Genomic DNA, 224,169 nt, shown 5'->3' with positions numbered 1-224,169 from the left:
AGATGGTCTATTATGATGGATACAGAATGATGCTGGTGCATAGTAAGGCATGCACCATAGCAGCATCTGAGTCTGTGGTGCTCACATTTGTCAGAGCAGAGTATGAAGCACCTAACAGCTATTAGAATATTTTTCTTTATAAAATACATGTTCACTTTGTGATGGGTTCGGTCACAGAGACCCCCTTGGGACTGTCACCTGAATGCTGGAATTACCTCTGAGCCCTTTTTCCCTGCCAGCTTGGGACTCCAGAACCCTGCCTTGTTGAGCCAGACACACCTGCCGGCTGCAACACAGACCCAGACTTTAACCAAAAACTGCTCAGCAGGTCACCTATCTCCAGCCCCCAGACACCCAGCTCCCAATGGAATCCAAACTCCAAATAAATCCATTTTACTCTGTATCCAGATGAAAGCTTATACAGGGCAAACTCATAAATTGTTCATCCTCTATAACACTGATCGAGAGATATGCACAGCTCTTTGCTCCCCCAGGTATTAATCACTTACTCTGGGTTTACTAATAAACAAAAGTGATTTTATTAGGTATAAAAAGTAGGATTTAAGTGGTTTCAAGTAATAACAGACAGAACAAAGAAAGTTACCAAGCAAAATAAAACAAACCACGCAAGTCTAAGCCTAATACATTAAGAAACTGTTTACAGGTAAATCTCACCCTCAGAAATGTTTCAATAAGCTTCTTTCACAGACTAGACTTCTTCCTAGTCTGGGCCCAATTCTTTCCCTGGTTCAATCCTTGTTAGTTCCAGCAGACATCTTAGGTGGAAAGCAGAGGTGTTCTCATGACTGCGCCCCCCCCCGCCCCGTTCTGTTCCACCCCCTCTTATAGCTTTAGCTCAAGGTGGGAATCTTTTGTCTCTCTGGGTCCCCACCCCTCCTTCTAAATGGAAAAGTACCAGATTTAAGATGGATTCCAGTATCATGTGACCTGGTCACATGTCCTGTGACACCTCATTCTTCATTCTCCAGGTCACATACACAGGAAGGCTTGCAGGTAAATAACCCCATTCACAACCAATTGTTCTAGTCAATGGGAGCCATTAAGATTTTAAGCCACCATTAATGGCCCACACTTTGCATAATTACAATAGGACCTCAGAGTTATATTTCATATTTCTAGTTTTAGATACAAGAATGATACATACATACAAATAGGATGAACACACTCAGAAGATTATAAGCCTTGTAATGATACCTTACAAGAGACCTTTTGCATAAAGCATGTTCCAATTAGCTTATATTCACATTCATAAGCATATTTACATAAAACATTATGGAGTCCAACGTCACACACTTGTCAACAAATAAAAATATTTGTTCGCATTTATTTTAACCCACCATAACAGGAAAATATGCATATATGTATGCATACAAAGGATGTTGCAGTATGAGAAATAATGTTAGGGGAAAATTTCCATTAGCTGCTATGAGAGATGGCCTGAGAAAGGACTGAAAGACTGAGCCCACTATACATACTGAAAATCAAATATGTTGATCCTTGCTTCATGAACTTACTTGAGGATACCTGCAGCAGGAGAGTCTCACAAGACTCAGACTTGGCAAAAGCCTTCACATGCTTCTGCATCATCTTCAGCAGCAAAGCTATAGAAATAACAGAATCACAGAAATGTAAGGCTGGAAGGGACCTTGAGAGGCCATCTAGTCCAAACCCCTATGCTAAGGCAGAATCAAGTAAATCTAGACCATCTCTGACAGAAGTTTCTCTAAATTGTTCTTAAAAACCTCCAGTGATGGGGATTCCACAACCTCCCTTAGAAGCTTGTTCCAGTACTTAGCTATCTTTATATAGTTAGAAAGTTTTTCCTAATATCTAACCTATAACTCCATTGCTGTGGAATAAGCTCATTACTTCTTGTTCTACTTTCAGTATATATGGAGAACAATTGCTCACCGTCGTCTTTAGAACAACCCTTGACAAATTTGAAGTCACTCATCAGGACCACCCCTCAGTTTTCTTTTCTCGAGAATAAGCATACCCCTTTTTTTAACTTTTCCCCAGATCTTTTATCATTTTTGTAACTTTCCTTGGGCCTCTCTCCAATTTGTCCAGATTTTCCTTAATGGGTGGCACCCAAAACAGCAAACAATACTCCAGCTGAGACCTCTCCAATGCTAAGTAGAATGGGACAATTACCTCCCCTGTCTTACGTACAACATCCCTTTACACCCCAGAATGATATTAGCCTTTTTCACATTTGCACCACATTGTTGGCTCATATTCAATTTGTGATTCACTATAACCCCCAGATCCTTTTGAGCAATACTACTCTATAGGAAGTTAAAACCCATTTTTATTAGTGCATTTGATTTGTCCTTAGTAAGTGTAGTAGTGGAGTCCTTTGCACTTCTGTAAGCAGAGTCTGAATGAGCTCTCCCCTGACATCTTGTGGTGAGCTGTGGAAAAAGACTTCAGAAGCTGATCTCGTTTGCATGGACACACCCACCCTGCCTAGGTGCTCAGCATGATGGGATTGCTTGCCCATATGATCACTTGTGGCTGGTGTTGGATCCCCAGTCTCCTTATTATTGGGGCAGAAGTAATAAAGCGTTCTTATCCTTGTTGTGTGAACCAAGGGCAGCAGAACTGTATCTGGCATACCCCCCATGGAGGGACTCACCCTCAACTGAACGGCACCTGTGAGGCAGGGCACATGGGTTCTCAAGCATGATGAGTTGAGAGAGTGTGGGGGACAGGTACTTATACTTGGTGGTGAAGGCCATGTTTAAAAGTCTTAGATGCTATTTGACCCTTCTCTCCATGATATAATAAAAGAGCTAATTTAGACTGAATTGAGAATCTTGTTACATGCTGCAGAACTGAAATCACTGATACCTATGGCTAAGTATTAGACCTACTTTGGGACAGTGTCTCTATTGCAAGAGACTACCCAGTGTGCACCAGCAGTGAGGCTCCCCCACTAACAGCTGAAATCACTGAGAGCTGTGTTAAGTGTGCTTGTGTGTGTGGGGGGGGGACTGAAGACATCTTGGTGAGTGGGCAGCTGGCAGAGAGGTGCAGCTGGCGGAGTCACACACGGCCAGCAGGGAGGGTGGTAGAGAGGCGCAGCAAATGGCCAGAGCAGAGGCATGCAAAAGTGTGGCAATCAGCCGTTGGAGTGATGAGTGAGTGCCCGAGCAGTGCAGCATGTAAGGTGCCTCCTTACCCCCCGTGCCTTCCACACAGGGTGGAAGGTGAACTCTGCAGATGAACCTCTGAACTCTGAGGTTGCACTGGCCAAGGAGTGCACTGTGAGTGGGGTACAGAGAAGGGACGGGCATGTTAAAGGGACTTTTGTGTTGCTGGACTTAAGACCCTGAGGGGAAAAGGACATTGCCCAACTTACTTGGGGGTGGATCTTTTGCTCTTGGTTTGTGTTTATGAACCCTAGTTGTGGTGTTTTCCCAAATTAATGCTGAGTTGACTCCCTCTTTTTATTAAAAGTCTTTGCTACACTCAGACTCAGTGCTTACGAGAGGGGAAGTATTGCCTCTTAGAGGCACTCAGGGGGTTGTGTGTAATTGTCCCAGGTCACTGGTTAGGGGCTCGAGCCAGTTTTGGTTGTATTGTTGAAAAGAAACCCCTAGATACTGAACCCGGCCCTTGTTTCTGCTGGTTCTACCTGGCAGAAAGATTACACTTGTCATAACTGAATTTGATCTTGTTGATTCCTGACCAATTCTCCAATTTCTCAAGGCCATTTGGAATTCTATTCCTCTCTTCCAAAGTGCCTGCAATCTCTCCCAGCTAGATGTCAGCCACAAATTTTATAAGCATACCATCCACTCTATTATCCATGTCATTAACGAAAATGATAAATAGTACCAGGACAGGACAGATCCCTGTGGGACTCCACTAGATATATCCTCCTCATTTGACAGTGAACCACTAATAGAACTACTTTTTAAGTATAGTCTTTCAACCGGTTATGCAGCCACCTTATAAGTAATTTAATCTAGACCACACTTCCCTAGTTTGCTTATGAGAATGTCATGTGAGATTGTATCAAAAGCCTTACTAAAATCAAAATATTTCACAACTACTTCCTCCCCCCCACACACTGATTAGGCCAGTCAACTTGTCAAAGAATTAAATTAGGTTGGTTTGTCATGATTTGTTCTTGACAAATCCATATTGGGTATTACTAGGGGTCTACCAAATTAGTGGCTGTGAAAATCACATCATGGACCGTGAAATCTGGTCTCTTCCATGAGATCTGGTCTCTGACTACCCAGCTCTGAAGGCAGAGTGGAGAGCAGTGGCTACTGGCTGGGCGCCCAGCTCCGAAGGCAGTGCCACTGCCAGCAGTAGCATAGAAGTCAGGGTGGTAATATCATTAATGCACTTTGGTCTAGTCCGTATTGAAACTGAACTAGATCAAAGCGCACTTACCGTTAATGCACATCAGCAGGGTCTGCACAAGCAGTAAATGTGCTGCAGGCTAGTGTTGGGTAGATTCACACCCCAGCTTTCTGTTAAGTAAATTGTCCTGTAGACAAGCCTTAATTTATAAAACTTAAGCACTTAAAATATGGAATTACTAGGCAAAGAAATCATAAAGCTAACACTGCCCACAAAACAAACATAAATTCTTTAACCTGATGCCAAGTAGGTGCTTATGGCCAACAAGGTGTTTAAAAATAAACCGAGTTAACCTCTGCCCTGAAGCATCAGGCTTTATATTCCTTCCAAACGTTTTTCTGTGTGTGTGTTTACAATTATAACTGGATGGCCACATAATCTACATAATGTTCAATCCCTCTTTGAATCCTGCTAAGTTCTAGGCCTCAATGTCATACTATGGCAATACATTCCATAGTCTAAATACTCACTGAGTAGAAAATGTATTTCCTTTTACTGGTTTTCAATTTGCCACCTTTCAGTTTTATTGACCATCCATCCCCTTGTACTTATATTAAGAGAAAGGGTGGACCATAATTCCATATAGAAAGTGGCAAGGTAACAAGGTAATAACCTCACCTGATCCCCCGGGAGACAGTCTTACAGAAGGAATAGCAGACTACTAAACAAAACCCAAGAAGACACTGGCTTCCTGCTTCTTGAGAACATCCAAGTGCTACTGACAATGCTCCTCTGCTGACAGAAGTAACACATCTAGCCACTGTCAATGTGAAACACATCGAGTACATCTACATTTGAACTGGAAGGTGTGATTCATAACTTAAATAGATGTACCCATGCTACCTCAGCTCAAGCTAGAGCCTAAATGTAGCAGCTCGGGCTAGCCAACCCAAGTACATACCCAGAGGATCAGGCAGGAATGCACTTGAAGTGACTAGCCCAAGTGGTTACCCATACCACCACAGACACACTGCTATTTTTAGGCACTAGCTCGAGCACAGCTGGGGGTGAGGTATGCCTCTTCAAGCTGGGAATTACACCCCCAGTTTGAGGTGCAGATGTACCATCAGAACAATAAATAAAGGCACCAGATGGTGGTTCTACCTCAGCAGATGATCACACATTTGCAGAAGCAACGGTTAGGGGCACAAAAGTGGCCATGTGATCAGAAAGCACTTGAGGTTCCAAGGTAGTTATTGAAACCTGTATATATTTAGATGGTTATTTGGCACCCATTGCTATAGTGTCCAGGCATCTTACAATATTTTAATGTATTTATCCTCACAACACCCCTGTGAGGTAGGAAGGTCCTATTATCTCAATTTTATTTATGGGGAACTAAGGTAAAGTGATTTGCCAAAGGTCAGAAAGGAAGTCCATGGCAAAGCAGGAATTTGAATATAGGTCTCCTGAGCCCCAGGCTCAGCGGCTGCTCAAGACAATCTGTTGTGCTCCCCTGTTCCTTGACCCCCATACACACACACACACTTTGTATTTTTTCTGTTCTGCCCCAAATGCTTTCTGTTATCACAGGGGTTCTCAACCCCCTTTGAACCATGCCTCACCTTAGCACCCTGTGACCAGGCACCTCTGGGTACCAAGTGGCTGAAGACACAGAAGGGGTGCATAGGCACTACAGGGATCGCCTGAGTCAGGTACATGCCTCATAATCCACCAACGCGTGGTGTGTGAGGTCTCCACAAAAAGCCAATAGCTCACTGGTCATCATATTTATTATGAAATGTATGGATGGATATTTTTTAAGGAGTTACGTATATATCCTGAAAATTATGTTCTTAACATCTGTGAGTCAGGGCTGGTCACCAGAAGGTGATAAACAGGTTCCTTTCAAGCAGGAGGTAAGAACGCTTATCTCTGTCTGGTCCTGTGTGTATTGTATGTCTCCCAGTGTAAGTCAATTTGTGTATTGAGCTTCCTAGCTAATCAAGTTTACAAAATCCCAAGAGAGGGAAAGTTGCAGGGAAAAAAACAAAACAGCAAGGTGTATCATGTTTACCAGTGAAGACAATAGATTTTAAGTGTGTAACAGGGAATACTCTCCTTCCCTTAGGGGAGAAGCTGCCAGTGTGCATGTCTTATGAACAGAGAATCACAGCCAACCAGGGCTGGTAAGCACTGTGACAAACACTTGGGGGTGAGCTAAACTTTATTAGACAGGAAAGTACCTTGTTAATCAAGTCTAGAACTTAGAATGCATGCTATGGTTTTCTTTTATATGTGACCAATTGTTTCCAATACTTCTACCTACTTCCTATTACTTGAATCTTGATTCTTTGTTAAATAAACACATACGAATTAAGCAGAGACAGTGGTCTGAGATGAAGCTGGTAAACAAGGGGTACTGTTCCTTTGGGAACAGCAGCTCCAGAAATTCTATGAATGTCCAGTGGAACAGGGGCTGGACGCTCCAAGGGGATGCTCGGAGGACTTGGGGGTTGGAGCATTCCTATTGCTAACCTGCAGAGGGACAGTGGAGATTGTATATGCTGAGTGAGGATTGCTTGTGTTGCCCAGGGCTGGTGGAGTCAGGGAGATGACCTAAAGCTTCCTCATGCTAAGGACAGGTGGTAGTGAGGTGCTTCACAATGCTGGGTACCCCCAGGAAATGTCATACACCCCTTTTGCACTGGGAGCCTCCACTACAAAGACACACCCCACTCTTGAGCATTCCAGGTCACAATGCCACCCACTCAAATTTGGCCCTGCTGTCCCCGTCATGATGGAGGGGCATCCAGATCAAATCTGTAAGCTGGTGCTTTGTCTCCTCAGTTATTCCATAACAATCAGAAGCCTCTCTCCCTCGCCACAGCTGGGAACCTCTGTGTTATCAGACATAAGGCTTGTTCACATGGCACTACAGACTAGCCTAGAGGGGTAAGAACTGCAGAGCATTCTAATGTGTAGTGTTCTCATTGCCCCGTGTAAACCCTGCTGATGTGAACTAAAAGGTGCCTAGTGTGTGTTAATGCAGTCCAGATTACACCAACCCAAACTCTTAGTTTGCACCAGCAGGGTCTACATGGGCAGTTAGAGCACTACACATTAGAGCACTCTGCAATTCACATCCCCATAAATAGGTCTGTGGTTCCACGATGACAAAGAGCTTCTCCCAGAAATCTGCTGCCCTAGGCAGCTGCTTAGTTTGCCTCCGGCTACAGTGGGCCCATCCCAGGCTATCACTCTAATCATTGGACCAACCTTCCTCACAGTTGGGAGTCTAAGAGGCACAATAATCCTCTCCTCTGTTCGGGGATTCAGGTTGTCTCCTCTGCCCTCCAGCCTAGGCATCTCCATTTATGTATCTTATTAACTGGCTATATTATTTTGTGGTTGTTGCTTTTAGTTATGTTTTATTTGCATTAATTTTCTGTCAGGTGACCAGGATGAAAGTAGCCTAGCCTAATGGTCAGAGCAGGTGTCATGCCTAGGGTTCAGAGCAGGCGTCTGGAACCAAGCCTCAGAATGAGAAGCCAGAGCCACAGGTCAAGCCAGGTGTCAGGAACTGGAATGAGCAGGGGAGAGAGCCAGGAGTGGTTCATGACAGGGGAAGGTCCAAGGCAGGAGCAGTATGAACAAGGTAACACAGGAGCAATCACAGTGGTGGATGTAAGCATTTATCCCTCCAGTAAGCTGCTGAGGGTTTAAGACTTGGCCTGTTGGCCCCTGCAGCCAATCGGATGGCATGGCCAATCAGTCAATCTGCTTTAGTTGTACTGATGAGGTAGCTTGGAGACTAGCTCTGCTGCAGACTGTGATTCCTGACAAGAGTAGCAAGTGGACTCATTGAGTACTGAGCCTGTCATCTGATGCGGTCACCATTATCCAGAGAAAAAAGAACAGGAGTACTTGTGGCACCCTAGAGACTAACCAATTTATTTGAGCATAAGCTTTCATGAGCTACAGCTCACTTCATCAGATGCATAGCTCACGAAAGCTTATGCTCGAATAAATTGGTTAGTCTCTAAGGTGCCACAAGTATTCCTTTTCTTTTTGCGGATACAGACTAACAGGGCTGCTACTCTGAAACCCATTATCCAGAAATAGCTGAAACCTTTCTTTTTTTAAAAAAAAAACTTTTCTCTACATTTTTCAGGGCAAAACTGGAAGCCCCCAAAACATAAACTGCCTAGTTTTCAGGGCTTTCTTTTTTTCAACAAAACCCAAACAAAACCAGGCCTCGAGGAAGTGGCGAGGCTCGAGGGTTCGGTTTTGTGCCAACAGAAAGTTAAGGGGAGCAGCCTGACCCCCGTCCCCAGGAGTAGGGGGGCCCAGGAAGAAATTTTGCCCAGGGCCCTTACCACAGAGTGGCGGGGCTCAGCGTCCAGTGGCCCTGCCTGTGCCCCGAACGCTTGCGGGTGCTTTGCGATGTGTTCTCTCCTGTCACTCAACAAGCCCCTGGGTTCTGGGAGGCTGCCTGGCCGCGGCCTGCGCCACTGCGCACCAGCGGGACTTGCTGGATGAGCTCCGCGGGGCCGGGGAGACGCCTCTGCCTGAGGCCGCCCCAGGGCCCGGCCGGGCCTGAGCGAGGCGCGAGACGCCTGGTCCCCGCCATACACCCAAAGCCAGAGGCCGGGGCGCGGCTTGTGTTCGTGGTCTGTGCACGGAGCGGCTTGTCTCCGCGGCGCACACGGGGGACGGCCTCGGTCCTGCGCGTACCGCTGGGGGCGGCCACAGGCCGGGGAAGGGCGAGAGCCGGCAGGCTGGGGACGGCCTCAGCGCGGAACTGCTCGGCCCGGGGAGCTGCTTCCTGGCGGGGACGGGTTCAGGGACGCGCCTGCCGCCGCCGCCGGACCCAGAAACCGCCGCCGCCCGGTTCCTCGGCCCGGCCACCCCGGGCGGGGGAGCAGGAGCTGGTCCCGCTTCGGTGCCGCCGCCCGCCGGGAGTCTGGGGCTGAGCCCCCGGGGCGGGGCCATGGCGATCCCAATGGTGCCGATGGAGACCCAGCTGCAGAGCATCTTCGAGGAGGTGGTGGTGAGTCACCGAGCCGGGCCGCCCCCCAGGGGGCCTAGGGGACTGCGGGGGCCTCTGGGGCGTTGGGCGGCGGGTCTGGGTGTTGGAGGGTCTGTGGGATGTGAGGCGCTGGAGGGGGGGTTTGGCCCGAGACTTTTTTACAAATTGGGGAGTGATCCATGCTTGCCTTGTGGCCCTTGCTGATGCTGTCCCCGCAGCGGGGGCCGGGGGGCAGTACGGGCCCCTGTGTGGTGATGTTACGGTAGTAAAGAGCGGGTGTGTCCCGCTCATGAGGGGTTGAAAGAACGAGGCAGCAATGAAGCAGTTTGGTGGAAGAACGTAAGTCCCAGCTCGCTACTTGGCCTAACCGAAGCTAGATTGTGGTGGTTGGTAGATACGGCAGAAGCTGGTTTTAAGGAAGGATTTAAACGGAGGACAGATGGTGGCTTTGACAATTCTGATGGGAAGGGTTTTTTTTTTGTTTGTTTGTTTGTTTTTTTCAAGAATAGGGGGATGACTTGGGAGAAATCATGGAAATACTTGAAAGAGAAGGGGGTGATCAAGGCAGGCATCCTTGGCAGAGCAAAGACAGGGTTGATGGGTCATTCAGTTGTCGAGCTGAGTAGCACAGAACTAAATGATAAAAACACCTGAAAAGCAAAACTGAGGAGTTTGTGTTTGATACGGTGGAGGAGAGGGGAGCCAGTAGAGTACAACGAGTAGGGAGATGTGGTTGAAGCCAGGAAGACAATCCCAGTATTTTTAGTGGACTTAAGGAATGTGATGTGGCAGGTATCAAAGTCAGCGAGGTTGGGTTACAGTAGTCAATGCCTGGGATGACAAGGGCCTCAACGAGAGATCTGGCAGTTGGACAGAAAAGACTGAAACTTAAGCAGAAGCAACAAAACTTGGATAAGGCCTGGATATGTAGGTCTTAAAGTAGTCGTTTTCACAACAAACTCTTGCTGGTGGCCAGTCTGACATGTTTTCCGAAAATACTTAATTAACTTCAGGCAAAACAAATAAATATGTACCTATACATATCCAAATCATCGTAACATATTTAATGTAGGGGTTTTTTTCAGATTCAATAATAAAAATAATATAAAGTTCTCTCTATTCTTTACTGGACCTAAACAGAATAGAAACCCAAATAAAGTGTTTTCCATCTTCTTGTCTTGTGTTGGTTGTTCCTTTTGCTCTTTTGGATGCCTTTTTTGTTAGTAAGTCTGCTTCTGTGAAAAATGATAGTTGCTTGTTAATATCACTTTTCACAGCAAGTCCTGGGACAAATTAAGCCTGGGATAGGGGGGAGGCAGTGGAGGCCAGGAGGACTGGGGGAGAGATGGGAGTTGCGAGGGAGACATGGGGGGGGGAGGGGGTTTGAGCCATGAAGCCCAGCGGACAAAGCCGGAGACCAGTGCCCGAAGCCCCATGGCCGGAGCTGGAGGCCAGAGCCCCGGGGCCAGAGCCTGAAGCTCTGGAGTCACAGCCCAAAATCCTGCCGGCCCACCACCCCAGGGCCGAAGCCCGAAACCTGGAAGATGGGTTCCCGCATTGTGTGTCTCCAGAAGCCGTACAGCACCAACTAGTGCTGGTAGGTACTGGCCTCAGCAACCAATGCCAAGGCGGTGCATCCAGGAACAGTAGGGAGGGGCCAGGCCGCTGCTCCTTTCCTCTCCCCCACCCCCATTACGGCTTAGGGAGGAGGCCGTTGCTTATTTTTTAACAGAAAAATGTATTTAAATTAGGGCTGTCAAGCAGTTAAAAAAATTAATCACTACTAATTGCATGATTAAAAAAATTAATAGCTATTAATTGCACTGTTAAACAATAATGCAATACCATTTATGTAGATATTTTTGGATATTTTCTACATTTTCAAATATATTGATTTCAATTACAACACAGAATTCAAAGTATACAGTTCTCACTTTTTATATTTATTTATTAGAAATATTTGGCACTGTAAAAAAATCAAAAGAAATCGTATTGTTCAGTTCACCTAGTACAAGTACTGTGGCGCAATCTCTTTATCATGAAAATTGATTTTACAAATGTAGAGTTATGTACAAAAAATAACTGCATTCAAAAATAAAACAATGTAAAACTTTAGAGCCTGCAAGTCCACTCAGTCCTACTTCTTGTTCAACCAACTGCTCAGACAGACAAGCTTGTTTACATTTGCAGGAGATAATGGTGCCAGTGTGTTTACAAAAAGAAAAGGAGTACTTGTGGTGCCTTAGAGACTAACCAATTTATTTGAGCATAAGGTTTCGTGAGCTACAGCTCACTTCATCAGATGCATACTGTGGAAAATACAGAAGATGTTTGTTTTCATACACACAAATCATGAAAAAATGGGTGTTTATCACTACAAAAGGTTTTCTCTCCCCCCACCCCACTCTCCTGCTGGTAATAGCTTACGTAAAGTGATCACTCTCTTTACAATGTGTATGATAATCAAGGTGGGCCATTTCCAGCACAAGTCCAGGGTTTAACAAGAACGTCTGAGAAAGGGTGGGGGCAGGTTAGGAAAACAAGGGGAAATAGGTTACCTTGCATAATGACTTAGCCACTCCCGGTCTCTATTCAAGCCTAAGTTAATTGTATCCAATTTGCAAATGAATTCCAATTCAGCAGTCTCTCACTGGAGTCTGGATTGGAAGTTTTTCTGTTGTAATATCGCAACTTTCATGTCTGTAATTGCGTGACCAGAGAGATTGAAGTGTTCTCCGACTGGTTTATGAAGGTTATAATTCTTGACATCTGATTTGTGTCCATTTATTCTTTTACGTAGAGACTGTCCAGTTTGACCAATGTACATGGCAGAGGGGCATTGCTGGCACATGATGGCATATATCACATTGGTAGATGTGCAGGTGAATGAGCCTCTGAGCCTCCCCCCCCCACCCCCCTTCTCAGACGTTCTTGTTAAACCCTGGACTTGTGCTGGAAATGGCCCATCTTGATTATCATACACATTGTAAGGAGAGTGATCACTTTACATAAGCTATTACCAGCAGGAGAGTGGGGTAGGGGGAGAGAAAACCTTTTGTAGTGATAAACACCCATTTTTTCATGGTTTGTGTGTATAAAAACAAACATCTTCTGTATTTTCCACAGTATGCATCCGATGAAGTGATCTGTAGCTCACGAAAGCTTATGCTCAAATTGCTTAGTCTCTAAGGTGCCACAAGTACTCCTTTTCTTTTTGTGAATACAGACTAACACGGCTGTTACTCTGAAACCAGTGTGTTTACAATGTCACCTGAAAATGAGAGCAGGTGTTCACATGGCACTGTTGAAGTCCATGTTACAAGATATTTATGTGCCAGATGCATAAAGATACATATGTCCCTTCATGCTTCGACTACCATTCCAGAGGACATGCATCCATGCTGATGATGGGTTCTGCTCCAAACGATCCAAAGCGATGCGGACCAATGCATGTTCATTTTCATCATCTGAATCAGATGCAGCCAGCAGAAGGTTGATTTTCTTTTTCGGTGGTTCGGGTTCTGTAGTTTCCACATTGGAGTTTTGCTCTTTTAAGACTTCTGAAAACATTCTCCACACCTCATCCCTCTCAGATTGTGGAAGGCACTTAGATTTTTAAACCTTGGATCGAGTGCTGTAGCTATCTTTAGAAATCTCACATTGGTACCTTCTTTGAGTTCTGTCAAATCTGCAGTTAAAGTGTTTTTAAAATGAACAGCATGTGCTGGGTCATCATCTGAGACAGCTGTAACATGAATATATGGCAGAATGCAGGTAAAACAGAGCAGGAGACATACAATTCTCCCCCAAGGAGTTCAGTCACAAATGTAATTAATGCATTATTTTTTTAACGAGCGTAATCAGCATGGAAGCATGTACTCTAGAATTGCGGCCGAAGCATGAAGGTTCATACAAATGGTTAACATATCTGGCATGTAAATACCTTGCAATGCCGGCTACAAAAGTGCCATGCGAACGTCTGTTCTCACTTTCAGGTGATATTGTAAATAAGAAGCTGGCAGCATTATTTCCCTCAGATGTAAACTAACTTGTTTGTCTTAGTGATTGGCTGAACAAGAAATAAGACTGAGTGGATTGTAGGCTCTAAATTTTTACATTGTTTTGTTTTTGAGTGCAGTTAACCAAAAAAAAAATCTGCATATGTAATTTGCACTTTCAGGATAAAGAGATTACTCTATAATACTTGTTATGAGGTGAATTGAAAAATACTATTTCTTTATCATTTTTGCAGAGCAATTGTTTGTAATAAAAAATAATAAAAAGTGAGCACTGTACACTTTGTATTCTGTGTTGTAATTGAAATCAATATATTTGACAATACAGAAAAACATCCAAAAAATGTAATAAATTTCAATTGGTATTCTATTGTTTAACAGTGCAATTAAAACTGTGATTAATTACGATTAATTTTTTCGAGTTAATCGCGTGAGTTAACTGCTATTAATTGACAGCTCTAATTTAAATATCTTTTTATATCCGCCCTGAAGCGACAAAAGAACATCATTAACAAACTTGAAATATTTTTTCTGAGAAGCTTTCTTTTGTCTGCAAAATTGTTTTGGGCTTATGGTTGTGAAGATCATCTGATAATGTGAACTGATCAAATACTGTGTCTGAATGTTAGGACAGACGCTTCCAATGGTTCTATTGTATTCATGGCTTTGCTGACCACTAGAGAAATTAACAAATAGTTGCTTTCAGTGCTGCTATTTGTAACTTTCATTACTCTGTGGATAGCTGTGAAACAGGGTATGTCTACACTGGAAACTTCAAAGTGCTGCTGTGGGAATGAGTGTGGTCACGCATGAGTGCTGGGAGAGAGCTCTCCCAGCACTCCTGGTAATCCACCTCCATCAGGGGATTAGCTCTGAGCCCTGGGAGTGTGGCTCCCTGCCTCTCATGCCTGTCTACACTGGCTCTTTAAAATGCTCAGACTTGCTGTGCTCAGGGGGGGTGATTTTTCACACCCCTGAGCCAGCAAGTTAGAGCACTATAAAATGTAAGTGTAGACAAGCCCTAAGTATCAGAAGGGTAGCCATGTTAGTCTGTATCCACAAAAACAAGGAGGAGTCCGGGGGCACCTTAAAGACTAACAATCTGTTACTGTTAGTCTTTAAGGTGCCCCCGGACTCCTAGCTGTGAAACTGACTTTAGTTTCTGTCAAGAACGTAGGAAAGTCAATTCTTTGCAGGTACTTGGAAAAGCTATAAGCTGCTGTAAGCAGGCAATGCAAGGACTTGCAGGTGAAAAGGACTGTCAAAGGCACCCTCTATTCCTTCACATCCTATTACCAGTAGAAAATAATACTTAAAATATTTAATGTCATTATATGTATACATTGATGTGGTGCCATCATCTTGAATATTGCGTTCAGCACTAGACACCCTATCTAAATATAAAAGAAGTGTGAAAGGACCATACAAGGGCAACAAAAATTATTAGAGGGATGGAAATAATCTCACTTTTCTCCTTTCTGAACAGTCTTTTTTAGTATATCATGTAAGAGGATATGTAGATCATTTTGCCATTAATCACCAAGAGTTGAACTTCAGTCTCTTTCTCTTACAGAAAACAGAAGTTATAGAGGAGGCTTTCCCTGGGTGAGTGTAATGACAATTTATTTGTGGCATGTGATTCATTGTGACTATCTTCTATATCTGCTATTTTAATTGTGCTACCTTTCAAGAACACATTGCAGATAACTAGTGTTCTTATTTGCAATAGCATGTTTATGGACACTCCTGAAGATGAGAGAACCAAATTGATCAGCTGCCTGGGAGCTTTTAGACAGTTCTGGAGCAGTCTTTCCCAGGTAAGCATTTCAGTATTGCTAATGTAGCTATATTTTACAGCACCTGATAGTGTACTAGATACATAGCTAAGGCATGATTCCTGTCCCAGACAGCTCACAGTCTAATTTCAGATGTGGGAAAGAAAAGTTGTAGGGAAATAACAAAACACTATGGTGATCTTAGACAGGAAGGATATTGATGACATCAGTGGAATTACATGATTACTTGGCAAAGGCTGGTGCATAACATGGTATAGTAGTAAAGAGTAACTCCTTTTATAAATATAAATATCAAAAGTACAGGGTCATTTCTGGGGTAAATGGGGTAATTTCTTATAGCTGTTGTGGTTGAAGAGGTTCTGAAGGAGGGGCTTGAATGAAAGGAGGGATATATTTCACGAAAAACATTTATGCATAAAATATTACTATCCCATGACTCGACCATTCTTGCAACACATGGGTCTTTGATATAGGTAGAAAGAAATGCATTATGCATAGGGTTTTCTAAAGCAATCATTGAACTTCTCTGTTTACTTTATGCACTGCAAAAATTCACTCAAATCTCTGTTGATGCATCCTGTGTTCGGCAGCCTATTCCACTCTATTTCAAAGTAATCTGATTAATTGTTCCTGTTCTCAAGTATCATTCCTTACTTTGGTATATCCTCCTATTATAAAATGTTAATATTGGCAAATTAATGGTTTAATTTAATTACATACTGGATATATGAAGTCTTCATTTCAACTCTGTAGTCAGACCAGCAATATACTTTCTTTGTTTCTCTTCACATAGGCTGTTGGGATATAACTTTGTATGTCACTGCTTGGGGAAATTTCTTGAAATAAGATAAAAGTGGATGTTAAAGAAGCAATCTTTGACAGATTAAATACCCAGAAGTTATTATCTCTCATTTATTCCTTTTTCTCATAGTGTAGCAATTTGTGGTTTTAAGAAGAAGTTACTTACATTGCCATAGTAAGTAGTTTCTTTTCCCCTCCACTGTTTTCTAGGAATCTCATGAACAATGTGTCCAGTGGATTGTAAGATTCATCCACAGCCAGCACAGTCCTAAAAGAATTTCTTTCTTGTATGACTGTTTAGCAATGGCAGTCGAGACTGGTCTGTTGCCACCCAGGTATGTCGAGTGTGCGTGAAGCACGAAATGCAATATGCGTAAGTTGTAGTATTGTAGACTAGTTAAAAAAGATTCCTTAAAACTAGTGTTCATTGGAAATCATCTTCTTATTTTTATACATCACTCACTGTTGTGTTCTTTTTTTCCTAGAATGGTGTGTGAATCTCTAATAAACTCGGACACCCTTGAATGGGAAAGGACACAGCTGTGGGCATTAACATTTAAACTGGTCCGGAAAATAATTGGAGGTGTAGACTACAAGGTACTTTTCCTAAGAAAGTTTGGAAACTCTGGTGTTTTTTATAAGTTTACAGTGCGTCTTTCTGGTGTTCCAGAGAAAGTGTTGAACCTGTCTCTGTCAGTTTAGTATTTCGTCATCAATTAAACCAGATATTCTTAACTTGTTTTCCTAGTGCGGACCACATCTTAATTAATATTTTCTGATGTACACCTCACTTCCCAGTCATGGTCACAGAGTCAGCTTACTTTCCATTTTCAATTCTAAACTAAATAATATTCCTAATGCAATTTCAACAATTGTTTTCCTGGAAAAGTATTATTATAAAAGCATTTAGGGTAATATCCTTACCCACATCTCTATGCTGTGTAAAGGGTCAGACTGAGCAGCAATCTGTAGGTGTAAAAGGCACCTAAAAGAAGCACTGTATCTGGTGTGGGAAGATTTTGTCAGTGCAGGCACTGAGGAAGACATTCGTGAATCTGCCTCTTGGGGTATGTCTACACAGCAAAGAAAAACCCTTCGCTGGCCCATGCCAGCTGATTCAGACTCGCGAGGCTTGGGGTGCGGGACAGTTTCATTGCTGTGATGACTTCCAGGCTCAGGCTGGAACCCGGGCAGTGGGTTCTGTACTGTGACTCTTAGAAGCAAAGCACTGAACCTTACCCGTAATATTTTCTGAGCTGTCTTCTGATACACTTTGGCTGCTAGAAATTGAGAATTTTTGTGAACGTTAATTTCTATATGATTTTCTCTCAGGGTGTGCGAGATCTGTTGAAGGTGATCCTGGAGAAAATCCTAACTATTCCTAACACAGTGAGCTCAGCTGTTGTACAGCAGCTCTTAGCAGCAAGAGAGGTAACTCTAAAATGTTATATGATGTCACAATGAAAGAGTTGGTCTCGATCTTTTGTCATGGATTTTCACAGTATTCTAAAGTGGATCTCTTTGGAGCCTTTTAGATCTGATATAAATGAATAGCTAAAGCTGATGATGTGTTTTCTACTGGCTCTTGTGCTAGTGTATTTCAGGGTCATCTAATGGTGAGCCTTCTCGTATTATCTACAACAGTGGTTTTCTACCTGAGGTCCGTGACCCCTGGGGGTCTACAGACTACGTCTAAGATTTCCAAAGGGGTCTGCGCCTCCATTGGAAATTTTTTCAGGGTTCACAAATGAAAAAAGGTTGAAAACCACTGATCTACAACATTGCCATTTCCAGGCTATCTGAGCTCCTGAAATGCCCGGGTATAGTAGAATGCAGTGATGTAACCATGTCGATCCCAGGATATTAGAGACACAAGGTGGTTTACCTCTCCCACCTGGGCATAGTAAAGTCCGTTTAGAATCTCAGCCTTAAAGGGATGCTAAATAAGCTTTATGAAATCAGTATTAATATTTTCATTAAACCAAAAAAAAAGAAAAACAGTTTGGATTTAAATATTTTCCATTGTTGCAACCAGATATTGCAATGTTGTGCTAGCGCATTAGAACCAGAAATTGAATCTCACCACTCTTCTTTCATTGTTCCAACTGAGTAAAATGTAAAAAGCAAACAGCATAAATGGTGAAAAACAAAATACAATTTCATTACAATTTCATTATAATCTAATGTGATACTAGTTAACACAAGTCACAGTTTAGAAAAGTAACTTAATGTCCCTTCAAATCTTATATGTCTAGCTTCTAGAGCTCATTGTAGTTTAAATATTTTGAAATAATTTGTTTATGGTAATTGTCCAAATTGCCTTACATTTTTAAATTTTACTTATTTCTAGGTTGTAGCCTATATTTTGGAAAGAAATGCTTGTTTATTACCTGCCTACTTCGCAGTTACAGAGATAAGAAAACTGTACCCTGAGGGAAAGCTTCCTCATTGGGTAAGGGTTTATTCATTATATTTTATAAAGTGATATGCTCCCCATTCTCTCCATACAAAATATTGGGTGTGATTTTAAAAAAAAAAAAAAGGATGCCTAATGCCTTGTCTATATCTAAAATTTAGGTTGACCTAACTACATCACTCAGGGCTGTGAAAAATTTCATGTCCTGTGCAATATAGTTTGGTCAACCTAACCCACACTGTAGGTGCAGCAAGGTCAACAGAAGAATTCTTCCATCAACCTAGCTGTCATCTCTCAAGGGGTGAATTTACTGGAATAACAGAAAAAACCCTGCCATCGCTGTAGTATTTGTCTGCGCTACAGCGGCATAGCTGCAGCTGTGCTTCTGTAGCACTTGCAAATATACACTTAGTCTCTGTTTGAGCACTAAATGAGGCCCCTATCCTGCAGTTGATTTGCTGGCAGATCCCTGTGCTTGCATGGAGTTAATGGCATGATCTGAGCATAAGTGCCTAACTTTCAAAATCGTTGAGTGCTCAGCAGGTCACATTGATTTAAAATTTGTAAAACTAGGCAACTTACTTAAGTGCCTAAATATGGACTTAAATTAGGCACCTCTTTAAAAACAACAACAAAAATGACACACAAACTTTGGCCATATTGCTTTAGATGTGCATCTGAATGTTATGTTCTTGAATTTTAGCATTTGAGACTAGGTTGAAATTCTTCCTGTGCCTACCAGCTTTATTCACACTCTCCATATGACTCGGAAGATAAGCAAATAGCTTTAATTTTCCAGTATGGCCAGTTTTGTGGCCTGATATTCACCATTACGGAATTATTTGGCATTCTTAAATAATGAAAACAGCCTTCACTTCCATTCAGTACACGTTTCCCTTGTCCTTTTGGTTCTTTTGAAGAACCAGATCTCTGGTTTTGCTTGCACAGAAAGGGGCATGTTTCTTTGATTAGAGGAGATAAGGGGTGAAACTCCCACTGATTTCACTGGGGCCAGGATTTCATCCAAGAAGTGGTAAGTTAAGTGCCTTTGAGGAATTGCTCAGGAGAAGAAAATGGTGTTCTATTGCTAAATAGAATTTTAAACCTGACATGAAAAGCACGAAATAATGTACATTGCAAGAATGTTGTACATATGAAAAGTAGCTATTTCGATTTGCTCTGATTTCTGCCAAAAAGAGCATATATCCTTCAAGTAGCTTACCTGATTTAATGTCTTGTTTTAAATTGAATATTGTGTTAATGTAAATAATTTAGTATTAATAATCTTCTTTCAGTTGCTAGGTAACTTAGTATCAGACTTTGTGGATACCTTCAGACCCACCGCAAGAATAAATTCCATTTGTGGTAAGAAAGCATGAGTGAATTGAATTTTTAGCCAGTAGGCCTAGCTAATTTGGGTTTAGCTTTATATGTTAATCCGTGCAAAATGCTTGAGTGGGTAGCATTTATGTAATACCTATCAATGACTTTTTTTATCCTGCCTCAATTTTTAAAAAGTTTGAAGATTTATTTGGATTAACCAGATTAAAAATACTGCTTTAAGCACAGATAGAAAGTGGAAAATTGCTTCTTTTCACTTGCCCCTCTGCACAAAGTGATATTGTCCTTTCTGTGGTTTTAACCTGGCCTATGAATTTAAGGGTGTGCCTATATTTAATTACCTTTGCACTATGTGTCATAGGTATGCTATGTGTCAGACTTAATGGACATTTTCTGAATCAACATCTAGACTAGGGATTTGCACCATTGCCGAATTCCCTAATTTATGTGAACCTTTAGTCTCCATAAAAAAAGGCTCTTTCATTCAGTTTTACTTTTCTCAAGAAATCTGCAAAAGTTTGATTAGGGTATTTCAGTCCTGTTTAATACTATTTTTGCTCTTTTAGAAGAAGAGGGATGCTTTTTTTCCTGTACATCTTAAGAAAAGTAACTCCTGTATTTACTGCTGTTATTTCATTCGTCTCTGTACAGGAGCTAAAATTCTGAGAGCTTCCATTATCTCCAGTTGATTTCTTTAATACACAAAAGCAACATAGTGGGATTAAGGATGTAATGTCAGCTGTAAACCACTGAGTTCCTTGATTTTTTTTTTTTTGTTTATTTGTTTTTGCAAGAGTATGCACACACTCTTAAGTATATTTTACCAAACACATGGAAAAGATTTATTCATGTGACTCTCAGTCCTGTGTATAGTAATCCAGCTGGTACAGTATAGTGTTATAACTACTGCAGAAGGCAGGAAACCAGAGTGGGTGGACTAACCATCTACAATAACTCCTCACTTAACGTCGCCCCGGTTAACGTTGTTTCGTTGCTGATCAATTAGAGAACATGCTCGTTTAAAGTTGTACAGTGCTCCCTTACAATGTTGTTTGGCAGCCGCCTGCTTTGTCCACTGATTGCAGAAAGAGCAGCCCGTTGGAGATAGCTGGTGGGGGCTTGGAACCAGGGTGGACTGGCAGCCCCTCATCAGCTCCCCTAAGTTCCCTGTGCGGCAGCCGCCCAGCAGGCTATCAATTACCGGGCAGTTCAGCTGTCCCTCTTCCCACTGCCATGTGCTGCTCCTGCCCTCTGCCTTGGAGCTGCTCCTAGAAGCCTCCTGCTTGCTGTGCGGGGGGGAGAGGGAGGAAGGGGGTGCTAATGTCAGGGTGTCTCCTTCCCCCCGCTCCTGCCCCCCATCTCCACAGAGCAGCGGGGGACACCACAGGGCTCAGGACGGAGGGAGCTCGCTGTCAGCAGCTGCTGTCTCAACTTGCTGATCTACTTAAAAAGGCAATGTACTTAGAGTGGAGTCAGCGTACTGAAAGGGGCAGTGCAAGTCTCTCTCTGTGTCTCATACTCACATGGTGTCTCTGTCTCTCTCTGCCATGCTGTCTCCCCTCCCTCCATTCATGCTGCCTTGTAGAGTGTAAGGCTACATTAACAGCAATGTGTTAATCCTTGAGGGCTTAGCTGAGTGCTAGTTCATCATTCAGCAGTAAGGCATTCCCTGGGAAATATCCCACCCTCTTCCACCCTCTGACTTCACCACCTCAACCAAGCTTCACAATCATCATTGCTGTGTACAGTATTACATTCTTTGTTTAAAACTTATACTGTGTGTGTGTGTGTATGTATAGATATAATACTACACACACACATACAGAGAGAGAGTCTTTTGTCTGGTGAAAAAATTTTTCCCTAGAACCAAACCCCCTCCATTTACATTAATTCTTATGGGGAAATTGGATTTGCTTAACATCGTTTCGCTTAAAGAAGTATTTTTCAGGAACATAATTACAACTTTAAGCGAGGAGTTACTGTACTTTAATAGGGTGAATGGGGGAAAATAGTTATCCTTTAATTTCATTTTGTTTGAGGGAAGTTGAAGGCTCAGTGTAGCCAAACTGAATATTATTACATTACTTCTCTTGTGCTTTTGGATGTAATGACAATAAAAGAACTATGACCATCCAGTGAAGAGGCTTGACCCATTTACAGTAAAAGGTCCATAATGGACCATTATGGCTGAAATACAACTCTGCTTTAGTTATAAACATTTACTGGACCAAATAAAAGTTTTATGGTCTGGGCATATGCTGTGAATAGGAAGACTTCTGAGGATAAATAGTATATTTTAGTGTCATATTACAAGTATTTTAATATATCTGGGGATGTCCAAACTGAACAGTTTATAGCAAAACATAATAGTTGAGTTTGCCCTTTAGCTAATGAGTTGAAATTTCTAATGCAAAAGGAATGATTGGTAACATTGGGAGCTTCATGCTAGCCAATTCCTGAGGTGGGAGATAACAGATTTAAATAAATGTAGTGGAAAGGAGTATTGTTAGTAGTTTCCGAGGTGGGTTCTTGACCTTTAATGATTAAGTGCCATAGCCGCTCAACTTCCTTAGCATTTATCCTTTCTCATTCTGTGTAATATGTGCAGGACGTTGTAGTCTTCTTCCTGTGGTAAATAACTCTGGCGCCATGTGTAACTCATGGAAGCTGGATCCTACAACCCTTCGTTTCCCTTTGAAAGGACTCTTGCCATATGATAAGGTATGCATGTGTAAGCCTCTTAGTTATGAAAGCTTTGTGTGTTTAATCTATGAAATTACTATTTATTTGTAGATTAGAGAAAGGAAGAGGGCAATAATTTTGAAAACTTGGGCTATCCCATTTTCAATTAGAACTTCAAAATTAATGAATTTAGTAGTTTACTAACAGATTAAAATCCTCCAAATACATGACACAGCAATGGCAAACCATACACACACCAGGTGGTATGTGATGTTTTTACTGCCTGGCACACTGATGCCCTGAGTTCTGAGAAGCAGTAGGTGTTGCATGCACCTGTTCTGCGTCTGTGTGTGTGTGAGAGAGGAAGATACAGAGGAAATGGAATGTGGAAAAAAAAGAACTGTGTAGTTCATGCCTTGCATAACGGAGCAGGAAACTTGATTTCACATTTTAAATTGGTCTCAGACCCCAGGAGCACTGTGGAGGCAGTGTGCTCAGCCCCTTATTGAGAGGGATCTCGTTGGTCTCCTGAAGGTGCTCTACCCACATTTCAAAGATGTTTTCCAAAAAGTATCCCATCTTCATGTTGTCGAAGAAGGTCCCCCACAATTAGAAGTGTAAAACCAGGAGGAAGACACTCTCTGCTGATACTTACCTTCCTCTTGGGTATTTGAGAACAAAATAGTTCACCACCAAATGGTACATACCTGCAAATATAAACATATTGAAAAGAATGCATTTTTAATTTTGTTACATTTAATTTAATCTTGAGGCAATGTTCGCGTATGTTTGTTTGTTTGTTTGTTTTTAAGGATCTGTTTGAGCCACAGACTGCTTTGTTGAGATATGTGCTGGAACAACCGTATTCCAGGGATATGGTCTGCAATATGCTAGGTCTGAATAAGCAGGTACTGTACTATACTGTGCTGCACAATTTAATTCTGCATAGAATCTGCACTATTCTTTTCTCTTTTCTTTGCTATAGCTAACTGAGCAAAACAGTTTAGGTCCAGACAGTGATTTTTTTTTTTAATATCATATTAGGTAAATTGGATTCTATATTGTACCTATCATTTTTATATTGCTTTAAGGGTGTTTAAATTGAAAAGTAGAGATTTAAAATATTGATTTTTTTTTTTGCATTGCTTTTTTTTCCTATAAGGCCAGCCTCAAATATACCTTTGACAGACTATAACTTACCAAAGACAATTAGTTTTATTTTTAAAAAAAGTTCTTGTTAATGTTCATTTAATTAGTTCCCAGAACTTTGTTGTACCTTGTTACTTTGGCATGTTACAGCATTCAGTCAATGGAGCACTGATTTTATTTTTTTATACCTTTAAGTGGGAGGGCTTGGTCTGACTTGGGATTCCTTGAGGCTGGCCTCATAGTCACTGTTTTGTCTTTTCTTTTTTTCTTCCTTTATTTTTGTTCTGTCCTGTCTTGTCCTGCCCATCCTCCAATGCTCTAGACCTTGAACATTGCTCAGGTATGTTCACAACCTTACTGTTGTATTGTGACTAACGATACGCTGGCCGCTTTGTAGCCACTGATTCCAGTTAGAGAATACATGTACGGTCAGGGCTTGAAATTGGCAGGACCATTAGATGCTAGGACAAGGGCAAATTCTCATTAAAATCTCTTAGGAAATGAGAGATTTATTTAATATGAAAATGTACAGCCCCAGTGGTCCTCTGATCCTAAAATTTTGGTTGGTTTGGACCACCACCACTTCCCCACCTGATCTATAGGCTTTTTCTTGGTTTGCTGGAATTTTCAGATGAAGAGAGATTATTGGTTCAGTCCTTTCTTTCCTTATGTGGATAGAAGAACATTCCTTGAATTCACTTTTAGCACTGTAAATCTGGAGTGGCAAAAACTGCTGAAATGGAGCTTGATGGGGATGTCACATTATCAGGCAGCCTCTGTGACAAATTCCCTTTCCTACATTAACTTTCTAGTGTCCTCCAAGCAGGGTGAACTAAGACAATACAAAGTGCTAGAAAAAATGCTTTTTTAAGCCAAATTTTATAAACCTTCTGTTTTATTTCTTATCCAAATTTACTGTATGGACTTATGCTTGAAATTTTAAATATCGGTCATTACAGCCTTTTTATTCTTTAAATTTTGAATCCTTCTTAGAGTAGTAACCAGATCAACATCTATTTTTTTTAAAAAAAGTAATATCTGAGATATGTAAAATAGCGTTGCTGTTTGCAATACTATGGTGAAGGTTGTGTCAGTGTTTCCATTTATAAAACTTCTTTCAGGGATTTGTATCTTGACTGTAAAATTTGCATGACTCTGAAACCTTGTGTGTAATATCTTCCACTGTAAATAAAAAAACGATCACATTACACAAATTTCTTTATTTTATCAATGTATTTGACAAATAATACTCCATGGCATGTAATTATCCTAAATATTTTAAAACCAAAATCATATAAGGCAGCTGAAATGTTAAAATATGAAAACTAGCCTCTAGATTAATATTTAAATTAATAGGATTTTTTACTGTGTCTAAATTTCTATTTAGACAATAGATTAGGTTGTCACTTTGTGCAGCTTTTCATGGTTTAGTTGGTAAATAGCACAAGACATAGGCTAAAATGTGTACTGAATGTGTTGTATTTAGTTTATTCGTGGTGGTCTGCCCTTTCAGGCCAGAAGATCAAAGTTAGAATGTTAATTTTAACTCTAAGTTTGCTATTCTCTAATTAAAAGATAACTGAAATACTTTTTTTTTTAGTTTAGTTTTTTGAGTTCTAGATGGTAATTTCTACACAGTGTTTCAACCTAGAGTGAATTTTTATGGCTAAGAAACAAACCCTTGAAAAACATGGCTTATAATGGAAATGCTGACAGAACATGAACTGTAGCTGTGCTACCATAATACCAGTATGTGGGCTTTCAGACCATTGTATTTGCCAGTAAAAGTTTTAGCATGAAATAGGGGGTATATCAGGATAGAAGAGAAAATATTAAACTGTACACCTTAAAAATCCTATTTTTCACAGTTTTAAGTAGAATATGAAAGTTTATTCACATTTGGGTGTAGGTTAATTTATTATGACTGCATTGATATTTCCAGTAACTTCAATAAAATGTTATAGCATGCTCTTCAGGAAGTGCTATACTGGTGATGCTACCTATAGTAAAATTCTTAACTATTTTTGTGATGATAATCCATCCAGATCTAATAATAATAATAATAATAATATAAGATCTGAGTTAACCTGTTAAAGGCCAAGTGGTTGTCAGTATAACAGAAACTATTGAAAATGTAAAGAAAATCATTAATAGTGTAAACTTTGTTTTAAAAACTAATTTTGTGCCTTACCAACTCTTAGAAATAAATGCAGAAACAATTAAATCTAGGACCATGATCCTACAGTCATATCTGCCCCTTTTACTTAGCTATGCCTTGCAGACCCTCACTTATCTATCCACACAGATCCAGTTGCAGGATTGGAACCTTCATGTGTACCTGTTAGCTCAGTACAGTAGAAATGTGTTCAGGATAAATGTGATACAGGTAAACAGGACCCTTGACCTGATTATCAAATATTCTTAAAGGTGAACAGCAAAACTGTTAGTATTATTTTTGTTTTTGAACAATGTATAGATTTATTTTAGAAATATTTACTTTGAAAAAGTTCTTTGAGGTACGTGAAAAGTACAAATTAAACTGTTTTTCATATTAACCTTGTAGAGACAAACATCAAGGCAGAGAAAGATACACAATTTTGTACACTGATTCCAGGATTCTCAGTTTTTGTTTAGTCTTTTACGGCTATTTCTATCATATGGCTCTTGATGAAAAATTATAACTTCAGAATATTCTTTTAGTGTGGGGGTTCTGGCAGTTTTCCAATTTCTAGTAATGCACAATTTGGCATGCGAATGTGTGGTACACCATCTTTTAAGTGTTAAAAATCAAATCGTCCTTTAGGATGTACAGTTTGATCTAATTTGTATTTCATCTCCATCAATATATTACTAATTTCTTCCCAATATTTGTTTAACTTTGTACAGTTTTGTAGAATGTTCGTTATAGCAAATACTTGAAATATGATTAGTTATTTTGGATGTCATAAATTTCGGGAAGCCAAATTGCCCTTCAAGGGGCCTCCTTTTCAGAAACTGCTGAACAGTCACCCCTTTATCATGTTTCAGGCTGGCATCCCATATTGGAGTATTACTTTATTTTCTCTGTGACAAATAAACATACATTTAAAACAAATTGAAAACCAGTTCCTCTTTAGCTTAGTTGCTTAGAGTTTGGGTTCCTTGATGGTATCTCTGACCCCTCAAACAGTGGAGTGCTCCAAGCTTTCTTTAACGTGTGATTTCTATCGCTTAGCAAGTGTACATGAAAGATATCTTCAAACATTTTGTTTCTGTACCTGTAATTATTGTCTGCTGTTAATAATTTTGGACCTTGAAACAATTTTACTCATATTAAAATAGAAAGGAACATAAATTCTGGCAAGTCAAGTGTAAAAGTATAATTAGATGGGCCAAAAAAGAATTTGAAGCAAAAGATACACAGACTTAACAACAAACTTTTTTTTTTTATTTAAAAGTACATCAGAAGCAGGAAGCCTGCCAAACAATCAGTAGGGCCACTGAACAATCGAGGTGCTGAAGAAGCTTTCAAAGAAGACAAGGCCATTGTGGAGAAGCTAAATAAATTCTTTGCATCAGTCTTCTCTGCAGAGGATGCTAGGGAGGTTCCCAAACCTGAGCCATTCTTTTAGGTGACAAATCTGAGGAACTGTCCCAGACTGAAGTATCAGTAGAGGAGGCTATGGAACAAACTGATAAAGTAAACAGTAATAAGTCACAGGACCAGATGGTATTTAGTCAAGAGCTCTGAAGGAACTCACTATGAAATTGCAGAACTACTAACTGTGGTATGTAACCTATTGCTTAAATTGACCTCTATACCACCTGACTGGCTGATAGCTAATGTGATGCCGATCTTTAAAAAAGGCTTCAGTGGCAAACCTAGTAATTACAGCCTAACTTCAGCACCAGGCAAGTTGGTTAAAACTATAGTAAAGAACAAAATTATCAGACACATGATATGTTGGGGAAGAGTCAACACGGCTTTTGTAATTGGAAATCATGCCTCACCAATCTATTAGAATTCTTTTATGGGTTCAACATACATGTTGACAAAGGGTCCCTCACCAAAGACTCTTAAGCAAACTAAGCAGTCATGGGATAAGAGGGAAGGTCATATCATGGATCAGTAACTGGTTAAAAGATAGGACACAAAGAATAGGAATAAATGGTCAGTTTTCCGAATGGAGTGGGCGTCCCTTAAGGATCTGCACTGGGAACTGTGCTGGTCAACATATCCATAAATGATCTGGAAAAGGAGGTAAAGAGTGAGGTGGCAAAGTTTGCAGACAATGCAGAATTACTCAAGATGGCTAAACCAAACGCAGATTGAGAAGAGTTACGAGGGGATCTCACAAAACTGGGTGACTGGGCAAGAAATGAAATACAGTGTTGATAAATGCAAAGTAATGCACATTGGAAAACACAATCCCAACTATACAGACAAAACGATGGGGTCTAAATTAGCTGTTACCACGGAAGAAAAAGGTCTCTGAGTCATTATGGATAGTTCTCTGAAAAAGTGCTCAGTGTGCAGCAGCAGTCCAAAAAGCTAACAATGTTAGGAAACCATTAGGAAAGGGTTAGATAATAAGGTAGACAATATTATGATACCTCTCTATAAATCCATGGTATGCCCACACCTTGAATACTGTGTGCAGTTCTGGTAGCCCCCTCTCAAAAAGATATATTAAAAATGAAAAAGGTATAGAGAAGGGCAGCAAAAATGATTAGAGGTATGCAACAGCAAAAATTATTAGGGGTATGAGGAGAGATTAAAAAGACTCAGCTTGGAAAAGAGACCACTAGAAGGCAATATGTTAGAGGTCTATAAAATCATGAATGAGGACGTGTTCACGAAACTTGAACCAGGGGGTCACCTGATGAAATTAATAGGCAGCAGGTTTGAAACAAACAAAAGGAAGTGCTTCTTTGCACAAGGCACAGTCAACCTGCGGAACTCATTGTCAGGATGTTGTGAAGACCAAAAATATAACGGTTCAGAAAAGAACTAGATAAGTTCTCGGAGGATAGGTCCATCAGTGGCTATTAGCCAGCATGGTCAGGGACCATGCTCAAGATGTCCCTAGCCTCTGACAGCTAGAAGCAGGAAAGGGACAACGGGATGGATCACTTGATAAATTGCTCTGTTTTGTTACTCCCTCTGAAGCATTTTGCTCCGGTCACTGAAGACAGAATACTGGGCTTGATGAACTGTTGGTCTGACCTAGGATGGCTGTTCATATGTTCTTAAAATCTTTGCTGTTCACCTTTTCAGCCAGCCGTGATGGTATAAAGGTTAAAGTAGAATATTCTTTTCTATGCCTTCTCCCAAGCCAGGTTGTAGTTTCATCTCTGCCTAAATCCATTTGTGCCAGGTTGTTTGAGAAAGGAGTTGTTGATTTTACCTTTGTCTATTCATCCTGGAAACGGAATTGAAGCATGAAGTGAAAGGAATGACTTAATACAGTATTATTCAGTTGACTTTCCTTTCCTTCTTCTTTTTATCACATTGTCTGTTTGGTACTAGGAATTTGAATTTCCTGGTATTTCACAGTATTAATATAACAAACATTATGGATCCACTGGTGCTAAGGTGTAAAGTAATCCTTTGATATTTTTTCCATTCGTATGGTTGCATGTCAGAAATGACACATACCTCTATTTACTGGGATTGATTCAGCTCCTATTGAAGAAAATGGCAAAATGTTCATTAAGCTGGTAGAAGTAGGATTAGACTCGATACAAATGACTGGTTGGAATTTTAACAAGCTAGTTACGAGCCTGGATAACCACCATATTTGGAAAAGAGGGCAATTTGTACCAGTTTTATCCATAATGTCTAAATCATTTATTAATTGTTCGTCAGATAGCTCAACCATCCATATTTTATAAAATATTTGAGAACTATGAGGACAGTTACATTATTTATTGAATTATTAAAATCGTTTAAAAATGTGTTTTCTCTAAATATTTTTTTTTATTAGAAGCCAGTGGAAGTTTTTACCAGTTAACTATGGCATTCTTCAGGGATTGGTCTTATAAACTTTTTCAGAAAGTCAGAAATGGCCATTGTAGCACTATTCTGATTTTTTTTCATATTTGTTTGTGGTTTAATCACAGTTTCAAATATAAATCCCCATTTTTCAAGCATTTAAAAACTAGTTTCAGGATGAAACTCCAATTACTAGTCTGGCAATCATTTTTTTAAACCAAATTTAAAAAAATTTATTGTAATAAGTGGGTCTTAGAGGAGAAGTCTTAATTGTTCCAGATACTTCTTAAAATTCATGTATAATTCCAAAAATAGTCCTTTAACCCAAAAAAGGCAAATTAGTAACTGCTACTTCTGGTATTTTAAGGAGTTAAACCATGAGGCTATAGCAGAGTGGGGTGGGAGGAGGTATTTTTTCATGCTTTGTGCGTATATAAAAAGATCTTCTACACTTTCCACAGTATGCATCCGATGAAGTGAGCTGTAGCTCACGAAAGCTTATGATCAAATAAATTGGTTAGTCTCTAAGGTGCCACAAGTACTCCTTTTCTTTTTGCGAATACAGACTAACACGGCTGTTACTCTGAAACATGCAATAGACTAGTCCATGGGATATGCCTGTTCTTAATAAATTAAAGCCCCAAACCTGCAAACGTTCACATGTGCATAAATTTACTCATGTGAGTAGTCCAAAGCATGAGGTTTACATGTAAGCTGCTTCAAACCTTTATGTATGGAAAATCATAAAATGCCAGATATTGAGTTAATGCTGAAAGACTGTACTCAAAAACCATTGTTAAGCTTCTTCCCAATACCTTGAAAGTTATTTTAAAGCAATATGAATAGAGGATAAAGTGATCAGCTGTATGTTTGAATTTCCTGGCTCCAAAGTTTGTCCGAACCTTGATATTATTTAAATGTTAAAATATATATTTATTAAGACTTGTTCCTTAATTAAATGTACTGGGGATTTGACTACCGTTTTGTCAATTTTTATTATAAACTATAGAATAAAATGTACATTACTAGTGGAAAATTCCTGCTGGAAATTCTGGCTTTCTTTTTCACGGTCATATTTTCCTGTCTATTGTATAACTTGAATAACTTTTATTTTTTAATATAGGCTAAGGTTGGTGGGCTGTTGGACATTAACCCACTGCCTATCAAGCTAGTGAATTTCAAGCCCTGTACACAGTAGTTTTGCATGCTGGATTATGAAATAGTCTGTAGTGTTGTCTGTTGCACCCTGCTCTGCTTCATAATTAGTTGCATTTGGAAAAAAGTATTCTCAACTGGTGGTGTTAATATTGCTCTTTGTAAACCTGTAATGTGGTTGATATGTGACAATGGCATTGTGTATTTGGAAGAGAAGGTGAAACAGAAATTGATGCTTCCCTTTTTAGTTAGAAGTTTGTGTTAAGCATGCTTCAAGAAAGCACAGCTAAACTTGTAGCTTTCTGCAGTTTTGAGCTGGCAAAGAGCATGTAAAAGAGGGGATGATGTTCACTATGTTTGTCAATTTTTTCCATTCTTGCATTTTATTCTTAATTTGAAGGAAAAAAATCCCTTTTTCATGGCAAAAGACTAATATTGGTTAAAATTAGAATGAGCATCTCCTTTTAGCAATTCTTTCCTTTTTTATTAAAAAGGTTTTTAGGCTGCCTGGCTAGCAAGTCAATGAATTCATTTGTTAAGAAAGCCCTACATGTATTTTGGTAAAAAAAAATTAAACTTCTCTTTTCTTTTAAAATAATAATTTTTTAAAAAGCCTTTTTTGCCTCTAGAAAGGGACACTGTATTTTCATGACTAGTATTTGAGCAGCTCAGTTCCTTCTTTTCTGTCATCATTAAAGTAATACTTTTTTCTTTAATTAAGGTTGCATTATGTTACAGGCATTAGGTGTAAAAATCTAAATGTAACTATTTTTAAACCTAGTCTGTAGAATGACGCAATAGATCTTCAAGCCTTAGCACTGTATGGAATGAGTCAAATTACACTCAGCTTTCCACCCCCTCAATAGCATGTAGGGCTTATCATTCTGTCTGAAGATGTATAAACATAAAGTAATACACAGTTCCTTACAAAAGTGTTTACAATATAAATTATGCACAGAAAATAGTCTAAACTTGTACCAAAAACTTTCGAGTACTGCAGCTATTTTATTTTTCTCTATATATACACACACATATGTACCCACACATAATGAATATATTCTATATTTGGTCATTGTTAAAAGACATCACGGAAGAGAGGTATTTTAAGAGGTGATTTATTTATTTGTGTGTTTAGGGGCCTGGAAATTGCTTATCACACTGTGGAGAAGCTGCAAGCTAAATAATTTTTGTGGTTCTCATCACCGTGGTATATAAACTAGTGCTTCACCATTACTTGGGACACTAATAATGTGTAAGATTATGTCTACAACTTGGAGCTAGTTGTGTGATTCCCAGCTTGAGTAGACATGTGGGATGAAATTCCCAGCTTGAGTAGACATGCTCCCACTAGCTCCAATCAAACTAGCTTGCTAAAAATAGTAGCATAGCTGCAGTATCATAGACAGTGGTGAGCCACAGTGTGCACTAACTGCCCTGAGTACAAAACTCCCTAACCTTAGGGGTATGTACTCAGGGTGGCTAACCTGGGCCACTGCTCTCCACTGCCCTTGCTACTGCAGCTATCCTACTATTTTTAGCACTCTAGCCCTGAAAGGAGGGATCACACCCCAGTTCCAAGTGTAGGAGACCATGATTTATAAAATAAAAATTGTTAGTGTACTGTTCACCTTTAGGATCCTAACCAAAGGCCGTTTCTTGCTGCCATTGAAATCATTGAGATTTCTGCTGTCAACTTTAATTGGAACAGAATTGAACCGGAATTGAAAGCGATCATACATCCCCTTAAGATAGCCTATCTGAATATTTGTTGTCTTTGGAATCCATCCTTTGTTTTTAGTGGTACAATTAGTGTTTTCTCTTCATATACACATAGACTCAGATTTAGAACACTTGGGCTTTGCAGGTGCCTATTAGATTCATGAATACTATGGCAGAAAAATAACATTTTGTACTGAAGAAAACTGTTAAATAATTCTCAGTTGATACTTGGTGTATGCGTGGAGGGGCAGGGAATTAATATATGGTAGAATGTAAAATTATTTGTGACCTGTAACACAGTGCAGCTTTAATACACTGGCTTATCCTTTAACTTCTTAAGTTCAGACTTCATTTCATGCTTCCCAGCCTTCTGTCGAAATACTGTACTGAAATTGTTACCATTGTGTTGAAGTTAATTGAAAAGCTTTTGGAATACTGTATCTGGTCTCTGCCTTGCAGCACAAACAGCGCTGTCCTGTGCTGGAAGACCAGTTGGTGGACCTCGTTGTATATGCCATGGAACGTTCGGAGACTGAGGAGAAGTTTGACGATGGTGGAACCAGCCAGTTGTTGTGGCAGCACCTTTCCAGCCAGCTCATCTTCTTCGTGCTCTTTCAGTTTGCAAGCTTTCCTCACATGGTCCTGTCACTCCATCAAAAGGTACCTTTTCTGTGGCATTCTCTTTTGGTAAGATGTGAAAAAAATCTGTCTCTGTGAGACTGAAACTTGTAATCACACTGGCAGAGATGAAGTATTCATACAACATAAATCATTGTGTTCTTCTTAGCGTATGCACAATGTGCCTCAGGTCTCATGTGACCAGGACTCATCACCAAATTTGGTCTGCTGGTTGGATCATTAGCTTCCCCAGCTTGGGCCGAGTACTGATGGGGAGTGCAACGTGGACACTGATTCATCCCCTGCTCCCTATCATGGCGTTAACTGGTTAGGTCTTTCTCTTCGTTGCATTAGACTACAGGATACCATGCTGTACTTGGATACATTGTAAAATACATCTGCAGCTGGATTTTGAAGGTGGCCTTGTTTTCTTTCAGTTTATACTGTTATACCCTTGTACTCAGACTAAATATTGTAGACCTAGCCTTTATAAAAAGCAGCTGATTTTCAAACCCATGACCCTTTTAGTTTTTGAGACCATTGTGCCCATGTTGTCCCAGTTATGGAAATGCAAATCCAGTGTTTCTAAGAAGTTTTTTTAATGTTCCCCAACAACTTGTGGAAAGCTTAACTATTTTAACTTACTGCTATATATATATATATATATGAATGAATCTTAAGTGTTAATGTGCAAGAACTAGTTGGTTAGAGGCAATTTTTCCTCTGCCTGCAGTGTATCTGTTCCTAAATAAGGTGGGGTTTTTTGTGTTTTTTTTTTTTTAAACAGTTGGCAGGACGAGGTCTTATTAAAGGCAGAGACCATCTGATGTGGGTACTATTGCAATTCATCTCTGGCAGCATTCAAAAAAATGCACTGGCTGACTTCCTCCCAGTTATGAAGCTTTTTGATCTCCTTTACCCTGAAAAAGAAGTGAGTTTTCCATACAAAATTAAAAGCCAGAGTCATAATTGAATGTGTTAATTAAAATGAGCCTTCAGGAGTAATAATAATAATACTAGCTCTTAACGTGTACCTTAATAGTGTGTCACATAATTCCACAGGGAATTACAAAAATAAAGTGAAAACTACCGTAAGCTCAAATTTTATGTGCTGAATTTCTCTAATAATTAAATTTGGGTGGAGGGGGACACATTTGGCACCACAATAAGTTGTAACTAATCTTTTAAGAATTTTTTCTATTCTGTGAAAGTCTCAAGGACTTCTTTTTCTTCTCTATCAATGTTTGGTGGCATTTCTGATACAAAGGGTTTCAATGAGTCTTTCGGTATCTGGGATAATGCAAAATGATGCATTCTCATATTTTTAGTGAACAAGGCATTTTAGGGGTATTGGTTTTAAAAGGTTAACTAACATGATTTGAAGTGATGTTGTATGCAATTGCAAACCCACACTGTGAAGTTACTGTAGGGGTGGAGGTGAGGGGGAGAGTTGTGTGTGTATAAATGGCTAAATAAAGGGCAAAAATAGTAGCAGCCATCAGGTGTCTGACAGCATCTCTTTTTGAGAGATAATGTTGACTGTAACAGTGTCTGCTTTAAGTTTATAATCTGATTTGCAGAGGTGCTGAGTATCCACAGCTCCACTTGCAGGCAAAAAGGACTCTAGATGCTCAGCATTTCTGAAAATCAGACGCACTGATGTTAAATAAGGTACATACTTTACCCTTGATCTTTGTACGATCTTCTAACTGGTATCAGTTAATGTTGCAGACCTGGCCCACAGAAGATGATAATTAAGAGCTCATTTGTGGCTTTGACAGGAACTCTAAGCAAGAGGCAACACATTAGTACCTCAGGAGCGTCCCAGGAAGCAGAACAATCTGCCTCCTAGTTTAACTCTGCTTGATGGGGGAAAGCCCCTGTGGGAGGCCTCCTGTACCTAGTGCTAGGCAATGTGTTGTAGTGGAGGCTGGAGCCTAAGCTCTGCCCACTCCTCACCCTGTCATGTCCCCTTTTGCGGAGGGAGGTATAGCAGCCCTTCAGACAGCACTATTCCTCCTTTCCCTTCTTCCTTCTTTCCCTCCACCTATCCCCAACCACTGCTACCTCTGAGTCACGAAACCAGCGCAATGGAGTAAAGGGGGCACTTTATTCTCCTTGACTCCTTTGCACTGCTGTACACACAGAACCACCATCTGGCCTTAAATATATAATTTGGCTGTCTTCACAGCCTTAGTTTTACACCTGTTTCATGCTGAATGCCTCCCCTGACCTGGTAGTGTGATCTTCAGCACACAGCTATGCTTAACACAACTTTCATTTCAGCACTGCAGTTCTTCTTTTCTCCTTAAGGAAAAATTAATCTTTTCTCAAGTGAGAGAGTGGGTGGAGTTTTTAAAATTATTTCATGCCATAAATAGAGTAAATAAGAAAATATCTTCTTTCAGAAAGGGCTCCCATACGAGAGCACGAACCACAAAAGTGATACTAATTTTGTATTCTGACTGGCAGTGATTTACCACACCGCTTTCCCATCCTGAAATGCACACTGTCCTGATGCGCACACAAATAGTTTCTGTAATGTTTGTGTGCATAGTTCCCATTGCCAGCTGTGAGGTGAGCACTCAGACTTGCAGTCACATATCCTGCACATTGCACCCTGCTTGCAAGTAGCTCCTGTCACTTTGGATTTATGAACAGGCTCTTTGTGCATTTTTGTAGGAGCAAGAACTAAGTTAGAACATTTACTTTTTGATACTTCTCTGTCCTTGGGTTCTCTGGTGTGCATCAGTGTATAAAACCAACTGGATTTTGTCTCTTTCTACAAACCAGTTTTAAATGCAATTTAAGTAAATTGAGCAGATTACATCTTTTTCTTGTGGGATATTTGACTGTCAGATGCAAAGGCATCCTTTTTCCTGATGGGCTGTTAATGGAAGTTTTATAATGACTGTCAAACTAATGTTGTTCTCTGTCTTTCTGTATTTTATCTCTCTTAACCAATCTCTGAAATTTGTCCTATGCAAAACTGAGTCTGCGTCTGAAAGCATTTGGGTGTAACAAAAATAAGTATTTAATTCCCTTGACTCCTATATATTGTAAATGTAAGCATTTATCCACTGAAGTTTTTGAATGATTTATTAGGTTCTCTCTCATTCAGTCCTTGGTTCCTTTTGACTTCAGCTGGAGTTGTATGCACATGTGTGAGACCAAATTTTTTTATGTAAGTGTCAGAGTAGCAGCCATGTTAGTCTGTGTCCGCAAAAAGAAAAGGAGGACTTTTGGCACCTTGGAGACTAACAAATTTATTTGAGCATAAGCTTTCGTGAGCTACAGCTCACTTCGTAGCTCACGAAAGCTTATGCTCAAATAAATTTGTTAGTCTCCAAGGTGCCACAAGTCCTCCTTTTCTTTTTACATAAGTGTGTTGCATATCAGAAAAAGACACTGGATCAGTGAATGTTAGTTTTGTTACAAAAGGTTATACATACAATATGTAATTTGTGTGTTCTTTCTTTAGTGTATTCCTGTACCTGATATTAACAAACCACAGTCAACTCATGCCTTTGCAATGACCTGTATATGGATACACCTGAACCGAAAGGCTCACAGTGACAACTCTAAATTACAGATTCCCATTCCTCATTCTCTTAAGCTTCATCATGAGTAAGCTTGTTTTGTTTCGGTTTTTGGTTGGTTGGTTGGTTTTTGGATTTTTTTTGTTTGGTTTTTAATTCCATATTACTGCTTATTCCTAGTCAGGACCAAAGAAGAAAAAAGAAAGTTCCAAATCCATGTTTAGAATTTGTTTTGTGTGATATGACGCAGTGTCAGTTTTTTCAGTTACTCTTAAAAACATTGAAGGTGAATTATTTTGATCATGTTTTAAAGGACTGTTGTCAGGTAGCTCAAGCCCAAATGAGTGTCACATAAATTAATGTTAAATATTTTCATGGCATTTTTAAGAAGAATCATTTCTCTTTTGACTTTAAACAGGTTTCTGTTTTCCTTACAACTCTACCATTACACTTGTGCTATTTATTGAGTACCAGAAAGTGAAACAGACTATTTTCCTGTTCAAAGTGTGTGAAATGCAAAAAAGTAAACAGTCAATAAATGGTGAATACTAAATTACGTTTTGTTTTCAGTTTTAATAATCTAAAATATAAATAACAAAAATAGGATTATTAAATAACTTTTAGCCTAACACATAACTCCAACAATTCTCCCTTTACCCAAGGCTTATGAAGCTATTCTAATATTTACCTGCCTGGGCACAAAATCCTAATCACCTATTTACCATGATCGTTGAATGATAATGAAAAAACAAAAACTTTACAATGGAGTTACATGAAGGATTAATTTGGCCTCATATTTGCAGTGCAGATAGGTCTTGTTTTTCTTTCTCTTTTTTTCTTTTCTTTCACTTAACATTTAACCTGTCTTGATTATGCAGGTTCCTTCAACAGAGTCTAAGGAATAAAAGTTTACAGATGAATGACTACAAGATCGCCTTATTATGTAATGCGTATTCAACCAATTCAGAATGTTTCACATTGCCTATGGGTGTTCTAGTAGAAACTATTTATGGTAATGGCAACATGAGGATACCTCTTCCAGGAACAAATTGCATGGCTTCCGGATCTATCACCCCATTACCAATGAACCTCTTGGATTCGCTTACAGTTCATGCCAAAATGAGGTACAGTAATATGGTTTTAAAATGTAATCGATTTACTTTTATCTGTGGATCTTAATGTAAATGTAACTGTATAAAGAGGAAAGTTCATTGTTTTGTTTTCTTCAAAATGTATAGAACTTCTATCTGCTTATACAACTAATTTCTTAATAGTTTCAAGTACATACTTTTTTTTATTTTTATTTTTTTCAGTCTTATTCACAGCATAGCTACCAGGGTGATTAAACTGGCCCATGCAAAGTCTAGTCTGGCCTTGGCACCAGCACTTGTGGAGACATACAGTCGCTTATTGGTTTATATGGAAATAGAGTCCTTGGGCATCAAAGGCTTTATCAGTAAGAAAAAATGTTTTATTTAATAATACTTTATATTTCATTAGTACCCAGAAGCTATAATCAAGGTCAGAGCCCCACTGTTCAAGGGGCTGTATAAATACTTAGGAAGAAACAAAGAGTTGCTGCCCCAAAGAGTTCATATTATATAGCCCCAGTCCTGCAATAGATTCTACAGGAGAACACCGCTGTGCCTGCGTGCCATCTATTGTAGGATCAGGGCCTAAGTATTCTGACTGTTGTGCATAAGTATGTTGTTATCGTCTACAGATTCTCTCTTAAGCTTAAATATACTTAATTGGTCAAGCTCAACGTGCAAGTACATTTTCACTTTACTTATTTGTACATCTGCACTATACTGAATTTTTAATTAGTCAGTATGGAATAAATGTAATGCACACATCTGAAGAGAAATAACACTTATTAGAGATGATACTTGTGCGTGTAGTGTTAGAGCTAATTCATTCTTTTAGTAGTTTAGGGCTTGCAATTTAATATAATAACTATGCTTTTACATCAGGTATAGATTTCATTTTCATGTCCGATGTTAAGAGGAGTTGGTGATGCAGTAGTATGTTTTTCTTAGGATAGACTTAAAACGCCTATAACTAGATAAAATATCACTAAAGATTTGCCTGATCTTGTGGTTTAAATGGGAGAGGCATCTAGCTACTCGGTACATATTTTATAAAAGGGTGTATATTTGCACATATGAGTAAAATAGCCTTTTCCAAATGATCTCACTGGAAAATACTTGATACGTTCTCTTCTCTCTTATTAGGTCAGCTGTTGCCAACAGTGTTTAAATCTCATGCTTGGGGAATTTTGCACACGCTGTTGGAGATGTTCAGCTACCGTATGCATCACATCCAGCCTCACTACAGAGTCCAGCTGCTGAGCCATCTTCATTCTTTGGCTGCTGTGCCACAGACCAATCAGAACCAGCTTCATCTCTGGTGAGTGAGGGTAACCATCACTAAACTTTTATCCCCTTCCTTAGTAATTTATTGAAAATCCTGCAGGACCTTTACAAGATAGGTTGTCAGTGTTTGCCTGATACACGCATCCTGCTAGCAGCTGTTGATTCTGCTAGGAAAGTGTTAAATGGGTTCTGCTGAATCTGAAGAAGGTGGCTTCATTGAATGTAATGGAGCAAGATACTATCAGGGTGTGGACTGAACAGTAGGACTAGCCAGAAGACAAGAATTCCATTTCACAACAAATTTCAAGGTTTTAGCATTTGGTTTTGTTCTGCATCATTGCAAGACCTTTAAAAGTGTTCTACGAAAAGCCAAAGAGAGATACTGTCCCACCACAGAGTGGCAAATAACCCAGGAGTTAGGGCACTCTCACTGGGATGTGGGAGACCTGGGTTCAAGTCCTTGCTCTGCCTGATTTGCAGCTGCAACTTGAACTTGTCTCTCCCACATCCCACCTGAGTGCCCTAAACGCAGGGCTATTGAGTTAGTGTCACTCTCTCTGACCCAGTGAATATTTAATTATTAATACAAAGTGGAACCACACCAATTGGAGAGATTGGTGGACACCCCCTGCAGAATACTCACTAACCCAGTGATTAGGGCTTTCATCAAAAAATTCCCTGCCAGCTCCACTGAGAGTCCTGTGATAGAAGCTCGAGGTATAGTCAAGTGTGGGGAAATGGCTTGAGTTGAACTTAATTGTTGAAAGGTCCTTGTTAATAAAACCAAACTCTAGGAAGGGTATGAGCTCTTGAGTGAGTATCAAGCTCCTTTGTCCAGATCAGTTTTCTCAGTTGATACCAAGGAAGTCCTTCTGACTACATTCTGATCTCTTAGCCCAAGTACAACTGTAAGTTGCTTAGTAATTACCCATCTCTGCTGAGAGAGCAGGGAAAAAGTGAGGGGGACAGAAAAGTGGAGGAGTCTGTTGTCATTGATTATGATTATGAACTTTTGCGTGTCTCTTGAAAGATAAGATCGTAGTAGAGACCTGTCAACACGGAATTAGAGGTACACAACTAGAAATGAAACAATTGGACTCTGCATTGTAGGTTTCAGAGTAACAGCCGTGTTAGTCTGTATTCGCAAAAAGAAAAGGAGTACTTGTGGCACCTTAGAGACTAACCAATTTATTTGAGCATGAGCTTTCGTGAGCTACAGCTCACTTCATCGAAAGCTCATGCTCAAATAAATTGGTTAGTCTCTAAGGTGCCACAAGTACTCCTTTTCTTTTTGCATTGTAGGTGTTTAAGTAAATTTAGATGATACAATGTCATTATCTCTTAAATTGCTTCTGACTAGCAAGTGAGAAAACTAGTTGTAATTGGACCAGTGAAGAACTTAAAATAATGCACCTCAAATGAAAAGCAATATTTTATTTCCCTTCTCCACCCCCTCCCCCTTTGATTTTAATTCAAACAGTATAATTACTATCTGGCACTGTAAATGGAGAAGTTAGCTTTGCAACTTCCTGTACCACATTTATCTCTTTAAATAATGACTTCAGATCTTTGGACCGAGATTCTCAAATGTAAAAAAAAAAAAAAAAAAGATTTTTGGGTGCCCCACTGGGGAGTTGTTGCCCCTTTTCAGAAGGTATGTGCTCAGCACTTTCTTAAAACCCAAAGATGGAGGCATCCAAAATCACTAATCACCTAAAATTCTTGGCCCTATCCACCAAGAAGCACAAATACATTGTTCTTTCCCTACTAAAACTGTTTTGAAAACAATTATATACATATTATATGAAGCAAAAAGGTAACAAATGACAAAGAGTTCTAAAGTTTTTCAGTTTTATAGTAGCAGTGTATTTATTTTTATATTTATTTATTATTATAAAAAGCCTAACTTTTTTCCTTCTCTTCTTTAGTGTTGAGAGCACTGCTTTAAGGCTAATCACAGCGTTGGGCAGCTCTGAGGTCCAACCACAATTTACACGTTTCCTTAGTGACCCTAAAACAGTTCTTTCAGCAGAGTCAGAAGAACTCAACAGGGCTCTGATTTTGACTCTAGCAAGAGCAACACATGTGACAGGTAAGAGTGAATTTGTCAAATAAGGGATAATCTATGTGAAAGTGAATTAAATCATCTTCCTCCAAATAGAGAGATACCACTCGGAGGTCAGCAGCTAGCATTAATGCAGTACTAACATTCTGAAATCAAGAATTAAATGTCAGGAATTCTGAAGTTAGTTTATTCTACAAAGTAAAGTCAGTTAAGTTGCACATAGATAGTTTCCATTTTAGTTTTCCTTATTAAATTTAAATGCTCACGTACTAATGCACACCATACATATATATGGAATGTGCAACAGGGCTAAAGTTACTGTTGTGGAAGAAGCCTTCTTAAAGGCGATCTGCAAAGCAAAAGAAAAAGTCCTTTTTTGCCTTTTTATGATTTATAAAGGTCTGATTTATGAAAGGTTTTTTTTTCCTGTTTTTTTTTGTTTTTTTTTTTACTTTGAAATTTCAGATCTAGTCTGGAGACTGACTGGAGAATTAGTACAATTATAATATCAGAAAATCCAAGAGAGTGAAAATTTGAATGGGGAAGGGATTTTTGGCATTTTCTGACTGTTTTGCTTGATTTTTTTGCAACCTTAACATTGCATTATCACTAGCTTTTTACATTGACTAGGTTAGAATGTTTAACAGGATAATGCTTCACATGCATTTCTGTTTGGAAAAGTTGATTTGATTCTTTAAAAATGATTCTTGGAATTCCATGTTTATTGTCTCTCAATGATTTCCATATCATACCTACTCAGTTTACAAGCAAGGTGTGTTTTGCAATTGCCAGTTCAGCAAGCTAAGCCTAGTATCTTAAAATGAAACTGGGTTATTTCTAGCTCATTTGTCAACAACCATAAAGATTCTGCAACTGCAGCATAGGAATTCTGAAACTCTTATCACTTCTTACTTTGCGTCTTCAGCAAGATAGAATCCAGCCCATTCTCCCCACAGGTATGTTGGTTCTACAGAATTAATCAGGAGTGTGAAAAAGGAAAAAAGGGAGGATGGGCAATATAAACATTTTAGACAGACAAATAAGTAAACCTGTCTGTGTTTTCCAAGATTTAAGTCCTACTAATGTAAAAGCCTAAGGAGGAAATGTCAGTTTTATGTGAAGATCCAATTTCACCAATCCGTTGTTTGATTAATGTTGCATATGTGTCCATTTAGACTTTTTCACAGGCTCCGATTCAATTCAGGGAACTTGGTGCAAGGACATATTGCAGACTATCATGAGTTTCACTCCCCATAACTGGGCTTCACACACACTAAGCTGTTTTCCAGCTCCACTGCAGGTAATTGTTTCAACCTAAGTGCTTGAACAGCTGGGAAAATAATTATCTCAGTGAGATCTTTGTTGTCCCCTTCATAGTTAGTTTTCTTCCCTTCTACATTATGCTCAAGTCACATGAGAAATTGTGCATGGTTTTGAAATGGTAGGTGTTTTAGGATAAAATGTTTGAGAAGTGGTTGTTACCAAAAAAAGATAAAGCAGTGTTTGCAGATCTTTGCAAAATTATCCATTTGATGTACATGACAAATGACTTCTTTCACATTGGAAAAGGTTTTCATTCACAGTGGAGATATGTCAGCAGGTTTTGCATCTGTAGTTCTGGCAGGGTGTGCTGCCACTTTGAGGTGTCCTGGTTTGTGGGGAGCTTGCTTTTGATGATGAGATTCGGGGAGGAGCTGTTTGAAGGCCAGAAGGGGGCGGTTCAGAAAAGATTTCTTTAAGGATGGGATCCCCATTGAATGAGTTGTAGTTGTTTGATGATACCCCGGATGGGTTCCAGTGTGGGGTGATAGGTGACAACTAGAGGTGTGTGGTCAGAGGGGGTTTTATTTCTGTATTGAAGCAGCTTCTCTCAGGGTGTTCGGGTGGCTGTGACACTGAGTACATTTCCCAGACCTGAAGAAGAGCTTTGTGTAAACTTGAAAGCTTCTCTCTCTCCAACAGAGGTTGGTCCAATAAAAGATATTAACTTGCCTCTTTAATATTCTGGGACTGACATAGCTACAACAACACAGCTTAAATGTTTCAGACTTGTCAGTTAATAACAAACAAACTTTATTTCAGGCATTTTTCAAACAGAATAATGTTCCCCAAGAAAGCCGTTTTAACCTAAAGAAGAATGTGGAAGAGGAATACCGAAAGTGGAAGTCTATGACCAATGAGAATGATATAATCACCCACTTTTCCATGCAGGGATCCCCTCCCCTATTCCTTTGCCTCCTATGGAAGATGCTGTTAGAGACTGATCACATTAATCAGATTGGTTACAGGTGAGCTTTTAGAAGTGTAACTGCATTCTATACCAGTTATAGCTTAAGGGGGTGGTAAGCTTTCTTAAGTACAGTGGGCACAGTTCTTCTATACTAGGGTAGCAGATTTAGTACATTGTTAGATGGTGGGTTTTGATGTACAGTTAGAAGGATTAACATACTTTAAGGATTGCATAATGTCTAACAGTAGTGCTTACTACTGGTTGGTCCTGTTTTTATCTCCTGATAAAAGTGACAGATGCAGGTGAACGATTCAGCTGTTGAGTTGGAGTTTTCTGGGTGGTGGGGAGAGATGAGCAGTCTACAAAGTCAGAGTTTTATTTATATTGAAGTACTGTTTTGGACAATCTTTCTGTTCATTATTTACTATTTATTTGAAATATTTTAATAACTTTAGTCAAAGGCAAATACTAAAAGCTTTATTGGGTTTGACTGCTCAGAAGGCTTATTTCTGAATTGAAGAAGTCAATCATTTTCATGGCTGTCTAACTCTCATTTCCAGTTTTAGAAAGCTTAACACGTGCTGTACCCACACAAAATCAGTTATCCTCTTTCCTCCCTCACTAGGCCTGTCAGAGCAATTACTAAATATCTGATAAAATGTTTGATAGGCTTCCCTACAGTTAGGAAATGTGACACCTTTGGTACTGTGTGTGTAAAAAATATTACAGAAAAAATTAACTAGTTTTAGCAGCATGTCATATGTCACGTCCTACTGAAGAATTCAGTTCTACAAGACTGATGCATGTATATTTTTAAAGACTTGTGGCCAGAATCTATCCATGAAGCTGAAAACGATTTATTTTTACTGCTAATTAGCAGCTTGTGGCATCCTGACCTTGGAGTGCCCTCACTTCTGGGAGTTGGGTTACGCTTATTAGCATGTTTTGATGTTGTATTTGAATGCATATTTTGTATAAAAACTTGAAACACAATCCTGCAAAACTGGCCAGATAAAAATGTGTCAGGATTTCTATAAATTATGCAGACTGCTTCTGCTCTGTGCATATTACAGTAACAAGATCATTTCTTTTCCTCTGCTTCCTAGAGTTTTAGAGAGAATTGGGGCTAGAGCTCTGGTTGCTCACGTTAGGACATTTGCGGATTTCTTGGTCTATGAGTTCTCCACGTCAGCCGGAGGCCAGCAGCTCAACAAATGTATTGAGATTCTTAATGACATGGTGTGGAAATATAACATTGTAACACTGGACAGGCTGATACTGTGCTTGGTAAGTATGACCTTAGTAGGTTAGGTGCAAGATGTTTCTTTATCCAAAATTTGGCCAATGTCTTCTGATCCACTTCTACAGCAGTCACTTGCATAGGTGTAGTTTGACTTCAGTTTTTGGGCAAGCAGCTCCAGGGCGGCACATAGGGGGCAAATTCCATGCCTGCCTGAGGCTTGCTGTTTGGGAGGCAACACCCTACTGTTCCCCCTGCCCCCTCAAACTATGCCCATTCTTGTGCAAATATATTGAATTGAATAGTGACTAATTACTAGTTCAATAATCAAGTAGTACTATAGAATTACAGATTTTTTTTTCCCCCCTTAGTGAGTGAGTGAAAACTAGGAGTATCACAATTGTCTCATTCTCTGGTGAGAAGAACTCTGTCTAGCTTTATTGATCATATAACAGTGTTGAATGAATTGGAATTGTTAACACCATTGTATGGGGCTGGTTCTCTTCCCTCTTAGCTTTGCAATGACTGTTCATATTTTGAAAGGGAACAAGGTGCATGACTGATGCCATATTGGCAAATAAATGGAAAACCTCATGTGTCCTTTGGACAATGCTATCTTTGTTTCAGGGAGGTTAAAGATCTGCCAGCTGTCTCAAAAGGGTGGGTGCAAGGGATTGTATGCTCTGTCTCCTTTAAGTTCCCTAGCTCTTTTCATTGGTTAGTAATTATCAAACAACACAAGTAGCTAAAATATTGCTTCAGTAGGTACTATCCTTTCACCAGATTTTAAAATGTCTCTTCCTGGTATGGATCTAGTGCTACCAAAAGAAATGTCCAAGATGATACGTTAAAATTCAGTAATGCAGTGTTTGCAGTTTCACAAGTACCTATCCCTGGAATGACTAGAATTTTGAAACTGGCATACCTTTTTTGATGCTATCAGTGTTGGAGGGATGTTCATAAAATGGTTTTGGCAGATGGGTCAAAGCTATGATAGGGGATGCCTCTCACTGAGGAACATGGGAGAATTTGTCCACTGGGAAATGAGTGAGCTGATGAGCACTTATCAATGGGAGGGGATGGTGTCCAGAGTTCAGACCCTTGCTTCCATTCTGTGCCTACACACACAGAATATAGTGAATGGGTGAGTTGGCTGACCAATTATATTAAAATTAAGATGTTTAATCACCCTAAAGTCATTAACGATGAGGATACTTAATCATTGGAACAATTTACCAAGAGTTGCGGTAGATTCTCCATCACTGGCAATTGTTAAATCAAGATTGAATGTTTTTTTCAAAAAGATGTGCTCTAGGAATTATTTTGGGGAAGTTCGATGGCGGGGTGGCCAACCTGAGCTTTAGAAGGAGCCAGATTTGCCAATGTACATTGCCAAAGAGCCACAGTAATACATCAGTCAACCCCCATCAGTTTCGCCCCCGATCAGCTCCCCCCCCTGACTCCCAGCGCCTCCCGGCCACTGGCAGCCTTGCTGATCAGTGCTTCCCCCTCCCTCCACGCACCTCCTGATCAGCTGTTTTGTGGCATGCAGGAGGCTCTGGGAGGGAGGGGAAAGAGTGAGGGCACTGCAGGCTCGGGAGGGGACGGGAAGGGGTAGAGTGAGGGCCAGGCCTGTGGCAGAGCCAGGGGTTGAGCAGTGAGCACCCCCTTGGCACATTGGAAAGTTGGCACCTGTAGCTCCAGTCCCGGAGTCGGTGCCTAGACAAGGAGCCGCATATTAACTTCTGAAGAGCCGCATGTTGCTCCAGAGCCACAGATTGGCCACCCCTGTTCTATGGCCTTTGTTATACAAGAGATCTGACTAGATGATGACAATGGTCCCTTCTGGCCTTGGAATCTATGAATGAAAGCAGACAGTAATTTTACATTGTTCTGCAATCTAATACTTGTGTTGTTTGTTAAAGGCTATGCGCAGCCATGAAGGAAATGAAGCACAGGTCTGCTACTTCATAATTCAGTTACTCTTACTGAAGCCTAATGATTTCAGAAACCGAGTGAGTGATTTTGTGAAGGAGAACTCTCCAGAGCACTGGCTACAGAATGATTGGCATACTAAGCACATGAGTTATCATAAGGTACTATAGATTACACCAGAGGATTGTGCAATGTGTGCTGTGCAGTTGGGATGCTGAAGCTGTCCTTTGTTTTGTGTATTATTTGCATTTTGGTTATATGCCTTGTTCTGCTATTCAGTGTGTCATTTAATACCACAGCAATAACTTTTAAAGATACATTTAACATTAGTAACTTTTGAATATTTGGGTCAATGTAAAATAATTTTATGTTTACAGAATAATGTAAAAAGAAAATGTGCATGTAATACTAAAAGATAGAAGTGACTGAAGAATTAGGAGTCTGCTCATCTGAATATAGTTTAATCCCACATTTAATGCTTAATTTTTCTGGAAGCCAGTCAGAAAGAATAAGGACCCAGTTTCTCCTTTGTGTTTGTGAATTGGGGAAAATATAGATTATTTGTTTTTTCATTAATATGGGTTTAACCATTAGTAATCATTAAGGGGCAGTTTTAACTAGGCTTCTGCAAGCTTCCACAGTATTGAAAATAGAATGTAACACTCACAGGAAGGGAAACATTCCAGATTTTAGTGTTGCCCAAAAAGTGGGAACTGCTGGCTGGGGCAGGGCGGGGCGAGACAGTTGGAATATTATATAAATCTTAAACTGTTCCCCGTCACATGATATAAAGCATAGCAGGATGGTGCTTATATATGTCATGCGTGTGGTTCCTTCTCATTCCTTTCCCCAGGGAGAAATCACATACAAATTATTTTTAATGTATTGATTCAACATATGACAGACCAGTGTTCTCAGACTCCAGGGGAAGCATGTAATGTAAAATAGAGTTGATTTCTCTCTTGATCTTCCTTGGAGTCTTTGACAAGAAGGGTGGATAAGTGATGGTATCATTGCCTGCCTGCTATCAGGATTAATTTCCTTTTAGTACTTTATACCTCCCTGAACCAGTTTTAGTGAATCTGAAACTCTCTCTTTTTTTAAATACTTTTTCAAGAAAAAATGAGTTTATTATATTTTGTCCAATTATATTTAGTTACTGTGTTCATATCTTCTCTTTGCATGTACGTGTATACGTATAATTCCAAATTGTTTGGAGTGTCTACAGAATAGAGTACAATGTAGCTTCAGTACATTTTTAAAGTATTGCAAGTAGTCAGTAATGTTTTCAGTATATTTTTTTAAGAAATCCGTGTTTGATTTCCACAGAAATATCCTGAAAAGCTGTATTTTGAAGGCTTGGCAGAACAAGTCAATCCTCCTGTTCAGATCCAACCCCAGTATCTACCCATCTACTTTGGCAATGTGTGCCTCCGCTTCCTGCCAGTATTTGATATTGTAATCCACAGATTTCTGGAATTGCTTCCAGTGTCCAAATCACTGGAGACTCTACTGGATCATCTAGGAGGCTTATACAAATTCCATGGTAAGCTCTTCAAGCCCATTAGCTCTTTATACTTGTGATACAGTCACTACAGATTCTTCGTCATAGTGCATATCAGTAAAGGCCTGTCCATGATGGGAAACCAAACCTTATTAGCTAACTGTCTGTTCTGAAGAGAAGCTTGGTTTACTAGCAGAACCATAATGGCTGACTCTTTTTGAACACTGATTTAGCTATTTCAGTTGTATGGGCTTTGATACAGTAAACCTTGTTAGCAAAAATCTTGTTCAATGCTACCCACTCTATCCATCCTCTTCCTTCTCAGCAGGGTTCAAACACAGTTTTTTAACTTGGTTTTAACATGATTTTGTAATCATTTTGAGTGTGACGCAAACCATGTTGTAATAATGACACAACAGTGTCAGTCTTGTTCTTTCTACTCCTTGTTTCTTGTCAAGGTCTCCCCATGAGATGCTCTCTAATGCTGTGTATTTAGCTATTTGTAAATAACGTTTTAAGCAATATCACAAACATAGAAATATTGGTTTTGACCCCCTTTCAGGTAAACTTTTTGTCCAGTTTCATTTAACATAGTGGTACAGTAACAATAAAAACATGAGGCATTTCTACTTGGTGTATCTGTTTTTACATCACCCTTAATTTTGCATAAGCTTACTATTACCAATATAAAATTAAGTGCGATGCTACTGTGTTTCTGGGGTTTTTTTGTTGGCAGACCGTCCAGTGACATACCTGTACAATACTCTTCATTACTACGAGAGGCATCTCAGAGAACGCACAAACCTCAAGCGGAAGCTTGTCCATGCCATCATTGGTTCTCTCAAAGATAATCGACCACAAGGCTGGTGTCTAAGTGACACTTACATCAAGTCTGCTATGAATGTACGAGAAGATAATCCGTGGATCCCCGATGACACTTATTATTGCAAACTGATTGGAAGACTAGTAGACAATATCCTTTTTATAATGATTTGTGCTAAAGGAAAATTATCAGTATTGTAGTTTCAGTTCACCAGAGTTTAGTTATGTTCCATACAGTTGAAACACTGTAGGACTGAGGGCTTGTCTCCACTTACTGATCGATCCACCGGCGGTCAATTTAGCGGGTCTAGTGAAGACCTGCTAAATTGATCACCGATCGCTCTCCCGTTGATTCCGGTACTCCACCGGAACGAGAAGCATAAGGTAAGTCGATAGGACCCAGCGTGGTGTAGACACCGCAATAAGTCGACCTAAAGTACTCGACTCCAACTATGTTGTTCACGTAGCTGGAGTTGCATAACTTAAGTCGATTTAGCCCCATAGTGTAGACCTGCTCTGACTCTCCCTGGCCATCCTCTTCCCCTTTTCTCTAATGCTAACCTGCTGGGAAGTTTGCTAGTTCTCTGTGCACCTTTGTTATCTTCCTCCCACAGCTCCACTGTTTCCTCTACTTTGCTGAGATGTCCAACTACAGGGAAGCTGGACTTCTCTCTGATTAAGGGAAACTAAAAGCATATAAACCCCTAGTTTACATAAGTTTTAAGCGTCTAATGATGCCAGTGATTCCACTGTCCTATAAGTAGAAAAAAGCACTTTGTGGTGGTGGTGTTCTGGAATGCCTCTAATTTTCAGTGGCAATCAGATAGTCACTGGTATTTGTTCTTTGTCTATTCAAGACTTCAGTTTTTTTCAATGTTGCCACCTGAAAAATTCTAATACGAGTAGTATGTTTATATTTAACAATATACTTCAAAACAGATTATTAATAGTGTAGAAAATTCTCAGCATTTTTCTAATAAAATATCTTAGGTGTAGAGTAAATGGACTCTGACGTGGCCCAAACACAATGAATCTTCCTGTCAGAAAAGTATCTGTTGTATTGTGTGTATGAGTTTCTATATATACAGATATTTCTCTAGATATTTATTTTAAAAATGCTTTCCAATAACTGACTTATCATCTTAAATATGTGCCTTTGATTGACTGTGGCCATTAGTTTCATTCAGTACTGTCGTGTGTGTGTGTGTTTTATAAAAAATACACACGCACACACACGTATATATTATCAGGAATTTGTGGGACTCTATTGTTTTGTTTGTGTATTAGATATATTTTGTTATAAATACATTGTGTACATGCAGAACTACACTGTTTGCTTCTTACCAGTCCCCATGTGGGAATTTGTTGTTTTCCTTAATCGTTGTTACCTATGGCTGGCAAGTCACCTGGTCCATTTCCAAACTGCGACTGGAGATTCAATGAGTTTCCTAACCCAGCTGCCCATGCTCTTCATGTTACCTGTGTTGAACTCATGGCTTTGGCTGTTCCAGGAAAGGATGTAGGCAATGCACTTCTCAATGTTGTGTTAAAGAGGTACGCTGGACTTACAGAACTGCCCTCAACAAAAAGCAGTACAGTTGTTACAAATTGCTCACTGGTTCTGAAACTTCCTTTTCTTAAATGTTGTTTTATATATTGATATCTCTGGGAGGCGAGCAGTAGTATGGTGTTGGATGCCATTCTAAGAGCCAAGAACAAAAAATGCATGTGGCGAATACCTGTACAATACCTTAGATCCCAGTGCTGGTGTTGACTGAGACTCAGCTTCATGTGGGAGAAATGGAGGAAGTACTGTACATTTGTCAGCAACTTGTCCAGTGTGTTCATAGGCGTTAACAGGAGAGGAAAGGAGTCATGTATAGCACTCCTTGTCCAGAGGGGGAGGGCCATCAGTTGCTGCAACAAAAGATCTTTGACTGCAGGGAGGAAAGCAGAAAAATTGGTAGGATGCTTGAGGTCCAAAAGTGCATCATAGTTTATATTTTTATACGCATTTAATATCTGTTGTTATAATTTTCATTGTTGTCATCTGATATTGGAACTGCATTTTACAGATCTCATTCTGTGTTGCCACATGACACATTTGGCTTGATTCCTAGACTCAGTGACTTGCTTTTTGGGCCAGCAGGAACTGAAAGAGTTGTAAAGAGACGAACCACCTTGCATTTAATTAGTGATTCAGATGGCCATCTCTAAGTGGTAATGATGTGTTGAAAGAAAGGATTCCTTTCCCACCTTACTCAGCCAAGGAAGGTCGCCCTGATGCAGGCTTTGGGACCATGGGGAAATGAGTCATCAAAGGAACTGATATCACTGTGAAGACTTTATTCATACAAATGCCTCTAATAAAAATAACTTAAAAGAAAACCTGCTACAGGAACAAAATTATTTTAAAAATTTTCTATGCAGTGTCAGTGTGGCACTCAACTAACCAGTCATGCATTTGTATATATAGCTTTTTTGTAAGACAAAATGTCTATAATTTCTCTAGGAATATATTTCTGTCATCATAAATACATTAAAAGTCGTGAGAAATTATGTATAACTTCAGAGGTTGTTTTTTTCTCTCCCTATTTGTAGTCAGCCTCTGGTGCCAAGGGAGAATATCACAGCTTGGATGAATGCTATTGGACTGATTATCACAGCCTTACCAGTGAGTTTGTATGTATTTTAAAATTTTCTGAACAGAGAAGAGAATGCATTCTTCCGTAAAAGCTGATGTAGGTGGTAATTTCAGTGAGGGATTAGTGCAACTAGTTTCTTTCCGATGCTCCTGGAGTAGTTCCAAAAGCCACTGGAAAGCTTATGAAACACCTGTGCTTTGTCCTTCATTGTCTGACCAAACCCACTGTGGGATTGGGGGAAGAGGGAGCACAAAAACTGGATTTTTCACAGTCTTGTTTCCTCGGTACCTTGTAGGAAAATAAAGTTGCTATACTTTAACTACAAAAAATTTCTTGTGCAGTGTTTAAGCTTGAGAATGAAGTCAGAAAATTCTCTAAGATAAGAAGTCTGATGGAACATTAACTCTGCACATCCCATATAGCTTTACTGAGCATAATGTAAGAGGAATACATTATAGAAAGGAAGTGTAAAATTTAACAAGGGAAACAAGAATAGAAAATATGTATAATTGAGTTTAAAATGTTTTAGTAGACATTTTCACCTTTTGAAGATGCTGAGTTTTAGTGTTTGATGACTCAGCTTCAACACTGGATGAATATTTTCGATTTAATTTCCTTTTTTCACCCGTTTTCTGCTCCACTTTCCACTTGATCTACCAAAGTTATTTTCACACCCTCGACAGTTACATCATGCATCCCTTTGAAACCCTCTATTGTCTTCCTATTTCTCGTTGTAAAAAATGTAAGCTTCTCATCTTCATCTACAAGTTCCTGCATCTCTGCTTTCTTTGCTCCCTACAGTCTCCTACCTTAACATCTCCCTTTGTATTCTTTTCCCATCCTTGTCCCTAGCCTCTGTTTGCCAGAAGCTGGGAATGGACGACAGGGGATGGATCACTTGATGATTTCCTGTTCTGTTCATTCCCTCTGGAAGCACCTGGCATTGGCCACTGTTGGAAGACAGGATACTGGGCAAGATGGACAATTGGTCTGATCCAGTATGACCGTTCTTATGTTCTTAGCTTGTGTCTTGGATTGTTCCTATGCCTGGAACGGTTCCCCGATCCCCTTCCACCAACTGCCACTCTTTTCTGCTTCAGATCACTCTTTAAATTCCATATTTTCAAACAGTCCCTCCACCCTTCTTTTCATTAACAATCCCCATGCTCCCTCTCTCCTGGACTGGTGGTATGTTGTCTTATTTAGATATTCAGATATTTGTCAGGAAATGGGTAGGTAAAGTATTTGTATAAATTAAGAATGTTATATAAATATTTTTAATAATTTACAGTAATCTGCAGGAGGTGGGGGAGAAAGTATTACCTTTTCGTCTAAAAATTAAAAGAATAAAAATCATTTGGAGTTTTTTGTTTTGCCAGGAGCCATACTGGATTGTCCTCCATGATCGAATTGTCAGTGTTATCAACAGTCCTAGCTTGACTTCAGAGACAGAGTGGGTTGGTTACCCATTCCAGCTCTTTGACTTCACAGCTTGCCATCAGTCTTACTCTGAGATGAGCTGTAGCTACACTTTAGCATTGGCACATGCCGTGTGGCACCATTCTAGCATTGGCCAACTTTCCCTCATTCCAAAGTATGTATAATGAAATTTAACTGATTTTTAAAATTTAACTAATAGTTTAAAGTACACTTTTGACACCCCTTCCATACTGTGTACAGCAAAATAATATGTCCAATATGTACACAAGGAAGTATGTGGCGGAGAGAGAAAGCGAATCAGAACAAGTAATAAAAAAATCCTCTAAAACATGGGTGATGGTAGGGTTTTTTGGTTTTTAAGCTGGTTCTTGTCTCTCTTATCTATATCTTTGGGCTCTCCACCAGTGTGATAACCTCAGGGTATGATAAAGCAGGGATTGGCAACGTTTGGCCCGCGGCCCACCAGGGTAAGGTTTGTTTACCAGCTGCATCCGCAGGTTCAGCCGATCTCTGCTCCCACTGGCCATAGTTCACCGCTCCAGGCCAACAGGGGCTGCGGGAAGCAGCGCGGGCTGAGGGATGTGCTGGCCACTGCTTCCCACAGCCCCCATTGGCCTGGAGCGGTGAACCATGGCCAGTGGGAGCCGCGATCGGCCGAACCTGTGGGCGCGGCAGGTAAAGAAACCGGCCCGGCCCGCCAGCGGGCTTACCCTGGTGGGCAGCGCGCCAAAGATTGCCGATCCCTCATGTAAAGCATATTATATCTCATTTAGCTTGTGTTTGTTTTTTTCTTACTCGTTACAGTTTGGCTGCAGCTTATACTGGCAGTGGCAATACACTTGCTTAATGCCATCCGTTATGATCAACTCTGTGTAATTTTGTCTTCAATCTTCGTATGTAGCATTTGTTGCCAGTGGGGGAACTGCTTTGTAAATTAATAGACATTGCAGTGATACACTAGGAGATGTCCTTAGCAAGCCAGGAAGCTGTAGCATTTCATACCTTGCAGTTTATTAAAAATTTAGTTAAAATGTATTTCCATACTGCCTTATTAATGGGAGCGTTCAGAGCATGTATGGGGGCTTTAACTCAGCTTCCATTTTAGTTTTTCAGTTCACCTTTTAATATTCTTCTCCTGGATTTATCACTGTCTACATAAGTGGGGATGGCATGAAGTACTCATGACAATTAGGTGACCCTATTCAGAGACTTAGTTCCAGTGTCATAACCCAAGGGGCCTGCATTTGACTCTCCCTTTCATTCTCCAGGCTGATCTTGGGTGAGCCTATGCAGCTTCTAGCCCTTGGGACTGTGTGAACCATTCATAGCTCAGTCATGATCCCTATGGCTACTTTTGCTGATAGACTAAGTATGGTTCTATGAGTGTTATTCAGCAAGTGTTCAATCATTTTTTAACATGAACACTCAAGTTTGGGTTCCTCAAGGGGAGGATGAAACACTTTGACTGTATTTCCACCATAGCAAAATGCTGTCACTCCCAACCAGTCTGAGGTAGAGCAAGAAAACCCCAAATGCAGTCATAAATGTCTGAGCTTAATGAGTGACGATAGTATTGAATGTTGAAAAATGGTGTTGATTTTGGTGGCATGACTACTTTAACATAAGATAAATGTACAAAACAGTGATGTGTCCTCTTTGAAATACTGCAGATTCCTCACTGAAGTCTTGATACCCATAGTGAAGACAGAATTCCAGTTACTTTACGTTTACCACCTTGTTGGTCCTTTTCTACAGCGGTTTCAGCAAGAGAGGACACGGTGTATGATAGAGGTAAAATATAGCTCTTGTCCTGGCTTTTATAGTCTAATTCAGCCTGGTCTTTGAAACTCAAAAGCAGGGGGAAATCTTTGAAATTAAAGCCCCAGTCCTGCAATCATAGGTGCTGACTTTTGGTTTTGCCAGTGGGTACCCCATCCTGGCTCCGCTCCCTACCCCAAGGCTCTGCCGTCACTCTGCCCCACTCCACCTCTTCCTGTCCTCGCTCTGCCCCCTCCCCTTAAGTCTTCTCCCCTGAGCATCTCCTGCCCACTGCTCACTCCTTTCTGCTCCCTCCCTCTCACACACACCCGTGAAGGCGAGGTGTGTGTGTTTGGGGGGGTCAGTCTCCCCCGAAAACTGGCAATTTTCAGCATATTTATACACTTCTTTCATATTCTGTAATGGAATGTGTGTCTATCATTGGCATCTTAATGTAATCATTATTAAAATAGTAATATATCATTACATTATCATGAATTACAGTATAGTAAAGTCATTACACTCAGCTACAAGCTGTCTTCACTAACATCCCAGTTTAAAGACATTATGTTCACTCTGGGCTTCACACCTCCTTAGGGCCTGTTTGGGAGCTGAGGCCACTGATGGCTGTGGGAAGAAGGTGGATGGGAGGGACAAGCAGTGGAGAGTCTTTCTCCTCTCCCTTCCTTTCGTTCTCCCTGCCCCTTTCCCTTTCTCTTGTTTCTTCTCTAAGTCCTTGCTCCCCTTCCTGATGTTTCCCACTTCTTGCTTCCCACCCATGTCCCTTTTCCCATCTCTCTCCGCTCCCCACCTCCTGGTGGCTGTCTAGTGCCTGCTCCCACCGCCATCCTTGGGTGGGAAGATTGCGTCGTGGTAAATGCACAGGCCTCGGGCTCAGGTGTTCTGGGTTTGATTCTCTGCTCTGCCACAGATTTCCTGATTAGCCTTGGGAAAGTCACTTCATCTCTGTGTGCCCTAGATCCCACCTGCCAAATGGGGCTAATGCTGACCCTGCCTCCTAGGCTAAATTCATTCATGGCTGTGTGATGATGGGGGAAATGGAGATACCAGTGTGGGTAGCTTTGGGCTGAATTCCTCCACAGCCGGAGAGTGACAGCCAGCTCCACAGGGGGGACGGGAGAGAGAGAAGCTCAGGCCAGCTCCGCACAGAGTGGGGTTGGGGCTTCAGCCCTGCAGCTTCTGCCACTATGGTGGCTGGGGCTCCCGAGCCGGGGACTTCCGCCCCACATCTTCTGCCAGGGTCCAGGGCTTCTCCTCCCCTCCCTTCCCCCCACGACTCCTGGCGGGGTCCGGGGATTCTCCTCTCCTCCCCGCCTGCCCCCCAGCACAGCTCTTGCCGGGGTCCAGACCTTCTCCCCCGAGAGTGCGGCTCCTGATGGGGTCCAGGGCTTCTCCTCCCCCTAATCTACCACTGCAACCAGCCCTAGCCTAGCTGGGCTCCCTTGGGTCACCTGATGCCTGCTGTGGCCAGAGTCGAGCCTGGCTGGCAGGGAGCAACCATACACGTGGCCATTAGCCCAAGAGGTGTGGGGCAGCCCTAGGTGAGCAGGGGCTGGCTGTGCTGCTGCTGATAGCCCAGCACTCCCGCCCACGCCTAACCCTTAGGCTTTTTCTCTTTTGTGAGACTCACTCAGCCCCTGCCAGAGCAGAGAGGTGGGAAACAACTGATCTGAGCCGGCCCGCCAAACAGCTGATCGCAGCTGCGCGCAGGCTGCCCATAGGAAACAGCTCATCTGCTGAGGCGCCCGCAAAACCGTTGATCTCTGGCTGCCAACAGCTGGTCATCCCAGTGGGTGCTGAGCACCCCCTATTTTTTTTCCAGGGGTGCTCCAGCCCCGGAGCACCCACGGAGTTGGCGCCTATGCCTGCAGTGAGCTCTGCGTGAACAGAACCCTGTGCTTTCATGGCGCTCGCTACTTGAAGGGAGCTAACCCACCAGTTTATTGAAAATGTATTACTTTTTAGTATAGAATGAACTTTGCATTTAAAGAAATTAAACATCAGGGTCAAATATATACACACATTTTATCACTGTTGCAGTGTATGCATAATAAATTATAGACAGGACTGGTTGCGCTAGTTAAGCCTTTAGTTAAGGTTGCCCAAAGCTCTCCATTATAAGTAAGGCCCTACCAAATTCATGGTCCATTTTGATCAATTTCACGGTCATAGGATTTTAAAAATCATAAATTTCATGATTTCAGCTATTTCAATCTGAAATTTCACAATGTTGTAATTGTAGGTGTCCTGACCCAAAAAGGAGCTGTTGGGGGGGGGGGTCGCAGAGTTATTGTAGCGGGGATTGTGGTTCTGCTACTCTTACTTCTGCGCAGGTGCTGGCAGGGCACTGCCTTCAGAGCTGGGCACCTGGAGAGCGGTGGCTGCTGGCTGGGAGCCCAGCTCTGAAGGCAGAGTCACCGCCAATAGCAGCACAGAAGGAAGGATGGCATGTTATGGTGTTGCCACCCTTACCTCTAGGCTGCTGCGTGCAGAGCTGGGTCCTCAATCAGCAGCCACCACTCTCCAGGAGCCCAGCTCTGAAGGCAGTAGCGCAGAAGTAAGGGTGGCATGGTATGGTATTGCCACCCTTACTTCTGTGCTGCATCGGTGGGGCGCTGCCTTCAGAGCTGGGTGTCTGGCAAACAGCCGCCACTCTGCAGCTGCCCAGCTCTGAAGGCAGCGCAGAAGTAAGGGTGGCAATACCATGACCCCCCTAAAATAACCTTGTGACCCCCCTTAACTTCCTTTTGGGTTAGGACCCCCAATTTGAGAAACGCTGGTCTCCCCTGTGAAATCTGTATAGTAGAGGTTAAAAGCACACAGAAGACCAGATTTCCCAGAGGGAGACCGGATTTCACGGTCCATGATGCGTTTTTTGTGGCCATGAATTTGGTAGGGACCTAATTATAAGACCCTTTTACAGGTGCGTACAACTTTGCCAAACTTCAGCCATTGAAGTTGAAATTTTTGATGCTGGGTATCTGCCTCAGGTTGAATATTTTTTGTAAAGTTTTCATTAAAATGCTTCCACTGTTTCTGAGCACGTACCCATGATTTTTAAAAAAAATGTATAAATCTTGCAATTGTTTCATTACTTACATGTTTTGGAGTAAATGCTTGAAATTTGGCAGGGGAGTCACCTAAGCGTCATGGATGCATCTTGCCAACCATGTGAAATTTCCCCAAATTTGGCCAAGGTATAAGCCCCTGTAAAGTTCCAGCTTTGACATGCTAAGTAGAGACTTATTAGCGTGTAGCAGCTAAATTCTCTGAAGATTCTCAGTGCTCCCCTTGGTGTACCTCAGTACACCAGCAGCATGGAGGATGAGGAAGATCTATCCTGACTGGATTGCAGGAAGGGTAGGGCAGAGAGAGAGGGAATTGCAGGACCCAGAGGATGGGAGGACAGCAGAAGGGGGTAGGAGCCAGGGGTTGGCGACAGGAGATGGTGGGGTGAATAGCAGCAATGGGGAAGGAGGAGAAAAGAGAGAGGGGGGAGTATACAGACACAAACTGGGGAATGTATAGGAACAGAGGTGGGCCAAACAGCCTGGGGGCACGGGGGAGAGAGGTCTTTAACTACTAGAGAATACTCCTCTCCAGAATTTGGAATTAACTGAGGAATCCTGAGTCTTTACTTTCCTCTGTTGTCAGGAAATAGTATGTATCTTATCTCCCTCTACTGCAGGGATGGACAAACTTTTTGGCCCGAGAGCCACACCGGCGTTGCGAAACTGTATGGAGGGCCGGGTAGGGAAGGCTGTGCCTCCCCAAACAGCCTGGCCCCTGCCCTCTATCTGCCCCCTCCCCCTCAGAACCTCCAACCCATCCAACGCCCCCTTCTCCTTGTCCCCTGACCGCCTCCTCCTGGGACCCCCGCCCCTAACCAACCTCCTGGGACCCCACCCCGCATCCAACCCCCCGCTCCCTGTCCCCTGACTGCCCTGACCCCTATCCACACTCCTGACCCTGACAGTCCTCCCGGGACTCCCACGCCTATCCAACTCACCCTGCTCCCTGTCCCCTGACTGCCCACGGTACCCTCTGCCCCTTATCAAACCCCCACTCTCCCCGCCCCCTTACCATGCTGCTCAGAGCAGCAGGAGCTCATGCAGGAGCTCGCAGCCCCGCCGCCAGTGCTGCCTGACAGGAGCGGCACACCATAGCGCTGGCGGTACAGTGAGCTGAGGCTGTGGGGGAGGGGAGATAGCAGGGGAGGGGCCGGGGACTAGCCTCCTGGGCCGGGAGCGCAGGGGCCGGGCAGGACGGTTCTGCGGGACGTAGTTTGCCCACCTCTGCTCCAGTGGCTGGTCTACATAGAGGCTAGCAACTGACTATGGCTACCAGTTACTCTGTTATCTCAACTGGTAGAGGTCTGTGCTGTGGATCTTAAGATCAAAACCCTGCTGATGATCTAAGTTGGGGGTCAGTATGACTCCACAGAAGGCAACTTCTGGGGTTTTTTGTTTTGTTTTTCAGTTGTCTTTTTTAAAAGACGGAGGGGTTTTTTTTAATGTAATTTCTTATGTTAAAAGAACATTAGGGCTACATGCCCGCAAGGGGGGCAAATTTCCTATCTTAACATGACATTTAGGAGTTCTTGACTATGCAACTTTAATATTCTTTTAATGTTTTTGGATGTAATGTGTGAACATATGATGGAATAGGTGTATATATAGTGTAGCTAAGTAATCATGTAACCTTGTTATTGTATATTTATGACCTTGCTCCTTATTTCTCCCGTTTCTTTGTCACTGTCACCTATTACCTTATGCTGACTCTTGGGTTTAATTTTATTTCTTTAGACTTACAAAACGACAAAAAATGCATATTCTGTGCTTCAGGCATCCCTTAACCCGTCTTTAAATAATAACACATATCACAACAGAAAGACAACACTGCAACAAATTCCATCATACGCCAGCACTAATTTGCTAAACCCTACGGCAAAAAGATTGAAGAATAAAAAAGAGGAAAAATAAACTATTCAGGGCAGGAGGGAGCATCTTTTTATACATTTCTATAAAGTGCAAAGCACGCTTCTGAGTGCTGTATAGTGTAAACAGACACTAAATATTGCCTCCAGTGGCTTCTTTCTTCCCTCAGGAAGAAAATAGATTTTATTTATACCTGTATTCCACATGCAGAGCAAGAGTATAATGCTCTTCTAGAAAAGTAAAGGGAAAAAACTTAAGAATTTCTTAGTCACTTTAGTCCACTGACCACCTCGTTACTTCTCCATAAAATTCACTCTCCTCCAGCAAATCACATAAGCACACGCTTAAAGTCTGTTTCAGTCAATGAGACTTAAGTTTGTGCTTAGAACTTTGCTGAAGAGGAATAGTTTGCTGACTCTGGACATAGTAAAAATCTGATTAAAAGCATTGGGTATCAAACTACATGAATAAAACTACCATAATTCAGATTTTTAGGACGGTTATTAAATTATTGTAATTTCCAAAGTGAGGCACCGTGGGGCTAGTTAGGCTACATGTATGCTATGAGCTAGGAGGTGATTCCCTTGCTCATGTACACATACTTATGCTAGCTCTCATCAAACCAGTACGAGCACAAATAGCAGTGCAGCTGGGGTACCGCAGGTAGGGCAGCGTAGGCTCAGCTGAGCCGGGCCTCATACAAACCCACCTGAAACTGGTTGGTATGTGTTCGGCACAACCGCGCCTCTGCTGCCGCTGCCTGTACTGCCATGGCCACGATGCTGGGTGTACTCGTGCTAGCTCAATGAGCGCCTGCGTGAGCATATGTACATGAGCAGGGGAATCACACTGCCGGGTCATAGTGTAGACATAACCTTAGAGTTGTCGGTCTTCTTTCACAAGAAGCCAGATGTTTACCGGGAAGTTCAGATAAGTAGAAGATGCAAATAATAAATGTTTCTCCTTCACAAAAGAATAAACTTAAAAATATAGCATGTAAATCCAGACAGCAATGTTTTAAACTTTTTATTTTCATTTCATGAAAACAGATTGGGGTGGCGTTTTATGAAATGCTTCTGGATGTGGACCAATGCAGTACACATCTGAACTACATGGATCCCATATGTGATTTCTTGTATCATATGAAGTACATGTTTACTGGGGACAGCGTGAAAGATCAAGTAAGTTAACAATATACCTTGAAGCTAAAAGCAAGGTTACATTTAATATAACAATTTGTACCAGGATCTTTTTGTGTATGATCTTAAATGTAAAAGGATCACAAATCCCTTCACAGTTGATCAGTCTGTCCATTCCCAATCAATTACTGGTATAGTTTTTCATCGTTAAAAGCTGTAGGTCAGATTTTGAGACAAATTTCAGACCACAGGGAAATTGTGACTAGAGTTTGATTTTCTTTATGAGATGGCAATAGGAGTGCTGCTATATAAACGTCATAAGCATTTATGTTTAGATTTTTGTGCTGTTTCAATCCACACCTTCTGAGTTTTACTTTGAGCTTTGGGTTCAAATTAAATAACCAAATTCCATCTGGTTTTGTTGCAAAAGCATAAATCATCCCATGTTCACCAAAAGGATTCCTGAACTTTAATTAATCTTTTACTGAAACCTGATGCAGGTTTCTATTTTGTAACAAAGTGTAAAGTCCAGATAAGTGTTATGTTTCCTGAATGCATTTTGCATGGCTTTGGTTGAGTCCTAGATCGAGGAGGTTTTGGGATGAGAACTGACGAGATTCAGGGATTCATTTAGGTAGCACTTAAGATAAATCTGTCTTGCCGTATTGTTCTAGGGTTCATTCCTCTCTTGCATTAAAAATGTGTCAAATTACTTTGTGTTTTGATAATGCTTTGTCCACGTTTGTGGGTACGTCTAAATGACAGCTGGGAACATACTTCCCAGTGTAGGAAGACGGATGCGCTAACAGTGTAGCCAAGGGAGCACAAGTTGCTGCTCAAGTGAGTTGCCTGAGCACAAACCTGACCAGCTCCCCTGGGAATGTACTTTAGTGGCTAGCCCAAGCCGCTGCCCTTGCTATCTCCCAGCTATATTGCTGTGTTTAGCGCACTAGCTAGAGAAGAGCTAGTGCATGTCTGTTTCCCTGCACTGGGAAGCATGCTCCCAGCTGCAGTGTCGATGTATCCTGAAGGGTCTTTTTTTGTTTCGTGTTTTATAGGTAGAGAAAATTATTTGCAATTTAAGACCGTCTTTGAAACTCCGTCTACGTTTCATAACACATATCAGCAAAATGGAACCAGCTGCTATTCCTCAGCAATCCATCAACAGCGGGTCTCCAGCACCACAGCCTAGCCAAGTGCCTGTTAATGTTGCTTAGCCCGTAACACAACCGAGCAGGACATCATACTGGTGTCTATGTGAAGACTCTTTTCTATTGATCCAGATGAAACACTCTTTGGTCTGAACTTGGTGACATTGTGTAACAAAGGAAGAGAATTATCTCCAGCCTGCTGCTTCATTTTGATTTGTGTGGTGAATCAGTTTGTGCATCATCTGCACTCCATTCTTCCTGTCTATTTGTATCAGAGACTAGATAAGGTATCTGTTGAACTGATCAAAGGTATGTTGCAAACAGTGGCATTTATGGATGTATGATAAGATGACTATTTTGTAAAGCAGCTCCATATCCCTCTTCAAGCCATCTTAGTTTTCCTTATTTCTGTCTGTCTATATTAGCTTTTTTCAGAGGTATCTAGCATGGTGGTATGTAAACACCTAGTTTTCTTTTAAATGAAAATGTTGAACCTAAATGTCAGCCAGATCCTCTCTTCAAACCCTGGGGTCGAATATTAATTCATGGACTAAACATAAAGATGGACACTTCAATTGTAATTCACCAGTACTGTCTACTTAATCACTGGGGGACAGATACTGATGTCCTCCCTCATCTTGAGCACTGCCTTTTTGAAGTCAGTGGGACTACCCATGTAATAAGGTACCATCCGACATGAGTAGAGGCGGCACAGTCAGCTCTTGCGTGCACAAATCCCTTTTACTTTACCTCCTGCTCATGAAGAGGTGGGGGGTGGGGGTGGATTAATGTTCTTGATTTTTGATCATATGAACAAGTTTAGTCCCACAGAGAGGGTGCTTAACTACATGCTTAAGTTCCAGTGGCATAAGTCAACAGGACTTGCATATCAGATTAAAGTTAAGGATGTGTTTAAATGCTTTCTTCAATTGGGGAGTTAGGGCTTGTCTGTACATACCGCACTGCAGGGGCGCAGCTGCAGGAGAGCATCTTCTGTCGGCGTAGAATCCACCTCCATGAGAGGTGGTAGTTATGTCAACAGGAGAAGCTGCTCCCCCCTCCTCCCCCCCGCGTTGACAGCGCTGTATATGCTGCGGGTTAGGTTGGTACGACTACTTTGCTCAGCGGGGTGGATTTTTCACACCATTGAGCAATGTAGTTACACCAATGTAAATTTGTAATGTAGACCTGGCCTCAGTCTCTTTAAAGACTGTGGATGACTCTTGTAAAGTAGGGAACTTACTGATGTCTTCATTAAAGTAAATAGATGAGCAGTGGCTTTGATCTAGCATGAACTAACAGGCTGCTAGATTATTAGCCAAAGACAATCGGAAATGGAACCGTGTTTAAAATCTGTGTATTCAATTAAGATTTGCTGGTTGATTTTTATTTTTTTTCTCCCCTAGTTGGGAAATGGTGTAATTTTTATTAGTCAGTCATGGTTGGATTTTTATCACATCTAAGCTTTATTTTAGGTTTGTATAATCCACTACTTTAATTCCTCAAATTTTATTTGTGTATGTGTACTCTCAGTTGTTTACTAGGTATGACTCAATAACAAAAGTGAAAATAGTCTCAATTAAGATTTGTAAAATATTGATCGTATTTGACATTTTTAAAGACTTTTTTTAATTAAAAAAACCCCTTGAAGTTTATGGTAATACCATTTGCCATCTTACGTCTTATTGTTTATTTGCCATGCTCTTCAGTTTAAAAATAGGGGTTGATTAGATCATCGAAGTCTCTGTGTCCTCCATCTTCAGTTCTACAATAATACCATCTCAGACGATGGTCTCAACAGAACTCACACGTTTAGTAAGGTTAGGCCTCATCAGCACCTCCTGCTAAAAGCCCTGGTGCTATAAAAAATAGCGTTGATTCAGTAGAAAGAATTCTTCATATCAGTCTGCATAGTCTACACCTAGTATAGAGTTAGAAGGCACTGTGTTGTCAAGATGCTATCTTTTAAATCATACATACCCCCTGGGATTCTAACAAGTGGTCCAGTGTGAATAATTATGAACTGCCTTATCTATATTCATCTTACGGTTTGCATAAGGTATGCAACTTCACAGGCAGTTTAGGACAGGAAGAGTAGGACTTCTGCATGCCGTTTAAAAAGCCGTCTTGTTCCATTCCAAAGTTGAGTTAAGTGATTCTTGTTTCTCCCAGACTGGATTTGGTAACACACTGCACCTAGGTGCCCTCCAGAAATCCAGTACACATCTTGGAAGTTTAGTCTGCTTCTCCAGAAGCCTCTCCAAAGGTTATTTTGGGGCAGAGCCAAAGGGTCAGTTGATAGGGTTGGGACACAGAAGGGCTGAGGTCTGTTCCCAGGTCTGCTATATCACTTTGGTCAAATCACTCACCTCTCTGTATTTCAATTTACTTCTCTGTAAAACTGAGGTAATACTTGCTCACCTTTCTAAACAGGTTTAAAATGTATGAATGAAAAATGCAGTGTAAGTATCAAGCTTGATTATTGGTGTGTGCGTGCCCTCTGACCAAACAATAGCAACTTACTCTGTGCACGCACACGACAGAATAGTCCTATACTATGTAGAAATAATTCTTGGGATTGGCCTGGGACTACAGTGTACATCTGCAGTTCTTTGTAGCACCTGTTTACTTGGTCTTGCGTGGAGAGTAACAGAGAATTTGGCCTCCTGCCTTTAGGAGCAAATGTTTAGAGCTATTGGTAACCCGAAAACCTGTGAGGTTTTTCTCACCTTTTAAAATTGGAGCCTGAAATCTTTTGTTTCTTCACTGAGCAAGCTGCAACAATGTAAATTAGGCCTCTCCATCCATCTAGGGTCTACCTGTGTATATAAATGGGTTCAGTAGCTCAGTGTCTAAGCTCCTTCTGTTCCTGGCCTATGCAGAGATGATAAAATGTGAAATTGGGCTGAGGCCATCAAAAGATAATGTTTGGCCACTACCAGCCTGGGTTTGAACCTGTGACCTAAAGCTGAAAGGCTCTCTGTCCCATTAACAGTCTCCTGAGTCATTCTGTCTTTAGCTAGGTGGTAGAATTACTATCCAATGGGTTTAAGTATTTTTTAAATACATAAACGTGTTGGGATAAAGTCTCCTTTTGATGTGTGTGCAAAGCTCATTAGCAGGCTTCCGAGGTTGTCGCTCTAGACCAGTGGTTCTCAACTGATTACACATTGTGGGCCACAGGGGCCAGTTGGCAGGGCAGCGGCAGCCCTGACCCTGTCCCTCGCTGCGCGGGCCACCCAACTGCCCGCCCTGGACCCCACGGGGCTGACTGGCTACCCTGGACCTCAGCACATGGCCCTGGGCCCTGCTGCCCACCCCGGACACCTTTTGAACCACGCCAAGGGAACAACTCTACACGTTCATTCTCCACACATTTCACTTCTTCACCGTTGTGCCCGCCACGATACCAAGTGGCAGGACCTTCTACCACCTGTAGAGGGTGAGGAACCCCAGTGGATCAGTCAATATTGCACCCTATTCCCATGGCCTGTCTGGGATGTTGGTTGGTGGCTCCTCACTAGAGCCGTGAGCACGGGCGTGTACCTGGCGCACTTCACCCCCATCCCCGATGCCTGCCCCTTTTGGTATGTGAGGGTGACCCTGGCGCATGTCTATCTAGAACATGCTAGGTTGCAGCCCCTATTCCGGCTCCTCCAAGACCTCCTGGAGAGGTTCTGGCTGCACTTCTCCCCACACCTTTTCAAATACGCACACCCTGTCCATGGCCCCACGAAGTCACGAGACGTCCTAGTCAACCTCCTCCTGGCCGTGTTGAATTGTTCCCTTGGCATGGTTTGAAAGCGAACTGGCAAGCTCCAAAGTGGCCATATATACAATACCAGGAGGAGGATGCTGGACGGAGAGGTGCGCTGTGACTGTGGCGCCTATTTCCATTCCTCCTTTGTCTCACATATCTGGGTGGCATCTGCTGGCTCCCTAGACAGCTTTGAGGAGTCGTGGAGCTATCTACGGTTCTCTGCTCGGTGTCTCCATCTGGATCCCTAGTTTTGAACCTATGACCCCAACTCCCTGCCCTGTTCTTCCTTAGTTGTCCCTCGTCTTCAGTTGGATCCCGGGTCCAATGGCTCCTCCTGCAAGGCTGGGGGAGGGGCCTTTAGATGTGGCCTGGCTTCTGCCCGCCTGCCTCCTGGGATTTCAATAAGGCCCTGGAGCTCGCAGGACCAGCTGGTTCCCTGGACCCTGCCAGTCCAGCCAGCAGCCCCTGACCCCGCGGGACCGGTCGGCTGCCCCGGAGCACGCGGGGCGGGCTGGCTGCCCTGGACCTGGACCCCAGAGCACGTGGGGCTGGGTAACTGCTCTGGACCCAGACTCTGCTGGAGCCCCTGACCCCACGGGCCTGCTAGCAGCCCCAACCCTGGATTCCCACCATGCAGGGCACGCCAGAAGCCCCGATCCTGTCCCCGCCACCCTAGGCATGCAGGTGGGCCTTTAACACGCATCTGAGCTGGGCTGCAGCTGTGTGTTAATTCCGTGGGCTGCGGGTTGAGAATTGCTGCCCTAGACAGTTGTAATAAGGTACCTGACCAACAGAAACAGATACCAGCATTGTTTGATGTGAAAGTCCTTTAATCTCTTATCTTAATCATCAGTGGTCTAAAAAGAAATGATTGTTTGCCTAATATTGCCTACGTTGGACTGAATATTTTTGGTTAGAAGTTGCGCTTTTTTGCTCATGCTTTAAATTACTATCACAGCAAGCCTAGTTTGGGTACAATTTCAGTCCTACATGTGGGTAGCTGATTGTAGATTTTAAAACGGAAGGTGAGACCCTCAGCTGCCAAGACAATGGCAACATGGGTTAATGTTTGTGGCAAACACAGCAGGTGTGAATAATCAGATTTGTGGGAGGCGATAGAAGGGCCTGATGCGTAAGCATTGAGAGATTGTTCTCTGTGTAGGAGGCAGCATGGAGAATGCAGAGGCATGCACATGGTTGACTATTTTTAACTATCTGGTATTTTCACGGTGACCATATGTCCTGGTTTGGCCAGGACAGTCCCTTTTTTAAGCCCTGTCCCAGCTGTCCTGACATTTTTGGCAAAAGTGGGCAAGTGTCCTGTTTGCTCTTGCCAACTTGATCAATTCGCAAGAGCAAATGGGACAAATGCCCACTTCTGTCAAAGAAGTGAGGTGCAGAGGAATGTGCAGGGGAGTGGGCGAGCGGCGACGCCAGCCCCGTGTGGAGGTGGGGAAGCAGGGGTCAGGTGAGCAGTGGTGGTAGGGGGGGCCCGGGCTACCCCAGGCAGTATTCTGTTTTCCCTTAGGGAAATATGGTCACCCTAGGTATTTTTGTATATAATGTATTTGATCAAAGAAAACTCATCTAGTAAGACTTGAACAACTGTCTGTAATGCCAAAGTCATCTGACTTAACTGAGATCAGTCTCTGAAAGAAGTTCAATTTAGTTATTAGCCACCAGAGGGAGCTTACATGGTGCATTCCCGTTCCATGGTTTCATAGAGCCATAAATTCTGAGGCCAGAAGAGACCACTGTGATCCTCTATTCTGACCGCTTGTAGAACACAGGCAATAGAACTTCCCCAAAATAATGCCTAGAGCACATCTGTATATTAGTCTGTCTGCAAAATTTCAATATAATGTTAATTAATATTTCATTTATAATGAAACCTACATACCCATTATAAAACTATTTCCCAAATCCAGTTATTTGGTATTTTAAAATGTAAATTTCTTTTTAATTTGTAAGATAACATGTTGGATGTGTTGACTCAAGTTTTAGTAATGCAGAAGGTGAGCTAAAGTAATGTTACTTACTACATAGGGGGTTGTTTTTTAAGGAGTATCTAGTACTAACAGTTTGAAATCTCTTCCAGAAAACTTAGTTTAGTGCACAAGAAAAATGTCCACTTTCTTTTTAACGAACCAAGAACTTTATAGAGAGTAACGAAAACAAGGTAAGTAAATAGAGGTAATAATGTGATTTACTGCATAATGGTGGTAATAAATTATTTGACTTGACTTTTAGAATTTGTTATAAAGTAGAAAACAGCATGAGCAAATCTGACACTTTTTACTTCACCAGCCTCCATTAGCATGAGTGACAATTACTGTCTCATTAGTGTCTGAGCTTCAACGAAAAGCTTATTTTTGTGCTTGAGGTTACCAAAGTCATTCAGTAAGCAACAGTCATTAACAAAATATTATACTTTAGGACTGAAAAACTTCTTGGAACATAACTGTATATGTTCAGATGGATTTTTGTGGCTGGGGTATACGGTAACTGGAACTATGAGAACCTTCACGTGCTTTACCAAAACAGGACAAGATAATTGAAACAGCTGTCTTGACCGTTGTGTTAACTTCTTCTTGTGTCTTCCCACGAGCTGGATTGATCTCCATTATATCTACTACCGATAGCAACCCTGCAATAACAAATGACAATTCTACTGAGAAAAATTTCAATTGATACATAATTTTCTTTTCAGGTCAAGAAATTCAAAACTCACTACCACAGAGTTCCAAAGCAGGATGTATTTTTCCCCTTTGGGATTTTGTCTTTGTTCTTTATCAACATTAACAAAGGCTCGTATAAGAAGACAACCAGTAGTGTGCCTTTTCCCAGTGTAGGATGCAGATATTTAGAGTCAGATATTCTACTGTGCTCATCTTTGCTGGACACCACAACAAGGAGCTGATATCAGAGAGCTAATTCTGACTCTAATCCTCAGCCTCAAGCATCATTGGGGGGCTACTCTAATTTGAACCAGGTAGCTTTGTCCCCAAGGGTTCATACACTACCTGAGGCATAGCCAAAGTGCAGAATGTTCTGGATACTCCCCCCTCCCTGCCCAGGACCCATTCAGTCCCACCCCCAATATGTCATCTGAGCCAAAGGGTGTAAAGAAGAAGTCATAGGAGCCAGCTGCATCAGCTCTATGCCTGTTGGGGCTCCCATACTACAAAGTTGCATGTAATTTCTAACCTTCTTTGTGTCCGTTTTTTTACATTTTATCGAACGCCTGCGTTCCAATGAATTGACAAAGCACTTCACAAATTAAATGCTACTAAAAGACAGGTAGCTGTGGTGGTAGCTATGCAGAGACCAGAGTGCTACCCAGTAGGTACAGCATGGAAAATTTAGTCTCTGGACATCAGTAAATCCCTATTCATGCAAAATGTGCTATGAGAGCAGACAGGACCTCAGTTAAAGGTCTTTCCCGAAAGCCCTTCACAGAGAGTAAGCTATATGGTAGTTTATCTCTCTGAAGGAAGGATGAGGAGATGTTGAGGAAATTTGAACCTTTGGTTCCAGAACATCTAGGTCTGCAAAACCTGCTATTTAAGTCGCTACTCTGTCCCCTCCAATTTTAATTTTCATGAGCTCCACTCTTCAGCAATACTTTTGTTTTCTTTTCCTACACTAAGAGGGAGTGATACTTTCTCTGCTTTGATTAAATTTTCAATCCTAATGCTGTTTTAATCTGTAGGCAAAGAGGTGAGGTGATATTACCAGATGTGAGTACACTGGTTTGAGATCATGTGGATTCACTATTTAGAATGCCATGGGCAAAGTATTCCTGAAAGTGTAGATTTGAATGGGCCCTTAGAATATGTGTTAACTACTTATGCTAAACTGTTTGATCTCGTATTTAGCTGTAGTACTTTTCCCAGACCTGAAAAAGAGCTCTGTGTCGCTTGACAGCTTGTATCTCTCACCAACTGAAGTTGGTCCAATAAACAATATTACTCACCCACCTTGTTACGCTAATATCCTGGGACTGACACCGCTACAACAACATTGTGCCTTCCCTATTGTCTTTTTGCCTTCATTTTGGACTGGAATTCCAAGAGGTGGTGATAGTGTACATTGCAAAGCAGTCAAGGGCTGTAAACACTGAATGACTTTCCTCTGGCAATACAATGGGTATGCTAAAGAAGGTGGCAAGCTGCAAGAAACCAGTTTTTCCAGTCTGGACTTTGGTGAGTTGTAACCAAAAAATGGATCACCTAAGCGAGGGCCTTGATCACCTGACGGGGAGACCAGGAGGGTCACATGTCAGAGGGGGCTTGAAGTTATAAATGGACATGACCTGTTCTTAGCAGCTGCCTCTCAGTGACCAGGACAAGAATACAAGACTGAGCAGGAGAAAGGAAGGACTTGGGACACTAAAAGGAGTGACCAAAACCCAAAGGGGCTCCGCCTGGTGAGGACAAAGGAGGGTGAGATATGTTTGTGAAGGCTTTGTTACTTTTGCATGCATCTTAAGTCTCTTATGCTTGCTGAGTGAAGTGTCGGGGGAAGGGTATGTTAAGTTATTGGTGAGACTTGGGGGTGGTAGTTCAGCATTGGTCTTAAGCCTACTGCATTTGGATGATGGGGTCCCACTTACAAAAAGGGGTACCATTCAGGGAGTCTGAAAACTGGAAGAGATCCTGAGAATCCTGTTTCTCAGACTCAGTGGGCTTAATAGCATGCACGATCCAGTACTTGAATTTCAAACATAGGAGTCTAGTGAGTATTCAGCAGTGGGCGCTCTGCCAGATCTGTATCACTACCTATTCCAAGTAAAGCATGGCAAATGGGATTCTTTTTCTTTTCCTTTTCTTTCTCCTACTCAAGAGCCACAAGCTATTGTAGTTTTAATGACAGGTATGGCTGAGGGTTTGTCTACACTTACCAGAGGATTGAAGCTGCAGTGATCGATGCAGTGGCAGTCGATTTATCAGGTCTAGTGAAGACCCGCTAAATCGGACCCGCTAAATTGACTGCCGATTGCTCTCCCATCGACTTCTGTACTCCATCGGATCGAGAAGAGTAAGGGTAGTTGATGGGAGAGTGTCTCCTGTCGACGTCGCGTAGTGTGGATCCATTCACATAACTCATATTGCATAGCTTAGATCAACTTTTCCCTTTAGTGTAGACAAGGCCTTAGGCAATGCTCACCTAGTTTTAACTGTAGACTAAGAACTAAATTGGGCTTTACTCTGGACATCCACAGCTAAACTGTGAGCTCATCAGCCTTCATCCTACATTATTACTATGAAGGAGAGTATTCTTGCAGTACTGAATATCACATTCTCTTATTTGATTTGTGAATTCCTCTTATATTAAAGCAGTGAAAAAATCCAATATGTACCTCAAAGTTAGAAAATCCCTCAGCATAACACTTCAAATGCTGAAGGTAGACATTATAAATGTTAAATCTAAAACTATATTAAGAATTTTCAGATGTTTATTGTACCTGTTCTATAAAGTTCTTCTGCTATATAGATACCCTCCCTCAAAGTCACTCCTCCAGGAACTGGGGTCCCTGTAGCTGATGCCAGAGAGGGATCCAAGCCATCAACATCAAAACTTAAGTGAATTGGTCTCTTCTTACTTTATTGGTGGAAAGCAAGAGAATAAAATTAAACACATATGTTCAGAAAAGCTGTAAAGTGGTCCTATGAAAATGTTCTTCACGAACAATGAAAAAAACTTAAGCCCCCTGATTCAGACTTCTTGTGTCCCACTTAGAAAACGTTTGTGCCACATAACAAAGTTATGGAATGACATTCTGCCTTGGGCGGCATCACAGTTAAGCAAGGAACAGATTGTAAATTGGCTCCATGTTTTTCATGGAAGTCACGGATTTCGTGACCTCTGTGACTTCTGCAGCAGCCAATGCTGGAGCAGTCTCGAGCCCCACCCAGACCCCCAGCAGCAGCAGTTTGGGTGTGGGGAGTCTCAGCGTTGGGGGTTGAGGTGCGTGGAGGTGCTTACCTCGGGGGATGCTCCCCAGAAGGGCAACAGCAACTCCTATCCTTCAGCTCCTAGCTCCACGTGCTGTCTCCACCCGCAGGCACCACCCCAACAGCTCCCATTGGCCACAGTTCCCAGCCAATGGGAGCTGCAGAACCAGGGCTTGGGGCAGAGCGGAGGCAGCACATGGAGCTGGGGGGTCACCACTTCCCAGAAGCTGGGTAGGGATCCTGCCCCAGCCCCACCAAACCTCCCCCGCCCCCCCAGCCTCCATGGTGCCCCCTGGACTACAACTTCCTTCCCCCCGAGCACCATGGCACCCCCTGGGCTGCAACTCCCTGCCCCACCAGCACCTGTGGTGCCCTCCTGAGCAGGCCACCCTCCTCCCCCCCCACAAGTTTTAGTCAGGGGTATATAGTAAATGTCATGGACAGGTCATGGGCCGTGAAGTTTTGTTTACTGCCCATGACCTGTCCATGACTTTTACTAAAAGTACCCATGACTAAAACCTAGCCTTATTTATAAAGCATCTAGTATGTACATTAGGGCTGTAAAACTAGAGATGGGGGAGACCAATAGGGTCTTCTAATCTATCCTGCTAACAGTAAAGGAATGTTCCCTAGAATATATTCACTAGAGTAAAATGAACAAACTTGAGCTAAATTGATGATGCTGTCACCATTTCCCGATGTGAGACTGTTCTAGTCTTACAATCTCCTTGGGACAAAGCTTTCCCTGAATTCCGCCTAAAGTTGTGCTGTTTTTTTTTTTAATTTCATCCTATCACTCCTTCCTGTTACTACTACCCTCTTTTACTACCCCCCATAAGACTGTAGCCCCCAGGATGGAGAGTTCCAACGGTAGCAGCAGGTGGGGGAAGCCCTAGCAGCCTAGCTCTGTTTGATCTGTGGGTGGGAGGAAGAACCTAGAGCCAGTATGGAGGCACTTATTATTACTTGTGTTCCCGTAGCACCTAGGAGCCCCAGTCATGAACCAGAATCCCATAGTGGTAGGCATTGTACAAACACAGAACAAAAAGAGTCCCTGCCATAAAGTACATGGCATGAAGTCACTAGAGGCCTCTGAAATTACCCAGGGGCCTAGAACAGTGCCTGATGACTTCCTTTGTAGTCATCCAGTGCCAAAGAGAGACTTGGACACAGTTGTGAGCAGCCAGTGGGGCTGATTTGAGTATTCACATCAAACTTTAAATTACACCAATTTAAATACCATTAAAATAAACCCTCTGTGTTTTAAATGTACGTCATGCAGGGGAGTTTTGAAGTGATCTTTGACAATATGATCAACAATACTTAGTGGGTCTTCTGTAACTGTCAAGGCACAAATTTTGTTTCTCTGATCTTTGTGTTCAGATTGACAGTACATAAATTGGGCTTGATTTATATGCATGAGTATTTGGCAAAATGTGCCGTGTTCTCTTAGATCTGTTGAACTTTAACACAACCACATAGTCCTATTACATATAGAGGAGCTCTTCTCCCACTGTCCTAGAACAATTTTGCTGTACTGTCCTGGCAGGTATCTATTCAGCATCCCTGGAGTGCGCCAGTGACTGACTGGGATCTCAAAATTCTGGGGTGATTTACCTGATCATTTTTGTGCATGGGTTGCAGTGTAATTTTTATTCTGTTTAAAAAAAAATGAAATAGTTTCTTTACTTACTTGGCCAGCAAATAATTAAGTGTTTCTTCCATCACCTTCCCAATCCCAAGTTGATCTATTTCAGTCATCGAATAGTATTTAATACCCACAGATTTCAGAATACAGCTGAAAGAGACATGGCAGACACATTAACGGCTTATGAATGCAACTAAAAGTACATTGTTTTTTCAGCATTTTGTAAATATACTGACATCTGAAATGTTTATCTTCCATCAGAGAACAAATAGTACAAATATTAAGTAAATTTTACATTTTAATTCTGCTTACAAATTATCAACCAGATGAATGAATTATAAAGGCAAGAGTGGGGGGTAAAGTATTCTGCTTATATTCAAGTGCTTAATTTTTGAACTTGGGTATCTGAGCACATATATAGGCACCTAATCTATATTGGTTATATTTGAAACATGTATTTAGTTAATATGAACTTGGATGCCTTAAGTCACCATTTAGATGCCTACAAATCAATATTTAAGTTCTTAAATTTGGATTTAAAATGTATGTATTTATTATACACATGCTGGTTTAGGCAAACAGGGGAAGGATAGGGAGCAATAGCTGGACAGGCAGGAGCAGTTGATCAAAGATATTTTTTGATTGAAGAAGCAGATGATTGAAGATGAAAGAACCAGATGGGTGGGTGAGGATAAGAGAAGAGGCAAAGAAGAGCAGGGAAAGCTAAGAGATGATGTAGAGAGGTTGGATTGGGTATTAGAGGACAAGGAGGAGACAGACCTGTGAGTCAGACTGGGGTGAAAAAGATGAAATGTACAGAGTAGGGGATGGGCAGGAAGGTGAGAGTTCTTGCTGGATTGCATCTTTTCTCTTTGAAGAAATTGGAGAGACTCCTCAGCACAGGAGAGGAGCAAGCAGCTGGTTTGAGGAGAGAGCCAAAGGTAGAGAAGAGGTGTTGATGGCTGTGGGTGCAGGCTTCATTCAGTCAGCAAAAAGGGGTTGAGCAGTTTGGGAGGAAGTTTTTGCTGTCACTGGATTTTCCCCCCATGTTTCACTCATGAACATGAGTGGAGAAAGCAGATATGAGAGGAGGGGAGGGAAATCACTTCTGGTGAATGTAGCATGACCTTTTGAGGTAAGATGATATTTAAAGATACTGTCTGCTCCCTGCAGTTATTGATTTATATATTGCAGATTTTGTCTGTCTTTGGGGAAGGTGGGCCTATTTTCTGCTTTATTTTCTCCCATCATAGAATCATAGAAATCTAGGGCTGAGGCAGGACCAAGTAAACCTAGACCATTCCTGGTAGGTATTTGTCTAATCTGTCCTTAAAAACCTCCAAAGACAGGGACTCTACAACCTCCCTTGGAAGCCTGTCGTAGTCCTTAACTATCCTTTATACTTAGTTTTCCAAATAACTAACCTAAATCTCCCTTGTTGCAGATTAAGCCCCATTACTTCTTGTCCGACCTTCAGTAGACAGGGAGACCAATAGATCACCATCCTCTTTATAACAGTCATTAACGTATTTGAAGACTGTTATCAGATCCCCCCTCAGTCTTCTTTTCTCAAAGACTAAACAAACACATTTTATTTTTAACATTTCCTTGGAGGCCAGGTTTTCTAACACTTTTCTCATTTCTGTTGCTTTCCTCTGGACACACCCTGATTTAGCCTCATCTTTCCTAAAGTGTGGTGCCCAGAATTGGACACAGTACTCCAGCTGAGGGTTCACCAGGGCCAGGTAGAGCGGGACAATTACCTCCTGTGTTTTACATACAACACTCTGTTAATATACCCCAGAATATTAGACTTTTTCCACAACTGCATCACATTATTGGCTCATATTCAAATTGTGATCCACTATATCCTCCCTCCCCCCCATCCCCCAGTTCTTTTCTGCAGTATTACTGCCTAGCCAGTTACTTCCAAATCACATCACATTAAGCCTCACACTGGTCAAGGAGGCACCTACTCTGCAGTCTGCAACAACACCACACATCATAGAATCATAGAATATCAGGGTTGGAAGGGACCCCAGAAGGTCATCTAGTCCAACCCCCTGCTCAAAGCAGGACCAATTCCCAGTTAAATCATCCCAGCCAGGGCTTTTCCACAACTTTTCCACATCCATTTAGGCAAGGGAAATGTGGCATTTGAGCACTACTGAGAGAGGAACTAGACTCACTGTTCAGCAGTGTCCACATCTCTTAGTCCAATATACACAATGTCTTCAGCAGACAGGCACGGGGTTATCCACGAGAATCCTGGAACATCAGGCATCTCAGAGGATCAAAAGAGGTTTTATTTTTACTAGGTTATCCCCATAACAACCAGCCTCCTCCTCAAAGGGGGAGGGTGAAGAATAAGACTTGACTTCTTAAAAAGCCCAAAATGTGAGTGTAGAAAGGTTGGATGGATTGAGAGCAGGCTGAATTTCAAACCTTGCCCCCAAATCAGAGCCATAGGACACTGGGTCCTTGGAGATCCTCCTTTACCATGGCTCCCGACCAGTGGCAGAGCTTTGAAGCCCCTTGCTAACCCCAAGGGTTCAGGGCAGGGACTACCAGACTTCTTGCCCACAGGAGCCATGGGTGATCCATGGGGAAAAAGGGGTCCCAATATGAGGAAATAGGTGGGCAGGTTCCCTTGCTAATTCTAAATGTTACAATAGTAATAAGGGGGAGAAGAGGATGAGCAAAAACCCACATCTGTTTAGGATGAGTTTCCAAGATAGTTGCAATGTAAAGAGGTGATGGCAATTGTATTACCTTGTCCTTCAATTCCTTTAGAAGGAAAGCCACTGGCTGCCCATGCATGTTCCCAGATGATGATGTCAATGGAGTGTTAATATCAGCATGGGCATCAACCCAAATTACAGCAAGATCTGGGTGAATCTTTGCATGGCCAGATATGCTTCCAATTGCCAAGCTGAATAGACAGAGAGTTGTGTGTAAACACAGGCATTACATGGCACAGCACACAAGATATTTTCCTTCTCACAGCACCATGCTAAACTTATTTGTAAAAGTATTTGTTGTTGGAAAACATTCTCTGACGTTGAAAATCTGCAGCCCACTGTGCAGCCAAGGAAGGCTCATCATGCGCTGGGAATGCTATATTTCTTCTGTGTGGGGAGAAGCCAGGAAGAGGAAGGCTGGAAAAGGAAAGGGTGTGGCTGGCTTCCTGTGTACTATGGAGTTGAGCTCGGGGGTCAACACTCTCTCAGACACACAGGGCAAAATTCTTGAACATTGGCAGGAACATGGCTAGCGAGTTCACATACTACAGAGATGCCCTGGTCCAGAATGGTCATTTGGGCTCTGATCCAGCAAAGCACTCAAGCATGTGTAGAACATGAGTTGTCCCCTTCACTCTGCTGGGTATACTCAAGTGCTTAAAGAGGCACAATTTGAATAGTCCCAATGAAGTGAATGAGACTCTTTGTTGTTGAGACCTGGCCTGAAGTAATTAACATCTGTGTGGAGACCTCATTCTTTGGAATATAGGATTAGGGAGGTAAATGAATCGTCAGGCTGAAAACAGGACATTTGTGCTAAATAAGATAAGTAGATAGGTCAGTAGGCTAAAAAGACAATGAGTGAGTTAGCTAAAATGAGAGGTAGAACACCCAGGGAACTATTTACTATGAACTAGATAACAAGGGACAAAGTAAATTAGGAATGTAGAGAATGAGGGAAAGAGAAAGTCTAAAATGGACAGCATGTGGATAGAACATGTGGTACTGGGATCGGTTCCTACAGATTAACCAATCTGATCCTAAAGTGAGTGATGCAGCGTCCAGTAAATGTAATGCCATGTGTGAATGTGTACAAAGAGAAATAGTTTCTGTATAACTTTGGAGCTGTGATGTTCCCTGATCAACTCAGCGTAGCATTGCTGTATGCCAAATTACGATACCTGAGTGACGAAATCTGGAGTCGAACTGAGTTCTTGGGAAGCTGAATGAAGAGATCTCCAAGGGAATCCCAACACCATTTACATTCTTTAAAGCTATGCTCATGCTTGAGTGCTTTGCTGGATCGGTGCTTTGGTGAACAGCCACGTTAACTACCCACCCCTCCCTTACTGGAACTATTTGCACTGTGTAAAATTATGCACTTGCATAAGTGTTTATAGGATCAGGACCCAAATCTACATAAAACTCCAAGGCTGATTATCTCTTCTACCAATCTTTTTAAAGGGATGTTGGCATGGGAAAAGGCTTTTGATCAGATTTAACTGATAACTGCTAGTATTGAAACTGAACTGAAAGAACTTAGCTAAAAATGAACTGGCTTTTCATTTGGGTAGTCTGTGCAGCTCTGAAAGCCATTCATGCTTTTATACAGACAAGTATAACAAAGGACCTGTGATCACCGCCAACTACCAAACAGGTTCTTCCACTCTTCTTCGCTTCTGCCACAACGCTGGCTAGCTTCTCATTTGCGCTCCCAACACTTCTAGGATTTTTTGCATTATGACATGGTCTGTCATTGGGAATGTCATCAAACTGCAAGGCTCCATAATCTTTAACATCACACCCTGGGGTTAGCACAGTGGAAAAAAGTTAAAGGTCACAAGGAAGTACATTTTTCATTTAAAATTTCCTGTTCAAAACAATTGAACATTATTGTGTAGCAGGTAATACGGAGTAAATCACATGTCATTTGCAAAACTATTTTATGCTTAGGTGTATTTATTGTTTGCAGCTTAATCTATAACTCTGCTTTTCTTCTTTAGCTCCTTATTGAGCAGTTCCTAACCCAACTCACCCATTTGCCTCGGTTACCATTCTGAAAATCCGGAGGCTGGAGCTTATGCTGCTATTACTAGCATGGCTTCCAGAGGTATGTGTAGGAGAGCAAACTTTCACCCCCCAGAATAGCTAAGAGATGGTCAGCAAGGGCAGGTGTGGAAGGAACTAGCTGCTAGCTTAGAGGGAAAGGAGCTCTTGGGGGACAGGGATTGGTGTTTTGTTCTGTGGTTGTACAGCACCTAGCTCAATGGAGTCCTGGTTCTCCTAGGTGCTGCAGTAATACCAATAATAATAATAATTCGTAATGGTGCAGTGGTTACAGTGTTGTCCTAGATTTGCTCCTGTGTCAATTCCCTGCTCTGCTGCAGGCTGCCTGTGTAACCTTAGGCAAGTGACTTTGTTGGTCTGTGCCTGAGTTCCCCTGCTGAAAAATGGGGCTAATAGCACTTCTCTACCTCCCACGTGCTGTGAGCATAAATACATCCAAGACTGTAGAGCACTCGGATACTATGGCAATGGGGGCTATATAAGTACCAAGTAGGCAGCAGTGTACAAGTACAAGGCAGCGCTCTGTCAGATGGGGAGGCAGCAGTTAATTCAACACCAAATAAAGGTTGGGTTCTGCTACTTCTGCAAGGCTTCAGCAGAGTTCTAAGCCTCCCAAGCACCATCGGGGCTGTGACCTAGACAGCTTCCCTCTGCTCCAGAAAAGTTTGAAGAACATCTCTCCAGTGGTTTTGAGCTTGGAGGAGTGGGGATGGGAAACATATTTTCAGCTTAAGCCCGCTTTTTTAATTCACACACATTTGAAAGGCCAGCCTTCGAAAAATATAAAGTTTCACAGTAAGTGATTGGGGGGGAAATCTACCTTTGGACATACGAAGTGAGTATCTGCTAAGATGACATCATCAGAAATCTAAAATAAGTACATGCTTTTTGCTGGCCAAGAGGAGGGGCAGGGTAGAATTGGGGCTTCTGGGTCAATTTGCATGAAGAAGGTAAGAGTCTCAAAACACTTAAGAAATCCTCTCGGGTGACAAAAAATTGTGAGCACAAAACTTGTACAGCTTCTGTGATTTTTAGGTACTTTGCAATTTTCTGCAAATTTTCAAACATAGTGTTTTGGTTTTATTTAAACATTTGTCATTTTTTTTCATTGAAGATGCCAGAGCATTGCTTGCGTACTTGTTGGTGTGTTTATAAAGGATAATGTTAATTGTATTTAAATTTGTGTTTTCCATTTGAAAAATACCTTGGGCTGTTAGTTTATCAATCAGGCCAGCTTCCTTCACCACTGCCGGCCCGTCTTCCACTCCTTCCCGTGCCTATTAATAAGAAATATAATAAGTCAGGCAGATCAAGTACCTGAGTAATTACGTAAGAGAAAAACCTGTTTTGGAGCAGAATTTACATTAAACACTACATTATGTGCAAATGTGCTGCTCTAAAATAATTTGATTGGAAGAAAAACAAGTATATCACCTCGTCTGTTCTGATGTAAGTGCAGGAGGCAAAAATCTATTCAGGAAAGAAATGTGGATCCCTATCCTGTAAGCTGATCCATGTTGAAATGAATCAGGCTCTGCATGGGTCCACCCACACAGACCCAGTTGCAGGATCGGGGCTGTAGTTGAAATAGGGCACAGAAAATAAATTGCTGTAATAGATCCATGGGTGCACATAACTGCACCTTAAGGGAGCCCAGATACTTGAAAACTAGTTTACAAGCATCAAGCAGAATCTATTTCGAAAGAAGAAAATAATTGCCCTGTATTCTAATTTTTCAGGTAATGGTAATTTTCAGCCATTCTCTGTGTTTAAACAGTTCTATCAGCTAACAAAATTGATCTCTTTTTCATATCCAACCTGGCCTAGGAATTCTCAAGCATGACTTCTGGTCATTTCAAACAACTGAAAGCAAAAATCATTGTCGTCTTGTATACGTTTTGTTCGATATGAAATTACTGAAAGCTTCTATCTAAGGATTTGTCTTCATCCCCCACTACATCGGCACTGCTGTGATCGATGCAGCAGCGTTGATTTAGTGGGTCTGATGAGGATGCGATAAGTTGACAGGTGAGCGCCCTCCCATCGACATAATTATTCCACTTGAACAAGAGGCAGAAGTTATGTCAATGGGAGAGCGTGTCCCACCAACATAGCATGGTGTAGACACCGTGTTAAGTGGATGTAAGTTACATCACTCTTTCTTTACACCCCTAAGCAACATAACTTACATTGACGTAAGTGGCAGTATAGACAAGGCGTTAGTTACATGCAAGGAAAAGAACAGTTCTGGATGTAGGGAATGTTAACAATACAGAAACAAACGTTCACTACAGGTTCACCAGAGCATTTTTATCCTTTGTAAGGGTAACGGTTTCTTCTATTGCCTATTAAAGAAAATGATCATGTCCTTTTCAAAGTATCATTTAAAATAATTATTAGCCAGCTCTGAGACTGAAACTGAACTCATTGTGCCATAGAGAGCAGCTGCTGTATTGCGCCCAGTCCATCTGCCTGATACATGTGTAGCTCACACTGACGTTAATGGGAGGTGAGTTGTTTTAAAGGTAAACTGGCTCCTCTTCATATCTATAGATAAAGGTTTGTCAGAGGCCGACTGCTTGGGAAACGTGGCGGCTGGACCGGAGGAGGGACACAGCAGCCTTTGAAGTTTCTCTCCTGGTTCCTCTGAAGTAACCCAGCTTCAGAGGGGAGAATTACATTTCTAGCCAAGCAACAGCACAGAGCTGTGGCTGGGCTATTTTACAGTCTGACTTTTAATTAAAAAGTTGAAATGGGAACTGGCTGACTGGTCCCAAAGTAGTGCTGTAAGTACAAGCTACATTTTAAAGCAGCCCAGCTGTCTTTGAAGTGCACAGCACAGCTGCATGAGGGAGGAGAGACTGCTGGAGGCCTCAAAGGCACAAAACAGCCAGTTTTAAATAGCTCCCGTGTGCCTGGATTCAGCAATGTCCTTTCTGCAGCACTTCGCTGATAACACCACTCCGTTCTTTATTATAGAAATAAGCGAGAAGTTTGACACTCCAGATTCAGGGCACCATTATGCAAGGCTCCACTCATGTTTATGAGCTCTGCTTATCGGAGCTATCCCTTTGAATTCAATGAAACCATGTGTGTGAATGAGAATTACTTGTATGAGCAAGACTTGCAGGACTCAGTTGTTTGCAGTGGAAAATGAGAACGGAACATGCCAGCTAGGATACGAATCATTGTCAGAAGACACCTGGATTCAAGGGAGAAGTCCAGGTAACCTTAATAAAATATATTATTTTAGTTACAGTAGCACCTACAAGCCTCAGCTAAGATTAGTTACTTATATTGTCCACATTACTGCAGTATCTGAGCACCTCACAATCTTTAATGGGCTTATTGTCACAACACCCTGTGAGGAGAAGTGCTATTACCTCCATTTTACAGAGGGGGGTCTGAGAGTCCAAGTGATTTCCCCAAGGTCACACAGTTAGTGGGTGGTGGAGCTGGGGCTTGAACCCAGGATTCCCAAATCCTAGGTTAATGCCCTAATCACACTGGTGCGTCCTTCTATTAGTTGTACGTATATATAGTAAGAGACAGTCTTTGCCCTGAAGAGTTTACAATCTAAATAGATCAAAAAGTGGGAGAAAAGAAGTACTGTCATGTTACAGACAGGGAACTGAGGTTCAGAAAGATTAAATGACTTGCTCAAGGTTACTTAGGAAGTCTGTGGCAGAGCATGACCTGAACCCACGTCTCCTGAGTACCAGTCCAGTGCCAGAAACACAAAACAAAGTCTCCATCGTTTATTCCTCTCTATGTTCTTATCTTTCTACTACAAACTATTTCACAGTGGAAAGAGAAGCTTTATCTAACACTAAAATGAGTTTTTGAAACAAACACATTTAAAATGAAAGAGCTATATTCTAATACCAATAAATTATGTCATAAGAGAAACAGCCATGCTGAATCAGACCAGAGTTCCATCTACTCCCATATTCTGTCTCCATCAATGTCTGGTACCACCTAACTGGGCTAGAAGAGAAATGTAATTTTTCCCCTTTGAAGGTGGAAGAAACCCTAAAATAGGCAAATATGAAATAACTTGCCCCCATAGAGTAAGTTTCTTTTTAAACGCATCAGTTAGTGGCTTCACTTATGCTCAGAAACAAGAGGGTGTATATAACTTGCAAATGTTGAATCTTATCTGATTTTCAAAGGGGTGGAGCACGCACTGGCCCCGTTGCAGTGTAACACTTTGATATTCACACTTGCAAATGTTCGGAATTTCATTCTCAATGTTGCTTAACAGATTCCACTCCACACACACTTTAAATTCCTTGCTTGTTATTCGGGGGGGGTTTTTTGTGTGTGTTTGAGATATGATCATGTCTGAAAGTGATCAGCTGCCACCGTTGGAGCCAGATTTTCAAAAGCACTTGGAACATTGGAGGCTGAGCTCTTTTGAAAATCTGGCCTTACATTATACACATTCATTCTGGGACTTGGGACCCCAGAGGCTGCAACTCCTTACACATCACATATTGTAGGCTAATTAATAGAAAGGGAGAAAGAAAAGCAAGTCCAGCTAACGCCTCTGAGTACAAGCAGCCCAGCCAAAGCAGAACGTTATGTATTACATGTTTGTATCAGTCTAGACATTATAATTTTTTGTGATACTTGGGGTAAGGTTTTCTAAGGAATGGATTGCAGAAATGGAATAACTCTCAAAAAGAATAAATGGGTATGTTACTTTAATTATTAGTGCATGTAGAAGGGGAATGAGCGTCTCCACAGCTAACTACAAGTCATGCCCTCACCCTCAGGTGCACTTTACAGTTTGGAAATGGAGAGCGTAGAAAGAGAGTGTGCTGGTACCAGGAGCAAGCACATTCCAGGTTGGAAAGAGAATCTGTTTCTTTTCCAGTGTGTGTAATTTTGTTTCTGAGACAAAGCTGAACTGGGCTACAGCACAGGGTAATGCGGCTAGCTGAATAAAAAGGGACTGAAGACCATGCCCTTACAGCAGGCTGAAGAAGGCAGGGTTTTTCTTAAGGAAAAGCTCAGCTTGGGGGTGATGCAGTAAGTTTATCTGAAGGAAAGCCTTACAAAAGAGGACCTAATATTTAAAAGTGCTGAACACCTACAACTGCCATTGATTTTTAACTGGAAGGGCAGGTGCTCAGCACCCCTGAAAATAAGGTGACTTAAATTTAGTTTTCTATATAACACTGTTTAGTCATATAGTCATACTGTTTATATCGGAAGGCCACCTAGACAGTGGTCAGCTTTGCCACTGGAATGCTTAAAGCTGATCAAGGTAGGAATTTCTAAACATACTAGGGCTGATTGAAAATTTCCATCAGACCCTGATTTTCAATGGAAATTTGCATTTTAGACTAAACAATTTATTTGTTCAAATTATCTGCCCCACCCCCTCCCCCCGAAAACTGAATACCAAGACATTTCACTCGTGAAGTGCTGCTGTGGTGCCTCGTGCCGCTATTCTCATCTATGGGCCAGGCCCCTGCTGGACTTCATCTTCCGTGATGCACTATGGCCGCTTGATTCCCATGATGCCTCAGCCTCCTACCCCTACAATGCCACTGAGGGGAGACTGTGATACATTATGGGAGGTGTAGTCTGACCAGGGAGCCTGGCTTGTAGAGGAGAACAGGAGCAAGATACACCTGAATTACAACTCACATGAGACACAGTGGCAAAACTTCAGAACTGAAATATTTCAGTTTTTAATTTTTCTCTGAAAACATTTTTTCCTGCAGAAAAACGTTTTCTAACCAGCTCTTTTTTCTTTGTATTAGTTATGTTTTTGAATAGTATTGCATCACAAAAGTTAATGAGCTAATATTTCCATACCAGTATGCTCTCTTTACTTGTGTATTTATTTATTTCCTATGTCACTGCCATGAACCTCATGTCTGTGTGTGTTAGGAGGAGGGGGGAAGTTACCATCTTCATCATTAAAGGACTAAACCTCATTCTTGGAAGCAGATTATTACATATATGATGGTGGAGGGTATAATCTGGAAGCAAGTATAATCACATCAGAGGCATTGTGTATGCTGTGCCTAATTATTGAAATAAGCATGACTGCAGTAATTTCAATGTGCTCGGGCAGGTGTATATCCAGAACTCTCCCTTACAAGATCCCATTAAGATTAGGAGAACTCCCATATTACACAAATAAAGAATGTAAATTGCTAACAATTTTAGTGTAATTATGTTTAACCCTACTCTTTGCTCATCCATGAATGAAAACTATGTTCATGACAAATGGAGAATATTAATAAGGGAGTTTTGAGATCTACAAAGCTGGTGTGGGCAGAGAAGAAGTTCTCTTGTGCTTCAGTTGCTCAAACCAAACAGAATTTAACAGAACTTTTTTGAAATATAACATTTGCACTAAGAACAAAACAATGCTAAGTGTTGCCTTTGGGACTGACATGGGTGAAAGTGCCTTCTCATCCAGAGCTGTGGAAAGCTGTGCTAAACGAGTAGCTTACTCCATATTCTTTATGCCTCCCTTTCTAATAAAGAGAATGAGACAAAGAGAAACCAGGAACAAAAGTCACAGACAGTAGTGGCTTCATAATTTCCAATCTATAACCCCTAAACATAAGTGTTTATAAACACATTTTAGAAAAATTGGAAACACTCTACCTGTCCTTTTGAAAAAGGAGCCCAGATGATTCCAGCTGAGGTCTTCGGTCTTACACTCATTCTGCCACACACCTTGCCCTCTGGGATCTCACCAAAATGGAACAGGTACCTCCCTCTGGAAGGCAGGCTCTCAACCCTCTGACTGGCAGAGGTCAGATTTCTCCCATTTATAACAGAAGGGAAGCTATTTACCATTGTGTGTGGGGTGGGGTCTTTTCCTCCACCCACTGAAAAGAGCAATTGCACAAGCACAGATCAGCAGTTGTCACTTTCCTGTCCTTGAGTCTATGCAACAGAATAACCCCATTAACTGTGTATTTTGTATTCGTTATTGTTTAATTTTACATAACTATGGCAAGCTTGTTAATTCAGAGCCTTTTATGAGTGCCAGACTTCTAGCTTTTTTGCAGGTGTTAAGTGGCACACCCTGCTGTGGTGTGCATTACACGGCAATATGTTCCTTGGGTATATTGTGAAGTAGAAGGCCTCTGTCCTTCAGGAAAGTACACCCTGCTGCAGCCTGTTGCTGTTCTACTATAGCTATAGCTTCTTAATTTTAAATTCAGTGGTTTAAAAGAGACCTTAAAATCCAACTTTTGTGATATTTATGCAACAACCTTCTAAGTGTTAATATATCCTTTTGTAGTAGATGGATGGATACATCTTCATTAAGTGACAGGTTTATAAACACCTCCCCTGTGCTCCAGTAACTATTATTAAAAAGCCTTTTTAGGTTTCCTGAACCCACTCCCTGCCTCATGTCACCCAATCAGTATGATTTGTCCTGTAATAGGAAGGCTCAGGACCTGCACTATCTGGAAGGGACAGACAAAACCAGAACATAGTCATAGCTCACATCTCTGCAGTCCCTTGAAGATACTTTTGTGCATCAGCACTAGATATGCACTCGAATGCACACACAAGAGATAACAAGGGTGTGCCTGCCCACTATGAAATCTAACTCCCCATCTCTGAAAATAGCTACCTGAGTCTGTTCAGGGAGTGGAGTGTATAGTCCAAATACAATTTTGATGATAGGGGATAAAATCTGAAAGAAACAAACTTACTCCTTTTGGGAACTTAACAGCCTTATGTTGCTGTCAACAAGTCTAGCAAGTGTTAAAACACTGTTGAGTCACGCAAGCCAGAACCACAAAATTGAGGGCTTCTGAGCAACAGCCAAGGTTTTCAAGTGACTAGTTATTTTTTGGTGCCTCCATTTTTTGAAGACCCGATCTGAGATACCCGGAAAGAGACTGATTCTTTTAGCACACTTTCTAAAAATCAGAACTCATCAAAGCATGTCAAGTTAGGCATCCATAATCACTAGCCCGCCACTTCTGGAAAACTTGGCAAGCAACCACTAAGATTTCCAGAGGTAAGAGCTATTCACATCTACAAAGTTCTCTTGACAGAATTTGATTTTTTTTTAAATCTCCCTTAGCCCCACAAAGATGCTAAGTATGGGCACAGTCCCGTGAGGATAAAAGGCCAGGTTCTCCTGAACTTTTTTCTCCCCTTGTGTAATTCCTGCTCCCTCTCCACATAACTTTCCCCTGAAAATTCAGACCAAGTTACTTGTGTGGCAGCATACATATAAAAACAGCTCAGATGTATCTGCTGGGCTGCAGTGGAAGCAGTCATAGTAAGTGCTTCCTGCATATTGGGGGAGTACATTAAGAGCCATCATTGCCAGAGCCATTTTACCTACAAGGGCAGCGGGGGAAAATCACTGAGAACCTCCGGAGGTGAGTGGATGCTGTCCAAATAAGAGTCCCATGGAGTATATACTTTGTTCCACTCCTTTCCACCCAAAAGAAGGTTATGTCTTTTGGAGCTTAGGGTTATTAACCTGTCAGATGACGGGGGCATGAACTTTTGCAATCTGACCTACGTCAAGTGAGTGCAGCCAGGAAATAAAGTCCAGCTGCTGGAAGCCCTCCTGTGTGTCACCCATTTGTTACACTAGTGCAGTGATTTTCAACCTGTTGTACACGGACCCCTGGGATTCCTCAGACTATGTCTAAGGGATCCACAAGAGGTTGTCTTTACCATAGAACAGTGGTTTTCAACCTGTATGTCTAAGATTTCCAAAAGGGTCTGCATTTCCATTTGAAATTTTTTAGGCGTCTGCAAATGAAAAAAGGTTGAAAACGAACGCACTAGTGAATCTTGAACTAACTAGATGATTTTTTCATAGTCACCTGACATAGGTCACGGTTGCCAAATGTATTACAGTCACCTCAATGCAATGTCACAATAGAGCCAACCTAGTATGCCTTGTTTTGGGACATTAGACACATCCTTTATAGTAGTCGACAGTGGTAAAATCCAATTACTTTAGCCTACGCTGCTTTTTTTCAGACTTCTTAACAGCTCTCCTGTGTGCCACCCTACTGGCGAAACCAGAACTAGTAAGGTGACTTCAAGGGACCTTGATTGGGATAGTAAGAAGTGAAGGCACATTTTCATGCTTCTCTCAGTTTTCAGGTTTCCATTTCTAGTCACTGGGAGAGGTATGATGAAGGGACTAAAAGTAGAGGGAACAAGCAGAAAAAACGCAAAACATACAAGGAGACCCTTTCCTTGAGGATATCTGTACTTACTGTTCCTTTAAATCTGAAGCAGGGAGCCAGACGGGAAGGTCTAAGCAGAAGCTCTGCATTTAAACAGACTGAGGGACAGAGTAAGTTTAGGAATAATGCTGTTTTCCTTGTTTTAATACAGTTTCTTGTTCAGTGTTACAAGAAAGTTGCTCCTCGGGTGCTTTACTGTTGTTGCATGGCATCCTTCCTTCTTCCTGTGTATATCCTGGTTTGTGGGGGGGAGAAAGACCGAACACTTAAAGATGACATAAGTCAGTTCAATAGAAAGTTTGGCAAAATTGTTTCTCTAGCACTATTGGTATACCTGGTATTACACAACTGGAGAGCTGTGCCAGAGCAACTAGAGGATTCTTGCCCTGATGTCCTTGCATTCTAAGGGCACACACTGGCAGAATACAATACAGGAAAATACAGTGGTGAGTATAAAATCAAATGCTTCATTTTTATCAGAAGATATCAAGAGAACATGACTATGTGGGAACTGAGGGCATGGTGTAACTCCTTGCCAGAGGATGTTGTGAAGGCCAAGATTATAACAGGGTTCAAAAAAGAACTAGATAAATTCATGGAGGATAGGTCTATCAATGGCTATTACCCAGGATGGGCAGGGATTGTGTCCCTAGCTTCTGTTTGTCAGAAGCTGGGAATGGGTGACAGGGGATGGATCACTTGGTTTACCTGTTTTGTTCATTCTTCTGGGCACCTGGCATTGGCCATTGTCAGAAGATAGGATACTGGGCTAGATGGACCTTTGGTCTGACCCAGTATGGTTGGTCTTGGGAGTCCAGTGTTCCTTCATAGGGGAGATGTTGGCTTGGACTAAAACAGGGTTTATGTGTGTCATGCAATGGGATAGTCAATATTTTTAGAATCATACTTCAATAACTACTGCTGGATGTTGAGCTCTTTTCAAAGTCGGGTCATTACTGTATTTGCATGGGTTTTTATCAGCTTGTGCATGTCTGAAGGATATGCAGACAAATGGGCTTGGGCTTGCAAGTGGCTGTGGTGCATATTCATGGATTTGAGAACCTAATTTATGGAACCTACCCCATGGAAAGCTGTTCCATTACTGATTTTTTTCCATATAAATGCATTAAACCTTTGTTCTGCAGTGTCACCATTTTCTACATTGCTGGAAATTGCATCTGCTGGAAAGGATACCATTTTAATGTTGTTATCTGAATAAAACAAAATCCTCCCTGCTTGTTTCCAGTCCATCCCATATTCCCTATCAGCTCTTTTATGATGTGGTTAGAGTTCTCATACTGTGGCATCAAAGCTGTATACAAGTGAACTAGAAAAGACAGCTTTTGAACTTTCAGTAGAACCTAATGGGTCTTTTTGAGAAGACAGTTTGGACAAGAGTATGGGCAAACCCTATAATGAATACTGTACTTACTGTCAAAGTCAGATTCAGGACTCACATAATTTGTCAGACCACTCTGTTTATTAGCAAGCGCTTTGCTAAAGCACCCAGATGTGAGCCCCTCTCTGAGGCTCAAGATAACTTATTTATACAGCTAAGCCAAAGCCAATTTAACATAAGAGACAAAAGAAAGCGGAAACTGACAAATATACATACATATCTTATTTGCATACTAACGTTTACCAATCTCCTAGCTCAGTAGGAGCTCTAAGTTAATTAGTTTGAGGACCCATTGTCTCAAACTCCTTAATGTTTCTCTTCCTGACAACTATATTCAACAAACTCTTCAAGTAGCATTTCTTTAATGAATTATAATTTCAATATAATTCATTCTACTTTCACAATCCCTCCTTTTGGTCAAGCTACACAATGACCAACAATGACTGGGTTCCACATATCAATTGTTCTTTATCTCTTTGTTCATCAGTGATATTTAAAATAATCAAATTAGCACTCTGGTTTGGGGCAGCTATCTGTGTAGCATGCCTGACACAATTTTGGATACAACAGGAAAGTAACTGAAAACATACAAAAATTATTAGGATTCCAAACAGGAGAGTTAGGGCTCCCTGAAACAACCAGTTTCCTATGCCAGAGAAATTGAAAAGGTTACTTAGCCTCCATACAGAACTTGGCTCTTTGTGGGGAAGATATGTGATTTGTTCTAAGTGGCTAGCACAATCTATTACCTCATTGGTGTTGTCTGGTATATACACACAGCAGTCTTTTCCAATGAGAGCACAAGTCCCTCCTTTTGCCGCCAGCACTATGTCCAATGCCTGACAGTTTTGGAGGGCTATCTGTCAGCTTGCCCCTGTTTCTTTGGCCAGGGCTCTTAAACTTTCTTCGGTTTCATTTGCCATTATTTCAACTACTGCTTGTAACCTTAGCAGCCTTTTTGCATTATGTATTACTCCCCCAATGGTATTAAGGAACTGCCAATGGCCTCTTCCCAGGTTAAGGGGCTTATGTTGTTTACATACCATTGGGCATCTGTTAAGTCCCTTCTTTTTTGCCTGAAATTGCAGAGGCGTTCTCGAGGGAAGCTTCCTAGCACTCGGAATTGTGGGAAGAGTCGGGCGGGATAACAGATTCCTGACCAATTAGCTGGTAGTGCGGTATAAGGTCTGGTCCCACACACCCAGTGATGGCCTATTAAGGCCAGGAAGGGTCGGTTGCACCCATTTGTCATATAGGTGTTTGCAAAGGAGGAGTAGTATCCCCCAAAGGGTACAGGGTAATTCTCCTTACTAGGAGTGGTGTTATTTGCATGACGTTGAAAGATTGTATTGATTTCACTAAGGTTACTGTAGGGGGAACATGAGTGATTTCTCTGTTTGATCCCAGGTTGAGAAAAAAATTCATAACTCCCTACCTGGCCCGCCACTTTTTAGTTTTGTTTGAATAATCCCATACATCATTGGCCACAATATGCTGAAGGCAACGGCTTTTCCCCAGATTCAACCCTGTCCCATTACACACCCAACACCGATGACCTTTTCCCTCCACCACACTTATCCACTGAGATGCATTTATTCCCACCGCTTCCCAAGTGTCATTGCTGTTCCATATTTTGTTAAACGGACGAGGCCCTCCAGTGAGGTCTGGGGACTTGAGTGGGATAGCCAGGACAGGAACACCAGTTTGAGAGTGGGCTGGGATGTGGCTGCAGACCCAGCAATTAGAAATATTAAGGGTCTGAGCTATCCACACCTGCTGCTGGATAAAAGAATTGTCATCGTGGTCTCCCCAGACCGTAAGATACCAGCAGCCAAGGAACAGGCAGAGGCGCATGTTGGAGGCAAGGCTCTTCTGGTTCTGACAACCTCAACTGAGGGAACCGCAGTCACAGTTTTATGCCCACCAGGCAGTAGGCTCTAGGCTCGCTACTGCTTTTTTTTTTTTTTTTTTTGTTCGTCGTCTGCTTCTGGCAACCCTTACAAGAGCGTGTGTTAGGATATAGATATTCAGGCCTGTCTGTAAAGGCCTATACTCTAAGAATTTAGGTGTATTCTTATCACTTGGCTAATTATAGAGGTATAAAAGAAAGAATCAAAATCACTATCTGCTGGTGTAAGGGTCTTCTCTTACTGTGACAGTCTGAGGCCCTGTGCTTAGGCTCAGGCCTTTGGCTAAGCAACAGAGGCAGCCATAAGCTGGGAAGCGAACAGTCACATCCTCACATTCCAAACTAGTCACATTGAAATAAAGTGCTATTGGGCTGTTAGGCACTATCAGGACAGGATTGTATTCCTATCACCTCCAGAGAAAGGGAAGTGTCTAGAAAATGTAAAAGGAAACTTAGTTTGATAGCATCCTGTCTGGCAAGAACTCACTTATCAATAGCTGGGATGTGAAATCCTCACGTCTGTATTGTTTTGTCATTATAGTTCCCACTTTGCTATTGTTTGTCTATATAATCTCTCTGGTTCTGTGATTGTTCCTGTCTGCTGTATAATTAATTTTGCTGGGTGTAAACTAATTGAGGTGGTGGGATATAATTGGTTACATAATCATGTTACAATATGTTAGGATTGGTTAGTTAAATTTCAGGAAAATGATTGGTTAAGGTATAGCTAAGCAGAACTCAAGTTTTACTATATAATCTGTAGTCAATGAGGAAGTGGGGGTGGGTGTGTGGGAGATGGGAACAGGGAATGGGGGTAAGGAAATTGCAATCATGTTTTGCTAAAGGGGGAAATGGGAACAGGGAATGGGGGTAAGGAAATTGGAATAATGTTTTGCTAAGGGCAGGAATGGGAACAGGGACACAGGTGTAAGGCTCTGTGGTGTCAGAGCTGGGAAGGAGGACACTAAGGAAGGAAACTGGAATCATGCTTGCTGGAAGTTCACCCCAATAAACATCGAATTGTTTGCACCTTTGGATTTCGGGTATTGTTGCTCTCTGTTCATGCGAGAAGGACCAGGGAAGTAAGTGGGTGAAGGAATAAGCCCCCTAACAGCGTAGATTGTAAGGTATTGCAGACTGTTCCTCTACGTCTTCTTCTGGAGTCAAAATTGACTCTGCGTTGTCCTGAGGTGATGATTGGTTCTCTGGGGATGGTGCCTTCTTACACTGTGAAGCATGTATCCATGCTGCGATGCCAGATAGTTTAACAGCCGTCTGTGTAGTGAGCAGTACCTGATGAGGACCCTTCCACCGGGGCTCCAAGGCATGCTTTCGATGATGGCGCCGTACGTAGACTCAGTCACCTGGCTCGAGGTTGTGGCAAGTGTCGGAGGTGGGTTCCGTGGGCCAGGCTGCTCGAACCTGTGAATGGAAGTGATTTACAGCTTGCATTAGTCCCTTGCAATACTGGGAAGGAGCGCACTGTGAGTCAAGTTCAAATCTGGAACGGGAGTAATGGTAGTCATAGCTCGCATAGGGCGTCCCATAACAATTTCAAAGGGACTTAATTTATGCCTTTGGGATGGAGTGGATCTCAGGTCCATAAGGGCTAATGGTAAGGCTACTGGCCAGCTTAATCCTGTAGAGTCACAAATTTTAGCAAGCGTATTCTTAAGTACACCATTTCGTCTTTCAACTGCACCTGCACTCTGTGGGTGGTAGGGACAGTGCAACAGGGGTTTGATATGTAATACACGGTCCAGGTGTTGAACAAGTTGTCCAGTAAAATGAGTATCCCGATCACTGGACAGAGTAGCAGGAATTCCCTTGGCAGGCATAATATGATTTAACAGACATTTGGCAACAGACAGTGAGTCAGCCTTGCGACAAGGAAAGGCTTCAATCCAACCAGAGAATAAACATACCATAACCAATATAAATTCATATTGTTGACACTTAGGCATTTGTACAAGAACAGTGCTTGAGGCAGGCCCCGGAACCCCTGGGCCACTTTTACAGGTTTACCTGTAAATATTATGGCTTTGGCAAATGGTACAGGCTGCACAGTGGCGGGCTGCAAAAGAGCTAAAATGGGGGGGCCCACCATCCTGTCTTTGTTACAGCAGAGACCATCCCCTCTTTCCAACATGCGAAACACCGTGTAGCAGGGCGGCCAGAGATGGGTAGAGTGAAAAGGGGGCTACAAAGGTGCCAGTAGGCGAGCGCCAAAAGGAATCAGGATGTAGAGAGCAACTCTGGGCAACCCAGGATTCTCTCAGTTTCTGGGGCAGAGTCTTGGAGCAGGGTGAGGTCAGTGAGGGACCAGGAGGGTAAGAGGAGAGCGGAGAACAAGGGAATCGGACATTTGGACTAGGCGCGCTGCAGAAGCCACAGCACGCAGGCAGGGGGGTAAGCCTTGGGCAACAGGGTCAAAAGTGGCAGAGAAATAAGCCATTGGGCGGTTCTTTTCTCCGTGAATCTGAGTGAGAACTCAGAGTGTACACCCAGATTGTTCGTGGCAGAAAAGGGTAAAAGGCATAGCCCTGGTCTACACTAGGACTTTAGGTCGAATTTAGCAGCGTTAAATCGATGTAAACCTGCACCCGTCCACACAATGAAGCCCTTTATTTCGACTTAAAGGGCTCTTAAAATCGATTTCCTTACTCCACCCCGACAAGTGGATTAGCGCTTAAATTGACGTTGCCGGCTCGAATTTGGGGTACTGTGGACACAATTCGATGGTATTGGCCTCCGGGAGCTATCCCAGAGTGCTCCATTATGACCGTTCTGGACAGCACTCTCAACTCAGATGCACTGGCCAGGTAGACAGGAAAAGAACCGCAAACTTTTGAATCTCATTTCCTGTTTGGCCAGCGTGGCAAGCTGCAGATGACCATACAGAGCTCATCAGCACAGGTGACCATGATGGAGTCCCAGAATCGCAAAAGAGCTCCAGCATGGACCGAACGGGAGGTACGGGATCTGATTGCTGTTTGGGGAGAGGAATCCGTGCTATCAGAACTCCATTCCAGTTTTCGAAATGCCAAAACCTTTGTGAAAATCTCCCAAGGCATGAAGGACAGAGGCCATAACAGGGACCCGAAGCAGTGCCGCGTGAAACTGAAGGAGCTGAGGCAAGCCTACCAGAAAACCAGAGAGGCGAACAGCCGCTCTGGGTCAGAGCCCCAAACATGCCGCTTCTATGATGAGCTGCATGCCATTTTAGGGGGTTCAGCCACCACTACCCCAGCCGTGTTGTTTGACTCCTTCAATGGAGATGGAGGCAATACAGAAGCAGGTTTTGGGGACGAAGAAGATGATGATGAGGAGGAGGTTGTAGATAGCTCACAGCAAGCAAGCGGAGAAACCGGTTTTCCCGACAGCCAGGAACTTTTTCTCACCCTAGACCTGGAGCCAGTACCCCCTGAACCCACCCAAGGCTGCCTCCTGGACCCAGCAGGTGGAGAAGGGACCTCTGGTGAGTGTACCTTTTAAAATACTATACATGGTTTAAAAGCAAGCATGTGAAAGGATTACTTTGCCCTGGCATTTGCGGTTCTCCTAGATGTAGTCCTAAAGCCTTTGCAAAAGGTTTCTGGGGAGGGCAGCCTTATTGCGTCCTTCATGGTAGGACACTTTACCACTCCAGGCCAGTAACACGTACTCGGGAATCATCGTAGAACAAAGCATTGCAGTATATGTTTGCTGGCATTCAAACAACATCCATTCTTTATCTCTCTGTGTTATCCTCAGGAGAGTGAGATATAATTCATGGTCACCTGGTTGAAATAGAGTGCTTTTCTTCAGGGGACACTCAGAGGAGCCCATTCCTGCTGGGCTGTTTGCCTGTGGCTAAACAGAAATGTTCCCCGCTGTTAGCCACAGGGAGGGGGGAAGGTTGAGGGGGTAGTCACGCGGTGGGAGGAGGCAAAATGCGACCTTGTAACGAAAGCACATGTGCTATGTATGTAATGTTAACAGCAAGGTTTACCCTGAAAGAGTGTAGCCACTGTTTTATAAAATGTGTCTTTTTAAATACCGCTGTCCCTTTTTTTTTCTTCACCAGCTGCATGTGTTTCAATGATCACAGGATCTTCTCCTTCCCAGAGGCTAGTGAAGCTTAGAAAGAAAAAAAACGCACTCGCGATGAAATGTTCTCCGAGCTCATGCTGTCCTCCCACACTGACAGAGCACAGACGAATGCGTGGAGGCAAATAATGTCAGAGTGCAGGAAAGCACAAAATGACCTGGAGGAGAGGTGGTGGGCTGAAGAGAGTAAGTGGCGGGCTGAAGAGAGTAAGTGGCGGGCTGAAGACAGGGCTGAAGCTCAAATGTGGCGGCAGCGTGATGAGAGGAGGCAGGATTCAATGCTGAGGCTGCTGCAGGACCAAACCAGTATGCTCCAGTGTATGGTTGAGCTGCAGCAAAGGCAGCTGGAGCACAGACTGCCACTGCTGCCCCTCTGTAACCAACCGCCCTCCTCCCCAAGTTCCATAGCCTCCACACCCAGACGCCCAAGAACGCGGTGGGGGGGCCTCCGGCCAACCAGCCACTCCACCACAGAGGATTGCCCAAAAAAAAGAAGGCTGGCATTCAATAAATTTTAAAGTTGTAAACTTTTAAAGTGCTGTGCTTAAAGTGCTGTGTGGCATTTTCCTTCCCTCCTCCACCACCCCTCCTGGGCTACCTTGGTAGTCATCCCCCTATTTGTGTGATGAATGAATAAGGAATGCATGAATGTGAAGCAACAATGACTTTATTGCCTCTGCAAGCGGTGTTTGAAGGGAGGAGGGGTGGGTGGTTAGCTTACAGGGAAGTAGAGTGAACCAAGGGGTGGGGGGTTTCATCAAGGAGAAACAAACAGAACTTTCACACCGTAGCCTGGCCAGTCATGAAACTGGTTTTCAAAGCTTCTCTGATGCGTACCGCGCCCTCCTGTGCTCTTCTAACTGCCCTGGTGTCTGCAGCCAGGCGATTTGCCTCAACCTCCCACCCCGCCATAAATGTCTCCCCCTTACTCTCACAGATATTGTGGAGCACACAGCAAGCAGTAATAACAGTGGGAATATTGGTTTCGCTGAGGTCTAAGCGAGTCAGTAAACTGCGCCAGCGCGCCTTTAAACGTCCAAATGCACATGCTACCACCATTCTGCACTTGCTCAGCCTGTAGTTGAACAGCTCCTGACTACTGTCCAGGCTGCCTGTGTACGGCTTCATGAGCCATGACATTAAGGGGTAGGCTGGGTCCCCAAGGATACATATAGGCATTTCAACATCCCCAAGAGTTATTTTCTGGTCTGGGAATAAAGTCCCTTCCTGCAGCTTTTGAAACAGACCAGAGTTCCTGAAGATGCGAGCATCATTCACTTTTCCCGGCCATCCCACGTTGATGTTGGTGAAACGTCCCTTGTGATCCACCAGAGCTTGCAGCACTATCGAAAAGTACCCCTTGCGGTTTATGTACTCAGCGGCTTGGTGCTCCAGTGCCAAGATAGGGATATGGGTTCCGTCTATAGCCCCACCACAGTTAGGGAATCCCATTGCAGCAAAGCCATCCACTATGACCTGCACATTTCCCAGGGTCACTACCCTTGATATCAGCAGATCTTTGATTGCGTGAGCTACTTGCATCACAGCAGCCCCCACAGTAGATTTGCCCACTCCAAATTGATTCCCAACTGACCGGTAGCTGTCTGGCGTTGCAAGCTTCCACAGGGCTATCGCCACTCACCTCTCAACTGTGAGGGCTGCTCTCATCTTGGTATTCATGCGCCTCAGGGCAGGGGAAAGCAAGTCACAAAGTTCCATGAAAGTGCCCTTACGCATGTGAAAGTTTCGCAGCCACTGGGAATCGTCCCAGACCTGCAACACTATGCGGTCCCACCAGTCTGTGCTTGTTTCCCGAGTCCAGAATCGGCGTTTCACAGCATGAACCTGCCCCATTAGCACCATGATGCATGCATTGGCAGGGCCCATGCTTTCAGAGAAATCTGTGTCCATGTCCTGATCACTCACGTGACCGCGCTGACGTCGCCTCCTCGCCCGGTATCGCTTTGCCAGGTTCTGGTGCTGCATATACTGCTGGATAATGCGTGTGGTGTTTAATGTGCTCCTAATTGCCAAAGTGAGCTGAGCGGCCTCCATGCTTGCCTTGGTATGGCATCCGCACAGAAAAAAGGCGCGGAACGATTGTCTGCCGTTGCTCTGACGGAGGGAGGGGCGACTGAGGACACGGCTTACAGGGTTGGCTTCAGGGAGCTAAAATCAACAAAGGGGGTGCCTGTACATCAAGGAGTATTTCAGGCAGGACTTCACGGAGGGTTCCAATAAGAAATGGTGCACCTAAGTTATCGTTCTTATTGGAACAAGGAGGTTAGCCTGGCCTCTGATTGATACATGGCTAGATTTACCTCGCTGCACCTTCTCTGTGAGTGACTGCAGTGTGACCTAGAGGAATGAGTCCCCTAGACATGGGAGGAGGCAAATGAGTACAAAACAAATCTGGTCTATTTCTTGTTCTGACCCACTCCATCTATCTTTTACATCTTTGGCTGGCAGCAGACGGTGCAGAAGGACTGCATGCCATCCACATCTCATGGCTGCTTGGCAGAAGATGGTACAGTACGACTGCTAGCCATCCTCATCTCTTGCCTGCCTGGCAGAAGATGGTACAGTACGACTGCTAGCAGTCCATATCGCCTGCCCGCTCACCATAAGACGGTTCAATAGGACTGACTGCAAGACTAAAGAGAATGACCTGGTCAAGTCACTCCAAATTTAGTCCCTGCGCCCATGTCTGCCCAGGCGCTCCCAGCCGACGTGGCCAGGAGCACCTCGGACACGACGAGGATGACTACCAGTCGTATTGCACCGTCTGCTGCCAGAAGGCAATGGGTTGCTGCTACTGTGCAGCAAAGCCGTACCGCATCTGCCAGCACCCAGGAGACATAGGGTGACGGTTACCTGAGCGGGCTCCATGCTTGCCGTGGTATGGCGTCTGCACAGGTAACTCAGGAAAAAAGGCGCGAAATGATTGTCTGCCCTTGCTTTCATGGAGGGAGGGAGGGAACGGGGGCCTGACGATACATACCCAGAACCACCCGCGACAATGTTTTAGCCCCATCAGAGTGCTCCATTGTGACTGCTCTGGACAGCACTCTCAGATGCCCGATTGTTTGCCGTTGCTCTGACGCCGGGAGGGGCGACTGAGGACACGGCTTACAGGGTTGGCTTCAGGGAGCTAAAATCAACAAAGTGGGTGGCTTTACATCCAGGAGTATTTCAGGCAGGACTTCACGGAGGGTTCCAATAAGAAATGGTGCACCTAAGTTATTGTCCTTATTGGAACAAGAAGGTTAGCCTGGCCTCTGATTGACACATGGCTAGATTTACCTCGCTGCACCTTCTCTGTGAGTGACTGCAGTGTGATCTAGAAGAATGAGTCCCCTAGACAGGGGAGGGGGGGAAGTAAATGAGTACAAAACAAATCTGGTCTATTTCTTGTTTTGATCCACTCCATCTATCTTTTACATCTTTGGCTGGCAGCAGACGGTGCAGAAGGACTGCATGCCATCCACATCTCATGGCTGCTCGGCAGAAGATGGTACAGTACGACTGCTAGCAGTCCGTATCGCCTGCCCGCTCACCATAAGACGGTTCAATAGGACTGACTGTAGGACTAAAGAGAATGACCTGGTCAAGTCACTCCAAATTTAGTCCCTGCACCCGGTCAAGTCACTCCAAATTTAGTCCCTGCACCCATGTCTGACCAGGCGCTCCCAGCCGACGTGGCCAGGAGCACCTCGGACATGACGATGATGGCTACCAGTCGTACTGTACCGTCTGCTGCCACAAGGCAAGGGGTTGCTGCTACTGTGTAGCAATGCCGTACCGCGTCTGCCAGCACCCAGGAGACATAGGGTGACGGTTACCTGAGCGGGCTCCATGCTTGCAGTGGTATGGCCTCTGCACAGGTAACTCAGGAAAAAAGGCGCGAAACGATTGTCTGCCCTTGCTTTCACGGAGGAAGGGAGGGAATGGGGGGCCTGACGATATGTACCCAGAACCACCCGCGACAATGTTTTAGCCCCATCAGGCATTGGGATCTCAACCCAGAATTCCAATGGGCAGCGGAGACTGCGGGAACTGTGGGATAGCTACCCACAGTGCAACGCTCCGGAAGTCGACTCTAGCCTCGGTACTGTGGAAGCGCTCCGCCGAGTTAATGCACTTAATGCACTTAGAGCATTTTCTGTGGGGACACACACACTCGAATATATAAAACCGATTTCTAAAAAACCGACTTCTATAAATTCAACCTTATTCCGTAGTGTAGACATACCCATAGAATAGTCAGGCAGCCCTAAGGCAGGGGCAGAAGCCAAACCCTGTTTGAGGGAAACAAAGGCAGAATTGGCCTCAGAGGGCCATGGCATGGGGTCAGGCACAGAGAATCAAGTGAGTTCCTGGAGAGGTTTTGCAAGGGAGGCATATTGGGGAATCCATTGTCTGCAAAATCCAGCCATGCCTAAAATCTTCCGGACCTGGCGTGGGGAGCGGGGTCGGGGAAAGCTAAGGATAGCTTGGACGTGGGTGGGAGAAAGTGCACAGTAACCCTGGGAGAGGAGAAAGCCAAGGTATGTGACAGAAGCTTGACAGAGTTGTAGTTTAGAGTGAGAAGCTTTGTGACCCTTATTTGCTAGGGCAGTAAGGAGCGCTAAAGAGTCAGTTTCAGAGGCAGACAATGAAGGGGAACAGAGGAGTAGATCATCTACGTATTGGACTAGTGTGGACCTGGACGGGAAAACAAGGTCAGCAAGGTCTCGGGCTAATGCTTGGGAAAAATATGATGGGCTTTCAGTATACCCCTAGGGCAGTGTGGTCCATGTATACTGTTGCTCCTTGTAAGAAAAGGCAAACAGGAACTGGGAGTCAGGGTGAACCGGGACAGAAAAGAAAGCAGAGCACAAATCAACAACAGTAAAATGAGTTGCATCTGGTGGGATAGAAACCAGAATCTTTGAGAGAGGCAAGTTTTGATTCTGTCCACCTATGATTTGCCTCTTCCCACCACTGCATGAAACAATCAACCTCTCCTTTTGCCAATTTAGTTTTAGGTTGGCCGAGTTTGTCTTTTAAGACGTCTACTCGGTCTTTGTCCCAAGATCCTAACAGTGGCCACTGAATTTTGGGATTCTCCTGAGTTAGCCTTTTGCATTCCCATACACATCTTCCCCCCCCCCCCACCCCAAGGTCAGCCTTTTGAAGCCATCCCCCACTCATGTCATGAGGTTTTCTGTTCATTAAAATAACAACAATGCTAGCAACAAGACAAACACCACAGACAAACAACACAAAACATAGATCCATGGTATTCTGAGTTATTCTTCTGCTGGCGCCAGCTTGCTTGTAGAGTCTAAAAACAAAAGAAACAATTTCCACCCCCCTGGTGGGGACAGATTATTGCTTCATAATAATACCACTTTCTTTTACAAATTTCCTTGCTAATTGCAGGAAAAACAGAAGAATTACCTCCAGGCTGTCCTTATTTTGTTCTATAGTCAGGCTGTTCTATAGTCAGGCTGGTGAATTACCCCACTCACTGGTCATTTATGAAATTCATGAGGTGGTGTATCTCAGTTTCCCCTCTTGTGCAACAGACCATGTTTGCAATAGTTTCTCTGCTGTACCAAGCTATAAGTTTATTCTCAGGTAATAGCTAAGACACAGCTTCAGATTTTAGCATTATACACACACACAAAATTCTCTTTTGCCTAACATCCCTTGCACTGTGATTACTCTTTTACACAACTGTACCCCAATTACACTTCCATCTTGTACAACTAGACACAACCAGGAGCAGCCAAGTTAAGTTCCAATAGAAACCCCTTACATCCTTTAGTGATTTTGATTACATTACCCAATAGTCAAACAATTTTGATCAGATTCTCTCTCTGCCTGCAGCAGTCCCTTATAGACCATTTCTGTGGGAAAAGGACACATTTTCCCTCAGAATAGCTGTAAAGTCTTCCAGGGACAGAAGCGTAGTGGTGGTAGTAGCCACTCTACCTGACCCCCTTAGCCTAGACCATTTTTCCAGAAATTTACAGGAGTCTAGACTCTTCCTAAAATACATAAACTGAGCCAGCATTCCTTTAGGGAACTGTCCCGACTTAGACGTCTGGTTACCCATACAGGAGGACTTTACACACCAATCACACAAGAAGGAAAGTTAGGTTCGTCAGAGCGATGCCCGGTGCAACACACAAAAGGAGCCCACAGGCTACTGCCTCAATTGCCCTTGCTTTCACACCAAGGGTTTTACCCAAGGCACAGTGTGGCTGCAATTGTGCAGATTTCACTCACTCAGACAGTGGGGACAGGAACCTTTTGGTCAGCCGATCCCTGGACGGAGATGGCGCCCAGACTCAAACACACCACAGGGAGGACGGATAGACACAGAGACAAGACAGTCCTCAGTCCGGACAAAACACAGAAATAATTACCTGACCAGATTCCTGATGTCAGATCCCAGGATCTCTACCAGAACAGAGTGGGAACCAACAAGTTCGATGGCGTAGACTTCACTGTGGTCATGCACTCTTCCGTTCAGGCGGAGGATCGCTCGGAATGCCCAGGTGCCGGCTTGCCGCGGCCATCCCAAGAACAGTCAGGAGTCACACAGCCCCAGAGAAGACGGTTGCCATCTCGGTGGAACCTCCAAATTGTCAAAGTCAGATTCAGGAGTCACATAATTTGTCAGACCACTCTGTTTATTAGCAAAGTGCTTTGCTAATGCACCCAGATGTGAGCCCCTCTCTGAGGCTCAAGATAACTTATTTATACAGCTAAGCCAAAGCCAATTTAACATAAGAGACAAAAGAAAGCAGAAACTGACAAATAACATACATATCTTATTTGCATACTAACGTTTACCAATCTCCTAGCTCAGTAGGAGCTCTAAGTTAATTAGTTTGAGGACCCATTGTCTCAAACTCCTTAATGTTTCTCTTCCTGACAACTATATTTCAACAAACCCTTCAAGTAGCATTTCTTTAACGAATTATAATTTCAATATAATTCATTCTACTTTCACATTACTTACTGCTATTTTTGAGTATTCTATCTGTTTTTCATATCTGATACTAAGAACACTAGTGAATGTAAAGTATTCTTACCTTTATTTTTTGTTATCCAAAAATATGCTTTCTAGAGTGAAAGAAATCTCTTAGACTTGGGGTATACCTATTACAATATCTCTAATGCTGGATGTGCAAACTTCTGGTTAATTTTGAGCCTACTAAAACATTGTGGGTTCAAAGTTACAAAAACAGAACTTGAAACTTTGGAGGCTCGTTGGTCCTACAATTATCATTATTTATTTATATTACTACAACACCTATGAGCCACAGTCATGAACCAGGACCTCATCGTGATAGGTGCTGTACAAATACAGAATGAAAAGATGGTCCCGGCCCAGATAATTTACCATCTAAGTATAAGACAAAAGATGGATGTAAACAGATAGGAGAGTAAAAGGAAACAATGAGACCGTATTGTCAACAAGATAGGCAATGGTCTCGGCACATGAGCAGTGTAACTATTGTCAGGATTTTTGTATGCATCATGCCAGAGTTTTAAGGATGGATTTAAAGATGGATAATTGAGGAGCTTTGTGGATGGTTACTGGGATCTCCTCCCAACCACAATGGGGCAAAGATACCTCGTAATGCAATGAACTACCCAACTGGGAACCACAAGAACAGGTTTCCCTGTTTTAGTATGGACATCTCTTTAAGATGTTGGTCCTTGCCTTTAAAAAGGGAAAAGAAAAAATCACCATAATCAAGAAAATCACAAGGCTGTTCATTAGCAGGGTCCATTTTATTATGAAGTATTTTCTGAGGAGATGCTAAAAAGGTCATTTAATGGCCCAAAAATGCAGTTAAAATATATTCACTGGACAGCTTTGATAAAGTACAAATTTTTGTTGTGTTTCTTTACAGTTTTTCTCCTTTTGAATAAGTTCTCATTCAGCACTTTCCACTCGTTTCCAGACTCCTGGCCAAACAAGTGCAGAGGATATATTCAACCCACACAGTACTGCCGCTATTTAATTTTCCTTTCCTTAACTTCCTGTGAGATGCGCTGTCACATGAATCTTGGCAATAGTCCAACCTCAAGGTATACAAAGTGATTTGTCAACCCTGTTGACAGTGCATTCACCTCTCTCTGTCTCCTATACCAACTGTGTGTTTGCTTTTGTCTTCAGAATACCCACTGTGGCTTTTCTTTTTAATTCTTTTTTCTTTTGATGTGTGAAGTCAGTGTCAACAAAAGATCAGGAATGCTGGCGCGTACAAGTAGAGCTTGCAGTACAAGCTTCTCCATGGAATCCTGCCAATACATCTTCGTCTAGGTGCTATCCACTCTAGAAAAATGTGTAACCATATTTAATGTGTCTAAGCTGTAGTGTAGAGAGGATACAGCTATTTTTAATACAGTATCAGCTAACCCTTTCTTCTCTACGTGTTAAAATGCTACAACAACCCTTAGTGCTGCACCCATTCTATGAGCCTAAGTAGTTCAAATTATTCTATCATAGATAGGGCCTAGAATGTATAGGGTTATTCAAACTCCATGTTTATTCAAGATGAGTTCCAAATGTCATTGAAGCCAATGGAAAGGAGGACTTGTGGCACCTTAGAGACTAACCAATTTATTTGAGCATGAGCTTTCGTGAGCTACAGCTCACTTCATCGGATGCATACTGTGGAAACTGCTCAAATAAATTGGTTAGTCTCTAAGGTGCCACAAGTACTCCTTTTCTTTTTGCGAATACAGACTAACACGGCTGCTACTCTGAAGCCAATGGGTGTCTTTCCACTGATTTCAGTTGGCTTTGGTCAGGATCTCAATCTTTAGCCAGTCTGAGACTCCCAAAACATGTACCAATTATGGTGGTTTCTATGATGTGTCTACCTGTCTGCCAAACAGCCATGAGGTATGCATTGACCTGAAGCAGGGAGCACATTGTAGACACTCTGTCTAAAATTTTGTAGCTGTCTTGTAAATAAACCAGCACATGTATGTATATTTTTTTAAAGAGGAAAGGATGGGAAAATGAGTCTGCAGGGTTCAGCCAACTTGACAGCTTGTCATAGGATAGGAAAGGAAAAGCAAATATAGGGCAGTTGCTTGTATGAATTAAAAATTGAGACTACATTTTGATTTATATGCAACAAATCTAGGATTGCCTAAAATGTCAAGGAAACAATGCTGTCAGGGAAAGACGGGGCTTGTGAAATAGATGTGACTCCATAAAACCCAAATTTCTATACTTCATTGGCAAACTAAGTGACAAGTTGACAGGTTTGTCTTAAAAAATATTTTCAACTCACCTAATAAATTATAAACTGAATCTAGCCAATGGCATATTTCCTCTGATGTGACACAAATCCAAAATGGATGTTCAGTAGTGCTGTTAGTTTACATAAAGGGCTTTGCAGAGACCATTGGCATTGGCTGTCTCTCTGTCTGAATTTAGATAACCTGAAAGACAGCCCTATATGGCAGCATAACAAACTATAGGGATTAAATGTTATAGATTTGGTGAGGGGAGGTATTTATTAAAAATCGCCGTCCTACCTTCTGTCTTACAAATAGAGAGGGAGGATGGCCCAGTGGTTAAGACATCAGCCCAGGATTTGGGAGACCCAGATTCAATTCACTGGGGTGATCTTGGGATCTTTGTAAAAATGGGAATGACAGCACTGCCCTGCATCACAGAGATGTTGTGAGAATAAATACTTAGAGGTTGTGAGCTGCTCAGATATGAGAGGAATAGAGGCCATATAAGTACCTTAGATAGAAGAAAAGATCCTAAACCAATCTGTTGATAGGATCCTTTCTGATTAACTTAATACTGTTCATTTCAGTATCAGTTCTGCCACCATTTTCAACGTTATCCCCTTTTCACACACCATGGACGCAGGCTCTGTGCTGCAATGAGAAATAGGACATTAAGGTGGCAGCCACTGCTCCAAAGGTCTTGTTCCTCCTCCTGGGCACTAAGATTATCATCTCTTCTCAGCAGCATTTGTACTCTTCTACATCTCCATCCCTCACATCTTCACTTCTCACCTATTGCCTTCAACAGTGTCAGGAGATTACAGGGAATCTTCTTCAGAATAAGGAGCAGCAGGAACACCATTGGGAGGACCTGTTCCCTTTTCTCTGGCTGTCTTCATTTTGTGGGAAAATATCTCATGCAACAGACATGACATAATTTACACAAGGTACTAAAAGGGTGTGTAGGCTTCTGGAAGGCCCAGCACTAGAGATCAAAATAATCCCTGGAGTAACTCCATTATTTGGCCAACCCTTCAATCTGATACAACCAGCAGGTATTTTACCCTTGTGAAACTAAGCCCTTATCTACACTCAACTAAACCCTTATCTACTTAAACGATACTGGTATGAGTATAACTGAATCCATATTGAGGTTTGTACAGGTATAACTATTTCAATTAAAAAAAAATTCAATAACTGTGAGTAAGCCAGGCCAGGAAAGCCATTATAGTAGCTAAAGTTTGTATAGCACTTTGTAAATGGCTTGTGCTATAGTTATTGTTGTGACTTACCAATCACTCATCACTGAAGTTTCTGTTGCATTTCACACGGTGTAGATTAAATGCAAATTTTCCCAGTTATGGAAAGCATATATACTGCAACCCTCCAGCCTCATTTTCTCCTCTAGCTAGACATTCATTAACCTTTGCTGGCAAAGACAGCCTGGCTGATCCCTTCTGGCTTAAACTCTTTGAATCTTTGAACTCTGGGGTGTCCAACTTGAGAAAACTTGTACCTGAATTTCAAGGGATCATCTGATGAGAACTGTGGGTGTTCAGCAGCTCTGAAAAATCAAAGAACAAAGGCCCAGGTTTTCCAAGGTATTTAGGCACTTTACTCCTACTGAAATCAATGGGAATTAGGTGCCTAAATAACTTTGGTAATCTGGACCTAAGTGTGTCAGATTGGAACCACCAGAATACACACACAGGATCAATGACATTTTTGAAATTGTGGTTCTGTGGGCATTATGGAAGAGTGGGAACCTACGCACCCCTGTATTCATACTCTACATACTACTGCAATAATATTTGTACAAAATATGCCTTGTGGGGTATCATATGAAAGCAAATAAAATGCTGGTTATTAATATAATAAAATACATGTGTTAATATTATATGCGAAGTTATGAATTCCCTCTGTATGATATTACTATAACATGCTTAAGACCAGACAGCCTAGCATAAGAAAAGGTGATAAACAGTCTGTCCTACAAAAGCAGTGTGGGTTTACCTCAGTTTACATATGAACAGTAAACAAAGCCATCAAACCAAATCAGTCGGGGTTATTCTGATCCTGAACTCAAGAGACAGAAAATTAACATAGCTCCTGCACCCCAGAGAGACACAGGAGACTGAGTCCCTAGAAGGCCTTCCTAACATCTCTTTGGGGGTATAAGGAACAGAGAGAGACTCCATCTTTACCCTTCACTTTAGGAGATAAAGGACCCAAGTGATTTGATCTTTGTGATGGGTCCTGGCCAGGCTCAAAAAGAGACTGTGGATGAGAGAAACCATCTTGAACAAAGGCTGTATCTTGACAGATTGTTTTAGATTTTTAGACACATTTTCACTTTTACTTGCTTGTAACCATTGCTACATTTATCCCTTTCACTTGGTCTATGAAATCATGACTGGTGTGGAGAAAGTAGATAAGGAAGTGTTATTTACGCCTTCTTGTAACACAAGAACTAGGGGTCATCAAATGAAATTAATAGGCAGCAGGTTTTTTTTAAAAAGGAAGTATTTCTTCACACAACGCACAGCCAACCTGTGGAACTCTTTGCCAGAGGATGTTGTGAAGGTGAAGACTACAATTGGGTTCAAAAAAGAACTAGATAAATTCATAGAGGACAGGTCCATCAATGGCTATTAGCCAGGATGGGCAGGGAGGGTGTCCCTAGTCACTGTTTGCCAGAAGCTGGAAATGGGCGACAGAGGATGGATCACTTGATGATTACCTGTTCTGTTCATTCCCTCTGAAGCACCTGCAATTGGCCACTGTTGGAAGACAGAATACTGGGCTAGATGGACCTTTGGTCTGCCCCAGTATGGCCATTTTAATGGTATCCCTTAATCCCTACTCTTTTGCTAATAACCCTGTTTTGCTTTCATTGTAAATCATCAGTGCTGTGTAAGTTCAGTAAAGTGAGCGCTTCTAGAAAGCTGACATGTTGGAGTGTTTTACTGTCTTTGTAAAGGCAGTGAACCTAACATTTTCTCTGTGAGGGTCCAGTGAGAGGGACTGATCCTTGCAGCAGGAAGGTTTGGGGTTGAATTCAGGGCTGAAAGGGTGCTAAGGTCAGCCTACAAGGAGTAACCAGGTTGGGCAAAGCCAGAGTGGGGCTTCTGGGCTGCTGGTAAGCAGTTGGGGTCAATTGTCTAGACCAAAGCTGCACAGTCGGAAGACACCCAGGGTTACAAGGCAGATGGTGACTGAACCTCTTACCGGTGTGGGTGAACCCCAAAATGTTACAAAGAGGCATTTCAAAATGGTTACAGATATCCAGACAGAAGGGAAAGGTTAGTTTCAAGCTTTGATAGAAATGTCAGTGATGGGGGGAACCAACCAAACTTTTTAACCAACCATAGTGGACACCCTTTAAACTTGAACGAAGGCTAATTTTAAGTGCATTTTAAGTTTGTTCAATATTTCAAACAGCCCTATTTAAAAATAAAATGAAAGTGAACAGTTCACCACCCTCCACCCCCAAGTAGACTGTATATGTTCATGGTCTCCCTTTATCCTACTTATAAGTAAGTCTATCTCTCAAAGGTTTAGATATGATAAACTTATAACCTACTGCAAGTAATTTACAGTTTACAATTTATATTACTGCCCATATTACTTGGGTTCGTCATAGTTTTGTCAGCAATGCCAAACCTGTTGCTGCCTCTCTTGGTGGCTTGTTTATGATGTTTCAGACCAGTTTCCTTGTTGATGGAGGAGTCATAGCAAGGAATATTTACTTGAGGTAAAACTCCCCTCTTTGGTCCATGATGTAGATACTCTCTTTTATGTCATGCCTTTTTTCTATGAGTAGAATTCATGTTGATATCAACAGGAGTTCCACACACACAATGTACAGGAGAGAAGAACTAGAGGAGTATGATAACACTAATAGCCCCTGACTGGCTACAGTATATTAATGATGTTTGCTTCTGCTACTGAATGAGATACAGCTGAAGAATACAGCCAGCCAGTTTTTCTTCAGTGGTATTTCAAATAGTAACAGTAGCTCCTGCTACCTCATCTTAAATTAATTTAATAATACAGAAGCAACTATGCTGGGGTAGCAGATCCCCACCAAGAGGTGGGGATGCTCAGTCTTTAGTGCCTGCTCCTTCTAACATTTGGTAAATTTGGGCATAGGAAACACCTGTGATTATTCTTTCTATCAGTTTTTCTGGGCCATTTCCAGATTGAGCATTTTAATGATTAGATTTGTCTGTCTTTGGCAGCTCTTTAGTTGGTTAAGGCTGGCAGGTAACATACAGAGTAATCTGTGTAATAACTATGAAGTTAGAGTCCCAGTTTTTGGTGTGAAGCCACCTGCCTAGGCACCCTCGCTCTTCAAGGTGTTTCTGCAGTGAGTCTGCAAACTGCTGATCAAATTAGACAGGATCCAGCTGGTTACAGGTAGAATTTCCCTTTTGTGCTTCACTGCAGAAGACAGTTGAAGACCACGCTAGTACAGAGCAGTTTGGGTCCATGAAAGTGACAATTGTTTTTTGTAGAATATAGTTTCTCTGATGCCCTTCATATTTAACCCAAAGCTAGAGAATAGCAGTGCAGATTCTCGGGGCTTCACTGTGCCTTAAAGGCACAGCTCTGTGTTGGGGGCTGAATTGCATCCCAAAATTGTCTGGGTAGCATACTGCACTGTTTGTTCCTTTGCCCACTTCCTAGCCAGGGGATAAGAGCCCCCGGGAGAGCACGCTTAGAGTCTGATTTGCTCTGCCTGAGCCTAGGGTAGTGAATCCCCTCCCTACACACAGCTGCCCAGGACAGTCTAGGAAAGTGCAGAAAGGAGAAACTGAAACCCAACAATTAGTTACCACTCTAATTCTCTGCAGCAGCCCTAACCCAGATTAGAGCTGTAATGGAGTGGTAAACTGTATTTTACTCTTCAGCCACCAGGTAGTGGTATGCATAACATACCTTATTTAAGCTAACTTTAGCCATCCCTGGCAGAACATGAAAAGATCTTATAATGAACACGTCTGGTGTGTATCTCTCTAAGAATGAAGCTCTGAAATCAATCCCTATCTGGTACAAAAGCCTGACCTGCTAATAGCAGCACTGCAACCTACCATGTACAAGGTGCACATGACAGAGCAACCTGGGGGCACCTCTAGCTTGCATACAGCTCAGTGTTTCCCAAGTGACCGAACACCAGCTGGGGTTGGCTGGAGTGCTGTTGCCCTACGGTATCTCCATGTCAAGCCAAGCAGGTGGTTTTACTCCCTTTCTACTTCCCTTTGCCACCTGAGCAGTCCATAGGGAATGGAAGAAGAGGAGAGAGTCTGCCTCGAAGCATTTATTGTAGCTTCTTGACCTGTTTGAAATATGCTTGGCCCGCATGCTGAATACTACTGCAGTAGAGGCCCCAAATAAGATCAGAGACGCATAGTGGTGGACACTGTACATGCAAAGAGCAAGAGACAGCTCCTGTTCCTAAGAGCTTGTAGTCTAAATGGACAAGACAGACAAAGAATGGGAGAAAGTTTTCAAATTACATCCTAACAAAGATACGAACTCTGGCCCTTCAGGTTAATTCTGATGCTGAATCAAGGAAGGAAGATTTAAATGGGGATTGGTCCTGCTTTGAGCAGGGGGTTGGACTAGATGACCTCCTGAGGTCCCTTCCAACCCTGATATTCTATGATTCTATGATTCTAAACCACCCAGATAAATATCTGACAGTAAGAATAATATCGCATTGTGTCTTTGGAGGTAGCAAAGTTGGCGTTTAGGGTAGATAAAGGCAAACTAAGCACTGAAAACTAAGCTTTTGCAAACTAGTAGATGCCCTAGTTCTGTTGGTTCCTGAACTTGCTGAACAATGACTGCATATGCATGCAACATTCTGCTGGGAAGTATGAGATCTGGGTTTTTTAATTACACTATATGTGAATTGAAAGTGTATATGTGTAATCTAATTACTGTAGTCTCATAAATATAGGGCTGACTGTTAGAGCAATGTGCTTAACTATACACATTTTAAGTAGTCTCATTGCCTTCAGTGGGGGACTACACATTGATATGTAAAGTTAAGCATGTGTGTGCAACTCTGCAGAATTGGAGCCATAGTACTTAACTAGTCAGTTAAAGTAATTTTTAATCTACAGATATTTAGGCAAATAAAGTTCTTCTTTTATCTCATTTTCTTGCATTCAAATAGGTAAAAGGGCAGTGACTGCAAAACTTTTCCTCCTGTCACATGGGAGAGCTTGCACTCTTACTGCAGATTGCTCCACTCTTTGCAAATTGTAGTCTCATGTCACTTGTTAGCACAACAGCTATTCATTAACAAAGATTGATCTGAGTTTGTGAATCAGAAACTCTATTGGAGGATGATCCCCTCCACCCCACTGACTGGAAATGTTTTCTTCTATCTTGCTGCCCCCAAAAAGTATGATTTCTATTTTTCTGGTTTTAATTCAGAAAAAAATATGAGTTCAGTACCACAGAGTGTTCGCCAAGCTATTACTTCCAAATGAGAAGCTGATTATTGTGACACCCAGTGAAGACAGAAAATATTTGCATGTCTTGAAAAGAGGGTCTAAAGACTGAAATGGAAGATAGGTAATAAATTCTGGGTTTGGAGCTGGGGAAGTTCAGTAGTGGGATTGAAAATTTACACCAAGCTTTGCCCTTTCCCCTCAAGCTCTCAAATTAAACAAGCTATGATTCCACGGTGACTGCTTCAGATTATGCTAAACATGATCATTAGACATGATTTACACTGACCTTGTCCTGCCAGTTCTCCCATTTATTTGTTGTATCTACCTGTTTTCTCTCTATCATCTACTAAGATTGTAAGCTTTTTGGAGCAGGGACTGACTTTTCTATTGTATGTACATACAGTGCCTAACACACTGGGGCCTTGATTTCCCACTTTGGGGCCTCTGGTCACTACCGCAATATAAATAACTAATAATAATTCCAATCCAATAAGCTCATCCATTTTTGAGTAAATGCAACAACAATACGCTTATACAGTGGGGATCCATCACACCCAATGTCCATGATCACACTATACAGCTTTATTCCAAGTGTCTAAGAATGCCACAGGATCATTACTGATCCGGCACAGCCAAGTTAATTGCAGGCAACAGCATTACTACCACCAGTCCATGATTGGGCAGTGACTCCCTCCTGACCTCAAATCCGATCTTCAGCATTTGATGTGCAGGGACTGTGACACATTGTACCTCAAAATATCACCCTGTAACCCCCACATTCACCACTGTCATGTAATTGTGATATTTCATAGAAAGCATGCCATGTAAGATGTCACATGAAAGGTCATGATCTGCTGAAACCTGTTGTTCTGTCTAAATATGTATATCATTAGTGTGGATAGTTATGAGATTTTGCTGTATGATTGTTACTGAAGTATACTGTAAATTTGCTAGTGACATACAAAGGACCCTGTAGTGAGGCGGTGTGGCTTCCCGCTGCCCCGGAGAGAGACAAGCCCATCTGGGTGCCGGAGTGGGCAGAGCCAGGGAGCTCTAAGCCTGCCACTCAGAGGGTCAGGCGGCGACCCAGAAGTATAAAAGCTCGCCCTCAGAGCTCACTGGGGGCACAGATGCCTCCAGCCTGGCCCACGAATGGGAAGCTCCCATGGCCCAAGGTGCATGCCAGGCCTGGCTGGACTTGCCCTGCGGCCGCTACCCAGAGGAGTTGCTGGACCTGCCACTTGCCAGCTACCCTGAAGAACCTATGGTGCTGGATGCCCCAGAGGACACCACCTGGCCCCAGGTACCCCAAGATGTGGGATTAGGAAGTAGCCTGGGGATAGCTGACCCTAATCTGGCTGCAGCACTGCCAGAACCCAGGTCAGTGCGTTGTGGCCAGGATCCCCACTGACACAGTAGCTGGTCTTCTGCCGCTGCTAGGGCCCCAGGCTGGGACGCACTGGAGTGGGAGGGCCTGCATCCCCCCTGCCACCCAACTTGTGGGTGGCAGTCTCCCCCTCTCCCAGGCCCTTTAGAGGCCTGGGCCTGCTAACATTGGAGTGTTTGCTCAGCCCCTGCCTGAGGGCCAGAGTTGCTGACTTACTTGCCCTGCCCTGACCCAGGGCCTGGGCCTATTTCTATATACTGTTTGTTACTGCTCAGCCCCTGCCAGAGGGCCTGAGCACCTGACTTATTGTTGCCCCACACTGACCTAGGGCCCGGGCTTAAGGTGCTTGTTCCAGTTGCCACAAGGGCTGCCGAGGGAGACTCCTGCAGCCGGACTAATTTCCCCAAACATTACCTGTGTGTAGTGAGCCGGTGTGGCTCCCCGCTGCCCCGGAGAGGGTTAAGCCCCAGCTAGCCGCATTACAGACCCCCATCCAGGAGGGTGCTCTATGACCATTAATCAGCAGGAGAGTTGTAATCAAGGGATTTACAATTCAATGACAGTTGCCCAAGTCTGCACAATGTGGGTTTACTTGATCACTGTGACTCAGCAAAACTCCCCAGGACATGTCTGGGCAAGTGTCTCCCAGGCACATGGATTGAGGGTATAAAATAAGGAACAGTTGCAGCATGCCTTGGCCTTTCTCCTCCACCACCTACACTGGAAACAACTGAAATGTTGAGACGACAAAGGTAATTTGAGGAGACTGGCCCAGGGTTAAGGGGAAACCTGTGTATCAAGAGTTGTAACATTCAGTGGGGTGAGAAAATTGCTGATCTAAATACTGCCTAATGTAACAAGGTTTAAGATTTAGATTGTACATTTCTTTTATTTTCTTTGGGAACTTTCTCTGATTTTTTTTATGCCCACTACTTATAATCACTTAAAATCTATCTTTCTATCATCAATAAATGTGTTTTATACTTTACTTAAAACAGTGTGTTATGGTTGAAGTGCTTGGGAAAACTCAGCTCAGGTAAAAAAGCTTGTGCATGTCCTCTCCCCATTGAGGGAGGGATAGACTGGGTAATAAAACATACACTGGTCAGGCTTCTGACCAGGGCAAGACGTTACAACTCTGGGGTGTAAGGCTGGAGAGCTAGGGGGAATTGGCTGGAGCCTCTCTATTGTTAGTTCATGAGTGGCTGGAAGAAGCATTCATGTAACTCAGTTAAGTGTATCCCTGCCTATGGATGTCTGTGTGAATGCAGTACCTGCCAGAGGTTTTCAGCTTGTCACAGCATCACAGGGTGAGAGGGAGCTCAGGTTAGAGGGACGGAGGGCTCAGCGGTACCCTCAGTTCAGGTTGCACTCTGGGGATCCCATCACAGGGACTTTGTCTTCATGGTGGGCAACATGACGCAAAAAGGCCAGCTGAAAGTGGTCAGTGATGACTTCAATCCTCTTGAGGACAGTTCTCAATGATACATCCCAAGTCAAACCATCTTATATCCAAAAAGAACCTTAGAGACTAACCAATTTATATGAGCATAAGCTTTTGTGAGTTACAGCTCACTTCATCGGATGCATACCCAGTAGTCACCACTGGCAACATATATGAAATGCCTCCAGCCTCTGGATGTCTTGTTTAAGCAGCATCCAAGTTTCAGATCCATATAAAAGGACTGGAAGTATACAGGTTTGATAAACCCATGCTTTTGTATAAAGTTTCACCTTCTTTTGGCTCCAGACCCAGTGCAGGTCTTTCATGGCTGATGCTGCTACACCAGTTCTCCTTAGGATGTCTGGCTGGCTGTGATCATTTGATCACAACTGAATGCCTAGGTGGTTTGTACAGAAGCACAGCTGTCTTGTATCACAACTTTTTCACCAACACTCTAGATTTTTGTGTTTGCTCAAAAAAACCATTAGCTCAAGGGCAGCTGCCTCATGCTGAAAGCTCTCTACCGTATCTTTGAGATCGTTTGCATCCTGACTGAAGTGGAAAACATGATCCACATAATCCAGATTCATAAACAAAATTAAACCAACAGTTATATTGATATTTGCGGAGATACATTCAAGGAGCCAATCTACTGTGCGACAACAGCACGGGGGCCTACTTCTCCTCAGATCTAGTGTGAAACCTGTTAGACCTCTGGGTCCCCTAATGCACCCCTACCCCTGGGACATTCTGTAGATCTTGAATTAGTCAAAGGAGAATATCTAGTCCCTAACTATTCCAGAACTGTTTGTCAGTAAACACTCTGCAGCAGTAGCTGTTCTAAAGCCCCAGCCTGTGTTGGAATTTAATATAATCAGTAGCCTGGTGCCTCTGAGAGTTTGCCGTTACCCTAAAATGTTGTACAATGAAGCTTCAGTATTAGAGTTTTGCTCACATTTATGCTGAGATTACTGTAAAATGACCATGCTAGACTGTCTTTCATCTTTTGGCTAAGAAACTTGAGAAATGTATTTCAACCGAGAAGATCTTTTTTTTTCTCTCACCAGGAAGTTATAAAAACTGGGACATATAATGAAAGTACACACCCAACCATAATTATAGTGCCTCGTAGCGGCATTATTATTGTTAAATAATAACTTCCAAGTGAGCTGGATTTTATCTCATTCAAAATCATTGGTCCGATGTAGGTCAGGGCATTTACAGTAAATAAATCTAGGTGTGTTCTCTGTTTCAGAATACGTAATTCATCTTGTGTGTATTACAGTTGCAAAACCAGTCACCTAATCTCATATAAACTCTTTTACCAGATGATGGTGATCCATTATTTGTAGGGAGTTTTGTATTCCAAAGATAACGTTTCCTGGGTGGATCTGACACATGGGATTCTTAAAGCTTCACCTTGACCAGTGTTTAAAGTTGTGACAAATTGATAATGCAAATACATTTTTATCCTAAACATAATGTCTTCTTTTTCCAAGGGCTTGTGATCATTTAGTTTAATAAGAACTGGCTGTAAGCATGTATTTGGGTAAGATCTGAAATATTCATTAACCTGGGAGGTAATGTGTCTGATCCTTTGGGGATTGGTAGAACTTTTTATATGATGAACAAGATTTTCAATAATCATCATCATATTTGACTTGGCTGTCAAGGCTGGGTTGTTTTAAGGGAACTGTGTTTTGGCTTCTGGGTAACCAGTGAGGCATTGTCGAAGCTGTTTTGTTGCTGGACCAATCCTATTCAACTTATTCATAAATGGTCTGGAGAAAGGGGTAAACAGTGAGGTGGCAAAGTTTGCAGACAATACTAAACTGCTCAAGATAGTTAAGACCAAAGCAGACTGTGAAGAACTTCAAAAAGATCTCACAAAACTAAGTGATTGGGCAACAAAATGGCAAATGAAATTTAATGTGGGTAAATGTAAAGTAATGCACACTGGAAAAAATAACCCCAACTATACATACAATAATATGATGGGGGCTAATTTAGCTACAACTAATTAGGAAAGAGATCTTGGAGTCATCGTGGATAGTTCTCTGAAGACATCCATGTAGTGTGCAGTGACAGCCAAAAAAGCGAACCGGATGTTAGGAATAATTAAAAAAGGGATAGAGAATAAGACGGAGAATATCTTATTGCCCTTATATAAATCCATGGTATGCCCACATCTTGAATACTGTGTACAGATGTGGTCTCCTCGTCTCAAAAAAGATATCTTGGCATTAGAAAAGGTTCAGAGAAGGGCAACTAAAATGATTAGGGGTTTGGAACGGGTCCCATATGAGGAGAGATTAAAGAAACCAGGACTTTTCAGCTTGGAAAAGAGGAGACTAAGGGGGGATATGATAGAGGTATATAAAATCATGAGTGGTGTGGAGAAAGTGAATAAGGAAAAGTTATTTACTTGTTCCCATTATATAAGAACTAGAGGCCATCAAATTAAATTGATGGGCAGCAGGTTTAAAACAAATAAAAGGAAGTTATTTTTCACACAGCGCACAGTCAACCTGTGGAACTCCTTGCCTGAGGAGATTGTGAAGGCTAGGACTATAACAGGGTTTAAAAGAGAAATAGATAAAGTCAAAGCCCATTAATGGCTTTTAGCCAGGGTGGGTAAGGAATGGCGTCCCTGGCCTCTGTTTGTCAGAGGGCAAAGACGGATGGCAGGAGAGAGATCACTAGATCATTAACAGTTAGGTTCACTCCCTCTGGGGTACCTGGCATTGGCCACTGTCAGCAGACAGGATACTGGGCTGGATGGACCTTTGGTCTGACCCAGTATGCTCATTCTTATGTTCTTATGGCTTGGTAAACCTGAGTATCAGAATAACCACCAGTTTGGGGGATTGTCTGCCCCATTCTTTGCAGTGTGCCCTAACTGAGCAACCTCAGTGTCCCCCCCCCCTTCATGAAACCCCCATCACAGTAAGCAATTGGAAAAAGACAACAGAAGAAAGATCTTTGCAAGTGGACTTACAGTAGCAAGCCCATCTCAAAGAAAAATCAGATCCACTTAGATGTTTTGTCACTTTGCCTCTAGTAGCTGAAGGCTAGAAAAGAAAAATACATTGAATGTTAGTAGTAGGGTTGCCAACCCTCCATGATTGTCCTGGAGTCTCCAGGAATTAAAGATTAATCTTTAATTAAAGATGTTATGCGTTGAAACTTCCAGGAATATGTCCAACCAAAACTGTCAACCAGTCAGGCATGGCTATGTTGAAATCTCCTGGGAGACCCCAGGATTTGGAGGGTTCCTAAAGAGCCATTCAAGCAGTGTTAGATTAACCACAGAACTCATTGATTTTAGAGCTACATGAATATTTAGTTTGTGGCAAACTGAGGTAAACTTTAGTCTCTTTGAGGTGAGACGAAATCAAAGCACATTAACAAACTGTTAAAGCTTATCAGCAGGGTCCACATGGACAGTTAGTCTGTGGCAGGCTAGTGTGGAGTAGGTTCACAACTGAGCTTGCTGCTAAGTGTTTGTTCGTGTAGACAAACCCTGAGTCCTGGTTGGTGGGGGTCTATGCCCACCAGAACTTGAATTCATAGATCCATCTGAGGGGGGCTGATTTTTGGAGATGAACAGGGAGGCTCAAGAGGTGAGGATTCAGGTGAGAGCCTGAGCCTAGCCTCAGCTGCCCTCTGTTATGTCTGATTTAAACTCATCTTATGAAGTGTGGTTTAAAATACCCTTATGAACAGTGGAGGCATGTGCTAAATTCAAACACAAGTGGTAGCAAATGCAGAGTTGTCTACTCCTCATTCCCCTCTCTGACTGTTACACCCCGCACCAATCAGTTTCTGGTAAAATATTTCTCAGTTCCTGCTGAAATTCAGGTCCAGCCAGTGTAACAATATCAACAGCTTGAAAGTTGAAGCTAGACAAATTCAGACTGGAAATAAGGTATCAGTTTTTAACAGTGAGTAATAAACCATTGGAACAATTTACCAAGGGTCATGGTGAATTCTCCATCACTGAAAAATTTTAAATCAGGATTCGATATTTATCTAAAATCTGCTCTAGGAATTGTTTTGAATTATAGAGGGCAGGCTAGAAATGATCACAGTGGACCCTTCTGGCCTTGGAATCCCATTCATATCCTTAGAATTAGCCATTTTTCTATTATTAAATAACACACAATGCAGTATATCACTAAGCAGGGAGTTGGTAATGTATTTATTTAGCCCATTCAGGTCCCCCTAACAGTATTCATACATAATGCATCAGCTGTGTACATTTATCAGAGCAGAAGACTTTAGTGCTATTTTTTTTCTACTGCTCTTCACATCTGTTGATTCGATACACTTTGTATACAATGTCATTGTTACATTTCCACCTTCTAGCAAACTCTCCAATTTGCTTTAATTACACTAGGTCTTACTTTTCACATAGTAAAGCTGTGAGGGTGAGTTTAAAAGAAAAAAATTCTTGAAAAAATACAGAAATTGCTGTACTTTGAAGTTCTTGTGATAATGTAACAAGCCACAAGAACAGGTTTCTGAGCCCTGGTCTACAGTAGGACTTTAGGTCAAATTTAGCAGCGTTAAATCGATGTAAACCTGCACCCGTCCACACAATGAAGCCATTTATTTCGACTTAAAGGGCTCTTAAAATCGATTTCCTTACACCACCCCTGACAAGTGGATTAGCGCTTAAATCGACGTTGCCGGCTCGAATTTGGGGTACTGTGGACACAATTCGATGGTATTGGCCTCCGGGAGCTATCCCAGAGTGCTCCATTATGACCGCTCTGGACAGCGCTCTCAACTCAGATGCACTGGCCAGGTAGACAGGAAAAGAACCGCGAACTTTTGAATCTCATTTCCTGTTTGGCCAGCGTGGCAAGCTGCAGGTGACCATGCAGAGCTCATCAGCACAGGTGACCATGATGGAGTCCCAGAATCGCAAAAGAGCTCCAGCATGGACCGAACGGGAGGTACGGGATCTGATTGCTGTTTGGGGAGAGGAATCCGTGCTATCAGAACTCCGTTCCAGTTTTCGAAATGCCAAAACCTTTGTGAAAATCTCCCAGGGCATGAAGGACAGAGGCCATAACAGGGACCCGAAGCAGTGCCACGTGAAACTGAAGGAGCTGAGGCAAGCCTACCAGAAAACCAGAGAGGCGAACAGCCGCTCTGGGTCAGAGCCCCAAACATGCCGCTTCTATGATGAGCTGCATGCCATTTTAGGGGGTTCAGCCACCACTACCCCAGCTGTGTTGTTTGACTCCTTCAATGGAGATGGAGGCAATACGGAAGCAGGTTTTGGGGACGAAGAAGATGATGATGATGAGGAGCTTGTAGATAGCTCACAGCAAGCAAGCGGAGAAACCGGTTTTCCCGACAGCCAGGAACTGTTTCTCACCCTAGACCTGGAGCCAGTACCCCCCGAACCCACCCAAGGCTGCCTCCTGGACCCAGCAGGCGGAGAAGGGACCTCTGGTGAGTGTACCTTTTAAAATACTATACATGGTTTAAAAGCAAGCATGTGAAAGGATTACTTTGCCCTGGCATTTGCGGTTCTCCTAGATGTAGTCCTAAAGCCTTTGCAAAAGGTTTCTGGGGAGGGCAGCCTTATTGCGTCCTTCATGGTAGGACACTTTACCACTCCAGGCCAGTAACATGTACTCGGGAATCATTGTAGAACAAAGCATTGCAGTGTATGTTTGCTGGCATTCAAACAACATCCATTCTTTATCTCTCTGTGTTATCCTCAGGAGAGTGAGATATAATTCATGGTCACCTGGTTGAAATAGAGTGCTTTTCTTCAGGGGACACTCAGAGGAGCCCATTCCTGCTGGGCTGTTTGCCTGTGGCTAAACAGAAATGTTCCCCGCTGTTAGCCACAGGGAGGGGGGAAGGTTGAGGGGGTAGTCACGCGGTGGGAGGAGGCAAAATGCGACCTTGTAACGAAAGCACACGTGCTATGTATGTAATGTTAACAGCAAGGTTTACCCTGAAAGAGTGTAGCCACTGTTTTATAAAATGTCTTTTTAAATACCGCTGTCCCTTTTTTTTTTTTCTCCACCAGCTGCATGTGTTTCAATGATCACAGGATCTTCTCCTTCCCAGAGGCTAGTGAAGCTTAGAAAGAAAAAAAAACGCACTCGCGATGAAATGTTCTCCGAGCTCATGCTGTCCTCCCACACTGACAGAGCACAGACGAATGTGTGGAGGCAAATAATGTCAGAGTGCAGGAAAGCACAAAATGACCGGGAGGAGAGGTGGCGGGCTGAAGAGAGTAAGTGGCGGGCTGAAGAGAGTAAGTGGTGGGCTGAAGACAGGGCTGAAGCTCAAATGTGGCGGCAGCATGATGAGAGGAGGCAGGATTCAATGCTGAGGCTGCTGCAGGACCAAACCAGTATGCTCCAGTGTATGGTTGAGCTGCAGCAAAGGCAGCTGGAGCACAGACTGCCACTGCTGCCCCTCTGTAACCAACCGCCCTCCTCCCCAAGTTCCATAGCCTCCACACCCAGACGCCCAAGAACGCGGTGGGGGGGCCTCCGGCCAACCAGCCACTCCACCACAGAGGATTGCCCAAAAAAAAGAAGGCTGGCATTCAATAAATTTTAAAGTTGTAAACTTTTAAAGTGCTGTGCTTAAAGTGCTGTGTGGCATTTTCCTTCCCTCCTCCACCACCCCTCCTGGGCTACCTTGGTAGTCATCCCCCTATTTGTGTGATGAATGCATGAATGTGAAGCAACAATGACTTTATTGCCTCTGCAAGCGGTGATTGAAGGGAGGAGGGGTGGGTGGTTAGCTTACAGGGAAGTAGAGTGAACCAAGGGGTGGGGGGTTTCATCAAGGAGAAACAAACAGAACTTTCACACCGTAGCCTGGCCAGTCATGAAACTGGTTTTCAAAGCTTCTCTGATGCGTACCGCGCCCTCCTGTGCTCTTCTAACCACCCTGGTGTCTGGCTGCGCGTAACCAGCAGCCAGGCGATTTGCCTCAACCTCCCACCCCGCCATAAACGTCTCCCCTTTACTCTCAGATATTGTGGAGCACACAGCAAGCAGTAATAACAGTGGGAATATTGGTTTCACTGAGGTCTAAGCAAGTCAGTAAACTGCGCCAGCGCGCCTTTAAACGTCCAAATGCACATTCTACCACCATTCTGCACTTGCTCAGCCTGTAGTTGAACAGCTCCTGACTACTGTCCAGGCTGCCTGTGTACGGCTTCATGAGCCATGGCATTAAGGGGTAGGCTGGGTCCCCAAGGATACATATAGGCATTTCAACATCCCCAAGAGTTATTTTCTGGTCTGGGAATAAAGTCCCTTCCTGCAGCTTTTGAAACAGACCAGAGTTCCTGAAGATGCGAGCATCATGCACCTTTCCCGGCCATCCCACGTTGATGTTGGTGAAACGTCCCTTGTGATCCACCAGAGCTTGCAGCACTATCGAAAAGTACCCCTTGCGGTTTATGTACTCGGCGGCTTGGTGCTCCGGTGCCAAGATAGGGATATGGGTTCCGTCTATAGCCCCACCACAGTTAGGGAATCCCATTGCAGCAAAGCCATCCACTATGACCTGCACATTTCCCAGGGTCACTACCCTTGATATCAGCAGATCTTTGATTGTGTGGGCTACTTGCATCACAGCAGCTCCCACAGTAGATTTGCTCACTCCAAATTGATTCCCAACTGACCGGTAGCTGTCTGGCATTGCAAGCTTCCACAGGGCTATCGCCGCTCGCCTCTCAACTGTGAGGGCTGCTCTCATCTTGGTATTCATGCGCCTCAGGGCAGGGGAAAGCAAGTCACAAAGTTCCATGAAAGTGCCCTTCCGCATGCGAAAGTTTCGCAGCCACTGGGAATTGTCCCAGACCTGCAATACTATGCGGTCCCACCAGTCTGTGCTTGTTTCCCGAGCCCAGAATCGGCGTTCCACAGCATGAACCTGCCCCATTAGCACCATGATACATGCATTGGCAGGGCCCATGCTTTCAGAGAAATCTGTGTCCATGTCCTGATCACTCATGTGACCACGCTGACGTCGCCTCCTCGCCCGGTATCGCTTTGCCAGGTTCTGGTGCCGCATATACTGCTGGATAATGCGTGTGGTGTTTAATGTGCTCCTAATTGCCAAAGTGAGCTGAGCGGCCTCCATGCTTGCCTTGGTATGGCGTCCGCACAGAAAAAAGGCGCGGAACGATTGTCTGCCGTTGCTCTGAGAGAGGGAGGGGCGACTGACGACACGGCTTACAGGGTTGGCTTCAGGGAGCTAAAATCAACAAAGGGGGTGTCTTTACATCAAGGAGTATTTCAGGCAGGACTTCACGGAGGGTTCCAATAAGAAATGGTGCACCTAAGTTATCGTTCTTATTGGAACAAGGAGGTTAGCCTGGCCTCTGATTGATACATGGCTAGATTTACCTTGCTGCACCTTCTCTGTGAGTGACTGCAGTGTGACCTAGAGGAATGAGTCCCCTAGACAGGGGAGGTGGCAAATGAGTACAAAACAAATCTGGTCTATTTCTTGTTCTGACCCACTCCATCTATCTTTTACATCTTTGGCTGGTAGCAGACGGTGCAGAAGGACTGCATGCCATCCACATCTCATGGCTGCTCGGCAGAAGATGGTACAATACGACTACTAGCAATCCTCATCTCTTGCCTGCCTGGCAGAAGATGGTACAGTACGACTGCTAGCAGTCCGTATTGCCTGCCCGCTCACCATAAGACGGTTCAATAGGACTGACTGCAGGACTAAAGAGAATGACCTGGTCAAGTCACTCCAAATTTAGTCTCTGCGCCCATGTCTGCCCAGGCGCTCCCAGCCAACGTGGCCAGGAGCACCTCGGACACGACGAGGATGACTACCAGTCGTATTGCACCGTCTGCTGCCAGAAGGCAATGGGTTGCTGCTACTGTTTAGCAATGCCGTACCGCGTCTGCCAGCACCCAGGAGACATAGGGTGACGGTTACCTGAGTGGGCTCCATGCTTGCCGTGGTATGGCGTCTGCACAGGTAACTCAGGAAAAAAGGCACGAAATGATTGTCTGCCCTTGCTTTCACGGAGGGAGGGAGGGAACGGGGGCCTGACGATACGTACCCAGAACCACCCGCGACAATGTTTTAGCCCCATCAGAGTGCTCCATTGTGACTGCTCTGGACAGTACTCTCAGATGCCCGATTGTTTGCCGTTGCTCTGACGCCGGGAGGGGCGACTGAGGACATGGCTTACAGGGTTGGCTTCAGGGAGCTAAAATCAACAAAGTGGGTGGCTTTACATCAAGGAGTATTTCAGGCAGGACTTCACGGAGGGTTCCAATAAGAAATGGTGCACCTAAGTTATTGTCCTTATTGGAACAAGAAGGTTAGCCTGGCCTCTGATTGACACATGGCTAGATTTACCTCGCTGCACCTTCTCTGTGAGTGACTGCAGTGTGATCTAGAAGAATGAGTCCCCTAGACAGGGGAGGGGGGGAAGCAAATGAGTACAAAACAAATCTGGTCTATTTCTTGTTTTGATCCACTCCATCTATCTTTTACATCTTTGGCTGGCAGCAGACGGTGCAGAAGGACTGCATGCCATCCACATCTCATGGCTGCTCGGCAGAAGATGGTACAGTACGACTGCTAGCAGTCCGTATCGCCTGCCTGCTCACCATAAGACGATTCAATAGGACTGACTGCAGGACTAAAGAGAATGACCTGGTCAAGTCACTCCAAATTTAGTCCCTGCGCCCATGTCTGCCCAGGCGCTCCCAGCCGACGTGGCCAGGAGCACCTCGGACATGACGATGACGGCTACCAGTCGTACTGTACCGTCTGCTGCCACAAGGCAAGGGGTTGCTGCTACTGTGTAGCAATGCCGTACCGGATCTGCCAGCACCCAGGAGACATAGGGTGACGGTTACCTGAGCGGGCTCCATGCTTGCCGTGGTATGGCGTCTGCACAGGTAACTCAGGAAAAAAGGCGCGAAACAATTGTCTGCCCTTGCTTTCATGGAGGGAGGGAGGGAACGGGGGGCCTGACGATATGTACCCAGAACCACCCGCGACAATGTTTTAGCCCCATCAGGCATTGGGATCTCAACCCAGAATTCCAATGGGCAGCGGAGACTGCGGGAACTGTGGGATAGCTACCCACAGTGCAACGCTCCAGAAGTCGACTCTAGCCTCGGTACTGTGGAAGCGCTCCGCCGAGTTAATGCACTTAATGCACTTAGAGCATTTTCTGTGGGGACACACACACTCGAATATATAAAACCGATTTCTAAAAAACCGACTTCTATAAATTCAACCTTATTCCATAGTGTAGACATACCCAGAGTAACAGCCGTGTTAGTCTGTATTCGCAAAAAGAAAAGGAGTACTTGTGGCACCTTAGAGACTAACCAATTTATTTGAGCATGAGCTTTCGTGAGCTACAGCTCACTTCATCGGATGCATACCGTGGAAACTGCAGCAGACTTTATATATACACAGAGAATATGAAACAATACCTCCTCCCACCCCACTGTCCAGAATAGCAAAAACAGATTTTTATTTTTATTTTTTTCAAACAAGGATGGAATGAATGCAAAGCTTCTAGCAGGGAAACATGATTTTTAACAGGATCCAAATCCTGTTTAGAGTGACCAGATATGAAGTCTTTGTGCATTATTGCATATTTGAATGACCATATGATTTAGGGGATTAGCTGTTTCATTTTATTTGTCTATAGCCCTCATTATTCTGGTATATGAGTGCATCAGAAAAACAAATCCTGAACACACCTAGAAGGAAGGGGAGTATTATCAGCTTCCATTTTATAGACGATGGTCCCTTCTGAGTTTAAAGTCAGAGTAACCCAAGGCACAGAAAGTTTACATGACAACCATGGTCATACAGGAAATTTGTTGTATTGCTAGGAATAGAACCCAAGCTCCAGCTGCTGAGGCCTGTTCCTAAACCACTGGACCACTCTACCCCAATACAGCTGTAGGTCATCAGTTCAACTTCCTCCTAGACTTGTTGCTGAAATCCCAGCGGGAATGAATGAAGTCCAGAGCCTTGAGTGCAGAACTACCATCACAATTGGCCCCTTGAGTGTTAGTCAACAAGCCAAGGTATGGATGGATGTGACAATTGAGCTATACTCTCTCCTAAACGTGGTCACACCTGAACTAAGGGATGCACGCTGGCACTGGGAGGAAACTTTGCAATCTTGTTGTACCTCACTGTAGACAGGACATTCAGTGAAATTCTTCACTGTGAATGTGACTTTTACTCTATTGATTTAAAGCTTCAGCTACAAAGGAAGAAAAGACCTTTTAATCTGTATCTTGACACAGATGTTGACATAGAATTGCTAATTATCTGTAACTACCAATAGGTATCACCCTCTGGTGAGCCATAAGCAGTTTATTTTCTATACTTTTCTTTCTCTATTGAAGAGCCTTAACTGTAGAAATGGTACATGACTGACTTCCTCTCCAGATCATTTATGCTATGTAAATCTGTATACTAGATTATTTAATGCCAGAATAAAGATCATGTTAAGCACTGCTTGTTTGCTTGGAGTTTTGTTTTGCTTTTTATATTAAGTATAATTCTGAAGCCTCACTGGCACAGATTTTTCTCACACTGGTGTAAATCAGTTGTTACTCCACTGAAATCAGTTATACTATGTAAAACTGCTCTCAGTAAGAAGAGAATCAGGCCCTCACAGAACCATCAGGACATGTATACTTTATCCAAATGTCCTTATCTGAACTGCAGGAGCTGTAAAACCACCTGCCATCTTTATCCCTAACTCCAACTCCTTCCTTCTCCAAAATGAAGCTTCTCCCACTTTCTAGTTTTCCCATAGTCCCCTCCACTGAGCAGTGAAAGATTCTAGTCACCTAGTGTGGCAATCTCAGGGCATTGTGGGCCTGCACAGAAGCACTTTGAGCTAGTTCCATTATAGTCTTTGCTTGACTTCCCTACATGTTATCTCTGCTATGTTTGCTCATAATTGAAGGGAGCAACTGTGAACTGACAGCGTGGAGAGTGAGTTACAGCAGGAAGGTAAGCAAAGGGGAGAGAAGGATTCCCCAGGTGGGACTCTCATGGCAGACTTGAGAGGAGTCTGACTAGAGATGGGTTCATACTAAAACCCCAGATACAAACACCTCTGAACTTCCAAATCCACACTTCACAGATGGTCCACCACATCAGGAATAGGCAAGACTAAAACCCAGCTTGCCATCCCTCAACCTTTTCTGAGCCAAATTTCTTCATTAGAGCCCATCTCTAATCCTGACTCAGCCAGACTTTTACCAGCCAGAAATCTCTTCCCCACCCCCCCACCCCCTTAGCAAGGTGCTTCCTAGTAGATCCCTCTTAGCTCTTAGGAAGTGGCCAAGTTCAAAGGTGTTAAATACCTGTGGTTCAGCCAGCGCCTTAAGAATTAATATATGCAGAGAGACACATCTCTGAGCACACACTGAATATTTGCTTTAGACAAGTTTGTTTTCAAAGAGTATCAGCCTATTCTTTACATGGGGTTTCTGTGCCTTTCCTTGAACAGAGCAAGGTCAACTTGTTTTTAAACTTTGATGGACAGGTTACTTTACAGCATATTGTTCTCTGTGATGCAACTCCTTTTAATGAGAGCTGTGTTTAGGTTTTGGCAAAGAGAAGCATGAAATCAAAATAATTGGCACAAATGGGGCTTAAAAGAATCTGGGTGGGAAATTGTTCTGGAATGAAAACAAGGCAAAGCATACACTGTATAAATGTCATCAAGCAGCTACCTCAATGAATTGATTAGCTGGGAATTGTCTGGTTTACATTCAGCAGCAGTCAAGACACCAACAGCCAACTGTGTGGCATTTGTCTTTACTGTAATATCCATATTGCACATTTTGTCTTCAAAGAAATGTGTAGACTTAAAAAACCATCATCATGACCCTGCTTTATAAAAGGAGAAACAAGTACAGAGAGGCTAAGTGACATAACCAAGAATATGAAGGTGGATCAATATCAGAGGTGGGTTTGGGGCACAGGTTAAGAGGTCAGGAGTCATGGAAACTGGATGGCTCAGGGCAATGGCATATACAGAGTCTTTCAGCTGCAGGTCACTATTTTGTATCCACCACAGTTTGGTAGTTGTCATTGCCCTCCACCTAGTTGTCAGGCCTCCACCTAGACATCCAAGTGAAAAAATGATGAGGGTTACTGAAAACCTTATTCATCATATAAAAAAGTTCTACTAATCCCAAAGGATAGGACACATTACCTCCCAGGTTAGTGAATATTCCAGATCTTACCCAAATACACGCTTACAGCCAATTCTTATTAACTAAACTAAAATGTATTTAAAAAGGAGAGAAAATTGGTTAAAAGATCAGTAGACATACAGATATGAGTTCAATTCTTGAGGTCCAGATTCACAGCAGAGATGGGGAGCTTTGTAGTTGCAAAGAGTTCTTTCTGAAATAGTTCGTAGGTTATAGTCCAATGTTTATATTCAGGGTGGCCAAGCCAGAACTGGGATCTCAGTCCTTATGACTTAGGCTTCCTCTGCATGAAACCTCAAGCAGATCTAAGCTAAAAAGGATTGAGACTCAAACATCTTTATACAATTTCAGGCCTTCTTGTGACAGCTCAGAGTCCTTCAGTGAACAATAGGTACTCATGTGGACTTTGAAGTGGACCCATTTCCTAAGCATCACTGGTAATTAGTCACACAGATTAACATAAGGCAATTGCCTGTTTTTTCCACCATTCGCAGATGATTTGCTATACATTTCGAAGAGAGATGAATATAGCAATATCCTATGTTTACAGTTCATTTAAATGTTAAGATGTCCTTTTGATCTCTGAATTAACAGAATACATCTTAGATAGGGACTGTTTGATTACATTGTTGACCTCTACCAATATATATGTAAATACACAAAAACACAAGCATTATCTGCCCATACGTTTTAAAGGGTCGAATTTGAGTTGATGCTTAACCCTTTCTGGTCATGCATCACAACTCCTTTTCAGCTTTTGAACTTTTCTTCTCTGCAGAGGTGTTTGTGATTCACAGGGGGGAAAAAACACAATTAAAATAACACACATTAATCTGGCAGAGGGTAGTGACTGGAATGGAATGAGCTACTTCATTAAACTACTTTTGATCCAAATGTTTTCACTGTTTAACAGTCACTGTGTGGCTTGTATTCTATGGCAGATTGTGGGAGGTTTCCTTTTGCTCTGTCACCAGCAATGACTGCTATGAGGCTTGTGACAGGTTCCCCACAGGGCTGATTAACTAAAGGTGAGAGCAGTATTAGCAAATGGGGTTATTAGCAACTGCTGACAAATGCATTCATGAGGAGGAGAGAAGATGAATTTTAAAAAGTCCATTGCAACCTTACATTGCCCATCTTAAAGGTCGTCTACAGGTGAGAACAGTAGAAGTCAACCAGAGCTATTCTTAGATTATTTGTCCAGTTACTCCTAAAATTACTGTTACTAGGCTGACAGTGAATCTAAGGATCGAAATTCTCACAACTGTTTCCAAGCTAGGATTCCACCACCTTCATCCATTTTAAAAAATGTGATTTACTCAAGGCTGTTGCTGGGATATCCCAAATCAACACAGTGTCACTCCTGAGATTGTCCTACTAGTTTTTAATGTCTGAACTCAACAGCCAGGAACAAAAAGAAAAGCTGAACTTTCCAAAAGGCTGGTGGTTGGCTACAACCAATGTCATGTTGCGTATTTTTACAGCCATCTTTTCAGTAGATAAAGGCCACTGGTTCATAACTACACTTACAAATAGGTATTTAGATGTTTAACATACCCACTTGAGCATAAAATTTAATGCACATTTTTGCATATAAAACCAACAGAAAATATGGCTAGTAATAATTACGAAAACTCAGAAAATATTGGAGGAAAAATATACAAAACAATTCATAATTTTTTTTACATGCTCCAATATAATTGGCCAGAGTTGTTCAATTTTTAAAAAAGCTAATTTAAAATATATTGCACATCACAGTAGTGCATAGTAAGTAGACTATTTACATTTAGTTTTCCCTTTCACAATTGTTATGTGGCTTGGTATAAATTGCTAGAGCTATTCAGCCCAGATCACCCTTCTGCACCCCAAACCTCTCATCCCCAACCCCACCCCAGAGTCCACACCCCCAGCCAGGAGCCCCCTCCCACACCCTGATTCTGACCTCATCCCAGAGCCCGCACCCCCAACCAGAGCCCTCCCTCCATCCCGCATCCCAACCCCAATTTTGTGAACATTATGGCCCGCCATACAATTTCTATTCCCAGATGTGGCCCTTGGGCCAAAAAGTTTGCCCACCCCTGCACTAGGAGCTCATGTTCAGCTGATTATCCACCACAACCCCCAACTCTCTCTGTCACTGGTTCCCAGAATAGAGGCTCCTCTCCTGTAAGTATGGCCAACATTCTTTGTTCCTAGATGTATACATTTAGATTTAGCCACATTAGAACACACACTGTTTGCTTGAACCCAGTTTACCAAGTGATCCAGATCTCCCTGTATCAGTGGCCTTGTGATGGGGCAGCTGCCCATCACTGGCAACCAAAAAAAAGGGGGGGTTAAAAAGCAGCTCTAAGGAGGCTGTGCCAGAGGCAGCCAATCAGAGGAGGGCTGAAGGGAGCAGCCAATCAGGGCCAAGTAGGCCAATATAAAAAGGGGGCTGCCAGGTAGAGAAAGGCAGTTCTCTGCTAGGAGCCCAGGGAGAAGGACTAGGAAATGCAAGAGAATTGGCCAAGAGAACTGCCAGCATCCTGGACAGAGCAGTGCTGCAACCAGGGGCTGAGGGAGCCAGAGACAGCTCCTGGCTGCCTGCTGGAGGGTTGTAGACTGAAGCCCTGATACAAGGGGAAAGAGGGTGCTGGAATCACATGGGAAGTAGCTCGAGTGTGGGCTGCAGTTTGCCACTGGTGGGAAGTGGCTGAACAGCAGAATGCAGATCCCCTGGTGGGGGGAGCACAATGTGTGGCATGGCTGGAGAGTTGTGTTGCTGACGAGGGTGCCATGGTCCTTGGAGAGATGCATGTCCAAGAGCAGGACATGGTGGCAATACGCCACCCAAAGTGGGTGCACTCACCAGCACAGCTAATTCCCAAAACAGGCTGAAGAAGTGCCAGAGTGGTGAGTCACACCCCATTACAAGCCTATTCTCTTGATTTACTATTCTTCTCTCTTCTCCCCACCCCCCCCCCCCCCCGTGCCAATTTTTATGTCATTTGCCACTTTGTCAGTGATTATTTTGTTTTCTTCCAGGCCATTGATACAAATGTTAAATAGCAGAGCACCAAGGCCCAATCCCTGCAGGACTGCAGTAGAAAAATCAGGTGTTCAACGATGATTCCCCATTTACAACTACATTTTGAGACCTATCAGTTTGCCATCTTTTAATCCATTTAATATGTACCATGTTGATTTTGTAGCATTCTAGTTTTTTAATCAAAATGCTATGTGGTAACAAGTCAAATGCCTTCTAGAAGTCTAAGTATATCACATAGTGACTTTATCAAACCAACTATGTAATCTCCTAAAATAAAAATATCAAGCTATTTTGACAGGATCTATTTCCATTAACTGATGTTGATTTGCATTAATTATATTACCCTCCTTTAATCCATTATTAATCAACTTCCATATCAGAGCTCCATTATCTTGTTCGAGATAGATGGCAGACGGATAGATTGAGGGTCTGACTCTTCCTCCTATACATTGTTCCCATATTAGCGATCAGTGTGTAGTCTTCCACACTCTAATTTCTCCCCAAATAACCATAAAGATACCACTGCCCCCTAGATTTTTCTTGGGTCATTTCCCATGCAAAAGATTTATAGACCCAGAGTTTTTTGCATGAGGGGATCTGACTAGACAAATACAAGGTAGTATGGCTGCAGACTTTACTCAGATGTGTTTCTTTCCACTGACAGTGGTACTGTTTTCTCTGTCACCTGACTATCTTCTACACCTGTACTTGGTGAACTGGAGATCTGAGAGATTGCCTCATTTCCAAGAGGTGCGTGTGCTGTTCTGGAGCAGAGAAGGAAAATTAGCCTGTTCTTCTGAGAAGGAAGCTCGGAAGCAGAATGTGGTCTCGGTGTTAGATAAGCAAACAGTAGAAATCAGATGTGTGCTTTGTGTTAGCCTGTGCTGTTATAAAAAATGACTGGTGTGTCCTCAGAAACCCACAGAGAGCTCGGCAGGGGGAGTGAAGCTCTAACCAGCTTGACATTTGTACTAAACTAATCGGATCGGGCAAGCTCACCAAAAAGAACTGTGAAGGGTTTAAAAGGAGAGAGTCAATAGGTGGAAATGTCACACATTATTTCAAATGTGCTAGCCTGTGCCATGTTATTTTTGGATTAAATAGATATAAAAACACTCAACAGAAGAGCAAAGGGAGTCTTCAAAGAATAGCTTGACGCAAGAACCTATTGAAATCCTGGCCAGCTGTCATATCCAGTTGAGCGCCCCCTCTTAGCCACTCACCAGATTGCGATGAGGGGACCCAGCTGTTGGATCCAGTGTGTTTTAGGCTGCCAGATTCTGCACAGAATCCAGGCACTATCAATGTGTTAGGAGCTTTGGGCACACTTTTGGGCTGCAGATCTTCTTTAGGGCACCCCACCATGAGAACTTAGCCCACTAAAACCAGTGCTGGCTTCCCTCAGACTTCCCCACAGCTTAAAGATGTCCTCTCCCAGAATACCACCCAAAAGGTGTGAGCCTTCTGGTTTAGCTATGAGCCCCAGTCACGGCTCAGGACCCTGTTGTGCTACGTGCTGTACAAACGGAACAAAGTCTTTACCCAAAATATATCTTGGCTTACAATCTAAGTATAAGACAACAGATGGATACAGACAGGCAGGGGAGTACAAGAAAACAGTAAGACAATCCTGGTCAGCAAGATGGATTGTGAAATCAGCACACCAGCAGCTAAACTATTGTCAAGTTTTTTACAGGCCTCTTCGGAGAGTTTGAAGCAGGAAAATGAGTTTGTTCTGTGGATGTTTATGGGGAGCTTCTCCCACGTGTGAGGAGTATCATGGCAGAAAGCAAAAAGGTGCTTGTTTGTTTGAAAATTTAACAAGTCACTGATAGAGGCTGGTGGTATGGGCCAATCAGGCAGAAGTCAACTTATTAATACTGAATGAGAGATGATAGGGTGGGGTTGGACTGTGAAGGGCCTTGAAAATGAAGACAAGTAGCTTATGTTTGATACAGTAGAGAAAAAGGGAGCCAGTGGAGGGATGCACAGAGAGGGGAGACACAGTCAAAGGGATAGAGTAGGAAAATGATCTTTGTAGCAGCATTCTGAGTGGGGCGAGACTGCATTTGTCAAGCCAAGAGGAAAGGATGCTGCAGTAACGGGAGATGATGTCTTGATAAGTTGTAGCTGTATGAATGGATGAGACAGGCCATTTATTAGAGATGCGCAGAGGAAAATCTGTGAGACTTAGACATAGCCTGTGAGGACCTAGGGAGAGAGCTGAGTCAAAGAGGACACACAAGTTATGGGACTGAGTGACAGGCAGGATGGTGGTGTTGTCCACAGTGACTGAGAAAAGAGGTAGCAGGGAGGGTTTGGGGGTTGAAATTATGAGCTCTGTTTTAGCCCTGTTGAGCTTGAGCAGATTACTAGACATCCATTAGAAGATGTCAGAAAGACAGGCTGTTACCTTTAGGAACTTGGCTCATTGCCTAGCCCCTTCAATTGGCATTTGATCAAAAGCCTACATGAAACAGTGATAAATGATTTAAATGGAATTTCCTAGTTGTCTATGCACCAGATGGTAGCAGAGACTGTAATTATTATTTCATGCTCAGCATCTGAAATCAAGTTAAAGTTTGGCTTGAGAGAACAGACACTAAATGAAATTAGGAAAGATATTCAGATAGTGTCTCCGTTTTAGTAACTGTCACATTAACAACTGTGTGTACTGCTGTCATGTGTCTGAAAATTATCATACAAATAGCTAGCATTACCAATACAAGGGGAAGTGTTTGGCTCAGATATGGAATTTTATCCAAAGTCCCTATTCTTAAGTCACTAATTCAGATGCAGCTTTGGTACCATCAGTGAGGGAAATTCATTCCTGTGTTTCAGATAGCTGTTAATGGCTTATGTGGTGAGTATCTGAGTCTGTTGCAGGGACAGTTTGACCGTGTGCTTGATTGTTTGAAAAGTGTGAATTGGGAGTGCTTGGTCCAGGTGAGCCTTGAGTGGGCCTAACTGTTATAAAAAGCCAGCCAGCTGCAAACCAGCTGAGCAGCCAACAGTGGAGAGGCTAACAGAGGGAGTTTGCCTGGGGAGAGCCCACTGAGGCTTACATCTTGCAGGTTTCTCTGAGTAGTTACAGCTCCTGAGGAAGCTCATAGATGGAAGGTAATATGGATGGTGAGCATTCAGCTGTTACCTGCACAGGATGTGCCATGTTTGTCTTTCTCCCATAGGACAGAAGCAACTTTGTCTGTACAAAGTGCAGGCTGGTCTCCATATTGGAAGAGAAGGTTCAAGGTCTGGAGAAACAAGTATCGATCCTGTGTTGCATAAGAGAAACTGAAGATTTCCTTGACAGATGTCAGGATATGCTTCTATGGACACAACATTCTGAAGATTCAGAGCAGGCTGCACAGCGGGGACAGAAGGATGGTGAAGACATTTGGCAGCATGTGACCTCCAGAAGAGGAAAGGGGAGCATCCATGTACCAGCAATGCAGATATAGGTAAGCAACCGTTTTCATGTTCTCTCGACTGGTACTAATGCAGAGAGTGGACTAGATGATACATCTGAGGGAAGGGAATAGAAGGAGACTCTGCCGATTGGAAGGCATGAGATGCACTGTCCTAGGGATGGGGGTTCCATGACCACCGCTCCCAAGAGAAGGTGGTGGTTGTCCTCAGGGGGACTGAGTCATCTATCTGCTGCCCCAACCAGGAAAACAGAAGTCTGCTGCTTCCCAGGAGCTAGGATTCACGATGTGACGGAGAGACTGCCAAGACTCATCAAGCCCTTGGATCGCTACCCCTTCCTGCTTATCCAAGTGGGCACCAGTGAGACTTCCAAGAATGACCTTGAGCAGATCACTGCAAACTACATGGCTCTGGGAAGAAGGATAAAGGAGTTTGAGGCGCAAGTGGTGTTCTCGTCCATTCTCCCTGTAGAAGGAAAAGGCCCAGGTAGAGCCTGTCGAATCATAGAAGTCAACGAATGGCTACACAGGTGGTGTTGGAGAGAAGGCTTTGGATTCTTTGACCATGGGATGATGTTCCAAGAAGGAGTGCTAGGCAGAGATGGGCTCCACCTAACTAAGAGGGAAGAGCATCTTCGCAAGCAGGCTAACCTAGTGAGGAGGGCTTTAAGCTAGGTTCACCGGGGGAAGGAGACCAAAGCCCTGAGGTAAGTGGGGACGTGGGATACCGGGAGGAAGCATGAGCAGGAGAGCGTGAGAGGGGAGGGCTCCTGCCTCCTACTAAGAAAGCAGGACAAACAGCAAGTTATCTCAAGTGCCTATACACAAATGCACGAAGCCTTGGAAACAAGCAGGGAGAACTGGAAGTCCTGGCACAGTCAAGGAATTATGATGTGATTGGGATAACAGAGACTTAGTGGGATAACTCGCATGACTGGAGTACTGTCATGGATGGATATAAACTGTTCAGGAAGGACAGGCAGGGAAGAAAAGGTGGCGGAGTTGCATTGTATGTAAGAGAGCAGTATGACTGCTCAGAGCTCCGGTATGAAACTGCAGAAAAACCTGAGTGTCTCTGGATTACGTTTAGAAGTGTGAGCAACAAGGGTGATGTCGTGGTGGGAGTCTGCTATAGACCACGGGGATGAGGTAGAGGAGGCTTTCTTCAGGAAACTAACAGAAGTTACTAGATCGCAGGCCCTGGGTCTTATGGGAGACTTCAATCACCCGATATCTGCTGGGAGAGCAATACAGCGGTGCACAGACAATCCAGGAAGTTTTTTTTGGAAAGTGTAGGGAACAATTTCCTGGTGCAAGTGCTGGAGAAACCAACTGGGGCGGAGCTCTTGACCTGCTGCTCACAAACCGGGAAGAATTAGTAGGGAAAGCAAAAGTGGATGGGAACCTGGGAAGCAGTGACCATGAGAGGGTCGAGGTCAGGATCCTGACACAAAGAAGAAAGGAGAGCAGCAGAATATGGACCCTGGACTTCAGAAAAGCAAACTTTGGCTCCCTCAGGGAACTGATGGGCAGGATCCCCATGGGAGAATAACATGGGGGGGGGGAAGGAGTCCAGGAGAGCTGACTGTATTTTAAAGAATCCTTATTGAGGTTACAAGGACAAACCATCCCGATGTGTAGAAAGAATAGTAAATATGGCAGGTGACCAGCTTGGCTTAATAGTGAAATCCTTTGTCAAGGTTCCTTCCCCACTCTGAACTCTAGGGTACAGATGTGGGGACCTGCATGAAAACCTCCTAAGCTTACTTTTACCAGCTTAGGTTAAAACTTCCCCAAGGTACGAACTATTTTACCCTTTGCCCTTGGACTTCCACTGCTACCACCAAACTTTATCTGGGTTCCTGAGAAAACATAGTTTGGAAACATCTTTCCCCCCCAAAATCCTCCCAACCCTTGCACCCCACTTCCTGGGGAAGGTTTTAGTAAAAATCCTCACCAATTTGCATAGGTGACCACAGACCCAAACCCTTGGATCTTAGAACAATGAGAAAACATTCAGTTTTCTTACAAGAAGACTTTTTAATAGAAGTAAAAAGAAGCACCTCTGTAAAATCAGGATGGTGAATACTTTACAGGGTAATTAGATTCAAAACATAGAGAATCCCTCTAGGCAAAACCTTAAGTTACAAAAAAGACAGAGGAATATTCGTTCTATTCAGCACAGCTATTTTCTCAGCCATTTAAAGAAATCATAATCTAACACATACCTAGCTAGATTACTTACTAAGTTCTAAGACTCTATTCCTGTTCTGTCCCCAGCAAAAGCATCAGACAGACACAGACCCTTTGTTTTTCTCCCTCCTCCCAGCTTTTGAAAGTATCTTGTCTCCTCATTGGTCATTTTGGTCAGGTAGCTTCTTAACCCTTTACAGGTGAAAGGATTTTTCCTCTGGCCAGGAGGGATTTTAAAGGTGATTACCCTTCCCTTTATATTTATGACATCCTTGAAAATCTTAAACACAAAAAAAGCTTACAAGAAGTGGAAGACTGGACAAATGACCAGGGAGGAGTATAAAAATATTGTTCAGGCATGCAGGAGTGAAATCAGGAAGGCCAAATAACACTTGGAGTTGCAGCTAGCAAGAGATGTTAAGAGTAACAAGAAGGGTTTCTACAGGTATGTTAGCAACAAGAAGAAAGCCAAGGAAAGTGTGGGCCCCTTACTGAATGAGGGAGGCAACCTAGTAACAGAGGATGTGGAAAAAGCTAATCTACTCAATGCTTTTTTGGCCTCTGTCTTCACAAACAAGGTCAGCTCCCAGACCAGCCCTCTGGAGAAAGTGGTTCAGGACTATTTAGAAAAGCTGGATGAGCACAAATCCATGGGGCCAGATACGCTGCATCCGAGAGTGCTAAAGGAGTTGGTGGATGTGATTGCAGAGCCACTGGCCATTATCTTTGAAAACTCACGGTGATCAGGGGAGGTCCTGGAGAACTGGAAAAAGGCTAATGTAGTGCCCATCTTTAAAAAGGGAAGGAGGAGGATCCAGGGAACTACAGGCCAGTCAGCCTCACCTCAGTCCCTGGAAAAATCATGAAGCAGGTCCTCAAGGAAGCAAATCTGAAGCACTTAGAGGAGAGGAAAGTGATCAGGAACAGTCAGCATGGATTCACCAAGGGCAAGTCATGCCTGACAAATCTAATTGCCTTCTATGATGAGATAACTGGCTCTGTGGGTGAGGGGAAAGCAGTGGATGTGTTAGTCTTTGACTTTAGCAAAGCTTTTGACACTGTCTCCCATAGTATTCTTGCCAGCAAGTTAAGGAAGTATGGGCTGGGTGAATGGACTATAAGGTGGATAGGAAGCTGGCTAGATTGTCAGGCTCAACGGGTAGTGATCAATGGCTCCATGACTAGTTGGCAGCCAGTATCAAGCAGAGTGCCCCCAGGGTCGGTCCTGGGGCTGGTTTTGTTCAATATATTCATAAATGATCTGGAGGATGGTGAGGATTGCACCCTCAGCAAGTTTGCGGATGACACTAAACTGGGAGAAGTAGATATGCTGGAGGGTAGGGATAGGATACAGAGGGACCTAGACAAATTAGAGGATTGGGCCAAAAGAAAACTGATGGACAACAGGGACAAACACAGAGTCCTGCACTTAGGACGGAAGAATCCCATGCACCTCTACAGACTAGGGGCCAAATGGCTAGGCAGCAGTTCTGCAGAAAAGGACCTAGGGGTTACGGTGGACGAGAAGCTGGATATGAGTCAACAGTGTGCCCTTCTTGCCAAGAAGGCCAATGGCATTTTGGGATGTATAAGTAGGGGCATTGCCAGCAGATCAAGGGATGTGATTGTTCCCCTCTATTCAACATCAGTGAGGCCTCATCTGGAGTACTGTGGCCGGTTTTTTGGCCCCACACTACAAGAAGGATGTAGAAAAATTGGAAAGAGGCCAGCGGAGGGCAACAAAAATTATTAGGGAACTGGAACACATGCATTGTGAGGAGAGTCTGAGGGAACTGGGATTGTTTAGTCTACGGAAGAGAAGAATGAGGGGGAAATTGATAGCTGCTTTCAACTACCTGAAAGGGGGTTCCAAAGAGGATGGCTCTAGACTGTTCTCAGTGGTAGCAGATGACAGAACAAGGAGTAATGGTTGCAGTGGGGGAGGGTTAGGTTGGATATTAGGAAAACCTTTTTCATGAGGGTGGTGAAGCACTGGAATGTGTTACCTAGGGAGGTGGTGGAATATCCTTCCTTTGAGGTTTTTAAGGTCAGGCTTGACAAAGCCCTGGCTGGGATGATTTTGTTGGGGATTGGTCCTGCTTTGAGCAGGGGGTTGGACTAGATGACCTCCAGAGGTCCCTTCCAACCCTGATGTTCTCTGATTCTATGTGCATCAGCTGGTGTTCACAGTCCATTCCCTAATGGCCAGTGAGTCCACATCTTAACAGTTGACAGCTTTGTGGGTATCAGCAAGGTGAAAAGCTCTGCAAGCTGAAGAATCTCTTCTGGGAGGGGCTGACCTGTCAACTTTCATTGTTTTAAATAGGACTTGAGGGTGCAGAGCCCCTCAGTGCCTTGCAGTATTAGGCCCTATGGTAGGAGTGTTTAATGCATAATCCATAAAGAACCAATATTCACAGCAAGAGTTGGAGTAGGTACTAATTTCCACTCACAACAGCATTCTAGTTGTGTTTTCAGGAATAAAACATCTGCAGTCAACTGCACTTGCTGCAGTGTCATCCAAACAAATGGACCTTAAGCATGCTTGAAGTGGTGCTATTTATTTTTCAGAGTTGGAAAAGGGAAACATCTATTGGTGACAGATGCTCCTACCTTAACCCTTTAGGTCCATCAAATACATCAAGGTATCACAAATTACTTTCACAAGAATACCCCTAAAGGATAAAAGCTGAAGTACAATCACTGCTATGGGCCTTCTCTCCCTCAGTACATTCTGTTTTCTCTCCTTCCTCTGAAGCACCAGAGATGGCCATGGCTGGAGATGAGACCTTGAATGGGGTAGGTCAGGGCTCTGAGCTGGCACTGGGCATTCTCTGTCAGATGCTTGGCTGGCTGATTCTTGCTCACATGTTTGGGGTCTAACTGATCCCCATATGTGGGGTCGGGAAGGAATTCCCCGCCCCCAGATTAGATTGGCAGCGACCTTGAGATTCTTTTTGCTTTCTTCTTCAGTACGTGGAACAGGTTGCTTGTCAGGATGATTTAAGTGCATCTCACTTAACCAGTTCCCTGCAATTGCATGGGCCTCTGGCACCGGCACCCTTGGTCCCTTGTATTCTCTGCCTGTGGCACATAAGAGTTGAGTTTCCCGAGAGCTATAATACGTTGGTTGAATTTTGGGTGAGGGGTTGATGTACAAGTGCGGGCCTATGATATGCAGGAGGTCTGGCTATATGATCTAGTGGTCCATTCTGGCTTTAAAATCTATGATCCAACCATTTCAGCAGACACATGACTTCATCCAGTTGACAACTACCCCCTCTTTTCATTCAGGTCCCTCTTAAGACCTACTTCTTCCACAATGTGCACAAACAATAGCCAGTGGGGACCTTACTTTACTCTGCAATACAAACCCTGCCTTTTTACTCCTCCACAGTGTGCACTAGCTGCAGAATTAACATGCTCTCTAATTGTTGTTACTACTTTTTGAACCCCCACCACACTCTCCTGCTATATCATGTCCTTCTGTTAATTGCAAACTCCTCCAAACAGGGATCATGGGTTAAATTCTTACCCTACTGATGACTATGGCAAGGGTCTCACTGACTTCACTAGGCTCAGGGCTCCACTTCTTGTTTCTTCATGTGTATGATTAGGTTTACAATCATGGATTATTAAACCATTGTGATCATCTAGTCAGACCTCCTGTATAATGCAAGCAATAGGACTTCCTTGAATTTCTCTTTGAACTAGAGTGAAAGGAGATAGAATTATTCATTTTTGTAGCTGGGGAACAGAGTCAGAGAGACTTGCCCGAAGTCAACACAGGAAGTCTATGGCAGATCCAGAAACTGTACCCAGATCTCTTAAGTCCCAGCCCAACATTTTAGCCCACCATCTCTTCCTAGAGATGACCCTTTACTGGGTCATCTTATTGAACTAAAGTATTGTGGCCAAATCATCCAAGTACCAGGTGCCTACCATGTTCTTGGGTAGTGTACAAAATAAACAATCATACTTTGAAGTGAGAATCTGGGAAGGAAGGAGAAGATGAGTGTAGGAGAAATATGTAAAGAGCACCTGGATAAAGGAGGATGAGAACACAACATAGGGAAACAGAGAGGAAAGTGGTGACAGATGTATAGAGAAAGAGATCACAGGCCTGAGAAAAAGCTATGCCAAAATATACAAGAAATGAACTGAAGATAGGAAGGGACATAATGGCAAAATACACATAAATAACTTGCCATGTTCTGTGAGGGAAGAACAGTGCTCACCACCTGCCAACCTTTCCTCAGGAAAGAGTGAGGCATGGTTGACTGGGAAGAGAAGAGCAGGAAGTGGGAAACATGGGGGCTCATTTGCCTGCTTCAGATGAAGTTAATTTTGCTTGTTCAGCAGATGCTGCTAAGCTATTCCTGTCAAAGAGTTGCTTCATGCCTGGCTTGTAAAGATGCTTCAGAAGAGAGAACTTCTTGCCTTGGAATGCAGCAGACAACACTGGAGACCAGATATTTTTTTAAATGTTTCCTAGCTAATGATCCCATAGATCCTTCTGCAAATGACTCCCTTTCAACACTGAAGCAGAGGCCAAAGAAGAAATAGGGGGCTGGCATCACACTGAAGAAGCAGCTACCACAACTCTCTCTAGCTTTTTCTGGTTTCCCAGGGAAGGAATTTGGTCTGTGCCAAAAGTCAGTGGTAATCAGTGACCTGGCAGGCACAACTACTGGGGCTAGAGGATCATGTCTCACACAATGTTTTGCTCTTGTGTTGTCCCTTTCAAAAACACTTCACACTCCTTTGTCCCAAGAATGTTCTTCTTGTGGTTTGCACTACACGTGGTTCCTATAGAGACCCTTAATAGTAGATACTCTTCCCCCCCACCCCCTTTGGCCTTTGAAAAGAATGGTGTTGGAGATATAAGAATTGCTCTTAGCAGGGCCCCAGCACGTTTATTTTTTTTAAATGTTGATGTATAAAACTTGCATTATTTCAGTGCATAATTCGAGTGCATTGGTCTACAACATTTTAAGTAGTTTTTGGATATTTCCCCTCTGGGATGTTGGGGGGGAAAGGGCTGTTTTTTGTTTTCTAGATAGTAGTGGTTGGGAGTGGCGGAAAGGGTTGCAGCTTTTCCTTTGTCACTCAATGGCAAGTTTGAGATGCTGAACAAGTGTCAAGTAAGAAAACAGTTTCTCTAGCAACTGTAACCATGTAAAACACTGATCTTCCTCCCTATATAACTTTTTCTCACTTTGGCTAACCTGGGTTGGTAGTGGAGAGCCATAGGCAGAGAATGAGCCTTCCGTGCTGATGTGACAGAGTGAAGACATGAAATACAAGCTTAAGCACCACAAGGAACTCCCTGTACCTGATCCCTTATGCCAGTTCATTGACTGAGGGGCAGTCATGTTCACTGCTTAACTAACAAACATTCATTGCTTTGGCCAAAGTTTGGGTTCCTCAACTTAGGCATCTAACTCAGTCTCCTGGTTTCCACAGAGGTGCGGAGTATAAAGTCAAGGGGGAGCTGATAATCAGGCCACAGTGGTTTAAGTGCCAATTGAAAATGCTGGCCTTTATTGCCAACAGTACACATTTTGTTTTACATAACTAGAACCAAACAAACTTTATCAGCAGTGATGGACTCAAATGAAACCCCTCGGATCTCAACACCCTCAAAAGTTCGGAGGAGTCTGAAATCCACATGTGGATTCAAATTTACATTTTGCAGTCAGCCGCAGATTTACAATGGATTGAAGCAAAAATCCACATCTGAATATCCCTAAACTTTGGGGTGTCCATAATCTGGATTCATACACTGTGGCTCTAGCCCATCTATAATTATTCATGTGTAGGTTTTCCTGCAGTGCTCAGCACAACAGTACTTGCAATTAGCAGTTTCCTTACCATTGACATAAAACAAAGAACCTACAGTTTAATTTAAATACCCCAGGTTATTTTTGGCAGTCTGTGCAAAATAGCTTGTGACTTGGAACGCAAAATGAGATATCAAATGGCATTTTATATAGGACTCACACTAAACAAAAGTCCCAGCAATGTTCATGAGTGTTGTACAAAATTGTTTATGTGTGTTTAAAACTGTCTTAGAAAGCAGACTCTTCATCTCAATATAGATTCCATGTGCAGTTACCTAGGTTTCCAGACATTACTTTATTCCATAGAAAATGATTCTTCAGTACAATAGGGTGGCAGTTCTCATGGTCAAAGTATGTTAGTCACAATGGACAGGGCCTTGTTTCAGGGTGAATTGTTGTGAACAGGGAGACAGGAAGTTAAACCCAGAAGAGGCCATGCCTCTTATTATTCTTCCTGCTTGTACTGTTAAATGTTGTGTGTTTTGTTTGTTAAGATTTCTAAGAGCAGGGTGCAGCTCCGTTCCTCCTTCTAACCATCTGTGACCTGCCACGTGTACAGGTGTGGTTTGGGATTTACTCATTATCTCAGGACTGTTCTCACATTTCTAGCTGGAGACTGCATCAAACACTCATGTTCAATATTTAGCCAAAAACTGACATTCATGTCAGCTTCATTCCTGAGATAATGAGGGAATTGAGCAGGGGGCCTGCAGCTCTTGCTGCTCATTTGCATATTGGATGAGGTCTCTTGATGGGATTGCTGTGAATAAGGTCATTAGAATCTACTCCCACCCTCCGACATACCCACAGAGTGGGTGTGCGTGTATGTGTTCTACAACCTTTTATGCCATCAGGTTGTTGACAAAAAAAGCTTGTCATGAGTTTCTTACCCACAACAGGGTTTTTCTAACATCTTTTTAAAGAAAAGAAGCTACAATTTGGTCACACAACAGCTGCAGCTAAGCCAAGGTTTAAAAGCAAACAGATTATGACCCAATCAGGAAGGGTTCTAAAGCTGTTGCATATACTGTACCTATCAATTAGAGCCCCTCTGTATGTTCTTCTCTATGTATGGCTGCACATCTGGACTAATTGCCATTTTCACAAAGGAGTATAAACAGTGCCAGCATTTGCTTCCCTTTTAAAATGTAATTTGAAGGTGGTGATTTTCTTTATGCAGTAGGCAAATTGCTCTCGTGACTAAACTGTTCCTAGTAATCAGGCCTGAGAACAGTGTCAGGGCAGCATTGCCAAAGACATGTCTGCTTCGCTTGTGCATATGTAATGCCAACAGACCCCAGTCGTTGGGAGGTGGAATCAAACCTGGGGCCTTTGGAGCTTAGGGCATGAGCCTCTACTACATGAGCTAAAAGCCAACTGGCTCTTAGGTAAGGCCTTAGAGCAGACTCATTTATCTCTTTTTTTTTTTTTCTCAGTGGTCTCGGTGCCACTAGATGGGGCAGAACACTACACCTAGGAGGTGTGTGTGTTACGCATAGACAGGGTCCAAAGTCAAAACTATGGCAGCTCTCAGAAGGGACAGCATCTCTCCTCTGAGGTCATGCTTAAAAATATTTCCCATAACAAATGAGGAACAGCACTCTGTCCTCAGAGCCGGAATCTGGTTATTTTAGCAAGTATTCAGCACTCATACAGTGCACTGGACGTCCATAAGAACATATTGCGGTTGTATATTTCCAGCACAAATCCAGGTTTTCTCACCCTCCGCCCCCCACCCCAAACTCAACTGGATTTGTGCTGGAAATGGCCCAACTTGATGATCACTTTAGATAAGCTATTACCAGCAGGACAGTGGGGTGGGAGGAGGTATTGTTTCATGGTCTCTGTGTGTATATAATGTCTTCTGCAGTTTCCACGGTATGCATCCGATGAAGTGAGCTGTAGCTCACGAAGGCTCATGCTCAAATAAATTGGTTAGTCTCTAAGGTGCCACAAGTACTCCTTTTCATAAGAACATAGAAGTTAGTACTAATATCAATGCAAAAAAGATCTGAAAACAAAATGCTTACTTTTATTTTAATTTTCTATTTATGTTACCTCAGTAGAGACTGGGACTCCATTGTACTAGGCACACCACAGACCCATGTGAAGAGATGGTCCCTTCCCCCAAAAGCTTACAATTAGAGGCATAGAAAGGCAAAGTGATTTGCCCAAGGTCACACAGTAGGTCAGTGGCCAAACTGGAAAGAGTACCCAGCTCTTAGGTGTTCCAGGCCAGCATCCAACCTACTAGACCATTTTGCATACAGTTTCCAGAAGATCATGTTCTAATTTGTTGCAGAAGAACTGGTGATTTTTATTTGAGCAGTGCCTGCCAGCATTTCTGTTTTTCAGCTTTATTTTACAGGGGCTTATATCTGTCAGATGAAAAGAAATGGCAAATTTTGTCCATTTTTGAGTGTAAAAAAATGATGTTTTCTTGTTGGATCATATTAAAGTAATTCTGTATTAAAATCACAAATGAGTTTGATTCCCCATAGTTTAAATTCCAGGGTATTACTAATTAAGAGGTCTCTTGGTTTTAGGTACTGTGTCTCTCCCTCTGTGTGAAACTTGCAAGCTGCTAATTGTGTTAGTACATTCTAAGACAGAGTTTGTTCTCAAAGCAGTTCTTTGTAACAACAACTACTCACACAGAGAGAGACTCAAAGCAATACTCTGTAACAACAGAAACAGCACCCAGAGACTCCCTGCCCTTTTGTTGTATTCATCTCACTTTGTTAACAACTGTGATAAAAATAGACATAGAGGATGTATGTGGATGGATGCTTGGTGTGGATAACAACTGAAACTGGAGAAACTGGAGTGTCTAAGGGAATTGCTTGTGTGACTTGTGCTTAGCCAAAGTCCAAAGTCTTCTCTGTTTGGCTGGTTTGGTTTGCCTTCATGTGCATAGAAACCCCAGCCTTAAGCTGTAACTGCCCTGCTTTAAGCAATTTGTCCTGAATTGGCACTCTCAGTTGGGTCCTGCCACAACCAGCATCATTACACACCAGAAGAGATTTTAGCTCAAAAATCTGAGATAACTGGGGGACTAAATCTGACACTTTGCTCACAGTGAGTAGAACTGCACTCTGCAGTTAGTCCCCTTCATTTCATTGGAATGACCTCCAGAAAAAAGTACTACTCAGCCTAAGTGTGGCAGAATCAGGCCCTGTGCTCACAAGTGTTGTATTCACATATAAACCACCAGACTCCTCAGACAGGAAAGGGCAACTAGGAAAGCATCTACCTATGGAGTTTTGAATTAGTAGCCAAAAGGTCTTTATGCACTTGTTCATTTTGTTGGCATTAAATGCAGATATTGAGCAGGTGGCTCTTCCCCTAGTTAAACAGAAATTCGCTGTTTATTGTACATGTTTCTAAGCCCAGTAAGAACCAAATTGTACCTGGCCCTTTCACAAATCATGAAGAGTAAAGAGATCCTCTTCCCCCTTAAAACTCACTGGTGGAAGATGGGCATAATTACAGTCTCTTTTACTCATAGGAGCATAGAGACTGCTCCCTCATAACACTCCCGTCCCCCGGGGCATAAATTCACACAAAGGTGGTGAGGAGGGGCAGGGAAGATGCAGGGCCATGACTCTGCCAACCCTCCTCTCCCCCCCCCACCCACTATCCAGTGGAACAACAGCCTGTGACATCACTATGCAGATTCAATACACAAGATTAAACAAGTGCATTTTAAAGATTAACAAAAGGCTTTTTTCCCTGGCAGGACCTGAAGTAAGGTCCTCTGTTTTTTTTACATTTCTCCTGCATAACTGAAATCTAAGGCAGAGAAGGGAGCCGTATTCCCCATGCATATCCCATTGAGTGAAGAAGGAAAGACACAGATTCCAAAACTTTTGCAGGTATCTTCAGGGGTCATTAGGTCACCCACACAGGGCTGATGCACTGAAGTTAATGGAAATAAGGACCTGAATGTGAGAGGTACCGATCATCTGTGATTCAGCTGATTTCAATGGGAGCCCAAACTGAAAAGACTTGTGATTAATGCCCAGCATAAATATTGCAGGAGACTTGATACTACAGGCTGGGTCATTTAAGGATGGTTTAAAATTCATTGAAAGGAGGCCACTTTTTCCATAGGTCAGAGTGAAAGTTTTTGGTTAAAATAACATCCCTGTTTTGTAGTTGGGGTTTAACACCTTACAGCCATATGATCCCTTTGTTCTCACAAGCAGAGCAGGGAAAGATCCAGAGGATCCCAGCTTCAGGGAAGAGAAGCATAGAAGGAGAGAGTGCCATTTCCCTTGCTCCCAGAGAAAGCCTGTTTATGGGGCTTTGGGAGGACTGAGCTGTCTACTCGTGGGGGCAGGGTAGGCGGAGATGGTGCCTTCGGGCAAGCACACTCCACTGAAACTCCCACACCCCTTTCCGCTAGGGCCTTTGCAGATGGATTAATCCTGATCTTATCCCAATAACTTTTTTACGGTCCCACTCCTGAGAACAACTGCAGAGGCAGCAGCTGAATGGGAAGCCCTTGGCAACTCCGCCAAGGAACTATGCTGCTGTGGAAGCTAAGAGTGGTGTGATGGATACGGAGCTGCTCTGTCATAGTTTATGAATACTATATGTTGACTTGGTTATTGGGATATTTACTGTATGACTATATTGCTTTTGTTTTAAAGTAGGCTGTAGGGGAAAAACAATAAGGAAGTGAATAAGCCACCCCTCAGCAAACACTTGAAGGTTGCTATGGGGCAATTAATAGATTCATAGATTATAAAACCAGAAGGGATCACTGTGATCATTTAGTCTGACCTCCTGTATAGAACAGGCCATAGAGCTCCCCTGCATTGATTCTGGTTTCAACTAGAGCATCTCTTTTAGGGGAAAAAAAAATCAATCTTGAATTCAAAATTGCCAGTGGTGGTGAATCCACCACAATCCTTAGTAACTTGTTCCAGTGGTTAATTTAATTACCCTCTCCTTCACCTTATTTTCAATCTGAATTTGTCTAGCTTTAACTTCCAGACTTTGGATTTTGTTATACATTTGCCTACTAGGCTCAAGAGCTCATTACCTAGATGGGGAACAAAAATATGATACTTATAAACTGATCAAGTCACTCCTTACCCTTCTCTTTGTTAAGCTAAATAGATTGATCTCTTTGATTCTCTCACTATACAGCATGTTTTCTAATCCTTTATTTGTTCCCAGGGCTCTTCTCTGAACCCTCTCCAATTTATCAACATCCTTCTTGGATTGTGAACACTAGAACTGGACAGCGGTTGTACCAGTGCTAAATACAGAGGTGTCAAGGTTCCTTCCCCACTCTGAACTCTAGGGTACAGATGTGGGGACCAGCATGAAAACCCCCGAAGCTTATTTTTACCAGCTTAGGTTAAAACTTTCCTAAGGTACAAACTATTTTACCTTTTGCCCTTGAACTTTATTGCTGCCACCACCAAGCGTCTAACAAATATATAACAGGGAAAGAGCCCGCTTGGAAACATCTTTCCCCCCAGAATCCTCCCCAAACCCTACACCCCCTTTCCTGTAAAATCAGGATGGTAAATACCTTACAGGGTAATCAGATTCAAAACATAGAGAATCCCTCTAGGCAAAACCTTAAGTTACAAAAAGACACAAAAACAGGAATATATATTCCATTCAGCACAGCTTATTTTCTTAGCCATTTAAACAAAATAGAATCTAATGCATATCTAGCTAGATTACTTACTAAGTTCTAAGACTCCATTCCTTTTCTGTTCCCGGCAAAAGCATCATACAGAGAGAGAGAACTTTTGTTTCTCCCCCCCTCCAGCTTTGAAAATATCTTGTCTCCTCATTGGTCATTTTGGTCAGGTGCCAGCGAGGTTATCCTAGCTTCTTAACCCTTTACAGGTGAAAGGGTTTTTCCTCTGGCCAGGAGGGATTTTAAAGGTGTTTAAAGGGAAGGGTATATTTATGACAAGAGGTAATATATGTGACATGGTCAGATTAGTTGCCAGCTCATGCAAAGGCCAAGGGTCTAACAAACACTGTCAAATGCACAGCTAGAAACCAGTCTGGCTTACCTGAAGGTTAGCTCACTTAAAATAGATATTAGTGTTTATGTTTAGTGTTTAGTTGCTTGTAGGATGCTCTATATATTAATCCTACTATAATATCTGTATTCCATAGTATAAAGTTATACTCAGTATTTGCATTGTAAACCTCTGTACTTGTGCAACTCACCAAACAGGAAAAGAAGCATTAATTAAGGCAAAGTGCTCATCCTACGCACCAGATGGCTCATTGAAAATGAGTAAATGAGGCATTATGTAGCATCAAAGGACAGAGACCTTATTAAAGCATTCTTAACGCCCTCCAGAAAGGAAAAATCTGTGCATGCACTCATCCCATCAGCTTGGATTCTGGGGTAATGGGGATAAAAAAATCCCTGACAAGGAGAAACTGGGTCTCTTTATGCTGTCCAGACACTGAGGGCTAAAGATGCCTAAAAATAAGCAAGAGATCTCCATGCTGCTTGACATGTGTCAGGACGCATAAGGATATTTAATAGAGTTGCTTATTATAGAAACTTATATTTCCTTTTTACATTTGAGACTGTAACTCATTTGTGGGTATGTTTCCTGTTTTAACTTTCTAAATAACTCTTCTTGCTTTCCTTACTTAATAAATCTTGAGTTAGTTTATTAAAAGATTGGCTACAGGCGTTGTCTGTGGTTTGAGATCTGAGTACAAATGACCTTGGGTAAGTGACCTGGCCCTTTGGGATGGGGAGTAACCTGAATATTGTGATTTTTGGTGTATCACTAAGTCCAGGTTGCCTGGGTGGCAAGATAGACTGGAATGCCCAAAGGGACTGTCTGTGACTCCGTGGGAAGACTGTTATAGGGCTTTAGGGGTTCACGCTTGTTACTGGGTGGATGAAGTCTAATTATAGAACATACCCCCAGTTTGGGGTTTCTGCTCTGCTTTTTGGCAATCGCCATTGTGAGCCATTCCAGACAGTGTGACAATAGAACCTCCCTATTCCTATGTGAGATTCCCCTGTTTATACATCCCAGGATTGTATTAGCCTTTTTGGCCACAGCATCGCAGTGCCAGCGTCACTGGCTCTGTGGAGACTGGTTTGGACAAGATGGGCCAAACATGGGAACTGACAAGAACAAAGAGAGTCTGGCTGGAATAAAGGGACTCTCCTAACAGGGAGGTAGTTGGTGAGGAGCTGCTTGGGGAAACCAGGCTGACACAGGGCCTTCTGGCAGTATCTGAAGAAGTTAGGCCTGGCTAGGTTACCATCAGGGGATGGTAAGCCGACATGTGGTTGTTTGTTTTAAAATTCTTCTTCACTAAATGCTTTGTTCCCACTAGTAAAATAAACAATACCATAGTTTAAGGTGGCTCTGTGGTCACTGTAGTCACATTGCGCACAGACTCCCAAAGGGAAGAACCGCAGGTGTCGAAACCAGTTTAAGGAAGTGGGGATATCGATGCTTATCTCACTACCTTTGAGAAGCCGTGTGACTTGAAGCAGGTTCCCCTTGCAGATCAGCACCACTTTCTCACCTGCTCATTGGGCGATAAAGGCAAAGGGTGCATTTATGCTAGAATAAAAGGCCCATAGCACAGCAGCAGTTGGCCTGGGTCAGCTGACTCAGGCTCGTGCGACTTAGGCTGCAGAGCTAAAAATTGAAAGGGTAGATGTTTGGGCCAAGGCTGGAGCCCGGGCTCTGGTGCCCTGCCCCCTCACGGGGGCGGTCATTTACAATTACCGTTCTCTCTTCTTCTTGCTAGGGGCTTTGGGTAACTGCTGCTGCTGAGTTTTTTTTCTTCCCCATACTCAGCGCACACTTCCTGTCACTGGACTGGCTGAACTAGGAAGGACTGTTCTTTTGTTTCTGAGTGGTGGCCTGTTAAGATTTGTGCCATACAGGATGAGCTGGAGACAGAGACCACTTGCTGCCTAGAGCTGATAGGAATTTTCTGTCGGAAATGGGTGATTCATCAAATGCAAAACATTTTTGCATAAACTTGTCAATTTCAATGAAAGTTTGTTTAGAAAGAAAACCTGAAAAAAGTATTTTGATACTGTCAAAGCATTTCAACATTTTTTTGAATGGAACATTTTGATTTCCATTTCAAAACAACTAAAAGGAAAATCTGGTTCCTGCCCAGCTCTACTGCTGACCTGATCAGCTGGCTGGAAGTTGTTACTAGTTCCATTGTCAGTCTGAAGCAGATGCATTTATGCCATTTATGTACGTCTGATCTTTTTATGATAGTTCAAGAGGGTAGAAGTTCATGTGATTCCTCTGTTTGCCCCTGGTTCATTTTGGATTTGTGGAGCTTTCAAACAGCTGTTGTAGCATTCTTGGGTTTCAAACAAATGTGCTCCCATAGAATAAAACAAAAATGATTTTTCACATGAAGAATTTGATAGTCAGATTTTAGTATTCGGTCAGATAAAGTGTGAAGGTATCAGAAGCCATGGATTAATTTATGGCAGCAAATATTTTTAAGTTCAAAAGGGAATACAAGCATGGAAGTTGCTGCTGTCTGTGCATTTACACTATCCATGACAATTACAGCAGTGGGGATAGCAGCACTGCCCTCTGCATTTAGCATTTTGTACTTAGTTCTGGGTTCAAATTGTACAAAAATGTAATGTTATGTAGATTAAAATATACAAACCGTGGTCTTTATAAAATGACCACATCTCTGGCTTACCAGTTGTTGCTCATTTTCACCATCACAACACTAGTTTACTTGTGCTTTGTGAGCTTGCTGGGGTCTAGAAGTAGGTCATCAAGAAGAATTTGAATGAGGAGATGGAAGTGACTGTGAGTACCAGCTCAGGAAGGGTATCCCATGCATCAAGGGCAGTGTGGAAGAAAGCTCAGAGATGGTTATGAGAAGGGCAGACAAATAGCATATCAAAGCCAGAGTAATCTGAAGAGTGGATTGGACAGGGGTTGGAGTAGGAAGAGAATTGACTAGCTTGACATCCTTTTAAAGGGAGAGTTATGGTTTTTTAAATTAGTGAAAAGCTAATAATAACAATTACATGGCAGAGCACCACAAAATGCACAGAGTGAGCTCCCACTTACTCTCCTCTGATCTGAAAGAGTTCTCAGAGCTCCGAGAGGTGCATGTCATGTACAATGATCACCCACTGCAGTTTTCCCTTCTTTGTATATCCTCAGGGGAAAGGAACTTGGCACTGCTAGTTTACTGACCTCATAAGGCATAATAGTAGATTTTTCAAGAGAAGTGACAATGTGAATATGCCATGTGCCATAGGAATAGAATTAAGCTCATATAAATTGGCCTAGCACATTTTCTTTGCAGTCTTTCTCTCTGAGTTTATTTTTAGGAGCTTCAGTGCACATGCTATGACAAGTGTTGCAAAGGAGGCTTTATGTTGTGTGGTCTATAACAGACTGCAGTGTAGGTGGAAACTTGATTAATGTAGCTTCATATCAGAGGTAAATTGAACAAGTAAATTTAAAAAAACCCTTACAATTAACATTAAGGCAATGACCTAAATCAAAAATGTTAAAGCTGAGGCTGACATTTCATTTTAAGACTATGTCTTTATGGAGAAGGGGAGGGGGGAAAAGGAGCAGATTTCTGTGACTACAGGAAAGGAGGTCAGCCTGAATGGTTGCTTTCCTGGCTGGTTCACAATATACTATTTGAATATAAGCTTTGGAAGTTAATATCTTTTTCTGGTTTTAGTTTTATATATAAACTCTTGTAAAAGGTTAATTGGTTATATAAATTAATAGCCAATCTATTATCACTGGTAATTAATAGCTATTACGGATTCAACAAAGGGATTGGACATTTATATGGATAATAAGACCGTCCAGAGTTATAGTAATGACTAAAATATATTACTAGGATTTTGGACAGGATATAAACCCTCCTGATTCAGGGCATAGGCCAACTTCTCACTAATGGGGTGAGGAAATTCCTTTCCGAGTGAACAGGTTATTCCATAGGAGCCTGCTGCAGGGGTTTCTTGTGCCTTTCTCTGAACTAGCTGGCAATGGCCACTGTTGAGGACAGGACACTGGACTAGACAGACCACTGCTCTGACCCAGTATGGCAATTCCTATGTCTGATAAGCAAATACCAGTGCCATAGATGTTACTATTACACCATTTATTACATCTCTCTGCTAGTTATGAGATGGTCCCTAAATGACATTCTTCATTGCTTTGCCTAATATTCCACAAATGGGGATTCCAATGCTTTATTTGGGGGACTATTCCACGTGACCAGACAGCAAATGTGAAAAATCAGGACAGGGGGTGGGGGAAAATAGGAGCCTACATAAGAAAAAGACCCAAAAATCCAGACTGTCCCTATAAAATTGGGATAGCTGGTGTCAAAGTTTGACTCAGACTCACAATTTATCAGACCACTCTGTTTTATTAGCAAAGCTGCTCTGCTAATACATTTAGAAGTGAGCCCCCCGAGTGGGGCTTGTGTCTTTTAATTTATACAGTTTTTTGGAGAACAAGTTACAGAGAAGTTGCAGACAAAAGAAGAAAAAGATTTTAGTCACCACCCTTCGAGATCCCTGAGACCAGTCACGTATCTTCAATTACTTGCCACCCTTAACAATCTCCTTTAACAGCTTCCAGTTAACTTAACTAATTGCCCTTCACACCTTCCATTCTGATGCCTGCTTCTTAGACGTGCTGGTTCTATCTTAATTGCTTCTCCATTCAAAAGCTAACTGTCCCTACTGTGTGCTCCCTCAGATACTTTGTAACATGTTTTGGCATGCCCTCTCATATACAATGTATCCAGCATGTCCCCTTATACAATGTTATACTTCCACACTGGTCACCCTAATTCCACAGTCTAGTACAGGTAGACCCCTATGAGCCAGACTGGTCCCATTCCAATTTTTGTTACAAGGACCCCCTTCACATGTAGCTCTCCCATTTTTCTCACAAAAGGGGTTGAGGCAATGAATATCACCTTTGCTGCACCATCATTTAGCTCGTCGGGGTGCTTCTCTGATGGAGCTTAGTAATGTGGATCGAGTTCCATTGACTCGGGACACAGACAGGGGCAGGGGCAGAGATGGTAGGGCACTTTCTCCTACCCTTCTCTCAGCATTCCCTGCAGAAATTTGGTTGAGAAGCCATGCATTTGAGACTTGTATTATCTACTTTGCTGTCAGGGGAAGGGGAGGCCAGCAGACCAGCAACCATCCTTGCTGGACAGCTCCTGTCTCTGTATGGAGAACAGGGGAATACTTTCAGCATAGATCCCTGCTACCTGACACCTCTCCCATTAGAATTTTCTTTAGAAAAATAGATTTAGACCATTGCTAAGAAATGTTGCCTATCAGCCTAGTTCACCCCTCACTCCCCTCCCTCTCCCCCTCCCCCACGCTCAGTTTAATTCCAAGTCCTTTCCTCTTGGCCTGTCCTAAACATTTCCTCCATCTACTTGGTTTTAAGTCTGAGATTCTCTCATATGTTTCAGTCATTAACTACACTATATGAGTGAAATCTTAGTTCCGCTGAAATCAACAGCAAAATTTCCATTGACTTCAATGTGGCCTGGATTTCACTTTATTTATTTAATTCTTTTAAGAGTTTCTCTTATGTCAGTCCCATCAGCCTCTTAATCATACAGAGAACTACAGTAATGCTCAGTTTCTACAACATGGTCCTGAATATATTTTTTGCAGTCAACTCTAAAATATGGGTTTAAAATAGAATGACTGACTCAGTGTTATTGCATTTTAGACTGTAAGTGCTTCTGGGCAAGGACTGTCTTTTTCCTAGTAAAAAGAACAGGAGTACTTGTGGCAACTTCGAGACTAACAGATTGATTTGAGCATAAGCTTTCATGGGCTACAGCCCACTTCATCAGATGCATAGAATGGAACATATAGTAAGAAGATACATATACATAGAGAGAACTTGAAAAGGTGGAAGTTGCCACACCAACTCTAAGAGGCTAATTAATTATGAGCTATTATCAGCAGGAGAGAAAAAAAAACAAAACAAAAAAACTTTTGTAGTGGTAATCAAGATGGCCCATTTCAGACAGTGGACAAGAAGGTGTGAGGATACTTAACATGGGGAAATAGATTCAATTTGTGTAATGACCCAGCCACTCCCAGTCTCTATTCAAGCCCAAATTAATGCTATCTAGTTTGCAAATTAATTCCAGTTCAGCAGTTTCTCATCGGAGTCCGTTTTTGAAGCTTTTCTGTTGCAAAATTGCCACCTTTAAGACTATCATAGCTCCCAAAACAAAGGGGGTCAATTACAATTGGGGCTTTTGGGCACTACCGTAATACAAATATTTGCTAATAGTAATAAGCATAACCACATCTGGGCAATGGCAGAATGGGCCTGATTCTGATCTTATTTACATTGGTTTTATACAGTTAGTGAGATCAGAATCAAGCTCAGTAACTTTGAATGAGGTTGCTTAAGAAATAAAATATTCCATTCACTACTTTAAAAGACTGTGGTCTGCTGGGTAGTCTTCAGACTGTCATCAGGTTTTTTTGTTGTGCAAATCCACGGTTAAGGAAAAATATGAAAAGGCTAGCTCCCACTTCATTTACAACTGACTAATGTCAAACCATGGAAGATCTCAAGCCAAAGAATCCAAAATAGGGATAAAGAACTTTATTGACAGCTCCATTTTTACCTGTGGTTGTACCACCTAGTTCTGTTCTCTTCTTGCATAATCTGATCCACTAAGCATGCTTGGGCCAGGTCATTATCTGAACGAGTGGCTTCTCTAGAGAAACAGCAGGTAGAAGAAGTCATGTGTTGGTAATACAGTAGATGGCACTCTGCCCTTCAAATGAGGTTAGGGGACACTGCTGCTGTCGGTGCTTTATTTTAGATATGACTTAAAACCACAGCCCTCCTACTTCTTATAACATGAATGTTTTGTCTTATTTTTTTTTAAGTGTTGGAATATTAGCCCTGATATCCAGAGCAAATTCCAGTCTTGTGAATTACCTTCTGTGCACCTAAATTACCTCTGTGCTTTCAGTTGTAAACTGAGGTTGATTAACACTACACTAGGTGTGGATTCAGTCTCAGATCCACCAAAACTTTGCTCCTCCTCTACTAAACAGCAAATATCAGTCACATAACTCCCAGGCCTGACATTTGTCATGGGTCATGTCATGATATGACCTGTGGGGTTGAATTCATTAGTCCCATACACCCGAGAGGTATCTCCTCTTAGCTGTGTCCTTGTGACTGGGTATGCTGCCTATATCTATCTGGGTCCTGAGGGGCAAGAGTTTGATAAAGTCAGAAAAGTTGGATTTCCAGGTCACATGTGTTTCCAAAGAGGGTAGGATCAATGTGCAGGGTCAGGAGACAGCTGGAACTCCTTCCAGGACTATGTAAGAGGAAATCCAATCCACCAGCTAGGGGCTGCTGGATGTAGTAGAGTCTTGGGAGGCTGGCCTAGAGAGAGGTTTACTCCTAGCTGTTCCTTTAAGGGTAGTAATGACTAGTGTTCAGTCAACACCTGTTCTGTGGTGTGGCCCTTTAAGTTCTGGAACTTTTAAAGCAGATGAAGACCTACCTCTGCCTTCCCTAGGTGTTGGAAGAGAGGCAGAGGGTCTGAGCAGGATAGTTAAGTCTTGGGAAAAATCCAACCAACTGTTTAAAGGCCTGGGAGCAGGAGCTTTATAGACTGGGAAGACCACTGTCAGCCCAGGGAGGTTTGGGAGGTTTACATAGAAAGCTGCTGAAAGGGTTCTCAAGGGAAGCAACTGGGGGAGCTGCTGTGAGCCTGGAAACCCAGGCCCCAAGGCAGGAGAGCTGTGTCAACCCTTGAACCTAAGGGTGAGAGGCTACAGGCCAAGGCCACTTTATGTTGAGTCTGGGCAGAAGAGACTTTGTTACAGGTTTATTTGGAAAAAGCAAAACCCCAGCAGGGGAATTGAATCTTATACCTTCTGACTGTGTGCAGTTCTTAAGGGACTCTGAGAGAAGGGGAAACTGAGGCAGAATCCCACAAAGCTATGCTTGGCCAGCCCTGGGTTCTACAGAGCAGGCACACCCTTTGACAATAGCAGAGGGAAGTGCTTATTTCATTCTGTTTATGGTTGAGCTATAGCTTGCTTAAAGAATTAAGACCTTCAGAAGTCTGTGCCTGTTTGTTGCTAACCAACAGTGGGATTTAGACTTACTCTGCCTTTGAAGCAGCACTTCCCAGAGGACTGTATCTATATGCAACTGAACTAAAGCTGGTACCTTGTTATTTGCTTTACTTTCAAGAAGGAAGAACACCAGGGCAATGTGTTTACCCTGGCTTCAGGCCATGCTGTATTTTGCTCTGCTCTGGAAAAGAACAAGTCTGAAAGCCATTGTGTTTTTTTTATAGCTTGGCCGGAGCTCTATTATAGATATACTTACTCTGAAGAGAGAGACAGAACTGATTTCCAGGCCCAAGACTAGCATTGCCAGGTAAAGGGTGGGCAGGTACTCAGATACAGCTATGGGAACACCCTCGCACAGTCCTGCACCAGTAGCAAATACAGCTGGCAGTAGAGCTGGTCAAAGATGGAAACACAATGTTGTGGAAAATGCAGAAGCTGTTCTGTTTTTCAGGGGTTGAAATGGAATTATTTTTTTTCATAATTTTCTCAAACTTTTTTGGAATAAAAATTTGAATTTCTCTCCCCCTCCCCACCCTTCTTGCACCCTCCCTGCCCCTGTTTTTGTTTAGTTGGTTGGTTTTGGGTTTTTTGGCCACTCAGTGCAATAAAATGAATGATGGTCAGGAGTTTTGATTTAATTCACTTTTTTTTTTTTTTTTTTACATTTTTCTTTTTGCTATTCTAACTTCTGAAAACTTCTCCAACTTTGGAAAAGTCACTGAGTGGCCAAAGTACAAATAAAATTATAACTCTGTCACTTGACTTTTCCAAAGTGGAGGGACGAAGAGGTGGTGAGGGTGTTGATAGGTTGCCCCCGGGGTGCCACCTGGAACTGGGGTACCACTGAGCCCTCTGATTCATCACCCTGGGCTCTCTCTCACACTGTGCTGCTGTGACAAGCTGCAAAGCCCTCCAAGCTTGCACCTTCACTGGCATTCACACAGGTAGGGACACACTCATCTGAAGTCACATGCAGGCTCTCTAACCACCAGCCTCGGACCGCAGAGTAGTACCATCCTGCCCTGGTCAAATCTGGCCAGTATATGGATTTAATACCCAATCCACACCTCCCTCAATGTGAAGAGGACAATGCACACTTGTAATAACCAACCTGAGATTTTCCCCAGACATTTTAGTTAAAGGCACAGTGGTTTGGATTAAAACATAAAATAGGTTTAACAACTACAAAAGGATACATTTTAATTGACTATAAGTGATAGCAAACAGATCAAAGCAGATTACCTAGTAAATAAACAAAAATGCAAACTGAGCTTAACATACTAGACAGGGTATATATTTACTAATTCATATCCTGCCTGAGCGATAAACATGCTGGCAGATTCTTAAGGCACAAGCTGCCTTTGCTTTGTAGCTTGATTTTCCCAGATTTTCATACACAAGCTAGAAATTTCTTTAGCCTGGGACCATCACTTCCCCCAGTTGTCTTTGTTCTTCAGGTGTTTCCAAGTGTGGTGTTGTAGGGAGAGTGAGGTACCATCATGATGTCATTTCCTCCTTTTATCTCTTCTTCCCACTTTCTGGAAAGCTCTTTTGCTGTGAACTAGGTCAAACAATTCCCATTGTGTAGTGCTATCTCTGAGAGAATTCTGTTGTATACAGTACCTGGGGTAATTCTTGTGCTTTTGTGTATTTCCTCAATACGCCATTAACATTGTTTGGCCTTTTTACTATTGTACCTGAAAGGCTGCTTGTGGGTGTTTTCAACTTCCCAACATGTTTCAGTAACACATACACAGCCAAACTTCACATCTGATGGTAGCACATACAATCCAATGAGCTATTAATGTCTAGCAGACCAAGATTTTTAGAATGATTCCTCACAAGGCATATTTTGTACAAAACATATCCTAATTACATGACAGTGGTGAATAAAGAGGTGGCACAGGGTGTGACCCAATGCATCTCATTATTTACACCCTACACCTTACTGTAATAATCTTGGTATAAAATATGCCTTGTGTGGTATCATTTGAAAATGAATAACTGGTCAATAATATTATAATGAAATGTATGTAGCAACATTCTATGTAAAGTTATGAATGCTGTGGTGTTGTTGTTAGCACATGTTCAAACTCAATAGCCCTGATTAGGCAGAAGTTGTTAAACAGATCTAACCTAAACAAAGAAAGGTGTGTTTACCTCAATTTACATACAAATAGTAAACAGGGTTCTTGGGACAGCAGGAGGGGGTAAACTGGTTTCCCCAAAGACAAAGGATGAGCTGACGCATCTAGCGAGGTGTCATCAAAGTTGATTGGCTACTTAACTGGTGATTGATTTGTTCCTGGCCCGTTCATTGCCAAAGAATGCAATCTACATTTTAGCAAGCAACAACATGGAACCTGTTTCACCACCACCATGTCTCCATCTTCACAATGGGAAGGAATTTTATCTAGGAGGAACCCTCAGGAAAATGCATTTCAAAGAGTGACTGGACTATAAAAGTGAGGGGCAACAACACCCCAGGTTATCAATCTTTCTTTCTCTCCCCTCTCTCTTTTACCTAAGACAACAAAGGAACAAGCCTTTTGAATTTGGTAGGGATCCTGATATGAAAATTTGGTTAGCAATATTGCTGGGAACATGTGGTAAGGATTTTACCTTGAACAAAGTCTAGTTTGTTAAATTTTAGGTACTAGACAGTGGTTTATCTTTATTTCTCTTATAACCATTTTTTACTTTAGTACCTTATACTTGTACTCACTTAAAATCTTTGTAATTAAATAAATCTGTTTTATCCTTTAATCAACACTAATCCATTAGTATGTTTAAACTGAACTGTTTGGTAACTCCAGTTAAAATAGGAAACTGTTGCATATTGACCCCTTACAGGGGCAATGAACCTATAATAACTGAACTTGTCCAGGAGAGGGCTGGACAATGCAGAATACATGTTTTGGGGGAAATTCAGGACTGGGAGTGTATTGGGGTCGACCTGCAAGTAGTAACCAAGGCTGTTGGAAACCAGAGAGTGGCTGGTGTGTTTGCTGACAGGCTGCTGGGATCTGGGCTGAATCTATACACAGATACACAGGCTGTGACCTGCATGCTGCTTTTGAGCAGTCCAAGTTGGGAGCTACAATAGCAAAACTTTGAGGCACCCTAGGTTGCAGGACAGGTGGTGACACAGCCCCTCACCAGTCTGGATTGCATCCCAGAATGTGACAGAGGGAGACAAAAATAAATATTTGGAACTTCAAATTTTGAAATGGTTTGGTTTTGACAAAAAAACAAGACAGTTTTGAAAACTTAAAAGCTCTTTTTGTGAAGGTTTTCGGCTCGTTCAAAAAAAAAAAAAGGCCACTTTTGTCAAAGTTTTGAATGCAAAAATTTTGATCAACTTTAGCTGGGAGCAATTAACTGAGCCATGTGTAATTCACTGACTCAACTATTTGACTGCTTGGCCTGTGCTAAAAGAATACTTAAATTCTTCCCTGATTGTACAGTGAATAGTACTCTTCCCTTTCTGTCCTACATTGTGAATGAGAGCTGCTAAATGGTCGTGTCTGCATAAGAGCTGGCTGTACTTTTGTAGTAAGGAAAGCAATACACAGGTAAGCAGTGATGCTTGTAAAGCATTTTGGGATCCAGCTGGATGAAAGAACCCTATCTACATGTCAGATGATTATCTAGGAACATAGTCTGGGCACTGCAGTCATAAAACTACAGGACAGAATATAATTAGGGAACGACAGGTTTCACTATAGTAAAGTGAATAGTGTAATAAATCCTGTATTCTGTAGCATGAAGTACACACTTAGCTGTATTGGTGTCCATAGCTGCAAAAGAACATGCATAAAATATTTGGGTGGCCATGTTTTACAGTCACTGACCTAGGATAACGAATGCTTCCCCCGCCCCACCCCTTGTTTCTTCAGCTACAGTGTGACCTGTGAAATGTTCATAGATACTAAGGTCAGAAGGGACCATTATGATCATCTAGTCTGACTTCCTGCACAAAGGACCTCAGTGTCAAAAATCTAAGCCTTGAAATACTTGCCTATTAAATTTAGGCTTGTTAACATGCTTATCAGTTATGTACATAACCAAAGCACATGTCCTACAATGCAGATTCGAAAGCATCAGTTTCATGTTGATGTACAATTCTATTTAAAAAATAAGAGGCTCTTTAAAAAAAAGGTTTTTATTCTGTTGGCAGTAGTGGTTTGTCATCATGTTTTGCAGGGCTCAGACCTGCCAAGTTTAAATTTTTCCCCCCTGTAGAGTACAGGGTTTTGGTCCTTTCTATAGGAAATCAAACTCTCAGTTTGATTTTTCTGATGCTGGGTTCAAGGATTAGTACAGGCTGATGCCATCTGAAATGAGAGCAATCGGTGGGTATTAAGAAATAGCCCTGGCACTAAAATGTTTCAAAATCATCTTCTCTTACTGTAACTGGACACAGACTCACCAGCAGCACCACCTGCTTGTCGTCCTTGGGAATTAGTGTTTCAGCCTCCGGAGCACCCTCCTTAGGCCAGTGTCTTGCCTTGCTGCTGGCTCCCATGTCCCTCCCAGGACCCTGGTGCCCCTTTCACTGGGTGCTGCCTCCTGGCAGTACCCCACAGTTCTAGGTCTCCCCCTCCAGGGGAATCCCCCACCCACTGTCCCAACCTCACCTCAGTCATAGGCTCCTGCCAGTCACCAGCTAGCCCCCACACCCTGGGGCAGACTGCAGTATGAGCCACTTATCAGCAAGGTTGGGTTTGGACCTCCTGCCTCTGCCTACCCGTGGCTGCCCCTGAAACCCCTGTACCTAATAGACCTTACCAGGCCCTCAGCCTGGGGCTTCCCTAGGCCACAGCTCCCAGGCTCCCTTGGCTTTTCCCCAGCCCTGCGCCAAACCAGGTGTCCTGCTTAGCACCTTGCAGCCAGGCCCTTCTCCCTCTAGAGGCAGACAGAGACTCTCTGGGCCTCTGGCTCACAGCCTTTATAGAGCCAGCTGGGCCCTGACTGGGGCATGGCCCCCAGCTGAGACTGCTTTCCCAGTCAGCCCCAGTGCCTTCCTTTTACCCCAGCCCTCTCCCAGGGCTATCTTAAACTCCTCTGGGCCCGGCGGGTGTCCACCCCACTACACTTACCTTGCTTCATCCTTTAATTTAGATGATCCAAATTTAGATGCGGCAGGCTATCTCATAAGACCAAAATTCTAAGCAAATAAATATTTTTCTCCTTTATTTTTAATTTTCACATTTCTGATATTTCTCTGTTTATCCTACTGAAGTTTGAAATTTGCTATAGGCTAGATTGTGTCTTCTGGGATTAGCCCTCATCAAGGGGTGGTTCATAATTTGCACAATTCCAGTAGTGGAATTGGAAAGCCCTGTGCTTCATACATACTTCTGAGTCACAGTTCCTCCCTGTTTCTCCATCAGTGGCGGCTGGTGTCCAAACTAAGCGGTGGGCTGCAGTTAGCAAGCTATTCTCTGCCTGTGTATGTGTGCGCACACACACACACAAACGCACACCCACACCCCTGGTTGTTATTTTCAAAGTAAAAACTGGGCCACAGTAGTAGGGAGTGTCATTTGGAAGCATTCTGAAGGAGTATAGGGGATGGTGGTGGGTAAATGTGAAGAAAAAGGGCCACCCTCTTCTACAACACTCCTCCCTACACACACACATACATATGCACACACACAGCTGAAAACCCCTCTTCTTCTTACCTCATTTGCCTCATCTTACCTCTTCTCTGCCCCCTTCAGCTCTGAAATGTCTCCCACCAGACAGTCCTAGGCTCAGAACTGCCCTCCCTCCTCTAGACATACACAGAAAATCCTCCATAGTTTGCACCATTCCTCTTCTAGCTGACACCCAACACCATCAGCCTCAAAAGCCCAGCTCAGAAAATCTACCCCCTTACATGTTGCTGGACCTGGAGACCAGGAGCAGAGGTGTCAGGGAAGGATCCTGGGAGCAAGAAGCATGTGCAGGGAGTCCTAGGGCTTGTCTACACTATGGGGACTATGGTGCTGTAGTTAAATCAGCATAACCCTGTAGTGTAGATGCAGCCTACAGCAAGAGAAGGGGTTTTTCCATTAGGAAAACCACCTCTGAGCAATGGTAGCTAAGTTGATAGAAGCATTCTTCCATCAACCTGGCTGTGTCAAAACTGAGGGTTAGGTTAGCATAGCTATGGCACTTGGGTGTTGATTTTTCATTCCCTTAAGTGGTGTAGCTATGTTGGCTGAAGTTTTAAGTATAGACTAGGCCCTAGACTCTTACCACTTCGAGGCAAACCTGGATTAGCCCCTCCCCTCAGAAGCCTGTATTCCTTCTTCCATGCTCAGCACTTGCATCTCTCAAGACAATTTTAGCTCCTGCTAGAGCCAGTCTTGGTATGAAGGTAAAATTTCCAGGCTTCATGCAATTTTTTTCAGCGCTGCCCAAGAGAAAATCTGCCCTGATTGGCTGCCTTCTCCAATTTCCCACCTTTGGGGAAGAGCAGCCAATCAGGGCTGCGGAAGGAGGCAGGTGCAGCTCTCCCTTCAGGAGCCCTAACAGAGTTAGGGTAGGGAGGGGATGAGGAAGCAGAAACAGTCCAGCAACTTAAGTCAGCTCTGATCCCTCTTCCTTCCTCCCCTCCTGTGAACAATGGGGCAGTCTGCTCCATCCTCCCACTCCTCCCTGAAACACCAGACCTGGGAAGGGGGAGAAGAAAATACCATTGCAGTTGCCCCTCCAGGCCTGGGGGAGAGGAGGTGAAGAGACCCCACAGCTGCAGGAGGAGTAGAGGTGCACTGGGGATCCAGAGGCAGATGTGTGGCTGGGAGGGGGCAGCAGAATTGATGTTGGGGCTAGAGGGGCAAAGTTGATGTGGGTGTTGGGGGACGTATACTTAATTGTTGGGCAGAGGGATGGGCAGATATGGGACAGGGGAGACAGCATTAATTGATTAGAATTTTAGGGCTTGGAGAAAAGCTGGAGATGTATTTTATACATGGCCTAGGTCCTCAAAGATATTTAGGCATTGATTTTGAAGGGAGTTATGTGTCTAAATCACCTTTGAGGGTCTGGGCCTACATCCCTCCCTCATCTTCTTCTGACAAGTCGCAATCAGAGACTATGAGCAATATTGGAAATATGGCATGGTAGCTTTTTATTTATTGGGGGTTATATACTGTACATAGCACCTATTTAAACATTCTAGGCTACCCACAAATGCATGCAGGTATCTCACCATAATGCAATTTGTTACAACATAACTTTAAAATGGGAAGGCTGGTTAGTTTGTGCCGGAATTTATGCAGATATGTGACAATTTTTGCAAACTTGCAATCTCCCCTTGTTTTCAGTCAGAGCATATTGGCAGGTATGAACCTACTCCAGAATTTGATTGACATGTTCCACTCTTGGAGATTCTTATAATTCGGGATTACTTTTTATATGGTGCCTCAAAGAAGCAAGGCAGATTAATTGGTTGCCTTGACAACTTGTTTCTGTGCATTTTTGTCCACATTAGCAACATAAAGCAAATGCCCTAATTCCTCAACCTCCTGTCTCATCAGGTGAAATTTCCTCTCAAAGGCTTTTTTAGACTAGGAAAGAGTTGTTTTACACAGTTCAATTAAGTGTTGTTTAAAAACATGTTAGCAGCTAGTGTAGACACGTGTGTCACCCTAACCACATGTTAGCTTGTCATGGTTGGTCATGGTACCCTATCTATTCTTTCTAATGCACTTTATGGTGGGTGCATTAGAAAGACAATAGAGAGGGTACCTTCCTCCTTCTCTCCCCTGGCCCGCTCCTGCCCCAAACACCTGGCTCATCACGGGGGAATGGATTTGTTTGGGTTCTTTAGAAATATGTGAATGAAAAGAACAGTCATAAGAGAGAATGACTAACTGAGTTATACATTATATTTCTAAATAAAAATGGAACTTGATTCCTCCTGGGAAGTAAGTCCACAAAGGGCATTTTACAGAATGGTGAGATGGACAATTTTCTTAGGCAATACTTAAGCCTAAATGTTTCTTAAAAACACAAGCAGGGATAGAAGCCTCAATGGAATGTTTCTAATATTAAAAATTCTTTGATTTCACACACACACATATATATATCTGCAATTACAAATTATATATGCAAAATTATTTTATATACTACATATATATATATATAATTTTGTAACATATTTAAGTTCACAATATATATATAATTTTGTAACAAGTTTAAGTTCACAATTTGAACCTGTGAGGAGGTGGGGCTGATCAAAGAGGACACCTCTAACTGTTCCACAGAAAGCCAGGAGCTCTATTTCAAAATATGCCAGCAGAGAAATATTCTCTTAACTAGAAAAGGAGTACTTGTGGCACCTTAGTCTCTAAGGTGCCACAAGTACTCCTTTTCTTTTTGCGAATACAGGCTAACACGGCTGCTACTCTGAAACCTGTCATTCTCTTAACTGTGTCTAATGATACAGAGATGCAGGAAAACAGCTTCTTTTGAAGTCTTTCTCAAAATGCCCTCCTGCTAATGCACATCTTGCAGAATCTAGCCTGGTGTCTTACTACATTAAGCTGCCTGTTCTTCAAAGAGTAAGAAATGCTACAAAGGGCTGTAAAGGGAGCAGAACAGCTAGGACTGCTGTTTAGAGTTTCCAGAGATGCTACTAACAGGTTAAATCCTGCAGCCCTCAGTCAAGAAAAAATCCAATTGAAGTCAAAATACGTTTTCCCTCAGTAAGGTCTAGTTATTTCATAGTACAGCATTTCCCAAACTGTGTTCCGCGGAACACTGGTGTTCCGCACGATGTGAATAGGTGTTCCGTGAAAGAATCTAGAATTTAATTTTGACTCTTGCACTTGATTTTTGGACTACTTTATACAGACTTTCCAGTTTGAAATTGTTCGTTCAAGTTATTTTAAATTTGTATTTTTGCTTTGTTTTATAAAATAAAATATATTTGAGCATAAATAATGCAATTTTTTATTTGAAAACCAAACAACTACAAAATAATAAGTGTTCCGTAATAGGCTAAAAAGTGTTCCATGGCCAAAAAAGTTTGGGAAACGCTGTCATAGTATATTAAAACCTGTTAAACAAGCTCAATGAATGAAAAAAGTATGAAGACATTGCGGTAACTGTCATCCTATACTTCACACAGGCCAAATCCCGATTGATGTCAGTGGGAGTTTTAGTTGTGTTAGGGTACATCTATATAGCAAATGATTATAGCAAGGATAGACATACTCATGCTACCTTTACCCTAGCAAGCATGGGTAACTATAGAGGTGAAGAAGTGATGACATGGACTTCAGTGCAGGCTAGTCAGTGCGGAAGACTTGTGTTGCTTGCCCATGTTAAGCCAGTGCCACCACGACTTCACTTCTATCGTTACCCATGCTAGCTAGAATAAAGCGCTTCATTTGCAGTGTAAACATACCCATCAGTTTGCAAGTGTGGAAATACAGTATAAAAATGTGTCAGTGTATAATGGAGAATTTGGGGGACAGGGCAGAGGGAGGAGACGTACTGCAAAAACCAGACAGGAGGGCTATTGTTTAGTACCATTAGAAAGAATATAATGGTCAGAGTTGTCAGTTAAGATATTTCAGAACCCAAATGTCTGAAAGAACAAAGCCCAACAGATAGGAAAGGAAAATGGAAATAAAAAGTTAAGATGTCAGAGTGTTGCCAACTCTCATCATATTTTTCTTAAAGTGCCAGCTCCAGGAACTATGTGTTTATGTCACAATCTCAGCTTTCATTTTTAAAAAATGTAAGTTTCTAGCCCCCATGGTTACCCAGAAAAGCTTGAAAATGTGACTCAAGTGAATCCCTAAAGGATCAAAAACCAGAGGGCAAATAAAAAGCAAACAAAGTTTATTCCTTTTTAAAAATACCGAGATTTTTTTAATCTCATGATTTTGGGGGGCATGACTCATGATTTTTGAATGCTTGTCGTTGACAATACTGAGATGGCAAAGAGGCTGAAACAAAGAATTATAATGAGCAACTCTGTGAGTTGCTTTATTTGGCTGTAAGAAAACATTTTAAATAATCTTATGCTGAAAAGTATCAGGCTTTTTGGTTCCTTCACACAGTGCCAGAGTTGTTAGGTAGCTTTCCAATATGCCATTACATGGGTGTTCAATGATCTATCATGGTGCAGCAAATTGATGTCCTCTGTATGCAATACAGACAATGAGTTTTAGAGCAATCTGCCACTGAAATTAATGTCTGCACTAGAAAGAACTTTTTATTAAAGATGATGCATGAAATAATAGGTGAGCCTTTCTTCTTCCTCTCTTTTCCTCTGGAATATTTTCTTTCATAGCCGGGGTGAGACATGGTGGTAGGGTGACATCCAAGCAATGATACTGGACTTCATTCTCTGCTGTGCCACAACTCCTCTTGGTGGTGGGGGTTGGATGCTGGATGGAAAGCAGTGATAGTTTTACAGCTCCCTGATTCTCAGGGTCTGACTTTTAAAAACTCTTTAAAAAATGGAGGGGATAGTTCTGTTTCCTTGCTGATGTTCATAAGAGACTTCTGGGTGTGCCTGAGGACAGGCCTGCACTCTATTCACTCCCTCTCCATACCTGCTGCCTCTTCACTTTCAGCTTTGCTGCTGCTATTATGGGTAGACAGCTTTTGGGTACACCGGGGAAAAACATACACAGGCCACCCCCCAGAGGAGAACATGAATGCTATTATCATAATAGACAGGCAATACAGCTGGTCATCAACAAAAGAATAAACGTTCTGTCAAATGCACAAACTGACAAAAAGGAAAGAAAAGAAAAAAAAATGAACTGCTTTCAGTTATAGGAATCTTAGGTAATACTTGTAGCAATAATAGGCGCAGTTTTTTAGGACAGGAATATGATTCTTGCATTGTTTGTGTCCCTTCTGAAGTCTCATTTGAAAAATCCCCTATCCCAAAAGATGAAAGTCATGGTATAGATGGTTCTCATGGGACTATTCAACAAATATTTCTAAAGCTGATGACATTTTGTTTATCTGCATGGCAGGTCACCTTTAATTAAATGTTAAAGGTTGAGATTTAAACCCACAGAAGTCAGGACATTCAGAGATCAAATTGCTTCGCTACTTTGTTCCTTTTCCTTTCATCTCTCCTGGTTTTCTATTTCTCTCCATCACTACTTTAGTCTGTATCCTGTGTACCCCTTACTGCCTATGCCATCTCTATCTCTACACCCCTGGGAAGGCATTAGGACAGAATAAATTCCTGATGACTTTCTCTTGTGTGAAGCTATCTGTTAATTAACTACAGGTAGTGTTTGAAATATTTTTATACCTTTGTCCTGGTTAACTTATTCATGAAATAAGTAACTGTATGTCCCATTACAATTGCGGGCAAAGACCCTATTGTATAAAAAACATGCTCAGGAGTCAGAAATAAGGGTGGGAAAGAGGAATAGAATGCTTAAGAACAGATGGGGTGAAGAACAGGATGAACTAAAAGCAAGCCAACCTTACATCAGAATGTCTTGATTTTGTGGGTTTAAATCACAAAACCATAGATTTTCAGTTTGAAGAGAAGACATATTGTACCAAGAAACCTTGGAGCAATAGGTGGAAATTTTAGAAAGTGGTAACCATGTACAAGTAAGCTGATACGAGATAATACCCTGCCTAAATGGAGAGGTAGATGAAGCAGCATCTCTCATGTCATTGGTCTTGCCTTCTCGGAACTCTATGGGTCTTCAGCCTCTCCAAGTGGGGAGTTGGTGGGAGGCATTAGTGTGAGGGATGCCCATCTCTGCCTATTCAGGCTGTATTAACTCCTAAATATAGCTCCCTTATGGCATGGAGCCTCCTCCCTTCAATGGGGGATTGAAGGGGAGGTGAGCCGTGCTGACAGGAAGCAGTGTGGAGAGCAGCAGGACCCAGGAGACTTCCCACACCTGGTTTTAGTTCTGTAGAATAAAATCCAAGTAAATCAATACTTCTCTTTTTTTTACCAGCACTCTCCAAGCTACCAGACATTTATGGCTTTTAGAACCTTCATGCATCAATGGTGTTATTTATGGATTAATGTTGTGATATCTGTTGATGTCAGGCAGAGTGACATGCAGCAAAATGTCAAGAAAGCACTGATCAAAGCTGAATTCAACCTCGTGCCTGAGTCAGATCTGATGGCTCTGTCTGTTCTTTCTTTCCTTGGTGGCAGGGAGTCATTAGCTATTACAGTGCCTTTGTTGTTGAAATGCAAATAACTAAATGGACAGGTTGTGAAACATTTGTAGCCCAATCAGTACTGGAACAAACCACCTATGCCCATCAGACTGCAGAGCCTTTATAGGGCTGTATATTCAGGTTCCTCAGAAACCCAGATAGCAGCGTTTGGATAAACTAGAATAAATCAAATAGCTCCATATTTGAACTTCTTTGTTGTTGTTGTTTTACCAGATTTGCTAATGCCTCAGAATCATATGGTACTAAAATAACACCAGATTTGTCTGTGAGATTTCCACCATCCAAGAACTGAAATTGTACAAGAAGACCCAGTCTCACACTATTTTTGCTTCCTTAAATAGTTCTGAGATACTATAAATGCTCATAAAAACAGCTTTTTACTTTGTCATAGGGGACTGGTTCACAGAAAAACAAAAATCACAGGTGCTTTTCTCTCTCGTGAGAGAGATTCATGCTTTATTTGCACTCTCCAAAGTTGGACAAGGATGTGTACATTCCAAAGAAAAAGAACAACAAACTCCAATGTCACATTCAAGTCCCCCAGCAGTCAGGTTCAGCTGCCTGAAGCTTCCAGTGTTTAAAAACTTTCCTCACTCAAGCCACGAAGCTGTTTTTCTCTGGGTTTGGAATATGCTGGATGGCCTCAAACTCTGCTTCTTTTAATCAGCCTCACCTGGCCTGCTGGGATTAAATTAGAGCAATTATCCCCTTTCTCTTCCACCTAACTTGTCATTAAAGTAACTCCACACTGCACCAGACCATCCCACCACATAGCTGTAAGATAAGTGGTTGTGACCTAGGGAAATAGGACTTGTCTGTTCCAGAATCAAACCCATGTTCCGCCAAGCCCAGTATCCTGTGTGTCAGTAGCTGGTACTTGCTGCTTCCAAGGAAGGTTCAAGAAACCCTGCTGTGAACAAGAAACCTCCAGGAAGTTTCTTTTCATCCCAGTGAGGGAAGTCCAAATCCTCATAAGTATTTAGATGCTTAATTCCCATTGATGGCACAATATAATTTCTGCAGAGCTGTTTGCAAAATACAGCTTGTCAAGGCTGGACATTTATGTCCAAGGCTTGCAAGAAAATTGTATGCCATGATTTTTGTTGTGGAAACCGCATCTTTCAACACACACTGCCATTTTTTACAGTTACTGCAAATTTGAGTGACGTGATCCTGTGTGCCAGGTCACACTGCTAGTCATCAGATTTAGGCCAGCCGCCACCCCAGTCATGACAGAGGGGCAGCTGGGCCAAATTAGTGTGAGTGGCATTGCCATCTGGTGCACAGGGTCAAATATGTTTTTTTTATGGTACTTAAACTGACCTCACCAAAACCTCAACTTTAACAAATTGTGACCACAAATTTTGAACCAAAAATAACACAACTTTTTACAGCCTTTTTTATGGTCTGGTCCAATGTCCACTGAAGTAAATGAGAATCCATTGACTTCAATGGGAGTTGGATCTGTCCCATAGTTAGCAATCCCATCCCTCCCTGAAGACTAGATGATACATTGTTTTCAGTTCAGTGTGGCAGAGAGTGATCTGTATTAGTTGTCACACCTCATACTAATTGGGTGCAGATTGTTCTTCATATATATGAGATTTAACTTCCTCTTGTGGTTTTCTCCTTTCCCTCAGCTGGACAATCAGAACATGAGAGGAAGGGGGAAACAAAGTCTGTGAGCGCACACTTAGATAGCTTATTATAACCATGCTATCCTGCTAATGATTTTTACCAAGCTCTGCTACATGAAAATCTGTCAGTCCAATAAATCCGTGCACAGGAGGTACAATCTAAACAATTACTCAGTGTATGTGATCACTTGGTTATGTGCGTGTCTAAATAAGAACATATGATGATGATGAATTTGATCAAACTTTCTGCAATCAGATATATTTGCTCCTCTAGCCATCCAAAGAGTCTTTTTTTCCCCCTTAAAGGTCTACTGCAATTCATGTCAATAAATTACTGCCAGTGATAGCAAAACTAGTAATCCAGTGATAGGAGAGATGAAGGAGATGTCATTTTGGGTACCTCTGCACTGGATACCAGTGGTGGCAGTGTGTAGGGTCTGCGTAGCTACACTCTGCAGTGAAAAGCAGGGTGGGTCCAAACTACAATGTGTAGCTACACACATCAGTGAAAGGCTCAGGTGGGGTGTGGGGAGAGGCACCTGGGAAAGCTCCAGCAGTGAGGAGCTATAGGAGCCTTTCCCCACTATCTGAGTGTTTCCCTCCAATGGGGAAAGACTCTGAAGCAGGAGCTACAGGTGTCTTTCCCCTCTGCTGGAGCCTTTCCCTGCAGGTGGGAAAGACTCTGGCAGTGAGGAAGCAGTAGGACACTACACAGGTAAAAATAGCAGTGTAGAGAGCCATGTAGAGTACATACCCACAGGATTTAGGCATGTCTTTATTCTACTCACCTAAGCAATATACACTGCTATTTATACTCATGCTAGGGTCTGTGTACTGTATGTACTCTCCACGCCACTGTAAATGTACTTTACACACCTCATTCACTCACTCACTCACTCATTTTCACCGGGCTGGGGAGGGTCCCTTTTCAGCCAGGTGGTTGGTTGAAAGCTGGACACCTGGCAACCCAATGCCACTGGCATCGCTGATGGAGCAGAGGGACTGGGGGTGGGTGGGAAATGAGCTAGACAAGACAGGTAGGGAGGGACATGGTTGTCAAGGGGCTTGAAGGTAATAAAAAGAAGCTTGGACAACTTGATGTGGTGAAACATGGAGCCTGTGGTGGGATTTGGAGAGGAGTAATATGGCCAGAGTGATAGGTAAGGAGATGACCATAGTAACTGTGTTTTTGTGGATTGGTAGGGGCTATATGAATGTCAAGAATAATGGCGTGAATGAGTTGACAATAATTAAGATGAGGGACTGGAAAAGAGTGCTGGCTATCTAGACCAAAAGAAATAGGTAGATTTTAGGAATGTTATGGAGAAAGAAAAAGCAACATGTGGACACAGCCTTCAAGTGCAGGACAAGAGGGATAGGGGTCAAAGGTGGAAGCTCGGAAGCTGGCTGGAGTGATAGAGTAGGGTGGCAGTTACAGGGAAGCTGGGCCTGCACTTGGAAGAAGGTGTATTTTTAATCTGTGTTAAGTAACCTGTGTTAAAATCCTAGTGGAAAAAAAACTTTTGTAGTTTTAACCTATGTTGACTGGTTAAGTTGAGAGAAACCCTAGGCTCCCCCCTGGAGGAAGTAGGGAGCATTTTAAAAGAAAGATAGGCGTTTTGGATTGCCCATGTTAAGTTTAAGTTAATAGCAAGACATCCAGAAGGGAAATGTCAGAGACACAGCCTGAAATAAAGGATTGAATAGAGGAACATAGGTCCAGAGTGTAAATGAGGTGAATCTGTGGGTCATCGGCATAAAAAAGGTTCAGTCTCCACATAGTTAATATAGTTCAGTCTCCACTTTCACTCTGTGCCCAGACTGCCAGTTAGTACAAATTAAGATGCAGATACTTGTCCAACAGGAAATGGACCAAAATCATCAACTCATTTTATATGCCACCCACTGGTAAAAATTCTAGTCCCTGCTAACCTGATCCACATTGAACCAGTGACCCAGCACTAAAAAGCTACATAGCCCATTGAAAATCCCCAGAGTCATGCAGTTCTCGGACAGAGTTTTGTTATGGTTTGTTTTTAATCAAAACAGACAGTGAAAGCTTTTTAAATTGATTTTGGGGATCTGTGTCATAAAACATTTAAGCAACATATGGGTTATTTATTCATGTAGGTTTTTAAATCGCTGACTTTTTAAAAAATGCATCTTATTTCCAGTGTCACATTGGTGCTGCAATTACTTAGTCAGCTGTTCAGGGGAAGAAACCTGGGACTCTGTCTTTGACTCTGATGTAACTGTATTTGTAAAGGCTCAGTAAATCCAGCTCTGGTGCTAAATGAAGTGTTTTAATGAACAGCTGATTACTTTTTCCACCTGGTCCCTTAGCTGTCTGTGGAGAGCGAAAGGGTACATTTACTTATTTTATTTCTCTTGATTGTTTCTATATAAAGGATCTTTCCCAGCCTCAAGATATTTGAATTAATCAGAAGAATAAATGTTCATGTATTTCATGCACAGCATATTCTTTTGCCTTAGGGACAAATCCTCAACTTGTATAAATTGGTCTAGCTCTACTGAGGTCAATGCAGCTACACTGACTTACACCAGCTGAGGATCTAGCCGCCACTTTTTAAAATGAAAATGACGACAGGTTTATGGCTCTGAAAATGGCATCTTATTGCAATTGCGCTGAATCCCCCATGCCCCTTTGAGGAAACTGACAGAGAAACTGTATAAGCAGCATCTCAGAGCTGGGCAAAACTTGTCAGATGCATCATCCACCATCTGCCACTGTCAGGTACAGCAAGTTTTTTCAAGAAAGCGGAGTAACATTTGTATTCTTAGGCAAATGTAGGCTTCTAGCAGATTCACAAACACAACATGCTGTAGCTTCTATCTCTGTGTAATTCTTCCCTTTCTGCATGTTAATGGAAAGCTAACATGTAATGAAAAGAAAAAAGAATATTTCTTTTTTTATTTTTGCCTCCCAACCAGAGCTCAGAATACCAGAAATAAGAAGAAGGTCAGGGAAGCAGTTTAGGAGTCTCTGGGAAGCCCAGCGTTCTCCAACTCAAGGTATTCTAATCTGCATCCTAAACACACTGCAAGTTTCCAAAACTGGCAAGGGCAGAGACAGCACTGTACAGAACAGCATACCCAGGCCATAGAGACAGTGTCCTTCTGCCACTCCCTAGCAGCCCCTTCTGGCTAGTGGAAGGAGTGGCACTGATGGGCTCCAATGGGAGTCACATCCAACCTTCCTCACCAGAAAAAGATCATATCACGGAGGTTTGTGGGTCATGAAGTGTAAGATAAGTCAGTAAAGATGAGGGAAAGTGTAGGGCCACTATTTAGCAGGGCAGGAGAGCTAATAACGTAGCACATCATGAAGGTGTTTAATGCCTATTTTTCTTCAGTCCTCACTAAAAAGGTTAATTGTGACCAGATATAACACAATTAATAGTAACAACAAAGGGGAAAGAACACAAGTCAGAATTGGGAAAGAACAGATTGAAGAATATTTAGATAAGTGAGATGTATTCAAGTTAGCAGGGCCTGATGAAATTCAGCCAAGGATATTTAGGGAACTAACTGAAACTGCGTGTGAACTACCTACAGCTGTGGGCACCATGCAGCAACAGTCAGGTATGGCCCACCCACCTCTCCGTAGGTTTTCAATGTCACGTGACACACAGCCTGGTACCTTTCTGTGACCCACAGTTTGGGAACCCCTGGATTAGACAAACACCCGTCAAGGATAGTCGAAGTATACCTGGTCCTGCCTCAGTGCAGGGAGATAGACTAAATGACCTGTCACAGGGTAGCTGGTCCCTGTGGATGGATTAAGTCCAGCTCCCCTGGACCTGAGCAAGTGAGCCCCAATACAGCCAATTAAAGAGGGCTGGACTGCACCTGAGCCTATAAAGGGCTGCTAATAGGCATTTGGGGATGGACTGAGACTGGCTGTGCTGTGGGGGTGGAAAGGCCCATGCTGTAGTGGAGCCAGCGCCTATGGTGAGTGCCTGGAACAAGGGGCCAGAGCTCAGGGAAGCAGAAGGAAGGGAACAAAGCTGACTAGAACTGGGAAACTACCAGGAGCAGGAATGCTAGAGACTCCTGGAGGACTGGCCCTGAGGCTAAAGAATGAGTTAAGACTGTTTTCCTGTTTCTTTGCTAACCTCCTTGTGAAAGAGTGGATGTGGCACTGCCTGTTTTGGAGTGGGGGAGAAGACCTGCCCGGTAACATGACCTCTCAAGGTCCCTTGCAGCCCTACATTTCTATGGTTCTGTGCTTTTCACGTAAAATAATTGGCTGTCCACTTGAGTGTTGGTTTGTGACCTCGTTCTCCTAATCGAAAGGACAATAACAGCTGGCACTCTCCCCTGTGCAGAAAGGTGCCAATCAGCAGAAGAGCCAGGGGAAGATGCCTATGTTGGATTTACTACTGTGGCCCACATGCAGTGCCTCCTCTGAGTGGCACTGAAGGGGAAGCCAAAATTAAAGCTGCCCTCAGAATCACGTGGCAGCCCTCTCAATTTTCTGCTATCCTCCCCATCAACCTCCACTGCACAGTCCTCACTGTTATCTCAGCTCCAGATCCCAGATATCCCACTCATCCCTTTGTGAACAAGCCTTGATGGCGCTTGAATGTTGATATGTTTAATTTAGTCTATTTGTTATTATTATTATTTTATTATTTAATTCTCAATGTGTTTTATTGTCCTAGTAGCAAAACAAGGGAGCCCCGTGGAGGCCTAAAATACCTCTCCATTTAGAGAAGGACTGAAGTACTGAAGTCTCGTACTTTATGCGTGTGCTTTGTATTTCCAAGGTCCCGAGTTCAAATTCAGTTACAGTCATATCATAACTTCATTTTATAAATCTGTAATTGAACCGATAGAAAAATTGTGTTACTTATTGTGATGCATTGTACCTCAAAATAGCACCCCAAAACCCCCATATTCACCACTTGTATATGGTTATGATATACTTTGTACAAAGTAGGCCTTGTGAGGTATCATTGGAAAAGTCATAGTCTGTTGACCATTCCTGTCCTGTTGAAAATTATGTATCATCATTGTATATGAAGTTATGAGATTTTGCTATATGTTTGTTACCAAAACATATTGTGAGTCTGGGAAGCGCCTACAGACTAACCCCTCAGAAATGACAAAGAAACTGCAAACACAGAAGCCTTACATGCCAAGCCTCACATAGACAAAAGGTGTGAACAAGAATTTGCAATTCACATGAAAGACAGTTGCTTGAGCACATTCACCAAGGAGCTGCCTAACCCCCATGACACAGCAAGGATCTTTCCAGCACCTGGATGAGGGTATAAAATAAGGGACAATGACATCACCTCTTCATCTCTCCTCCCACACCTACACTGAAGGCAGAAAGATCATTTGGAAGACAAAGAAACATTTCAGAGAAGCTTTCCAGTTAGCACAGACTGCTGTAGGTTTTGGATAAGAGAAACTTTATTCCTTCAAATTTGACTTAGCTTGATAAAGTTTAGGAATTAGACTGATTTTTATCTTTAATTTCTTTTTGTAACCAATTCTGAGCTCCTATGCCAAAACTACTTATATATCACTTAAAATCTATCTTTCTATAGTTAATAAATGTGTTTTATGTTTAGTCTAAGCCAATGTGATTTTGGCTGAAGTATTTGGGGAATTTACTCAGGTTACAAAGGATGCTACATGTCCACTGCCCTTTGATGGAATGGTGAACTAATTAGTGAGCTTGCTCTGATCAAAAAGGTCTTGGGTGAAAGGCTGGGGCTGGAGGGGATTTGTTGGTGTCTTCCTGTATACAGTTCATAAGTGGCTGAGGAGAGTATTCATGTACTTTGCTGAATCTTCCTCTGCATGATGATGGCTGAGTGAACAGAGCCTGGAGGGGTTTGCTGTTCACTAGCATAGCAGTGTAGGAGACAGCCTGGGCAGGACAGTTAAAGGGGTCACAGTTGTTCCACAGTCCAGATTCCGCTATGGGTAATGTCATAATCATATCTTACCACGTTTTAAAACAGTATCAGACAAATGGGATGACCGGGATAATTATGGGTCTGTCAGCCTGACATCAATCATAGGCAAAATAATGGAATGGCTGGTACAGGACTTAATTAATAAAGAATTAAAGGAGGATAATGTAACTAATGTTGGTCCCTGTGGATTTATGGAAATAGTAAATTTATTTGATATCTTTTTTGATGAGATTACAAATTTAGTTGATAAAGATAATAGTGTTGATGTAATATATTTAGACTTCTGTAAGGCTTTTGACTTGGCACTGAATGACATTTTGATTAAGAAATTAAAATGATACAAAATCAACATAGCACACATTAATGGATTAAAAACTGGGTAACTGGCATGTCTCAAAATGTAATTCTAAATAGAGAATCATCACTGAGTGGGTGTATTTCTACTGGGGTCCTCCAGGAATGAGCTCTTGGCCCTGCATTGTTTAGCATTTGTTACAATGACCTGAAAGAAAACATAAAAACATTACTGATAAATTTTGCAGAAAACATAAAAACATTACTGATAAATTTTGCAGGTGACAAAGATTAGGGGAGTGGTAAATAAAGAAGAGGACAGGTCACTGATACAGAGCATTCTGGATCACTTGGTAACATGGACACAAGCAAACAACATGCATTTCAATATGGCCAAATGTAAAGTCAGACACCTAGGAACAAAGATAAACTTACAGGTGTCATGCTGTCTGGAGTGGCTCACAATTGTGAATGCCTACCTAAGGGCAGACTGACAGAAAACAGGGGAGACACCCCAAAATGGTGGTGTGGTCTATTATTAGATTTCACCACGCTTGTAACAAATGTGAATTTCTGGATCACTATCCCAGTCTTACCATGGAGGCACAGACAGTCCCCTTAGACGCTCCAGTCTGTCTTGCCACCCAGACAAACCAGACTTAGTGATAAATGGTCACTTAAACCAAAAATCACACTACATCAGGTTGCTTCCAGTCCCAAGAGACCAGTCACTTGGTCAATTGATACTCTGAATCTTACACCAAAGACAATGCTGGTAGCCAATTCTATAGTAAAGGAACTAAAAGTTTATTAGCTAAGAAAAGGAAATGGGAGTTATTGAGAGGTTAAAGCAGGTAAAATATATGCACAGGTGAGTTACATTTTGTAACTCAAAATGGTGGCAATGATGTAATAAACTGCCAGTTTCCCAAAAGTCTTTTCAGGGTACCCAGATTGTCTCTGGGGCTCTCTGCTTTGCATCTGGTATACTTTCTTGTAAGAGTTCAAACAGTCCCGAGATGCAGGATCTTTCCTTGAATCCATATATATAACTTTTTCTGACAGAAAACAAGCTGACAGTGTCTCTACCCACATGAGCTTTCCCTTTGATGATGGTGAGTGAGGAATGCACTTTGAATCTTTGACCTCCAGTCATCACACACAATGGCTCTTGCTTTGAAATTAGCACTTTTCTGTTAAAGTCCTTTATTAGCATCCCACAAGGCTTCTTTCATGGGTTATATACTGTAAATGTTTGCTGCTACATTATAACAGGATATAGATAAGTGAAAACAATGCAAGTAACAATGAAGTATAAACACCAAATACACTCTTCTACCTTCACCAATCACTTTGATCTGTACTAATACACTAGTGAATTGGCCTGAATATATTCTGGTGTGACCTGGGTCTGCCAGTGTCACAACAGGATGAGGGATGCTATCCTGGGAAGTATTGACTCTGAAAAAGACTTGGGGGGTTATGGTGGATAATCAGCTGAATATGAGTTCCCAGTGCAATGCTGTGGCCAAAAGAGTTAATGTGATCTGTTGATGTATAAACAGAAGACTCTCCAGTAGGGGTAGAAAGATTATATTACCTCTGTATTCGATGCTGGTGTGACCGCTAGCACAATACTGAGTCCAGTTCTAGTGTCCATAATTCAAGAAGGATGTTTAAAAACTGGAGAGGGTTCAGAGAAGAGGCACAAGCATGATTAAAGGATTGGAAAACATGCCTTATAGTGAGAGACTCCAGGAGCTCAATCTATTTACCTTATCAAAGAGCGTTTGAGAGGTGACTTGATCACAATCTATAAGCACCGACATGGGGAATAGAAATTTGATAATAAAGGGATCTTTAATCTAACAGACAAAGGTATAACAAGATCCAATGTCTGGAAGTTGATGCTAGACATATTTAGACTAGAAACAAGGCACAGTTTTTAAACAGTGAGAGTAATTAACCATTGGAACAATTTACCAAGAGTTGTGCTTGATTCTTTGTCAGTGAAACTTTTAAATCAAAATTGGATGTTTTTCTAAAAGAAATGTTCTTGTTCAAACAGGAATTAATTCAAGGAACTCCTATGACTTGTGTGGTGTATTGAAAACTGTGTTAAAATTGTGATCTATCACTTTAAATTCTCAGGAGGTTTTCCAGGTCGTGCTTGCAGGCCAGTATTTCTGTAGGGGAATGTGTGATCTTGGCCTACAAGCAGTCAGTCTGCAGCCAGCCAGCCAGCCTAGAGGAAGGTGGGATGAGTTGTGCCTCTCTCTTTTAGGAAGCAGCCTGCTTTTTGTCTTTCTGTTTTGGGGATCTTGTGTGTTATGATTCTGAACTCTAAAAAATAAAGTAATGTTATATTGCAAGAGTATTTACCTAACTTCTCTATTTGTATGCAGTGAACTTAACAACTGGCTATTCAGGGAGTCAGACTAGATGATCATAATAGTCTGATCTGGCCTTAAAACCTATAAAATGTTGTTCATCCAAAACTCTTCAGCTATTTTTTAAAAAATAGAAAACTAAGAGTTTAGCCATGTCCAGATGCAGCATATCTACGGAAATAGCCATGTTAGAAGAGATGGCAATTTAAACAAACAGTCCAGTTAAACAAGCAACAATTAGGATTAACGTTGTTCCCTTACACCTCCCCCGCAAAATCCAGAGTTTTTATGTGTGATTTTACATGCCATAGGCAGGTGGACAAGTGATCCTCCCCACCTGTTTTTTGTTTTAACCCAATCATTTAATCTAGAAATCACATTTTCACAGAATTGAACTGTTTCCTCCCCTTAACTTATGTTTGTTTTCATGTGTGAAATGTGGTAGAGAAGATCTTAACCAACACATGTGCCGTAATAAGTAGGCATCACAGCTTTTGATAATCATGGAGCTCAGGTTTACTCAAAATAGCCTCACCTCTGTGAGTAAGTAAAGTCTGTGATTGTAACTTAGTATTTTGAATGACACCAACTATTTCCATCTCAGATAAGAGCTTGGTGAATAGAGGCCCCTATACTGGAGCTCTCATGAGCATGGTAAATGGTCCTTTTTTTTAAGCTCAGATGGGTGCCTGGTGTGGTAGTACAGATCATGAACATTAGAAAAGCAAGCCCTGCAGCACAGCACTACAACATACATGTGAAATGTCTGAAATCCTTTGCTTTCAAGAGTCCAGCCAAAGGGTGATTTTACAGATAACTCCCAACATATGCCACATGCTGAATGTTCAGGAGATTCTATTGATGCTCCTTTGGCTGAGAAGTAGCTGAAACGTGGGGCCTTGCAGGATGGTTTCTGTTTGTATGAGATATGGTGACACAGAGACTCATGGTGTCCTTAGTTAATTCATTAATTCACGCATCCTGTTTCCTCGAACAGTGATAGGAACACAGCAATGTGCAGGCAGCTCTCTTTTAGCAGAAGTTTTGGTCAAGGTTCATGCGTCCTGTTCCAAGAAACAATTTTCTGCTTCTGTTTCTCTCCAGGGACCCCCCACAAAGAAATGCAGACTCTCTCTGCTGACTGCCTACATGGTACTTTTGTCCCAGCCTCTAAGCTTGAAACTTCGGAAACCCGCATTATCTGTATGCTTCTCTATAGGATTTATAGTCTTGCTGGGTGGCTCTGCATGTCAGCACCCTCCTTTGTCTACCCCTGTTTTTATTATGCAAAGTATAGGCTGTGGACCTGGGGGAGCCACCATATAACCATATAACCCCACCACTTTTAAGAGGGGCCACTCACTCCAATTTGCACTGGCCACCCCTCTGTCCTGACAAAGGGGTGGCCAGGCCAAACCTGAGGGGAGCTGTGACCATGTGCACCAGGTCTCAATGCCACTCTCTCAGATATGGCCCGGCCACCACCCGCCCCATCATGACAGAGGGGTGGCTGGGCCAAATCTGAGTGACCGCATATGTCACAGCGCGGGGTGCACCACAGTAATGGGGTCCTGCTCTGTGCAGCACCTGTCAGCTGCTGAAACTACAGCAGCTCCTCTCAACACTAGTGGACAGCCAGGAAGTGGGACAGACCCATGATCCACGGGTGAGTCTCATCAGCAGTGAAGGGTTAGGTAAGGAGCAAGGCGAGGGAGGCAGGGGCTGCTGGGAGGAGACAGTAGGGGTGCTCCCTCGAGGGCTGAGGCCCCTGAGAGGGGGTGCATGTAGGGGGCTCATGGGCCAGGGGGGTCAGGCTGCTGGTGGAGGGAAGAGGGGTGCCTCAGAGATGGTGGAGGGTCACGCAGGAAGGGCAGCGCTATGGCCCCCCCCCCACCACCACCACTTTAAATGGCGCTCCACAGCCCCTGATGCAAAGGAATGTAGCACACCCTTTTACTGTAAGAAGGTCTGGGATCGCCTTTGCTCCCAAGACCCCTAGCAGTGGGCTGTTAACATCTCTTTTATAACTGCTCATAAGATGTGCCAGTGTTGAGTCATGTGCTTTGGGCCTTGTGTGGACTAGGTTTGAAAAAATGGTAGTGTTCGCTAACATTGTTAGCTAATATTTTTAAAATGTAGTATAGGCAAGGTCCACTGCCTTTCACATGTGCTAACCTGGCCATGCTGCAGCCTACCTGAGATTTTACCTCAGCTTAGTGTGTGTTGAAGCCAGTGTGCCTTGTCTACACTTATCTAACCGTGCACCTTCTCAACCCTAGTCTAGGAAGAGCCTTGGATTACTTTCTAAACCTAGTCATATGCTTTAAATTCCTGAGGCTGCAAGCTACAGCGTGTGGTACTTCCTGTGAGGAGTTGACTGTCTTCAGTTACCACTGAATCTACTTGAGGGACTTGAGCACCTCCCATACACCAGCAGCAGAGCTGTCCAAAATAAGATAAATGAACACCAAAATATGCCATAAAAATTGAAATCTCCAAACCTACACTACCCCCAATAGAGCTGCTTAAATTGTGAAATTATATTTGTGAGTTTTCATCAAATAGCCAGATTTTTTTTCCTGTATTTTCCATGAAGGCTTCTCCTGGTTCTTCAGGGATTCTCAATAGGCTATAGGCCATGGATTTAGGAATACTCAAATACACTCTATGTCCCAATCCCGCAACACTTTAAAGTGTTTGGAGCCAGCAACAGCAGTCACACAACAATTCAGTGTGTTTCCATGTCCTGCCAGTGCAAAAGACAGGCAGATGCCTCATGAGAGATTTTGTGGGTAGTTGTCCTGCCTACCAGTTGTTTTTCCCACTCCCACAAAGGGGGGTGGGGAAGCAGCCTGGTTGTGTGCTCCTAAAGAAACCATAGGGAGCAAATGCTCAGGAGGCCTCATTCCAGATGAGACAACATAAGATATGGTGGGCGGTCTGGCCTGGCACGTGGGGAGAAGGGCCTATTATAGGGCATGGTTAGGGGAGAGGAGAAAGGAGAGCTCTGAGATGTAGGGAGGATCCGGCCTTATAGGGGAGGTTTCCAAAGTCTGGATAAGATTTGTATAAGCACCTGAATGTTTGGATGTTTATCTGAGCCAACATGAACTCCAAACCCCATTTGTGCTACAGGATTCAATACCTCACACTAATTCCCCTCAGATCTTCCTGCCTTCAGCTCTTTCTCTCACCCTGCCCTTCTTTTCTCAGTAATCTGCCATCCTTGTTTCCCCAACCTCCATGTTTCTTTTTTTTCTCTCCCTTCTCCACTGTTTGTCTTCCCTTTGCTGGGTTGCCCCCTCCCACTTCCACAGGATATTATAACTGTGCTTTTACAATGCAAGTGATAGCTTGAAAAAAGATAAAGCAAATATAATGGTTATTAATTGACCGTGGGCTTGGCCACAGACACTCACCCCTTTGAAACTCAAGTGTTCTCGCTTCAGAACAGCAACCCTAGGTAAACGTTCTTGTGAACAGTGTAAAAGAGCAAAGGGCCTTCTCGTGCTCCCAGTAATGTCAAGGTGAGTTTTGTCATTGACTTCAGTGGGAGCAGGAGAAGGCGCAAAATGCCTTCACTGTAAGCCAGAAAGTCAGAAGGAGGCTATGTCTTGCTTTGAAAACATTAGTCCTGCCCTGTAAAAAGGTCAAAAAAGCACTTTCTTATCTGCCTCAAGAGGCATGTTTCAGCAAGGGCATAGGAACCAGGAACTCCTGGGCTCTTTTGCTGACTCTGCCATTGAATCACCATGTGACTTTGTGAAAATCTCTTCACTTTTCAGTTTACTCGCATATAAAATGCGGCTCAAAGGGGCTTTGGGGACTTAATTAGTTAATGCTTAAATTGAAAAGCATGCAGTATGATGCAGTATAAATGATACAGCATATGATGCAGTATGAATGATCCTATTTAGTAAAGCTGATCACCATCCAAGTTTTCTCTGCACTTGTAACTGGAGCCAAAATTGATAGGAGAAACATAATTAGCAAAAATTACAAAGAAATCCTCATCAGCCACAGACTGCTGTGAAAGGACTTAACTTGCAAAAATCACACATAATCATTCATTTTACCACCTCCTTTCTGAGGGAGAAGAAAAGTGCTATTTTTTTTTTAACAATGAGATTCATCATGGAAATAAAGCCCACTTAGCATGAATCTTAAATCACATGGATGCAAAAGTGCAGAAGAGCCTGTATTTCCTTTTTAATGAAATGCTAAGATGACTGCTATGCATTTTCTTCTATTAGACACCAATAAGCCATGAGTCAATCACAGTTTGAATGTGCATTTGGAGTTCCTTATATACATTTTTGCTTGACGCAGTTTGCATATAAAATCAGTGCGTGTGTGTGAAAGTCCAGGAGTACCTGTGTCTGTGATATGTGTTACATATAAACAATGACTTTATACCATTAAAGTGTTTGCAAACAGATAGCAAATGTAAGGGAAGTCTGAGTTACATTTGCCACTGACCGTAACTAGCATAAAATACACTTGGGCACTCCTGTCTGACAGTTTCCATTATTAGTGTTTTTCTGCATCATTTCCTTTTGGGTTTTTTTTCATGCTAACTGTGTACAACAGTTACAACAAACAGCCGTCCATTGATACCTTATTGGGTCATAGTGGGCTCAGGTGTGAGCCCTGCTGCACAAAGAGTGCACAAGATGTGTCAGGTGCTGCCTTGGTCCTCCCCGCGGGTGACCTCCACTGCCAGATTCTGTGCAGGACGGGTGAGGAGACCAGCTACTGCTGAGCTGCTACTTCCCCCTCCTTGCAGGTGGATGCAGAGTGGGCGGAGTTTTGGCTCCGATCCCTAATGCACTGGAGCCAGAACTGTCACCATTTGCTTTCCACTTAAAGGAAGGGGAGAAGCACTGACCAGTTAGTGACTATGAAAGCCAGAGCCTGGTTCCTACCCTGCTCCTGGAATAGGACTGCTACATCCTGCCCCCCTTTTCCAGGCTGGACTGCAAGGTTGAAATCTAGCCCTGTCACAGTGCCTGTGCTGACGCTGTGATGGCTCTTATTGACTCCACAAATCCTGTCCGTAGGATGGCTCAGAATTTAGATAGCTCTTCCGGGGACATTATAACAACTTCTAAGCTATTTGCAAAGTAGTGGGTGGGGAGAAGGTGTGCCTGTGCCTCTCAGTGACTTCATCTGCCCATGTAAGGTTGCTCCTTAACTAGCTGGTAGCTGAACTTTTAGGCATTAACGCACACAAATGTGTACAAAAATGGAGCCTTGGAGAGTGTGGGAGGGGGGAACGTCATTCCTTACAAATAATTTTTATCTTATGCTTTTTTCCCCAACTGTGAGAGTAATACCCCAAATACGGTCCTTAAAATAGATTGATTAATTGGAGTCTGTAAATTCCATTATTACACATCATCTTGGCAAATCTGTAGTACATAAATAATATAAGCTTTTTGGAACTCAAGACATATGGATAAACAAACAGATTTACTACCAAACAAGGACTTAGAACTTAGGTTTGTGTGTACATTATATAATGTACATTGATTTTTCTCTCTGTGTGTGTATATATATATATATATATTAGCATACATCTATTATATATTTAGCATTTTAGTTATGTTTGCAAAACTATATTTGTAAAAATTCCCTCCCTCAAGTTTCTACACTTGGTCTTTACCCATAGATGATGTTTTTGAAGGTCTGAGCAAAAATTTCTTCTGCAGTTTAGATTATGAGAATGCGGAAAACAAAATATTTCCTGCTTTTTGGAACAAAGATATTGCACAAGCTTGAAACTTTAAACTTGCCATTGACATGGTCTTCAATGACCCTCACTGACGTCTGGCTCCTTTTGCTTAGGGGAGAAAACACAACTTAAAAATAAAGTTGTGAAGCAAGTGAAATATCACTTCTGGGCCTCATGCTCGGTGGTTCTTTTCTATTCCTCTGTCTCCTTTGTACCGTCACTGCACAGTCAGTGATATTCCGTTCAAGGGGCTTACATGTACATGGGGTTACTAATGGGTCAATTTGTATGAGGTGGGTTGTGAATATTGTGTTGAAAGACACACTGCAGAAACTCTTCATTTAACATCAGAAACAGAAATAAAAATTGGGGCATAAATAAAATTGTGGATTCCATGATTTAGTGTCACTCCATTGAAGCCACTCTGCCAACAGTTGGGGATGGTGCTCTAACGGGCCAGAGCACCTGTGGAGATACAAGGGCTCCATGAGGATGATCTAGGTTTCCCATGGATTTTCTGGGGTCTGCAGGTTTTGGTGAAGGGTCCTGTGGCTCATGGTGTGGAGGGCAAACCCCACTCCTTAGTGGAACAATGCAGGGGGACCTCTGCAAGGGATCTTTGTGGCTGTTTCCTCTTCTAGAACTCCCTCCTGTGGGTTTACCTGTGGGAGGAAGCAATCAGCTCTTAGGGTTTGTCTACAGTGAGATTAGATACCCACAGCTGGCCCATGCCAGTTGACTCAGGCTTGCAGGGCTCGGGCTAAGGGGTTGTTTAACTGTGGTGTAGACATTGGGGCTCAGGCTGCACCCCAAGCTCTGGGACCCTCCCACCTCACAGGGTCCTAAAGCCCAGGTGCCAGCCCAAGCCTGAACATCTACACGGCTATTAAACAGCCCCTTAGCCTGAGCTTTGCGAGCCTGAGTCAACTGGCACGAGCCAGCTGTAAGTATTTAATTCCAGTGTAGACATACCTTTAGTGTGTTCTACTGTTTTTGTGGTTTAATGTATATCCTAATATATTTTTATGTTATATGTTTATAATATATGTTTATACCATAAAGTGCATAACATGCCATGGCTTAGTTAATGTTACTGTTGGAAGCTTGGGTGTAATCATGGCCCTATTAAAGGTTGATGGGAATACTCCCATTGATTTCAATAGGACCAGGATTTCAACTTTTGCATTTCCTGGCACTGAGATTTTAACTGGGAAACCTCAAGGTTGCATCAATTCTATTTTTCTGCATTTAATATAAAAGCATTCCAGACCAATAATCTCCTCCTAAATGGCATCTAGCAATGAATTTCTTCTAAAAAATTATGTGTGAAAAGCAATATTGCATGGCAAGCAGTATGTACTGTGCCTTCTGGGGTATCTGCCTCCTTGGCTTCTCTTTCTTGTGCTTCTCAAACAGAATAGAACATGAAGAAACTGGTTGAAAAGCAGGAAGTAAGAGGGGGGGAAGATAAAAAGAAAAATTATGGTGTAGGGAGTTCAGAATGGCCTCTAGTAATCTGCACTGCAGTTCTAAGAGAATTTCCTCTTTAGTTTATGGCAGTTACAGTATTTAGCCTAGATAATTCCTCATGCTTGCTGACATTTTTAAATTCTGCTGAATAGAAACAGTTTATTTTTGGACTATAAGCATTATCTACTTCAGCTGAAAGGAGTTAATTCAGTTTTTCTAGACGGGATCAGGAGATGCTTCAATGGTTTCTATCATGAACAGGGCAAGGCCAGGAAAAAGCCATTTATTTTTTCAAATCCAACACCGGGACTAAAGATTGTAAAAGACATGAAAGCTGACAACATTTTTTAAAAAATCTCCCACTCATTTAACTCTCTTGGATCTGCTGAGAGACTCATGTATGTGGTTGTTCTTTCCTGGCCCATGGAGAAAATGAGATGTACAAATCAAGCACTGAGATTTGTCTGAGCTTTAACCCTGAGGAAGGGTCCACTATAATCAGGTAATGATGTCCTCTGAATTTGCATAAATCTGCAGGTAGTCTCTTCCCAGATCCGACTTGCTAAGGTGTTTGTACACTGTATGGTTCAGCATTGTCACTTAAGTTTATTTGTACTGGATCCCTGTTCAAAAATCTAATATTATCAAATATTTCACTGAGTTCTTCTGCCTTTCTCACTAGGTCCATCATGGGTGCCATGTGGCAGCTGAGATGGTTACTGGTCTTTTTAATGCTTTGATCACAAGCACGTTGAATGTAAAGCTTTTGTCTTTGTAAGTTGTTTCTGTGGTAGATTGGCCCATGAAGCTCAGAATACCTCCAGGGCTAGTCAGAGCTATGTCAGGTGATTTCAACTCTGGGGGGAGGTAAAGGTGATTATAAGTCTCTTCTGAGATGACTGTGACATCTGGTTCTGAGTCAATTTTAAAGTCAATAGCTTTTCCATGAATATTCAGTTTCATTCTCCAGGCAGGCTCTGTGTAATCACATGTGATAGATCCCAGAAACAATGGCTCTTGATTGTCTGCCTGTAATATTAGCCAACTCCCTGACTGCTTTGGTACAGAAACAGCTGCAAAATGTCCATATTTTGTGCATTTGTTATACCTCGTGCCTTTCGCTAGACACACATCATCTCTTGGAGTATGAATTTTTCCACATCTTGTGCATTTAGTCTGACAGGTTTTGGTATTGGCTTGGAATTTCGTCATACCCTCGTTATGGTAATGACTTTTAGCATTCTTGTCTGTTTACAGCTTCTATGCTCATTTCACATTTTTCCAAGTTGAGCAAGTTGCTCTAGGTTTTGCTGGTTTACTAGTTTGGACTGCTTTGTTGTCTGAATAGCTGTTGATAGGATTAAGTCTGTTTTTTAATTGCACCTGCTGTGAAAGTTTCTGTTAACCCAATAACCAGCCTGTCTCTGATATTTTCATGTTTTGCAATTCCCAAATCACAATTTTCAGCCAATGCATACAGAGCTTTTTAAAAACAATCAACATTTTCCCCATGTTCTTGAATTCTCAGGTGAAAACATTCTCTGCCATTAACCGTGTTTCTCTGAGATATAAAATATGCATTCAACATAGTCAGACCTTTTATAGCCATCTTTGTGAGTGTCTTCAATAAAAGATTAAAGACATATGCTCTGCCTGCTTCCCCATAGAATGAATTAAAGAGCATAACTGGATGAGTCCAGTTTCCTTGTGGAGTTTGGATGCCATGCAACATCTTGCAAAATACCGCTTTTAGTCTGTCCAGTCTGAAGGTTTGTCAAAACTGAAGTTCTCTGGATCATTGAAGAGTGCATGTTGATGAGATTGAGCCTACAATCTGTTGTTCTGTTCTTTCAGTTTGCAACCTTTGTTCCTTTCCTTCTGTTTCTGTCCTCCTCTGGCATTAATTTACTTCTGACACCATATTATATGCACCTTGTACATGGTAGGTTACGGGGCTGCTACTAGCAGGTGTCTGTACCAGATATGGACTGACTTCAATGCTTCCTTCTCATCAGGAATGTGTTCACCTTAAGAAACTTTAATGTACTTCCAGGAATGGCTGTTATGATTTTAAGGTATGTTGCACATGGCGCTACCTCATGGCTGAACAGTATAAACCAGTTTAGCATACCATTACACCTCTTGTAGTTCTTTGAGCCCTATTGGTTTCATTTCTATTAAATTCCATCTGATTTTTTCCATAAGGGAAAATGTTTTCCCTTATGAAGCATTTCACTCTCTTCCTTTCCTCAGACTCTGCATGCTCTCCTGTGATTTCTCTCCTTTTCAGTACATCCTTGTTTAGACACCTGCCTCTACATCCATTTGCTATAAATTGATTTTTTTGCAGAAGAATCTTCCAGGCCTCATAAGAGTAATATAAAACACTGAAATATGAACAAAACAATGTGTGTGCCAGACTTTAATAAGTGTGATCCGCAGACTGCCAGTTATGGTGCACTTTTGCTCCTTGCTATTGAAACTATCGACTGGATAAAGTGTCACATGAGTGCCCTCTATTTTAGGAATTGGTTTTCAGTGCCATTTGATTGATCTTTGGCCAATACATTGAGTAACAATAAGGCCCTGGAGTTAATATAGTTGCAGTACCTATCATTGCTGTGGAGAGACAATTGACAGAAATGCACAGGACCTCTGAGAACTCAGAATATAGCATGTTTTAGACAAGCTGGAGATTCTAATGGGGTCAGAAGAGAACTTCAGATATTGTATCAAAACAAATCAATGGAAAAATTGAAATGAAAAATAAAGGATTATTTTCCAGCACCTACATTGTATAACCCATCTAGACCCCATGTATAATACAATTCACTGAAGAGCCATCCTGCAATACCTGAAAGAGTGCTCTGATAACTCTTGAGAAATGGTATATTATTCCTTTTTAAAATTATTCCTTCAAACGCTGTGCACAAATGAATATAGTGGGTGCTTTTAGAAATCCACTGCCCTGGGTACCAGCATCTATCTATCCATCCATCCATCCACCTATCTCGCAGTACCACAATCACTACATGAAGCAACAAATGTTGAGTTTTTAATTATGTCCATGTTCTGCCATTAAAAGGTGTATGCTGTGTCTCAGTTTGATACACATCTAGTGAGTTTATTTATTCTAATATATTTTGACTTTAGAATTCAAATGAGAAATCTTTTTTTTTCCTTTTCAATCCTTTAAAACTGTGAAAAATCTACTCCTATGATTTTTGCATGGCACTGAAAAATTTGCAACCCCGTAGGCTTTTTAGTTTGATAGAACACAACGGAGGGAAGAGTCACTTTTTTTCTGAATTTTGTTTCATTCTTGTTTTCTTTCCCCCAGGGAAATGGCAAAGGAATAAAAATCATACCGTAGGCATGTAATAAATTAAACAAAAGGAAATAAATTGCTTTTATATCACAGATGTTCCTTTAGTCATGAACAAAATATTTCTGTCTTAAAAATGTAGAGGTAAGAATTCTCAAAAATGTGAAAAACTTCCATAAATTCTAATATCTTTTATCAGAGTAGAACCTTTCCAACACATCAGACTTAAAGAAACCTAAATCTCTCCAGCTCATTGAAATCCTTAGGCTAAGGCTCAGATCCTAAACTGTGGCTGAGCATGAACTAGAGATGGCTGAAGGCTGCCCTAACTTACAGTGTCTGTCAATGGTTTCCCCAAGGCTGCTGAGAGCACGTCATCCAGTACCCTCCTCTCTTTAGTGGCTACCCATTGAATACCCAGTCAAATTCAAGATTTCAGTCCTCACCTACAAAGCCCTCCCTGTGACTCACCCAGGTTACTTGAGACACCACCTCATCTTATATAGTCAGAGGAGGTCATGGCAGTGACATTCCTCTTCTTCTTCTTCTTTGTATGGCAGATGTAGATGTAGAGTAACAACTATCATTTTACATTTGGGTGGTTAAGCCCAATAATTCCATCAGGAGTAACAAAGAGTAGAGCTGTGATGCCTCCTTTGTATTTGTGAATCGGGCATTGAGTCGTTATATTCCATGGTAACAGAACAGGGTGTGAGGCGTAATGGACTCGCAACCATGACTAGCATAGTTGAGTCATTATATATTCCACAGTAGGGGGACTATGGTAATGGAACAGGGGGTGGAGAGGTAATAGCTGCCTATATAAGAAAAAGTCCAAAAACCGTGACTGTCCCTATAAAAACAGGACACCTGGTTACCCTATTCCATGGTCTATTCTGGTTGACCACAGCTGCAGACTGGAGAGTTTTTAATTTTTCATTTGTGCATCAAGTATCTGCATCTGACATTGTTTGTGCAGATGCAATTTTTTGCCCATAATCTTCATGGAAGATTGGAGCAAGGAATCGTCTGCATTGGATCTTTCATAAGTTTATTTGTGATGTTTTGTGAACTCCATTCAGCCTTCCAAGCTTCACCAGGGTTGAAGTCACATTGTCGAAGGTTAAGCATGTGGGTCCAAAAGGACTTGTGCAACTTCAAGTGGTGGTTAGGAGCGTCATTGAGGTCCTGATGGATGGAGAGATGTTTGTTTTCCTTGATTTGCTGGACTTCTCAGAAGACTGCAGCATTGCGTCGAATGGATGGAGGAGAAATGTGCAACAGCACAGGGAGCTAAGGTGTTAAATCAACTTGAGAGTTCCAAAGATTCACCGCATTGCAGTGTTCAGTTGAACATCAACAAGTCAAGTGTGGCTACTTATGGTCCATACCATTGCAAAGTACTCGGCTACGGAGTACACAAAGGCCATTGCTGATGTCCATAACACTGATGCTGATGCTCCCCAGCTTGCGCTTGCCAGTTTCTAGACCAGGTTGACCCTGGTCTTCATCTTTGCAGCTACCTTCTTCAAGTGATTGTGGAAGTTTAGCATGCAGTCTAGCTTCACTCTGAAATATGTATGAGTGGGGTCATATCACACAGTGTTGCCATAGAAAGTCACTTTCAGAATGCACTTACCGTTCCTGTTATCAAGATGGAATACAGTGACTGTTTTTTGGGGGTTTGGCTTGAGCCTCCATTTCCAGAAATATTCCTCCATAGTATTTAAGTCCCTGATCAAGGTGGACTTGATGTTGTTGGAGGTTGCTGCTTATATTGCCAGGGCAAGATCATCCATATATATAAATTTGTGCAACTTTGTTGGCAGCATGTCGCTCCTGTAGACGTTGAAGAATGTCAGTGCGAGTACTGAGCCTTGTGGCCATCCATTGCTGAGAAATCAGGGCACTGACTTTGTCACCCAAATGGACACATGGCTGCCTATTGCTCAGCATCGTCCATAGAAGGCATAATGTTTTGAAGCAGGGGATGATCAGCATCAGACCTTTAATCCAGACCAGGTCACAGGCTGATGACAGGTCTACAAAGGCTGCACCGGTCTTGGATTTCTTCTGGAATCTGGCCTTGATGTGCTTTGCAAGGGCCAAAACTTGGTCACATCAACCACATTTAGGGCGGAATCCCACTTGTTCTTTAGGGGTCACAGACTCGACAAGGGGGTTGATTCTCTGGAGGATGAGACATTCCAAGAGTTTGTAGGTCAGGTACAAGAGTGATATTGGCCTATAGCTTCCCAGGCTGTTGGTCAGCTTGCCCAGTTTGAGTCTGGTAATGTCCATCACCTCCCGCCATACTTTTGGGATGCCTCCAGATTCCATTGTTTTGGTGTACAGTTTTGCCAGCCATTGGAGTCCCTCAGGGCCTATTTGATGAAATTCCAGGGAGATGGGATACCATCTCCACTGGCTGCCTTCCTTTTCTTCATTGCAGCTAAACACTCCTTCACTTCATCTGTACTAATGGTGATGGAGTCTTGTGGAGGGATTGAGGTCATTGTCCCATATAGTTGACAATGGATCTCTTGATTGGTGTTTTTGTCATGCGGTTCTTTTGTGCTCCCCACCATTTTGGAAGCTATGGAGTTGGGCCAGACTTTTGAGGTCTGATATTCTGTTAGATTAGAGGTTCCAAGACATCGTAGTAGGGCCCAGGCATGGCAAATAGAGTGTGTGTAATCCAGACCTTCAACACACTCAATCCACCTCTGGCATCTGGCTGACTCTAGAGACTCTAAGGGCTGCCTGACTGGTTGTACTGCCAGAGGTCCTGGGTTTGTTTTGTCCAGCAGGGAGTGTTCCCAGGGATGCTCATTCTTCCCAGGATGCTCTCCTGGGCAATGGGGATTAAGGAGGACAAAAAATTGGTGATAACATTCTGGTGTCGCAGGGATTTGGATCACCACTTTTTCAACAGCTTCCCTATTACAGTCCCAGTTGGCTTTGGACAGGTTCCATCATGGGACTCATTTAGACAGAATCATGGGGATTTCAGTGCCTATGCTGGCTGTTGGGGAGGTCAGGAAATATTTTGTGGGAGGCATAAAGCATGCTCCTGCTTTGATCTTTGGAAACAATGTTGAGGTCTGGGTTGTAGTTGTGTTGCCAGCAAGAGGAGAAGGACACTGCAACCTCAACAGTGAAACTTCTTGTGTACACAGGATGCAGAGCTTTCTGAGCAACTGGCCATCAGATCTGGAATTCTCCTGGAAGCAATCAAGGTGACCATGAAACACAATATCTTCAAAATAAAATGCAAAACCTACATCTTGAACCAAACCTTCAAAGAACAAAACTCGCCTAGGTGCCTTCCAAACTCTAGTTCCTGGCTGACTGGAGGGTGGAAAATAGGTACATACAACTTGTGTAAATTTCATAATTATGTGAGATTCTCAAATATGATGGTGATAGGTACCATATAAGAACCAAGACATACAATAAAATTTTAGGCCTGTGACAAGACCCAAAATCAGATAAAACTGGGCTACTCTAGGGGTTTGTTTCAAAAGTTTCACAGACCTAGATCCCTAACCTCTCCCAATATCAGAAAGCTACATGTGCCTCTAGAAGTTTAGTCTTCCCTGAAGTAGCCATAATATCTCTGTGCCAACCTAACATATGGGCATAAACATAGACAACCACAAGCCTGTGTACTGTACATGCACTAATGGAGTGTAAGATTCTCAGCTGGAAAGATTGAAACCGTTGTCTCTGATGTGGAGCATGAGAATGTGGCACTGCAAATCAAGCCCTGCACTGAATTAACTTACTCCCCAAGCCTCAAAATAATAATAATGTTTATCTTTTATCAGAGGGAGGGGAAAAATTGGAGAGATTATACACGATTCTGGTTCTCAATAAAAAGCCTCTGGAAATGTGGAGGGCACTACGCGTGAGTTCGCAGCTACCCAAAGGGTAGAGCTGTAAACCAGCCAAGTAGAATATAATTAGGTCAGCTGTCTGAGGAGTACTTCTGATGTGGAAGTTACACGTAGAACCAAATGCAGACTTAGTGTAAGTAGGTGTAATTCCATTCACTTCCATGGATATGCACCTGCTTACACCGGGTCTGAATTTGGCCAGTGATTCTGATAAAATAGAACCCTTCTGGCATGATCCAAAGCCCACTGGCTTCAATGGGCTATCGATCGGGCCCTTAGAGGGAGTAAAGCCTTTTATATTATGCAACTTTTATGGATGGCTTCATCATATTAGCAGTTTCATCTAAGATACTTTTCCACACTTCTGTTTGAAAAATATTGGGACTGTCAAGTGATTACAAAAATCAATTGCAATTAATCGCACTGTTAAACAATAATAGAATACCATTTATTAAAATATTTTGGATGTTTTCTACCTTTTCAAATATATTGATTTCAATTACAACACAGAATACAAAGTGTACGTGCTGGCCTTCGCTTCCCACAGCCCCCATTGGCTGGGAACGGTGAACCGTGGCCACTGGGAGCTGCAGGCTGCTGTGCCAATGTAAACAAATGATTTTCCATGGGTCCAGATGATGAAGATGAAGAAGCATTGTTCTAAGTCAGCCATAAAAATGTTGGCATACTGTGGGGCCATGGCTGACTTAGAACAACGCTTCCTCAGCTCTTGTCCCCTAATGTCCCTACTCTACTTGCACTACATTGATGACATCTTCATCATCTGGACCCATGGAAAAGAAGTCCTTGAGGAATTCCACCATGATTTCAACAATTTCCCATGATTATCACTACAAACATTTTTTTTCTCCAGCTGATAATAGCCCACCTTAATCGATTGGTCTCATTAAGAGTTGGTATGGCAACTCCCATTTTTTCATGTTCTCTGTATGTGTATATATATATATATATATATATATATATAATCTTCCTACTGTATTTTCCACTGCATGGTTCTGATGAAGTGGGCTTTAGCTTATGCTCAAATAAATTTGTTAGTCTCTACGGTGCCACAAGTACTCCTCATTCTTTCTGCTGACACAGACTAACATGGCTACCACTCTGAAATCAATCTATTTAGTTTAACAAAGAGAAGGGGTGATTTGATTAGTCTATAAGTATCTGCACAGGGAACAAATATTTGATAATGGACTCTTCAATCTAGCAGAGAAAAATATAACACTGTCCAATGGCTGGAAGTTGAAGCTAGACAAATTCAGACTGGAAATATGGTGTAAATTTTCAACAGTGAGGATAATTAACCATTGAACCAATTTACCAAGGGTCATGATGGATTCTCCATCACTGGCAATTTTAAAATCAAGATTAGATGCTCTAGGAATCATTTGGGGGAAGTTCTATGGCCAGTGTTATACAGGAGGTATATCAGGCAACAGGAGGTACAGACTATATCACAATGGACCCTTCTGGCTTTATAATCTGATAATCTGTGAGAGGTGAGCCCATGTGGATCTGATTGTAAGTATGAGGCCTGAGATCGTAAGCAAGTCCACGCAGAAACAATTTCCTTGTTGTGTGTCTCTACAGTACCTAGCACAACAGAACCTGGATCCTGACTGAGGACTTTTGATACTACAGTAATTCAAATAATAAACAGCAATTTATGTAGCTGTTTTTGAGGTATGTACACATGAAAAGTGTCTTCACCATTTAAGACATTTTCAGAGATTTATTTTGCACTTAACTCAAATAAAGTTTGAGTTAAACATTTCTGATTTGATGTGTATATGGTAATGTTCAACAAGAGACAGCTTCTCTGACTTGCCTTTCAAGATGTATAAAACATTTTATTTCTTGTCCTACTGCATTTTAACTAGTTTAATACTTGAGCTATGATTCCTTTCTTCGCCTTTTTTCCGGGTGGCTATAGGATATATTGACTAATGTGGGTTTCTTTTAAAAACAAGCAAGCTGAATACTGGCTCTTCCATATAATAGCACTTTCTATATAATAGGCACAATAGGATCCAGGAATAACTGTTAATATTAGTGAAGTTACAGGGATGAATTCAGCCAACTGTGTAACATACTTCTATATTAATGCTTTATTGATGGGGATCTCTTCTAGAGGTTGACGCAGTATAATATTAACATATACTATTGTTGCCTGATATTTAGATTGTGTATTAATTATATAGATTACTTAAGAATCCCCAGTTATCATTTGAGGGTTGACAGGTTCTTGTCCCAAGATCAGGCCCAGTATTATTTAAATAATTATATAGTTGAGAAACCCGATGTGCACAGTTGCAACACTCACACTATAAGAACTCTTCTATATTTACAAATATAGTTTATTAATACATTTAGCACAGTCACAAACACCCCCAACTCAGTAAGATAGGTAGAGATACTACAGAATGTGCAAATGCACATCCATAGTCTCACACCATCTCCTATAAAACAACCTGAAGTGTTAGCCATCATCTCCCTCATCACCATCACCTTCCACATCATCACCAGTGGCCATCATTCTGGCACCTCCCAAGGACTAGATCTCCCACTCCTATCACCTCTAGGCTGGGATGCCACTTTTATAATACGTTACGCTGACGCTGCCATGTTCTACACGTATACAGTAAGAGATTTTTTCCTTTTTCCTTATTTGTATTTCCTCACCTTACTAATGTTGGAGTGTCTTTTTCCTACAGGTTAGTATGTCAGTGATCTCAACTTATTATCATAGTTGTCAGTTCATTACCATGGCCCTTTTGTGATTAGGTATCACATATGTTATTTCTGTCCTGACCAGTTATTTTCGTTCTTTCCCAGTTCCAAGTTATGGTGTACCCATTAAGTTTAAAAGGGTATGAATTTAGGAAAGCCCCTATGCCAACCTGCTTTAACGCATCCTCTATGTTAAAGGTCGTCACCGTATAGAATCATAGAATCATAGAATATCAGGGTTCGAAGGGACCTCAGGAGGTCATCTAGTCCAACCCCCTGCTCAAAAGCAGGACCAATCCCCAATTAAATCATCCCAGCCAGGGCTTTGTCAAGCCTGACCTTAAAAACTTCTAAGGAAGGAGATTCCACCACCTCCCTAGGCAACGCATTCCAGTGTTTCACCACCCTCCTAGTGAAAAAGTTTTTCCTAATATCCAACCTAAACCTCCCCCACTGCAACTTGAGACCATTACTCCTTGTCCTGTCCTATTCTACCACTGAGAATAGTCTAGAACCATCCTCTCTGGAACCACCTCTCAGGTAGTTGAAAGTAGCTATCAAATCCCCCCTCATTCTTCTCTTCTGCAGACTAAACAATCCCAGTTCCCTCAGCCTCTCCTCATAAGTCATGTGTTCCAGACCCTTTTTCTTTTGTTGCCCTTTGCTGGACTCTTTCCAATTTATCCACATCCTTCTTATAGTGTGGGGCCCAAAACTGGACACAGTACTCCAGATGAGGCCTCACCAATGTCGAATAGAGGGGGACGATCATGTCCCTCAGTCTGCTCGCTATGCCCCTACTTATACATCCCAAAATGCCATTGGCCTTCTTGGCAACAAGGACACACTGCTGACTCATATCCAGCTTCTCGTCCACTGTCACCCCTAGGTCCTTTTCCGCAGAACTGCTGCCTAGCCATTCGGTCCCTAGTCTGTAGCTGTGCACTGGGTTCTTCCATCCTAAGTGCAGGACCCTGCCCTTATCCTTATTGAACCTCATCAGATTTCTTTTGGCCCAATCCTCCAATTTGTCTAGGTCCCTCTGTATCCTATCCCTGCACTCCAGCGTATCTACCACTCCTCCCAGTTTAGTATCATCCGCAAATTTGCTGAGAGTGCAATCCACACCATCCTCCAGATCATTTATGAAGATATTGAACAAAACTGGCCCCAGGACCGACCCCTGGGGCACTCCACTTGACACCGGCTGCCAACTAGACATGGACCCATTGATCACTACCCGTTGAGCCCGACAATCTAGACAACTTTCTACCCACCTTATAGTGCATTCATCCAGCCCGTACTTGTTTAACTTGCTGACAAGAATACTGTGGGAGACCGTGTCAAAAGCTTTGCTAAAGTCAAGAAACAATACATCCACTGCTTTCCCTTCATCCACAGAACCAGTAATCTCATCATAGAAGGCGATTAGATTAGTCAGGCATGACCTTCCCTTGGTGAATCCATGCTGACTGTTCCTGATCACTTTCCTCTCATGTAAGTGCTTCAGGATTGATTCCATGATTTTTCCGGGGACTGAAGTGAGGCTGACTGGCCTGTAGTTCCCAGGATCCTTCTTCTTCCCTTTTTTAAAGATTGGCACTACATTGGCCTTTTTCCAGTCATCCGGGACTTCCCCCGTTCACCACGAGTTTTCAAAGATAATGGCCAATGGCTCTGCAATCACAGCCGCCAGTTCCTTTAGCACTCTCGGATGCAACTCATCCAGCCCCATGGACTTGTGCACGTCCAGCTTTTCTAAATAGTCCCTAACCACCTCTTTCTCCACAGAGGGCTGGCCATCTATTCCCCATGTTGTGATGCCCAGCACAGCAGTCTGGGAGCTGACCTTGTTAGTGAAGACAGAGACAAAAAAAGCATTGAGTACATTAGCTTTTTCCACATCCTCTGTCACTAGGTTGCCTCCCTCATTCAGTAAGGGGCCCACACTTTCCTTGGCTTTCTTCTTGTTGCCAACATACCTGAAGAAACCTTTCTTGTTACTCTTAACATCTCTTGCTAGCTGCAGCTCCAGGTGCGATTTGGCCCTCCTGATTTCATTCCTACATGCCCGAGCAATATTTTTATACTCTTCCCTGGTCATATGTCCAACCTTCCACTTCTTGTAAGCTTCTTTTTTATGTTTAAGATCCGCTAGGATTTCACCGTTAAGCCAAGCTGGTCGCCTGCCATATTTACTGTTCTTTCGACACATCGGGATGGTTTGTCCCTGTAACCTCAACAGGGATTCCTTGAAATACAGCCAGCTCTCCTGGACTCCTTTCCCCTTCATGTTAGTCCCCCAGGGTATCCTACCCATCCGTTCCCTGAGGGAGTCGAAGTCTGCTTTCCTGAAGTCCAGGGTCCGTATCCTGCTGCTTACCTTTCTTCCCTGCGTCAGGATCCTGAACTCAACCAACTCATGGTCACTGCCTCCCAGATTCCCATCCACTATATGGACCTTATGCTTTAGATCATCACCATCTTTGTAGGTGAAAGGTCCCAAACATATGTATGCTAACTTTCCCTTAGCTCAACATACACGATATGGCCTGCAGGTCCCTTGTGTTACAGCCTAAACATATTCTAATATAAACCTATTATAATAAAACAAATAAACTGAAAAGAAAATAAGAAACTTATAAGAAAAGATATGTAGGCAAGCAAGCAGGCTAGCCTTAAACGTATCTCATGTACCTGTTATGTATGTCAGTTCATTGCCCGGACACTTCTGTGGTTGAATTATGTACCTGTGGTCAGAACTCCGCCTTAAATTCTATTTTCGGCTCCCCAAATACTTGGGGTTTTCCTTTGGGCCGTTTATTTGTGCAAAGTTTATCTGTTTAAAATGCATAGGCCTCAAGCCTTATGCTAACTTGCTGAAGCTAATGTCTTACAGGATGCAGGCCTGTAGGTTTCTTGCATTACTGCTCAATACAGTATAATGCAAAGCAGAATATACTGCAACGCAGTAAATATAAATAAAGGCAAAGTAGTCCACTGGGCTACACTGTATACTCAAAAATTAAATTGACCCAGCTACGTCACTCAGGGGTGTGAAAAACCAACACCTCTGAGCGACATAGCTAAGACAACCTAACCCCCAGTATAGACCTCGCTATTGCCTCTCAGGGAAGTGGATTAACTACGCCGATGGGAGAACCCCTCCTGTTGCTGTAGTGAGTGTGTACACTGTAGTGTTTCAAGTGTAGACAAGCCTCAGTTCTTCAGGGGTCAGAGCTCTGCTTTGTCATACTCCCACGCTGAGTGTTGGCTGGCACAATGTTCAGTTTCACATCAGAGATCCCTGTCATATGGCGTGAGTGCGTGTGTGATTGTGACAGAAAGAAAACATGAACAACATTAGTAGTGTCACTCAGCATTGCTACGTGTTGCAGAAAGGACTTGCCAAATCAGGACACTGAAAAACCACCCTTCGGGTAGCAGACAATTCAGTGCTCTATCAGCATCAGTAACTTGTAGCCAGTGGGACCCTTCCAAGCAAAGGAGCATTTTCATTGACTACCAATACTTGGAATTCATCCCAGCAAACCTCTGTTTCTTTCTAAAGCTGTGACCCCACCTTCCCATCTAGTATGTATAGCCTGAGGTATGGTCCCGATAGGATCACCGTTTTGAAGCTTGTGAGTGTTGGCTGTAGCAGCGACTTAAAAAAGCAAACGCAAACAAAAACCGGGTAGTTATAAAGGCTGCCTGAACTATAATCATGATGGCAAAAAGTATAAAATACAAACAAAAACAAGATTGCAAAAATAATACCCAAAGTTCCAGGAAACCCTGGCAATTCTGCTCTGAATTGAAAGGTGAGAACAAAGGAAACTGAGTGGGAGCTCCTTTCTCCGTTATATTCTAATTCCACAAGATGTTGCAGAGGTCTAACAGTGCCTGTGCCAATATCACATGTGTGTATTTCAATAATCGACAGAACAAAGCTAGTTAACACTGTGGTATTTCATCGGAATCATCTTGCTTGTGTCAATTTAGTTAATTACTATATTGATTTTTTTTAAACATAGAATCATAGAATCATAGAATATCAGGGTTGGAAGGGACCCCAGAAGGTCATCTAGTCCAACCCCCTGCTCGAAGCAGGACCAATTCCCAGTTAAATCATCCCAGCCAAGTCTTTGTCAAGCCTGACCTTAAAAACCTCTAAGGAAGGAGATTCTACCACCTCCCTAAGTAACGCATTCCAGTGTTTCACCACCCTCTTAGTGAAAAAGTTTTTCCTAATATCCAATCTAAACCTCCCCCACTGCAACTTGAGACCATTACTCCTCGTTCTGTCATCTGCTACCATTGAGAACAGTTTAGAGCCATCCTCTTTGGAACCCCCTTTCAGGTAGTTGAAAGCAGCTATCAAATCCCCCCTCATTCTTCTCTTCTGCAGGCTAAACAATCCCAGCTCCCTCAGCCTCTCCTCATAAGTCATGTGTTCCAGACCCCTAATCATTTTTGTTGCCCTTCGCTGGACTCTCTCCAATTTATCCACATCCTTCTTGTAGTGTGGGGCCCAAAACTGGACACAGTACTCCAGATGAGGCCTCACCAATGTTGAATAGAGGGGAACGATCACGTCCCTCGATCTGCTCGCTATGCCCCTACTTATACATCCCAAAATGCCATTGGCCTTCTTGGCAACAAGGGCACACTGCTGACTCATATCCAGCTTCTCGTCCACTGTCACCCCTAGGTCATTTTCCGCAGAACTGCTGCCTAGCCGTTCGGTCCCTAGTCTGTAGCGGTGCATTGGGTTCTTCCGTCCTAAGTGCAGGACCCTGCACTTATCCTTATTGAACCTCATCAGATTTCTTTTGGCCCAATCCTCCAATTTGTCTAGGTCCTTCTGTATACTATCCCTCCCCTCCAGCGTATCTACCACTCCTCCCAGTTTAGTATCATCCGCAAATTTGCTGAGAGTGCAATCCACACCATCCTCCAGATCATTTATGAAGATATTGAACAAAACCGGCCCCATGACCGACCCTTGGGGCACTCCACTTGATACCGGCTGCCAACTAGACATGGAGCCATTGATCACTACCCGTTGAGCCCGACAATCTAGCCAGCTTTCTACCCACCTTATAGAGCATTCATCCAGCCCATACTTCCTTAACTTGCTGACAAGAATACTGTGGGAGACCGTGTCAAAAGCTTTGCTAAAGTCAAGAAACAATACATCCACTGCTTTCCCTTCATCCACAGAACCAGTAATCTCATCATAAAAGGCGATTAGATTAGTCAGGCATGACCTTCCCTTGGTGAATCCATGCTGGCTGTTCCTGATCACTTTCCTCTCATGCAAGTGCTTCAGGATTGATTCTTTGAGGACCTGCTCCATGATTTTTCCAGGGACTGAGGTGAGGCTGACTGGCCTGTAGTTCCCAGGATCTTCCTTCTTCCCTTTTTTAAAGATTGGCACTACATTAGCCTTTTTCCAGTCATCCGGGACTTTCCCGGTTCGCCACGAGTTTTCAAAGATAATGGCCAATGGCTCTGCAATCACAGCCGCCAATTCCTTCAGCACTCTCGGATGCAACTCGTCCGGCCCCATGGACTTGTGCACGTCCAGCTTTTCTAAATAGTCCCTAACCACCTCTATCTCCACAGAGGGCTGGCCATCTCTTCCCCATTTTGTGATGCCCAGCGCAGCAGTCTGGGAGCTGACCTTGTTAGTGAAAACAGAGGCAAAAAAAGCATTGAGTACATTAGCTTTTTCCACATCCTCTGTCACTAGGTTGCCTCCCTCATTCAGTAAGGGGCCCACACTTTCCTTGGCTTTCTTCTTGTTGCCAACATACCTGAAGAAACCCTTCTTGTTACTCTTGACATCTCTCACTAGCTGCAGCTCCAGGTGCGATTTGGCCCTCCTGATATCATTCCTACATGCCCGAGCAATATTTTTATACTCTTCCCTGGTCATATGTCCAACCTTCCACTTCTTGTAAGCTTCTTTTTTATGTTTAAGATCCGCTAGGATTTCACCATTAAGCCAAGCTGGTCGCCTGCCATATTTACTATTCTTTCGACTCATCGGGATGGTTTGTCCCTGTAACCTCAACAGGGATTCCTTGAAATACAGCCAGCTCTCCTGGACTCCTTTCCTCTTGAAGTTAGTCCCCCAGGGGATCCTGGCCATGCGTTCCCTGAGGGAGTCGAAGTCTGCTTTCCTGAAGTCCAGGGTCCGTATCCTGCTGCTTACCTTTCTTCCCTGCGTCAGGATCCTGAACTCAACCAACTCATGGTCACTGCCTCCCAGATTCCCATCCACTTTTGCTTCCCCCACTAATTCTACCCGGTTTGTGAGCAGCAGGTCAAGAAAAGCGCCCCCCCTAGTTGGCTCCTCTAGCACTTGCGCTAGGAAATTGTCCCCTACGCTTTCCAAAAAATTCCTGGATTGTCTATGCACCGCTGTATTGCTCTCCCAGCAGATATCAGGAAAATTAAAGTCACCTTTACATAGGCCTTTGTATTTAATTAACTTCTGTTTTAAATGTAGTTATACAAGTTCACCTCACTGTGTTCCGACTCATAGACTTTAAAGTCAGAAGGGACCATCATGATCGCCTAGACTGACCTCTTCACATCGCAAGCCACAGAACCTCGCTCACCCATCATGTAATAGACACTTAACATCTAGCTGAGTCACGAAGTCTCAAATCATAGTTTAAAGACTTCAGGTTACACAGAATCCACCATTTACACTAGTTTAAACTTGCAAGTGTTTTGATTAAACAAGTAACCTGCTCGTTTTTTTAATAAGGTGAAACCTGGTGCTGTTTTGGAAATTCAGTCCGTGGAATTAGGTCTGTTTAGTTTAGAAACCCGTTCTCTGCATTTCACAGTCAGGCACAATCAGGCATGTGAGGGTGCCAATATTTTTATAAATATCACCCCAGAAAGAAAAGCAGCATAAAGTTGTTGAAGTATTTATTTTTAATTAAAATTCTGTCTGTCATCAGAGTTTTATTGCTCTGGCTATGGGCCTGAACAAATTTGTTAATAAAATATTGGCTTTGTTTTTATACTTGTGGCCAAATTTACATGCACAATCTGTTAATAATGGAGAGCTTAGGTTTCCAACTAGACAACCAGTTTATAAAAAAAATGGACTCCACATTCTTTTACAGGCTATGTAATTAGTAATTTTGGATCAAAAACATTTCTAAAAAATAGTTGGACAAAGAAGAGTTCAGTTTAATAAAGGCATAAACTTGAATTTTCAGAAGTGACTAGTGATTTTGGGCAAGTCCATTTTTGTGTACTCAACCTGACACATTAACAGGAACTGTTTTTGAGAAAGTGCTGAGCACACATCCTCTCATTAAGGTGTCTCAAGCTCAGACTCACTGGTCACTTCTAAAAATTTAGGCTGTGATACCTTATCAGGTATAAGGCCCTGCAGTTGTGCATGTTCAGCCTCCTGATAACTTAATGAGCATAGCTGGGCTGCATCACCTGGATTGCCCACCTGATTGACTGAGGAAGGTAACAGGCTTGTTCTTAAACCCAGCAACAGTTTGGTGACTGCTCAAAGCATTTGCCCACAGCTGCAATAGCACCTGCCTCGGATCCAGCCCTGCCCCTGCCTCTGCCTCTGCCTTGACTCACTCCAGGTAACCTGTCCTTGTGTCTGGCAGCTGACTCCTGCTGTAACCACTAGGCAGGACTGCTTACATCCCGGATCTCTGACACAGATTAGAAAAAATTAGTTATCTAAATGGTTAAGTTAAAAAGATACCAGCTGAGCCAAAATCTGTCCTCTGCATGTTAACTGCAAAGGGAGTGGTGCACATTTATTTAAGGGCAATGTTTGGCCTTTTGAAGTTTGGTCTCTCTCCAACCCAAGTCCAAGCTCTAGAGTGTGAGGTCATGAATTCTAAGATTGAGGCAACTCCATAACCTATTCCAGATATACTCCATAACTTGTATGTGCAAGTGAGAGCACCGAATGTAGTTTGAGACTCAATACCTGGGCAATCTATGCACCCAAGGTTACATTTATCCCTGATGCAACTTTATGTAGTGAAACGGTGACCCCACTGAAGTCAATGGAGGTTTTTCCACTGATTTCAGTTGAGCCACGCTTTCTTCTATTGACTTCTGTGGAATTACATAAGGGAGGAATATGACCCATAACTATCATGCCAGTAGGACTCATGTATGCATAGCCATTTATTTAGCAATTGCCACTTCCATTACACATACAGTGCTGTCCATTTGCTTATGTATTTTCATGATTGGAGAATTAGAAAAAACTATTTCCCCCTGCCTTTGTTTACTTCTGTTCTGCTAAGCCTGTACATTTCTGGCAGCATTTCTGCCAGGCATGCATCTTGTGTACAGCCCCTTACCTGTGCAGAAAGTTACTCCACTTTGTAGAAGGAGAATTAGTAACTTCATGGCAAGTGTCCTGTCTTTGCATGAAGTGCCAAGCACACCTTGGCAACTATAAAATACGGTAGACAAATTAGTTCTGATAGTATGTATATTCTATATCTACAATATATAATTCTGAATCTGTTGTAATTTCCTTTACTCCTAAAATTCCCCTTTTATAGCCTTTTGAAGGAGGATTTGGGGCTGGGAAAAGGGGAGAAAAGGAAGATATTAAAAAAGAACTACAAATATCCAAATATTTGACCCCATATCTGAACCATATCTCACAAATCACTTAGCACTAGCTGAAAATACAGAACCATTTAAAAATGCAAACATTGAATGCCATCCCCAAGTGCACTATGGGAAAAAATAACACAGGGGTCTGATTCTAATCACATTTCAAGTCTTCTCTGAAGCCAATGAAGGGAATTACGTTACTGGTAATGGTGTGAGTGAGAGAAAAATCAGACCCCAAATATCTGTAACGAATTAAGCTTTGAGACCATTTCATTTCACAACTTTGATCACAAGACCTGCTCTCAGCAACAGCTGCTGAGCTTCACATTCACTGTTACCAATCAGATAGATGTCGTCTTCTCTGCATAACAAAGGATGTGAACCTTATCACCTCCAATAATACCACCTAACATTGTTCCCATGTTCCTTCTCCATATGGTATTTCGTGTTGATCTGTCATTTTACTGCAATGGCAATGAGACAACACCGGGGAAACAAGGACGAGGGCTACTACTGGCCAGTTACAGCAGAAGAGCTCACACTAAAGAGAACTTTTTTTTTTCAGAAGTTGTTACTGAAGTGGATCCACATGTTAATCCCATTTAACAAGATGTATGCTACGCAGTGCGGGCAGCGGGCCTTAGTAGGAGTCAAAGGCATTTAGAAGATGAAACAACATACGCTGCACCTTTTAAAAGATTTTGGTATAATAATAGTACTTTGCACTTCTCCCACTCCTTGTATCCAAGGCTTTCAAAGTCCTTTCCAACAAATGAGATACATCAATCCAGGGTGGTTATGCTTTCATAAAAACTCATTATATTTTGGCTTTGCACAACCAATTCTTAGAATTCATGACCTTTTGGAATATATATAGTATTATACCAAGTTTCCCTCGCTCATTAGTATTGCTCAAACTGAAAGAGTGTTTTTCTTTTCCTCTCTAAACAGGAGTAATAATAACCTAGTAATAAAGTCCCCACAATGGGAGTAGAAAAATCAGGTCTGCTGTGCCAGCATATTGCAAACTGCTCAGCAACAGCTGCTTGTGGTCTGCGCGGGAAGATAGGGTAGGAGAGGAATAGTTCTTCACTGTTCCAGGAATTAGAAACATTCGTGACAAGAAAAATATGGTTAAACAAGCAAATGATTAAAAAGACTAAAGGCCAGCCTCTGATTTAGCTTCTACTGGTGTAAATCTAAACTAACTCAAAATCAATAGTGTTACACCAGTGTAAGTAAGAACAGAATCAGGTCCCAAGATTACTTGTTTTTCACCTATTTCCTCTCTCTAAATGGCAGGTGAACTGGCATTTGGCATATACAGCTCCCATTCCGCGTGCTGGTCTCCCTTGTTTTAAAGCATACACAGACGACTATTTGACAAGTTCCAGTCTTTCAGTGTGGCTGTGGAAAGGCAATTTTTTAATCTTGACTGGCAAGCCCTTGGCAAACTAGCAATCAAAGGCAGCCACCATCAGTTTCAATAAAAGATTGTTGGGGGTCTGAACACAGATGGGATCGTATATTTCCGCTCCATATCCAATGCCTCCGTCTTTTACTTTGTCCCACAAAGCCAAGAGCTGCCAAGTAATAACTGGCATCACTGAATTCAATAATTAGCACTTTAATAAGGACTGGTAATTGCTGAAGGTGCTGTGAGACCTCACAGACTGGCCTTTTCTCTCCCTTAGTGCTGCTGTTGGTTGTCAGGCAGTTGCTCTTGAGTGACCTGATGGCTTCTCAAATCAGTCCCAGTGCTTCCACCTCAGAGAATACTATTTCCTCTAAGTCAGGACGCACCAATGCCCCAAAATGATGGGAGCAGTGCCCTGGCCAGAAGTACCACACCTGGGGCTAGTCTGCTCTGCAGGGCCAGCTAGCCATCTTCTCTGCTCTTGCATCCCCCTTGCTGGGAGATAAACTATGCCCATCCCTTCATTGGCACACTAGGTTGGAAGTCTGACTCCTTACACCTTTTCCCTTATAGTGCACACTTGCAGCGGATGCATAATTTACCCAAATAATGTTTTGCTATGAATTTTATCTGTCAATAGTCTGCCAGCCAACTCCAGCAGCAAGGAACTCAGACATCTGCCCATGCCCTATCTGGAAAGACTCTTTGCACGATGAATTCAGAAACCCTTGCCTATCACGGAAGGAAATGATCCAATACTAGGCATCAAGCTATTTTGATCAGCAGGGTACCACCAACGGTGCCAAGCCCTCGTTTATTTCCTCCCTGATAGGCAGCAGAAAAACAGAAAGGTGTTCAGAAGTTCCATATAGCTGGAGCCAACAGCTGTGTGTTCCAGTTACATCTTATAACATCACTGTGATAGAGAGGGTTGTTTTATGGGGATATGGGACTTGGCAAGCCCAGGATTCAGACTCCCGATAAGCCAATGTAACAAAGATTATGTTGGTGAAAACTTGATAACCTTGATTTTTAATAAGTTAATATCCTGACATTAGCTAGATGATTATTGGATTTTGAAATGTAATAATTGAGAAAGCTAGCCTCAGCAGTTTGGTTTTAATAGCTTTGGTGTCAGGGGTTGGGGTGGTGGTGGCATGGTCCAGTCTCAAGATAAGCTTGCATTTTAGAAAAAATAAAATGTTGATCACACTTAGAACTCACTCTATGTGCCTGGCTGTTTTAGCAAACATGGCCAAGTTGCTCTTGACTTAGAAATATAGCTACTAAACACACACCAAAGAGCTTTCATCATGCTTTATTTGCGCATCCCCATTCCATTCCAACCTGTTGTACTATTTAATGGTGACACCATAACTCTGTTACAGTATGGAGTCCTGTTGAGCTTCAGTTTTATGGTAAATTTGCTACACTTTGGAGACTGCTGTAGTTCCCCGCAGCACAATGTGCAGTTAGTTATGGATGGAGTCCATCTATCCAAATTTCACACACTCCAATCACTGCAGGTCACAGGTTGCATTAGAACCAATCCATTGCCATGCTGAACCGTGTAGGTAGAACCTCATAAGTCAATGTGAGTCAGCAGCTACATCTACCTCCTCTCTGGCCTTATTACTGTCCAGGTGGATCCTGCAGGGTCTTTTGTCTCCAGAGATCTCATTCAGTGGTTCTTTGTCAGACTAGTTGCTGAATCCATGCAGTCTTTTTAGTGTCTCCAACTTCTATGAAAGAAAGTTGCCAAATTTAACTTTGAATTCTAGATCTCCATGTGTGAGCTGGAGGGGTCTTCCTGGGACTCATATGAATCCCAGGAACCGAATGGCTTTTAGATCCTCCTTTATGAGCTCCCTGTTTCTATTTTTTTTAAAGACTCTAGCCCCTTTTTGCTGTGAAAATACCTTTAAAATGTTAACCAATCTAAAGTGGTGCAACTGATTGCTAGGACTAAAAGGAATATACTGCTGGGATCCACTTCTAAAGAAGGAGGCTGAGGAGTCCTAAAGATCTCTCTGACAGATACATTTGATGTAGAATTATGTTTGGAGACTATCCCAAATAATTCTTACTAGACACCCCCAGAATCCTAAGGGTGACCCTATACATAGTGGTGCATAACTGTGGACAGAAGTTAATTACATTTCAGTGGGAGGTGGCAAACAATTGTCACACCCCCATCCGAAAATTCTCCAGCCAGCTCTGCTTGTTTGAAACATTCAGCTGTCCTGAGCAAGCCACTGCTATTGCAGTGATGACAGCTGCAAGGGGAATTTCCTTCTTGAGTTACCCACAAGTCTTTCTAGGTGTCTATGGGGATCGGGGGGGATGCACCACTTAGCCCCTATAAATCACCTCTTGCTGCTCCATTTTACCCAGGGAATATTGTTTTTATCACAGACTGATGTGGAGAACTTTTGTGGGAGCCCCTAATTAAAATGTTGGCGACACATCATTATATTTGCCTTAGAGGTTGATGACGTCCATCTATTAATATTTTTTCATATACTGCCAATCAAACATACAATTAATACTCTGGGGCTAGCAGCCGAACTGACCTTTGATACTGTGTTATTGTTATAGAGCACTGTAAATTTACACAGCACTTTACAATCATAAATACACAATCTCTGTCCCAAAGAAGGTCATAACGATTCAAAATGTAGCTTATAAGGAAGTAGCTTATAAGGAAGATGTTGAACTGAGACTGATAAAATATTCAGTGGTGATTAAAGAATTAACCACAAGTACAGAAAACAGGCAGCTTAATTCATCATGAAGTCACAAAAGATCAGCTAATGCCACTATCTCAGTGTCGCTTAGATTAAAAGAAAAATCCAGCATGTGAAATGGTGACATTGCCAGTATTCCAGCCACAGTGCATTTTACCTCAGGAGTACTACAGATCAGTTACTACCCGAAATATACACACATGCAGCGTAGGTCCCATGCTACCTAGAGTAAAATCTGGGTGCGCACGCACAACACTATGCACTAGCATAGGTGCTCGAGCCGGGATGATGGGGCGCGGCCACACCCGCTGGCTGGAAGTAGTAATAACAACCCAAATACATGGTTTCAGCACCACCGCTATAAAAATTGTTCCAGCCCCCCTGTGTACTAGGGCAGTGAAGTGGAAGGAGGCATATTCAGTGAGGCCTATTTTTAGAGCATAGCAACCTGGCCTGGGCCCCAGTCAGTTCTGCCAGCCCAAGTTCTGCTGTTTCAGCTCTCTCTGCTTGTTAGGACTCAGAAGCATCCCTCCCAGTTGTACTTTCTCCCACCCCCAACCTCACATCATGTATACTTAAGGCCCTGCTTGAATCACAGGATGATCTTCAAATAATTGCAGCTGAGTCGCAGACAAGACATGGAAAATCACAGAAAAGTAATAACGGAACTTTATTAATAGTGGTAATTTGGAAAAGCCAGAGTACACCTATTTGTTTCAGAAACAATTGCTGGAACAATATAAACACCCAAGTATTATTTGTGGCACCTTAGAGACTAACACATTTATTTGAGCATAAGCTTTTGTGAGCTACAGCTCATCCGATGCATCCGATGAAGTGAGCTGTAGCTCACGAAAGCTTATGCTCAAATAAATATGTTAGTCTGTATCCGCAAAAAGAACAGGAGGACTTGTGGCACCTTAGAGACTAACATGGCTGCTGCTCTGAAACCCAAGTATTATGTTATGCCTGCACATTTTTTGATAACCAGACATTTTGCTGCAACTATATTACATTCATTTAAAAAAAAAAGTGACCGGTACAATATAAAATGCAAAAGACAAAAAGTCTTAACACAACTGCTGTAGAAATAGTCCAGCCACTTTAGCCTTTTACATTTCACAGGCATTGAATGTTAGTGCAGTACTAACTGCATACTCAAAATGTATGCAACATTGCAGCCTGTGCAAAGTCAGCTAATTAAAAGGAAACTTGAAGCGGAAACCTAATATTGTGAGATCTGCAATTTCCACAATAGCACGAGTGAAGCGGGGCTTTATGTTTTCTAGATTTTTGAGGAATCTTGAAGCTCTGTGAAACCAGAGGAACATGTGGCTCTGGAAATGAAACTGATGGACATGCATTAAAAGAATGTATGTAACAGATGAATCTCTGACAGCAGATCTGCCAAGTCAAGCCGTTTTTAATCAAACTGGCAGAATATTCACCTGCTATTTCATTTAACCACAGTTTCTACAGTCCCACTTGGAACGGCTGTTTAGTTGGTAATGTTAATCTGGTGCGGCCAGTGGCATCTTTTATTTGTGTTTTCTTGCTTGGAAAGCACCATAAAATTCCTCGAAAATGCTCTCTTTTTTCTCATTAAGAACCAGATTGTCCTTGGTCCTTATGGATATGTGGGATGGGAGAGGGCTCAAGCAGCCTTCCCTTTCTACCCCTTCCCTGCCCCTGTCAAGAACCAGGGATAATCATTTCAGTATCTGTGTTCAGGGGACACTGCAGAGACTTCTCCTTCCACACCTCTTCAAGGGCCCAAATCCCAAGAAAGGTTGGGGAGCAGGTGGGGCCAGGATCCTACAACGCTCCTCACTGGTCCATAGAGCAGGCCAGATGTACTGAAAGGAAATAAACTCAACATCCTGCTAAAGGATGTGATCCTCTACTGAGTTGCCACATGCACCCCTGGGAATTCTGGGGATCGTGCACAGCTCCTCCAAGCTGGTGCAACTCTGTGCCACTCCCTGCTCTTAGCAGTGCTGGAATGATAGAATCTAAAAGGAAACCCCTGTCATGGGGCAAAGGGAAGTAGACTGGAATATGTTTAATGTCTTTGCCTGTGGAATAATCTGGAGTTAAAATCTGGTTTGGAATGCTGGAAACGTTGTTGCTTGTTTATTCGCTGTATTCTTTCCAGCACTGAGTTCTGAAAGTCCTGATCCCAGGCCCCTTTCATCATCCCACTGGAGTCTTAATTTTAATGTGTGCCAGGGTTATTTTTATCATTTTGTCTCCCAGCAATGTGTGTTCTGGGGGGAATATTCAACAATTTGTAGTTTGCAATTACCTACACATTGCCACCATATTGTTGTTGATTCTAGTAAATAAGCACTGAAATGACTGTGCAGGAGCAGCTCCAAAGTCCCCCAAATATGAGTTTCATGTAGGTATTTCACAGCCTGCCTCCAGCTGTTGTTGCAGGGTTTTTTGTTTGTTTGTTTTGTTTGTTTTAAGTTTTATGCACATTAGTCACTTGGAATCAAAATTACCTTGTGTGTAGGAGGGTCTGAGGGAACTGAGAATATACATAACACATACATGTCTGAATCTGACATTTAAAATATACTACTCAGTACAAGGTTGGGCTGCAAGACAAGGCCAGCTAAATGGGAAAGCACCTAGCTGATAAGGGTATGGCGTCATAGCAAACTTGGTCTGGGCTCTGACTCAGATGTTGCCCTTGAACCCAAACCTCTCATCAGAGCCTGGCTGGGGGTTTGAGTTGGAGCCTGGGTTCCAGTTTTACATGGTTTGGTCAACCATCTACACTGCTGTGAGGTCGCAGACCAAATCACTCATGCTACCACAGGGGTGCGGGAACAATTTGTACAGTGGGGTTGCTGAGAGCCAACCAAACTGTAAACCCTGCATATGATTGAAACCATTTCAAGCCAGGGGGTGTGGTAATGCCCCAGCACCCCTAGTTCCAGCACTTATGTGCTAGCAGTCCTCTAATGCCTTCCCACAGTTCTGCCCCAGGGGGCACTAGGACAGCTCACGCAGATGCAGAATAATGTCAAACTGACCTGAAACATTTTGATTCTGATCAACTGACCGAAATGTTTCTATTTAGAACAACCCACCCACCTCAAACACAGTATTTCAGTTCACTTTGATCAACAGAAAATTGTAAAAAATTAAGAGAAATCAAAAAATTTTCATGAAAGTTTTTTTTATTTTTCAGAACCACATTTTCCATGGGAAAAAAGCGTTGATGGAAAAATCCTGATCAGCTCTTGATGCCTTACAGAAGCCTAGATACTCCTATGATCCCTAGCAATCCATTTTATTACCTAGATTCTTTAAGGCCTGCAAAAGATCCACCTGGTACTGATATTGGGTTGTCCCTTACATTTTCAGGATGAGATCTTCAGCTGGTGTAAATCAGTGTTTCATACTGCCTTCAGTGGAGCTACACCAGTCAAATATCTGGCCCTTGATTTCCCGCGTCTGCCCTTTGTGTACAAGTCACCTGAATCTTGCTGAAGACTAATGTGTGCCTTGTACCTTTTCTAGGCTTTTTGCAGCTGTTTAGGCTGTTACAAGAATAATTTGTACCCAAAAAGCATTTTTCCTCCAAAGCCTCAGCAGCACTTTTTAAAATTGATTGTCATTAAAGCACTTTTCTTGACAGATTGTTGCAAGGTTATCAGGTAGTCCTAAAACAGTTTGGTTGGCATGATAGGGAACCTGATGATTTCGCTGGTGAGAGTCCAAATGTCTGTCATTTAATGAAGTGAGCTGTAGCTCACGAAAGCTCATGCTCAGATAAATTGGTTAGCCTCTAAGGTGCCACAAGTACTCCTTTTCTTTTTGTCATTTAAATGTAAGCAGTGTCAGGATGAGCTCCACCCTGACATCTGGTGGTGAGGTGTGGCAAGTTGTGGAAAAGAACTTCAGGGGCCGATCTCATTTGCATAGGCAAACCCACCCTGTCTAGAATGAGGCCATAGCTGCCCAAATGGTCACTTTGGCTGCTGTGGGATCCCCAGTGTCTCTGTTATTGGGGCAGGAAGAATAAACTATTGTTACGCTGATTATGGGAACTGTGCTTGGAACTGTACTTGGCCTTTTGTTATGATGGAGGGACTCACCATCAACTAAGTAGCACTTGCTAGGCAAGGGTCATGGGTTTTAAAACTCTGTGAATGGACAGAGGCTGGGGACAAGTATTAATACTTGGTGGTATGGGCCCCTTGGTGAGGGCCTTACATGCTAATAGCACTTCCTCCTCTCTCCACTGTGAAATATCAGAGCTCATTTTGATTCCATTAGGAGTCTAGTTACAGGCTGCTGAGCTCACTTTGGGCTAATGGTGCACCAGCACTGAGGCTCCCCTACTACAAGCTGAATTCACCAAAGAGCAGAACTGACTAAGAGCTGAAATCACTGAGCGTTGTGTTAAGTAGTGGGGGAGCCTGAAGATATATTGTGGAGCAGTTTGCGGGACGGCTGGAGTGCCTTGTGGACCAGCTGGTGGAGCAGTTTGTAGGACGGCGGGAGCTGCTGGTGGGACGCGGAGCAGTTTGTGGACCGGCTGGTGGAGCAGTTCGTGGGACGGCGGGAGAGGCTTGTGGGCCGCGGAGCGGAGCGGAGCTGAGTGAAGGAGTTCGTGGGGCGGCTGGCAGAGCGGAGTGGAGGCCTATGGAGCTGTGGGGTGGTCAGCTTCAGATCATGTAAGGTGCCTCTTACCCCCGTCCCATCTCCACCCAGGTTGGGAGGTAAAGCTCCGCAGATAAACTTTCGAACTCTGGGGCTGCCCTGACCCGGGACAGAGACTTTTGGGTCATTGGACTTTTGGGACTTTGGGTGATTTGGGGTTGCTGGACTCAAGAACCAAAGGGAAAGGGCATGCCCCAATTTGCTTGGGGTGGGTTTTTTTGCTCATGGGTTGTGTTATGAATCCTGTTGGTGGTGTTTCCCCAACATAATGCCACATTGTTTCTCTCTGTTATTAAAAGGCTTCTTGCTACACTCAGACTACGTGCTTGCGAGAGGGGAAGTATTGCCTCTTGGAGGCGCCCAGCGGGGGTGGTATATATTTGTCCCAGGTCACTGGGTGGGGGCTCGAGCCGGTTTGCATTGTGTTATTGGAATGGATCCCCTAGATATCGAACCCGGCCCTTGTTGCTGCCAACTCTGACGGGCAGAAGGGTTACATAAAGGAGATATTTTTTTTTCTACAAGGCCAAAGGAGAGGAGGAAAAAGAGGGATATTGGCCTCTCCAGTGTGTTACTGTTTCATTGCTGAGTGCAGTGGAATCTATACAATATTTCATTTTAAATTAAAGCAAGTGTGACAGATGAGGAAGTTGGTTAGCCTTTTGCCCTGTGTCCTATCAGTTATCAGGTGAACTGTTTAAATTCCACATTCGTGTTAGTCCAGAAGCTAGAGAAGTTGTATAAGATAAGTCAGTAACACTAGCGCAATGAACTTTGAAATGTAGTTATCTACCATAAATTGAAATGAGCTGTTTTCCATGCTGGATACCAGCTAAGAATGGGTTCTGTTGAAATGTTCATGACTCAAGCTATCAGAAAGTTGAATATTTAATTGATCACACAATTTTTTTTTTGGCAGGCAAAGTTTATTGCTTGCGGTGTACGTCTTTGTTATCAGAATGCACGATACAATATTACTGCATTTTTATTCCAGCGTATATTAAAGAAAACTCAGAGCATCAGGCTCTCTGGGAGAAAAGGACTGGAAAGATAAGTTTCTGGTAGAATACATATGTCTCTTTGGCTTTATTTATGTGGAACACACTTCCACCTGAAATAGACAGGAGCTACAGAGGAAATAATGTAATTAAAGATAGGCCTCAGAGGATGGATTTGTTTAATTCAGTGTTCTTGCACTTGGGGGAACAAAAAGTTGCAAGGTTTTTTTTTCTTCTCACCATTTGATTTAATGGTGCAATAAATTAGCAGTGATTACATTCCGTTCATGCGCCTCAACAGATACATAGCAAGGTCACACTGCATCATGTTGCACGCACAGTGCAGGGTGAAGGTGATCTTCGGAGCTGGACTGCTTCTCTACCATACGCACATCATAATTGAGCTGCTCTTGGAAAGAGGTTGTAACTGACCTGTGCATGCTTCCTGCAGGAAAGGACACGGGCAGTGGCAGCATTGCTAAATGCAACTGAAGGTGTCTTCCATCACAGTGCACTGTCGCTTCTCCTGGTCTTTCTTAATTCCTTTCCACCCCAACCCATCTCAAGAGCAAAATGTTCAAAAATAAAACGTAAAGCCGGGGCATAAAATTCTCTGCCCATGTGACGTTGTCTGGCTCTCATCATTGACTCTGATTCTGCAGAATGCGAGCTTTCTTTTTCCCCTTCCCCGGTTTTAATAAAAGGTATTTTTCTTCACACCTATAAGGGCTAGAAGCTTCCAGATGTGAACCAATATAGCACTATGCTAGACATCCTGGAACAAGGGCTCTGAGAGGTGTGAACTTCCTGATTTACCTCAGTAGCTGTTCATGCTCATGAGTCTTGTTTAAAGAAGCACATTTTCAGTTAACATAGTGCATGGCTTTTAAAGTGTCTGCATCATCTTTTCCCCATGGAGTGCTGCTGAAGGTAAAGGCAGCTTTACTAACTGCAAGCTTTTTTACTATGCAAAAGTCATATTCTACCCACTGTCTTTCCACTGACTTCAGTGAGCACCAGTTTCAGTCCTTTTTGCATAACTCCCATTGATGACAGTGGGAAGTCTATTGTGGAATTGTATGTGGTCCTAGTGTCACCCCGGCAGACCCCAGTCATCATCAGCTGGGATCAAATCTGGGACCTCTGGAGCTTAATGCATGAGCCTCTCTACTGCATGAGCTAAAAGCCAAGACTGTAGCTTGCTCATCAATCTCCAGCTGGTCTAGCTGCCACTAAATGGACAGAGTGCCACACCAAGTAGGCATGGGTTACACTGGCTCTTTAGCTCTGACCCAGAAGCCCATAACTAAAAATGTTTTCCAGCCATCTCCACAGGATAGCTTTGACACCCCTCTTCTAAAGCATAGCCTGATGGTGAAGAGTTTTTAATCTCCAAGTATGTATAATGAAAACTCAGTCTCTTGTCCTGTGCCTGCTTGGTTTTTTAACCCTATTATTGTTAGTAAAACTTGCAATGCTACTTAGTAATAGATGCTCCAGGATTAAAATGGAAAATTACTATACATTCTAAACTCCTGGACATTTTGAGAGTTACGTTTTTATTGCTTTGACTACCTCATTAAGGTAGACATGAAGTTTTTCACAGATCTGTGTTCTACAGGAGAGGCCAAACCCATTCCCTCCTTTCTGATTTGTAGTGGCTTTACAATCCGGCTGAACCATTGTTTAGTTACTGGATGATTCCAACATATTGACACCTGTTCACAAAAAAAGTTTCATTCATGGAAAAGATGTTTCCACTTTTGCTTTATTTTATTCTCTGTGGGCCTGATCCAAAGAACCACTGACATCAGTGGAAAGACTCCCATTGTCTTCTGTGGGCTTTGTATCAGGCCCTCCTGACAGTAAGCAAATAAACTGTACGTAACTAGATTATATCCCTGTCCCCAACCCTTGTCTTCATACCTTGTAACCTCTTTGGAGCAGGGACTTTGTCATTTTGTGTTAATGCTGTGGGACCTGACCCAGATAGGGTCCTGTGGCCATTATCATAACAGAAATAAGCAAAATATACAAACCCGGGAGGTGAACATGTCGTCACTGCCATATGCTCAAATTTTGATGTCTCTGCCCTTTCTTCAAAAGTGAGTCAAGGATCTTTGCATAGTTAGATGAGGAAAATATTGTTTAAATTGACTTTTCTGGTACTTAAATGTTCTGTGACAGTACAGCTTTGAGAGGAGGCAGGGTTCGTGTCTGAAATCTTTCCTAGAGAGGCAGGTCCTCCCCTGAGGGGGAAAGAGTCAAATGTTTTGAAGGGTCATACACAAAATATTTTTGTACTTTATATTAGGTAATTCACTATTATCTATTGCCCCTGACACTTCCTAATGCCTGAATTCTCTCTCATGGATGCAGAACTGAACTGTAACTGACAAGATACATTGCCTCTCTTGTCTCTGTCACTATTTTGATTTACTCTCTTCTATGCTACCTAGCCTGTTGTCAATGTCCTCCTCCTTTGCTGTCCTTGTCGCTCACTCTTAACTCACCTCCAACAGTTGCCCTTCTCCTCAAAGTGCTTCTAGCGTCAAATACTGGTAGTGCGTCTAGTGTTCAATACTAGTAGAGGTTCTAATGCTAGTTGGATTATTAATGACAGACATTAGATCTTGGAAGTCTCCTAACATTAAACAGATACCAGTAGTGCTTGTCACATCTAATACTAGTAACAAAACCAAGTACTGGAGCTAGGGATCCCCAGTGAGATTATATGCCGTGCTGGGGGATAAAATGATGCAATGGCAGAAAGGGATTGTGCATCCAGGCGAAAGCCCATGGTCAGAAATGAACCCAGAAGATGGGATATAAACACACAAACCATACAGGTTGGTGTTTGGGATGTAAGCCTGGATTCCTGTGCTATCATTGCTCTGACATAGTATACTGCATGCAAAATGCAAGAATGAAAACAAAAAAGACAAATGGTCAACAGCGCATTGGGGTTAAGTATGATTGCAAGCAATGTGGAAAAAACTCTCCAAGAATAGTTTGTTGTGGTGAAACTATGACCCTCAGGGAGTATCATCCTGAGTTATCTGACATCTATGTTGAGTGCCATTTGTGCAAATTAGGCCAGCTTAGAGAATGCAATAGTCTAACATGTACAGTTAGAAATTCATAAGCATTTTCATTCATGAATCAGTTGTGCAATTGTAAGAGTGACTTAATGTGAATGACCACATGAATCCGACGAAGTGGGTATTCACCTGTGAAAGCTTATGCTCCAATACGTCTGTTAGTCTATAAGTTGCCATAGGACTCTTTGCTGCTTTTACAGATCCAGACTAACACGGCTACCCCCTGATACTTTTTTTACCTGTTCTGTTTTGTACTGAGCATCCGCAAGTACAGCCGCTCGCAGCTCCCAGTGGCTGTGGTTCGCCATTCCCAGCCAATGGGAGTTGTTGGAAGTGGCACGGGCCAGTAATTAATTGAATAACTAAATATTAATTAGACCAGCCATAGATAGAATGACTGTGTAGTACAGTGGTTAGGGCACTCACCGGAGCATCAGCAGATCCCTGTTCAAATCCCTTCTCCTCATCAGGTGGAGAGGGTGCCCCATATCCCAGGTGAATACACTAACCACTAGGCTTAAGGTTATAAGGGAGCTCCTCCTTCTCTTCCTAACTACCCCTTCCCTCGCTGTTTTATGTGAACTTGCCTGTGGGCCCAATCCGGTAGGCAGCCTTTGAGCACACATAGCGGATCGGGCCCCACACACAAGTTGGGCAGCTGAACACCTATCTTCCCTGGTTTGTGAATTGCTAGCAAAGGAAGGCGTCTCCCTGCAGCCCAGACTTGGGTGTTGAACACCAAAAGAGAGGCTGGGACTTAGGACACACCCTGTCATTGGCTAGTTTAGATGGTTTCCTACTCAGCGTACTGGCTTTGTAGATGCATTCACTGTATTGAGAGCCAAGGTGCCTAACTCCGGCTTTGTCGATTATAATGGTCTTCCTGTGATTTAATAGGCACCTAAAAGTTTAATAGGCACCTAAAAGGGCTTCAGAGCTTGTTTCCATTGCAGTATACCTCAAGTGTTGCCGCTAGCCAGAGTGCTGTTCACACACACATACACACAAATCCCTAGCTTCAGTTAAGTGGTGCTTCAGACTCTGAGCTAGCTGGCCCATTGCCATTGGGTGTGTATGTGTGTATCAAAGTTTGAAAGCTGCTGATTCAGGAGCTAATAATGAAGAGGGGGCAGAGCTACAATGCACTGCTAATCCAAGCACTCTGTGTAGCTCGAGGGTTGTTTTGCAATGTGGTCACTCTCACGTGAGCTAGGCTAACTCAAGAGAAGTTAACAGTGTAGATAACTGGAGCTAATAGTGCAGTGAAGAACAGCTCTCAGACTGGGCATGCTACCAAGAATAAGTTCAGCTACGCTTGCTTGCAAGAGGAACTCTCCGCCTCCCAACCAGGGGCCCCTTGTAAAAACAGGCTCTGCCGTCTGTTAGAATGTTGCCTGTATGTGCTGCACCTGTGTCTAAACAAAAGCAAACAGATTATACTCCCAGACCAGGAGAAGCCAAGGAAAACACCTCTTCCACAAATGGCTCTGAGCTACTGTGCGTGAGGTTTTCTTTTCCATTGGATTCTTGCATTGGCAACAGCAAGGATCCTGTCACAGTGAACTGTTTTAATTGATTTGTTTGAAACATAGTAAAGATGTTAGCAAGGCAGAAATAATCTGAACATTCTTTTGGCAAATTAGATCAGCCAGAACACTTTTCAGATCTGACCCAATTGGTCTAATCATGCTGTGATGCTAGACAAATTAAACCTCTGAAGTCATCTGGAAAAAATAGCAGCCACATCCTCTTCGCCTACACTCCTACTGTCTAATAGCATCCCTTGGATGCTGCTGTTTGCTCCTGTTGCTGGCAGTCCTCTTTGCTTGCCAAGAAAATAGAATTTTGTTGTCTGCTGGATATATTTGGCCATGGCATGTCTGTCTTCTGTTTCTGGTACTCTGCATGGCTTTCTGAGGCATAGAACTACTTACCGGGGAGACTAGACACTCACAGGGACTTGATTCTAATAATGGGGCCCCTTCTGTCAGGTTCTGAGTGTCTCTGGCCTCCTCTGCTCCTTTTGGTTTCACTGAGAGTTGGGATCAGTACCTTGTGGAATTGTCCCAATTAAATGCACATTTTCCCCATATGTTTTATCAAAACTGTATGTGCAAGATTACAGTTGGAAATGTAACCATGCAGCAGTCAGGTATTTAAAATGTGTGGTGCCCATAACAACCACAAATGCCCTTCCTTTATGCATACGTATGGTTTTATTTCGTACTGCTGCATATGCTGTTAAGATTTATGCCATAATGTAAATGTTGGGCAGGCAGTGTTGAAATTCCCAGATCTGTGAGTTGCTATAGAAATCCAGAAGATTCTCCTTTTAAAAATACTTATTACTTATTATTTATGAAATGTTTCACACTACTGTGGAAACCTATTGTACTGTACTTCCTTCTGTTCCTTGAAACAACTGTTGGATACAACAGAGTTGCTATGTATTCAGAGATCTGAATGTTACATGTATTATGTAGTCTCATTAAGTGTATTGATGAAATGTTCATGAAACTGTTAAAAGCCTGCAGGATTGTTGTTCATAGTTTCTCTCTATTTCAAGGATATATGTCCTATTATGGAGTTAGGGAAATGTCCTGAATGAGTAAATAAAACAAAGGTAGATACTTTTTTAGGATCCTTGTCTCTGCAGCCAAATAATGTATTTCAGCACTATTGTTGCAAAAATGAATGCCTACTACAGAAGAAGTGTCAGATATCCAGATGAGGGACTGTCCCAGAGTTGAGGCAGTACACTGACTGTTTGTTTTGGGTTATAGGCAGTATGTGATATTATAAAAGGTATACCAATTATTTTTTTAACCAGTTCATCCTATTTGGCCTGTCTTTCTTCAGCTAGGACACTTCTTTCTTGTTTATCTTCCCACACCCTCATGTACACAGGGCATCCACCAGTTTTCCACCATTTATTTCAATCTTGTGCTGATCTGTTCAGGTTTCTGAGTGTCATGTTGAGGGATCTGGCTTCTTTCTCTAATGCTCTCTGTAATGTTTTTCTAGGTCACCCTCTTCTTCTCCATTCCCGTGGAAGTCATGTTGGTGGCATCTTTAAATCCTGTCCTAAATATGTCCATTAATGTCTTATACCATATTTTGATGCTTTAGATTGGTTTGCTCTATGTAGAATTTTTGATGTTGCAAGAAACTTTCCAATGGACTCTGAAGATCTTCTACAGGCATTTACTTTGGAATAAGTTGATCTTCTTATCAGTTTCTATTGTAGATTTCCATGACTCTGCTCCATAAAAAAGGACAGACATGATACTGGTGTTAAAAATTCATATTTTTGTGAGTTGGTGCCATTCAAGCTATTTTTCCAAATGTTTTCATGGTTATGAAAATAGTTAGCTGCTTTTGATATTTGTTGCCACTATCATTACATGCCTCACTCCCTAGATAGGTAAAATTACTTACTATTCTTGTGTTTCTTTGTCCACTGTAATGGTTATGTTTGGAACACTGTTAGCTATATATTTTGTCTTCCCCTTGTTGATGAACAAACCAACTTGTTTTGCTATGTCTGTCAAAAGCTGGGTCTTTTCTTCCACCATTAAGTAATGAGTTGAACCAAGCAGGTTACTGTCCTCCACAAAAACAGGGTAATCCTATTGTGCTTTATCACTTGTCCATAAAATTCCTTGGTTGCCTTCTGTGGTTACTTTCCTCATGACCAGTGCAAACAATAGTGGGGTCATAATATACCCTTGCCTTACTCCAGTTGTCACTGCAAATCGTTGGATGATATTGTCACCATCTCTGACTGCACAGTTGCCATTATTGTATAGAGCAGACCCTTTATAATTCTAATTTATTTGTGCTGGTTATCTATAATAGATCATGATTCTCCAAAGACTGTCTCTGGGGATGCTGTCAAAAGCCTTTTGGAAATCAAAAATCTGTCACAAGAGGTGCTTGCCACTCCACTCTATAATATATCTGAGAACAACTGTATGGTCTGCATGGGATTCAATGATCTAAAATGTGCCTTATTCTCTCAAAGTTGACAACCTGTTTGTTTTATGATACATTCCAGGATCATGATGCACATGATTTCCCCAGGACCTGAAAGTAATGCAATTCCTTTCCAGTTTTTGCAGTTGATAAGCTCAACCTTTTTAGGCAATTTTACTATAAGGACTCTCTTCCACTGGGTTTTTTTTTTCTTTATCCTGTCAAAAAACACAAGGGAAGTCCAGAGGGCTATTTATTCATTTGCTTTAAGCATCTTGCCAGTAACGTTATCTCCAGCCGCTTGCCCATATTTTAGTTTACTGTTGGCTTTTTTCCTTTGTAATAGCTCCTAAATCAATATCAAGTTCTAGTGGTAGGTCTTCGTCATGTATTTCTAGTAGTTCACTTGGGCTTGATCTATTTAAAACAGCCTGAAAATGTCCTGCCCATTCTTTCCTTTGTTTTTCTTTGTTTTTCTTCTGTATTAAGTCTTTCCATTTTCATCTTTAATAGAGCCTTCAGTAGTACTAAAGTTTCCTGTTAGCTATTTGATTGTCTTATACAGGATTACATGGTCACCTTTTTGGCTAGCATCTTCAGCCTCTTGACATTTTCTATCAATATGTCCTTTTATCTCCCCTAGCACTCCTTTTTCCTCATTGCCTAGAGCTCTGTATTCTTCTCGCCACTTGCTTATCTCTCCACATGTCTTAGCATTCATGAATTTTTGCTTTACACTTCTCATATCCACAACTGCCCAAGCATCGCTAATCTATTCTTCCATTTTAGATTTTGTTATTACAACTGTCTTTGCACTTTCTAGATAGCATTCACAGATGTTTTACCACAGAGTATCCATGTCCTGGTTTACTTCTAACTCCATTAGAACACTGAATCTGTTTTTCAGTTTAGGCTGAAAAGTGCTTTTGGTTTCCATGCATGGTCTTCTTTTAATCTTCTTCATCCTCTTTAACTTGATCTTCAATTTAGTGATACAAAGGTTATGGTCCTTGCCGACATCTGCCAATGAGCTGCAAAACTTGCTTGAAATGCAAAGTATCTATCTATTTTTTGTAATATTATTTGGGGAGTTCGTTGTCACTTTATGGATTTCTTTGAGGAAATGTTCACGCAGCAAATTTCTACAAATCATTCACCATTTTGGTTCATGTCCAAACTCCTGCTGCACTTGCCCATAACTTTATCCAACCATCATTGTTTTACTTCCTACCTTTGTGTTTAGATTACTCATAGTCACCATATCCAGTTTTGGGATTTTGGTTAATACATCTGGTAACAAATCATAAAAAGCATATTTTTCCTCATTTGACTTTTCAATGGTTGGTGCATAGCATTGTATGACTCTGAGTTTGAAGACTCTAGTCTGAAAACAAATTCTAATAATTTTTTCACTTACTTATTCCCACGCAGTCAGAGCCAGTTCTGCTTCATTTGACATTAGGATTGACTCTGCCAGATTCATGTTTACCATCCACATTCCTGGAGTAGATGATGGCCTGATTTGTTTCTCTAAAGTGTGGTTTGTTCAAACTTGTTCATCTGCATTCACTGATTCCAAGGACATCAAGAAGGCATGTATCCATTTCTTTAATTACTCAAGCAGATTTAGTAGCTTCGTAGATTGTTCTCTCATTCAAAAATCTGATGATTATTGATCTGACTTTGAGCAAGGGAATTTTCAGGACATGGGCTTTCTTTATAGGTTTGACCAAGGCCTGTCATATTCTTCACATGAAGTTGATCTCTTGTTTGAACCTGCAGCATACCAGTATGAATTGTGGTGTACGTTTGTTGTATGTTTTTCTATGGTGTGGTTACCAGACCCATGCACATTCTTAGGTCCATGGCTCTTTATTCATCATTCAGAACTATCCAGATGTGGATGCTTCCCCATTTGCCACCCAGTGAACACACTTGGTAGCTTCGGATGCCAAAGCAGATAGAGCAATACAGGTTTTTAATGGTTCAATTTCTTTCCTATAATTGGTAGGAGGCCATGACTCGACACTACCCCACCCCATAACCCTAGGCTGCAGAGTGGGGCTGGAGCACATAGAGGAGCCATTGTTACCATCCTAATGAATGGCACAGAGTGGTCACCATCTGTTTGCCCTGGAGAACTCTGAAGAGATGATGTCTTCTGAAGTACAGTCTCCTCAGGTGGTTCCCCCTGGGCAGGATTGCCTCCCTGCACAGGGCTGTGTGTAAATCACATATGCTAGTTCTAATTTGTTTGGCTAAGAAGTCACATTCTTTTTACATAGGGTTTTCCATCCATTTACTCAAGAAATATGAACCCACCATGGCTAAATAAGCATTGCTCTACTGCAAGGGGTGGGGAACCATTTTTCTATCACGGGCCATTGACCCACAGAAAAAATCAATCACAGGCCACACACACAAGTAAAAAAGCAACTTGTTAGTTTTGTTTTTTAGAGAGAGAAATATAAAATGTTCAACTCACCCGCCTAGTGGGGCGCGGAGACTGGGGACTTCTCCCCACAGCCAGGCGAGTTGGTGCTTACAGATCTGGCCCCTCGGAGTTGGAGAGGGGAGAGGCGCCGAAATTTGCCGAGGGCCAGATCCGGCCCACGGGCCATAGGTTCCCCACCCCTGCTCTACTGGTTCAGTGAACCCATCTTCCTGTAGATACAACTAGCTCTTACTGCATTGTGGTCTGAGAAGGGGAACCACTGACTATATTACAAACACACAACCAGGCATACTTAACCATTTAATCTTTCTTTTAATGAGGATTTTTTTCTTCTCTACTGTTCACAAAACATGCACTGCACTTTCCATGGCAACTACATCATTAGACACAGATACCATCCCACGCAACAGTGTTTACTACAAGTAAGAATGTTTCCAAGAAAATTCCTTTCTGTAGCCGAGAGCCAGCAGGAAGGTGCTCGCTAATGAACACTCTTCTCACCTTGTCATGTTTGTCCCTCAATCCACAGACAGAATTCATGGAGGATGGGAAAGGTCTCAGAGGACTGGAGAAGGGCAAACACGTATGGCAACTGTCTTTAAAAAGGCGAACAAAGAGGAGCTGGAGAATTATAAACTAATTAGCCTAACTTGGATACCTGGAAAGGTACTGGAGGAAATTATTATGCAACAAATGTGTAAGCCTGTAGCAGATAGCAGGATTAATGGAATAGCCATCATGGATTTGTCACAAACAAATCATGCACAACCAACCTAATTTCCTTCTTTGACAGAGTTACTGCCTAGTGGATGGGGGGAAGCAGTAGAAATGATATATCTTGATTTTGTAAGGCTTCTGACCCATTCCCACATTCTCATAAGCAAACTAGGGAAATGTGGTCTAGATCAGTGGTTCCCAAACTAGGACCACCGCTTGTTCAGGGAAAGCCCCTGGCGGGCTGGGCCGGTTTGTTTACCTGCTGCGTCCGCAGGTTCAGCCAATCGTGGCTCCCACTGGCTGCGGTTCGCCGCTCCAGGCCCATGGGGGCTGCAGGAAGCAGCCCAGGCCGAGGGATGTATACAAGCCGCGGCCCTAGTTTGAGAACCACGGGTCTAGATGAAATTACTATATAGTGGGTACCCACATTGGTGGAAAGACCATACGCAAAGCCCCAGACCCGCTCCTGGCCCCAGACCCACCCCCAGCTATGGCCCTAGCCTCAGCCCCCTTACCTCCGTCCACCCCCATCTCCCAGCCCCGGCTCGGGGGCACAGTTAAGGGTAAGTTGGGGGCACAACCCTCAAAAGTTTGGGGACGACTGTCTTAATGGCTGTTATAAAGAGGACCATGATCAATGGTTCTCCATGTCCACAGAAGGTAGGACAAGAAGTAATGGACTTAATCTGCTGTAAGGGAGATTTAGGTTAGATATTAGGAAAAACTTTCTAACTGTAA

The 224,169-nt window shown here is 42.6% G+C and overlaps 2 protein-coding genes across 6 annotated transcripts; one reads left to right on the top strand and one right to left on the bottom strand.

Moving 5' to 3' along the window:
* The first annotated feature begins 8,883 nt into the window (after nt 1–8,883).
* MED23 (mediator complex subunit 23) lies at nt 8,884–63,510 on the top strand. 5 transcript variants are annotated; one of them, XM_073337324.1, is made up of 30 exons: nt 8,889–9,394; nt 14,963–14,994; nt 15,119–15,206; nt 16,197–16,321; nt 16,472–16,583; nt 17,319–17,417; nt 18,337–18,438; nt 19,698–19,767; nt 22,352–22,464; nt 23,238–23,333; nt 23,897–23,914; nt 32,882–33,082; nt 33,828–33,971; nt 36,522–36,667; nt 37,458–37,703; nt 37,893–38,035; nt 38,814–38,988; nt 40,883–41,046; nt 42,195–42,319; nt 43,102–43,307; nt 44,356–44,536; nt 46,415–46,585; nt 47,754–47,970; nt 48,665–48,901; nt 50,139–50,304; nt 51,352–51,424; nt 52,775–52,989; nt 54,506–54,626; nt 60,601–60,732; nt 61,749–63,510. In XM_073337324.1, exons 1-30 carry the CDS (start codon nt 9,335–9,337, stop codon nt 61,905–61,907), a joined length of 4,137 nt encoding a protein of 1,378 aa, XP_073193425.1. In that variant the 5' UTR covers nt 8,889–9,334; the 3' UTR covers nt 61,908–63,510. The 5 variants fall into 5 exon arrangements, with proteins under 5 accessions (XP_073193429.1, XP_073193428.1, XP_073193425.1 ...); XM_073337325.1 differs by lacking the exon at nt 23,897–23,914 and having other exon boundaries at nt 8,890–9,394; XM_073337327.1 differs by lacking the exons at nt 52,775–52,989; nt 54,506–54,626 and having other exon boundaries at nt 8,887–9,394.
* Nucleotides 63,511–68,072: 4,562 nt separating this feature from the next.
* Nucleotides 68,073–176,964, bottom strand: ARG1 (arginase 1). Its single transcript, XM_073336667.1, has 8 exons — nt 176,911–176,964; nt 79,219–79,291; nt 77,578–77,752; nt 75,979–76,138; nt 75,396–75,490; nt 73,252–73,356; nt 71,069–71,205; nt 68,073–68,248 (listed from the first exon to the last, which is right to left on the bottom strand). Exons 1-8 carry the CDS (start codon nt 176,962–176,964, stop codon nt 68,073–68,075), a joined length of 975 nt encoding a protein of 324 aa, XP_073192768.1.
* Nucleotides 176,965–224,169: the final 47,205 nt, after the last annotated feature.

Source organism: Lepidochelys kempii, chromosome 3, assembly GCF_965140265.1.
Source record: "Lepidochelys kempii isolate rLepKem1 chromosome 3, rLepKem1.hap2, whole genome shotgun sequence".
Lineage (NCBI taxonomy): Eukaryota > Metazoa > Chordata > Testudines > Cheloniidae > Lepidochelys > Lepidochelys kempii.
This window is presented reverse-complemented; position numbering and strand designations above follow the sequence as displayed.

Coding starts and splice junctions, on each gene's coding strand:
- MED23 (XM_073337324.1), top strand. CDS start 9,335: ATGGCGATCCCAATGGTGCCGATGGAGACCCAGCTGCAGAGCATCTTC. Junction 17,418..18,336: donor AGCTCTTAGCAGCAAGAGAG/GTAACTCTAAAA, acceptor ACTTATTTCTAG/GTTGTAGCCTATATTTTGGA. Junction 54,627..60,600: donor GGACACGGTGTATGATAGAG/GTAAAATATAGC, acceptor TCATGAAAACAG/ATTGGGGTGGCGTTTTATGA.
- ARG1 (XM_073336667.1), bottom strand. CDS start 176,964: ATGTCGGTGCTTATAGATTGTGATCAAGTCACCTCTCAAACGCTCTTT. Junction 79,292..176,910: donor CTCAAACGCTCTTTGATAAG/GTAAATAGATTG, acceptor TCTTATTAATAG/GCACGGGAAGGAGTGGAAGA. Junction 68,249..71,068: donor AGAAGAACTTTATAGAACAG/GTACAATAAACA, acceptor TTGTTATTGCAG/GGTTGCTATCGGTAGTAGAT.